The sequence below is a fragment of the Ochotona princeps genome, chromosome 13, assembly GCF_030435755.1.
Source record: "Ochotona princeps isolate mOchPri1 chromosome 13, mOchPri1.hap1, whole genome shotgun sequence".
Taxonomy (NCBI): Eukaryota; Metazoa; Chordata; class Mammalia; order Lagomorpha; family Ochotonidae; genus Ochotona; species Ochotona princeps.
The window spans coordinates 64,132,189-64,351,546 of NC_080844.1; the positions used below are offsets into that span (position 1 = coordinate 64,132,189).

Sequence of the window (219,358 nt, forward strand, 5' to 3'; positions counted from 1 at the left end):
TTGAGACACCACTGGACACTGCTCCCACAGAGACCAGGGCAAGTGCCATCCTGGGATGGGCCTCGGTGCCCAGCAGAGCAGCTGGCAGGAGTGGGCTCAGGGTGCCACCTGGGGAAAACCCAACTCAAAGCCATTGTGATTTGGCCCAGCTGGTGCCAGCCTCCTACAAACTGCCCTGGGGCCCACATGGCTCCCCACCCCTGGGGCTCCCTGGGGACTCTAGGGCCTCAGGAGGAGGGGTGCTCTGTGACGCGAGGTTGGGGACTAGGTGTGGGCAGAGGAGACCTCCACACCTGGTGTGATGTCCGCTGGCATGGACTGCTGCTCACTCGCTTTCAGTGCAGGCTGGAAACAGGTGGGTCGAGCTCACGCCTGGACCTGCTTGTTGGACCTCCTTGGAGAAGTCGGTGGCTAGCAGGTGCGACTCCTGCATGGTCCTCTTATTTGAAAGGCAGAGAGTGAGGGACGGAAGATCGCCCATCTGCTGACCACCAGGACCCAATGCCCATCTCTCCCAGGTAGGTGACAGGGGCCAAGGTACTTAGGCCATCACCTACCTGCTGCTGGGCAAGGTATGCACTAGCAGGAATCTGGAATGGAGAGTGGAGCTGAGACTTGGGCCCAGGCCCAAGGGGTGTGGGCATCCTAGCTGCTGGGTGGACATGCACCCCACCCCACATGCCTGTCTCTTAGCGGGAGGCAGGCACCCAAGGACCAAACCACACAACCCAAGCCAAGGCACTGCGACCTGGCTGTCCCTCTGTGAGGTTCCAGGGCAGATGGGAAGGCCGCACCAGGATCCCTTCGGAACAGGCAGGCAATGCACAGCCCAGGTACTCAGACAGAAGCAAGTGCCTTGCCTGCGGCAGCATCTCCTAGGTAAGCCACAGGCAGGCTGCCCAGGTCCTGGCAGCCGGGGGCATTAGGGAGCTGACAAAGGGGGCCGTGCCCAACCTGGTATCCAGGAACACCTCCCCACCCCCAGCAGCCAGATTCCGTTTGCTTTAAAAAGAATTGATCTGCATGCAGCTTGGCATGGTGACTGCTCCGAGCCTCAGTCCGAGAAGCCCCAGGACCCCATGGCTTTAGCGGGTAGGTAGCAGGTGTGGGAATTAAACCTGTGCATGCTCACCCAAGGCCCACAGCCACCCTGGAGCTCGGTGTGGAGAGCAGCTGGACACCGGCCGCACGCCAGCATCCTCACAGCCGAGGCCTCCCTGGCTACCCGGGGGTGGTTAGCAAGCCATCCTGCTGGGCGTGGCTGGACTGTCCCTGCTCCACACTTGGGGATAAGAGACAGGGTGTCACTCTCTGCCAACACAGGGTCCCCGGCTCCTGGCTGGAGGGACCCCACCCACAGCAGGCTGGGGTAGCTCTGCCCCCTGCAGGGCTCCAGTTGGTGGGACAGAAGGGCCTGGTCTGTCCCCTGCCCAGGTGGAAGGTGGTAGACCTGCCAGTTCCCTGCACCCAACAAACACAACCGGCTCCAGGCAGCTGGGTGCTGAACCAGGAAGGTTTATTTACACAGTAAAAGTAACAAGCAAATTCCTGAGAGACTAGAGCGACTCTAGTGCAAGACAGTCGTGGCAGGCGTGCAGGGCCCAGGCTGCAGTGGGGCGTGGGCGGGACACGCCCTGCAGGGACTGGCCCAGCACTGCTGCCCACTCACTGTGCCTCCTCAGGCTGTGGCAGCACCCGAGCTCGGCTCAGAGAAGCTCGCTTGAGCCCCGGCGACTGCCCGCATGCCCTCCGCCAGCCGAGCCCCAGGCGTCTCCCCACGCACTGAAAACATTTCATTTGCCAGAGACTATGCTAGAGGGGTTGGACTATCCTACCTAGGCTACAGGATCTCCACATCCGCCGGCTTTAAACAAAAACCTCCTTCCTCTCTTAAGAGACCTGCTTCCTTTCCTGGCACTGCCCAGAGGGATTTGTCCGCAGCATGCGGGTAGCGAGGTGGGCCAGCCGCCCCAGTCAGGGCCCAGGTCCTGGGGGCAGTGCTGGGCAAGCCCAGAAGGGGCCACACTGCCCCTGTGACCTTTGGCACCTAGGTGGAACTATGCAGGGTCCATGGCCCTGGGATGGGCGGCGGCAGCAAGAGCCTCACAGATCACACCCCTGCACTGGGAAACCCAACTGGAACCTGGCATGTTTTCTCTTGAACTCGAACTTTTCCTTCAACTTTCTTTCAGCATACAAATTCACAAAACTTTCCTGCTACAAAAGTTGTGTTGAAAAGTAAGGCTTTCTGAGAGTGAGAATGTGTATATGTGTGCAGGCAGGCTCCGGCCCTGCCGGCCACAAGTAAGGCAAGAGGCTGTGAGCCTGTCATGGCGAGGCACGACCCCGAGCCTGCCGGGCCCACTGTGGGGGCAGAAGCCCCTCATCCCCAACCTGCCTGGCCTTGGGGCCCCTGGCAGGTGGACGGCTGGGTACAGCCACCCCTCTAGGTGTTCGGCTCCCCAGAGGCAGCATGCATGGACAGGGCTGAGGAAAAAGCCAGGCTTCTGCCACGAACAGCAGCAGGAACCACTGCAGGTGGGGAGGCAGCCCCCACCCTGTCCTGTGGGGACAACCACGTGGTGGGAAGGGCACGCCTGGGGACCTCTCCCTCCAAGGGATCATGGACTGCTGTTGGGGGCTGCTCAGCAGAAGACGGTGACACTTTTAAGAAGGCTCCTGCTCCCCGTCTGGAGCCAGTTGAAGGCCATCTCCTCAGCAGCGGCTGCTGCTCCTGGGGGCAGCCTGGCCTGCATGTACATGGGACGGCCTGGGGCCAGGATGGCTTCTGCCTGCGGTGTCCCTGGGCTGGCAGAGCTGCCTCAATGCCCTGTGGCCAGCGTCTGCCACTGGAAAGGCAGCCAGAGCGGGTGAGGCTGCAGGGTCTTGGCTGGCCCTGCCCGGGGTGGACACTGTCCTGGTACGGCCACTCCAGGTGCCGAGCTTTCCACCCAGGGCTCCTGCTTACATTAGTTATGACCTCTGTGACCCAGGCGGAGGTCCCCACCTGGATGTGGCCAGCCCTAGCACATCCACGGGGCCATCGCCGGTGGCGGGCTTTGAAGAAGCTACCCACACTTGCAGTGTGGGCCACCCACTGGAGGCAGCCGAGTGCTGACCCAAGCCTTGACCATGTCAGTGAGTGCAGAACACCCGAAATTCACTGAGACCCAGAAAACAGAGCCCCTGTGAAGTGTCCCCAAGGCAGGCTGAGGGGGGATGGGTTTGGGCTGAGGCTGTGGCCAGGGCTTGAGCAGGCTGCATGTGTGCAACAGGCCCAGGAGTTCCACAGAGCCACTCGCCCCTCCGTGGTGACGGCTCGCCTCTCGGGGCTCTAACACCCCCACAGTAGCCCCGGCCCCCACCCCCCAAGGCGGGCCTCGGGCCTACCCTCTGAGAGCCTCAGCCTCCACAAGTGGAATTAAGGCCAAATGGTTCTGCTGTTGCTACAGAAGGAGCGTCTCCACCTTCCCAAGCCTGAAGCAGGGAGACCTGGGAGAGAAGGCACAGCACAGACTGAGGGAAGGGGGCTGAAGGTGGTGTCCCCGCGGCGGACCTGAGCGTGGCCAAGCAGGGCCTGCCTACAGCACCCCTAGCAGGAGGCGGGCGGTGCCCGGCTCTGCCCCACAGCCATGAGGACGAGGGGCAGGGACCCCACCCACAAAGCTGCTCGAAGGGCTACAGTAGTTCCAGGGACCCGGACGCCGACACACTCGAGCTGCTGAGAGCAGACGTTCTGCCGGTGGCATAGCCAGGCCAGCTGCTGGGCACTGGGAGCCTGCAGGCCGTGCTGCGCCTGGCACGCCCAGAGCCCAGGCCCCTTAGTTGTTCTCAATCTGCTCAATGTCCAGCTCGCCGTCCAGCGAGCAGAGGCCCTTCCCGGCAGCCCCACGGTCCCGCCAGCCCGGGGCCGGCTCCAGCCTCCTGCTGCCATCCTCGTCCAAGGCGCAGCTGTCCGACTCCTCACAGAGCAACTCCTCCTGGCAGGCAAGGGGGTCATCCGAGGAGGAGGGCACGGGTGTGCCAGCAGGGGTCCTACCTCCTGGGCCAGAGGCTGCCAGGAGGGCGGCCCAGGCTCGGGGGCCACTGTCGTCCATGGCCCCACTCAGACAGCTGAGGCTGCTGAAGGTGTGTCCGTTCTGTGGGGGAGAGGAAGAAAAAGGTTACAAAGCAAGCCCTCAGAGCTCCCGGTCCCACCTCCCCAGTGGTCTGGGGAACTCAGAAGGAATGGGTGCCATGCTCGCCCCCGTCTCCGAGTCTCCCTTCACCCAGTCAGCAGCAGGTGTAGGCAGTGGGTGCCTGCTGTATTGTAAGCACCCAGAGGCCACTCCTGGTGCACATGCCAAGGGTGTGACCCCCAGGGCTCACGGGCTGGCACAGGACAAGGAGTGGGAGGCCTTTGGGAATCAGATCATGAAGGGGACGAGGGGAGGACAGACCTCAGCCCTGCTGGAACCTTGCTAAAGAACTGGGAGAGACTTGGCTGGAGCAGTGGGAACAGACCAGAATGGAAGCAGGTACTGAAGGCCCCATCCAGCCACAGAGGCAGCCTCCGCCTTGGGCTGCGCCAGTCTGCCCTATACCCAGCATCTCCACTGCAGACTGGGAGGCCAGGTAGGGGGCTGACGAGCACCCTGGGGCCACACCTCCTCTGTTCTGCAATGACTGGGCCCTTTCGTGCAGAAGAGTAAGTCATGAGGTTGGCAAATCTTGTCACAGGCAAACCACAAGCTGCTATGTCCCTCAACAGAATCCCTCCCTCAGAGCTGTTCCCTGGCGCAGCCATGCCGACAGCCAGGAGCCTGGGCTTACACCCCACCTGCCAGCAGGAACGTGACAGCCATAGTGGGCAGTGTGAGCTCCGTCCGGGCCCGTGCTGGTGACACCACAGCACAGTCAAGCTCCAGAGCCACAGGAATGTGTCCTTTCAAGGTCAAGTTGTGGCTCCAGGCACAAGTGTCCCCTCCTCCCAAAGGAGCTCAGTGGGAACTGTCCTGGGGGCCTTGGGCTACATGCCGGGGGGCATCCAACAAGACCACCACCAGCCTCAGTGAGAGACAGGCAGCAGCCACGGCTGTCCGCCTGCAGCGCGATTCTCTGTGGTCACCTGTTCCCACCGACCCCCGCTCAGGAAGACAGAGCCCAGGGAGGCCCAGACCTTGCTTCCCATCTGTGAGCTGAAATCCAGGGCCCAAGCCCACGCAACATCACCCACATGCTGGCCATCCAACGGCTGCCCATACCAGAGCGCCACAGGCTTCGTGGGTAACCTACTCCAGCACTTAGGGAAACAGGCTCACACATGGAGAAACAGGGCCAGGCCAAGGCCGACCACCTGTGGGGTGGGTCTGAAGGTAGCAGAGCAGCAGCCTCCCCTGCCCATGAGAGGGGAGGTAAGTTTGGAGACAGGGACCTGCCAAAGGCCAGCCCCGTCTCTCACTGGGCTGCTCCACCAACCGCTGCAGGGACCACCAACCCCCAGAGCTACTATCAAGCCTGGGTGGATCCTTCTCCACTGGAGGACCCGCTCTGCTGCCCTGCTGTGGCAGCAGCAGCTTCCAGGCTGAGGCTGACCTCTGCCACCATACCCAGTCCCCCCGCCCCGATTCCGTGCAGGGCTCCTCCCCGCACCTTCTCACAGGAGCCCTCGTGGGGCCTCATCCAAGGCCCTGGGGCTGCAGTCCAAGCATGTACCTGCTCGACAGCACCACCAGCCCTTCCTGAAGAGCAGACCCAGCCAGCAGCCGGCCGCCAGGCCCTGCCAGGGTGCCTGTACTGGGTAGTGGCATGCTGGAAACACTGCGCTCCTGCCCCTCAGCACTTGCCTGCCACCAGCGTGTCCCCAAGGCACTGCCTGCATCCCTCCCAGACCAGGGGGCCGTCCCCTCGGCCACTGCTCCCCAGTATGCCATGCTTGCTGTCCCCTATATGGTCCAAGCCCACAACCCTTGTTGTGAGAGGGTGTTAGCAAGCCTCTAGGAAAGTGAAGCACCAACAAGCCCAAACCACAGGCCTTGCAGCCACCCTGCTGGACACGGCAGGCACAGGCCCTGGCACAGTGGAGGCATTTCCTCCTCTGAGAGAGATTGCTAACAAGAGACCAGAATTCTCTAAGTATCAGGAGACTATCATGCCAGGAGAACGTATAGCTAATGGCCTGGAAACTCCACGTCTCACGTTTGCCAGACAGTGACACACAAACTACCCAGGCAGCAGGGTGTATGGTTTCCTGTTTTTTGGTTTTTTTTTTTTAAGAATTTTTTTTTTTTAAGGCACAGGCATATTTTTGGCCTATCTGTAATCCATCTTTGGTAAATCTGAAGTTTGCATGAAAGCCACACTCTCACCGGAAGCCACTGCTCCAGCCCCAGGGACTGTGGGGGTTGGGCCACAGGGTAGGGACTCCTCCCCAGGTCTGCCTGGGTCAGGGTGGGGAAACAGCCAGGCAGGTGCTGGCCTTTCCTGGGCACTCACTCCCAGGCCCCAGCAGGCCTCTCGGAGGCACCAGGGCTGCACCCCGTCACAGCCCAGTCAGGGCCCCTTCCGGTGCTGCGCAGGCCACGATGGGCTCCTCCCAGTTCTGGGAAGTGCTGGGTTTTAGCTCCCTGACCTGGCCACCTCCCCACCCTCTGCACAAAGGGAAGTGCCAGCCTCAGGCACAGGTGGGAAGCCAGGCAGCCTCATCACCTGCGCCCCGTGAGCACCTGGTTCATCCCTGGACACTCTGCTTTTGGTGACTACAGGTGCAGGGAGCACACGGGGTGGGGTCCTAAGGATCCTGAGGGGGAAAGCCTGCCCTGCTTCCGCTCCCCTATGTAGGGACCAACAAACGTTTCCCAAGGGCCTGCACGTGATGGGCAAACTGGGCACGTACCCACCTCCATGCCATGCTTGCTTACACGCCATACATCCCTTGCACAGGGCTGGGCTGACGGCCCAAGCCAGCGCAGGCCCTGGTTCTGCGGCAGCCCAGCCTGGCAGATGGCTGGCCTGGACACAGGGAGCAGGGCCGACGTCAGGGGGCCTCCTGGTGCTCACACAATGGAAAACAAACATTTTGCTTCTGTGGTATGTATTCCGGCCAGCACACACTCAGGAAGGGACTTGGGAAGCTGCGTCTAACAAGTCGAGGGACCTTTCTAAAGCACACAGGGCTTGCCAGGGGTCCAAGGCCATGCTACTGCAGCCCACAGGCTCTGGGCAGCAGCAGGCAGCAGCAAACACATGGGTCTGGGGGCAGGTAGCTAGTGGCTTGGAGCTAGCTGTCCTGGGGCCACATAGGCCCCAGGAGAAAGCAGCTGGGCTCTCCCTTGCAACAGCAGTGTCCATGGAAGATACTAGAGAAATAAGACCCACAACCATGACAGGCTGGTCTCACCACCCCATCCACAGGCCACGGCCACTGGTGCGCACTGAGACCTGTGAGCTTCCAGCAAGGCTTGAGAGAAACATAACCCGGGGCCTGGACAGGACTGGCTAGAATCCCGCTGCCTGTGCCTGTTGGCAGCTCGAGACCCACTGACCTTCTGGGCTTCTATCCTTTGCACAAAGCCACAGGTTTGTCTGCAGGGTTAAGGGACTTGAAACCAGCTGCAGAGGGTGCTGGGCAGCTGAGCTCCTGGCCAATGCACTGGGGCCCAAGGTAGTACCTGTGGTTGAAGCCGCAACACCCACAAGGGACCTCTGGCAGCGTGGCTGTGTGTAAGCGACCTCCACCTCCACCCTGCCACCCATCTGCATTCAGAGCAGGAAGACAGGCCAGCAACAAGAGGAGCCAACACCACAGCAGGTAGCCACGTCCCAACAGCAGGGCAGACAGGGACCAAGCAAACTGCTGAGCACCATGTCATGGGGCAAACCTCAGATGCTTCCCCAGCGACAAACGCCTCCCCCTTCTGAAGGGCCAGCAGCATGCCCCCTCCACACGTTCATTAAAGCAGAAATGAACAAGGGAGGTGATGGCTGGAGAGCTCTGGGGGACTGTACCAGCCAGTGGGGCAGCACCTCCGTGATGACGGGGGCCTGGGACCCTGAGGCAGCAGCTCTGAGCAGACAGCTACGTTGAAAACGGGGCTTGCTGTGGCCCCTCACAGGGCGACTGCACGCAGAATAAAGCCTGCAGCGTCAGCCCAGAAGGAATCAAGAGAACTGCCCCACAGTCTTGGGACAGGACAGTGCTCCTAACTAAAAACGCGAGCAACAATTCATTAATTTGATATGATACAAGAATACATGGCCAAAGCAGGGAGAGGCAGGTAAAATGGTGTTGTCACCGTGGCACACGGCCCCTGTGGCTTCTCAGAATACTGTGCCAGCGTACCTATTACAGCCAGCGACCTCACCCACAGGTAACCCCCAGGAGCAGTGAGAACTCGCAGGCACACTGCTGGGAGCACCCAGGCTGGGAGCCTCTGAGTCCCATTCGCAGAAGCAGATGAGCACAGGTGGTTCACCCCCATGGCGGGGCAGGACTGAGAACCAGGGCGCAGGGCCAGCCTGGGCCACGGCATGTGTGGACCTTGAAGGAACTGGGTGAAGTACAGGGCCAGACCCACGTCTGTGACTCCACCTGCAGCGGAACATGCTGCTGAGGACGCAGAGGGACACAACACGCGGTGGGTAGCTTCCAGGGGGGCAGTCACGCCTCCTCGGGTGGTCCAAATGTGGCACAGCAGACTGCCGGCTGCTGAACGGCTCCAGGATCTCCAGGAGTCAAGTGTGTGCTGTACACGCTCTAATTCAGTAACACTCAATGTCAAAGTCAGAACACAAACAGCCAACCGGGACTCAAACCACGGGCAAACAGGAACTTCCCACTGTGCCAATGACGCCATACTTCTAAAAGCAGAAATGAACAGAACACAAGGACATATGAATAACTTGAACTATATCAAGAGATGCCCCACAGATTAGAAAAACCATCTGTTCAGCTGGCAGGCCTGAGGTGGGGGTGGGGAAGAGACCCCTGAGACACAGCTGCCTGGGGCTGCATCCAGCTCAGCCGCGTGGCCAGCAGGGCCTGGACACACACTTGCCACTCCTGGCCACGGAGGACTAGAAACAGTGAGGGTGGCGGCTCACTGCTAACAGGAGCCCAAGAGCCAGCTGCCAGCAGGGACGGAGGACAAAACAAGAATAGAAATTCCTGGCTTGCCTGGGGTTATAAACAGGAGCTCTGCAGGAGCCCAAGAAAGGAGCAGCTCTGCCGGCGTGGGGGAGCTGGCGGGGCCGCTCAGCGTTCTGTGCTCTTTGCAGCGTGTACTGTCCCGTCCTGTAGTGCATGCTGGCTGGCCAGGGGCCAGCTGCATGACTGCATGCATGCGTGCATGTGTTGGGGGTTACTTTAAGAGGGAGGATACACTTCTTATTTAGTCACTGGGATTGTCCACAAGAAAGCCCTCACTCTCTCCTACTGAAGCTCTGTGCTGTGTCTTTCTCTTCCTTTTCCACAGTGCTCTGTGTAGCCACACCAACCCCACCAGCCCCAGGTTCCTGCACCTCACACTGGCCCATGAAAGCAAAAGTGTCCCTAAGGGCCAGAGTCCCCACTGGGGCAACACCTGCAGACAGGGGGCAGCAGTGGGTCACAGGACACGGGCAGGGGAGATCCCCAGCAAATGGCCACTGCCCACCCAGCAGCCCACCGGGGCCCGCCGCACCCAGAGGTCCAGCAGCGGCCACCTGGAGCAGCTGCCCAGCCCCACCCCAGACGCCACGGCTTCCTAGTGTGCGACAGTGACCCTGATATCCACTCCAACACACACAGAGGTCAGGCGCCGTGGAACCCCAACAGACCTGCCAGACTTGGGGGAGGAGAATGCTTCGGCTCCTAACCATGAAAACCAATTCATAAACCCACAGCAGGCAGACACAACCCAACAGACCTCAGCATGGAAAACTCCAGAAGCACATGGATTCGTGCTCTGCCCTGCGCAGGCTGCCCATGGGGAGGGCCACATCAGACACAGGCCTACACGTTCTTCTCCAACCACCCGACCTGAGTAGTGCGGCCTCGGGGGTCACCCACGCAGTCTGCAGAGTGGGAGCAAGCAAGCACCTCCTGGCCCTGGAGTGTCTGCGAAGGCCCAACGGGACGTGGCTCCACGTGCTGGGTGTCCTGGGCATGTCCTGCCTGCCCTGGGCACACACCATAGGCTCCTTGGCATGCACCCCATGTGGCACCTCCCTGCGCCGAGAGGCCCTGACGTGACTCAGAGCTGCTGAGCTGAAGTTACACCTGTGCCACTGACCACTGCCCCCACCTCTGGGCCTGGTGCCACCAATGGCTTGCGGTCCCCTGCGACTCGGCAAGTCTCAACATGCCTCTAAGCCTCCCGCAGGCAGCCAGAGCCCTAGCCAGCACAGAATCCCACTAGTATCTGACCTGTGTCCCAGGTCACACTGAACTCTGCCAGGACACCCCCTGACCCCGAGCCCCTTAGAAAACCCCTCCCCACCTCTCACATGTGGAAAAAGTCACATTTCACAGCCTACCTCTGTCCCACAAAAGCCTCAGCAGAGAACCCCACGGCCTTGGGCAGGCTGACAGGCCCCAGACTAACTGCAAGTCTCTGCCAGCTGCCTCACTGATGCCCACAAGCACGGGTAAGGCCAGGTGGCCGCACAAATCAAGAGGGACGACAGCCCTAACAAAAGGACTTCCGTTTCCCTGGTGCACCATGCAGTCCCAGTCTTACTTTCCCCTTCTGTAAAATGGGTGTATGAAACAGCCGCCAAGGGCTAGAATGGGGTTGAAATGAGATCACAAATTCTGTCTGACTCAGAGGTCTGATGGTGCCCACGCACCAAGGGCAGGGAGGGGCTGCCATGCCTGTGAACAGCCCCAGGTGGAAGCCCACTCACTCCACCCTGTCCCCACGCACAGGTGGTGAGAGCAGAAGTCCCAGGCCTCTGCTAGCCACAGCAGTGCTGCGGGGGCGAGGACCCGGCAGCAGCCCAGCCAGGCATGGCCGGCACATTTCAGCATGCCCAGGCAAGGCTGGTGGCCATACACACGCCCGCTGGGGTGGGTGTGGAAGGGCATTCTTCAGTGAATCCTGCTTCTCCAGGTACAACCAGCCCCATCGCAGAGCTGGGGGTGGGGCGAGGACAGACACCAGGGCCCAGGGACCGTGCTCCCCGGGATGCCACCACAACCCTGCTCATCTCGCTACCTGACAGCCCCTCGGGTTGCTCCTGGGCCCAAGAGGGCAGGGACAGGAAAGTACTCTGTGCTCCACAAGGGAGGAGGCAGGCACCCAGCAGCTGTTCCTTGAAGGGCACAGGGATGTCATGAGGGGTGCCCTCATGAGAGTACCAGACATGCATGCTCTCTGCCACCAACAGCATGTGGGGGTTGGGCTCTGCCAGTCACTTGGTGGGAAGTGAGATGCCCACTGAAAGGCTGCAGAGCATGTGGAAGCTCCCAGCTCAAGGTCTCCATGGGCTCCGCCTGCAGGCTCCATGGGGCTCGCCTGGGCAGGGCCCTTTCCCAGCTTCCTCAGGGACACACCTCACCCTGCTGTGAATTTCCCTATAGGCTTATTCTTCCCCCTTTGTTCACTGCCCTGTTGACAGGCCAAACAGAGACAGTACATACCTCACACAGTGAGAGAAGCCAGGAGGCCTGGTAGCCCGAGAGAAGTGCTAGGTGAGGCCCTGATCCCTGAGACAGGTCCCTCCAGCCTTCCCCCTACATTCATGAGACCAGGGTGCCTGGCAGACTGCCCCAGGGGAGGGGTAGTAAGCCCAAGGTCAAGCTGGAGCTGTTTCAAGCCTGTTACCTTCACCTCACTCCCTCGCTGCTCCCAGGAGCTCCAAACTATAACAGCACAAATCCCATGTAATTTCTACTCTCGCAGAACCCCTGGCCAGTGCACAGGCCACAGGGTTAAAATAAGAGCACCCACAGGCCCTCCGCACTCCCGTGGGCTGTCCTAGAGGGCACCACTGTCCTGGGAGATTGGACACTGGCAGAGGCAGGAAGAGGGGTGGCCCCTTTAACACGTGGGAGGACTGGACTCCGGCAACCCAGGCAGGAGAACAGCAGAGAGGCCTGGGGGTGGAGAGGCACATCCTGCTGACCCCACACCACACAAAGCTAGAGGCAGAAGCACCAGGCACATGGGAGACTGGCCTGAGGCCCTGTCACTGGCCCTGGTGACAAAAGATGCTGAAGAGGGCTCAAGCCCCTCCAGGCACAGGCAGCTTCCATGGAAACCCACAAGCCCCCGCTCTCATCACCTTCTGTCTCCTTGCACAGGGAGCACACGCCTGTCCCCTGCCCTGGCATGATCACCCCAAGGTGCCAAAAGGGACCCAGGATGGTCAGAGCAGCTGCTGGGCTCCAGTGGGGCAGGGAGGACAGCAGGTACCCTACCAAGAGACCAGCTGCAGGGCAGGGCTCCAGCCTCTGGCCTAAGAGTCAGGAAGAACCCGCTTCTCTTTTTGCAAGATTATCTGATGTTTTGGAAAAGCACAGAACTGGGGGAAGTCCCGCCTGCTGCATGTGCAGACTGCTACAAAGCAGCTGCCAGACACCACACATCATCAGCCAGCACCCAGGTTCGCCCAGAGAGGAGCGCTCTGGAGAGGAGCCTCCAACGTCCCAGAGGGAGTAACCACCACAACCAGAGAAGGAGGGCAGACTGGGGCTGCCCCCTCCTGCCATCACACCAAGAGGAGCTCCTTCCTGCTGACAGTGCATCTTGTTATGAGGGAAGAGCACCTGCCACCTCCCAAGTCCTGGGAACTCAGCACACCACGGCCAGCTATTTTTTCTAGCAGGCCCAGGAGGCAAGGACCAGGGCCCTTGCTTTACAGCCGAGGAAGCCGAGGCCATGAGAAATCAGCATGTTGGGGTCACCCTGTGGCAGAGTGAGCGGCTCAAAGCCACTGTCCACAGAACAGAGCACACACAAAGGCAGCTATACGCACCAGCCCAGGTAGCGGCGTGTCCAGCCCTACCACAGGCCGGTGCTATAGAGTGGACCGGCCAGCAGCTCAGGCAGCCTCCACGGGCCTGGGCTCTAGGAGAGGCGAGCGTGATCGTCCCACAGCAATGGCCCTTGCCTCTCAGGGTGCTGTGGCAGAGGCCAGCAACTTCCTGGAGTGGTGGAGGGGACAGGGTGGCCAGGCCAGGATAGACGGGCTGCCTGAGACAGGGCCGTTGCTGTGGATTTATCTGTGTGCGTGGCTCCTGGGACTATCATTCTTGCCTCTCCTAGAGCCCAGCCTGAGACAGAGCCTAGCTCTGCCTTCTGCGAGAGGGCCTGTCAAGGCACGGGAGCCATCCTGGTGGCCGCACAGACGGGCAGGTCCTCAGGCTGGCACACAGCTGTGTTGCTCAATCCAGCAGCCAACCCAGCCCAGCTCCTACAGTGGCCAAGTCCCTCAACAAACAAGGAAGGTAACAGCCCAGGGGGTTGGGCGGTAGCACTCCCACTCAGGCACCCGCAGCCACCTCCACCAAGACTAGGAAGAAGCTATGTTCTTGGTCTGGGGCACTTACAATCAATCTGCGTGGCAAAACTAGTGGCCACGTTCCCCAATGTGGTCCCAGAGCGGACGATGGGTGTCGCACAGTTTCCTGGTGGCTGGGCCACTTTTCTTACTCATGCTCTTGCCCTCTTTCGTCTCAGCCACTGACCCTCCGAGTGAGAGCACACATTGTTCCCAGGAAAGCAAGGACAATGGACATTCCTGGAAGGACAACCACTCGTTGTACTTTCTCCTCACCAGCTTGGGATCGTCTTAGAGAGCGAGCAAGAAAACATGCCAAACATAAACGAGCAAGCATGCAGGTGGGCTGGGGACCTGGAGATGCCCACCAGCTGCGGCACTCCGCCTAACAGAGAACCAAAGCGGCCAGGGGCCCAATCCCCAGCCAAAGGGACAGAAGCGGCTTCAGAAACCCTCCTCTCTGGGCCGTGGGGACACTGAAGGCCAGCGATGCTGAGTTCTCTGCGTTCCTGCTATTCAGGACCCGCAGCTGGCTGGGGAATTTTACAGGCTTTTTTGTGCTGCTGTGGGGTCTGCACAGGCCCACTTACATCAGCCTGAAGCTTTAAAAGGTACCATCACTAACCACTGGGCCTGGACACCCAAACAGAGCTATAAGAGGGCGGGTTTGGTGGGAAGGCAGGCAGGCAGGCAGGCAGGCAGAGGGGCAGGCAGGCAGAGGCTGGAGGACAGCGCCAATTAAACACCCTAGACTGGGGGCTTTTCTCCTCCCTACTGTCACCCTTAGAGCAACATTGTGTCCATGGGCAGAGGTTCCCAAAGCAAGGAGCTACACTCAACCCACACAGCTTTACAGGCACTTACCCAAAGCAGGCTAATGGCAGGGGTGGGGAGCATCCACCATGCGCACCTATGAGAAGAAGGGCCCTGCCACACCATCACCTCAGGGCCTCTGGAGGGAAAAGGGCTACACTGCATCTGTCCTCGGGTCTCTAGAATATTCTGGCATTCCCTTCGTGGGCCAGAGGCCTCCACAGCTACCTGAGAAGAGGGGGATCAGCACAACAGGTGTGGAGTGGGGAACCTGCAGCTTACTCAGCCTTGCTCCGAGAATGGCTGGCTTAGTAAACTGCTACTCGGGGCTTGCTCCCAGGGCCCTGGGGACAATAACCTGGCCCCTTGGACAGTCAGTACTCCTGAGACACAATCATGGTCAGAGCAGAAGCATGCAGCCTTGGGTCAATTTCCAGCTGTTAGCTAGGGCGTGAGAGACCTTCAACACCTGTCTCCTACGCTGGGAAACGGCAAGTTGAGAGAGCGCTGCCTGGTGGCACGCAGCCTCCTCGGGGCCAGCTGAGGCTGCCACTACCAGCCACGAGGCTCCCAAGGCCACAACCCCTCAGCTGCTTTGCCAGCAAACCAAGCAGCTTCACGTCTTCAAAGGCAAGTGAGAACCAGAGAGGAGGCTAGGGCCTCACAATGTACCCTCCTCCCTTGTCTTCAGAATTCCAAGACAGCTCCTGGCCCAGACGCGGAGGAAGATGTGGGTGGTAAGACTGTTCTTTCAGTGAAACGCATGTTAATTCCGGCTGACCTGCCTGGCACGCAACAGGGTATCTGAGCTGCCGAGCGCACAGTCCATGCGGCAGTAACAGCTCAGAAATGCAGTGCTCCAAGGCTTTAATGCTCCAGAGGGAGGCAGGGGAGGGGACCACCCCAGACGGCAGCAGTGCCTCAGATGGCCAGGTCCATGCCTCTGCAGAGGCCCCAAAGCCCTGAGGTGCCCTGAGGTGGAGGGAAGGGGAAAGCAGAGGGCAGAGAGACCTGAGATGGGTGGGGCAACACAAGTGCCCACAGGGCAACAACCTGGCAGCAGCCCATCATCGTGCAGGCACCCACAGAGCCTGAGAGAAGGAGCCCCAAAGTGCCAGCGGCCCTGCGAGGGGCTGGCCTGAGCCCTCCTGGCAGGCAGTGGCAGACGGGCCAGGAGGGACGCAGGAGGGACGCAGGAGAGATTTGGCATCCTCAGTCACGAGAGCTTGCAGTCGGGGCCGAGAAACCACTGCGCTGGGTCACCATCGTTTCTGGCTCCTGGCAACGTCCCTTGGAGACAGATCAGAAAATGGGGCCACTTGGGCCTGCCTCAATGACTCAACTGGCTAACCCTGTACTTCCAAGTGCCAGGATCCCATATGAATGCTGGTTCATGTCCCAGCTGCTCCTTTCCCGTCCAGCTCCCTACTTATGGCCTAGGAAAGCAGTGCAGCATGGCTTGAGCCCTTGGGCCCCTGTACCCATGTGGGAGACCTGGAAGAAGCTCCTGGAACTTGGCTTCAGAAAGGCTTAGCCGTGGCCATTGTGGCCATCTGGAGAGTGAGCCAGTGAATAGATGGAAGATCTGTCTTTCTTCTCTGTAAATTTGCTTTTCAAATAAAATATTCTTTAAAGGAAAAAAAAGAGAAAGAGAACGGGGCCACAAAGGGGCAGCAGGGCAAGCCTGTAGCCCACCCGGGGCCCAAGGGCCAGGAGCACACCAGGAAGCATCTCTGCCCGTCCCCTGCCCTTGGCTGAGATGGGCCAGATGCCAGAGTCTCGGGGCTGCAGCCACCAGGGAGGGCAAGAAACGCAACCCAGCAGTGCTGCTCCCAGGTGACGCCATCTGTCCCCTCACCCTGACATGGATGCCAGCAGGCTGAGCTGTGCACCCAGCTCTCCACAGCATCCCTTGCTCTCACTGTCTCAGCAAGGGCTCCAGCTGCAGGGCAGATTCACTGGTGGTGTGGTGGCAGGCCACAAGGTGGCCCAGCACCTTGCCCAGGCCTCAGGCACAGCCTGGGAGAACAGTGCAGCGATGGTGAGCAGCTCCAGGCTTCCTGGCCTCCACAGGCCTCTCCTGCCAGCAGCTCAAGCTCCCTTCACCTGCTCCTTGGTCCTTCTGCTCCTGGACCTGGGCTGCAAGCACAAGGTGAAGTTCAGGGCCGACACAGGCATGAGCATGTACTTGGCATCCCTGCCCTGGGTCCAAAAGGCACCTGCTGCTCTTGCCCCTCCCTTCAGCTGCTCCTGCCACAGGGAAACCTGCCCCCAGCCAGCTCCTCACACACTCCAGCTTCCCTTCTCATCGCGGTCCAGACTCCGGCCCCATCTGCACAAGGGCCCACAGTGAGTCAACAGGCCAAGTCCGGACACCCAGGCATCCTCAGTGCTGACTCAGGGACTGCAACAAGGCAACAAACACATGAGCCTCTAAGCAGGGCAAGCGCCTGGCATGGAATCCTGAGCAGCAGACCAGCCTGTGTCTACTTACCCTGTACCACTTCACGCCCCTGAGAGACTGACCTGCACCATTATTCTAATTTCAGGACCGGGAGGTTTGCACCTGACTGATTCACAAGACTGATTAGTAGAAATCACGGCAAATCACCTCCCCTGTCCCCCTCTCCACCCCCAAGGGCTGCCCTAAGACCACGACAGTCACAGGGTCTCAGGTGGACCAACAAGCAGGAGGAGGAGGTGACAACCTGCTGAGGACCCACCACAGGCTCATCTCACACGATCAGTGCTCACAGTAACTATGTCACCAGCACATCACACGTTGTCATTGCCCCGGAAGCTGAGACTCAGCATCCTGGCGAGGCAGCAGCCAAGGCTGAGGAAGGCCTGCACACTCTCCAAGTTCCCCCACAGGGGTGGTGTCTCCCCTAGGGTTGCCCCCAGCATCCTGCCTGAACTGCCCAAGGCACAGCCAGCACCACGGCATGACACAAGCCAAGTATGACCACTGGGTTAGCTAGAAACACACAGTAGGAGGTTTGTTTCCACCGATGGCCCTGGATGGGGGTCACTGTCCCCCCCTCCCCCCCCCCGGGCACAGGACGGCCAGGCCTACAGCAGTGTGTCAGTGGCTGTGCCTAGCTGGCAGGCAGCAGGGGCTGGGGTGGAGACAGGGATGAGAAAGGAAGTAGGTGTGGGTAAGCAGTGTGGCAACAGGAAATGCACTTAGCGCATGCCCTGCAGAGGCTGAGGCCGGCTGAGCTGCCACCAGACTTCCGTATCCTAGGTTCTCCCTCAGACACAGGCAAACGGCATGGCCTTTTCAAAGGCCCTCTCACGGGGCAGCCCTGCTTCTATAGGACACAAACTCACACTGAGGTCTCTGGGCAGGGATCACAGAAACTCTGTACTCGGGATCCCAGGATAGGCCAGGGGCAGAACACCTCCGAGAGCAAAAGCACACATGGGCAGTGGCTGCTCCCAGACCCACGTGCCCAGCGACCACGAGCCCTTGGTCTCTATGGAGTGGACAGGCTCCCAGTCTGGCCCTTCTGCGACCTGCCACAAAGCAGGCCCCTTCCCTGACCTCTGTCCAGCCAGTGCCTCAGCAATGACCATGCGGAGCTTCTGGGGAGTGAGGCCACAGTGCCCTCACACTGGACCAACACCATGTACCCCAACAAATCCGAGACACATCCCATGCAGACGAACCAACAGGCTCAGAAAGGCCCATGAGCCCAAAGACCTAGCCCACTTGGGATGTCCACTCGAGGCTCCTCTTGTTGCTAACAGGCCTGGCTGGGCCTAGTCACTGCCCACTGTGGGAAACTGCCTTGGGAAATCATTGCTCTGCAGCCCTAGATAGAGAGACGTGCTCCCTGTGGCCAGAGGCCCCCTGGAGTCTCCAAGCAGGTTAGTGCTAAGAGGACTGGAGGAACCACAGGGCATGCAAGTGGCTGCAGAGAGGGGGCGAGTCACAGTCAAACAGGCAGGTATGGTGGAGGCTCTGCTATATGACCCTAGGCAATGACCTTCACCTCTCTGGGCCTCAATGAGACCCACAAAGCTCTGACACTTGCCAGCCCCAGCTAGAACCTTCTGCAACGACCTCTTCCTCCAGAAAGCAATGAGAAAAGCCCCCCAAACGCCCAAGTCTTGAAGTATCTGTCCAGGACCAGTACGGTGACCTCAGCAGATGCCCTGTGCTTGTCTGGGACCAGTCTGGCACCCCTCAACTATCCACTGGACCAAGTCACGGGGCCAGGTGGGGAGGCACAGCTCCGGCTGGCCAGCCCCACACAAGCAGAAGCGATTCTAACCCAGACAACTCTTCTACTGTATACTGCTGGCACTGAGCACATCCCAATGACCACACACATGGGCCTAGGCCCCTCCACACAAGCCTCCAGGCTAAGGATTGGTCAGCTTCCACACCAGCGCACGGAAGGCACCTGTTGTTAACAGTGTCTGTGTCTGGAAGGAGTGGGCTAGGGCCTGTGTGCTGCCCTTCCTCTGATGACACTGCCCTTAGACCCTCGACAGGAAGTGGTGCCTCAGTCTGTTCCCTGAGACCCCAAAAGAAACAGCTCTTGCCAAACACATACGAATCCCAGGAAATGGGCTGTGCACTCTAAGTACCCACGTGCTTTTAGGGAGCAGTTCTGCTATCCTGTTTCAGCTGGAACACAGAGGCCTGGCAAAGGATGTGGCCAGCTCCCTGCAGCCACAGAATGACAGCTGGGAAGGCACCCAGGCCTCCCTGCTCCCAGGCTGGCCTTCAGGTCTCCAGTCACCTGCTACGCTATTCATAGCACGAGGAGCCTCAGTCGTGTAACGACGATTTGGCGGCAGGTACAGACAGCATAATTATCTGCCAGACGGCTTTTCTTCCTAATGGAGCCAGAGGATTTTGTTCTTAGTAATATAATTAAGTAAGGCTAATTTTATGATGCAGTAGGCCCTGCCCCCACGGAAGTACTGTAGAGACAGACCTGGCCCTACAAAGATAACTCTGGGGCAGCTGGACGATGCCCAGGAAAGAGGCCTTCAGGAGGGCCGGTGCTGAAGCCACAGCACTTGGGAGATGACAATCGGGCAGCGTCCAGGTGTTATGAGAGCTGAGGCTGAACCCAGGTAAGCGGAGGACAACAATGATAGTGGCCACAGTGGCAGCAAAGGTGACCGTTCTAATTACACCCACCAAGTGCCACACAGGCGTGGCTGTGCCAACTGCTGCCCTGTTGGGCTTAGGTGCTCGGCACATCCACCTAAGGAGGCAGGCCACCCTTATACCCACCTCACAAACAAACAGACTGAGGCCCAGAGTCAAGCCTGGCCTGCTGGACTGCAAAGGCAGCACTCTGCTTTCTCCTGCTGCGGGGCGCACTCAGGAAAAGCTGCCGCTCCGAGGCTAACCGATACGTGGCGAGCCACACTCACGGCAAAGTGCCATGTACATTTTCAGCACCACCGAGAAGCAGTATGGCGGAAGGCTAACACCAGGGCTCCTGGCCTCTCCGATTTCCAACTGGGGTCCCCTCAAGAGAAACAGGTCACTCCTGGGGAGCACAAGCAAGGCCACAGCTCTTTCTAGCTTAAACCCTCAGGCTTCTCACCCAAGACATGCACCACTGCTTCTCCCACGAACGCACATGCAGACATCCTGAATTGGGGTGGGTGCAGCCAAGCCAATATTGCCAAGCAACTGCTGACACAGGTGGCCTGCTTTCCTTGGGGCAACCATGGCCTCATGCATGAGCAGATACCCCTGCCAGTGCTTTAAGGGAAGGACCTGCACACCCACAACCAAAACACACACACCAAACAGAACAAATTTCACTGAGTTGCCCTGTCAGCCAGAAGGAGCTGTCAGCCTGTGCCTCATGGCCCCAGAGCCCCCGTCAAGGTCCTGTTCTGCAATGACAGTTCAGGTCTCATTTCTGGCATCCCTGGAATGAGAAGGAGTCTGCAGGGGGACTCAAGGCCAATCTTGCTGTCCAGATCTGCTAAGGTGGTGAGGGCAACAGGCTTCATCCCTGCCCGAAGCTGGGTTGTGATGGGGCAGACAGGCTCAAAGGAGGCACAGCCAGGGTCACAGCAGGCCAGGGACCCTCTCCATCCTATATTCAAGGGCTCTTCTGACAGCCAGAAATAGAAGGGCTACTAGTCAGCGGTCAGGGCACATGTTGCAACTTATGGCATTTGTTTGCAGTGCAGAGGCCCAGCTGGACTCCCTGGCACAGCAGGATGAGTTACAAACCAGCTAGACCCAAGTTCAAAGCCTCTCCCATTATTTCCTCACCTTGGGCAGGCCACTCCTCACCTCAAGCTCCACTTTCCTCATCTGGGCAGGACAGGCAGAGCCATGAGAGAGGGGCCCAGGTGCATGAAATGGCCACAAGTGCTGGGCAGGGGCGTCTCCGTTTAGGGCTGGTGCCACAGGGGCCTCTAGCTTGATTTTATACCCATGGGCTCTGGCCACAGGCTCAAAGGGTAAACATTAGGGCTGGCTCCTCCAGCAAGGCCCCCGGGAGCTCGCCAAGCAGCACTCCAGCCCTTAGTGCTTAGGAAGGCCAGGCCCTCAGATGAATGAAGGAGCCACTGGACACTGATTGCTGGTGAGGGTATCGCAAATCCTTATCTGCAGAGAATGGTCACTGCCCGTAAACAGAAAGATGTGCTGACAACCAAGGAAAAAGCTTCCCCTAGAGGCCAAATGTATGACATGAGCTGACATCATGATCAGGTGTTCAGAAGACCTGGGGCCAGGCTCGTCCTGCTGACCCTGCCTATGAGTAGGGGCATTCCCTCCCACACAGGAACCTGAGCTCTGGGCACAGGATGCCTCAGATGTGTGGCTACATCGGGAATGGCAGGAAGGAGGGGGTGCTCACATGAGGGCACTTCTGCAGGTGTAGGGCAGATCGCTGTCCTGCCTGTGCCTGAATTGACAGAACAGTCACTCAAAGGCAGACTCTGCCAGAGTCACCTCATTCACGTCCCCCAGCAGGGCCGGGGCCAGGCACCTGCAGGCCGACTCCCATGGGGTGCAGGAGTGATCTCGACCAGCCTGCGGCTTGGCTGTGGCAGAGGTGTGCTCACTCACACGTGCAACTACACGGCTAGCTCCAAGGCCGTCACATGCCATGTTTTGTGTGAGGAACAGGCACTCGGGCCTCCCCTGGGGCCCTTCCCCTGCTGGCCTTGCCCGCAGCTGGCCTAGGCAGACAATGGGTAAGGCCACCCCAGTTTGTTGGCAGCATGGTGATTACTCTGAGAGTGGCTTCTGTCTGTCTCCCCCTCTCTTTGTAACTCCACCTTTCAAGAAACAGCAACACAAAGCACAGGTCCCCAGACAAGACCTTGGTCATGCACGCCCTTGGCATCCTCAATCACAGGCATCCGGGAAGCCCACGTTCAGGCACTGCCTCCCCTGGCCAGCTGTGGTCTCATGGGGCCTGTCTCACCAGTGCTTCAGGACACTGCTGGCCCCCTCTCACAGGGTTCACAGCCTCCTGGGGGCCTCGTGTTCTCACATGAACTTGGGGACAACACCCAGATCCACTGGGCTGGTGACAGTTCTGAAAGTCACAGCCTTATATGGCATCCAGGGGCTCCTTGAACTTGATGACTCCTTGCCATTCACTAAGACCTCTCATCCTGCAGGATACACCCTCTGTTAGCGAGCGAAACAGTCATCCAGCACTGGGATCCTGGGGATCAGTCTTTCAAGAGGGCTCCACCACTCAAGGTAGAGTTTGGTTAGTGCCAGGGCTGGGGCTAGACTAAGTGAAAGTCTCCTAACTTCGGAGCAGGACATCAGACAACAGTGGAGGGCACGCATTCACTCATGCTACCCTTAGTGTGGCAAGACCCTTCTCCCTCATGGCTGCCCACATGCTGACATGTTCATCCATGTCCTGCTTGCTGTCTGGTCATATGAGATGGACGTTTCTGGAAAACACACTGTATCCTCAGGGCCCCTAGAATGGACCCCTAGTACCACAGCAGCTGGAGCCAGGCTGAAGTTGCCAGTGCAGTGCCTGGTACATAGCAGGTGCCTAGAAAGGTCAACCAGATTGAAGGCAAGATGGCAGAAGCCTGACCTTGGAGCTTTCACGGATACAAAGGAAATGCAGACACTGGAGCCTAGCAAGCAACACACATGCACACACAGCACCTACCCTGGAGGCCCAGCTGGCTCCCTGAGTGCTGGGAGGAAGCACAGGGGTTCCCAGGTTCCATGACCCAAGTGGAAGGGTTGGCCTAGAGCAAATGACAAGGCAGAGCAGCTTCCCTCAACTAAGAACCAAACCACTGGGGCAGGCATGGGGGCGGCCACCAGGTCACCCCAGGGCACAACCACAGTCCAGGTGCCTGGTCAAGCCCCCACCTTCTCCACTGCCAGAGCACAGCCTGGGAGGCGGCAATGATGGCCAGAGCACCTGAGTCCCCAACAGTCCTGAGCACCTGGCCTGGGGCTTCAGGCTGGTCTGGTCCTGACTGATGCAGGCATTTGGACAGTCAAACAGCAAATGGAAGATTTCTCAATCACCATGTCTCAGTCTCCAATTTTCAAGTAAAACTAAAAAAAAAAAAAAATGTAATTACACACACAGTTCCGCAGCTGTGACGCACACAGGATTGACAGTGGAAACAACTCGAGTGGGCAGACAGGCTGGAAACACCTGGACAGGCTGGGCAGCGGCAGGTGAGCTCAGCTCCCGGGGCAGCCAAGGTGCCCCCTTCCAAAGGGACAAGGGGCTGACCTGTGCAGATGGAGCTGTGCTCTTCCGGTAGTAAAGGGCAAGCAGCAGCATTGTACATGGAGAGCATCAGGGCGTTCGTGCACTCACCAAGCTCAGACGGAACAGCTGACAAGAATCCAATTCTGTTTCCCATAGGGCCCCAATTTTTTTGTTTTAATTATATGTCTGCTTACCTTATTGAATGAAGAAACTATTGCTAAGCTTAAACATTTCCTCTTTTCATTTGTATTTTACCCCCTCTTATTGTTTCACACAGAGTATGTGCTGACTATCTAGATCCGTGGAATGATCAGACTTCTGAGGGGGTTGGAAAAGTATCAAGAGTTTAGCCAGGGGCAAGCACTTGGCCTAGAGGCAACCACAGCAGCCAAGGCAGCCACGTCCCACAATGGGGCACCTGCGTGCAGTGTGCGGCTCCTTATTCCGATGCAGACCCTGGAGGCAGGGACAACTGCTCAAACAATGGAATCCATGCCGCCCACCCACATGAGAGGCCTGGAGAGGGCCCCTGACTCCCGAATTCCATGGCCACTGTGGGCAGTCGGACAGGAAGCCAGTGGCTGGAGCTCACTCTGTCTGTGCCTCTCAGTTACAAACCATCCTGCACTGTTGGGGAGAAGGATGGACCCTCACACACCCAACACTGGAGATCTGTGCAAGGAGATTTCAGAGGAACTTCACTTTCTCTGCTTTTACATTCCTGAACTTTTTCTTTTTTTACCTTCTGAACATTAAACTTCTTGGACACATGTATTATTTTTGTCAATGAGTCTGAAAAATCAATATTCTTAGACACCCAAGTACCAGTATCCTGTCCAACAAGAATGCCCCTGGGTACAAGAAGGTTGGACATATGCAAGGCAGATATCACACTCAGCTCCCCAGCTCCAACCCATTTTCCTGACAGGAATGGAGGCTCATGAGCATGAAGGTCCCAGCCAGATTTGCACCCAGCTCTATCTGTCCCAAGATCCTTATCTGGCCAGTCTCTTCCTCAGCCAGTTGCCAAGGCACCTTTCCACACCCCGCAACCCCATTTCAATGTGGCCATGGACACATGCCACGCACGCCATGCTAACCATACAGAATAGCCGTCATGGGACTGGGTGGGCACTGGGGTAACGGTTGGGTCAGGATCAACATCTTCTTTCATATGAAGAACCAGGTCAGTTCCCAGCCCTGCCCTGCACATAGCCCCACACAGGCCAAGGGGGAGGACTTTGGTAGACACCAAAATGGAAAAATAAAAAGGTCACTGGTATGCTGGGGTCACTGGCACACTTTGCACTGCTACATGCTGTGCCACCCAAGGAAGGTTCAGGACCTACAGCTGCGGGTCCCCAGGAAGGAACCCCAACAGAGATGTGGAACTGTGCTCTCCTGCCAATGGGCACACCCAGCCCTGCTAACATGACCTGGCATTTCTTAAGGCGGCTGTGCCCCACGCTAGCCCCATCAGTGCCCACAGCAAGCTGTACCCCTCACCCCTCCCTCCCTGCAGAGCCTGCTTTACTGTGGTAAGTCTTCAAGGGCCTCTGGGCAAGGCCAGGAGCTGGAGGTGCTACAGAGAAGGAGGTACAGAGGTGACGAGCCTCCTGGTCCTGCCCGCCACCCAGCCAGGGTCACACCCCTATCTCCATCCCCACCTCACCCTGGTGATGTTCCAGTCCTTCTGCAGCTGCACTGCATGGGCTCAGCACACACACGGGCTGCACTACTGCACCCAGCTCCTCAGTGGTAGCCCATCATGATCAGGACGGCACCTGTTGTGATGACCACTGCCATGACTACAGCAGCCAACACAGACCGTGGCGTCCAGCACACCACATCACAAACGTGTCTGCGGGGTCCTGGTTGTAGCCTGCCAGCAGTGCCTCCTTCTGCCTTCATCCGGGCTGGTGTACAACTGACTCCATGCCCAGTGGACCCCATGGAGCCTGCTGCGAATTGACAAGTTTGGCAGAACATAGGCAGCCTTGGAATTCAACTTCCCTCTGGTCTTTCTTCCTGACCTGTGACAGCCTTAGTGTCTGGGCTGCACTACCCTCCACCGCAGCAGTAAGAGGAACCACAAGGTGGGTCGGGGGCGGGGGGGTGGCTTTTATTCAACACGTAGACATGCCAGGCCTTTCTCAGCTCCTCCTCTGGTCTCCACATTTTCTCATACAGAGTTAAGCAGGGCCCGCGCCAAGAGCAAGGATAAAAGCACTTCTTGGAGCCACTAGGCACTTTCCAGACACATTCCTGGGTCCCCCCCAGATGCCGCAGCCCATGTAACAGCCTCCCCAGCACTGTGCTGGCTGCTGCTGGCTTGTCAAGACAATGGTACTGCCGACTGACTTTGAGGGGGGGGAAGCAGGATAAAGTCACGGCCACCAGAGGCTTTGAAACATGGGAGTCAACTACCTCTGCTCTTATTTTCTCAAAGGTCCTGCAAAACTGCTTCTCTGGGCCAAGCTCTACTTCCATGAGTTACTCTCCTCCAGTAACTTCTGGACTGATTGTATGCCTTGGGGGGCGCCAGAACACATCTGACCAGCAGAGCAAGTGGGCCCCCTGGCCAGGGTGAATGACCGAGGGGTCTGTTTTGGCTGCACTGGCCGTTCTCTGCGCTCTGTTCCGCCACACTGAGCAGAGCAGCCCCACCCAGATTCTTTGAGGGCCAGCAGAAAAGTGGAGGGAAGGAACCATCCTCGCTCTAGTTCACACCTTCCGGTGGGCAACAATGTGCCAGCAGCTTAGGAGAGCCAACAGGGAGGCTGGACCAGCCACCCAGCAAATGCTTCCAGGCTAGAGCCACCACGGGCGTGTGGTTTTCTGAAGAAATCACACCAAAGTTTTGGCATCCTTGGCTGTGTTGGAGACACAACGCACTCTAACAGCGGGCTCTGGTCAGCCACAACCCACAGGCCTGGACATTCCTCCCTGCAGCCCCTCCCCAGGAAGCACAGGAAGGGTCCATGAAGGATCCTGGCAGACTTGGCACGGCCTGACACAGCTGGGCGGGTCGCCTGACATCATCGGCACATTCCTGGTCACAGAGTAACACCCCCGCGCCCTGTTGAGGACGAGCTTCGGGGGAGGCTCTGCCAAGTGCAGCCTGCTCCTTTTCAAATAGGGAAACTGAGGCTCGGAGACAGTCACAGCAGAGACCAGCAAATTCTTTCTAAAGGAACAGATAACAAACAGTTAGGCCTTCTGGGTCACTAGGCCTCTGTGCTAAGGGGCTTGGGGGGTACTGCATGCAAGTACCATGGGGAACCTCGGAATAGGGTGACCAAGGAAATGACTCACAGCAACAGGAGACCATGGTTCATCAACCCTTGAGCTGGAGGGTTCAAGGGGACAGCTGTCCTAGGACAGCCGGGGCCCAATTTCACAGCGTCTCTGAACACACATAACCCCGACAACCCCCAACAAATCAGGGGCCCTAGGTGTTTGTTTACTTGGCAGACAGAGCCCTCACTAGAATAAAATATAAAGGGGAGATGTGTCACATCCCACACAGAGTCCCAGCGACAGCCTCGCCCCCCACCCAGCAAGTGCTTCACACTGAGAGTGGTCCCTGGGAAGTCCGCCCTGGTCAGACTCTAGGGGCTGAAACTCAGGGGAGGCCCACGGCAGGGGCACGCTCACCTCCGTCCCAGCTTCAGCAGCAGGGGCAAGAGCAGCCTCCAGCAAGGGCGCCCGTGCACCAAGCGCCTGCAGGGAGCCCCCACTTCTCAGCTCCCAGCCACAGCCTGCACTGTGAGGAGCCTCTGGGGCTTCAGCCCAGTTCCTGGGCTTCACCAAGGCCACCTTCACACTCTTGCCTGGGATGGCTCAGTGTAACTTCTCCAAGCTCAAGTTTCAGATTTCAGGAATAATGCAGCTCTAGTGTGCTCCATCCTTAACAGTGACAATTGCCACCTCACCCTGTCTAGACATCTCCAACAGCTGGCACAGTTGGAGCTAGCCCCAGCTCCCCCACAATGTCATGTGAGACTTCAGCCACCATCCCAGGACTGGGCATCTGTCCCCAGTCCTGGCCACTTCACTGTTCTTGCAGCACAGAGCCCGCATGTCCACAACAGTGAGGCAGGAAGGCATGGCCAGCTTTAGTGCCCTGAAGTAACCCAGTCCAGGCCTGAGACCTCAAACCTGCAAACCTGGTTCTCAAGGCTATGCCAAGCTCTTTCCCTGAAGGCCCAGCAGCGAACCACATCTGAGAGTCACAAGACAGCTCCCACCCACACCAAGGGGCCATGTACAGCATGGCCAGGAAAGTTGAGCTCCCTGTTAATGGACTAGCAAAGCAGTGGAGGATGGCCCAAATCCCTGAACCCCACATGCATGTGGAAGACCCAGATGAAGCTCCTAGCTCCTGTCTTAGGTCTGGCCCAGTGCCAGCCATTGTAGCCATGTGGTATGTGAACCAACAGATGCAAGATCTCTTTCTTTCAAATTAAAAAAAAAAACAAATCTTAAAAATAAGAACCATTCTACCTTCAGACCAGAGAGGGTCTCCCTAAGAAGCCGTTGAACTTGACTGGGCAATAAGATGCTGGACTCTATGTTTGGTATATGCTTGCAATGAAGGAATCTCAACTGAACTTGAACTGTGGTTATGCAGCAAGGTAGAGGAATCCACCATGGGAGGAGGGTTTGGGGAGGGGTGGGGGGAATCCCAGTACCTAAAAACTATATCACATAATACAATGTAATTAATAAATAAAAAAAATAAGAACCATTCAAACACTTGCACTGACCCCACCCGTGTGTCCACAGACCTGCTGTCATCCTTGACTACAAGTCCTCTGTCTCACTCCAGGAGCTCATTCATTGATTCATTCATTTTTTCAGGAACAGGAAACTGCTGGCACTAGGAGACACAATAGGTCCCCACCAGGGGCTCAGGCTGACAGACATCCCCCTCAGAGCCCAAGGGCTTCTCCTTCAGTCACAGCCTGCTCACTCCTCACATGCTAACCGCTGTCCAATATAGGTCCAGGAGTAAGCAGCAGGGTCACTGGGTGCATGCCCAGAGGTGCTGGGGCAGGGCTAAGCCTGCAGTCTCTCGCCCTGTCACTGCTGTCATGAAGCATGGGCCTCAAGAGATCTTAAGCTGACTGGCCATTACCTCCAGCTGCCTCCCCTCAGGGTCAGCTTGGAAAGAAGCCGTGGATGCCAGGGCACAGGAGGGCAACTAGGCAGGATCAGGAAGGGCTGGGGCTTGTTCATGCCCACCAGGGCCTCCTCTCTGCCCACCAAGCACAAGGACTGTGGGGCACTTCCGCCAGCGCAAGCTGCCCACATGTTGTAAGAGCCAGCATAGTCGTCATCGGCTTGCTGACCAGCCGATCAGCAATGGGGGCTGGGCCCAGTGAGGTGTGGGGCTCTGGTTCAAGGTCTCTGACGGGAACCACGGAACCACAGTGTCTTCATCCCTGGGGGAAATGGGCCATGCGCGTAGGACGCGACCAGGAAGCGACTCAAAGCAAAGACCAAGGGAGGCCAGCACCAGGGACGGCTTGGCTTCCTTTTTGTCTTATTTTAACTTGAAGGCAGATTTAGCAAGAGGGAGGGAGGGAGGAAGGGACAGAGTGAGCTTCCATTTGCTGGGTCACTCCCTAAATGGCTACAGTGGCCAGAGCTGAGCCGAACAAAGTCAGGAGCTGCTTTCAGGTCTCCCACGTGGGTGCAGGGACCCAAGCACTTTGACCATCCTCCTCTACTGCTTTTCCAGGCCATAAGCTGGCAGTCAGATCAGAAATGGAGCAGCAGGGACTCAAACTGCTGCCCTTACAGGATGCCAGCACCACAGGTGGGGCGTAGCCGACACCACGGCCCCAACCCGGCTGTGACTAAAGCTCTACAAAGTAAGGACAATTCCACCCACAACTCAAGAAGGACCTTTGGGGGCCACTCAGTCACCAGCAAGCCAGAAATGACTCAGGAGATGTGTGCGGACAGCTGCAGGGCCAGCCGTGAAAAACAAGACTGCAAGCGTGGAGAAAGGCCATGCCAGCCATGCCACAGGGTTCCACCATGGGCATCTCTACCAAGGCCCTGAGAGAAGCCCAGCCTTCCCGGGACTGACTGGGTGGGCTACACAGGTACGAGTAACTTCAGCAGCAAAGCACAGCGAGGAGCCTGCCTGGCTGGTCCTGCTCCTGAAGGTGACAGAGCAGTGGAGATGATGCCCAGGGAGTCAGCGGTCCATCCCTGGGGTTCCTGAACTCTGCTCCCTGATGCTATTCCCACAGCAGAAGGGTCGCAGGCCTAGAGACCCCATGGGTCCAAGCAGGCACCTCTCGTCCAGACCCTCCTTCACCAGCTGGCATACAGGGACTGCCGAAGCTCAGGACCTGAGTGGAGTGTCAAATTGCTGCGTGGAGAGGCTGACTCATTATCTGCACCCCCAGGCCTCCCTATCTCCCAGGCTCTGAGAGCTCTAGAGTCGGACAGTTCAGCCCCTCACTCTGGTCAATGATTGAACCCTGTACTGCCCCCGAGGGAGTCACCCACACATGGCACCGAGCACTGAACACATGGCCAAGACCTGCTGGTCCACCAGGTCTCACACTCAGCATTCAAGATCACAAAGGCACTCACTCACAGCTTAGGTTCATTGCTTATTTGTGGAAATAGCAAGTTCGACACAATAAATTATTTCAGTTCATTCCATCTGCTTTTTCTTTTGTGAACAGTGACTCATCTGTTTGCCCAGAGAGAGCCGACACAGGCCCATGAATATCTGCTCAGCACCGCTAGCACAGGGAAGACGCATCTACCCGGGGTGAGGGGAGAAAACCCAATAGGTGTGTCTCCTGCGGATGTGCTGCCACCTCCGCTGCCAGTGGCCTGTGGCCCACAACCTCTGACCTCCTCATGTCCCCTAGGTTGGGCAGCGCTGGGTGCCTGGGCGCCTGCACAGAGGGCAGCTCTCTCCCTCGAGTGAACCTTTCCAGAACCTGCTGCCTACCCCAAGACCACAAGCAGCCCAGAAACAAAGACACCAGCAGCGAGGGCTGGCTCGCTCACCAGGGGGTCACACCCAGAGGATCAGTGGCCCACAGCAGGTACAGCACTGCCCAGGGCCGCCCAGGTGAGTGGGGCACCGAAACCCTGATAACTCCAGATGAGTGACATTGAACCTCACAGTAGGATCAGCCCACCTCTGCCACCCACACACCGCCCCGGCCTATCATGGTCCCTGCTGCCCTCCCCTACCCCCCACAAAGGATCTGTTACCACTGGCTCTCTTAGAAATGCCTACTGCCCACGAGTGTTCTGGAGCCAGCCTGTTTAAAGCTGGGATCCAACCATGGAGGAGGAGATGGGCCCAGAGGGGATGCAGCTACAACAGCTGGAGTAGCTGCCTCTGGCGTGAGCGCCCAGGGATCAGAGTCAGGCACGCTGCTCTGCTTCTGCTCCTGGCCTACACTCTTGCAGCTGACCATGACTAGTCAACTGGGTCTGCAGGTGACCATCACCTGCTCTGTGATGCCTTCCTGTCCCTCCCACTTATAACTGACTACTCTCCTCTCTGCCCTGTCTGCTGGTTCAAATCCAGCCACAGTCTAGCTGTCTTCATGGCACATGGCGGGCACTATGGGAAATGCTCGTGCCTGCAGGAGCTTGCAACACCTTCCCGCCCCCACCTCACCCTGTGCTGTCCTGCAGAAATGGCCCAGGGCCTCATTAGGCACAAAGGCAATGGGGCTGCAGCAGGTTCTAGCTGCCTGTCAGGATGCTGGCCAGCACAGGGCAGAGAAGCATGCAGGGGAGGACCTGGCAGCTTCGCTGGCCTCCAGTGCAGTCACTGGCCTCTCCAAGAGCTCAGCAGGGGCAGGCCTGCTGGCCCTCAGCGGATTCCACTCCTGCCCTCGCTGCTTTCCCAACTCCTGGGGCCATTCCCATCATCCTCCCTGATAGCCAGGGCGCTCCAGGTCATGGTCCTACTGCGAGGAGCCTGCCACACCGTCTCTACACACAGAGCCGTCCCCTCCACCTGCCCACCTGCCGTATGAAGTGCTCCAGAGTGCAAGCCCAGGGTGGCTGTCCCCGAGCCCTCAGACATGTGAGACCCAGGGGAATCCACAAATGTGGCTCGCCATAGGGTTCCTGGGGCACAGGCTACTTTGGAACCAACTGCTTGTTATGCTTTTCAAAAGACTAAAAAAGAACAAAAGTTCCTATCCCCCTCCCTACAGGGAATTATCCAAGAGTTCTACTCTGCCTAGCTTTCAAAGAGGCATTGTTAATCTTCTGGCCATAAATAGGCAATTAACACCCACTCTGAGTCCAGCCTAACCCAGCTCCAGCAGGCCTGGGGACTGCAGCACACGGTGTGGCATGGCTTTCTTTAGCTCTTGACTGGCCTGAAGCTACTAGAAGGCGGTCAGTCACACAGAATGGTGCAGCCCACAAAAATGTTCAAGATAAACGGGCTCTTGTCTATAGGGGAGATTCCATGTCACTGAAGTGCCTGGGACAACAAGGGAACACAATGCAGAAGGCAAAGCGGGCCTATGAAGGCCAGCCGCCTGCATGGTCTTGGGAGAAAGGCACAGATGGGAGGCAGACCTGCTGGGCCAGGGCCCGGGCTCTGCTGCCAGACGCCTGTGTCTGCGCGCCCTCTCTGCTCGTGGAGAACTTGGGAACCTGCTGGGCTGCCAGCCGACAGCCCCGAGAAGCCAGGAGAAACAAGACAGCACTGGCCACGATCTGGGCAGGTGTGTCCAGCACGCCCTCCCCTGCACCCTGGGACCCCACTGGGGGCTCCTCGGCTTTAGGCAATGAAGACCCCATTCTCTGGCAGGGCTTCCCCAGCTGCTGGCACTCTGAGGTAGCATGGCCAACACAGGCTCCAGTGTGACAAGCAACAGAGATCATGGATGGGGCCTGCTGCAGCCCTAAGCTGCCCCAAGTGCAGTGAGGGCTGGTCTCAGACCAGGAGACAAAGCTCCCGCCAGGAGGAGGCTCACAGACTGAGGGCAGGCAGGCAGAGTAAGGAGCTGAGGGACCATGGGTTAGGCCGCCACAGCCACTGGGATCAGCACACAATGGCTGCCAGTGGGGTAACCAGGAGGTCCAACCTGCTTTGTGGCCACCACGCCATGGAGACCTCAGGGAAGTAACCGGTGAGAGAGGAAGGCAGAGCCTGTGCCCAGGGTGAATGGGGGCTAATGGCAAGATTAACGTGCAGGCAGGCCTGCCACTTCCTGACCTGGCACAAACCAGAGCACACACTGCTCGCCCCCTCCTGGTCGGCCTCTGTGCCCCTCCCAGGCCCAGCTGTGCTGCTCACCAAGGCCACGGCACTTCACCGTGGTGGTGGTGGGTGGGGCCTGCTCCCTGGCTTCAAAGCCATGATCGCTCCCACTTATTACTCCCATCAAAGTGCTGCATCTTCCCCTGGGCTCCTGCCCCGCCCCACCATGGCCCTCCCAGGCTCCTCCAGTCTCCACATACACACTTCTACTTGCTCTTCACACTCAACCCCAAGGCACATCCTCCAAGAGGCTGCCCTGGCCTCCCCAGCTCCCACACAGCAGTGATCCCAACAGACGCTGAGATGCTCCGGAAGCCATAGCTCTTGTAATCACTCATGACAGGTAGGAGATGCCAGAACACACAGCACCGTGGAGAAGAAAAGCTGCCCTGGGTTTCTGGTCACTCATTCTGCTGCCAAGCACATGTCTGAGGACATCAAACATGGGCAGGAAGTGGCCTGGAAAGGCCCAGTCCCAAGGCCAGGACAGCTGGCCCAGACATTCCTGGGCAGCTGCAGATCCAGCCCTCGTGGAGCCAGGAAAGCTGGTGAGCAGGTGGATGCCCCCGCTCCCCGGGCACAGCAACTCAGGTGGCACTTCCTGGGACCCACGTCCTTTCCCAAGATGGGCCTTTTGGAGTCCAGACTGAGTTGCCTACCCCCCGCTTGATGAGCCCCACCCTAACCACAGCATCTACCCGGGAGGTGCGGAGGCTGCCATGTGCCTCCCCAGGCCAAGAGCCCAGCCCAGCAGCACCCAACTCTGACTTCCTGGGTGCTCCCAAAAGGTCCAAGGACAGGTCCTCCCAGGGACAGGGCAGGGTAGCTTCCAGAACACTCTGGCCTCCAGATCAGAAAGGTGAAGCTCAGATGAGGGGCCCCAGGCTCACCGTCCCAGCATACAGTGACACTGCTGTGACACACACAACCAGGTCGCAGGTCCTGACTCCACCGGCAGTTCTGCCTGGGTCTCCCTGGCAACATGGGACAGCCAGGCAAAACCGTGGCCTGACCCACAACTCAGGGAGATCTGGGCTCAAACCCCAGTACCACCACTCCATGATTCAGGTGGAGCTTTTCCGAGGAGCCACACCAGGCTCCGGACAGCACACCTTCTGAGAAGGCCAGGGATCAGCGGAGAAAAACAGAGCCCAGGAAACACCTGATGAACTACAGTCCCCTCCTAAAATAAGGTTTCCAGCATGGCCCCGGCTCTGATGTACACCTCTTCTGGGCAAGAGAAGTACCAAGCTCCAAGTACTTCCCACAATACAACCAAACCATTTGGCGTCAGGAGAGGAGGCACTGCTCCCCTGCCCCATGGTGCAAGGTGGCACAGGAGAGTGCCCAGGAGGCCCTGCTTGCCCACCCACCCTCTGTCCCTCCTAGTCCTGGCCACCATGGTCTCTGCTTACACTAAACTCCCCTCTATGAGTGCTTACAGTTGGGCTGTCAAAAGGGCAAGGGCCCACTGGCTTGCAGGCTTTCCCTACTCCAGCTTCTCTGAAGCAAAATGAGAAGCCAACAGAAGCCCTGCTGTCCCGCCAGGGAAGTCCCCTGACCCTCCTGCCCACAGGCTGTCTCTGCCAAGGGCAGGGCTAGGGGGTGGGGTGGGAGGCAGCTCCCAGCCTCTGTACCAGCACTAGAGGCCAGGGCGTGTCAAGCATGTCCAGGGAGCCACAGGGGCGGGCTATCACTGATGCACATGACTTGGGCACTCTGTTCCCCAAGCCCTGGGCACCCTCAGACACTCCTCTGCTCAGAGTGGCTCAATTGAACCATGGAAAATCACCATGTGGTGCGCCAAGCTACTTCCCAGCATACCCCTGGCCAGACTCCTCCCATGGTCCTCTTCCCTTGGAGAGCAAAGTCACAGCGTCAACAATCACTATGATCCCAGTGACCTTGAGCAGCCTGCTTATGCAACAAGTGAGAAGCTCAAGAAGCCACACACATACAGAACCTGGGTCTCCTCGAAGGCTAAGAACCCCTTGCTCAGGGCTCCTCCAGAGCCACTGACATCGTCTCTGAGTGAAAAGGAACAGCAGGGAAAGTCAGATCCCCACGGCCTCCACAGCTGGCAAGATTCAGTCCCCAGTGCGACGAGCCCAGTGGCCTGCCCAGAAATGCACATGAGGAGAGCTGCTGTGGGAAAGACAGGAAAATGGCAGTGGCCTGGGCCTGCTTTGCTGAGCCAGCCATCAGTCGGATCACACTCTGGGATTCCTCCTGAAGCCTGGGAAGCAGGAAACTGCTTCCCACTTTACAGACACGGATGTGGAAACTTAGTGCAGGGACACAACTGAAGGGCACACAGCTGGATGTGATGCCAGGGCTCCTACTTGTTACTACCACACTCTATGTCGTTAGGGTCAGTTCTCTGTAAAGGCCAGCTGGGCAGTGCCCACCCAGGACCAAGTCCAGCAGCAGGCACGTTGGACCTGGGACCAGGTGGCCAGGGTTTTTGCCTTTCAGGGCTGCTAACAAACCCCAAAGATTGGGGCTCGGCAGCGTGGCCTAGTGGCTAAGGTCCTCGCCTTGAACCCATATGGCCGCTGGTTCTAATCCCGGCAGCTCCACTTCCTCTCTATCTCTCCTCCTCTCAGTATATCTGACTTTGTAATAAAAATAAAATAAAATAAATCTTAAAAAAAAAAAACCCAAAGATCTGGGCAGTCACTGCCTTCTTGGTCCTGGACACCTCATGCTCAAGTGAGGGCTTAGACCAGAGCAGGGCAGCAGTGGCTGCCAGGGCTGCCAAAGGGAGGAGACCTGACTGAGCCACCAGCAGTGCCCGTCCAGGCCAGGTCTGTGCCCGTAGCACCTGCACACTCTGACAGGCCAGGTCTTCCTTTGTTCACACCTGTCCAGAGGGTGGCCCAGTCAAATGCAACCTCAGGTGCTCCTCAATGCAGGCTGGATTGATGCCCTGATAAACTCTAAGCAGAAAAAGCACTGAGTGCACCCAAGCAACCGGACATCCTGGTCCAGCAGGACGGTGCTCTGTAGCACATCAGTTGACCCTCAGGACCATGCAAGAGACCCACGTTCAAACCGCCAAGAGCAGTTGCTAGCCAACACACCCTGCTTTCTGACCCGAATGGCCGGGGCCACAGAGGTTTGGGCCACCACCCCCATGCAGCATTTCTGTCTGGGGCTTCCTGGCCCCCCTCTCTCAGGAGAGTGTTGCACCTGTCTGCCTTCACGCAGTGAAGTACAATCCCCCGGGAGCCCTGCTCTGCCCCATCACAGGCCTGCATAGGCCTCCATCACAGCAGGAAGGGAACTAAACGTGCCCGCAGCAGAAAATCTGAGGAACTGGCCACTGGTAGGGTAGACAGGAGCTGGCCAGAAGGGCTCAGGCCAACCAGGCTTACAGCCCAGGGATTTGGCCAAGGGAGGACACAGCTGGCCTGCAGCTGCTGAGGCTGCCTGGACAAGAGGCTGAGCAGCAGTGGTGTGAAGGGCCACCCGCGGTGACTTGGGGCCACTGCCCCTTGGTAAAGACACAGAGCAGAGCGCAGGATCTGTATGTCCAGCAAGGCACCCATGGTGCCCAGCACCTGTCACAGCCCTCAGCCCACATGTCCTTAGCAGCCTCGGCCAAGCACGGTCCCCCTCCCCCACCTCTGGCTCACCCGTGGGATCGGGGCACACAAACCTTCCCAAGAACATGTCAGCATGCCACCACCTACCTCATGCTCCCCGCCGCCCGCGTCCCCACCCCCAGGCTGCCCAGCCAGCTTTCACGGCCCCTCAGACATCTGCTAACACAACAGTGGCTGCCTGTTCTGGGGCCTCCTCGTGCGTGGGCAGCTGCACTCAATCAAACCTCTGTCTCGGCACCCCAACCCCTCCCTGGAAATGTCTTGCTTCTGTTTGAAACACTGTGGAAAAATAAAATTTGTTGCTCTTTCAAGCTGACTAGCTTGAAATAAAAATACAGCAAGGACTATGATACCCGGGGGCAAGGCACTCCTGGTGATCTCATCAATCGCTGCTTTTCCTGAACTCTTCACTCACACTCATGTGATCCACGTCTAAACGGCCATGCCCAGCTCAAGTCCTGCTGGGAACCAACCAGCGCTCTTCATGCTAGATCTTGGAGAGCAGTAACTTAAAGGTCAGCCAACGTCCCGCTGATAAAACAGCTCGTCCATTAGGACGGCCCTGCCTTGACGGACACACTGTCATCTGCAAACGGAGCTTTGAAAGCCCATGCTAGGCCCACAGTGTGAGCAGCAATGCTGAGCAGGACCGCAGCACACAGACCCACAGGGCTGCCTCAGCAGCTTGTTCTGGAGTATCAAGCAGCTGTCACTGCCCTCTGAGGGAGCTTCCAGCCCCAAACCTGACGCCCTCACCCAGGATCCAGGCAGGCACCTGCAACCACATGTGGTGACCCTGCCCACAACCTCAGCCTCAGGGCTTGAAGCAAAAAGGAGCAAAGACAATCAGAAAGCCATTTCCACATCCCTGCCCACTCTGTCTCACCTTCACCACCCAGAGACACAGCAGCTATGGCCACTGGCTGCCTGGCCAACTGGACCCAAGGGATGTGGCTGGGAAGGGTGGGGAGGCTCGTAGGTCCCCAGGACATGTCCACCCTCATATCAAGGCAAGAGACATAAAACAAGAATGCTCACACAGGGAAGAGACAAGCCCAGTTCTGCCCTGTCTCATAACCCTCAGCCCTGCACATGGAGTTGATGCAGGCTACAAGGGGCAGTGCAGGGCAGGTTAGCAGCCAGGCAGGCCTGCTTCCATTGGTAAAAGAAGACAGATGAGGCAAGAAGATGAGCAGACAAGGAGGAGGTGGCAAAGCAGAGAAGGCAGAACAGGACAGAGGGGAAATGGGCAGAGAGCAGGGAGTTCTCACCATAGCCTGGACAACAACCCTAGGGCACATCCACCTGCTGCTCTTAAGTCACCCAAGGAAGTGTACGGCCTCCCTCGAGCTAAAGCTAGGACAGTGATTCTAGGTAGGCTCAGGCAGCACCCACTCTGCCTGCTGGTGCACTGGCACAGAGCACTGGTGCACCACTCCCACAGTGGCAACACTAATGGTATTTGCAACAGAGATGTTCACATCTGCCAGGATTCCAGCTCCCTAGCCTCTCCTCTAAACACTTGCTGCTTTGCTAGGATCTCCTTAAAAAGGAGAGCCCAAACATGAACACCAGGTCCAGAAGGCCCCTCCTGGGACCCTTTTCCTCAGGAGGGACTAAGTGAGGTCACACTGCCTCGAACATGGGCACTTGGCCCTGCTAACTCCAGGGACACTGTAAATAAGTGGAGTCTTGCCCTCAGAGCTTCCTGCCTCACTGGCAGACTCTGGCTTCTCACCCTGTCCCCCCTTCCTGCCACCTGCAGGTTGTAGGGGCTGGTCTGCCATATCCCTCCAGCTGCTCATGCACTCTCAGGTCTGCTATGGGTCCTAGCTCCAGGGAGTACCTCCAGGTACTCCCAGAGTCCCAGCTGCTCCAAAGCACTAACTGTAAAGGCACTTTGCACTTTTACCTGTATTTTTAAAAAAATCTACCTACCTACCTACCTATTTATCTGAAAGTCAGAATTACAGGGAGAACCAGTCTCCATCACTGGTCTACTCCCCAAGTAGCCACAACAGCCAGGAGCCAGGAGCTTCATCTGGGTTCCACACCTGAGTGGCAGGGCTTTAACCAGGCAGGGAGCTGGATCGGAAGCAGAACACCACAGATGTAAACCAGCAGCAACATAGGATGAGGCATCCTTCATCAGGCACAACTGGGCTCCCACTTTACACTTTAACCTGAGGCTTCCTACACCTGTTCCCAGAAGGCATGAATGAACAGCTCCAGTCACTCGGTGGGGTCCCCATCTCAAAAGCAATGTCTAAACCACAATCACAAGACCTACGAAAGGGAGACCCCCCACCACAGACCCTGGAAGCCTGGGCCAACACCGACCCCAGGTGCAAGTCCACCCAGAAGCCTTCCTCTCATGGGAACACAGACTAACCTGCCTCTTAGTAACAGTTAGTCCCATCTCAGCCCCTCCTTGGTGACAAGCAGGTTGCAATGTCTGTATCTGTATCCCAGCACCATGAACACCCAGTCCAGGGCCCTGTACCATCTAGAAGCAGTCAGGGGCTCTACGGAGATGCACAGGACTTACCCAGGCCTGGTTTTGGGGTTCCCTGTAAAAGCACAGTCCATCTCCTTGAATCATCGGCTTGTAGGAGCCATGCAGGCAGAACTATGGACACCCGTGGAGAGAGGCCTGGAGGGGGCGGACGTCAGCATCTAGAGGCTCCATCCCCATGGCACACTCACTTCCCGTGCCCCATCTCTACTCCCCCGTGCCTTGTCCTTCTCAGGCCTTGCTGCCACATTAGCAGCCCAAGACAGGCTGACCCGGACAGCCTCGCAAGCCCCAGAACGCCTTCCAGGAGGCCTGCCCCAGAGCGGATAAAGCAACCTATACATCCGGGCATGGCCCGACTGAGAGTAATGTTTTTCAGGTTTTACCCAAGTGAGGCCGGGAAATGTCTCCAGCAATGCCAGTGGCGTTATCCCAACTTGTGGCTAGTAAAATATAATAACATGTAAGTTGTTTTTACTACCTCCCTAGCTTATCGGCTAATAAAATAAGCTCAGCATTAAGAATTGAGCTGAAGCCATTTATCACACCCAGAACCACAGCTTGAGCTTCACTCACAAGTCACCCCCATTTGTCCCCGTGCAGCCTTCCTACCTATTCACACTTCTCTGGAGAAGAATATTCCTCGAGGGCCTGCTGATGGGTTCGACTATTGTCTACTAACAATGTCACAACCCTCACGTGCAGAGGAAAAAAAGGACATGCCTGTGGCCATAACAGAAGAAAGGAAAGTGGGACAAGGTGCAGGAGGTCTGTCCCCATATGCACAAAAACAACAGCAAGCATGTCACCAACTTGGCTTCTGGCTGCCCCAGCTGGCCCCTAGGCTCTGCAGCCAAGGTGACTCGAGATGCTTTTGATAGGAGACTTAGGGCACCTGTCATCTCGAGGCTAGGCATCGTGGCATAGCACTTAAAGTTGCTACCTGTAGCACTGGCCTATAGCACCCACACAGGTGCTGGTGCAAGTCCCAGCTGCTCTACTTTTTTTTTTTTTTTTTATAAAGATTTATTTTATTTCCATTACAAAGTCAGATATACTGAGAGGAGGAGAGATAGAGAGGAAGTGGAGCTGCCGGGATCAGAACCAGCGGCCATATGGGATCAAGGCGAGAACCTTAGCCACTAGGCCACACCGCCAAGCCCTGCTCTACTTCTGATCCAGGTCCCTGTCAGTGGCCTAGGAAAGCAGCATGGGATGGACCAAGTTGTTGGGCCCCTGCACCCACATCAATGATCCTGGCTTTGGCCCGGCCCAGCCCCAGCTGGTGTAGCCATTTGGTGAGCGAACCAGCAGATACAAGATCTCTGTCTCCTTCTCTAACTCTTCCTGTGTTGGCTGGGAGGAGAAGCCCCCTGGGCACTCAAGGAGGATGGTCATGCTCAGCCCACTGAGACCACTCAGCTCCTACCAGCCCTGGATCTGGCTCTAACCCCAACACAGCAAAATGGATGCTCATGACACACAGCCAGAAAGCACGGTGGTCAGCTCATGGCTCTGGCTCCTGCCAGAGTGTTCCTGGGATGCATGCAGAGCCCACATGACCACATTCTGCCCAGCACTGCCACCTGTACTGTCATTAGCAGTCACACCCTGGGTCTTCCCATCCAGACTCTCCTAAAGGTGGGGCTCAACTCCAAGTTCAAATCAAGGCCCAAGATCAGCACTGACAGGAGGCAGGGTAGCATGACAGCACAAGGGACAGGGGTTATGTCAAGTGGCTTCTCCTGCAAGGCAGAGCAAGAACAATGCCAGAGGCCACAAAGGGCATGGCATCGACCATTTCTTGATGGCTGGCATGTTTGTGTCTAATCAAAGGAATAATCCCAGCCCCCGCTCTCACTCTCCAAATCCATTGTCCAGATCTCAGGAGCAGCTGTGACCCAAGGGCCCAAGGATCCCTGGGCCACTTCCTGCCATGGTCGCAAGGCACATTCCCAGGAGAGAGGGCTCCAGCACATCAGGAGGGGATTACCAGCGCCGGATCACACGGCTCTACCCGTGAGGCCTGCCTCTCACCATCTGTCCTCTTACACCAATAGCACCGCAGAACACTGGGAAAAGAGCATGTCTGATTTCAGAGAGAAAACAGACAGTTGAAATAATCTTCCTGTGAACAGGATTTGAAAACAAAGAAATTAACCCACTCTCGAGCATTCCTGAAACTGGTGCCAGGCACATGGTGGGGCTGGACCAGGGGCAGAGGCCCCGGGGATGAGGACCAAACTGCTGCTGGAGGCCCCCGCAGGCCGTGGGGGCTCTTACCTGGGCCATCTTGGCGAGGTCTAGGGAAGGCCTCTGCTCCTGCACATCCTCAGGGCGCCGCCGCTTCACGCCTATCTTCTTGTCATTCAGGACACATGGCTGGGAGCGGCTACGGGCCAGGCCACTGGAGCGTCTGGCCAGCTCCGGTGTGGAGGCAGGTGTGCTGCTAGCTGAGGGTGGGCAGTACTCCGCAAAGCAAAACTGCTCGTGTGAGCAGGAGAGGGACCGCTGCAAGTCCAGCCGGCCCCCTCCCCCAGAGCACGTGTCAGGGCTCCAGTTGTCAGCAGCCTGCCCACAGGGGCCCGAGCCCGGAGCCCCCTGGCAGGGTGGCCCCCCAAAGCGGTGGTAGAGTCCTGCCTGGTGGCAGGGAGAGGACAGCCCATTGGCCCGGGCAGGAAGGCTAAAGCTGGAGCTTCTCTGCATGGTGCCCATGCCGTTGGAATAACGCTGGACGCTGCCCCCACTGTAGCATCGCCGCTTTTCCACAGGAGTCCAGACTTTGGACCCCAAGGGCCGCCATGACGTCCGGCAGCTGGACATCTCATCAGAGAAGGACAGTGACCGGCACTGGCGCTTGCTGGGGGGCGCGGAGGGGTTCCCGCTGTGGTCGCTGATGCTGAGGTCTTTGATGAGGCTGGTCACAGCGCAGGTGGTCACTGCCTCGCGGTGCCACAGGGAACCATCCTGACACTTTTCAGGCAGGCACTCCCAGATGCTGGCGCTCGACTGGTCAATCTGAAGAGGGCATTTCCTATCCAGGTCTCGCCATCTGTCATTTTCTGGTTCACAAATGACAAAGAGAAAGCAGGACTTGAGCAGGCTTTCACACCGGCCCCCTTTGGCAGTTTTCAGGGAGGCCCTGGGGACCCCTCCAGTCCAACCTCACTGCACAAATGGGAAATACAAGGGGTGTTCCAGGAAAGTCAGTTCTAAACAGAGAGAGGCCTAGGATGCAGGGAGACCTGGGGTTCCTGGCACCCCTTTCCCGACACACCACACTACCTTCTGAGAAAACCAGCTGCAACGCTTACCCCATCCCATCAAACCCCTAATACGTTCTTATCACACACGTGATCCCTGGCCAGTGGCAAGAGTCAGCAGACTCTTCCTACCAAATCCCCGCTCGGGTCTGTGGCTCTCAGGCCAGGACCCCACACCCTGGCAGGAGACCCTGGCCGACGGTGAGACTCAGGACTTAGAGGGCTACGGTCCAAACAGTAAATGGCTGGGTCCTGCCAGCTCAGTTCACCCGAGGTTCAGCCTCTGTTGTCAGCAAGGGCTTGGAAGCTGGGATCACAGCACTTTATGCTCACTTGATCTCTTGCCAAAACTGGGGCTATTTAAAGAAAATGGAAGATATTTAGAACAATCAAAATCTGTGCGAGCAAGACTTGGCTTACAGAAACTTTAAGGGACACAATTGAAGCCTACAGATTCAGGTCTCCATACTCAAATGCATAAAAGCATGAGCCAACCCTGCTATGAAATGCTGAATTTGCACTTGGGTCTTTATTTCAGTTAAATATCCAAGATCTATCACTTTCCATGAAGGACTCAGGCACTGTGCTCAGATTTTATGAGAAGCAAAGGTAAACATGACACAGTGTCTACGTTACAAAGACAAATGCTGCCAGGATCAGTGTGACAGCATTTTCTGTTTTTTTCTAACCTGCTACCTGTGTTTATAAACAGGAACCCCGAGTCAACTTCCATCAGGCATCTAGGTGCGCACAGACTTCCCCAGCAGTTTAAGTCACCCTGGAACATCCCAAGTGTGTGGTCTACAGGCGGCAGGCCCAGAGCCACACACATGACAGGATGCAAGTCCAGGCTTCTAGCCCCCACCTGAGCTCTATACGCTTCATGACAGCACTGAAGGACCCGCAGATGAACCGGAATGAGCTTATGGGCCAGGCAAGAGAGACTCCAAATTCAAAAACTCATGATTCAGCCCACAGGAGTGCTCCAAGTAGTAGATGCCTGCCTACCTTCTCCATCACTGGTGTCTTTAAGCAGGAGGCAGGAACCAACTCACCCGGGACTGCTGAAGCCATACCTTCAGTCTGGTGGGCTGAGACCCTGTGCCATCAGAGGCTGTACCCAGAGTCTTAGGGCGGGGCACCCAGGCAGGCCAGCTGGGAAAAAAGCAGGGCTGTGGCTAACAAGCTGTTAGGAGCTTGTGTCCTCCTAGGAGCTTTCAGGCCCTGGTCACAGCTGAGTCCTGTTCTCACAATCTGTTGTGATAAATTACTCCCAAGCATCACCAACAAGTATCTTTTAGAAAGTTCCCTTTATGTTGCTCAATTATATCCATGGAAAAATATTCCCTTCTAGTAGTTACTATTCTCAGATGGATGCCACAGGACATTAGCCAGCAGTGACACACTAACCCTGCCTGAACCAAGAGCACCCGTGTTGTTCTCTGAGTCAGAAGCGGGAAAGTGATCCTCAGGAAACTGAGTATTCACGTACAATGATGTTTAGCAAAGTAATACGATGAGTAAAACGGTGAACAGCAAACATCAATAAAAGGTCCTACAGTGCAGGACCAGCTGAATGGTCTCAGGGCACAGCACTGAGCAGGAAGGACTGCGTGATGTGATGGAAAGGCCAGCAACAGGGTGCTGAGCACTCAGTCCAGCAGTCTACGAGACGCCAAGGTGAAAAAGGATACACCAAAACAGTGGTTGGCTGAGCTGCACAGTCTCATTTATATGTTCCCACAGTCCAAGTCTTTTCCCTTAAAAAAAATTATTACGTATGTTTTTGAAAAGACGGAGTCACAGAGAGGAGGAGAAAGCAAGCTCTTCCATCTGCCGGTTTACTTCCCAGATGGCCAGGGCTGGGCCAAGTGAAAACCAGGAGCCTGGAACTCCATGTGGGTCTCCCATCTAGGTGGCAGGGGACTTGGGTCAACTGCTGCCAGGCACACGGCAGGGTGTGGCTCTGCCAGCCCAATGGAAACCCGCCACCTGTGTCCCACTTCAGTTTCACTAATGGAATCCTCCCTGTGTGACTTGGGGCCAGTTAATGCTAACCCTCTGTGTCTCTCACCAGCATGGTCCTTCCGTTCCCGTGGCCAGTGGCAAGGGGAACTTCTCCACTGGACTTGGCAGCACTTCCCTTCGCCAGCCTCTAGCAGACTTTGTGAAGACTCCACCCTTCATGTCGTGGCCACCGCCAGTGACCTCCTGGAAAGGACATTTTAGCCTGGCTACCAGGCCCATCTACTCACACTTCCCCAGCAGACTCCATGCTCAAGGACTCAACTTCCAAGGGCACCAGAGGCCAGACAAGATCACAGAATCAAACTAGCTCTTTGAAAATCCCTGCAAAAGCCTCAAAGAAGAGCCTGAACACGCCCTCCCCCACCCCGTACCGTTCTGCAGACACATCCCAAGAGTAATTTTCACATGCTGGCAATTCTACATACAACTAACCTGTGACAAGACCGTGGGCATATATGTGGGTCAAGTCTACATGCAGAGAGCTGGCAGTCCAACTGCCGGGCCAAAGCCCTCCTGGGGACCGGAGCGCATGGTGAATTTCAACATGTCCTGCCTGCCTATCCGGCCTGCTCTATCCTGCTTCAAATTCACATCATCCATCCATCCACTTATTTATTTTTCGGGGGGAGGCAGAGATGAAACCTGAACAAGGCACAATGGCACTGGACATGGGTGTCCCCAGCAGCATCAAATGCCCACACTGTCCACATTCGGTATTGTCTCCACACGAGGATTCCTTTGTTGCAGAGCAGATTCAGAGTCTGTTCTCAACGTGGCAGCCTGGTTCAATGGGAGCGTTAACACAACTGTAGCAACACCAAGCCTCTCTCAAATATCTGCTCCCTCATGGCCCCACATCTTTGTAAAAGACTGGAATGTTCTCCTACATTCATCCTCCTACCAAGAGAAGTTCTTCCTCCTCACTTAAGAGTGAAGTCAGACCTTCTCCATGTAGCCCCAGAGCCCTCGGCACCTGCCTGCAGAATTCTGCTGCCACACTGCAAAGTCTCAGCACAGCCCAGCACAGCTGCCCAGGAACCAGCAGGAGCTGCAGCACACAGCAGGCCAGAGTGGGCAGGGACAAGGATGGAGAGATGCTGAACATATGACAACACGCAGATGGAGGTTATGGAGAAGCTGTGGTCGCCTCTGGCCTCAATCATCTTGTGTCCTTGGAACGGCCGGACTTTGGTGGGCAGGCAGGTCCAACCTGGGCTGTGGCTGAGCTCTGCCAGCCCTAAGCCCCGTAGGACTGTCTATGACACTGAAATCACCAAGTGCCAGCCAGGTGGCCCCTTGTTCTGCCTGCACGGCTGATAACATACGTTTTAATTGTTTCTATCTTAATCACTTCGAGAAGTACAATATAAGAAAAGCAAAAACAGTACAGGCTATGTTTAGCCCTCATGTTTTCCCCTTCACTCAGGGAACAGAGAGCAGTTTGCTGGGTCAGGTCATCAGACAAAAGAAACAGGAATAGAAGCTGATTTTTAATGGCAAAGTGCCCCGAGCACTAGTCACACTGTACAAAGAGCCCTGGCAGGACTCAGAGAAGAGGATCCCAGCACCCCACGCAGGATCACTGCACAAACAACCATAATTCTTTCAGAGGTGACAATGGCCAGTGACACAGGGAGGCCATTGGGCAATGGTCACTTGGTGTCCTGGAAAGGGAGTGGCTCTGGTTTGCAACCTCTGTGCTTGGAGTTACGTAATTTCTCAGTGCTACTGTGACAAGGAAAGCGTGGGTCCAGCACAGGACCTAGGTCAGGCCGCCATCACTGTGACAGTTCCCAGGCCTGGCAAATCCTCTTCTGGATTCTTCTGCAATGTGGGTCAGATCTCCATGGCCTCAGGCATGAGCGAGGGCCCCAATTCTCCCAAGGAAGCTTCTGCTCCAGCTGCGGAAGCACCCTATGGGCTGTTTGTTAAAATGTGGTCTCCTGAGCTGTGTTCCTCTCTCGGTCAGGCAAAACCACTGAGGCAGGAATCTGCATTCCAAAAACCTCCCCAGCTTGTTTTACCACAAAAGTGTTAAGAACCGCTACCCTGGACCACAGGCCACAGGGGCTCCATGCTCGGAAAATGGCTGTTGGACCAGCGGCCTGGCTGGTGACACCCAGGAAGCTGCAACCATTGGATGATGCTAGTCTATACATCTGCATCCGTAGCATCCTCGGGAGCTGGCGCTTTGCTTTTGGTTTTGGTTTGTGTCGATTACAGCAAGCAGAACTGCAAAGATGGCTGCACTCATCCAATCCTCGGATGTCCCAGCTTCCCAGCCCATGAGGAGCCTAATGGCCTCCCTCGCAGTCACTGGCCAAGGCCTCCAACTCCCGTGCACAGGAAGGAGTTCAAGCCTTGCAGTTTCTCCCCAGGAACATGCTGCGGCCCCTCAGGGGCAACCCTCAGCCCACAACTGGCGGCCAGCCTGGTGGTAACGGCACATAGCCTGGGGACATAGACACAATCCTTATATCCTGCAAAGTCCATACTACTCGAAGCTTTGGGAGTACCTGCAGCTGTTCCATGCTTCCGCCAAGCCCACCTCTGCTGCTTCCGAAACCATACAGGTGTGGGTTTGTGCAAGTGTAAACACACATGGGCTTTGCCTACATACGAGAAGTGGCCACACAAACACCCTAGGCCCCTGGGCTCCGGCTGGGCGATGAAGGTCTAACCCAATGACTAAGTTGGAAGTTTCTGGCTGGACTCCCCACAAGAACTGGCCAACTGTGAGGGGACAAAGATGCCAGGCCACAAAGCCTAAGTGACAAGGTTCCCATGTCACCAGCTCCTAAGAGGGCAGAAGCTGCTGGGCGCAATGATGCAGGGATTGGGAGGAATGCAGTGACATCACCCTCCAGTGCTCAGCTTTCCATTTCTGCTGGTGAACCCGAAGGGACATTCCCAAGCACACGGACTCTGGGAGACTAGAGGCTCCCAAGGACATCGCTGAACTACTTTCCAATGTCATGATCACAGAAAAGGCTAAGAACCTTAAGTACAGATCCAAAATACCAGCTTCTCACAGCTCCCACCCCAGGGCAGCAGTCACCACTGCTGACTATCTTGCCAAGCACCCTCATGGCAGCCACGTGGCCTTGCTGGATGCCAGGACAGGTCCTTCCACACACTCAGGGAACTACAGAGGACTGAGACAGGAAGGGTAGCAGGGAAGAGTGGGTCCATCATGCACCTTCCCACATTGTGTCGGAACAAACCTTGGAGCCTTGGCCCACAGGAATGCCTCTATCCATGTCACCAGAGAGAAACTCAGAGTGCACAGCTATGCGAGCAGAGGAGGCTCTTGGCTTTCCCCTCCCACAGGTCTCAGTCTCTATTGCTGTCCCCTTGCCTGGGACAGGCTGTCAAATGACAGCTGTGCCTCAGGTTCAGGATAACACAGGAGGCCAAACTGCTCAAGATCAAGAGCCATGGGATCAGAACACTGAAAGAACATGAAGAAAACATGCCATCAAAGCCACCCAGGGAGGGAGAAGGGCAGGCCCACAGGGCTCTACAAGAAGCCTGCAGCAGCAAGGGCCCAGGACAGCTCCAGGCAGGCATCCCGGCTCTCCCCACTCACCAAGAAATGCAGGCTTCCAGTAGCTGCTGTCGTCGTCTCTTCCCCACATAGCCCCCACAGCCAGGGTTGGGTCTGCCCAGAGCAAAGCAGCAAGCACTCAATTCAATTCTCCCGTATGGATGCTCACAGTACACAGCTTAACCTGATGCCCCACAACACGGGCCCCTGCTGCTGCTGCTGAGAACACATGGTGTCACATGGTGGACACACAGCTGGCCAATGGTAGAGGCCAAACTTAATGCGCCTACCATTCCAAGCCATGCCCTTGCCCTCGGGCCATGTTGCCCTCGGGCCATGTTGCCCTCCCAACATCCTCCCACACAGATATGGCAGCAACCACTCTAAGCCCACTGCTCCAACTCCACCCCAACTCAACACAAGTTGGATGAGAAGACAGCCCAGGAGGCCACCTTCTCACTTGTCAGTGGAAATACGTATCAGGTGCCAAGCACACTCTGTACCTACTTGCAGGATGTAGTTTTTTTTTTTTTTAAGATTTATTTTATTTTTATTACAAAGTCAGATATACTGAGAGGAGGAGAGATAGAGAGGAAGTGGAGCTGCCGGGATTAGAACCAGCGGCCATATGGGATCAAGGCGAGGACCTTAGCCACTAGGCCACGCTGCCGAGCCCGCAGGATGTAGTTTATTCCAGAACCACTACAACGTGCCAGGATACAAGGAAGGAGTGAAAACACCCTGCAAAGGGGGTGGGTACTCGGCCTGGCAGGCGCCAGTGCCCTCATCCTCAGGAGACACCTCCAGATCATGACCCCAACAGACGGCTCAAGTGACTGGGTTCCTGTCACTCAGGTGCGAGATTCGGTCAGTGCTCCTGGCTCACAGCCCTGATCCCGGCCCCCAGCCCTGACCCCGGCCCCCAGCCCTGACCCCGGCGCCCGGCCCTGACCCCGGCCCCCGGCCCTGACCCCGGCACCCGGCCCTGACCCTGGCCCCAGCCCTGGCCATTGTGCTTATCTGAGGAATCAAACAATGGATGGGAGTTTTGTTTTTTTTTCTTTCTCTGTATCTTTCAAATATAATAATCATAATAATAAAGTAACCAGAACAGAGATGAGCCTTAAACTACTTCATAGATTTTTTAAAATCACATATCACCATAATAAATTTTAAAAACTAAAAAGATAAAAAAAAAACTAAAAATTGTACATGTGCATATTTTTGCACAGGCACAAATGTCTGATGAAAGTAACTCTAATTTTAAACTATATTAGCTAATAAGTATTTCCCTTTTTTGAAGATTTATTTATTTATTTTGTTTATCTGAAAGGCAGAATGACAGAGACAGAGGGAGAAACAGAGAAAAAGAGATCTTCCATCTAACGGTTCGTTGTCCAAAGGGTCACAATGGCTAGGGAGAAGCCAGGAGCCTGGAACTCGATCTGGTCCCAGACGTCAGTGGCCAGGGCTGGGGTACGAGGACCATCTTCTGCTGCTTTCCCAGGCACAGTATCCAAGGGCTGGCTTGAAGCGGAACAGGACTCAGCCCAGAGCTCTGGGCTGGGGTCCCAGCACCCAGTAACGTTGACAGGTTTGTTTCTTAATGGAGGTTTTAGCCCAATGATCACTTTCAAAATGGCTACGCCTGGAAAAGCAGCAAAGACCAATGGCTTCCCTAGTCTGCTTTTGTTGTTATTATTATTCATTCTGTTCCATTCATTTGCTTATGTGTTTCTTACAAAGATTTTTAAATTTTTTTTTAAGGGAAAGCAACAGAGAGGAAGACAGTGAGAGAGGTAACTTTCACATGCTGGTTCACTTCCTGCAAGGCCAGAGCTGGCTGCGTATAAGCCCAGAACTCCACGGTGGCAGGGTTCTGGGTCTGCGTACTTGGGTCAATGGCTGCTGCCTTCCCAGACATGAGGGAAGGATGCTGGCCCAGACTTAGAGCAGTGGGACTCAGATCAGAACTCCAACAGGGATGCTGATGACCCAAACAGCAGCTCAACCTGCCACAACATGGGCTCCGTAAGCAATTTCTTACAGGAGGAACAGGCCCAATAATTACAAACTGCCTATGTCTGAAGGACACAGTGGCAGAGACCAAACACTGGGCTTCCACAGCTTCAATTCTGTTACTGCTGTTGTTCATTCTGTTGGTCCTAAGAAGCTAAAAACACTCAACCTCTGAATTCCAACTTTCGCACAAAGCACACTCTCAACAACAAATAGTGGCTGAACTAAAAGACCAAAAGCTACCAAATCTCAAAGTGAAATCCTAGTCCTCCTTGGGCCTGCACAACCCCACAGTCAACTGGTTTACTCTGTAGAAATTAATACAGAGAGTGCCCTTGGGAACAGCCCTTTTATGTACAGAGCAGACTTTAACAGCCAAGTAATTAAACACTGAAAGTAAGAGCGTATAATTAAAATGCTGACAAACCTGCACCAAGGCACACAAGTCGGCTGCTGTAATATTTTTACAATTCCTTTTTATACATAATGTATGACCCTTCTGCTCAAGTTTCCTCTATGTTCTTTGCCTGTGAAATAATTTACATTAATAAATAATTTATTACCATAACTCCTAAAGTAATTATGGTTTCCATCTAATTTTTCTCAGCAGATGAATTGTTCTGCTCTCTGTCCTTTGACTTGTATTGGCAAGTCTCTTCCTAGTGGCCTTTCAAAAATAATTGGTATTGCTGTCGCCTTCTTACGTACTCTGTGATTTCCAGGTCTTCTCACCCAAGTAGCATGAAACACAGAATGTGTGACGTCCATTGTCCCTACAACACAGCGCTTGTTTAACGGCTGCCATCAGCCAGAGGTGGTGAGGGGTGGCTGCTTTCACACCACTCGCCCTATTTCATCAAGGAGGATTAAACCAGCACATGCACCTCCAGGGGTTGGCTGCAGACACCCCCACTGCCAGTGAGTGGCAGGTCTGGAGACCGCCGTGTACTCTAGCTTTTCCACAGTCCCCAGGGACACCTGCAGGCCAGGTCCCTTACTGGGCACACCAGCAGTTAGGGCTGGATCAGGGAGCTGGTTCGCAGACTGGCTAGCTGACCAGCACTTCCTGTGTGAAGAGCAGAACTGGTCATATAGACAGCTCTTCCCCAGCGAAGCTGTCTGCAGAGGAAACTCTGTCCCAGCCCAGACGGTGGACGGGGGGTGGGCTACAGCGGGAGGGGGGGATGAATCAAGAGGCAACACGCCACCTCTGCTAGAAGGGGCACTGGGAGAGCCGGCCACCAGGACAGGACAGGCAGGTAGCGGCCCAGCTCTACTCTGGCCTACTACTCCCTCCCACACCTCACCCCGGCTTTGCTCTCACCACTTCTTCGGAAAAGCACAAAACCACTTCTTTGTATCAAATTCCCAATCTGCAGTGGGAGACAAGGGTGAGGCTGGGCCTGGTCCACAGCTCCCAACCACAGAGCCAGCAGCAGCACTGTGAGACACCTGCTGCGTACTCTTAATTCTATTGGTTACCTGCTCCATCACAGCAGGCAGAGGCGGCCACAGGACCAGTACCAGGAAGGGTGGCATTTTAAGCAGTAGCAAGCAGACCACTGCACTTCTCACCCAAACACATCTGCCCAGGTTTTCCTGAGAACATTCAGGAAACCCAAACTCACACTGGCTTCCAGCTTGGACCCTGCATGGAGCTGGGAGAGAAAAACCCTGAGTCATGGGGCCAGCTGTTTCCAGCTCTCACGGGAGACTGCCACCAATCAGGGCTGGAACATGAGTCCTTTATCTTCAGGAGACAGGCTGGAGTTGGCAATTACTATAATTTGGCATTTTATCTGTGCCTAGCATTGTCCAGCTCTGGAAGAGCCAAAAAGTCCAGGGTATACCCTCAGGGTATTCTCTTCCCTGCTCCTGAAAAGCAGGCACACCTAAGATGAAATCGCAAGGCCTGGCATGCACTCAGTTCCTGGCACGGGGAGGCCACAGAACCTCCATTCCTGGGTTGGATGGGCTGAGAGGTAACCTCAACTCCCCCAGCGCAGAGGTAACCTCAACTCCCTCACTCCCTCTGCTGACACTCCTGCCTCAGCAAGGGCATGGACCTGATGGAGGCCAGGGTCAGGCTGGCACCCCTGCTAGGCTGCTGTCTCTTTACAGCCCCACAAACACCTGCCTATTTGCAAGGTGAAGAAACCAAGGCTCTCGGAGACACGGCGGACTGCTCACGGTTCTGTGGGCCTCTCCAGTTTGGGAAGTTGGACTAGGCCCTGGAGAATTCATTGCCTGTTCTTCCTGCTGCTCCACAAGACATGAATTTCCCTGAAGGCACGAGCAGTCTGATTCACACCACCCCTGCTCCGAGTGCTCAGCATATACTGGCACCCAATTCACACTAACAAGGACATGCTACCAAATGAACGCAGGCAAACAAACAAACAAAGCCTCAGCCACATGCGCTGCTCCTGGGTAGGGGTTTTCCTGAACCAAGCAAAAGGCAAGCAGCTGCAAGGGAGAGATCACACAGAAGGTAGGGACTCCATAGCATCTCGGGCATGGGCCTGCAGACAGACAGCAGACAGGGCTCCGCCAAGGCAGAGCACTTCCTGAGACACCACCCCACGAACAGGACCTGGAGAAGCAGCAGGTGCCCCTGGGCTGCCCAAGCAGGAGACCAGTCTCTTGGGAAACGGCAGGCCTCCTTAGGAGAAAGCAGACTGAGGGCCCCCAGAGGCCCCCATTCCTGGCTCCAGGGCTTCCACACACCTCCCTGCAAGGGCAGCTCTCTGAGCCGCACCCCTCTCACGAGGAGCCTCACTGGTCCCTCAGATGGAACTCAGAGCCCTTTCCTGCGGGAGCATGGTACTCTACACCTCAACCCTCTTTATTCTCTGTTTTTGTTCCAACTTTATTATTTACATTCATTTTATTGGGAAGGTAGAGAAAAAGATTTTTCATCTATTGGTGCATTCCCCAAATGTCCCTGACAGCTCAGGTTGTGCGTGGTCAAAGCTAGGAGACAGGAACTCCCTCTAAGTCTCCCAGGAACCTCAGCCATAGTGTGCTGCCTCCCAGGGTGCAATATTAACAGGAAGCTGGATCAGACACCAAGGCAGGACTCAATCCCATGCACTCCAGTGTGGGATGTGGGTCCCAGGCAGAAGCATAACCAGCTGGGCTGCAACACCCTCCTCTGGGTTTGCATTCTTATCTGTTTATCTGAGACACAGAGAGAATTCCCACCTGTTGCTTCACCTGCCAAATGCTCATAAAAGTTGGCCAAGACCCAGCTGAGCCCGGGCTGAAGCCAAGGCTGAATTCAGGAGCCAGGTCTCACACTGGCGGCAAGAATCCACTTCCTTCTACTATATCCGCTGCCTCCCAGGGTCCACAGGAGCAAGGGGTGGGAGGTGGGTAGTAATCCCAGGAGCCCATCCAGTGTGGAACAAGGGCTCCTGAACATCATTACAGTCCCTAGGCCAAGCACCCACTCCCTCAGTCCTCCTCTTGGAGAAGTTTCTGCACTAAATGTACAAGCACCAGGCTACCCAGTACATGGGACAAACCTACAAGGTCCTTACATCAGAACTGCATTCTGAAGGAGGCAAACAGGAGCTCAGAGGGAACACTCAAGCCCCAGCACTGTCCATTTAAACTGCCACAAATTCCACCTTATTTTGAGGCCCACAGTGCTAGGGTCTGGCAGGTCTAATGCATGAACCATCTGCAAGTAAAGAATAGTAGCTCCACAACCCGGTGTGGGGGGCTGGCCTCAGCTACAGCTTACGTCTAGGCAGGGCCGAGTAGCTGGGCATGCCTGGGGCCAGGCACCCTCTTCCCAATCACGAGTGTTGCTAGGAGGCTCCTGGGCCCACGGCAGGGCACTGAGGGTTGGCACAGGCCTCCAAAGCATGCTGGGCAGGGAAACCAGGACCAGAGGATCTCCCTGCTTCTGGTTCCTCTACCTGGCAGCATTCAAGAGGTCCACCCAGGATCCTCAGCTGCGGCACCTGACCGAGCAGTAAGCAGGGATCCAGGTAGGGAACCTGGGTCCGACACTGCCTCCCATGGGTAGGGTGGCCTTCCTGGATCTGGGCTCGCCTCCTGTGGATGGACAGGCCCCCGCTCCTGTCCTTGCAGCTGCGCAGAGGGCATTGGGGATAGTGCCCAACAAGTCAGATGCAGCACCTTTCTCATCCTCATCTACAAGAAATGCCTCAAAGGAAGCAGACAAAAAAGCACTGGGCACAGAGAGAAAGGCTGCAGGCCTCTGCATGGCCCTCAGAGGACCAAGTGGGGACCACAGACCTGGGGGCTGTCCACCACTCAAGTCTGACCCAACACAGGCCCTGCCAACTCGCATTTCACAAGACATCCCCAAAGGGGGCCAGGAGAGATGGCAGAAGCACAACCACCATACGGCAGCCCGCACATGCAGACATCAACACGATCAACACCGTCTTCTCTCTTTTTCCCCTTACAGAGGCTCTGTAACTACATGTTCACCATGGACCCAGCCACGTACAAAGACGCAAAGAACATAAACACGCAGGAAGATGTCAACAGTGGCCTTCACCAGCTTCTGGAGCTAGGAACGGTGACACTACTCTCCTTTCTGGTTTTTGTTTTTTAAATGATGGCTTTCTTCCATCTGGATTTCTTTCCTGGCCAGGCAGAACTCAGTGCTGGAGAACACAGCAGTCATAGAGTAGGTGCCAGTACCTGAACCCTCGCTCACCCCAGCAGCCCCGGCCCCCTCCAGCACCTGGGGACCCAGAATTTAGCACACAGAGAGAACAGAGTCCCCAGGCTGCTCTCGGAACCCATGTCCACCTTGGCTGCAAGGACCAGGAAAGGATGAGGGCTTGGACCCGCCAGGCTACTTACCCATAATTCCACAAGAGAAAAGGGTAGGTCCTTGACTCATCTTCTTTGGCGTGTGCTGAAAACAACCAGAAAAGTCGTTGACTCTCCACGTCAAAGCATGCTTGCCCATGACTGCATCGGTCCCTCACTAAAGTCACACTGAGGGGGACTGCCCATGGCCAGGAAGGAAAGGGCTCAGAGACAGCCTGTGCCTAAACAGAGGCTTCTGCACCTTGCCAGGCTCCAGGCAGTCATGGACCGCAGCAAGACCTGCACAAGTGATGCGGAGCAGGGAGAGGCGGGGTCTCCCTAGGCCGGGAGGAGCCTGGAGGGGGCACGGAGGAGGGCCTGCCTCCCACTCCCAGCCCCCTCCCCTGGGAATGCACAAACAGTTCTTCCTTTGCTGTTTTAGAAACCTCAGGAAAGCTGGGGGGTGGGAGGAGGATGGCTCTATGAGCCTGCCAGCCCCATCCCAAGGTATTTTCTGCACATAAAGAAAAATGCAGAGGTTCCATCTGGTCTCACTGCAACAGCCATGACTTCTGTGCTTTGGGGACTATATCCCACAAGGGCTCCCCACTCACTGTCAGCACCTCACATCCTGCCCCACTTCACACAAGCCTCAGCTGAACACCTGTTGGTGGACAAGGCCCTAAGTCCTGACACGCACTCCACAGCTCCATAGTAAACCAAGCATGGAATAGTCTGAGGGTTCCTAATGCCAGATCAAGACACACAGGTCAAGAGGCTCATTCTGGTGTCATGCCATGCCCAGTCAGACCCCAGGACTAAAGTGTGTCTGCCTCCAAAATTTCAGACTCACTGGCTCACTCATGCACTCCTGTGGAAAGAGGGGGAGGGGCTATTCACACAAGGTGAATGCAGCCCCAGCCCCACAAGTGTCAGCCTGGCCCAGAAGGCTCCAGCTTCTGAGAGGAGACCCCGATGCCTACACCCTCGAATGTGAAGTGGCTAGGAGCGTAGGCCCTGGCTCTTTAAGGCCTGGCAGGAGGGTGGAGTCAACTACAACACCTGCCCCACCCAGATAAGAGAGTGCCAAGCAGCTGGCATCAGCTCCCTCACCCATCCCCAGCTGCCCAAGCCAGGAACTTTGCCCTTGCTTGGCAATACATTTGGTCTGTAGGGGTTACCAAGAGTCCACCCCAACGAGCCTAGGGTGGCAGAGGACAGAGTGGACACACCATCACAACACAGAGCGCTTGGGGCTGGAGTGCTGCCAGGCATGTGTGCTAAGGGGGCAGAGGTCAGTGTTAGCTTTGGGGAGGAGGGCAGGAGCGGGGGATGCCAGAAGGAGCTCACAGAGGACATGACGGAGAAGGGGGCAGGGGATCACAGCCCTTCTCCAGCCCCCTTCCTCAAGGCAGAGTCCCTTAAAGCAAGGCAGGCACAATGGGTTAGCTCACCCTCTAGGATTCCACTGACAGTCATCAACTATAGCTCTCCAGAGAAATATCTGGAAAGAGTTAAAGAAAACTGCACCTGCCTCCCTCCCCGCTGACACAGCGAATGTTTCAGGAGTTACAGGATGTGCGGCTGAAAGCCACACCAAAGTCACTCAGGGGAGAGCCGGGGACAGACAGCAGCTGACAAACCCAGGAGAACGGCCACCTGGGCCAGGCTGCCTGTGCGACTAGGCATAACGGCCTGTGGAAACCATGCAGGGCCCTGATTCCAAGGGCCGGGGCACAGAAGGAGAAGTCAGACCTCTCTACAGCAAAGAGACAGCTCCCAGTGCTCAAATGGAACCCAGGACCCATAACAACACCCTCTGAGGAGCCCCAGTCCCACCCTGCGCTGACAACCCAGCCTGGAAGTCCACAGGAGCCCACACCAAGACAGGTTATGGAAGGCAAAAGCAATCAGACGCTGATGCCGCTAAGGCAGATGGGGCCTTCCAGATGGGAAGAAGCAGAAGTGGAGTGGCAATGATCACGGTTGGCAGAACAGAGTCCCTGGCCTTTGCGTTCTACCCTGCTCTGGACAGCGGGCACCATGGGGCATTCCTGCTCAGGGCTCCTGAGGAAGGTGGAAGCCAAAGGTGCCTGTCTTGCAGCCATGGTGGGAAGTCGCTGGGACAACACACAGGGCTCCCAGGACACTGACTCACTGCACCTTCATCCCTTCAAGGACCGGCAGGTATTTGTTGTGGAGTCCAGAGAACCCCACCATTTCCCAGGTTGGGAGCACACCCCCACTCCACCCTACCCTACCACCTCCCAGCAGAGGCCTTCACAATGCAGGGTCACCTTTCCAAACCGGGTTCAGCCCAGGCCACTGCTCAACAACCTTCTCCAGCAACCAGGGTGAAGCATCTCCTGCCCACCTCACCAGCATGGGCCACCCCAGTGCTGTGCGGTGAGATCCTTCCAGGACTCTGCATCCTTGGTCCTGAACCTGCCCATACAAGCAGGAGCAGCACCCACGCCATCGGAGCTGCAGGCAGGGATCAGCATGAGCGTGTGTTACTGTCCACTCCAGGAGAAAGCAGGCTTCTTGGGAAGGGGAGGAGGGTGGTATTCAAAGATCTCAACACACAGCAGATACCACAGCTGAGCCCACTTCACCCCATGAAAGCCAGATCAAAGGAAGGGAATTTTCCACTCCCCAAGTTAGTGGCCTGAGGCAAGTTCAAAACTCAGGTCACCACAGGACCTCCCCAACCAGGCCTGTTCCAGGTCCTCTTGCCAGCCTCAGGTCCCCACCCAGAGATGGCATCACTGAGCTCACAAACTGAAGGAACAACCTCTCCATGTCCCCTATCTTAAGTGAGCCACCCCTGGCTTCTCTCACTGAGGATTCAGAACTGCAGCCCCCGCCTACAGGCAGCACCCCAATTCTGCATCATGACCACACAGTGCTGTGGTAGAAATGTCAGCCACAATATCCACAGGTCTCCTGGCACAGATGGGCATGGAATAAGCCATAGCTGGCTCGGTGGCTCTGACTCCTGAATGGGGGGTGAGGGGCACTCGGCCTGAGAAGCACACCTGCTTCCCTGATCCCCTCCCCGCACCCTCTTCTGCAGGCCTGACTCACCAACTCTTCCTGGGGCCTGGGGAGTTCTCTGCCATCATCCCCCCAAGTCCTCCTCTGGGGTGAGTTAGCAGCAACGGTCTCTGCAACTGACCAATGAGGAACTGGGACAGACTGTGCAGGCTTTGAGATAGGATTAGGGCCCATCTTGCTCTTGGAGCCCCTTCTGTGAGGCTAGCCAGTGGTGGCCAAGCCCAGGGCTCCCAACAGAACAGGCACTCCTGACCACTGGCAGGGCTCCCCAGGTCCCAGCTCCAGGAGTTCCCGCCTGGCTCCAGGCTACCAGAGCCTCCTTCCCCCTGGCCTATCAGGGACATGGTGACACTGACCCTGCAGCCAAACCTCTAACCTCACCACACCTGCAGCAGGAGCGCCCGGCCCATCACCAGTGTCGAGGTCCCAGGATGCTCGGCGTCTACACAGAGGGCAACGCCAGGCTTGGCAGAGGTTCCCAGGGAAAAAAGATGCAGGCACTTCCTCCTGGAATCTCTCTCTTCTCAAGGCCTTCTAGCACCAGGCCCAGGCTCTGGGAGACTCCTTAGAGACTCCAAGAGAAGGGTTTGGGGTTCAGGAAGCCAATAGCAAAGGCAAGAGCTGGACACCAGGCTAAGACTTAAGGGCCAAGGAAAGAACGGACACAAGGAGCTCTAAAGCAGGAAGTGGCCTGAGCCAGGCCAGAGGCATTGCCTCCCAGCCACAGCGGCAACCAACGAGTCACTCTTTCCTCTGGAGACAGGACGCCACATGCAGGGGAGATGAGGCAGCTCAGCACCTGCCCCTCCCAAACGGCACACTGCAGTACAAAGAAGGGTGACCCAAGCCCTGAGGAGGCGACAGTGCCCTGAGGGGAAGTCCTCAAAGACATGCCAGCCATGCGCAGCTCTGCTGAAGTCCCAGGCGGCCCAAAGAAACCACTGCACCTTCTGTGGCCAGCCAGGGCTGAGAGCTGAGGTCATGCGCCAAAATGCCAACTCAAGAGACCAGGAGTCTAAAGATCCCAACAACCTGCCACAGCCACTTGCCCTTCAGAGCAGGCCAGTAATGGCCTGGGCTTCCTCTACCTTGTGCCAGAGAGCACAGGAGTAGGGGAGGTCAGGCAGCCCGGGGCTCCCTCTGCCCTCTGCCTGGGAGCCACCCCTCACCAGTTCTCTTTGGTCTCCAGACTCAAGAGATGCCCAGGAGATATGCCAGGGGGAGAAGGCCAGGCCCAACCACAGGAGGTGGTCACTGTGGAGATGAGAACAGGCCCTGGGCCCAAGCGTGGGCGTGTGGAGAGCAGCCAGGGGAGTGCAGTGCTCCCAAGGCCAAGTGACTGGGCAGCCTTCCAGGGGCAGCGGCTCGTGGAGGGACGCGAGGAGGAAGGGCCTCAGCAGAGGACAGCAGCCGGGCAGAGTGGGAAAGGGAGAAGCGGGCAGGCTCTGCCTGGGCTGTGGCACCGCCCGCACCCTGGCTGTCCCCGAGCCAGGGAACATGGAACACTGACAGCTGTTCTGTTGTGTTTGTGTGTGTGTGTGTGTGTCTTTCTCTCTCTCTCTCTCTCTCTCTCTCTCTCTCTCTCTCTCTCTCCTGGGAGGAGGGAGAGTCACGTCCCCAGCATTTTATTTTTAAAAAAAAGAGGGCGGGAGGGGGGGCGGAGTATCCCATCCGTTCCCAGGCCCCGGAGAGCAGCCGGGGCTCCTCCTCCAGCAGCAGCAACTCTGGTTCCAAGGACCCCTGGGGGACCTGCCCTGCTCTGCTGGAGAGCAGCTCAGCGGCTTGGGGCCAGGGTGGGCTACGCCTCTGGGGCCTAGGCTGCCACGGTTCCCAGCCTCCCCACAGCCCTGTTTTCCCCCTTTAACCTTAAACTTCCACTTCTAATATGTCTCAGTTTGATCAGGAAACTAGAGGAATGATTTCTTTCTCTCCTGCTGTTAGCCTGCTTGTCGGGTGGATGGCTTAGAAAGCTACAGCAACCCCCACCCGTGCGGGCAGCTCACGGGTAGGCACAGCCTCTGTCCCGCAGGGCTGGGCACTGGACAGGTCATTTGGGGTTTGTCTTCAGGCACTCACTGCACAGCTCTCTCCAGGGAATGGAGGAGCCCTGCTGAATGGGTGTAAGAAGCCACAGGCCAGGCCCGGTGTGATAGTATAGCAGTTAAAGTCCTCGCCTTGAATGCACCAGGCTCCCATATGGGCGCTGGTTCATATCCCAGCGGACCCGCTTCCCATCCAGCTCCCTGCTTGCGGCCTGGGAAAGCAGCTGAGGACAGCCTAAGCCCTTGGGAACCTGCAACCGTGTGGGAGACCTGGAAGAAGCTCCTGGCTCCTGGCTTCGGACTGGCTCAGCTCCAGCTGTTGCGGCCGCTTGGGGAGTGAACCATCGTACAGAAGATCTTCCTCTCTGTCTCTCCTCCTCTCTGTATATCTGTCTTTCCAATAAAAATAACTAAATGAAGCCACAGGCCAACAGACAAGGGCCTGACCTGCAGATCGCATGTGGGCATTCTGTTCACTCACGTGTGGCCTGAGCACCCCTTCCCAGAGAGTCTATGCACAGGGGGTGAGCACAGGACCCATCCCGCGGCAGGATGGCAGGCAGGGCGGGAGGAGGTGAGTGGACTCAGCACCTCCCAAAGCTCTGGGTGTCACCACATACCCTTGGGACCCCGTCCTGCTCCCACCTGCCCTGGACAAGCTGCACAGGGCCAGGACCAGACGAGGCCAACAATGAGTCTACCTGGAGCACATGCACCAAGCCAGGCAGCTGAGAAAGTTCTAGACTGAGCCTCCACCTGGGGGCAAAGGAAACAGAAGGAAGGAGAAAGGAGACAGTCGACCCAAAGCTCAGGGGTAGGGGCTGCGACCTGCATTCGCCATCAAGAAGGGAGCCAGCTACCCAATAAGTGGGAACAGGGAGAGGGAGGGCTCAGAGGAAGGCCAAGACCCTAATCTGGAAGAGTGCACGTAGCAGAAACCCAGCCAAGGAGCACGCCTGTGTCCCAGCTGTCTCTCTTCTCATCCCCTGGAAGAGGCAGCTGACATGAGCTCAACCATCCCGAGGAGGGAACAAGCATGGTGGTGGCCCCATGGAAGCCGTTAGCAAAGTGCGATGCTGGGCAGCTGCTCCCTCAGGCCTGCAGTCAGCCCTATCCTTTGCACTCAACCTCTGGTCAGTGACTTGAGGAATGTTCTTCAGCTTTCCCCGGAAGAAAACCGCCAGGGACAGGAAGCACTGCAGCTGGCATCTGCATCCACTTGGCTGTGAGACAAGGGCCTAAAAGTGATGAGGTCAGAGCCATGGGGCGACGGGACTCATCTCACCCACCCCGTCTTCTGAGCACCTGCTGGCCACCGAGCCCAGGGGTTCATCAAGGAGCAGAGGGCCCAACATTCTGCCTCCCTAAAGCTCCACTCTGGTCGGGGGAGATCAACAGACACAACGAGTTACAGGTTAAATACCTATGAGGGGGAGAAAACAAGCAAAGGCGACAGAAGTGTGCGGCATGGATGGATAGCAGACGAGTGGCCGGAGCAGACAGAATTCCAGGCCATGCAGGAAGCGCCAAGGCTGAGACAAGCTCACACCTGCTGAGTCTGAGCCAGAACCCTAGGGAGGCCCAGGCCATGATAGGGGCACCACAGTGCTGTCACCGTGGCCACAGAGTGGGACTACAGAAAGCCTTGCACATTCCAGCGAGGACCAGAAACAGGAAACCAAGGAAAGGTTCTGAGAACGGCAGGTGAAACTGCAGTCTCCTGCAGCTGTTGGGTAAACAATAGTTAGAAAGAGCCAGAAGACCAAGCCTATCACCAGAAGAACCCATGTGACAGAAAACGAGGAGGGGGATCGGGTGGTAGTACTGCAGGCGTTAAGAAGTAACCCAACACTGCTCTGTTCTTTGCCACAGTGACCAAGTTGCCCACAACCATGCACCCTTCCACTGCTGTTCCCTGCCCTGCTCGGGGAGCTGACACTGCCTGGAGGAAGAGGCCGGAACACGGGCCCAGGAAATGGAGCTGGCGAGAGGAAAGGGCTAGTACCAGGGAACTGCCCCATTCCCAGCCCAGCTGTCACCTCAGTAACAGGGCAGGGGGGGAGGGCAGTATCTCTAAGCTGTTCTGCTCATCCTTTAAGGTCCTGACAGTGTCCCTGCCGTGCCTGAGCCAAGCCCACCCTCCTCTCTACACATGGACTTCACATAGGCTCCAGCTCGAGGTACCACTAAAGGGATCCCCAAGGGTCCCTAGTGCCCCTGGCTGTCCAGCCCACTCTCTAGCTAGATTAGAAGTTTCCCAATGGAGAAAGGACAGCCCCCAGCTCAGCCTTCCTCCTCTCCAGGCCAGCGCAGTATACAGCAAGGGTGCTAGGGAAGGCCAAGGAGTGGACACAGGACTCAGCGGCTGTCCGGAGCTCTATTCAGGGTTCGTGAGCCAGGGGAAGGATGCCCCTTAAAGGGAGTTCAATGTGGCTTGAGGGGCCGTACAGGCTATTCCTCACCCTTGGAGAACACTGAAGAGTTCCAAGGACTCAGCCGTCCATCAAACTCACTTTCAGGGGCATATGGACCTGAACAAAGCATCTTTTCCCACACAACGGCTATGATCTGCACAGCCCAGCCACCCCCACAGGGTCCCAGGGTCACAGTGCCAGCCTGGCCCACCTCCCTCACCAAGCATCCTCTACTCTGGGCTGGGCTACTCCCTTTCTGTCAAATCTTGGTTGGGCACTAGGACACCTCCCAGAGCCTCTACTGACTGCCAGGCCTGGATGCCCCGTCCCTAGCCCCACCTGCACCTGGAGCCTCCAAGAGGCCATCAAAGAGGTCAGGTTCTTACCAGTTCAGGGTTCAAGGTCCTGCACGCAGCAGCGTCCACTCCCTGCTTGTCAAGGCTGTTTCTCAGGACCATCACCATTGTAAGGATCTCAGGCACGGGGCTGCACCCCAGGGCGGGCACAAGCCATCTTCAGTTGAGCACACGGGCAGCAACGAAGCCGGAGCACCTACCAGGACCAGCTCACTGGCTACTCACCCTCAGCAAGGGTGCACACGTGGTCACTTCCCTGGAAAGACAAAAGGCACAGAGATTCAGGGTTAAGAACAGGAGCCCAGAGGGCAGGACCCCAGGGCCTCTCTCTGACTCTGGCCCTGGGAAGCAGGCGGGACAGAGCCCTCCTGCTAGGGGAGACACACTCAGGGCGGGCGGCCACAGCGTGACATCACCTCCTTGGCTGGAGCCAGCTCCCTGGCGGGTGGACAATGCTTTGAGGCCCAGCCCTGTGATTCCTGTGAGACCATTCTAAGGCTCAGGGCAGCCAAGAAGCTGAAGCCGTGCAGCCTCTCACCACTGAGCTGGTGCTACGGGCAGCTTCCACAAGCGAGCACCCGGTCTGAGGGTCCCACCGTGCCTAAGAGTGCCTGTATCTAAAACCGGAGCCAGCCCACCAGCTCCCCCTTCTCCACTAGATTCTAAACAGGTACATGCTCCTGTCCTTAGAAGGGTCACTGGGGGTCCTGGAACTTGGCCATCTTCTCCAGAACAAACCAGACCACATGCATCTGCGGCAGCGAGGACAGCAGCCCCCTCCCCGGCTCCGCCATCTCACAGAGCCTGTTCATAGCCTCTCGTGGTCTACCTCCCCCCTCACCACCACTCAGCTACCTTGCTCAAGCCTGAAACCTGAAATAGCTCTGCACAAGTCACACCTTCCCCCTTCCCTGATCCTGCTTCCATCCCTGCGTCCAACCCTCGGGTGGCGAGATGCCTGAAGAAAGTCACATAGGCACGAAGACTCTGAAGATCACCCTCAGAAAGTAAAAGTAAATAAATAAATAGCTGTGGTTAATGGGAATAAATAAAAAGTAGCTCCTAATCTGTAATTAAAAACCAATTGCTCAGCACAGCAAAAGGTTGCAGAAGTTGCTGCTCTGGGTAAAAATTAATTGTGCCTTGGTCTTTACTTGCCATCCAGATTGTAAATCATATTTTCCTGTTTACTTCGATTAGACTTTACAGTGGGTGTTACTGAAATTGCTCCATTACAGGCCAGCTGGCAAGCACAGGAAAATTACCTTCAACTGTTCTTCGAAAACAAAGTTCATCCAAAGTGCAAATGCAGGCAAGGAAGGAGGGAAATCGATACATTTTCAAAGACTGGACTGTTGAGGAGCAGAGCTCCGGGGGTCCAAGGACGCCCCAGACCCAGCTGGGAGACCTGACACCCAGTTTCAACGCCACATTAATCTGGAAGCCAGGCAACCGGAGCATGCGGGACATGTTCAAGGAAGGGCTTTCACACCGCCCGACCAAGGTCTGGCCAGCAGCTGAGCCAGGAAGGCCCGCCGGCCCCCTGGGTGCTTGGCTCAGGAGCAGGCAGCAGGGGTGCCCATGGATTTCCCCTTCAAAGGGGCCCTTTGTGCGGCCTTGGTGCTGGAAGCCAGGTGGCAGCCATCGCCATTCTGGGTGTGGGCCTCTACTCTGCTCAGGGGGCAGACAGCCACTGGTACTGGGCAGGGTGCTGCAGGGACTCTCCCACCGCCCCTGCCTGCTGCTCTCAGGAGGCAGCCAGGTTCAGCAACCGCTGCTCAGGTCTCGAGTCCAGCACACCTAAGCCAAAGGTATCACAGGCAAGCAGAGTGGGAGCCCCTGCTCAGCAGACACTGCTACTGGGGACCCTGCTCTCCCAACGAACACCCAGGCAGCCTCCCTGGGTGGTGCGCAGAGGGTAAGCCAGTGACAGGACCCTACTGAGCGGGGCCTGTGGGAGCACAGGGCACCCACTCAGCAGCCCCTACGAAAAATGTGCATGTGACACCTAGTTAACTCAGCGTGTGGTGAATGCAATCGCCCAAATGAGTAGCACAGGTCATTCAGGGTTCAAAGTTGGAACCAGAACCCTAGTGGACCAGCTACAGGCCTGTACCTCGTAGCACAAAGTGCCCCACCCCATTTCCCAGCCAAATGTACGCCTCTGAAACTCACAAGGAAATTGCCAAGGGACCGAGAAATAACTCTCATTAGCAGAATTACATTCACACCAACACTGCACTTAAATACTTCATTCATGCCCAAACAAGCCAAGCACCCAGATGCCACTCCTTGGGTGAATGGTGAAACAGATGCCTGTGGTCCGCACACACCATGGAATATTACTCAGCAATAAAAAGGAGCACACCACGAATGCACTCAATGACCTGGACACACCTCTGAAGGCCTCTGCTGCATGAGGAAAGCCAGTCCCAGGGACTACCTATGCTGTGATCCCAACTGTATCATCTTCTCAAAGCAACCAACTGACAGAGCTGCCAGCCTGGGCTGTGGGCTGTGGCTGCAAGTGTGGAGACTTTGAACAGCAACCAGAGGGCTCCTTAAGGAGATGAAGCGCTGGCTCTGTGCCTTGGCTCTGCCGGGGTCCATGCCCTGCAGCAGGCGCGGTCCCACGGTGTGTGAAGTGTCACTACTGGGAGAAATGGAGGCGCCCCTGTATTTCTTAGAACTGCATGACAGCAAATTCATTTCAAAATGAAGAATTCAAATAAATCCCACTCAATCCATGCATCTGTCAAAACTCACAGAATTAACTGAACACCAAAGAGTGAATTGTCCTCAGTGTAAACAGGAGTAGGGAGGAGTACAGCCCCCCTCCCAGGTTATACCAAGACGACCATGTGCAAAGATGGGGCTAAAAGGGGAGAAGTCCGTGTCTCTGTGGAATTTGACAACCCAAGCTTTCACCTCGAGCAAGCCACATGCCTTCAGTTTCCTTATCTTCAACAATGGTGTGCCGGGGCACCTGTGATGCCAACATTCCATGCTTGGAGTGCCAGTTTGGATCCTTGCTGCTGCACTCCTATTCCAGTTCCCTACTAATGCACCCGGGAAAGCCCGAATGCTTGGGCCACGGCCACCACGTGGGAAACACGGACGGAGTGTGAGATGCCTGCCTCCAGCCTGGACCAGCCTCAGCTGCTGCAGTCATCAGGAAAACAAACTAGTGATTGGAAATTATCTCCCCCACCTCCACCCTCTGCCCCAAGCTCCCTGTCACTCTGCTTTGAAGTAAGTGAATCTTCTTTAAAAAACTGAAAACAAAACAGGTATGACAGGGGTGGGCACTGGCACATAGTTTAAGGCACAGTGTGGGTTCCTGCATCCCATATTGGAGGCCCTGGATTTATTTGTGTCTCAACTCTGCTCCCAAGTCCACTTCCTGCTAAAACACGCTCTGGGAGGCAGCAGACAGAGCTCTAGTGCTTCTGTCCCTACACCTAACACGGAAAGCTCAGCTGGAGCTCCAAGCTCTGGCTTCAGCAGCTGCAGGCATCTGGAGAGTGCGGGGGCAGATGGAAAAATCTCTCCAGTGGGGGGTGATAATCCTTTCGCCGTGGGGGCTGCTGGTAATTTAAATGGGCCCAGCATTCCTGCTCCCCTGAGGTGCTGTCACACCCTTCGTGTCTGTCGAACACAGTGGGCTCCCTCCCCACACTGCCACCCTCCCCATCTGGAATTGCCCAGGATCAGCCAGAGAAAGGCCAGGGAAGGGTCTCCCCTCAGCGGTCACTTCAGCTGACCACAGGGACATAGTGCTCTCAAGGCTGCCACCCCAGGGCCTCCACACAGTGACTCATTCACCAGAATTTCCAACCCACAAGCAAGAAGCCATGTCAGACTGCAGTGGCACATTCCCTGACGGCAGCCCTGGTGGCAGTGCTGGTGGCAGATGGCCCTGCCCACGTCCTAAGGTGGCTGCTTCTATCTGCCCAGGACCATCCTGGAGCCCCATGCAAGGCTGCAGGACAGATGGCACCCACCCCAGCACCCACCTCTGTCATGAGGTGCTCCCACGAAGTGCCCCACATCTGTCTGCTCTCTGACCATCAGGAACACAATGCCTCTTTTCACGTACTCCTCTACACACCCAGTAGTATTCCCACTTGCCAGATGAGAAGCCTGAGGCCACAAGAAATCAAATCATTTGTCCAATATCCTACAGCTGGCAGGGGCCTCAGCTGCTGACACCATGGGGCTGGGACAGTGTTGCTCTCACACAAGTCCTTCCCAGCAGGGTCTTCCACGCATGCACCTTTCTTTGTAACCTTTGAACACAGCTGCCTGATCTGGCTGTGGTCTGAGACACAGTCGCTGGCAAACGGGATCTGCCGGGTTCATCCAGTTCAAGGGAGGAATGAATGCTAATTGGATCCACACTCATCCAAGTTTTGTAAACTCTAATTCTGCATCAGGTGGCTTTGCCACCAAGCGCTTCAGTGGGCTGCCCCTTAAACAACTGGCCACGGTGGTAACGGTCTAAACTCTGCCTGCTCTTGACATCTCTGGCCTGTCCCGAACTATCTGCAGAGGAGTTTCTCACTGCCCTTAAAAACAGAACTCACACTCAAAATGTCCACATGAACTTGGCCTCAGAGAGCCATTTTCTGATGGCCTAGCCAGTCATTGCATTCAGAGCTTCTACTTCCCCTCTGGCGCCGGAAAGGAAATGGGAGGAAAAGAGCAATTCCACAAGGCCTCTGTGAAGGCCTTGCACACTTTCAAACTTGCGTAACCCTGGTGGGGGGCATGACACAGACAATGGAGCAAGAAGCCCCAAGGAAGTGCTTCTCCACAGACCCCGCTGCCCTGGCCCGACTCTGGCTAACAGAAGACAGGAGAAGAGCTGTGAAGGGAACGGCATCCTGGGGGGCAGGTCAAGCTTCACAATGCAGAGCCAGGGGAAGTGAATCAGGCTGTAGAGGCCAAATGTCAGCAGCTGCCAAGGCGTGTTCTCAGGAGCCTGTACTTTCCCAGAGCAAGCGGACACTGGCCAGAGTCGGACACTCCACCAGGGGACAAGCCCCACATGGCAGCTGCCACCCACTCCAGCTGGTTCTCTGGGCCCAGCTGCCCGCCTGAAAGGTGACGGACGGAGGTGGATTGACCTTTGCTGTCTTCCAGGCACAGACAGGAAAACAGAGCCCATTAAGACCTCCTCAGGTGCCAGCCTCCAGCGTTCAGGACATACTCGATGCTGGACGTCAGGGTTAAAGATGGCACAGAAAAGGCAGACTGCTGCAAAAATGCTTTCATGCCCATTTTGTTCCTCTTTCTTGGTCTTTATTTACAGAAAGGATGGATGCTGCAGGGTCTACTTTCTAACAGAGCAGAAATAAGACAACGATTAAGTGTAGCCTCAAGGTGCTGACAAGAGAGTACTATTACAATCTCATCTGACAGAGGGAAAACTGAGGCCCGAGGCCCAAGGAGGCCCGGACAGCCTTAATGAGGCACACTACCTACTTCAGGATCGGTCAATTCCGCAATGAGCCTATAACCACATACTCGACTTCTCAAACACCGAGACACAGACGCCACCCTTGGCAACACACCTCCCCCTTTAATGCTATTGAGCCTCAGGCATGTCACCAACCTTCTGGAACAGACTGTTACAAAACACGGTACCAAGGGCTCAATGTTGGCTGGAAAGGTGGGCAGTTGGACACAAAGGCACCACACTCCACCCTGGACTGCACAGAAGTACACAGCCTCATGCTTCTGGATCCTGCAAGGTGCTGCTTGTTGGCTCCCTAGCCAGACCTTGTGCCATCACCCCTGCCCAGCCTGCCACCCTCTCAAAGCTGACCTCAGCACCACGCCTGCCGACAGCAGGAGCCTGATCAGTCTCTATCTGCCATGTCAAAATGCAGGTCGGGGAGGAGCACTAGCTTGGAGTCCAGAAACTGCATCTCCTAGCACAGTGCCAGCTGAGCTGGCAGACCCTGAGCAAGCCAGGCTACTGTGCCACACTTATCTTGTATCTCCGTGAATTCTAACAAGGAAGTCTTGCTCTGCCCACCTGAGTTTCAACGCCCCGTAAGGTGGTGCACTACCCAAACAAACAGACCTTGACCCTGAGCTCCTGGGCCAGGAAACCCTCTCAACACTACACTCCTGGGACTGGGTTGCTGGGCGCTCAAGGTTCCTGCTGGCCCTAGACAGTGCATCCTCCCACCCTGGCACTGTCCCTGTGGCAGAGCCTGGCATGCCCTGCAGGTGGCTTCTCCCACAGCCAGCATGAATCTACTTCCCTCGCCCGCCACTCATGTGATCCAAGGTCAAAGAAAGCGCACTTAGGGAGGACTTCTGCAGAGCAGGAAGACCTTACCTGCTGACCTGCACCAAGCGGCCGGTGTCCTGCACCATGTTTCTTCAGAAGTGGAGTCTCTCTAGGAGACCGCCCTGTCAAAGCAGCTACCAAGCCACTCTAGCCACCCAGGCACTCAGCTCCCTCACCTGTCCCCCTCATCACTCTCACCAGGGAGTTTCTGCTTTTTTAAGCAAATGCCATTGCTACGACATTATTCAGGGACATGAAAGTGCTGAAGTCCAAAGCCATAACAAATCTGAACATGGGAACCAGACAGCCCGTGCTGCTTCTTGAAATCCAAGCCAAGCACACACACCCGTGTCGTTCTCACCCACCAGGCCCGACGGAAGACAAGTTTGCTGTGGACCAGGATGTGCTGAACAAACTCCAAAGAGAGGCCCTAAGGGACCGGAGGAGAAGGGAGGAGAACCACTGCTCACTGCCTTCTCCAGACCGGGGCGGGGAGAGGGACAGCAGAGGGGACGCCCCAAGATAAGCCACTGTTAATGTTAAGCCACTTAGCCTAAGACAACCATGACCTGTTCTTCAGACGGACTTATTTACAAACCACAATTAAAAAGCAAGACATGGGGGGAAGGAATAACAAAAACAAAAAATGGAGAAGCCTAAACAAGAGGCCTGTGCCACCAGTGGGACTTGCAAGACGAATGCTCCGCCGATGTGCCAAGCCATTTTGCTTCTCTGGGATTGGTCCCCGCACCTGCCAGCTGGAGGGCTGGGCTGCACATGCTGTGGCTCTGTCCAGTGTTGGAGGGATGATGGGGGTAGGAGCCTTTGGCTTACATCATTCTTACAACTGGAATGTTGGTTTTTTTTTTCTTGCATGATTAGATATAGAGAAATTAGAACTTAAACAGGGTCCCCTTTTGTTTGACAGAAAAGACTGACTTCTCTACCCCCATGAGCACCCAAGTCATCCACACGCATCAGCCATTCTGAGCCCAGTTCTCTCACCATCACACACGCAAAGGGGAACCTGAGCCTGCTCTGCAGCAACCGTGCACAGGGGACCTCCCAGGTCTCAATCAAGCCTAACTTGCCATCCAGGGGCCAGGAAACTGGACAACTCCCAAGGCCACTTTCTCACCTGCTCCCTTCCAGGCCCTGGGCTGTGGCCGCTCACATGGCTGAGCTGGTACAGGAGGCCACCTTTACCTCCTGATTTGCTGGCAACAGGCAGAGTGGGCATGACAGAAGGAGGGGTACAGACCAGCCCCTCCCTTACCTTGACTCAGAGGTAGGAATGGGGTGTGTGCCAAGTGCATTTTCCAAGCCTTAAGCACCAGGGCACCTTGGTGTCTTTCAATGAAGCCAGCAAAGTCCTGAGTTAGGACAGGTGTGGAGGGGACCAAGAAGTTAGTCACTGACCAATTGAGACATCTTCATCTGCCGTCTCCTTACTAAAGGCTGACAGAGCCCCTCCCGGCTCAGGTTGCACTCACAGCTGTCCTGCCAGTGTGGCGCCAGCTGCCCAGCCACCCGATAGGGCTGTTCACATGCGCACCAGGGGCCAATGTGCTGTGGGAGGTTATCTCTCACCAGCCGTCACTTGGGACACAGCTGGGAGGGTGGTGATCTCTTTATCTCCAAGGCCAGGGGTCCAAAGCAGTGTCCCAGGTATCACACTGCAACACTTGAGGTGACCCAGGAGGGGCCAAGCAAGCTCTGCAGAAACTGCAGATGCAAGAGCCACCAGGTTTCCCATCAGCCACCCACACACAAGTCACATCCTGACCTTGGTTGCCACTTGAGGGCTTTCCCCTACAGAGCTGCCTGAGTCACTTTAACCAATCCACCTTCCAGGGTCTCTGAGCAAACAGACCCCGTGGGCTACCAACCACACATCAAGCCCTCTGTAATACCAATGCTCTAACACATGCCCAAGAAATCCTTCGGGAAGAGTACGGAAGCACAGCACACTGAAGCCTCATCCCACACGGGCACCAGTTCAGATCTCAGCCACTCCAATTTTGACCCAGTGTCCTGCTAGTGGCCTAGGAAAAGCAGCAGAGGATGGCCCAAGTCCTTGGGCTGCTGCACAGGGGAAACCAATGAAGCTCCAGGCTCTTGGCAGTCTGGTTCAACCCTGTCCACTGCAGCCATTTGGGGAAGGAACCAGTAGATGGAAGATCTCTGTTTCACCCTCTTTGTAACTCTGCCTTTCAAATAAATAAATCTTAAGGGGGGAAAATTTTCTTTGGCCCAATCATGGCCAGAGACCCAGAGCTGCCCAATCAATCTATCATGGGACAAGTTCATAGGAATTCTGGAGCTCCAAGCAGGTAAACCACCAAAGCTGTCCACCTGTCACTCAGTGGTGAGGAGGATGTGCTAGCAAGGTCACCGCTGCCAGAGCTGCAGCACCTTGGTGGGAACCAGGAGCTGGTGGGGGCCTCTGCTTGTCGGCCCCCTGTCTGTCGATAGGTAAAAAAAATACAATCTCACCGTGCAGATGGAGGAGGCGACAGGTAAGAAGGACGCTGCCAAGACCAACTTCAAAGCTAAGCCCAGGAATTTCTCTTTAAATTACTTGGAATTGGCCATAGAACATAATAAATTGAAGGAGTAGCTGACCACTGGGTCTTCAGTTCTTTTTAGTTTTTGACAGGGTGTACTCACAGTGTGTGTGTGTGTGTGTGTGTGCGCGCGGGGAGGGCAGTAAGGGTAGGGGAAGGGAGGGGCCCCTCATCTGCAAATACTTAACTTCCTTCTGAGTGATCTGGATAGGACACCTGGGCCTCCTGAGTACTTAGTGTACAGATCCAGAGGAAATGACACGGTCAGTCACACACCAGGCTTGAAAGCAAGGCATCTTGGGAAGCCAGGAGAACTCTTCCAGATGCTGGGGCCAGTGTGTTTCACAGCTCTAGCTAGACACAAAGGACCTGGAAAGGGTTAACAGAAGTCATCCTGCTTGTCAGAAATGGCCTCAGTCCCAGCAGAAACAGAGCAGCATTCTATTGTTTGTCCACAACATACCCTGACGTGCTTGATAAACTGCCAAGCACGCCAGCTGCTGCGATAGCTATCGTGTTCTTGTCATCATCCGCGAGTGGAGCCATCTGACCCGACTGTGGGGGCAGACTTCTCTCACTCACAGGAAGCTCATTCACGAAGTCCGCAGTGAGATGTGAAAGCCACACACACCTCCAGGAGCCAGCCGTGGGCTTTGCGGCACCTTGTGCCTGCCACACAAGTCAGAAGCCTAAATGCAGGGTGGTGGCGGCGGCAGCAAGCTCTACTCAACACCTTGCACCCTGGCCATCTCCACCAGGAACAAGCTTAGGGTCTGGGGCAGTACACATGCTTAATATTCTCAGACTGAGAAATAACAAAGCTCCTCTGGTCCCCTCACCACCCCCAGATTGAATCAATGCCCAGGGTCAGAATGGATAAAACTGAACAGGAGGCGGCCAGAGGCTGGTACCCAAACCAAGCCTCAGGTGCACCTGGCTGATATATGGCCAACAGCACACTGTCAGTCCTGAAAGGCAGTGTGGCTGGCAAGGATACCCACTCACCAAACCAACCCTTACTGGGCAGTCACAGGGACAAGGACACAAACAGGGAGAAGGCACAGTCCCTGCTGCCAAGGGACACTTGAGTGAAATAAAAGACAAAACACACTGACAGGCACAAGGACTTTATTTATTAACTCCTTCATTTATATATTGGAAAGGCAGACAACTGCTGGTTCGCTTCCTGGATAGCTGCCCTGCCCAGGCTGGGCCAGGAGTCAAGAACTCCATGCAGTCTCCCATTTGGGTGCTAAGGACGCAGGAACTTGGCCATCTTCTGCTGCTTTCCCAGGCAACCTGGCAGGGAGCTGGATCAGAGGCAGTGTAGCAGAATCATCACCAGTCCCTCAAACACTGACATCGCAAGCAGAAGCTCTACCTGCACACAACACTAGCCCAGAACGCTTAAAAAAAAAATAGCTTGACAATGTAACTGAGCGTGCTCTACAGTTTAAGAATTTGCATCGGGCCTGGCGGCATGGCCTAGGGGCTAAAGTCCTCGCCTTGAAAGCCCCGGGATCCCATATGGGCGCCGGTTCTAATCCCAGCAGCTCCACTTCCCATCCAGCTCCCTGCTTGTGGCCTGGGAAAGCAGTCGAGGACGGCCCGAAGCTTTGGGACACTGCACCCGCATGGGAGACCCAGAAGAGGTTCCAGGTTCCCGGCTTCGGATCGGCGCGCACCAGCCTGTTGCGGCTCACTTGGGAAGTGAATCATCAGATGGAAGATCTTCCTCTCTGTCTCTCCTCCTCTGTGTATATCTGGCTGTAATAAAATGAATAAATCTTTAAAAAAAAAAAAAAGAATTTGCATCACAGCCTCCCTTGGGTAGCAGTGAAGCCACTCCGCAGTCTGTCCTTCCCACACCCTGGCAGAGGCTATTAATAATAGCCAACTATCAACTATTAATAAATCAACAACACGCTAACTAGCACCATGATGTTCATCAGGTGCACAGCCCAGCAAGTGCCCAGACATGGCAGCCACATCCACATCCACAGGTCCCTAGTAGGCAGGGCTGCAAAGTCCTGCCCCAAGCTGAAGAGGGCAGAGTCCACGGGGAGTCTCTTGGTGCAATGCTGACCACACCCCTGGGCAAGCCTAGAGTAGCTCTGAAAGCCCACAGCAACCTTGGCTGCTCTTGTAGCACGGACTGGAGGCAGCAAAAGAACAAAACAACTTAACTCCAAACTTAGTGGATGCCAACTGACAGCTGCTTGCTCCCATTTGGCAAGATGAGCTGGCAATCAACAAAGTGAAGAAGCAACCAATAGAACGGGAGAAAATTTTTGCACACTACACAGGTGATAGGGGACTAATATCCAGGATTTACAAAGAGCTTCAGAAACCCAGGAACAGAAAAAAAAACTGTAACAAAAAGGGCAAAGGAAATGAACAGACATTTTTCAAAAGAACAGATACAAATGACTAACAGATACATGAAAAGATGCTCAGGCTCCCTGGTGATCACAGAGATACAAATGAAAACCACTTTGAGGTACCACCTAACTCCAGTGAGACTGGCCTACATTCAGAACTCAACTAACAATACCTACTGGTGTGGATGTGGGGAGAAAGGCACCCTCCTTCACTACTGGTGGGAGTGTAGGCTAATACAACCACTGTGGAAATCAGTATGGAGAGTGCTTAGAGAATTGCAAATAAATCTGCCATATGACCCAGCTATCCCGCTCCTAGGAATATACCCAATAGAAATTAAATCTGCATATGAGAAGGGGATCTGTAATTTTATATTTGCAGCAGCACAATCTACAATAGCAAAGACATGGAAACAATCCAGATGTGTGTCCAAAGAAGAGTGGTTAAAGAAACTGTGGTACATCTCCTCCCTGGAATATTATTCAGCTATTAAGAAGAATGAAATTATACTATTTACAACTACATGGTCCCAACTAGAGACCATTATGCTCAGTGAAATGAGTCAATCACAAAAGAACAAATGCCACATGTTCTCTCTTATATAAGGAAACCAGCATGGAAAGTGTAACTTCAATAATCCGATCCATACTTTTTGTTTTGTTTTTTCTGCATCCCATGTGTTTTGATGTTTTTTATTTCAGTTTTATTTATTCCAAATACTCTCTTTCTCTTGTCGAATTCATTGCTGGCTCATGGATTCCACGGTGGCATCATTTTTCCCAAGAGACTTTTGTGTTTCCTTTTTGTCACCCATGTGTTGGTTACTCAGTGGCGTGTTTTTTCATGGAGCTGTAATTTTTTGTTGTTGCTGTTGTTGAGGCTGTTGTTCTAACTAATACCAGTGGTTGACCTTGTTTCATGGCTTCTTAATTATGAAAATGTATAGTGATGAAGTACTGGGGTCTACCATATCCAGATGTGGGGGTATAATGCAACATGCATCCCTGCCTCCAGATGAAAGATGGATTCCCAATGAAACATGTGTAGACGATGAGATGCTGGACTGTCCTTGTACCAGCAATGTTGGGGCACACTTAAATAAGAGACTAATTCCTTATGAAGGATTATACCACTGTAGTAAAATGGGGGAAATCTGTCAAGGGTGGGAGTTTTGGGGAAAATCCTAGGCTATACAAAATTATAACACATAATTTTTAAGGGGTGTGTGTGTGTGTGTGTGTGTGTGTGTGTGTGTGTGTGTATGCCTTAAAGAACAAAGATGAGCCGGAAACCTCATTTGCCACTTGTCACCCTCTATCCCTCTGCCCTTGAATCCAAAGTCTGTCCCACCCACAATCTTGCTCAGGTGCAAATAAGCAAGAGCCATGAAGCACAGGCCGAGACGGGGAACAGCCCAGCTGGCTAGTAAGAGGGAAGGGATAAACAAGTGCTGAGACCCCCATGCAGAGGACAAAATGTGGCTTTCAAAAGGCTATGAGATCAATAAGTCTTAGAAAGAAAGGCAGAAGGCTGTAAGACAAGACGAGCTAAGACACCACTTAGGATGCCCACTCCCTCTCAGTGTGCTTGGTTCATGTCCTGGCCCTGCTCTGATTTCCAATGACAAAGAGGATGTGGCAGGTAAGGGCTCATGCAGTTAGATCACTGCCACCCACTTGGGTAACCAGGATGGGGGTCCAGGCACTGGGGCTTGGCCTGGCACAGCTTTGGTTATCCAAAGGTATTTGGAGAATGAACCAACAAAATGCTAAATTCTCTTTCCTTTTCAAACAAACAAATCCTTTCAAATATTTATTTATTTGAAAGTTAGGGTTGCAGAGAGAGAAATGGAGAGAGCTATTTTATTTGCTGGTTTACTCCTCAAATGGCTAAAATGGCCAGAACTAGGCCAGGCCAAAGCCAAGAACCAGCTTTTTCCAGGTCTCCCACCTGGGTGCAGAGGCCTGAACACTTGACCCATCTTCCATCACTTTCCCAAGTACATCAGCAGGAAGCTAGATTGGAAATGTGACAGCTGGGACTTGAACTTGAGCCCATATGGAAAGCCACAACGCAAGCAATGTCTTAACTGTGTCAACTGCGGAGCCCTTCTTCTTCTTCTTCTTTTTTTTCCCCCTTTTAATTGTAAAGGCAGATCAGATTTACGGAGAGGACAGAGAGAGACAGAGAGAGAGAAAGATCTTCCATCCACTGGCTCACTCCCCAAGAGGCCACAACAGCTGGAGCTGAGCCAATTCAAAGCCAGGCTTTTCCTTTGGGTTTCCCCACATCAGTGCAGGGTCCCAAGGCTTTGGGCCATCCTCCACTGCTTTCCCAGGCCATAAGTAAGGAACTGGATAAGGAATGGAGCAGCCTGGACACAAACCAGCACCCATATGGGATTCTGGTGCTTGCACGGTGAGGATTTAGCCACCGAGCCATTGAGCCAGGCCCAATGCTACTGCCTTTTCGTAGAAAGCTATTAGAGGACAGCACTGTGGCAAGACACTGCCTAAAGGCTTACATTCCGAATGGGTACCAGTTCAAGTTCTGATTCCTCCACTTTTTCTTTAGCTCCCTGTAACAGAAGACGACCCCAAACATTAAGGCCCTAGTCGCCCCACCATGTGAGAACCAGGCAGAGCTTCTAGATTAGACCTGGCCCAGTCCCAGATGTTGTGATCACTTGGGAAATGGACCAGTACATGGACGATCTCCTTCTCTGTCACTCCCCACCTCTCTCTGTAACTCTGACTTTCAAATAAATAAATGTTTAAAAAGGAAAGTTAATGTAAACACACACAGAGACAGGTATTCGGCCTAGTGGTTAGGATGCCCACGTCCCCTTTTAGTATCTGAGTCCAACCCCAGGTCTGGCTCCTAACTCCAGCTTCCCGTCAACGAAGATCCTGAGAGGTAACAGGTGATGGCTCAACTACTTGAGTCTCTGTCAAGCATCCAAGAGGCCCGAACCAAGCTCCTGGCTTCAGCCTGGCCCACCCCGTCCATGGCAGGCCTGTCAGGAGTACATATCAGGATTGGAGCCCTGGCTATGTCTCTCGTGTCACTAGAGCTGCAGGGTTCCTTGGAAACGTCCCGCCTAAACACACGGTGCTGTAGCTTCCCACATTCTCCAGGCTGCTCCGTGCATCGAGACCTTAGCTCACGCTGGGCCCTTGGCGAGAACTTGCTGCTGGCACCGCCCCTGCCTCCTGGGCCTCCTCAACAACCAGCCTTAGTCTTCAGACTCCAGGAAGGCCTCCTGACACCCCGACCAGAGCCAGGTTCCCTGCTTCTGTGGACAAAGAAGCTCTCTGAGCAAAGCCATCACCCCACACACCCTGAGCTTCCAGAGGGTACGTGCCCAACCTGAGCTGTCCAGGTCCCCAGTAAATGCAGGAAGAGCTGCTTCAGAAAATGCCAGCTAAACCAAACATACCTTCGCCACGTGAAGTCGGCCTCAAAGTTCCTGGTGCCAAAAGGTGCTGCCACCACACTTGCTCGTGGGCTTCCCCAGCCAGCAAAGTGTATTACCACAAATTCGACGTTTGCACCTCCTGACCCACAGCATCAGAGCAAGCCAGACACACCCAGTGCTCAGCACACAATCCGCACCCCCAGTGATATGCACAACTTCGTGGGAACCTGCCTACCTCGGCACAGGGCTGGGACCAGGGCTGAGTGGCTGGCAGGCAGTCCTCCACCCCCCCGACACAAGAACACAGCTAGTCCGAGGCCCTTCCTGAGTTCTGCTGTCAGGATCTCAGGTGAGCAGCACTTCCTGCCCCGCCCTAAGCCAGGCTGAGCTGAGACACCCCCCGGGCCTCTTGGGGCACTCCAGGGGCCTGGGAGCCTCCCCAGGAGTGGGCAGCATGGTCACAGAAAGTAAAATGCCCACTTCACTCTGTGCTCCTTGGGACACTCTGACCCACAAGCAGAAGGAAGGACTTCCTCAGGGACGTCCATCCCACAGGCCAGCCTCCCGGCTCGAGGGTCCTATCCCAAGCCCCCCAGCACTGGGCTGGCTGTAATAGGGACACAGAGGGGCAGACAGACAGACACAACTAAGTCCCCACAGAGACCAAGTGTCCGAAGGGGATTCACGCAGGCATGACGAGCACCGGAATCTGATGGATGCCATGTGACCCCCCAAGCAGGGAATAAAGACCTGGGGAGATTTCCTGGACAAGGCGGCAAGAATACCGGACCCTGATCCACGGACAACCACTCAACAGCCAGCGGTGGGTGAGCTCAAACAGCCCTGTCAGTGGAAGCTGCTCAGTGACACATGTGACCCGTCACCAAGCAAGTGCGGGGCTGAGAGGTGAGGGTTACATGGAAGCACAATGCCTAGCTGGTGCCTCACCCATGTGTGTACACACGTACACACACACACACACGGGCCCTGCGCTCTAACTCACAGGGGTCCACCCTACCAGTCCTACTCTTTCTGACAGCAACAACGCCAGACAAACACGCTGAGGGCTGACCTCGACAACAATCCCCTTCATGAAACGGCCATGTAAGGGGTACAAGGCTGCAGAGTCATTTCTCTTTTCCCCGAATAGCACATCCCTGCCCTGCCCAGCCCAGCTGCCCCAGAATGCCCACACACAACGCCAGCATTGTGCTCTCCCAGGGGAAGCGGAGTGGCCACACACGGCCCCCCAATGAGACTGGCGCCATCATCTCCAGGCTCCCGAGTCACAAATATGTGATCAGGACATGTGCTGGGCACACGCTTCCCACGTGCTTCTGTGGCTATCAAAGCACAAGGGCCAATGGGCTCCAGCTGCCAGGGCTGTGAGCAGAGGGAGGCAGAACCAAGCCAGGGACATAGCACTACCCACGGCTTCTTCTGGCCTCCTAGGAGCAGGAGTGGAAAGGTGGGCACTCCTCTCCAAAGGTGAGGAGCACAGCAAAGCTGGGCAAAGACGGGGCTGCCCGTCACTCCCAGTAAGTCCACCTCCCGCTGGCTGACCCTGCCTGGGCTTCAGTTTCCCCAGCCAGCACCAACCCTCTCACTTCCTGAACTCCAGGGCACCAGTTTTTCTGTAAAAATGTGTGCAGTGACTGGGGGATGAGGGATCAGTTCATCCTCTGGCATCCAGGGTCCATCAGGAGGCAGAGGCAGGGAGGGGCAGTGGGGGGCATAGGACCCAAAGGCAGATGAATGTGCTTCCCATCATGGCAACGAGCTTCCAAGAAACCGGCTGGGAAGTCAGGGCCGTGTCCCTGGACGCACATAGGGAAAAAACAGGATGCAGAGCTGTGTTACAGCATCAGTGGGCCAACTCAGGGGAAGCCCAGCCTTGCAAGCGGGGCAGCCACTGTCCCACTGGGGTCGAGCCTGCAGCCACCAGCACCTGCTTCCCTCACACTGCCTGAGTGTAATGGTTCTCAGAGCTGTGGGCCCTGCACCCGCAGCAGCCAACATCATCTGGGAACTCATCAGAAAGGCCAGCTTCAAGTCGATCACCCAGAATCAAGTCGATCAGACACTCAGTGTGGGGCCCAGAACTTGGTGCTGCACCAGCACCCCATGTCCAGTGGCATCAGAACCTTGAACCCGGTCCCTAGGAGGACCATCTGCAGATGAGAACATGTTAATCCACAAAGGTTGGGCCTCCTGCAAGAGCTCCCACCTAGCATATCCTCCGACTGAAATCATGGGCACCCTGGCCTTGCCCTGACAGAGCCCCCGCAGCCCTTTTAGCACACTCAGGAATGGGCCAGACCTCTGCACTGCTTCAAGAATCTGGGTCCAGAAGAACCTGGGGAGCTGGATCAACCCCAAAGCGCAGGACGCACTCAGGGTGGGGCGGAAACAAACCAGGAAGGGCTCTCGGGCAAGGAGATCTTAAGGGCCACATTTCTCCAAATCTACCAGCAATGACCACAAACGCCAGAGTAAGAAAGGAACAAACAGGGCGGACAAACATGAGGTGCAGTGGGAACGGCAGATCAAAGGGGTGACTGCTCTGAAGCGCCGGGGGGAGAGCAGAGAAACACACTCGGAGGAGCCACAGCTTGCTGTTTGGAAGCCGACTTCTGTCACATCTGCTTCAAGGAACGCTACTGCCAACACGGGGCCTGTCCACAATGAGTTTCTTCCACCAGAACTCAGCCGCCCATTGAATTTAAAGATCTAATCTTCATTAAAAACAAACAAAGCAAACCTGCAGCATCTGCTAAAATCAGGGAGCTACCTGGAGACTAAGATTACACTGGGCCAAAGCACCTGGGGAGCTAAAAAGGCAGCACGTTCCAGTGACCTGCACAGATGTGCAGCAGACAGCAGGCTGCAGGTGCAGTGACAGACAGGATCTTGCAATGACCTTGAGGTCATCTGCCATGAACTGTGGCTTACCCCGCACCAGATGACCCGAGAGCCAGGCAACCTGACCCTGTTTTGAGTGTCTTGTCCACTTCAGTGCCAAGGAGGAACGCAAACAAAGCTTCTACGTAAACGCATAGGATCTGTGACGACCAGCCAGGCACTGACCCTGCTCAGCAGGCAGCTCCGGCTACACCGGGAGCCGCTGTGCATTGTGAGGGCAAGCGGGCCCGGGCTGACAATCTTACAGCTTTGTGAAGAGAAGCCAAAACTCCAGATTTCTTTGTACAAACCTGATTTCTAAATGTTGAGAGGTTCAAAACTTCATAAAGCATGTGAGACAAACCAAATCATGCTAAGAAGCACACTGCCCCCAGAGCACCGGCCTGTAAGCTGGCCGCAGGACGCTAATTACTCAGACCCCTAAGAACACCTGGAGGAGGAAGCCTAAGTGGGCTCTGGTCTGCCACACCCCCTGCCCGTCTCCTCGGCTCGTTCATTCTGTGAGTTAGCCGCAGGACAGACAATGACTGAAAGTTCAGACCAAGTGAAATGCCGTGCACATCAAAGCAGACACAGAAAACTGACAGTGGTGGTGGAGGCCTGCCCCTGGCCCATGGACTGGGAGATGGCTGCCTGGGACTCTGCCAGGAGACCGAGACAGCCCCTGTGCGGGGAGACACGGCGTTATCTGGAGCTGAGGGCTGGGATCTGCCCTGTCCTTGCAACAGCTCTGTTCTGCCTCTCCCAAGAGGCGGGGTGGGGAAAGGAAAGCTTCCATGCCAAATACTTTAAACAAATGCAAGGAAATCCAGCAGCTGGAACAGCCGAACCCAGGCCCCTGCCGCCTCCAGACTGCTGGCCGCGGCTGGGTCCCCAAGAACTGAGCAGCTGCTTCCTCACCCAACTGCCACGCGGAACAGAGGAGTCTGTGTTGATGGCTTCTGTGCAAGACAGAGAACCCAGAGGGGAGTTTCCTGCCTTTCATTTTAGAACCGCCCGGGACAAACGAAGACTTCTTGTACCATAACAACATTCAAAGGGAAAGTTCCGCAGAGGTAGTCGTCCTAAATGTCACCCCACAGACAGCACTCTAGTTCTCTGCCTACCAGCCACGAGAAGAATGTCATGAGAGGTGGGTGCTGGGTTTCAACGCCAATTCAGACGCCCACATCCCACATCAGAGGACCAGGGTTCAACACCCGGCTCCGGCTGCTGACTTCAGCCTCATGTTAACGCAGCCCCCAGCAGACAGCAGTGACGGCCCAGGTGTAAGGGTCCCCAACGCTAGGTGGGACACTGGCTGCTGCAAGCACGTGGGGTGGAAACCAGAAGACAGGGACTCTGTCCACCTGTCTCTACCTCTCAAATACATAGAGAACTGAATAAATACTTTTAAAAACCCATGCAGAGGAGCAAGAGAGCTCTCACTCTAGCAGCAGCACTGGGACACGGTCAGGGAAAATGTGGGTGTTTAGGAACAGTGGGGTCTGGCACAGAGGACTCGAGCTTCTGAGTGTGGCTTCGGCCCACCACAGCTAGGCTCATGCACACGGCACAAGCTGGGGTCCTGGCTGCCAAGCAGGGGTGGTCGCCCCACCCCCCAGCTGACTGTGAGACAATCCGAAGAGAGGACACATGGCCACAGCCCAGCAAACACCAACTCGCCAGGGAAAACACAGATGATTTCTATTCTAAGTGAACCAGATTCTTTTGGGACACACAATTAAATCCCCTTTGTGGGTGCTGACATGGCAGAGAGCAGCTGTGGTCACAGTCCAATCTGCCATGCCCTCATGGCCCACTGGTGACACAGGGAGACGATGGGGTAGGTGCTGGTGCAGAAGATGCTGCCTGGGGCCCCGTCGGCCTTGGAAGCTGCTCTCCCATGACTGTGCGCCCTGGAAGGCAGCAGGCAGCAGTCCACGCACTGGGGTCCCTGCCACTCACAGAGGAGGCTGGATTAAATTCCCGGCTCCTGCATTTGGCCCAATCTGTCCCTAGACTTGAAGAGTGAACCAGCTGATGGAAACTGTTGCCTGTTCTCTCCACTTTTCAAATAATACTTCTGACACACTGCAAGTAAACAAACCAAAGCTTTTAAGACAGCAGGATAGAAGGGAGACACGCAATCTGGCCTTTCCAAGCTACTCCAGAGCTATTTCTCCTTTTAAAGCAAGAAGCAAAGAAATCTTTCCGGGTCTGTCTTCTCAACCCCAACTTCCTCCTTACCAGACACTTCCTTCGTGTGACAATTCTGGGGCTGAATTTATCAGAAGTATCTCGGTTGCTCCTTTCTTGATCATAACATGGGCATTGCTCTAGTAAGCTGCAGACTCAAGCAGCCTGCATCCATTCAAATCCAACAGAAGCAGGCCCAGCTGACACCAAAGGCCCGGACAGTCCCCTCCGAGCACAGCACAGGGTAGTAGAATCCGTGAAGCCAGGCCTGGGTCCGCCATGCCACCCTGTCCAACATCCAGAGTCCCTCCACACGCACAAGCATAAGGAACATGGTGCTGACACGTTTCTACACCCAAGGCCAACAAACTGGAAACCCACACCTTCCTGCCTTCGTGGGACTCGGCACCAGGTCTCCAAGATTTGCCTTCAGAGCACTCGCAAACCAAGCAAGACCAGAGTCAGAGTTCAGGGCCACACCAAACCCCTCACTGTCCTGCAGTGCTGCCTGCTGCTCAAAGTACTGGAAGAGAGAGCCACCCAGCCTCAGCTGCCCACGAGGCCTGGAAGCCACCCTCCTTCCTCAGGCCAGGAGGAACAGCCACCACGCTGAACAAGCCACAGCATACAACCTTAGTCCACCAGGACAGAAACTGCCACGCCAGCCGACGGGACCAACAGCACAGCCCGCAGGTCCAGATGGCCTGGAGCAGGGCCCCACCTGCACACAGGAAAGTGCATTTCTGGGGGTTTCCGTGGGGCCTAGTACGTACACTTACCCAGGCATGGGGGCAGGAGGGCTGGACATAGCAGAGCCAAAGAGGCCAGCAGTCCCAGGAGTGTGGCCTGCTACAGGTCACAAGCGAGGCCTAGGGACAGCCCCTTCTTCAGGCCTGAGGTTCCCTCTGTCCGAGGGATACCTCCCCATCATCATCGTCTATGAACTTATTCTCACCCCAGCATTTCTGGCTCTCCAGGTGTGGTCTGCCCACACACTGAGGCCTGATGGAATCCCCCCCAATTACAGCAATGTCCTGCAGCTGTGCTTTCCAGGTGACCGTGCCACTAAACTCCAGACCCACGGTCAGGGCAGCTGAGGAACCACATTTTCAAGTTCATTTCTTTTCAGTGAACTTTAATGTTAAGGGTTGTATGTGGCAAGGTACTGTCCTACGGACAACACGGGCCCAGGCAGAGAGGCAGTGAACCAGCACAGAGGGACAGGAGGTCCGCACTTCTGCCAAGGGGAGGCCACAGCCTCTCAGCCCCACTGTCACAGAGTGAACAAACTTCAGGCACACAAAATGGGTGTGGCCGTGCTCCAGGAAAAACTCAAGCACGAAAGCAACCAGGGGCAGGCACTGGGCCTGGCCACAAAGACTTCAGGCTGGGATTTCCCACAGCCCGTACTGGCGCGCCTGGGTTCAGGGCCCTGCTGCAATCCCCCTTCCAATTTCCTGTGAGACAGCACGGGACGACGTGAGGTGCCCAGCCCCTAGACAGGAAAGGCAGATGGGGGCCCAGCTCCTGGGATTTTGGAGAATTAGCAGATGGGAGAATGGTCTCTGCCTTTCATTGTTATTGCTAAGATTTATTTTATTTGGGCCCAGTGCGGTAGCCTAGAGGCTAAACTCCTCACTTTGCATGCCCCAGGATCCTATATGGGTGATGGTTTGTATCCTGGCTACTCCAGCTCCCTGCTTGTGGCCTGGGAAAGCAGTCGAGAACGGCCCAATGCCTTGGGACCCTGTACCTGCATGGGAGACTTAGAAGAAGCTCTTGGCTCCTGGCTTCAGATAGGCTTGACTCCAGCCATTGTGGTCACTTGGGGAGTGAACCAGTGGGCGGAAGATCTTTCTCTGTATCTCCTTCTCTATGTAAATCAGACTTTCCAATCAAAATAAACCTTTAAAAATTTTTAAAGATTTTATTCATGCGAAAGGTAGTGGCTAAGAGAGAAGGAGAGAGAAAGGCAGATCTTCCACCTACTGGCCCACCCCCCACAATGACGACAAAGGCCCAACCTGTGGTGGAGCAGAGGAAGCCACGTCGTGCATGCCAGCATCCCAGTGTACTGCTTTGACTGCTGGCTACACTGCTTCCCGTACATCAGACCAGGAAGTGGGAGGTGGCCAGAGTACTCTGGTCCCTGTCACCCACGGGGGAGCCACATGGAGCTCCGGCCCCCTGGCCTCGGCCTGGCCCGGGTCTGGTGACCCTGGCCATTAGGGAGCGAAACAGATGAGAGCACACTCTCTCTCCTTCTCTGCTGCTCTCCCCTTCCCTTCCACTCCAGTAAACAGAGAGAGAGAGAGATTCCAGCCTCTGGTCCACCCCCCAAGGAGTCACAACAGCCAGGGCTGATCCGGGTGGAAGCCAGGAGCCACATCCAGGTTTCCACACGGGGGGCGAGGGCCCAGACACACAGGCCATCTGCTGCTCCTCGTCCCTAGCAGACAGCAAGACCAGAACATGAACTGGTGCGCCTATGGGATGCTGGCGTCCAAGACGGCGGCTTTCACCTGCCATACCACAATGCTGGCCCCAAATCTTATTTTTTTTTTTCAAGGAAACAACTTTCCAGGATAACTATAGGAACAAAATGAGAAACCTGGAACACACTTGGCACAGAGCTGGCATGCAACGGGCATTTGCCAAGTACTGGTTCGGGGAAGAGGTGGGAGGCCCCTGGAAGGTCCCAGGCAATCTGACTCATGCTCGCCCCATGAGCCCTACTACTCCAAGCCTGCAGCTAACACCACAGCACAGAGAAGTGAACTGGCCCAGCCTCCCTTCCTCTCAGGGCTTTCTGACATCAGCCCCTCCTGAGGAATGCTTCCTTTGCACTGCTTTGCACCGTAAGTTTCTTTTTGCAAAGCAAGCTGTCTGTGATCAAAAAGCACCCATTTACAATTTGCTAAGGGCCGCACCTTGCTGCTCCACCGCCGGCAAGATGGCCCCTCCAGCGTGCAGGGTCCCACGAGGCTTGGTGTGCAAGACAGCCAGGCCGTCCTTCATACCACCGCCTCCCCACAATGCCTCCAACACAGAAACCAATGGGGACTGTAAACTAAACAGACACTCTGCAGGCTCCTCCCAGCCAAGAGAGCTGGGCAGCAATGGGTGGCTGCTCCAACCCTGGGCAGACATAGGTGCCCAGGCCTCCTTGCCCTTCCCCTGGGCCAGGTCTGTCAGGTTCACCCCAGAGCCACCCACTTTGCTCCAGAACCACACACACGCCAGCAGCAATCGGAGGGCCAGACTGAAAAGTGAACAGAGGCCGAGCCAGCCTCAAGCACAGCTGGCGCCTGGGCTCAGCGCGGTCCCCAGGAGCACCAGAAGCCTGGCCAGGCCACTCACTGTCCGTCACGTGGCCCATCATCGAGACCCCTGGCCTCTCAATGCTCCGCCCAGAAACTGGGCAGGAGTGAAAGAAGGGCTGGTCAGACACAGACACGCTAGCTGGACACCCAGGAGGGGGACACACAGGCTCAAACCCACTCAGGAGCACGAAGCAGATGCTGCCCTGGCCCTTCTGGTCTGTGAGATCACATCCAGAACAAGGACTCCCTGCAGTCCCTCCTGAACACTCAGGGAGGGACAAGCCTGACCCTCACACGAGCTAAGACCAAGTCTTTCTTTTCCAAGGCAAGTTAAAACCCACCCATCACACCATCACCCATGCTCTCAACAGCCCACGTGTCCAGTCCAGACAGGGTCTCAGCACCCGTCTCTGGCCACTCAGCTCTCTCCCTCCAGTCTGCAGCTCACCTTGGCACCTGTTTGGCCTAGCAACCTCTCCTTGGCTCTTCTTTCCCTGATGAAGGCATCTACCACCCTCCCCGGCAATCGCTATGGCTCACATGCAGCCCATGGGGTGTGAGCTAATCGACCTCTCTCCCTCCCTCGGGGGAGCATGCCAACCAGCAAGGCCCCAGGCTGCTGGCGAGAGGCGTCACCATGCTGCCTCTCCACGCAGCTTTGCTGGTTCCCTCCCTTCCCTTCCTTGGAGCCTGGGTCACATGTCACACAGTCACCAGGCGCTGGAATCTGGGCTGGCACCTGAGGGTGGTGGAAGCCTCAGGAACCACTGCCAGGAGTCAGGTGACTGAGGCAGGCAGCTCCCCAGTGAGCCTGAGTCAGCAATCACCCCCTCCAGCAGGGGCGAGCCGTTCAGACTGGGCCCTGGGGGCGTGAGGTGCCTCCTACAGGCATATGGGACACAGTGGTTAAAGCGTAGCGGCTAAAGTCCTTGCCTTGTACACACCGGAATCCCATATGGGCGTAGGTTCTAATCCCAGAGGCCCTGCTTCCCATCCAGCTCCCTGCTTGTGGCCTGGGAAAGCAGTTGAGGACAGCCCAATGCCTTGGGACCCTTCACCCATGTGGGAGACCCAGAAGAGCTCCTGGCTCCTGGCTTCAGATTGGCTCAGTTCTGGCCGTTGCGGCTGCTTGGGAGTGAACCATTGGACAGAAGATCTTCCTCTCTGTCTCTCCTCCTCTCTGTATATCTGCCTTTCCAATAAAAATAAATAAATCTTTGAAAAAAAAAAAAGAGGAAAAAGGTAGTTCTACAGGGACTTCAATGTTTCCACCTCATGCAATGTTTTGATTCCTTTGGTTTGTGGGACTCCAAGCCCCTACCCCCAATGAGCCAGTGCTGGCTGAAGGGAACAGAGACCGCAGCACAGATGAACATTCAGCCCTTGGGGGCTGGCCTCTATAAGTTCACCCAAGGCCCGAAGGCTTGGCTCCCAGACGGTGCCACCCAGCAGGTGGGTCCCAGAGAGGATCACAGGAGAAGCCTAATGCCCTGCCCCACACCTGGCCCACTGAGGCTCACCCCCAGCCTCTCTGTGACTCTACCAATCTGTCCTGTACTGCCACGCCCCAGCGGCCGAGCATTCCAGAATGCAGGAGTCAGCACCACAGTCCGGGATCCCAGCCTTCAGCGTTCAAGTCCAGCCTCCTCTGCCTTGCCTGCTCCCTCAGGCCCCCGGAGCTAGTGTCAGCACTGTATCTTGTGCTCCTCATTCTTCCTCTAACCTCTGGCTGGCTGCTCCAGATGCAGCTCACTTGTCACCTCCTCTGGGAAGCAGCTTTCCCTGTCCTCCAAGTGATGTTCCCATGGTATCCCAGGACCTTGCATGCACACACACCTCATTGCATCACTAGTCCTGTCTGGCCAGGGGCAGCAGGATCTGCCAACCACATGGGCGATGAGCTCTCAGCAAGTAGGCATCCAGTGTCCTACCCTCTGGATTCCTGGGGCACGTGGCAGTGCCCTCTGCACACACTGGGCACTTACTAGGGTCTGGCTGTGCTGAACTGAGCATGGGGTCTACCACAACAGGAGACTGGAGGCAGCCAGAAGCCGCTCTGGCTGGAGCTTCATTTCAATGTCCAAAACACACCAGGGTCAAGGCCACCCAAGCCCAGACCCTGAATGGGTCCTCCAAAGAAGGCTCTTGAATGCCAGCCGGGGGACCAGTCAGCTTGGAATCAGGACCCCCTCCTAGAATCCAGTCAACAGCACCAACTCTCCACACCCCTGCACCAGGGCTCTCCCTCCAAACATCCTGTTGGAAATCAGTAGGAAAGGCTAAATGTCATGATTATCCCTTCTCGAGCCAGTGCAAAGGCTCAACTGGCTAATTGTCCACCTCCAAGCACCAGCATGCCATATGGGCGCCAATTTGCATCCCACCTTTTCCATTTCCCATCCAGCTCCCTGCTTATGGCCTGGGAAAGCAGCAGATAATAGCCCAAAGCCTTAGGCCTCTGTAAAAGTATGTGAGACCCACAATAAGCTCCTGGCTCCTGGCTTTGGACCACCTCAGCTCCAGCTATTTTAGCCAGGTGGGGAGTGAACCAGTGGATGCAAGATCTTTTTGTCTCCCCTTTGTGCTGTAAATCTGCCTTTCCAATAAAAATTTCAAAAAAAGGAAAACAAAAGACTATCCCCGCTGCTGGCTCCATGTGGTGCAGGGCTGGGACAGCTGATGTGCGATGCTCTCACAGCTTGTCCACACACCATGGGCAGTGGGGGACACTGTGGGCCTTTCTTTCAGTCCCCCCCTGAGGGTAGAGATGGCTCTGAGGGCTCAGATGCACTCTTGCTTCCTCAGAGGCCGCCATCCTCTTCAGGCAGTACAGGGATCCAAAGCCCCCCAAAGGCGATCACCACCCCCGGGGGGGCAGCACCAAGGAACCAGCTGCTACCACATCACCCACGCCAAGAGGACGCTGCGGACGGCTGTTAAAGGCAACTCCAAAGTTGCAGGAAGGGACACAACACCAAAGACACCAGCTGCAAAGAACCTAGAGGGAATGTGAGGTGGTCCAATGGAAGGAGCACAGCCAGCGGGGCAGAACTACCCAAGCAGCCCGGGACTTGGAGGCCACGGCACAGCCTGCACATGCATTTCACGTTCTATGTTTTGCACCAAATTAAGTCACTTTTGATCAATGGAGACTTAGTCTGGACTCCAGTTAAGAGATTTAGCAAATTTAACACAAGACTACTTTCAGCCCCTCCCCTTGGAATCCCAGAAGTCATCTTAGCACAAAACATGCTAGGTAAGCAAAGGTGCACTCAGCCCCAGCTTCACCCACGGGGTTCCTGGTCAGGCTCCTTCGGCTCTGCCCCGAGTCCCTTGCCACCCGGTCTGTGACCCCTCCACCTGTCCTCCCAGCGGCTTGCCCCTGCCACAGGCAGCGAGGGCTACTCTGTGGCTTCAGTGCACCCACTCCTGCCCTCGCTCAGGGTCCCAGCCGGTGGGCGCTGTCAGCACCGTCACATCCCAGAGAACCCAGCCAAAGCAATGGCCACTGATTGGTCGACAAAGGGCAGAGCTGGGATGTGAACCCAGCCCTGATTTCAGAGTGGCATGCCACCCAAGTTGCAGAGGAGGACGCAGGAAGGCCTTGCTGGCACAGAGCCCAGGTGGGGCTGCAGGGCAGAACTTCTGTGGGTCCCTTCAGATACGCCTGCTGCCTTACACCCCCTCTACATTCACCTGTCCTTCATGAGGGGCTTCTCAAAAAAGCTCTCAACCCATCAACCCATCCTCCTGCAAGAACAGGATGGCACAGCCAGTGAGACCAGAGGCCCAGGGCAGGTGGCCTGGGCTCAGTAAGCGGTACTGTGCCCGCCCACCTTCTAGCTAGGAAATGCAATCACAGAGCGCATAGGGGACTTAGAGAGGGGGGATCCCAGGGACTGGCCCACAGGACCCCATGCTGCAGCGGGGCTCCCAGCTGTCTACCACCTCCCCTGCTTCCGCAGTCCCCAAGTCCCCCAGCTCACCCTGAGCACCAAGACACTGCACCCTCCAACAGCACAGGCCACTGTGAGCCAGCCGACCGAGCCTCCCTCTACTGCCAGGCCCCCAGCCAACGCGAATGCCAGAGCAAGGGGGAATTCCAGGCAGAGCCAGGCAGGCCTCTCCCAGCTGGGCTTTGTCATCAGGGTGCTTCACCCCTCCGCCAGGGGGGCAGAGGTAGGTGGTGGGGGTAGGAGGGTGGCCTCAGGGACAAGATGGGCAACAGCCACAGGAACACACACAAGCCACCTCCTTTCCATGGGGCACTTCTAGGTCCCCAAATGGGTCCCATATGCCACCCCAGCATGGCCACCCCACCCAAGGACCCTTCAGGAAGTGCCATCATGGTGCCCAGTGGGCAATCTCCTGAGAACAGCAGGAACTGTCTACTGCACGTGGTGGGCACCGGATGACAAGGAGCCAGCCAGCTCTGCTAACTACCCTCGCAGCCCCCTGCACAGCGGTCAGGGCCCTCAGCCCAAGACGGTGCAGCCCAGACACAGAGCAAGTGGCTAGTTAATGTCTGCAAGATGAACCGAGAATCACCGACCTGGAGCAAGCCAGCAGCCTCTCTCTCCTCCGCCTCTTCTTCCCTCACTAGAGGGAAGGGTCCTGACTTATTCACCAGTCCCAGGGTGGGGAGCAGAGTGGCCAACCTGTCCTCAAGGTCACCTTCACTAAGTCACAACACTGCACCTCAGGACTGGTCTTCCAGAAGGGGAAATGGGGTCCTGGTCTCGCCTAATGAGCAACCTGAGGGATCTGCCAGCAGCTGGGAGGAAGGAAGGGGCAGGCGCTTGGCCCGGGGCGGGGGAGGAGGCACAGCAGCTAACTGCAGCTTCTGGCTGAAGTGCACACCGGAAGCAGGTGGCGGCTCCTGAACTCGGGTCCCTGACACGAGACCTGCCCTTCTCCAGCGCAGTTCCGTCCTGACTGCTGCGGGCACTGGGCAAGTGAACCAATGCATGGGAACTCTGTCTTTTACAGTTTTCTTCTCTAATGGGGGTGAGGAGGGGAACATGTTCATTAGCCAAAAGCAGCTGTGTTCTGGAAGCTTGCATCAGCAGACCAAAGCTCTGGCTCTCCAAGGCAACAGCCATACCACACACAAGTCTGTATATATCACAAAAGGACAGTCCCAAGCTGTCAGGTATAAGCAGGTGGCAACTCAGGGGGCAAGGATCAACCTCTCCCCGGATTGACAATGCATCATGCCTCCAGAGTCCCAGCAGGACGCCCGGTGCCCAACCTCCAAAGGGAACTGGGACAAGGCAGGGCCTGCCCGAGAACTGCCTGCCCTAAAACCACAGCCTGAATCGCTCCTGCCCTCCTCTCTGGGCAAGAAGGTGGCCCGGAGGGGCTGTACCAACTCCTGTGTGGACAGGTGCACCCATGTCCCGGCCCATCAGAAACAGGAACTACCTAGATGACGTCCACGGCAGGCATTTCACCCAAGGGTGGGGACCTTTCTGATCCTCCTCCGCCAAGACATGGCAGCAGCAGCAGCAAACTCCCATAGGCTTGCTCTGCTGCTCTCCAGCAAGACTCTTCAGGCTGCTGCCGAGGGAGGCAGGACGCACGGCGTCCAGCCATGCCTCCTTCCTTGCGCTCAGCTGTAGAACAGAACCAACTGAGAACTTTAAAAACACCAAGGCTAGGGGCACGGCCTGCCACCCTCTTTCTGAGACTGGTGTGACTGGGCCAGATGCTGCCTGGGGCGTCTGCCATTGTTCTTTGAACCTCGCCAGGTAACCAGCCTTGAGTAGCGTGATGCAGCCTCTGGGAACGTGGGGCATGGGAGCCCCAGGCTGGTCAGGGCCACCCTGCTAGAGGTGGGTCCCCCAGCTCCCCACAAACCAAGGCCACCTTGCAAAAAGTCACCGCTGGTTCAGGACTTTAGGCCCCATAGGAACTTGGGCCAGCAAATGCCACAGCCCAGTGCAAGGCATCTGATTACAAATGCAAACAGGGGTGGGGAGCTGAGGAAATGCTGAGAATCCCTCAAACAATCTCTCTGAATGGAAAAATGGAATCCGAATAAACGGGGATGCTGCCAGCGAGCTGCCAGATTTATTTCCTGTTTCCCCCCTCGAAGGTCACTGGGATAATTACGTTTGCTCATGAAGCTGTATTTTGTAAAGACAAAGACAAACATTTCCGGCCCCCCAACTCTGGCGGAGCCTCTGTCCTACAGAAGACAACAAATGCAACCAGCCCCACAGCCCACTCCCCAACAAAGTCACTGGAAAAGGAGAGGGAAGCGAGAAGAAGCAGTCAAAGCGTGCACTTTTCCCTGTGGCGTTCACAAGACTAAACAAAATTGATGCTTGGAGATAAAACAGAGCCCAACTTGCTTCTATCTCGGGAATACACCCACCAAAGGCGGGCAGCCAGCCACACAGGCTTCTCTGCCCTCCGGCTGTGGGACCCTGGGCCAGTCACGGGGCCTCTCAGAGCCTTGCTCATCCCCCTGAAAACTGCAGGCTTGCTGGGGCTCAGGACAGGCTGGAACACCCAGCATCTTGGCTACATCTTTGCAAGCTCATTTGGTCTACTTAGAGTAGGCAGAGGAGTGGCCCAGCAGTCAGGAGGGAGCCTGCCACTGCATCCCGGGTCAGGCGGGCTCTGGAGAGCCGCACCGTGGACAAAGTCCCTCGCCAGAGAGGAGCCGCTGTTTCCTCGATGCAGGCGGGCGGGCGGCGAGGTCTGGCCGGGTTGCCGCCACCACCACCTCCCCCACTAACACCATGCAAAAGGCGGCTCCCCGTGCGGCCCCCACAGCAGGAGCGGGGGTGCCTGTCACACTCCTCTATAACCTCTGACGTGATGTGAAATTCTACAAGGTAGACCCTTTGAAATGCAAAATCGTCCCGAGTCCTTCAAATGTGTTTTTATTTTCTCGGGTTCCTGAGACAGCTTTCAGACCCACCCATTGGCAGTCCCCCTCTCAATCAACCCACATTTAACAAAAAAGATAAAGAAGAACGGAAAAAAAAAAAAGAAACCTACCAAGGACGTCTCTATTTGTCAGAAAGCTCAAGCACCTCGGGCTGCTGTGAGGAATCAAAGTTGGCCTCCAGCACAGCCCCCCACCTCTCCAGCACAGCCCCCACCTCTCCAGCACAGCCCCCACCTCTCCAGCACAGCCCCCCACCTCTCCAGCACAGCCCCCACCTCTCCAGCACAGCCCCCACCTCTCCAGCACAGCCCCCCACCTCTCCAGCACAGCCCCCACCTCTCCAGCACAGCCCCCACCTCTCCAGCACAGCCCCCCACCTCTCCAGCACAGCCCCCACCTCTCCAGCACAGCCCCCCACCTCTCCAGCACAGCCCCCCACCTCTCCAGCACGGCCCACTTTCCTTCACCCTCAAGGGCCCTGCACTCACTCGGCCGCTCAGGATCTTTAAGAACTTTCTCAAGGCAACATCCCAGATTCCCTCGACCCACATTTGGGAGGGTTCAAACAGGCCCCACCGCTAAACCGCAGCCTGCAATTTACAGAGACCGAATCTCGACCCAAACCCACGTGCACAGGAGGTTTGCATTAAGTATCAAAGAAGCTACCTTTAACACAAAGTTGTTGGGCAAAGAAAATTGCTTCACCGTAAGAACCACCCCGGGGAACAGTAAATTGCTTTTGAATATACTTCGCAGTGGTGGGGGGGCCATTAATCATGCTAATGTACATGGTCAGCCCATCCCAGGGCACATCAGCATATCTAGGCCTCCGGGTGACTTTCCAAAGTTCACATCCCAGCATGGGATGGCCAAATTACCATTCCCGGGGTCAGCTGCTACAAGGGGCAGTTCCCAACCCCGGGTAACCCCAGCCCTGGAGACAGAGCCTTCCAGAAGGGAGCTCACCAGAGGAGAAGGGCCAGAGACCTTGAAGAAGACAGCCGCTTTTCCTGCAGCAGGGAACACTAAAGGAGTGGAGGGAAGCCAGTGGGCATTCCTCACAGCACCCCCGGCCCCCAGACTGGCCGTCGCGCAGCGTGCAGGACGGCGCAGCTGCTGGACGTGACGAGGAGGAGGAGCTGGGCCTAGCACAGCTAAGCGGCGCACTGAGCTCGACCAGACCCAGCCATGTGCTTCGTGTTGGCAACAAACCGGTTCTTTCAAGACAGGACAGCTGCAGCAAGGCAGAGGCCTGGACGGACGGCAACAGCCTAGCCAGAGCCCCGGGTAAAACACAAAAACCAATCACCTGGGGGGCTAGGAGGGTGGCTTGCTGCAAGGACTAATTAATCTATGAAAGTCCCCACCTTGCTGGATCAATTAAAGGCTGTCCCTCCACATCTGGTTCCCATCTAAACCCGAAACTTGTGTTATCAGCATACTACATAACAAATTACGCCTGCAGGTTTCTTTCATTACACACTAGAGGTGCGCTAGTAATGACGGGGTGGCACTAGGCTGGGGATTGGCTTATTTCGTTGCTGGTTTTTTTGTCAAAGGTGAGAACGAACAAGAAGTTTTTCACGCAGCGTGCAGTCTTAACTGCAGAAAGCCACGCCGCCTGCAGAAAACATCCACGTGGCCACCAGAAGGTGGACCCAGCACGCAGCTCGAGTGCCCAGCAGCCCCAGCAGCGGGCGGGGGAGCAGGCGGTGCTGTTTCCAAGAGCTCCAGCGCGCCCCCTGCTGCCCGCTACGATGCCCACCGGAGCCTCCCTCCTCCGCAGCCTCCTGCAAGGGAGGAGAGCTGGCCAGGTCCTGCTTGGCTGCAGCCAGGGGTCAGGGCCCATCAAGCTTCTACAGGCCCAGAGAGTTGGAAGAGTTGGAAAAGACTGAGAGGCCGGGTGGGAAATAGCACCAGGGTTTCCGGCAAGATATCAGGATGACAGCAACTCTCACGTGTTACCTTCCCAGAGGCCTTCAGGTGGTGGGAATGTGCCCCCCAAACTGCAGGCAGCTCTGTCACCAAAGGCATGGACAGGCTCACCTGTGTGACAATGGTACAGCCAGCTTTAAGTCTGACTTTGATAGCAAAACGACACCCATCCCCACGCGGGAGTGGGGGAGGGTGCTGTGCAGGCTCCCAAGGCTTGGGGCAAAATCATTTCAACTAGTCCTCTGCAGTCCCCTGGTCCTCTCCGTGGGCCTTCCCCAAGCCTCCCCTTGGACTGCTGGCCCCTAAGAGCTCCCTGGACACTGGCTCGGCGCGTTCCAGGTCTGTGGGACCAGTGACAGCCACAGGTCCAGCAAAGGCCAGCCGCCCTCTCTCTCAATTGGACCAAGTGGCCGTTTTAATCCATAGCTAGGCAAGAGGCCGGGGGAGGGCTACAGAACTGCAATTCAGTAACAAACCCATAACTGAGTTAAGTTACTATTAAGTGGATAAATTAAAATGAAACCAAAACCTGGCCCAGTCAGGAAGTACGGGTAGGGGAGTGGGGTGCGGGAGGTTGACTCCACCCCTCCCCGGTCCTCCAGCCAGGCGGCGTCGGGGAACCTGGAGTTCAGGATTAGCAACGAGGCCGCCTCCCCCTCCCAGCCGGCAGGGAGCTGCTGGGGGGCACCGTGGCTGGCGTGTCATCTGCAAGTCCGCTAGCAGGCTGCAGGCAGCGCGAGCCGCCTGCCCGACTTCCCAGTCCAATAAACAATGCCATTCCAACTCCCGCGGCAGTCAATAGGAAACAGCCCCTTCTTTCCACCACCCAACACCCACAAACGTTTGTTCCCGCTGGATAGCCGTCGGCCAGGCTGCGTGCGCCCCAGCTGCGGCGAGGCGGCGACGCAGAGGCCCTAGCCAGGACCTAGCCAGGACCTCCGACAGGAACGCGGTGCACCGCGGGGGCCACTTCCCGACACCGCCAAGTGCGGACATTGTACCGTATGGAAGACTCAGAGTGTGGCCTATAGGAGGCAGAATCCCATTCATCAAATGCTGCAAGAAGCTTTTCTTTGTTCACTGTCGTTCTGAGCATAGGACGTGTGAACGAACGCCGGCGCTCGGACCAAGGGCGCCCGACATCTGAGGGCGTCCGTGGGCGGAGGAGGGAGCGAGCGAGCCGACCCGCGCGGCCGCCACTGCCCCAGCGTCCCGGCGGGCACCACGGGCATTGTCCCCGGACAACAGGCGGGGTGGGGGCTGGGGACACTTGAGGAGGTCCTCGGGGCAACGCCAGCCCCGCACTCTCCTCGGGCGCTGCGTGTCCTCTTCGCCTTCGTCTTCGCCCCAAGAGAAACCCGGCGCAGGGAACCCGACTCCCACGGGTTTGCAAACCCAAGAGCAGCCAAAAGCAGACTCGCCAGCGTGCCTGAGCCAGACGGCCCTTCTTGCCATGTGCCGACGCCACGCCAGCGCGGGCGCCCCCACTCTGCCAAGCCCTGCCGCGGCCACTCGCGGGCTCCCCCGCCCGGGACAGTACGCCCCCTGGCCCCCAGCGCGGCCGCCCGGGACCGTACCGACGCCTCGGAGTCCGCTGCTGCGCGCCCACATGCCGGAGCCGCCAGACTCAAACTTCCGCGAACAAAGAGTTGTCTGCAAATGATGCGGGAACTTCGGGGCACGCGGAGCCGCCGGGTTGCCGGGTTCGGTGCCTTCGCGGCGGCGGTGAATCCACCGTTGCAGCTGAGACCCAGAAGAGGGAACATCCCAAGCGCAGCCGCCCCAGTCCCACACGCACTGCCCGCGGCAGCCCCGCAATCTCGCTTGCTGACAAGTCCCACGCCCGCACTGGGGCGGACCCAGCGTCCCCAGGAGCCGCCCGATCCAACGCGAAAAGAGAACCGGCGGTGTGAAGGGAAAGCGAAAAAAAGGCAAGCCCAGCACGCACGCGAGCCGGGCTCCCTTCAGCCTGCGGCCGGGGCGCACACGGAAGGAACCCCCCCCGGGACCCCGGCTGCTGCAGCCGCTACCGCCGCCACCCAGCCCGGCCCCGCTTACTGTGCGTAGCGGGGTGCTCCGGGCACGGGCCCCGTGCCGTCACAGCCAGCGCTCGCCAACTCGTCCGGGCTGCCCGCCGCGCGTCCGCCGCGCGCACGCTCTCCAGCCCGCGCCGAGCGCTTTGTAGCGAGCGGCTCCCAGGGAGGAGGAAATCGGCTTGTCACTTCCTGAACTGTTTGCAACTCGTCCCTTTAACCGGCCCCTGCCAGGCCGCCCGCGCCCGCCGCGCCCGCCGCCGCCGCCCGACCGCGGCTGCGTGAACTGGGCCCCGCGCTGTGCGGGCGGCGTCGCGGGCCCAGGCGCTCGGCGCGGCGGCGGCGGCGTGCAGGAGCCGGGCGGCGTGCGGCGGGCGAGTGTGCAGTGCGCGCAGCCGCCGGTGGGCGGGGAGTGGGGGGGTCGCGGCGCGCCGCCGGCGGGGCTAGAGGGCGTCCTGCGAGCAGAGCCGCTCGCCCAGCTCGCGCCGCGAGGCCCCGGGACGCGCGAGGGGGTCAGGGCCCCAGGCCGGGGAGCCCACGGGTTCCTCTCCCTTCCCCCCCCGCACAAGCCTGGTGGAAACCCTGGGCCGCGTGGGCTTCAGACGGCCAGCTTCCGGGTTGTTAGGTGTTGGAGGTTGGAAAGAATCGAGCTTAATTCGGCGGCGTGCTAGGAGGCAGGGGAGGGACCTGGAAGTGTTGTCACATTTTGGGAAAATGCGGCGCAGGTTCCCTGACTGGGGGCACTGACCAAAATAAAGGAATGTGTGCTTTCAGAGGCGGCATCCAAAATGCTTGCGACTGGCAGAGGAAGGCTCTGCGGTTGCTAAGCAGAGGCCGAGCATGTTCAGTTCTGTAACTGAGGATGTTGACTTAAGTTCAGGAATGCAGCCGCGATAGAGTGCAGTCCTTTGGCGCGGCGCGGCTCACCTGGGGGAGGGCGAGGGCTGCCACCCAGGGCAACCCAGGCTCCCGGCTTCTCCTGCCTCCTCAAGGATGTTATGTTGCTGGCCTTGGTTCCAAAAACATTTAAAGAGCAAGCTGCAAGAAACAACTCCCTACGCCGGTTTGTGTTCTCCTTTTGCCAAAAAAACAAAACACCTCGTTACTTTGCACGGATTGTGTCTGCACCATTTGAATAGTTCCATTCATAAGTCAGGAAACTTTGTTACTTCTAGGAACATTTAATTGGTTTTAATCCAATGTTTCAATCCCAGTATCAAACATAAATGAACAATTAACTTCTTGAGCTTGTGTGTACTTGGGAAACTTGTATTTCATGGCTATTGCAGAAATATTTTAGCTTGTCACCACACTGGACCCATTCTTCTCAGAAAAGCAAGAGCTGTCGTCTCCTTGATACAAACTACAGTTTCCTCCAAGGACTGTCGCTCGGTGATCAGGATGGGAGTTCATCCAGTTAGGACATGATGTGGGAGTCAGAACTAAGAAAGCTGGAAGCCTTCCGAAATAGCACACTGACAACCACAGCAAGACTAATTTTTTTTTTAATGTATTAAGGGCCAGTTTTGAAAGGAACAAATACCACGGGGCCACAGGAGACGATGTGAGCCACCATTACAGCTACAGGGCCAGCAGGAGCCTACCCAGGCCACCCCATCACAGCATCACCGCACACAGCCTTGGAGAGCTGCAAGGAGACGGCTTAATTTACTAACTTTTTATTAGGAGTCCTAGAGTGACTCCTGCTGGCAAGCATTCAGTTTATCCCTGCTATTATTAGTTCATCAGGTCAACTTAAAAAACAAGATGCAGACTCCTAAGCCTGGAAGCAATTATTGCAGCCATTATTCTTGTTGCTTGCAGAATTCCAAGGAGGGTGGTTTCGGCAGCTCCTCTGCTGTAACACCTCCTTTCCCATCTAAAGCAGCCTGTTTTTCTGGTTCTGAGGCTTTCTTGAGAGAGCATGAACTAAAATACCTGCTTAAAAAGCTGCGCTGCTAGTCAATGCATAGCTATTTCTCATTTTCTAAATCTTAACTTCCAAATGCTAAAAATATGTATACATTAAGGCTGTGTCACTTACGCTTCCAGACGGCAGTGCTATCCCACATGTAGGACCTGCTCACTTCTTAGTTCTTTATTCTTAGAAAGTTGTTGTCCAAAAGACTGTTGTCAGACTTTTGCTAGCATCACAACAGCAACTATAAACTCCGTGGGACAAACTCTAGGATTAAACCTCTTCAAGCTACTCCTGGGGGGAGGGGAGCTAAGCTGTCCACCTTTGTTCAATGCTCAACGGCCAACCAGATCAGAACCAACTTCTGTACAACCAGACACCCACACACAGTCACAGGCCGGTTTAGGAATACATCCACAAATAATCTCTAAACAATTATCTGCAACTATCCCATTGTCATCAGCCTAAGTCACAAAAATGCGGGGTCACTTAAGAGTCCCTCCCTTCACACCCAGAGAATGAAGCCCAGCAATAGGAACCTCCTGGCTCCCCCTGCAACAGGAGCGCCAAACAGAGGAATGCTAGCATGCGCAGTATGCCTCATGTAGCTACTCCAAGCCGACTGGGCACTAGGCTACACCCAAGAGCTCCTCCACTCCAAGTTTAAAGCTCTTAAGCAACAGGAGACAATAAAGGTGCACTTTATTAAGAAAGGGTGTAACCAACTATAACTTGTATCAACAAGCTAATAAAAGTATTCAGCTAAGCACATTTGTGCAGAGGAGGGTAAAGGTTGGGTCCTGATATGCACTAAGGAGTGCCTTAGGTAGTTAATGGCTGTTTCATTTTTGTGCCTTTAGCACTAGATAAATGTGATGTTCAGGCAACAAAGGGCTAAGCTTTGAAGTCTGAGCCAGTGCCAGTAAGTGTTGTTCAGTTTTTCCCATAAAATCTCTGTGCCTATGGTTGCAAAAAAGAGCTCACCACTAAAAAATTATAAACTGGGTTGAGAGAATAACATACTATTCTTCTTAGACCCACAAAGTGAACTAAACAAATGTCAAACATGTTCTACACTGGACCCAACAGCAGTGTGCAGATGCACGTGTTTAACCCCTTCATTCAGCTTCCAACAGCCAGGGCCTCTTTGTCACAGACTGCTGTATTAAAAGCCAGTCATTCACATTTCACACTGTTCTTTCTACATTTGAAAAGATCTTTTTAAAAGCAGGACCTTTTTAAAATTGCTTATAATAGATAATGGGAAGGCAGACATCACTGAACCTACCTGAAGTGTAAGAGACTGGCTACTGAAAACAAGTTAGCACAATATATTCTTATGGAAAATATGCAAAGTTTCAGGTTATAGATGAAAGCCAAAATACTGATTCTAAAGTGGGCACAATTTACATATGAGGATCTCCTTCAGAAAACTAAATTCTATGATCTGGCCCACGTCGCTGCCCATGTGCAGCCAGCGGCAAAGCCGACCAAGGAAGCTGCAGCACAGCCAGCCCTCCATCCTCCCCGTCTCTCTCCGCCAACCAATGAAAACGTGTCATACCTTCAGCTGGAATCTCACACACACATAGTTGAACCTTTTTAAAGAGGTACTTTAGTTCTTGCAGACAAAACTCCTTTTTGAACCAACAACTAAGACAAGTTTATTTATTTTCATAGAGAAATACACACAGCAGTGAGTCTGACCATACCAACTTCATCCGCTTGCTATGAAACAAGAGCTGAAAGCAATGACCATTGAAATGCGTGCATGTGAAGCCGCCCACTTTGTAAATGCATGTCTAGCACCACTGACGTACGGAAGCATGCCAGCTGGGGCAGCATTGTGCAGCACAGGGTATGGGTTGGAAGCCCAGGTCCTGAGCACAAACCCAGGTTTCCAAGTTGGCAGGTGCTGAAAACACAGCAAATGTCACACTTGTAACTCACTAAATGGGCAAAGGAAGCTAAAAAGAACACAAAAACAGTCCAACTTATTTCAGTTTGATATTCCTGGGTTTTTTCATTTTTCATAGTAATATGCTCCATCAGTGTTCTATGCTACAAGGAAACACAGGCATGGAAAGCAGACTGAACTTCACACACAGTAAACAGCAAAAAACAGTAACTCCTCCGAAGTGTCATAAAGCTTTCAGTGTTGAGTAAGTGAGGCTCTCCCATCTACTCTGCTATCCTAATAATGGAATTCAAATGCACAATTCCTGATCTACTTGTGATCAGGGTGAACATTCCATTCACCACAATTTTTCCATGATTAACCTGCAACTTAATCTGACTTAGTTACTCCACAAAAACGTAGCTAAACAAGTGACAATAATTTCAAATTGCTATGTATGTTGAATTTAATTTGGAAATTAAATGCATTGTGGCATAGCAGGTAAAGCTAGCACCCACTACAGGTCCAAGTTCCTGACCCAGCTCCTCCACTCCAGATCCAGCTCCCTGCAAATGGCCAGGGAAAATCAGCTAAAGATGGCCCGGGTGTTTGGACCCCTTCCACCCCAAAGGGAAATCGAGATGAAATGGCCCAGCACTGGCACTTACAGACATCTGGGGAGTAAAGCTAGGGACGAAAGATTCTCTCTTTCACATGAATAAATCTTCTAAAAAAATTTTTTATCAGAAAAAAAAATTCTTCCAACTATACAACAAATGTTTATACAACTAACAAATGTTTATATTATCACCTTGAAATGCAAATCATTTCACCTTTATTTTCTAAAAGATTTTTTACTCTTTTAATTCTATTTTTTAACTCTTTTTCTAAAAGAATCCACATTTTGTATTTGAGATACAAGCCGCAACTTGACCTTTCCTCTCTGTCCACATCAGTCATGTCTCAGCAACAGTCTGTTTTTAATGCATCCCCAGCGATGTGCTCGAAGCTCCATGGCTATCTGGCCTATCCCACTAAAAAGGAAACTCAGTGAAATTTTGCTCTCATTAAGAGAGGAAAGCATGAAACTAAATACAGCTTGTGATTCCACAGAGCTTAAATACACACTCTAAATCCTTTTGAATTTAAAATATCAAGGGGTAAAAAATGAGTTTCTGGCATTAATGTTGTAACAATACGCAAAGCTGCAGCCTACAGCGTTATCCCATATGGGCGCCACTTCCCATCCCCGGGTGCTTCAGGTCCCCTCCAACTCTCCGCTAAAGTGCCTGGGAAAGCAGTGGAGGGTGGCCTGCGTCCTTGGACCTCTGCATCCATGCAGACACCCAGAGGGTGCTCCACACTCCTAGCTTCAGACGAGCCAACTCCAGCCCTTACAGCCAGCACATGGAAGAGTGATCTCTTTATATCTCTGTCTCTCTTTCTTAAAAAACAAACAAACAAACAACAACAACAACAACAAAAACCACAAACAGTGTCTGGTCCCCTCAGGAAGAACCTTCCTGGGGCAAGCATGGACAGAACACTTGGCCCACAGATTGGCCTGTGAATCATGCAGCTCTCCTTAGCACTTGGTCATTCTGTTACATGAATCAAAAGCAAAGATCTTCTGTTTTGGTTCATATCCATTACTGTTCTTAAAAACCAGCCTTGCCTCTGTGTGTGTGTGTGTGCATGCACACATACCCTACAGCTATAGTCTAACCATATCTGAAATATAAAAGAATTGATATGCATGAGAAAAACACTATACATCTCTCTTAACTTCCACGAGGGAAGAATCAACAAAGCAACACTACACTAGCCAACATTTCTATAATCATAGGATCACTCTTGACAACAAGATATTTACTTATATACAAATAAGAAGGTTAAAGAAATAAACAATGGAAATCAACTGTGTTCTAAACTAGTGTAAATAGTCATTGTACTTTTACATGCCATATGGTTAGTTCCTGTACAAGAACAAAAACATAGATTGAAATATTACTCACCTTCAAATTTTAAAAATGCCATCATGATGAATGGCAGTGTTAAGTTGCAGCATGAGAAACACACGACTCTTGGGTAGAACAAATCAAATATGGATAATGCAAGGTGGACGCCAATTAGAAGACATTAGCTCATTGCTTCCTAAATGGTTACTAAAGACCCCAACCAACTCAGCATTTTTCACTGATTTTAAAATTTTCAACTTTCTAATCCATGGTCATTAATGTATTAACACTTGGTTCTCTAGCCTTGACTCAGAGACAATGAAGGAAGTGCATCATATATCCTTGTACATTTGCTTTCAAATGTATCCATATTGGAATAATAGAAAGGAAAGACAAAGCAGCAAGCATCTGGCTCAGCAGTGAACGCACAGACCTTCTCCACCAGACGGCCTCATCACAAGCTCCAGTTCCAGCTGCCTGTAAAGGAGAACCCTCAGAGGCAGCAGTGAAGGCCCACCACTGGACTCCCGCTGTCCAGATGAAACCCGTGGACTGCATCCCAAGCCCGCAGGTTGCATCCTCCCCGGCCCATCACTGATATTTGGGGAATAAACCAAGGCATGGGAGTTCTCGCTTGCTCTCAATCTCTCTCTCTCCCCCCCAAATAAACAAATTTCTAAGTAAGTACATTTACTTATTTATTTTCCCCATCACACTTACATTTATTTCTAGATAATTACCACTCAAAATGGACGAGGACCTAAACCTGAAGGGTATTCTTAGCCTTTGCTTACCCCTTACTAAAACACATCATAAAGGACGCTCCTGGAAATCCAATTATTGCATTAGTCTTCATTTCCTAACTACATAAGAAAGTACTTCAGCACCAGCCCTACACAGAGATTAAGGAGGAAGAACTGCACACAATGATTTCCAACCAGTTGTGAAAGGTCCGCCTGTCCCAGATTCCTCCTCTCCTCACTCTGGTCGTCACTCTTCAGATACAAATGCATTTCTGCGGTTCTGAACACAGACCTCGGTGGCCCAGGTGTACAATTCCAATGAGAAGAAGCTTCCTTGGAGAAGACAGTATTTCTGGACACTGGTGTGCACAGCAGTTACCTGGCATCTACTGTCCCAGTACAACCCTTCCACAGGGGCTAGCACCACTGCTTCCCGACCCACTTCATCAAGTGATTCAAACAAAGGGATGTAAAGGGAAACCAATCTTACAAGCATTTACATTAGGCATTTGGCTAGCACTCTTAACAACTTCACTGTGGCATAAAGCAGCAAACACCTCAAAGCCTAGAGGGCTTCAGCATGGTAAATTACATCACAGGTGAGTGAGCAGTTTGCGTGTTTCAGGCAGAGAATACCCCAGTCATGGGTTCAGATATCAGATATCCTGATTTTCCTGGGCCCAGCCAGTCTCGATTTCAATCTTTCTATATAGAAAGTGGAAGCACATTATGCAATAAGTAACTTTTTTAGTTTCTCGGATTAAGCAGCTCTATGGTCAAATGTTTACAAACTTGTCAAACATGTACCACAGGCAATTTTCGAATATAAAGTTTGGTTTTTGACAGAAACATATTTGCCTTAAACATTTTATTACCTATAATGTGTCTTCATGTGTGAATGGATATACTGGTTTAAGATTCATCAAATTGGAGAGAATGAAGATGGTAGAATACAGTAAGGACACGTTTAAACAGATAGAGAAACATTAGCCAATGTGAAGCAGAGAGGGCACATTCCAGGAAATAGAAGACAGAACAACAGCAAAAGGGCACCTGGAGACTCGCAAGCACAGGAAAGCAGCAGACATAAAAGTGTGGTGTTGCAGTGAATGGCAATCTGAACTGCACCAGCAGCCAGAACTCTACCAGTAACAAGGGAGGAAGGGGCGTTCACCAGGAGCTCAGGAGGTGAGCCCAGACAAAGACCTGCTGGTCTGTTTCATTTGGCCAGGAGCAGAGACAGAGCACCAGATCCCACACTGGTGGTGAGGAAACAGGGTGGATTTCACTACACAGTCCACCCTGTAGAGCTGAATCGGGTACCATTTTGTTTAAGGAGGCAAAGGCTATGGATAATACTGCACATGCACTGAGCTGGGAGTGAACTGATTTCTGGCTCAGTGAACTGAAACAATGTGGTATCCTACAGGTTCCACCCAAGATAGGTCCGGGTAGCGCTCTGACCTGAAGGTTAGCAGATCAAGACCTCTAGCAGTGGCGTCTCAGGCGCCATTTTGCAGAGTGTGGAAAAACTTAAAGGCTGTAGGGACAACAGTGAGCTGTGCATGCACTGAGCTGGGGGCAAACTTACTCAGTTCAGTGTATGTACGGTCCCACAGGGAAAATACTGACTTTGGCAATTGTATGGGTCAAAGTAGGTCTCTGTGCGGGCCTGGCAGCATGGCCTAGAGGCTTAAGTCCTCCCCTAGAATGTACTGGGATACCATATGGGCACCAGTTCTAATCCCAGCAGCTCCACTTTCCATCCAGCTCCCTGCCTGTGGCCTGGGAAAGCAGTTGAGGACGGTCCAAAGCCTTGGGACCCTGCACCCGCGTGCGAGACCTGGAAGAAGTTCCTAGATCCTGGCTTTGGATCGGCATAGCACCGGCCGTTGTGCTCACTTGGGGAATGAATCATCAGAAGGAAGATCTTTCTCTCTGTCTCTCCTCTTCTCTGTATATCTGACTTTCCAATAAAAATAAAATAAATCTTTAAAAAAAAATAGGTCGGTGTGGTCCTCAGAACTAATGGCCAACAGGTTCCGGCAACATCAGCACCACCAACAATCTAGTTATATAGGACACCTGGTGTCTCCCTAATCCTGGGAACTGCTCTAACAGGAAGTGGGAGAAAGGTACAGACAACGGTGCAGCCTTAGCACGGTATCACAGGAGGTGGAGACTGGTGAGCCAGGAGCTGTGGCTACGGAGACTATGGTGGAAATGTAACATAAGAACCCAGACCTGGATTTCGCTGGAGGTTGTGGCACAAGTGACTGGAAACAAAGAGCCATGCACCAACAGCAATAAGTAAAATCAAACTGTAGACCTGTGGTGACAGAGCTTAGAAACCTGCCCCAAGAAGAAAAAGTACAATGACAAAGAGCAAAAAGACAGAGGCACAATGAATATTACTGAAGACTCCCCTGCAAAGGAGCAAAAGCTTTTGCCAACCTCAGAATTAACTGAGGAAGACATCAAGAAAATACGGGATACAGAATTCAAAACACTTGTTATAAAGCTTCTTATCAACAACGAGAAGCATGCAATACAGGTGTTTAAGAAATTTTTTTTTAAAGATTTATTTTTATTACAAAGTCAGATATAAGGGAAATAATAAGGGTTAATAATAAGGGAAGATTTCCCTAATCCAGAGAAAGAATTGGGAAACAATATTCAGGAGGGACACAGAACTCCCAACAGGCTTGAGCAAAGCTGATCTTTACCACGAAACATGATAATCAAGTTCTCTTCAAAAGAACATAAGGAAAAGATCCTTAAATGTACATATGAAAAAAATCAGCTGACATATAAAGGAATGCCAATTAAATTCACAAGAGACCTCTCACAGGAAACTCTACAGGCCAGAAGAGAATGGAGCAACATAATCAAGATTCTAAAAGAAAAGCTTGCCGGCCCAGGATAACGTACCCAGCAAAACTTTCCTTTGTTTTTGAAAATGAAATAAAATTCTTCCACAACAAAGAAAAGCTAAAAGTATATGTCTTTGCCAAACCTGCCCTACAAATGATACTTGAAAGATGTTCTTTTGAAAGAAAAGAGGAATAGCACCCACCAAAACCAAAGGCAAATGTGAAGAACATCCCAGTAAAATGACAACAGAAGACTAAATCAATGAACAACCCATTGCTAAAATGACAAGACCAAATTACTACCCATTCATATTAACCCTTAATGTAAATGGCTTAAACTCATCAGTCAAATGTCATAGATTAGTAGACTGGATTAAATAACAAAACCTATCTATTTGTTGTCTAGAGGAGACACATCTCACCAACAAAGATCAGTGGAAACTGTATCGCTTGATTTTGATTGTTTTTTATTTAGTTTCATCCTTCAAAACTCTTTCTCATTAAATTCTTCACTGACTCATGGATCATACAGTAGCATCATTTTCTTCAAGAAGGTTCTTGATTTTCTTTTTTATTTCTTCAGTGACACATTAGTCATTCAGTAGCATGGCATTTTTAATTTTTTTTTTCTGTTGCTGATTTTGTATTGTGGCTTTTCACTTAAGGAGATGTATAGTTAACTGTGTAATGGAGACTATCATATCCAGATGTGAGGATACAGTGCAGTATGCATCTCTACTTTCAGATCAAAGATGGACTCCCAATGAAACTGTTTACTATATCTTGACAAAAGGATGCTGGACTCTTTGTCATTGTCCACAGTGATGGACATATGACTGTTTATGAAGAACTATATTATAGTAATAATACAGGGGAATTCAGTGAGTTAGGGAAATCCCAGGGCCTATGGAACTGTATCATAAAATGATGATAATAATAAAACAATATTAAAAATTCATCAAATAACTCAATCACTCATACTTAGCAAATAGAGTATTTCCTCTCCCCAAGATACTACAAATCTATTTCGTAGGAGTTTCTTGGTCTATCAATCTGATCAATTTCAGGGGTTATTACAAACTAACTACCCCTGACCCCCAGCCGCAAAATCCACCTAAAAAGCCTAGTCCTCACATGGTACTTAGGGATAGGGCCTCTGTGGGGTAACTGGGGCCTGCAAGATGAGATGACTGCTGTTTGAAGATGGGATGCCAGAAGCTTGCAGGGGCATCCCCACTGCACACAAACAAGAGGGCTCCCACGGCTCCCTCATGTCCTTCCAGCACCTCAAGTTCATCTTCCAGGACCGTGAAACACAGATTTCTTTTTTTTTTAATTTTTTTTTATTTTTTTAATTATTTACTATTTAACTTCAGTAATTACATTGTATTATGTGACACAGTTACATAGATACTTGGGTTCTCCCCACCCCTCCCCAAACCCTCCCACCATGGTGGATTCCTCCACCTTGTTGCATAACCACAGCTCAAGTTCAGTTGAGATTTCCCCATTGCAAGCGTATACCAAACATAGAGTCCAGTATCTTATTGTCCCGTCAAGTTCAACGGCTTCTTAGGTATACCCTCTCTGGTCTGAAGACAGAGCCAGCAGAGTATCATCCCAGTCAATTGAAAGCTAGAAACACAGATTTCTATGGTTTCATTTCCAGCATCTTGCTACGGCTCCTGAGCTTACGGGAGGGGCTGAGAGTCCTCAGTGCCACCTGGTGAACATCCTTGTTTTATGGAAAGAAATGAAGAGCCCAGAACCAAAGTCACTTGCCTAGCTCCCATAGTCGTTTTTCCACAACTTAACATTTTTAAAAAGGTTTTTTTCTTTGCTATCTAGGCTACTGCCAAACAGATTTTTAACATAATTTATGTTACTATAAATAAATCAAAAAACATTCAGCTAAATTTCTACTTCAGAAAGCAATCAACTTCATTTTTACAAATTAAATCACCAGTCAAATGGGTTTAATAGAGAAACAACCTCTTTTTTTCTGGATATATAATCTTAAAAAAAAAAAAAAACAACATATTTGTTTAGTTACTTGAAAGGCAGAGCCGGGCCCAGCACAATAGCATAGCGCCTGAAGTCCTCGCCATGAAAACGCTGAGATCCCATATGGGCGCTGGTTCTAATCACAGCAGCCCCGCTTCCCATCCAGCTCCTGCTTGTGGCTTGGGAAAGCAGTCGAGGACGGCCCAACGCCTTGGAATCCTGCACCCAAGTGGGAGACTTGGAGAAAGCTCCAAGTTTCTGGCTTTGGATTGGCTCAGCTCCAACCGTTGTGGCCGCTTGGGGAGTGAATCATCAGATGGTAGATCTTCCTCTCTGTCTCTCCTCCTTTCTGCATATCTGACTTTCCAATAAAAATAAATGCATCTTTTAAAAGAAAGAAAAGATTGAAAGAAAGAAAGGAAGGAAAGGAAGGAAGAGAAAGATAAGCAGAGCCACAGGAAGAGAGAGAGAGAGATCTTCCACTCTCTAGTCCATTCCCAAAACAGCTGTTGTCATCCAGAACTGGGACGGGCAGAAGCCAGGACCCAAACGTTTAGGCCATCCTCTGCTGCTTTCTCAGGCTCATCAGCAGGCAGCTGGGACTCAAACCAGTCCCCCTAAGGGCTGCCAGTGTCTCAGGCAGGAGCTTCACCCACTGCACAACCCTGGTCCCAGACACTGTAGTCACACAGAGTCCAAGAGGAAAACATGGTTCATTAATGGAAAAAAACACTTTGCAGAAAGCCAGCCAACAAACTAACGAGATTCAGCATTCAGAATCTCCCTCTTAATGTAATAAATTACCTTTTAATCAAACAATAACATCAATTGACACCTCCAACTACAAAGCCAATGCAATTGTGTCCTAGGCCTTAAACAAGCTGTATTATCCATTACTTAACCCATTCTCTTCACAGATTCTTCTCATCTAGGTCTGCTGGGACTTAGAGGGGACAGCTTAATACATGTAAGCCTTGTTTTTGACCGCTTCTTGAAAAATCAACAAATCTGTCATTCAAAACAACAGTTAAAAGGCACTTTCACTGGAGCACCAAGAGCCCTCGAGGTTCCACTTTTAACACACACAGCATGAGGTTTGCACCTACCACTTCAGGCCTTTCTTCCAAAACCTGCACAAAGCTCTCTGTAATTCAGCCCAGTACATTCGGTTCCACGCCGTCTCACGACTTCCCCATCCAGACTCCGACTTGGCTTCTTACAGAGATCACGGAAGGAAAAGCTAACTATCAGTGCAGCCAGATTTATCTCATGACCAAAATCAACAGAATAGGGGTTAGACCCTGCCCCAGAACAGCCGACGGATATGCAGCATAAACTGTTCTTTCCTCTACTCTTCCTCCCCACACCCCACAGCTCAAAGTTCCACGGTTGGAAATTATCGTAACATTTTCTCATCCTAACATGTTTTTCAGCCAGGATGTACTAAAATTAGACGGGAACAAAGGACTGACATTTTCAGATGAGCAGAGGGGTTAGGAGGCAAATGGGAACTGGCACACCCACACTCTCCCGCATTTAGCCTCTTCCTCCCAGGAAGCAATTCCAGAGGAGCCACCACAGTTCCAACCCATCTCTGCTCCGCAACCTTCCCCGCGAACAATCTGCTTTATCCGAACGCACGCGAACGAGCAGGGGTACAGTGAGACAGCCAAGAGGCTCTTTATTCAAGCAGAGTTTTCTCATTCTCTCTATGCCCCTTTTAGGATCCAGGATATGCTCACTGCTGCACCACATGCAAATATTTACAGGTGTGGGCAGATGGATGTGGTAAGTATGGACAATAAAGACCACTCACTAAGTATAGACTTGATGAAAAAAAATACAGATGTAGAAGTAAAACAGGGAAGAAGCTATTGCTTGAGAAAATAAAGAAACCATTTTTTCTGAAAAATAAACCTAAGAAAATTCAGATCTGGGTTTTCTGTTCTATATTCCTCTAATAAAGTAGGCAAGCGTCAGCACGCAAAGCACACTCTGCCAGCCTACATTTCCCAGTTTTTGAGGTTCTTCCCCATCCATGCAGGATATTGAAAGATGGATGTCTTCAGAATTATTCCTAACTTTTGATTGGGTCTCCCTGGATCTAAAGTGCAGGTCCACAAAGTGTCAGCCAGAGAGGCCCTTTGAATGATTAGCCTAATGCAGTGTGATGAAGATTTTTAAGATTCAGTAAGTACTAACTCAGACTCTTTTCCTTTTTTTTTTTTTTTAATTTTTCCTTCCTTCTTTCCCACACACCATCCTCCTAGGTTACTAGAACCCATTTTGACATCTACGTTGGAAATGAATCATCTTTCCACAACACTGCAGGGATTTTGCTAAGGTCATACTCAATCATTCATTAGGCTTCTTATCCATAGCTTTTCAGAGTTCCGTTGTAGAGCTTATTTGATTCAGCATTTATGTAGCCTGTGAGCTTGTGTATTTGTCTGCTTAATGTTGAGTTTCAATTCTATACCCCTAACATAGAAATTCATCAATTGACCAAAGAATTTTAAACTATTCTTTTACTTTTCTAACTGCATGGTGTGTATGAACAATATGTTAGCATTAATTTTCTTCCATTGCCTGTTAATAAAGCATACCCATGCATGCCCCTTCCTATATGTACATCTCTGTTGTCCTGCCTAACCAAAAGACATAATAAGGATTTCCTAATTTTTCCCTCTGCACATTTTTTTCTACTTGGTGCTCTTCTCAGCTCCCACAATCAAGCTGTGGGTGGCAGGAATCCTTCTCCCAGTGTCATACACTGGACAAGACTCCCCTTCAAAGCCCAGCAGTAACTCCCACCCAACAGAACTTGAAGAGGCTACTCTGGGGAACTCAAGACACTTGCTCTCTTGCTCTCCAGGGGACTGTCCCTGGAGCAAGGAGAGTCTAGCTCACAAAGGCAAAAACAGGAAATCAGAACTCAGGTCCCTCCCACAGAGACACAATGACAGTTCACATTTGTACTACTTCATGGGGAGAGACGCAGACAGATACACATATAAACGTACAATCATTTAGAGAACACAAGCTGACATTAAAGTCCACTAACATGAACAGATACTCTTTCTCTGCATCGCAATTTAGGGTAAATTCTTTCAAGACTTAATAACTTAAGCTTCTTAACAATTATTATCCTCTGGATAAATGCAAATCATAAAGTACTGCATTGCAGTATAAGAATTTCAAAAGCACAGTACTCATTAAAAAAATAAGTCTGTTGTATATGTTTGGCTCCCTTTTTCCTTCAAAATAAACAGACTGCATGTATATCACAGAAAAAAAAAAGCGACCTTATTGCTACTACAATAGGATTAAAAAAAAAGTCAAGGACAGTTTGTGCTTACTTTCAATGGCTTCAGCCAAGCTGCCAAGACCAGTTTCAGGTTTGATTCTCATACACACAGAAACGCCAGAAGCAAAAAACAACTCAAACTCATGCACCTGGCTTAAGACAAAATGTTCTAAAAACCTTCTATTTGTTCATTGGTGCAGCCCGCCCAGTCAGGCCTCAATCCCCTATGGACCTGCACGCACTTCCTACACACACAAGTGGCCAGTTCGGCAGCAACAACAGCATAATGAAACAGCAATTCTGTGCAGGCTCCATGGAGAAATCTCGTTTGCATTTCAAACAAGTTTTCTCAAAATAAGTGTCTTCTCATGAAATAAAATTGCAATTCCAACCTCTTATCCAAAGCAAACAGCATTCATTGCATAAGATACTGCATAATTAGAATTTAACAATACTATATTTAATAATAATGTATTTCTGGTTTGTCTTTGTAACGTGGGGACATTCACTGGCTAGATTTTTTAACACTTTGGTATTCTTTGAATTAATTTCTTATTAGCATTTTTAGACCTTTCATTTGTTCTGATTTCAGTCCCTAAGAGATTGGCTTCCACAGGATTAAGGTGATAAGGGGGCTGACCTCATCAACAGCTCCAGGATTCAAAACACAATGCCTTCCCCTCTGCAGTCGGGAGCAAAGCCTGCACGGCAACTCAAGGAGCTGCTCAACAAAGCCCCTCCCAAGCGTTCTGGGAACCTAACGCTGCTGTCTAGCCCCACAAGATGCCCACATTGTGGATTCAAGAGTTAAAATGACATGCACTTCTCTTCCTCTCTGTCTCTCCTCCTCTCTCTGTATATCTGACTTTGTAATAAAAATAAATAAATCTTTAAAAAAAAAAAAAAAAGGGCCCAGCGGCGTGGCCTAGCGGCTAAAGTCCTCGCCTTGAATGCCCCGGGATCCCATATGGACGCCGGTTCTAATCCCGGCAGCTCCACTTCCCATCCAGCTCCCTGCTTGTGGCCTGGGAAAGCAGTTGAGGACGGCCCAATGCATTGGGACACTGCACCCGCATGGGAGAACTGGAAAGAGTTTCCTGGTTCCTGGCATCGAATTGGCACACATCGGCCCGTTGCGGCTCACTTAGGGAGTGAATCATTGGATGGAAGATCTTCCTGTCTGTCTCTCCTCCTCTCTGTATATCTTTGTAATAAAAATAAATAAATCTTTAAAAAAAAAATGACATGCACTTCACAAAACAAAATTCTGAAAGGCTACTTACCTATCATTACAAAGAAATGAAAAAAAAACCAACTAATGTTAAAGAGGCAGCAAGATCAGATCTCAATCAATTATAGACTGCCAGTTTCTTTGGCTTAAAATCCCACATCTAGGGCCCGGCGGCATGGCCTAGCAGCTAAAGTCCTCGCCTTGAACGCCCCGGGATCCCATATGGGTGCCGGTTCTAATCCCAGCAGCTCCACTTCCCATCCAGCTCCCTACTTGTGGCGTGGGAAAGCAGTCGAGGACGGCCCAATGCATTGGGACACTGCACCCGTGTGGGAGACCCGGAAGAGGTTCCTGGTTCCCGGCATCGGATTGGCGCGCACCGGCCCGTTGCGGCTCACTTGGGGGAGTGAATCATCGGACGGAAGATCTTCCTCTCTGTCTCTCCTCCTCTCTGTATATCTGACTTTGTAATAAAATAAATAAATCTTTAAAAAAAAATCCCACATCTAGAAAAAGCAACATGAATCTTTTAGTTTTAACTTGTCCATGCTTTGAAATAATTTGTCGATTTTTAGATGTTGAAAACAAGACCTTTCCAGAAAATGTTATTTCTGTTAAAAGTCCACATAAAATGCCTTCAGCTATCTTCTGGAAACCAGACAATGACCTTAATGGCTAACGCTGATCTAACCCAAAGACTAAGCCCTTGACCTTAATGGCTAACGCTGATCTAAACCAAAGACTAAACCTTGGCCCTATAATCTCACAAAAGAAAAAGGGATGTTAAACTAGACTTAATCAATACTGCAGCAGCATTTGCCAAATAAAAAAAAATTGGTATATTTATAACCCAATGGACCCCCCAAAACTGCTAGTCAGTAAAAAATAGATGACATTTAAAAAAAAAACGTATTGGGCCTGGCGGCGTGGCCTAACGGCTAAAGTCCTCACCTTGAGCACCCCAGGATCCCATATGGGTGCCGGTTCTAGTCCCGGCAGCTCCACTTCTCATCCAGCTCCCTGCTTGTGACCTGGGAAAGCAGTCCAGGATGGCCCAAAGCTTTGGGATCCTGCACCCACGTGGGAGACCTGGAAGATGTTCCTGGTTTCCGGCTTCAGATCAGCTCAGTACCGGCCGTTGCGGTCACTTGGGAGTGAACTATCAGATGGAAGATCTTCCTCTCTGTCTCTCTTCCTCTGTATATCTGACTTTGTAATAAAAATAAATAAATCTTAAAGCGGCTAAAAAAAACCGTATCAAAATTGCAGTGTTAAAGCACTAATACAAAGTGGCATTAAGTATTACAATTTGCCTCATATTTTAAAACATTAATACGTAACTTGCTTTATTGCTAAATTAACCCCTTACTGGAACATTTTTGTCCTTGTATCCCTGAGGGTTTGCATCCTTGCACAGAATGGCAAGTTTAGTTCTGGACAGAGGCGAGGCTCCCTGACAAGACACGGTATCAAAGCAAGGCTGACTTTGGTTGATACACGACCTGAGAGTGCCTGGATCAGAAGGAAACAGTTGGCAACACCAAAAACAACTGCTCACACTGCTCACTCATTTTTAATTGAACTGAAAAAGGTATAAAGGCAATGATTTAGCAGCTGGGAGGCAGAATACTCCAGAAGGGAACAGGCCTGAGTCAGACCAAGGCAGCTCTTGGCTGCACACTATCCTCAATGTTTAACCTCACAGAAGTGATTTCACGTTTCTCAACTTCAGTTTTCTTAAATGTAGAAACAAGTATTGTACACTTTGTAAAGATATTAGAAAATAACAATTTATGAAAATATCTGAAAGATATTGGGAAGGATCAATGAAGCGGACACAAGCTCACGGGAGATGCACAATATGAAAAACCTACGCACAGATTTCAAAATTCTTGCACTCATCTTTCTGTTCCATTTCTTCACAAACTTGAAGTCCTCTCATATAACTTTACATTGTGCTATCGCATAATATCCCTTAATTTTCTTTTCTCCTCATATCAGTCATTGTGTAGAGAATCCATTCATTAAAAAATACAGGCTCAACAAACAATGCTTCATCAGCTGATATTTTTCTTTGATTTTGTTTAATTGTATACATGAAGACCAAGGGAGTTTTCCTAGTTATAAAGTAATCTTAAGAAAACCTCTATTCAACAAAAACACTATGTCTTGTAATGTTTCATAAACAGACTAGTAAATACTAACAGAGTTCTTGCGCATGTTATGTAGCTCTGGAATAGTCTAAGCACATTTGCAGAACTAGCCACAGTCAATTCACTTTTACCAAACACAAAAATTAAAAATACACGCTCTCTGTAAATTCATGTGCTATCTTAAAGCTTTCAAATCAAAGAGAAAATATTTACATCTCAAATACAAAATTAAGAATTATTGGCCTCTAAAAAGCAATGAATTTCATTCTCAAGGATTTTTTTCTTTTTTTACCAACTCATGATATCTATTCAACATGTGTATCACCGGTACATATTAAATCTTATTAATGATTGCATTTTCTGTCAGGTTTATTTTTGCTTTGTTGCTTCTTAAAAAGCTACCTGAATCTGTTCGCAGAAAAGGATCAGGATTTTTGGAAAACCAGTGCAGCTACAGTGTTTCCAGATCTGCCACCAAAGCTGAAGGTAGGGGTTGGCAGTTCTTCAACAAGTTCAAATCCTGTCAAACAAAACCAAAACACTTTTATTAAGGACTGGACTGAATCCTAGAGTTACAAAGTTTGTCTATCAATGTACTTTCAAGCCTTTTATAAAACCATGCAATTTCAAATTGTAATTGAATGACTAAATTTCATTTTATGCTTTTTCCAGTTTTACTGTGCCTGCATGGCATATGTGCATACACCCAAACATCACTTTGAAATGAACAAGAAACAGACATGACCAGAAACAAACTGGGGGAAAGAGGCTTTCCAACAACCAGCCCATTCCCCCCACTTCCTGTTTACCAGCCGTGCCAGGCCCCTTCCCTACCAGTCATCTCACCACCTAGCTTACAGGAAGTTGCAAGCATCTGTCGAGTTCTTACCCATGCCAACTGCTACTGGGAACTCAATTAATCCACAGCACACAAATAAAAGCAAAAAAGTCAAATAACTTGATTTGTAAAAGATGAAAAAGTTGTGAAGATGGATAAAGATGATTGCAACAAGAAAATATGCACTTTTTCTCCAGAACTGCACAGTTAAAAATCATTAAGACCATAAAACATCACTTATATGCTGCCACAATTCAGAAAACAAGCTACAAGGCATAGCTTTTGGGCACTGATTTGTGCCTTGGATGCTCCACTTGTGGTCCAGTTCTGTGGCGTTGGGTCCCTGCATCCATGCCTGAGACCTGGAAGAAGCTCCTGGCTTTGGATGGGCTCAGCTCTGCCCAATGAGGTCATTTGCGCGCAGGGTCCCAAAAACTTGGGATGTCTTCTACTGCTTTCCCATTTTTCTCTTTTTTTTTCTTATAAACTTATTTTTGATGATGTTTACTCAGTTGAGAAGGATGTAGGCCCATGTGGACCACTGATTTGGTTGGGGAGGGTAAAAATATGGAGGAAAGAGACAATTGGCAAAAATATGAAGGAATAAGACAACTGTTCCTGGCTCCTGGCTTCAGATCAACTCAGCTCCAGTCACTGTGCCCACTTGGGGAGTGAATCAGTGGAAGATCTTTCTGTCTCCTCCTGTTAAGACTTTCCAATAGGGCCCGGCGCCATGGCCTAGCAGCTAAAGTCCTCACCTTGAACGCCCCGGGATCCCATATGATTGCCGGTTCTAATCCCGGCAGCTCCACTTCCCATCCAGCTCCCTGCTTGTGGCCTGGGAAAGCAGTCGAGGACGGCCCAATGCATTGGGACACTGCACCCGCGAGGGAGACCTGGAAGAGGTTCCTGGTTCCCGGCTTCGGATCGGCACACCGGCCCGTTGCGGCTCACTTGGGGAGTGAATCATCGGACGGAAGATCTTCCTGTCTGTCTCTCCTCCTCTCTGTATATCTGACTTTGTAATAAAATAAATAAATCTTTAAAAAAAAAAAAAAAGACTTTCCAATAAAAATAAATACATTTTTTTAAAAAAACGGCAGTATTCCACATCAGTGTACCTAGGTTATATTTCCAGCTCTTTGTCCAGACTCCGGTTTCCACTAAATAAACCTGGGAGAAAGCAGTGGTGGCTCAAATACTTGGGCTTCTGTTAGCTCCATGGGAGCCCTGGATCGAGTTCCTGGCTCCCAGCCTCTACTAGGCCCGGTCAACACCTGTTACAGTAGTTGGAGAATGAAAAAGTGGATGGAGGAAGAGCCTCTCTTTCTCTCAAGTGTGTATGGATATATAGCACAAGGTATTTTAATAGAAGCTAATATGTCGGGTAGGTATTTGGTACACAATTTTCTAAATGGACTTGCTTTTATTTTAAGGCAGACACAGCTCTGCCATCCACTGGTTCACAACCCAAATGCCCACAGTGGCAAGGGCTGAGCTGAGGTGAAGGCCAGGAGCTGGGACATCATTTCAGGTCTCCCACGTCAGTGCAGGAACCCCAGTACTGAAGCCATCACCCACTCCCTCAGAGGATGTGCACATCAGCAGAAAGCTAGAGTGGGGAACACAGCCAGGACTCGAACACAGGGCATTCTGTGGTTATCTTAACTACAGACCTAGACGCCCACAGTGTTTATAACACCTGCACATATCTTACAGGATTCATTTTTTATTTATTTGAAAGGCATAAACAGAGAGTGACCATCCATTGCTTCACCTGTGAAACACCTGCCGTAAGTTGGGTCAGAACTCCACCTTGATCTCCCACGTGGGTGGCATAATCCGCTGCCGAGCAGTGGGTGCACAGCAGGAAGTTAGACTGCAGAGTCCACCCAAAGAACCGGAGCCCTCTCCCATGGGGTGCAAGTACCCCAGGTGGCATCACAACCACTGTGTCACACATCCACCCCTCTCATTCTCATCAGGTAGCTCAGTTTGGGATGCCTACATCTCTGTTAGAGCCTGGCTCTGAGTCCTGGTTCCTAGCTCCCTGCGGATGTGCACCGTCTGAGGGAGCAAGGTGCTGGCTCACGTACCTAAGCCCAGCCACGCACACCAAGATGGAGACTGAGCTCCAAGCCCCTGGTTCCAGCCTGGCACACTCCCCACAGTTCCATGTGTAGTGGCCCTGTGAGGAGAGACCTAGAAGATGGAAGCTCTTCATCTTTCTCTCTCTGCCTTTCAAATAAAAATGAAAATAAATAATAAAAATTAAAAGAAAAAAGTTGACTCTAGTACACATCATATTGGATCATCCTAATATCCATCAACTAATTCAAATTAATCCTCCCTAAAACAAATCATAATACAAAATAGTTACACAGATTGAGTAACACTTATCCAAAATGCTTGGGATCATAAATTTCAGATTTTAGGTTTCCTTTATCCATGGAATATTCCCATGTATATTATGAGACGTATTGAGAACGGGGCCCAAGCTTATGTTTCACACTCACTTTGGACAGGCAGCCTGTCCAAAAATATTTTACACAATACTTTTAGTGTACCTGCATTTTGACCACAGCCAAACACGTGAGGTCAAGGTGTAGAATTTACAGTACTCAAAGTTTTGGATGGGTCTGGCGTGGTGGCCTATGGCTAAAGTCCTCACTTTGCATGAGCCAGGATCCCATGTGGGCCCCGGTTCTAATCCCAGCTGCTCCACTTCCCATCCAGCTCCCTGCCTGTGGCCTGAGAAAGCTGTGGAGGATGGCCCAAAGCCTTGGGACCCTGCACCCGTGTGGGAGACCTGGAGGAAGTTCCTGGTTCCTGGCTTCAGATTGGCACAGCTCTAGCCATTGAAGTCACCGAGGGAGTGAATTATTGGCAGAAGATCGCCCTCTCTGTCTCTTCTCTCTGTATATCTGACTTTGTAATAAAAATAAATAAATCTTTGAAAAAAAAGTTCTGGACTTTGGAGCATGCTCAGTGTCACTCTGGATCCCAGTGTTCCAGATTCAGGATGTTATCACTTCCATTTCTAGTCTATTCTATTCTACAAGAACACCGAGGAAAAATACAGGTCTCGGAGTTTTAACAATATTTACTTTTGAAATAAGGGAAGAAGCAAGGAACCTTCCAAGGCTGATGGCACAAGCTTCTTTCAGCGCAGAAGGAACACGGCGGCCGATCAGAGCAGCTAGAGCAAGACCTGCCCCAAATCTAATTCTGAACAGTTTTCTAAATGCACGTCTAAAAAGTGTCTTTAATTGTATACCATTTTTTAACAATCTTGTTAGAATATGTTGCATATTTAAATTTGGCATTTGGTTCTAGAACTGAACCTTAAAAGTTTACTCAATGGTTCTCAGACAGACACATTTTTCAGCACTCTATACCAAGCTGAAGTCTGTTCCTCATTATCGAAGACAGACAAGTATGTTTTTGTCTGCTGGCTTCATGGGTAAAAGAGAACACCTGTATTTAAAAACCAGGAAAGGAACTTGCCCTACACCCTGACACCGGGCATTCATTAAAACTGTCAAGATGCAGGAGGAGGAAAGAACTATTGATATGGAGCCTCAAGAGCTCTAAAGAAAACAAATTTAACAGGGAAGATAGTAAAATTAATGGCACGAAATAAAAGGCGATAAATCACATGTAACTTGTGTTTTCCAGAAGCAACCAGCTCCCGTGTGCAGCCTCCAGCGTCATGTTCTGCACTGCACAGCCTGCACAGGTCACGGAAAGCACACAAAGGGACATGTGTTAACATTCTTCCTCATCACTGCTTGAACGCCATGAGAAAACAAAATCTGAGACAAAACCGTATGTCATTTGATTATAAACAGCACGACACCATAAACTGCTCTCTTGAGGCAACCGATCTGCCCCCATTAATTGGTGAAAACTAAGGTTCAAAATGTAACCACACATCTAGTGCCATATCATTTCCTTAAGGACCTCACTGTAGGAATTCCTCACCTAAAACTTAACACTAATCTGAAAAGGATTGTAAGGAAAAATAAGCAAATGTCTAAAAAGTCCCAAAATAATTATCCATAAATGCCTGCACACTGCATAGATGAACCAGCAGATCAAATATTCCTTAAAAACTCTATAAAGAGAATCCACAGTGCCTTGAGGATAGTTTATAGACTGTCAATCCTCACAAAATCCCCACTTTGCTGACATGGTTGTCTACTTATATTTTTCTTACAGGGCAAAGAAAACCCTTCCTTGGCACCCAAGCATAGTGGATCGTACCCTCTGTCACTTCCCTCCGTTTGGTTTCTGTGTAAGGTTAAAAGTAATTGTCCCATAGATATTGAAACCAGGACAACAATTCCTAAGTACCTAAATAAGAACTAGAGCAAAACACATTAAGGATCTGGAAGATAAAAACTCTCACCGTGGGAGACTTCGGGAACTGCTACTTCCATTTCCTTATTACAGACTTGCCAGTGGAAGAGTGTTCTAACTTAAAAGCATGTATTGACCTGTGCTTTTTTTTTTTTTTTCAAAATAATAGATTGTATAACCTAAATAAAGAACTTGAATTTATAGGCTCATTAGTTTTAGTACTTAACTGCCAGGATTTCTTGGAAAAATTTTAAAAAGGTCTCTGGATCTCAACCAATGCTATTTCTCTGTGCTTTGTACAAACAGTTAAAAATTATTACCAACATCATTAACAGAGAAGAAAAGCAGGCAATTCCCACAAACAGAAAACTAAGAAACTGTAACACCAGGGGGAAAAGGACCTATTTCAACACATGAAGCCTGAGCTCAGCCCACGATCAGACGCCATGTGGCCATTTACCTTCGCTGAATTCACGGAGCAGCTCTTCCTTGGTCCAATTACATGAGGTTATTAGGAAAAAGCCTTTTGCTTCTAAAACTCTGGAGAGGGAGTTCACATATTGCTTCCTCTTGTCAACTGCATTGTCAGGATTAAGGCTTATGGCATCAAAAGTCCCTTTGTCAATACAAATTTGAAATCCAGACAGCTTTGGGGAAAGATTCAAAAAGTCTTCCACCTATATTAAAAACCAACAATTAATGCACAAACTTTACAGATTTCCAATGACAGCCTGAAAAAAGCTACAGATAAAAGGGTCCATTAATTCTAGCAGTATTTCCATAGAATAAACATATTTTCCACATTACAACAAACTTTAATGTGTTTCATTCCATGTTCATTAAAGTTAAGATCAGTAAGGGACACAGATAGTGCTCTAGTGTTTCCTAAACGTTCAAAATCCTCACAAACCTGGAAATCAGTCCAAGCCAGGCACCTTATTACATAATACCACACTTTACAGAGCTCTAAACTCTATATGCTGGTTCACAAAGAAGTTCCTATCAAAAAAACAGAAAACTCAATACATTTCTCAAAAAGACAGAACTTATCTGGAATTCAGGTCACTGGAGGTAAGTTTTTTAGCTTATATTCTTGGCTGTGCAACCTCAAGTAAACATGACAAATGAGACATTCCTTTCCTTTGACTCAGCAACTTCCAAGCTACTAGTGGATATAACAAATGGAATGAAACATCAGAAACTAAATGACTGTTTTAAACTTAACTTGGTAAATACTACACACTTTAGATTTTTAAGATCATACATAAGCATCTCATGTTTCTTCCACCTGCAGGTTCACTCCCCAGTGGCCACAACGGCTGGAGCTGAGCTGATCCAAAGCCAGGGGGTCTCCTACACAGGTGCAGGATGCCAAAGCTTTGGGCCGTCCTCGACTGCTTTCCCAGGCCACAAGCAGGGAGCTGGATGGGAAGTGGAGCAGCTGGGACATGAACTGGCATCCATATGGGATCCCGGCGCATGCAAAGTGAGGATCTAGCCACTAGGCCATCATGCAAGGCCAACAAGCATCTCTTTTCTTATAAAAATACATTTTAAACATTTGAAATAGTGATCTGCCTCAATTTTATAAAATACCCAGATACTTGCCAATGAACTCAATATGAAAAGCTAGCTTGGAAATCTACCCAATTAGCTCATGATTATTCATAAAAATAAAGTAATTATAAGCAATGTTTTGTCTGAAACTCTTACTTTAAAACTGCAGGCGTTTGTGAGCCCAGCTTGATAGCTCAGATAAATCCTCACCTTGCATTTGCCAGGATCCCATACGGCCACTGGTTCATGTCCCAGCTGCTCTACTTCCCATCCAGCTCCCTGCTTGTGGCCTGGGAAACCAGTAGAGGACGGCCCAAACCCTTGGGACCCTGCACTCACATGGAGACCTGGAAGAGGCTCCTGGCTCCTGGCAAATGGCTTCAGTTTGGCTCAGCTCTAGCCCCCGTGACCACTTGGGGAGTGAATCAGCAGATGGAAGATCTTATTCTCTCTCTGTCCTTTTCCTTATATATCAGCCTTTCCAAAAAATAAATACATAAATAAATCTTAGAAAAAAAAGTGGATGCTTGTTTATATTTCACGATGGTTTTCTCTGTCTCATATCAAAAGCACAGTATTCACTGCACCCAAAGCAAAACAATAAACACAGCTCTCAAAAACAGAGCTTTCTCATCCTTCAATGCCTCTATAACAGCACTCATTCAACAAACACTTTGTGGATATCTACTAAGCCAGTACTTCTGAGTGGCAGATGTAAGATTCAATAAAACAGCAGTGGTTCTTGTATGCAAATACACCTTACAGTCCAGAACGAGAGACAGTGAATAAGCCACTATGCCTTGCATGTGCCCTCCAGAATTCATGTGCTGCAAATCTGTTCCCCCAAGTCATGTGTTTACAACAGCTGAGACATCTGGCGGCACCTGGATGGCTCCTAAGGAAATGGCTTTGTGAAGAGGGCGTGTTCCCTCTGTAGGCCTGGTCTGTCTGCTTGTGCAATACCTTGGCCATGCTGGGAGACAGCAGGCCTCACCAGCTTCTGAGCCTAGCTCTGGGACTGCAGTCCTCCACACCAGGAGGGAAACAATGTCTGTTCTTTATAAATGACCTGGTAACTCTTTATAAATGATCTCTGCTCTTTATAAATTGCTGATCAATTACGGTACAGAAAACAGACTAAGACATAAGCTCAATAGGTCAGTTCAGACACAGTGCTAACAAGAGAAGAAACACTAATATGATATTGAGCAACGGGAAGAAAAACATTTTGGAAACAGTAGTCTGGAAAAGCATCTCTCTGCAGGCGGAAGGTGGAATAAAGACATCCAGCAAGAACACGCCTGGCATTTCATGGGCAGCAAGCAAGTCAGTGAGACTGTGGGACACGAGTGCCAACAAAAGAAAAAGGTCAGAATACGGTGACTTGGTTAAAGTGGTGGGGTGTGCAGGTCCCATTCCATACTGAGCAAGGCATTTCCAAAGATGACCCTGACTGCCGTGTGGCAAATGGCCAGCAGGACAGCAAGAGTGGAAAGGAGGAGGCTCTTGTAGTCACCTCTGCGCAAACTTAACAGGCAGCAACAGAAACATCATGCAACCACCACATTCCTTACAGGTCTAAAAGATAAAACAGAACTAGACATGAGATGGAAAAATTAAGTCAGGACTTGAGGATGACTCCTCGGATTGCGTGTTGGTGCGCCAGGGTCCCTGGTACGATCAGCAGAAATGGGAAACACCAAGGAGGCAAGGCTCAGACACAGCCAGGGCTGTGCTGCGGGTTAATCCAGTGCGGAACGCTCAGCTGCCCACGGGGTTGCTACCAAAACGAGACCAGGGCTAGAAATAAAAATCTGGGAGTCAGTATTGCACAGATTACAGGACGCAAAAAGAAACTAAATGATCTTTGCTGACTATACTACTCTGAGTTTATGGCTTTTTGATCTGGTTAATCCACAGCTGAGTACAACTTGTGTTTTTTGAAAATAAGCAGTAAGATGTGGTATATGAACATCCATACACGAAAGTAAGAAAGCGACTCATACCAACTAGATTAAATGTTAAATAAAATTTCTTTAAAAGGGTTCAGTTTGGATTATTTATGGTTGGTTCTTAATTTATCATTTCAAAAGATGTCAGCAGGTTAATACACATTAGAAACATTTAAACTTTGTAACTTCTATTGCACTGAAATTATAAAATAAATATTTACCTTTAATTTAATGTTAGATAACCCTTCTTTCTCTAGGATATTTCCAGAAAGCTGAATTGCCGAGGGAGAGTAATCAATTCCAGTAATATTACTGAAACCAAATTTTGCCTAGAGATAGAGAAATAATTTTATACTTTAGTTTCAAAAAGTTTTAATACTTTATTTTGCTTATGAGTTATAATATCCCTTTAAAATGGATCTTGCCGCAGTTTAAACAACACAAAATCCAATAACCAACAATGTTTAAATTTTAAAGTACAAAGCAAATAAAGAAGAAAATTTTCATTTATATAATGTGACAATTAATTTGCTTTTATAGTATTTTGCTTCTTTTTCTAAGAAATAATTCATTTTCTCAAAGATAATGAAAATACATACATAAGCACTCAGCGAGGAAAAAACGGCATTAACTTCTAACACTCCTGCCTCTATGGAGATCAGTATGGAGAACACTCAAACAACTGAAAATCCGCATACCATATGATCCAGCAATAGCACTCCTAGGAATATATCCAAAACACCTGTTACACAGAAACCAACATGCACCCCCATGTTCATAGCAGCACAATCAATAATTGCAAAAACTTCAAAGCAACCAAAATTCCTATCAACAGAAGACTGGATAAGAAAGGAATGGTTCATCAACTCCATGGAATACTACTCAGACATTAAAAATAACGAAATGCATTTTTTTCGTGGCCAAACCATTATGCTAAGGGAAATGAGCCAATTCCAAAAAGTTAGATACCACGTTTGCCTTCATTTAAGATGAAATGATGTCAGTCTGGACAACTGTACCTGTAAATGGCAATATTATTACAAACTCAGTCTGTATCACATGCAATATGATACTGTGATGTAACCAATGAACCAGCCATCAATGAGAGACAGATTGCCTGTAATCTACATCAAAGAACTGAAAAGCCTGATATGCTTTTTTTTTTAAGATTTATTCATTTTATTACAAAGTCAGATATACAGAGAGAAGGAGAGACAGAGAGGAAGATCTTCCGTCCGATGATTCACTCCCCAAGTGAGCCGCAACGGTCGGCTAGCAGCTAAAGTCCTCGCCTTGAACGCCCCGGGATCCCATATGATTGCCGGTTCTAATCTCGGCGGCCCTGCTTCCCATCCAGCTCCCTTCTTGTGGCCTGGGAAAGCAGTCAAGGACAGCCCAAGGCTTTGGGATACTGCACCCACATGGGAGACCCGGAAGAGGTTCCTGGTTCCCGGCTTCAGATTGGCGCACACCGACCGTTGCGGCTCACTTGGGGAGTGAATCATCGGACGGAAGATCTTCCTCTCTGTCTCTCCTCCTCTCTGTATATCTGACTTTGTAATAAAATGAATAAATCTTTAAAAAAAAAAAATACCCTATGTTATTCCGTAATGGGTCGGGAGAGCAGAGCAATCTTCCACCTTCTTAGAGTGTGAAGATGTTAAGTGTAACCCATCAAGATTGTAACAGGTAACTTACAGACAGCAGACTCGAATCTGCATTAGACATTAGCAAAAAGTATAGAGGCATGCAGTGGGTTCCAAGAGCGACTCTGACAGCCCCTTAACAGGAGGCCATATGTACAGAGCAGGGGGGACCCCAGAGTGGAGAAGCAGGACAGGAGGAGGCTTGTATCCCAACCCTGGAGACTCCCGGATCCTCACCAAGGACTATCAGTATGGGCGCCAAGGACTACATCCCAACTACTAAGGAGACCACGGGGAATTGGAGTGCCTTCGCAGGCGAGAACTCTGAGGTCATCCATTTCCTTTCGGATCTCCCACACAGGATGGAAGAAGCCCAGATCCTTCCTCACAAGATCTAATGTCATCGGAACAACAGCCAGGAGCCCTAAGCAGTCCTCAGAAACAGAAGAACAGTAAACTTCCTTCGGGACTCAGGAGAGGAGCTTTCTCTGGTCCTAACTCAGTTCCAACTTTGGCTGGCCCCACCCTCTCACAATGACCATCAGGGTCGCTCCGGAATCCCCCGAAAAAATTAGATGAGATAAACAGAGACCAATAAGGAAAGCTTAAAACAGAAAGAAAACAGTCAGTTTGGATTCCCATATACTTAACAAGGTATGAAGGACATAAAAATAAGTTACTCCTCACCAAGGTATTGAAGATTTCTCTGCACACCTCCTAAAACTGTTATGCTCCTCAATTGTTACCATATGGCTTGTTTGAGGTATAAACCTGTTTGGACTATACTAAATTTTATTCAGTGGAAATCACGCTTGAATACTTTAAGCTGCTAAATATATAAATGAAAATAGACACGAGAGAGCTGAATAGTACCATATCACTATTTTAAGGTGTATAGCAGCCAGTTGTGTATAAACTGTAATTGAGTTGTCAATGAAGTAGTTAAAGGATGTGGTTAGGAACTTACATTTTCTGGGTCCGGTGGCGTGGCCTAGAGGCCAAAGTCCTCACCTTGAACGTGCCAGGATCCCATATGGGTTCCAGTTCTAATCCCAGCAGCTCCACTTTCCATCCAGTTCCCCGCCTGTGGCCTGGGAAAGCAGTTGAGGACGGCCCAAAGCCTTGGGACCCTGCACCCATGTGGGAGACCTGGAAGAAGTTCCTGGATCCTGGCTTTGGATCGGCATAGCACCAGCCGTTGTGCTCACTTGGGGAGTGAACCAGCAGGTGGAAGATCTTTCTCTTTGTCTCTCCTCCTCTCTGTACATCAGCCTTCCCAATTTAAAAAAAAAAAAAAAAAAAAAAAGACTTCTGCTCTGTCCTGACCATAAACCCATCTAGAATATGTGGAACTTGCAGCAAAAGCTTAGTGGCTTCTGCTCTTCACTTCACCCTTAACCATGATGAACGTTTTTAGACAAATAAACCTAAAAATAACTTCAAAGTAAATGCCAGACAAAAGAGGACGGAGAGTACAATGTGGCCTGAAATCCCCTTGGAGCTCTTCACCAGCAGGTAGCCATGAGCCTGAAGGTTTACACTGACGCCCAGGACACAGTGCCTGCTGCAGTGGAGGCCCAGAGGCGCTCCCTGGTTCACACACTGATGCCCACAACAAGACACAGCCCCTGCTGCAGTGGAGGCCCAGAGGCGCTCCCTGGTTCACACACTGATGCCCACAACAAGACACAGTACCTGCTGCAGTGGAGGCCCAGAGGCGCTCCCTGGTTCACACACTGACGCCCAAGAAGGACACAGTGCCTGCTGCAGTGGAGGCCCAGAGGCGCTCCTGATTCTAACTGTGGAAACGCACATACTGTGGGTCAGAAGTGACAGCTGAACAACTTAGACACCCACTCCAAAGACAGGTTTAGTTCCCAGCTCCCGGCTTCCTGGGAATGGAAGAGTGTATGGAAGGTCTCTCTCAGTCTCTTCTTGTGTGTTTCTCAAACTAACAAAATAAATAAATTTTTAAAATTGAAAAACGAGGGCAATGGCTCAATTGACTACTTCTCCCCTTGCAAGCACTGAGATCCCATGTGGGCGCCAATTCATGCCCCAGCTATTCCACGTCCCATCCAGCTCCCTGCTTGTGGTCTGGGAAAGCAGTCGAGGTCGACCAAAAGCCTTGGGACCCTGCACCTGCATGCGAGGTCCAAAAGAAGCTCCTGGCTCTTGGCTTTGGATCAGCTCAGCACTGGCCACTGCGGCTACTAGTGGAGTGAACCAGCAGACAGAAGATCTTTGTCTCTCCTGCTCTGTAAATCTGACTTTACCACAAAAATAGATAAATCTTTTAAAAAAAAAGTTTAAAAAAGAAAAGTTAACCTACTCTCATCTATCCATTAACTCTTTTTTTTTAAAGATTTATTTTTATTACAAAGTCAGATACACAGAGAGGAGGAGGGACCGAGAGGAAGATCTTCCATCTGATGATTCACTCCCCAAGTGACCACAACGGCCGGTGCTGCGCTGATTCAAAGCCAGGAACCAGGAACCTCTTCCGGGTCTCCCATGCGAGTGCAGGGTCCCAAGGGTTTGGGCCGTCCTCAACTGCTTTCCCAGGCCACAGGCAGGGAACTGGATGGGAAGTGGAGCTGCTGGGATTAGAACTGGCGCCCATATGGGATCCTGGCACGTTCAAGGCGATAACTTTAGCCTCTAGGCCACGCTGCTGCGCACCCATTAACTCTTATTTTGACTTTTCTTAAAAAAAAAAAAGAAGAAGAAAAAAAATTTGAAAGAGGCAGAATGAGAGAGAAGGAAACACAGAAAGAGCTTCCATTTGGTTGACTCTCCAAACAGCCCAACTACTGGGGCTGAGTGAAAACAAAGCCAAAAGCCAGGTACTCTGGGTCTCCCACACGGTTGTCAGGGCCTCCTGGGCACATTAGCAGGAAGCTGGATCAAGAATGGAGGAGCCAGGACCCAAACAAGCACTCTGGTATGAGATGCAAGCAGCCCGAGTAGCAGCTTAACCCGCAGCATCCCAAGCCCACATGCTCACTTACGCTCGCCGGACACAGCCCCCAGCTACTCTCCACAGAGCATTGCTCCACACGTCTACATGTAACCTTAACATCTAGTAATCTCTTATTGATGTCCACCTCCCACACTTTCAGTGGTCTCCCTCCACACTCTTCAAGGTTTACATTTTCTTCAACTGCTTCAGTTTCTTAAATAAAAAAAAGACTTATTTATCTTTATTGGAAAGAGATTTACAAAGAGAAGGAGAGACAGAGAGAAAGATCTTCCATCCGCTGATTAACTCCCCAAATGGTGGACTGGCAGGGTTGAGCTGTTCTGAAGCCAGGAGTCAGGAGCCTTTTCCAGGTCTCCCTCATGGGTGCAGGGTCCCAAGGACTTGGGCCATCCTCAACTGCTTTCCCAGACCACAGGCAGGGAACAGGACAAGGAGTGGAGCTGCACAAACAAGAACCAGCACCCACAGGGGAAGCCGCCACTGACGGAGGATTGCCCTGTGGATCCCCACTGCCAGGCGCCCCCTCAGGTCCTTCTACGTGAGACCTAGAACCTAGGGTGATGCTATTAACTGCCTCTTTTTCGGTTCCTTCTCCCATGCCTGCTTAAGGCAGGAATTTGCTGCAGCAGCTGACACTGTTGGGGACATGCCCATCCCACAGTGCAGTCTGAGATGAACTCCTGTTTCCACTCCTAACTCCAGCTTCCCACCAAAGCCACTCCGGCAGACGGCGGCCACGGCTGAAGCAGCTGGTCCCTGTCACTCACATTCGAGTCCTGCTTTCTCACATTCAGTTTCTGGCACCCAGTAAAAAACAGGCAAACATTCAAAGAAATAATAAATAATCAACCCAAAGCTAAACTGACATTAAAAATGGATCCCATAACAAAACAAATGAAAAAAAAAAAACCCACATGGGGATAGCGTTATGGCACAAAGGATTAAGTGACTGCCTGTAATGTGGTCATCCTATAAGTATGCTGTTTCAAGACCTGGCTATTTGCTTCTAACCAAGCTCCCTGCTCAAGTACCTGGGACACAGGAGAGGATGGCCCAAGTTATTGTGCCCTGGCACCCACACGGAAGACCTGGAAGAAACTTCTGGCTTCCTGCTTCAGAATGGCCCAGCTCGGCCACTGTGGCCATATGGGAAGTGAAACAGTGGTTACAAGAACTCTGTTTCTCTCTCTGTGTAACTCTGCCTCTCAAATAAATAAAAACGAATCTTTAGGGGCTAGCATTACAGCATGGCGGGTAAAGCCACCACCTGCAGCACCGGCATCTGGATTCATGTCCCAGCTGCACCGTGTCCAATCTAGCTCCCTGCCTGTATGCCTGGGAAAACAGAGGAAGATAGCGTGAGTCCTTGGGTCACTGCTGCCCACACTGGAAGCTGAGATGAAGCTACTGGCTTCTGGCTTCAGTCTGGCTCAGAACCAGCCATCGCAGCCATGAGAAATGCACCAATCAATTGAAAAACTGTTCTCATTCTCTCAACAAATCCTTAAAATAAATCATTTAAATAGTATTAGAGATGGGGCCCAGCATGGCAGCCTAGCAGCTAAAGTACTTGCCTTGAACCATATATGGGTGCCAGTTCTAATCCCGGCGGTCCCACTTCCCATCCAGATCCCTGCTTAAGGCCTGGGGAGGCAGTCGAGGATGGCCGAAAGCCTTGGGATCCTGTACCCATGTGGGAGACCCAGAAGAGGCTCTTGGCTCCTGGTTTTGGGTTGGTACAGCTCCAGTCATTGCGGTCACTTAGGGAGTGAACCAGCAGACAGAAGATCTTTCTGTCTCTCTCCTCCTCTCTGTATATATGACTTTCCATTAAAAATAAATCTTTTTTAAAAAGTATTAGAAATGGATTTTAAAACAACAAAATTAAATGACAATGAAAAGCTAGAGAATTATGACAAAGACCTGAAAACTTCCAAATAAAAAACAGTAAAACTGAAAAACACAATAATTAGACTAAGGGTGGACTTGACATCACCATTAGCTGTAGAGAAAGAAAAGTCAGAAGAAAATATGCAGAAAAGACAGAAAACCAAGGAGAAAAAAATGAAGAAGACAGGGCAGAGATCCATGACAGAAACAGACACAGGAGAGCACTTTACAAACCTGAGGAAATGGGGCCCGGCGGTGTGGCCTAGCAGCTAAAGTCCTCGCCTTGAAAGCCCCGGGATCCCATATGGGCGCCGGTTCTAATCCCAGCAGCCCCGCTTCCCATCCAGCTCCCTGCTTGTGGCCTGGGAAAGCAGTCTCCTGTGCCTGCGTGGGAGACCCTGAAGAGCCCCTGGTTCCTGGCTTCGGATCAGCACAGCTCCAGCCGTTGCAGTCACTTAGGGAGTGAGTCATTGGACAGAAGATCTTCCTCTCTGTCTCTCCTCCTCTATATATATATCTGACTTTGCAATAAAAACAAATCTTAGAAAAAAAAAAAACCAGAAAAAAATATGTATATAAAAAAATGTGAAAACAGCGCTCAAAACTCTGGGTGGTGGGGGCCGCTGCTATGGCACAGTGAGTAAAGCTGCCTCCTGGCACACAGGTATCTGCGATCAGCCTCTCTGCTCAGCCCACAACAGGCAGCAGAGGATGGCTAAGAACAGAGCCCTGCCACCCTCGTGGCAGACCCAGAGGAGGCTCCATTCCTGGCCTGGCCCACCCCAGCCACTAGGGCCACCTGGAAAGTAATTCAGCAGGTGGAAGACCTCTCTCCGCCTCTTCCTGTGATACTGGCTTTCAAAAAGCTTGAAAAAATATAGAAGTGACCAATGAAAAACTACTTAATATAAGCAATGATCATCAATGATTGTGAACATAACCAATAGACAACTGAACAGTATACCACAATTAAGCTCACCTATTAAAAAAGATGATTTTCATAAAAGCCTTGGGAAATGGTCAGAAAACTTTCTATAAAGGAACAGAATAAATATTTCAGGCTTTACCAGTCTTCTAGTTACAATTACACAATTATCCCAATATGGCACCTAAGCAACCAGATGGATATGACTGCACTCCAACACTTGCAAATCGAAGAATCCAGAATTGGCACGCAAACTATAGTTTGACAACTCACACTTTAGATCTAAGTTCCAATACACAAGCAATACAAGGAAAGGGCAGGTGTCTGCCTTAGAAAACCCATACCATGGAAAACAGTTTGGGACAAACACACTAACTAGCTGCAACAACAAATATACTGCCAAGTTACCTACAGGAGAGGCATAGGGAGAACTTAAGAGACCCTTGAAGCAGCTGCAAACGTGTGTACTCAACTGAAAACAGACAGGATGAGGTCACACTGTGGTGTGGTGAAACAAGCCAGTGCCATGACACTGGCTCCTCACAAGTGCCAGTTCAAGTCCTGGCTGCTCTACTTCTCACTCAGCTGCCACATTATGGCCTGGGCAAAGAGTGGAGGCTAGCCCAGTTGCTTGTGCCCTGCCAAATAAGTGGGAGACCCAGAAGAAACACCAGGCTCCTGGCTTTGGCCTAGTCAGCTCTAGCCAGTACTGAGACAACCTAAGGAATGAATCAGCAGATGCAAGACCTCTGTGTCTCTATGTCTTTGCTGTTGTAACCACGACTTTCAAATAATAACTACCTCTTTCAAAAAAGGCAGAGGGGCAAGCACCAGGATCCCATATGAATACTGGTTCATATCCCAGCTGCTCCACTTCCTATCTAGTTCCCTGATTGTAGCCTGGGAATGCATTAGAGGATAGCCCAAAGCCTTGGGACCCTGTAGCATAAAACTGTCCATTCTCAAGCTATAGATTCAGCTCAATCTCAGTCACACTTTCAGCAATGGATTCTTCTATAGACATAGGAATAAAATTTATTCAGAATGGCAAAGAGGGACCTGTGCAGTAGCCTAGTGGCTAAAGTCCTCACCTTGCACGGGCCAGGATGCCATATGGGCACCAGTTCTAATCCCAGCGGACCCGCTTCCCATCCAAATCCCTGCTTAAGGCCTGGAAAAGCAGTCAAGGATGGGCCAAAGCTTTGGGAACCTGCACCTATGTGCAAGACCCAGAAGAGGCTCTTGGCTCCTGGCTTCAGGTCGGCTTAGCTCCAGCCGTTGCAGCTACTTGGGCAGTGATACATTGGTGGAGGATCTTTCTCTTTGTCTCTCCCCCTCTCTATATCTGACTTCCTCTATATAGGTATACCTGACTTTCCAATAAAAATAAAATAAATCTTTAAAAAAAATTGAGGCGAAGAAAACACAATAGCCAAAACAATTTGAAAAAGAATAAAATTGGGAGAATTACAGTATCAACTGTAAGATCAACAAAACCCATCAATGAAGCACAGCACATGGAAGCAAGAAAAACACATGCCCAGCCAGCTCCTGACCAAGGTAAAAACAGAACAGCGTGTGGAGTATACGAAAGACAGCGCCACAAGGAGCCAAGGGTCTCTGACCAGTAGTCTACCCTCCACATGCTCAGCAGCGAGGCCCACATCAGGCCAAGGCCACAAGTCAGAACTTCATTCTGGAACTCCATTCACGTCTCCCACACGGGCAGCAGGGACACAGGCACTTGACACACCACCTATTGCTTCCAAGAGTGCCCACTTCAAAGACGCCAAAGTCGGAAGCAGAGCAATGATGTGTTCCCAGATACTGTGACATGGCATGAAATTCCACCAAGTGGCAGCTTCACAAATTCATTCGCTTATCTCACCTTTTCAACAAATGGTATTTTGGACATTTATTTCCAAAAAAAAAGAATCTCAACCTAAACCTCACATCTTTTAATAAATTGCATTAGTAGCTGGTACTGTGTTCCAGCAAGGTAAATCACCACCTGCTGGCATCCCCTAGAAATGCCAGTTTACATCTGACTGTTCCATTTCGGACCCAGCTCCTGCTGACATACCTGGGAAAGCAGCAGAAGATGGCTCGAGTGCTTGGGCCTCAGGCACCCACATGGAGACCAAGCTCCTGGACTAGCCCTAATGTGCCATGTGTAGATCAAACAGGACAGTCTGACCCCACAGTACATACTGCAGGACTGGGCCACAACAGTTGCTGACAGCTATGTAAATACAGAGAGCATACCCAGATGCACACACAAAAAAATAAAGCAGCTAGCTCATCTAGGCCAACAGAAGCTTCAAGTACCTTTTCAAAGGAGAGAAAGAAAGACAGGTTGAACAACATTCCAGGCAAGCAACCAAGTCTGTGGACAGAGAAGGCCAACAAACCTTCAAATTTCTCACCTCTTTTACTCTGGTGCAACGAAGCCAACAACTTCTGAGAACAATCAAGACCACTCAAGTAACACCCTCACACATCACTCCCCACATCAGGACCTCTAAAGCAACAACAAAGCCCATTGCCACTCCCTGGCACTGATGCGATCTGACAGCAAGGAGTGGTGCAATTCCCTCCCGCAGCCCCGTCCCCACCTGAGGACACAGGAGGGAAAATGAACACACTGATCTCATTACCTTCTGCCCCCCGCACTCTCCTTCTTCTTTTTTTTTTTTTTTTTAGATTTTTTATTTTTATTACAAAGGCAGATATACAGAGAGGAGGAGAGACAGAGAGGAAGATCTTCCATCCGATGATTCACTCTCCAAGTGAGCAGCAACGGCCAGTGCTGTGCAGATCCGAAGCCAGGAACCAGGAACCTCCTCCAGGTCTCCCACATGGGTGCAGGGTCCCAATGCATTGGGCCGTCCTCAACTGCTTTCCCAGGTGCATTGGCAGGGAGCTGGGATGGGAAGTGGAGCTGCCGGGATTAGAACCGGCGCCCATATGGGATCCCGGGGCGTTCAAGGTGAGGACTTTAGCCGCTAGGCCACGCCGCCGGGCCCAGCAGTCTCCTTCTTAATGGGAAGTCCATATGGGTCTGCCACATCCCCACACACAAACAAAAAAAAATTGTTTAATATTGTAGTAAATAAACAAAATCTTTTTTTTTTTTTTTACTTTTTGGACCTGCTGTGATGGCTCAATTAGGCAGTCATCCCCTTGCAAGTGCAAGGAGCCCAAGTGAGGACCAATTCATGTACCAGCTGTTCCACTTCCCATCCAGCTCCCAGCACATGGCCCAGGAAAGCAGTCGAGGACGGCCCAAACCCTTGGGACCCTGCACCTGCATGAGAGACCTGGAGGAGGTTCCTGGCTTCTGGCTTCAGATCAGTTCAGCTCCAGTCATTGTGGTCATTTGGAAAGTGAACCAGTGAATGGAAGATCTCCCATTCTCTCTGGAAATATACCTTCCCAATCAAATTAAATAAATCTTAAAAAAAATTTACTTTTCTACATAGATACTTATTTTATAAGCTCACATAAAAAAACAAAAAGCTTCTCAAGAGCAAGTCCACATCTGCGGCTTACCAGTGGATTCTCTTTTTTAATTTTTTTATTTTATTTATTTATTTATTCATTTATTTAGTTTAATACCATTGGATTCTATCAAATATTTCAGGAAGAAATAACACCAAACTTAAATAAAAACTGTCATAAAACAGAATCTCATTCAACAATGCCAGCACAGCCAAAATCTGTCAAGGACATAGAAAAACAAATACACAGGACAACCCCTAGTCGCCACAGCAGCAAGTCTGGAAACCCATCCCGGTCTCCTCATGTTTGACAGGGCCCAGAGATCCAGGTACCAGCAGGGCCCTACACCAGAGGCAGAGCTGCCAGTACACCCACCGCTCCACAACGCAGACCGTAACAGACATACTTCTGCAAGAATTTATATTATACCATCATCAGTGGTGGAAACTCTGAGAAAACATATTGATAAAGAAGTAGGCCAGGGGCCAGCACAGTAACGCAGCAGGCCAACCCTCTACCAGCGGCACCGACATCCCACACGGCTACTCTACTTCTGCTAACAGCTTGAGAAAACATCAGAGGATGTCACAGGTGTCTGGGTCCTTGCATCCACGTGAGCTCCAGAAGTTCCTGGCTCCTAGCTTTGAACCGCCCAGCTCTGGCTGTTACAGCCATTTAGAGAGTGAGCCAGAGGATGGAAAATCTCTTTGTCTCTCCCTCTTTGTAATTCTGACTTTCAAGTGAAAATAAACAAATCTTAAAAAAAAAAAGGATCATAAAACACAATGTACAGATTCTGATCGCTGCAGTCAGTAATCTAGTGCTTTGAGCCTCCTAACTCCTAGGTGCCCAAAATCACGAAGACCTGTGCACCTGACAATAGCAATGGACACCTTCAGGGTCTGCAGCACACCTGCGCTCAGCCAGAGAGCCAAGAGCTGGGGAAGTTACACCTTCACAGAACAGCCGAATGAAAAGAACACCTCTTCTTGGACTAAGGGGATGCCAGCATTTCCACATTCACACACAAGGCTTACAGAGGACACTGTGGTGATGCATTTTCACAGTTAAACTTGCAAAAAATGTATACAACGCATGAAAACCGTGGGAATCTGTACAATTAACACCTCTACTATTGGAAATGATGGAAAGAAAAAATATATATCATAGCAAATTATTAAAAAAAAAAAACACCACACTGACTATAGGACAAAATAAACAAGTGAAAATCTAACATGGGAAGCAAGTACTCTATGGACAGACTTTGGGCGGCACAGCAGCTAGTCCAACAGCAGCTGCGTCCACAGCCAACACATCCACTCGGAAGTCTTGCAGGACATGGCTCTCCTCACAACACTTCACAGTCTCTTTGAGATTATTCTGTATACACCAATAAAAGCATTCTGTTTCCCCAGCTCTGTGACGTACCTGCCATTTGCACATGTCCCATACACAGACCACACACTTTAAATAAGTAATACCGGATACCAAGTAACAACACCGTTGATGTCTTCTTATCCCTCCATGTTTGTAATTATTTCAAATCATTCAGTAACTTCACTGGCTCCTTCAGGTACATAAGCTTTCAATTCATTAAAAGCTCCTAGAACCTCATCAACTGAAGGCCAGGCCAAGGCAGACAAAAGGCATGTTTTTCAACTAATGTGTCATCATCACCCAGTCCAGCCTCCTAGTTTCTGTCAAATGCGTGGAGCTCAAGGGAAAGAAGCGAACCTGTAACTACGTGAAATTCCCCTCTGGAAGCCATCACCAGGCCGCCTTGGGGCACACCAGGTCACACTGCCCTCTGTGATGCCAGCATCCCATATAAGCACTGCTTCACCTAACAGATTCTAACCCCTTTCCCAGAATCCAACCTTCTGCTAATTTTATATAGCTTTTCCCCTCAATGACAATTGAGGTTTTCAGAACTTCAACTTTCAGGATTTTAATCTTTCAGGGCTAGGGTTTTCAGGATTTTACACTGTAGGTATCTGGACTAAGAATTGAGAACTTCTGGGATTTCACCATTCAGAATCAAGTTTCCAGGAATATGACCAATCCCCTCACAGACTGCTTCCTCACAATCCATAAGCTCCCTTTTGTACCATGGATTCCCAAAGTGATCTGACAGTCCCCCTTTTAAATTCACATGGGAAACCTCTTCAACTGCACTCTTTTTTAAGACACATTTTAAGATTTGGTTCAAATACACGAATACAAAAAATACCAACAAGTTCAACCAGGAAGACACCATTTCCAGTTCCGATGTCCAGCACTGAAGCGTCCAATGGAACCTTCCGTTTCTGCATCCACCTCAGCAGTCGAGTCATGCTCTCTTCTCCAAACCTGTTAGGAAGAGAGAATGCATCAAGTACAGGGACACAGAGACCGTAAGCACGGCAGCTGGGACGCTAGCTAAGCTGTCACCCCATCTTTTTTGTTCATTTGTTTTGTTTTGGTTGGGTTTTTTTAAAGATTTTTTTTTTTTATTGGAAAGGCGGATATACAGAGAGGAGGAGAGACAGAGAGGAAGATCTTCTGTCCAATGGTTCACTCCCAAGTGGCCGCAACGGCCGGTGCTGTGCTGATCCGAAGCCAGGAACCTGGAACCTCCTCCAGGTCTCCCACACGGTTGCAGTATGCCAAAGCTTTGGGCCATCCTCGACTGCTTTCCCAGGCCACAAGCAGGGAGCTGGATGGGAAGTGGAGCTGCTGGGATTAGAACCGTTGCCCATATGGGATTCAGGTGTGTGCAAGGCGAGGACTTTAGCCACTACGCTCTTGTGCCATGCCCTGTTCATTTGTTTTTAAGTTGTATTTTTACTGGAAAGGCAGAGTGACAGAGAGACCTTCTACCCACCAGTTCATTCCGCAAACGGCCTAAGAGTCAGAGCGGAGCCAATTCGAGGCACGCTACGTCACCACGCTGGCCCCCATCCCACCGTTTGTGATGAGTTCACCTTTGTCTCCACTGTTACTTAGAAGGAAATGTCTACGAGAACAGCGGTAACACCTGTAAACACTGCGGCTCACAATTTTATTGCTTATTTTTAAAGAACAACTACAGAATGAAAGCAATCTCTTTTTACCCTGATCACATTTAAATAAGTCACTGAAAGAAAAAAGAGGCACCTTGAATGGGCACATTAATGCCAGATTCAATTCAATGCAGGGTTCCGAGCACTTTCACAACATTAAAATAACAAATGTGTGTCTATGTGTGCACACAGAACACACACACAAACTTCTGTATCATAACTTCACGTTGTTATCCAACTCACCAGATTTCTCCTGTATCCCCACATTCCTGGAAAGTCTGTAGTTCTCTCTCATACACAGAATCCCAACTACATCGACAGGGAAATGCAAACAAGAGTCTTGAATTAAAGTACGTTTCTAATACATTACACACATTTATGACATACTTGGGTTCAAGGGGCTGCAGACAATGACAAACAGAAGCACAGAGCTGCAAAGAACTCAGCACAGTACTTGGTACATTAAAAACAACGCATTCATTGCAAGATGTCTGGGGTCCAGACCCACAACATGATTGCGGCTGGCAGCGCTGGTTGTCGCCCCGCAGCTAGCCTCCAATGCCCAGACGCAAGGATCTTCTACCAAGGCAGCAGGCACTCCCAACGGAACTCACCCAAGACTAACCTTAGCCTTGAAGCCAGCGGATCCTAACTCTTACCCAACCTCCTTCCAAAGTTCCAGCGTCTGCGCTTCTTCCTCCGCTAGCACGCTGCCTGCATCTTCTCCCAACCCTTAAGGGCAGGTGTGTACAACCGCCTCCAACACACACACACACACCCCTGCCTCTAACACACCCCTGCCTCTGCCACACATACACACACCCCACCTCTCTCATACACACCCCTGCCTCTCACACACACATCCCTGCCTCTCTCTCTCACACACACCCTCACACCCCTGCCTCTCTCACACCTACACCCCTGCCTGCCTCTGGCTCTCCCCCTAGTTTGCTCCCTGCTGTCTCTGCCAGTTCACCTTCCTCCTCAACAGGCCCCCGATTCATCTGTGCCTCAATTCACCCTCACCATGTCCTACTCCGTCTCCCTCCAGTCGCACTCCTGCCAGCCCCTTCACCCCTACCCTCGCCCTCTCCGGCCCTGCGCTGTACTCACTGCTCTCGGGTGCCCAGAGCGGACGGGGCGAAGCCATCCTCGGCGGGACTGCGCGCCCCAGCCCGCCCCGCGGCCTCCCTGCCGCCGCTGCCGGCGTCAGCGCCCCGACTCATCTCGCTCGACGCTCGCGACGGCGGTTGGGTCGCCATCGAGATGGGGCGCGGGTAGAGCGTACGCCAGGGACTGGCGCCTCTAGGCGACCGGGAGGCCTCCCTCTCTACTGCTCCAGGCCCGGTGGTGGGGACGCAGAGGCTCCGCCCCGGCTGCAGTTCTCCGGGTACCCCTGAGCTGGCGCGGCCAGGCGGGGCCTGCTCCCTTGCAGCCTCCGCTCGGTCGGACGCTAAGCGAGACCCTGTATGGGGATGACTGTGTGTCTGGGACTGGTGCTGGAGAAGGCACCGTCCAGCCCCTAGAGCCGACCCAGAGCGCTGTCCACCTCTTTGCCCTGTGGGTCCTGGTTGGGTCAGACTAGAATGTGAGGCCGCCCCACGCTCTGCTAGCTGCCCTGCTATCCAGGGGGAACGCGGTGTCCTAGCGTGGGGTCCTAGGATGGAGATAGCAAATTCTGGACTATCTCCTTTTAAGTTTGAAGTCGCCTCCTGTGCCCAGGGCCACGAGCATCCCTACAGAGTTCAGTGGAAGAGCAAGCTCCGTAGGCAGGCTCGGCAGCCCTGCGTTTGTGCCTCTGCGGGCCTCGGTTCCCTCCGTGGACTGTCAGTATCTATCCTTGCTCTGTAGCCTGCAGCAGAACACGAGAGCTGGGCCGGGAGCTGACACAGCAGCCTCGGGTCCTCTTTGGGGAAGTCTTCATGCCCTAAGTACTTGGGCCTCCACCACCCACATGGGAGACCCAGGTGGAGGTCCTGACTCCCGACTTCACCCCCTGGCTGTTGCAGGTACTTGGGAAATGAACCAGTAGATGGAAGAGCTTTCCCTTTCAAATAAAATTAAAATAAATCATTTAATGCAGGAGATTTTATGAGGCAAAGGCCTGAGGTATTTTTTTTGCCAACAGCAGTTGGTTGGGCTTCTGTCCAATGTCCCAGGCAGGGACCTCAAAGGCCCTAAAAGGCTGCTTTCCAACCCAAAGCAGCATTTCCTGGTACATGAGTCTTGGCACACAAGTCCTTAGAGACAACAGTGGCCTTCGGTTGGTGAAGGCCGAACGTAGGTCTCTTCCTGTATGCGCTGTTGGTGATAGAATAAAGTAAAAGGCAGATGGGAATCCACATGCCTAGTGATTAAAGAACTCAGGAAAGAGTGTAAGTAACCTTGTTACAGAGCGATGGAGCCTCCGGATGCCTCGGCAAATCAGCACCGCCCTGGGCCCAGGGTTGTTTTGATCTTTTCTAGACTGTGGATGCTGGAGAAAGCAAGCTTGAGGCTAGCTCAGTGGATCTTCAGAAGTTGCAGGTTCTAATTAGGAGGCACCGCTTGGAAGATAAGCCCATCTTGAACCTGGTATCTTGCCAACGCTAAAGTGTTTTTCTGCCATGTGTGATGAAAGCTATAAACAGTTGTTGGTGTGGAGCCCTGGAAAAACCCACGGTTTATTCAGAGTTCTTTGCCGGCTCCAGGCAGGATTACTAGGGGTGCTGAGTCCTGAAGGCTGCATACCGCGCCACCTCTAATCACCCCGGGCAACAAGGTGAGATTCTCCGTAGGTGGTGGAGACGTGGCCATCACCAGGGAGAAGCAGGAATGTGCCAAGAACAAGCCCAGCATGCAACACAGCTGGCAGCCTCCTTGTGAACCCAGGACTGCCTGGCTCCTTCCCTGCCAACCACTGCAACCTGGCACCCTGGCACCTCATGTACCTGCAATCGTCGGAAACTGTTCCAGAAGTTCTCAAACCCAAAAGTTCCAGGTCCCAGCTACCTTCTCCCTTCCTCTCCTGATTCTCTGCGGAAGTCAGTCCTGGGGCATGGGTGTTGGCGCAACCAGCTAATACTCCACCTGGAAGCATCAGTATTCCATAAAAATACTAGCTCATATTCCAACTGATCCACTTTCCATCCAGCTCCCTGCTTGTGGCCTGGAAAAGCAATGGAGATGGCCCAAAGCCTTGGGACCTTGCAGCCATGTGGGAGACACAGAAGAAGCTCCTGGCTTCAGATCGGCTCAGCTCCAGCCATGACAGTCATTTGGGGAGTGAACCAGCAGACAGAAGCTCTTTCTGTCTTTCTTCCTCTCTGTAAATCTGCCTTTCCAATAAAAATAACTAAGATTAAAAAAAGAAAAAGTCAGTCCTGCTGAGCTCACCCCCTTGAAAGCAACTCCACCTTTCCCCACTGCCTTCTGTTCTGGGATGAGCTTGGAAAAGCGGCAGGAAGTGCCCACCTCCAGGATTAGATTCCTGTTTGAGCCCTGCCTTCACTGTATGATCAAGGGCAAGTTCCTTATCTCCAAGCAGCTTCAGCCTGCCCATCCTTACAACAGCGATGAGGAGAGCCCTTAGGCCCCAGGACAGCTGGAGAGAGGCTACCTACCTGCCTAGCACATGGTAAATGCTTCATAAATGATCATCCCTTCTGTAAAATGGCCTACATCAGAAGGTTGTTAGGAAGATGAGTTAAGCAAATGCATGGGACATCTGTAGAGCATAGGTCAGAGCCTGGCGTTGTATTGGCAGTGCTAGGTTCATGTTCTCCTTCGTGACTTTCAGTCACACTCTCTTGCTTTCTGCTTTAAGGCAGCTGTCAGCATATCCCTTGCTGCTTCAATGTAGGCACATTCAGGACTGCCCTGTCTTTCCCCTCCCCGCCCCTAACACCCCTCAGTTCTTTCCTTTGCGTTTTCCCATCTAATCACAAACTAGGAATCATGTGCAAATGTTTTCTTGTGACTTAGATAACCGATATCTTACTATTTGCATCATTTGCAACCTGGCCCTTCATTGAACAATATTGTAATGACATATTTGGTGATCTCATCAAGAGATCTCTTATATTTTCAGCTACTTTCTGATTTTTTAAAACTGGTAGCTAATAATTATCTGCTGACACTGAGTGTCAGGGAACCCTGGTAAACCCATGCAACATATTATCTGCTATTCCTGAAGAAGGCCCTGCAAGGTGAACCCTGATATTTTCCTTTTACAGGTGAGCAAACCAGTGCACATAGAAGTTGCCCAAAGTTGTAGAGTAAATGCTAAAACTCAGGCTATAGCTCAGTCATTCTGTTCAAAGCTTCCGAGCATAGGCACTCATCTACCAGCGCGCGCTCTCAGTGTGCTTTGCTGAAGGTTTTCCCGAGAGCAGGGATCGCATCACACAGCATATGATACTAAGGTCCAGTGACTAAATCCTCGCCTTGCAGATGCCCGGATCCCATATAGGGGTTAGTTCATTTCCCAGCTACTCCACTTCTCATCCAGCTCCCTGCTTGTGGCCTGAGAAAGCAGTTGAGGATGGCCCAAAGCCTTGGAACTCTGCACCCTCATGGGAGAACCAGAAGAAGCTCCTGGCTTCAGTTTGGTTCAACTCTAGTCATTGTAACCACCTGGAGAGTTAATCAGAGAATAAAAGATCTATCTCTCCTTCTCTCTATAATTCTGTCTTTCTAATAAAAGTAAATAAATTTAAAAAATAAAAATAATATAGGACAACATATAATACTAGAAGTCTACAATTTTTTAAATTATTTATTTGAAAGTCAGGGAGATAAACAGGGAAAGAATTTTTTTTTTAAGATTTATTTATTTTTATTTTAAAGTCAGATATACAGAGCGGAGGAGAGACAGAGAGGAAGATCTTCGGTCCGATGATTCACTCCCCAAGTGATCTGAACGGCCAGTGCTGCGCTGACCCAAAGCCAGGAGCCATGAACTTCCTCCAGGTCTCCCATGCGGGTGCAGGGTCCCAAGGCTTTGGGCCGTCATCTATTGCTTTCGCAGGACACAAGCAGGGAGCTGGATGGGAAGTGGAGCTGCCGGGATTAGAACTGGTGGTCATGTGGAATCCCAGTGCATTTAAGGCGAGGACTTTAGCCACTAAGTCACCATGCTGGACCCAGAAAGAGATTTTTATATATTTTTAGAATTTTTTATTGGAAAAGCTGATTTACAGAGAGAGAAAAATTTTCCATCCACTGGTTCACTTTCTAAATGGCTGCAATTGCTGGGGCTGAGTCAATTTGAAGCCAGGAGCTTCTTCTGTTCCTCAGTGGGAGTGGGTGCTCAAGGACTTGGGTCATCCTCTACTGCCTTTTCAGGCTACAAGCATGGAGCTGGACTGGAAGTAGAGCAACCAGAACATGAGATCCCAGTGCTTGCAGAGTGAGGATTTAGCCAGTGAGCTATAGTGTCAGGCCCTGAGATACAGAGATCTTTCCTGCACTGAATCACTCCCTAAATGCCTGCAACAGCCGGACTAAGCTAGACCAAAGCCAGGAGCCAGAAACGCCATCTGGGTCTCCCACGTGGGTGACAGGGGCCCAAGCATTTGGGCCATTATTTGCTGCTTTCTCAGGTGCGTTAGCAGGGAGCTGGATCGCAAGCAGAGCAGTCAGGACCCTAAGCAGCACTCTGACATGGACACTGGCATGACAAGCAGCAACTCAGCCAGCTCTTCCAGAATGCAACCCCTCCTACTTCCTCACACCACACCCACTCCACTGTCCTGCATTGGACAACATCTACATGCAGCTTCTATTTCAGATGGTGGAGATACAGCAATGAGCAGCTTAAACGGGAACCCCTGTCTTCACAGAGTTCTGAATATGGTGCTAGTGGGAGAAAGAGAATAGACAGGAAAATCGAGTAAGACGGGGTTCTAAATGCTAAGAAGCAGTGAAGAGCAAAGCAGGGAAGTGATACTGAGAAGGTGGGGCAGGGCTGCAGTCCTGGCTGGGCAACCAGCGAAGGAGTTGTGAGCAGTCGGGAGTGTTAGTTATTTAAAAAGATTGTAGAGTTCTAGTTCATACGATATTACGATATTATTACGCGCAGCTAATTCCCACAACCTGGTTCTTTACCGTGAGCTGAAACACACCAGACGCAACGAGGTATATCTTAGGAGGTTTATTCCAACGGGGCAGGAACGGGTAGAGGTGGTGAAAGTCCGGAGGAGAAAAAGGGAAGGGGAGAGAAGAGCGGGGTAAGAGCGGGGTAAGAGGGGGAGGGATAAGAGCCGGGATAAGAGAGCCGCACCTGGGGGAGCCTTTTTGTCAGCCAGGTATAGGGGGTGGGGATTGGGAGGGATTGAGGGCAGGCCCCCAGGGGATTGGCGCCTGCAGGTGAATGCCTAGGGATGATTGACAAGTGGGTGGAGTTGGGGAGGGGGCTGGAAGATTGGGAGGTGGGATTCAGGTGGAAAGCCAGGTTACATCCGATTGGTGGATAGCTAGGCCGGCGCGAACTTCATGAGCTGTGAGGAAGAAGGAATGGCGACGGGTATTGGAATAACTCCTTACAGGGAGGGGACGGAATAAAGCAGGGTCCGTGTCTGAGACAGAGCTGCACATGGAGGGGTCAGGGGTTGGGAAGGAAAAGAAGCGGGAGGGATGGAGGAAGTCCTGGGTGTGGGTACCACTGCAGCACCCTGTCTCCCCACTTGGGGGACTGTAAAAGTGAGGGGGCCTTTGGAATTGTTCCCGGGTGGAGTCCAGGAGCCGGGCCTTGAATGGACCAGGCTGCTTGTCCAGAAAAAAAGAGGAGTCACTTTAGGCCAAGAAAATGTCTTCCCCTGGGGAGAATTCCAGGAGGAGGTGGGGCAGCTGAGCGCTGTCAGCTGACAACCTCCCAGGCACGATGGACAGTAAGTCAACAGCTCCTGCAGCGGGGTCAGGGTGGCACCTCAGAGCACTGAGCAGCGTCCTGGGAGATCATTCCAGGCCAAGCAGGCAGCAGCTGCGAAGACCCCAAGGCGCAGTGAACCAGGGACACTCAGCAAGCAGAAAGACTAGCGTGGCGGAAGCCCAGTAAACCCAGTACTGGGAGCCAGACCATTGTGAGATTGGGGATTTAAGCCAAGGAATAACATGACTCAAGGTTTATATTTAAATGCTGACGTAACCCTTTTAGCTCCTAGGGTCAGAGTAGATTTGACAAGCCAGGGGTTAAAGGCAGAAGTCAGAACACGGCTGCCTCTGTCATCTCACTAAGGTGGACAGAGTTAACTCTTGACCATGCAACAGGTTCTTGTTGAGGCCCAAATCCGGCCTGTTGGGACTCCTGGAGTTAAAGGCTGACACCGTAACCCAGGAAAGAGATGACAGCGGCCTGGACCAGTGTGGCTGGTGGGCTGCTGGGGAACTGTAGGGTTCTGGGGCTATTTTGAAGATCCCTTAACGAGGGGTATGAGGGAAGGGGCGTTGTCAGAAAAGTTTCCTTCGCTCTGTTTCGGTGGGAGCCTTGTGGGGAATCGGGCCGCTGGATTTGAACAGGAAAGACTGAACAAACGGAAAAGCAATGACGACGTTAGTTCCATCTCTGGGTTTGTCTTGCAAACGGCCGTGGTTTATTTCCCTTGTTGATAACTCATGTTTTGTGTTGTTTTTCCTGCTTTCCATGACTTTTCATTAAATGTGTGTTTTGTAGTATCCGGAATCCAATCGCTCCTTGATATTGGGTTACTGGAATACTGTCCCTTGCCTCTGCACCCCTGCACTGTCATTGCTACCTGACAGCCACATCAAAAAGGAAATCAAGTCCCGTCACCCTCAAACCGGTCCCAGGTGCTGGAAACAGCTTCCCCTCCTTGGCTTCTATTTCTGCGACAGGCCCTACAGACCAGACCATGCGAGGCTACAGGGCAGTTTCCTTTCTATCCCCAAATTCTGAGTCTCCCCCAAGCCCTCTCAGAAAGGGCCGTCCGTCGCGGACTGCATTTCCCAGGATGCTAGGAGGCGGCGCCGGCCGGAAGGCTGTGCGCCCGACGCGGGGCATGATGGGGGAGCTGGAGCTTTCCATCATGGCGGCTTCCATTTCGGGCTACACCTTCAGCGCTGTGTGTTTCCACAGCGCCAACAGCAACGCCGACCACGTAGGTGCCGGGCCCCCTGCCGCGGCCGCGGGGCGCCTTCCGCCTCCGCCCCCGGCCGGCGTCCGCTGCCCACCCGGGGCGGCGCGCGGCTCGCCCCTCGGCGCTTCGGGACGGGCCGGAGGAGCTGGTGACCCGGGGGGCTCCCGGGGCGCCTTCCCCCCGGCGGGGAGCCTCTTCCCCGATGGCCTGGCCGCCCTCCCGGCCGTCCTGGGACAGCCGTCTGCCGTCCAGGGGATCCGCTGTGTGTCCGGAGTCGCTGGATGGACACGGGGCGTCCACCCCTCCCGGAGAGTTGTGGTTGCTACATGTTTTTGAGGGGCGCCTGGGGTCGGGATCAGGAGGCACCCGCCGGCCCCAGGGGTCTTGTGTGGTGCGAAGAAGGAGGCCATGGCTGTCTGCGTCTGTGCTTGCGAAACGCCGTGGCGTGTTTCCTGCGCAGCGATGGAAAATCGAGAGTGCAGATGGGCGTGCTGGGTGCGGGGTCTTCTCGTCTCCGTGAAGTTGTGGGTGTAGGGGCCCCGGGTCTTGGCGTTTCCATGAAATTGTGGGTGTAAAGGCGCTGTCTTGGTGTGCCCATGAAGTTGTGGGTATAGGGGCGCCGGGTCTTAGTGTTTGTGTGAAGTTGTAGGTGTAGGGGCGCCGAGTCTTGGCGTGTCCGTGAAGTTGTGGGTGTAGGGGCACCGGGCTTTGGCGTGTGTGTGAAGATTGGTGTAAGGGTGCCGGGTCTTAGCGTATTCGTGAATGGTTGTAGGGGCGCTGTTTCTTGGTGTGTCCGTGAAGTTGAGGGTGTAGGGTGGCAAGGTCCTGTGCCTATGAGGTTGTGGATGTAGCTCATTGACCCAGGTTGGAAAGCCACAGAATTGACAGGCCAACAGGAGAGCGGGGAGAGTGATGTAAGTCTGAAGCCCTGGCCGAAAGCAGTGTCTTCATCAGTTTTCTTTTAATGCCACTTGCCTCCCTCTGGAAGTTGGTGACCCCAGATCGTTGTGTGGTTTGAGAAGGGGGGTTTTTTTTGTTTTGTTTTTTATATTCATTTATTTTTATTGGAAAGACAGATATACAGAGAGGAGGAGAGACAGAGAGGATCTTCCCTCCGATGGTTCACACTCTAAGTGAGTGCAACGGCTGGAGCTAAGCCAATCCGAAGCCAGGAGCCTCTTCTGGGTCTCCCACGCGGGTGCAGGGTCCCAAGGGCTTAGGCCCTCCTCAACTGCTTTCCCAGGCCACAAGCATGGAGCTGGATGGGAAATGGGGCCGCAGGGGTTAGAACCAGCACCCATACGGGATCCCAGGGCATGTTCCAGGCAAGGACTTTAGCTGCTAGGCTATCGCATTGGTCCCGAAAAGGGGGGTTCTTTAGCCTCCCCCACCAAATGGGGGGTTGTCTAGGGGCTGGATTAAAAGCCATTCAAGGAACATTTGGGATTTTTTTTTTTTTTTTTTGTGGCTGTCTTTAGGAAGCAAAGCAGCAGGAGGAATGGGATGTGGTCAGCAGTGTTGAGTGTCCATGAAGAAAAACTGACTTCACAGAGCGGGGAGTGGAAATGAGTTGCTGTCCCTTTTCTCTGCCTGGTGTTGGTATAGCGGTTCACAGAAGGCCTGTGGATAGCCTTTGTTTCTCCTAGGGGCGACAGTGGACTCGGTCTTGGGCAGTGCAGCCAGCTGCTCGGTAATGCAGTGCTGTTCCACGTGTGGGTGGTTTGGGAGGCCCCTGCTGCCCGTGGGCTAGTGACCGTGAGCTCAGGGATGCTGCCTGTCGCTCTCACTGAGCCCAGGACTGTTGAGGTTTAAGGCAAGATTATTACAAGAACAGGTAGCTACCTGTTGAAAAACGGATAGTTTTGTTTATGTGTGTATGTGTGTATGTATTTGAAACAGTTCTAGAGAGAGAGGGAGGGACAGAGATTGCCTTCTGCTGCCTCATTCCCCAGCGGCCAGCGCTAGGCCAGACCAGTACCAGGAACCTGGATCTCCACCTGGGTCACCCACATGGGTGGCGGGGGCCCAGAAAGTGAGCCGTTTTCTGCTGCCTTCCCAGGTGCATTAGCAGGCAGCTGGACCGGAAGCAGAGCAGCCAGGACACACGCCGGCCCCGGTATGGGAAGCCAGTGCTGTGGAAGGCAGCTTAACCTACTGAGCCGTAACACCGACTCTGAGAAAGGAGTGGTTTTTTTCCTGTAAAGTGAAATGAGATGGCCATATTACTTAGATTGGGTTGCTATTAAGCATTAGCTCCTTAATACCCGCCCTATTCTATATACCGTGGTGGAGTTGATGTAGGTTTTTAGCAGTGCCAATAGCTTTGTATCATCATGGCTGCTTGCATTAACCATACCACGTTTACAGATAAAGAATATTTGAAAATAATTTTAAAGTTGAAGAATCAATAACTTAATTTTGTAGTGCGTGTCAGGCTCGAGTTCAGGTTCAGAACCAGGTAACCACACAGAGTACAGTTCAGCTCAAAGCAAGCTTTATTGGGAGCACTCCTGGATGAGATTCACTGGTCTGGCACAGACAGTGGGCCAGGGAAGTCATGCCTAGGAGTTTTGGGGTAGGGAGAGAGAGGGATTGAGAGAGGGAGAGAGAGTGTGTGTCTGAGAGTGAGATGGGCTGCTCCCTGGTGGGAGATAGCCCGGGCCACTTCCGCCTGGCAGAGTGTGTGAGGGAAATGGCCACCCAGGGTGTGCGGTACATCTCAGGTGGGGGATGGGGAAGCCAGCAGCTCCTCAGTTTGTGCCTGCTTGTGACCATGGCGTGTCATCATGACAGATGTTGGTCTGTGCAGACTCGGCACTGGACACATTGATGACAGTGTCTGCTTGACTTCGGATCCAGGCTAGTGAAGCTCTCTTCTGTTGTTGGTGGCCAGAGGGAGGCAGGAAGGAGAGCTAGCATGGGACTCCAAAGTCACCAGGTGTTGCTTGTCCTTTGATGCACGCAACTCCCTCAGGAGTTGCTTCTGCTCGGTCTAACAGTACATATTTGTTTTGTTAAGGCAAGAAATTAATGTTAAACCAGTAATGATCGTTTAGCGCAGAGGATAGCGCGTATTTGCTATAGAGAGCTAGCTAGTCTGCGTTTTGGGTTGTGTGAGCCAGATGGTCTATGAGGCAGCTGTTCATCTCTGCTGTTGCGAGGAGGGCAAGTAGCCACAGGTGGTCAGTGAGAGTGAGTGTGTTCTACCAACATTTTAGACATTGAGGTCTGAATTTCATGTAACTCATGCACTTTGTGAAATAATTCCATTCTAAGAAATCGAGGTAAATATTATTTCAGGAGGAATCCATGCCCTTAATATTTCTTGAATTAGGTTAAAAAAACAGTGTAAGTAAAAGGAGCATCTCTAGTTAGTAGAAAAACTTTTTCAACAGGCAACTGCTTAGTCTTAGAAGAAGCTTACTATACATGGAAATTTGACATTGTAAGGTAAAAACCATTCTCCGTGTTGATACCATATGGCGGGAGTGCTAGTTGGACAGACATTATATAGTCTGTCTATTCCTGCTCCCAGGCAGCCACACAGGTTAATAAATAGTCACTTTGTACTTGGCTTTAGAGTGTCTTGTGACTATTTCATTGTTTCTCAAACCAAGGTGTGTTGTAGGATGTTGCCAGATGAAATACAGAACTTTGAGTTTGATTGAATTTCAGAAAGATAGCAAATTTTTTGTATTAGTGTAAGTATATTTCTCAAACAATACAAATTGTCATGTATGTGAAATGTAGATTGAACTAGGTGTTCTATTTCTTTTTTTTTTTTTTTGTGCCCCTAAATCTGGCAGTCCTAGGCTACGGAACACTAGGAATCTGCAGGCATGTTCTTGGGGTCTAACGCTCTACGGGAATATTAAATTGTTTTTTTTTCAGTTTAATAACTTTTCTCCGTGTTACAAGACAGGCCTTCTTTTGTAATGAAAACTTGTCATGGAAAGTCTTTCAGAGGCTAAAACGAGTTTATTTAGTTAGAGTTTCACAGGCTGGTCAGCTTGGACACTCCTCTGGCACTCAGAATTTTTTCTTTAATCTATGTGTTACTGCTGTGGGAAATGACCTGTAATGATGATTTGGGATTTTAGGCAAATCAAGCACAGAAGCCAAGTTGCGAGATAGCCTCCTGTCTCTCCCTATCCTTGCAGATTTTGGAATCTTTGTTTTATTAATTTTCATTTTATTTGAAAGGCAGAGAAATGGAACCAGAGAATCTTCCAGCCACTGATTCACGCCCCCAGATGCCTGGGACGAGCAAGGCTGGGTGAGCAGAGCAGGCTGCCCAGAATTTGTCCTCCTCTCAGGGAGGGCAGGAGCTGTTAGGTGCAGCTTCCTGGGTGCGCATTAGCAGGAAGCTTGAAGGAAGCCGGCAGAGCTGGGGCTCAGACCAGTCTCATTATCCCCGATGTGAGCCTCCCACCAGATGTTCACCCCAGAAACATTTGTAATAGAAGGGCAGGTAGTCCACGGGCATTATTGCAATACTTTGTTGAATAAGAATTCTTTTTTTCTTTATTTTGAAACAATATTTATTGAGGTCTATACTATGTATTGGACCTGGAGCTTGGAGGCTAAGAGGAAAAAACAATGTAGAGGGAGGGCATAGTGCCTGGCGGAGTGCCTGGCAGCTGCTGTTTCCATCATGAGGGGCGTCTCTGACAAGGTGCTGTGTGAAGAGGCCGGGCCAGGGAAGGGACAGCCTTGTAACTGGGTAGGCCTGCAGGACAGAGTCCCCACACGGGCTGGATGTGGAGCCAGCACTCCGGCCCTAGGCAGTGTGCTGGTAATTCCGGGTCTCCAGCATGGAGCCTCTGCATTTATTAAGGAAAAACTTGTGTATGGATGGCATAAAATGGTGTAAAATCTGTTGTTGAATTCCTCATTTTTTTTTTAATAAAAATTTATTGATTTGGGCCCAGCATGATGGTGTAGTGGTTAAAGTCCTTGCCTTGCACATGCCGGGATCCCATATAGGCGCTGCTTCTAATCCCGGCAGCTCCACTCCCATCCAGCTCCCTGCTTGTGGCCTGGGAAAGCAGTTCAGGACGGCCCAAAGCCTTGGGACCCTGCACCCGCGTGGGAGACCTGGAGGAAGTTCCTGGCTCCCAGCTTTGGATCGGCTCAGCTCCGGCCGTTGTGGTCACTTGGGGAGTGAATCATCGGACAGAAGATCTTCCTCTCTGTCTCTCCTCCTCTCTATATATCCAACTTTGCAATAAAAATAAATAAATCTTAAAAAAAAAAAAAAAGCAACTTTGGCATAGATACTTGTGCTTTTTGAGCATTTTTAAAGCTTATGTAAAAATAACAATGTAGCTTATATCACATGCACGAAAATGTCTGGAACGCTGTGTGAACCATGTCAGCCCGGTGCAGGGGCCGTGCCAACACGGATCGCCAATAGCGCTGCTGAGGTGAGCACTTGGACACTGGCTGTGAGACTTGGCAGCACTGACGAGAGGAAGTCGCCTCAAAACTCCATGTAGGCCTAACGTCTTGGCGGAATCGGATCATATTTCTTGTTACGGAATCCTTTTGTGGAGCGATCCAGTTGATAATATGCCTCGGATTCCTTGGTCTGTTTGTTTGTTTACAGTAGTTTACACTGAAAGGCTTACATGGGTTATTGTTAGAATTATCATAAAATCTTGCATGTTCTCAGTGTCTTCCTATTTTCAGTAAAATTGTTTATAATCTGCGGATGTTTTCCTCTCAGGAAGGGTTTTTACTGGGAGAGGTGAGGCAAGAGGAAACCTTCAGCATCAGTGACTCTCAGATGAGCAACACAGAATTTCTGCAGATAATCGGTAAGTTGTTATCTTGGCAGGCACCTTTCCATGTCTATATCTGCTATTTGTTTCATTCTTTGGTTCTTGACTAATTGTGAAGGATTAGAAGTACTTAGATAAGATGATCTGCGCTAATGAATTATGGGATTTTTTTTTAAGTCAGTGTCAACTTGACTGCACGAGTAGCTCTTCTAGAAGGCGAGCCCTATCCCATCAGTTGGTCTACCTTCTGCTGACTTGCCAAGTGACTATTTGATGGTCTTGTCAGAGCCACAGTGTACCTGAGCTTTGCATATTTTGCTCTCCCAGTTGCCAGCGTCACTTCGTGGTCACACAGATAGATGGCCTGGGCCCATCCTGCCTGGGGGAGTTGGGCAGTGATGTTCGCAGGTGTTTGCCTGAGGTGCTTGCTGAGGGCTGAGCTTCTCGCTTGCATGGGGGCCTTCCAGCTAACGGGGACAGGTTGCGGATGCAGCCACTCTCCTTTGGTCAGTGTGGGTCATAACCCTTCTGGGTTCCCCTTGGCAGATCACAGAGCACCCGACACTCCGGACAGGTAGAGGCTGTTTCTTCGTGCAGCAAACAGTTACAGAAGAGCTTGCAGGTGCCAGGGCGAGAGAGGGATGCCCCCAGGCATGTTCCATCAGAGCTGCAGGTGGGCATACAGCAGCTATGCAGAAAGGCCGGACAGTGCAAGAGGAGCACTGAGAGAAAGGACCAGAAAATCCCAGTGAGTGCCAGGGTGGAGGAAAGAGCCACTCTGAGAGGCCAGGGAAGGCATCTGGCAGGAGGTGAACTTAGGGTCATTGGGCGGAACAAAGCAAGGAATACTGGGAGTCGGTTTCTGTCCCCCTACAGAAGGGGGAAAGAAAGAGAAATGTTTCCTGTTTGAAGGTTAGATCATGTTGGGACCAACTCTTCAGTTATCCCAGCCTCTGCTGACAGCCTTCCGCTGCGTGGATTGGGTACACAAGTAAGGACTCACATGGCATTAGGACTGAGAAAAGTAAACTATCTCGCAAGAGGGAAAAACCCCATAACCCCTTATCACTGTGTCCGCTGGCCAAGCAAAAACCTGGTATGTATGTAGTGTCCTGTTTATCTTTTATTGAGGGGTTTTGTTTTTTATGTTGCTGAACTCTTTAAAATCTGAACAGGGCTTGGTTTCATGGGTTCTTGTGTAGTTACTCATTATTTGTACCTATGTTTTCTTTTTTTTTTTAAAGATTTTTTTTTTTTATTACAAAGTCAGATATACAGATAGGAGAGACAGAGAGGAAGATCTTCCGTCTGATGATTCACCCCCCAAAGTGAGCACAGCGGCTGGTGAATCAATGCACGGATGATCTTCCTCTCTGTCTCTTCTCTTCTCTGTATATCTGACTTTGCAATAAAAATAAGTAAATCTTAAAAAGTAAAAGCCAGTCTGGCATGGTCCACCTCACCTTGGCATTTGCCTGGGTGTTGTAGCCTAGCCCGGCCAATATCCAATTCCAGCTCACGCTGGTGGGGGCTGCAGCCTAGCCCAGCCCAGCTGGCCCCCAGTCCTGGCCCTCATGTGAACTGGCTTGTGTTGCTGCCTAACCTGGTCCGACTCACACTCCATTCTGGTGCGTGGATTTGCCAGCGGGTGATGTGAACTGGCCCAGCCTGGCTCGACCCCAACCTGAGCCAAATGTGGGCTGTTGGGTACTGTTCCCTGCCTGCTCTGGGCTGCTCCCTATCATGGTTCTTGTGCTCACCTGCAGGGACTGTGTCCCGACAGAGAAGTTCCCCAAGCTCCTCCATCCTTCCCCAGCCTTTCCCAATGCCAGATCTCGTGACACTGGGGGGTCCGCGTTCCAACCCTACTTAGTCCACCTCTTGTCCTAGCAGGAACAGTGGCCTTTCCTGACTGGCTCTCACCAATTCCAGTTTTTACTGTTGAGTGCTACAGCCCAGCCAAGCCTGGTCTGTAGCCAGACACAGCTTATGCATGGCTCAGCAGGGGTAGAGTCCTAGCCCAGCCCATCCTACACCTACCCTGGTTCTCACGAGCACCACTAGGTGCTGGAGTCCAGCCCAGTCAGCCCAGACCCAGCCCACACTTGTGCTGAGGACACTGCAGCCAGGCCCAGACTAGACAGCAGTCCCCATTCTGGCCTTCATACTTACCAGCACCCTCAGCTGCTTTTCCAGGCCACAAGCAGGGAGCTGGATCAAAGTGGTGCAGCCAGGACTTGAACTGGAACTCGTGGATTGCTGGCACTGCGGGTACACGTACTGGCACCATGTACAATGTTTAACTTAATAGCTCTGTGGAAATGCTTGTGTATGTCACAGTGTGTTTACTAGTGTTATTTTAAACACACTGTTACCACTGGGACACATTTCTTTTTTGTTTTAAGATTTATTTATTTTTATTGCAAAGTCGGATATATAGAGAGGAGGAGAGACAGAGAGGAAGATCTTCCATCCGATGATTCACTCCCCAAGTGACCGCAATGGCCGGTGCTGTGCCGATCCAAAGCCAGGAGCCAGGAACTTCCTCCACACGGGTGCAGAGTCCCAAGGCATTGGGCCGTCCTGAACTGCTTTCCCAGGCCACAAGCAGGGAGCTGGATGGGAGTGGAGCTGCCGGGATTAGAAGCGGCGCCTATATGGGATCCCGGCCAGTGCGTTCAAGGCGAGGACTTTAGCCACTAGGCCACGCCACCGGGCCTGGGACACATTTCTTAAAAAAAAAAAAAGAAAAGACAAAAAAAAGTAGGTATTAAAAAATGTAAGCCAGGGATACTGGAAAGCTGAGTTGGAAGGTCAGATGTCGGGATGGGTGCCATGGGGCATGGGGGTATGGGGGCTTGCCCTGCTGTAACGTGCAGGCTTCCCACTTGACCTCTGGAACGAGAGGTCTGAGTAAAGGGTCCACACTCACTATTTCCTGATGGTACCTCAATCCACACACAAACACCTTTATCTTACTCTGGGGCAAAAAGGTTCAGGGGCTACAGCAGAGTGGGTAAGACTATTATTTCCATTGAAGGAGATTTTAACAGCTTTGATTTTTATTGATTTGAAAGGCAGAGAGGGAGAGAGGTTCCAGGTTCCCGGCTTCCACTTGCTGGTTCGCTTCCCCAGATGGCCGCAATGGCCAGAGCTAGGCCAGGTGGAAACCAGGGTCTTCATTCCGGTCTCCCACCACAGACCAGGTGGCCGAGGAATTGGGCCATCTGCTACCTTCCCACAAGCATTAGCAGGAATCTGGATTGGAAGTGGAGCACTCAGGACTCAAACCGGTGCCCATATGGACACTGGCATTGGAAGCTATGACTTAAATCAGTTATGCCACAGTGCCAACCCCTGGAGGACTGTGTAGAGAATGCTTATTTTGCATACAAAATGTTGATATCTTGTTTGCAAATATATGAATTTGTTTTAAGCAGAACTGTACGCCTTGGTTCTCAGAGGGGAGGGAGGATGTGCATTCCGAGTTAAGAGCCTCCACTAGGGATTTCATTCAACAAAAGTCTTTGCTTTACAGTAGATGAATTTTTCTTTACCCTGAACTCCTGCTAATGGTTAATAATATTCCACATCTTACTGAGATTATGTCTGAAATAGTGATGCTGACAAACTGTCATTTTTTTTTTTTTTTTTAAGATTTTATTATTATTGGAAAGCCGGATATACAGAGAGGAGGAGAGACAGAGAGGAAGATCTTCCATCCGATGATTCACCCCCCAAAGTGAGCCGCAATGGCCGGTGCGTGCCGATCTGATGCTGGAAACCAGGAACCTCTTTCCGGGTCTCCCACGCAGGTGCAGGGTCCCAAATCCTTGGGCCGTCTTCAACTGCTTTCCCAGGCCACAAGCAGGGAGCTGGATGGGAAGTGGAGCTGCCGGGATTAGAACCGGCGCCCATATGGGGTCCCGGGGCATTCAAGGCGAGGACTTTAGCTGCTAGGCCATGCTGCCGGGCCCGACAAACTGTCATTTGTAAAAAGGATGTGTTTACTTGAAATTTAGAAGTGGGGAGGAGGGAAAGACTGAGAGGAGAGGACAGTGGTATCTTCCCTTCACTTTCCGTGGCCAGGTCAAAGCCAGGAACTGGGAGCTGCGTCTCTCCAGGTAGGTGCAGGGACCCGAGCACTTGGGCTGTCAGCTGCTGTGTCCCAGGCGCCTTAGGAGGAAGTAGACAAGCTAGGACTTGCACCAGCATGCTGATAGGTTACACCAGTGTCACAGGTGATGGTGTAAGGTGCTGCACCACGCAGCTAGCCCCAGCTGTGTCGCTTCTGGGTGTTGAAGGAGATACAGGGCCTGGCGTGATAGCTCAATGGCTAAACTCTCACCTCACTGACCAGGAGCAATAGCTTGGTGGCTAAAGTCCTTGTCTTGCACGCGCCGGGATCCCATATAAGCACCAGTTCATACCCTGGCTGCTCTACTTCCCATCCAGCTCCCTGCTTGTGGCCTGGGAAAGCAGTCGAGGATGGCCTAAAGTCTTGGGACTCTGCACCTGCGTGAGAGACCTGGAAGAAGCTCCAGGCTCCTGGCTCCTGGCTTCGGATTGGCTCAGCTCTGGCTGTTGGGACCACTTGGGAAGTGAAATCAACAGATGGAAGATTTTTCTCTGTGTATCTTCTCTAAATCTGACTTTCAATAAAAATAAATAAATTTTTGAGGAAAAAAAACAGGTGATATGTCCAGATGAAGGTCTCTTATTTGCCTCGCCCTGTCAGCAACTGTAGCTGTCAAATGAACATTTCTTCCCTGTAGAATGTTGCGTTGGCAGGTGTATCCTGGCAGCATTATCCCCAGTCAGAAGCTCGGGGCACGTCCATCCTCGTGTCCTTCAGGCTGTGGTCGCATTTGGAGGAAGCTGCAGTGAAGCCTGCACCTCTGAGCTGTGGCTTTGTGCGCGGCAGGTGGTAGATCTCTGCAGGAGCACGTGCTGAGCAGAACTGGGCTCAGCTCGGGGTCTGGAAGAGAGCCCGACGGGCAGCCTGCTGCCTGCGCTTCAGACCTGTTCCCACTGCTCATCTTCTCTGAGTTTCAGGGTCCGTTGGGATTTACCTTATGAATGTTTACTAATCATCTTCGAAAGGGTTAATAGATGTCCCAAATTGCGCGTCTGAATCCCAGGCCCAAGTTGGGATAGCCCACGCTAACACTGTGCTCACAGCTTTGTCCAGCTGATTCAGTGCTTGCAGGTAATGGTTTTTCCTACTATGTGGTGCTTGAACAGGTAGGATCGCTTAGGCACAGGACAGCAGCATGTTCCAGAAGGAATGCTACCAACTCTGGACGCATCCTACCTGGGCAGATGGAAACCACTCCTTCTCTGGTCTGCTTGGTTCCGAGAGTGAGTGTGAGAGCGTCCACCTTGGAAGGCCACTTCGCTGGTGTGCAGGCAACACCTGCCATCGTGTTGTTGGAGTTCAGGGAAAAGCTGGAGCTGTTTTATCATTGCCTGTGTCTTACTCGATTAATTGAAACATGTCTTGTCTTTCTATCTGCAGAAATCCACAACCATCAGCCTTGTTCAAAACTTTTTAGGTAAGCCACTTTCTTCTTTGTAGCTCTTAGTCTCTCTTCAAGGAGATAGACTGACTGATCGGTTGATTGCAGACTGGCATAGGTAACCCTGCTACATGGCTACAAACGTCAAGTACTCTTAGATTTGAAGACACCTACATCCGTGTATTTGTGGAGTTCTCTGCGTGCCTGGCACTGAAGCAGTGGTGTGGACTGTGTCTGAGTGACAGTACAAGTGTCCCCTCAGGCTGATCGTGAAGAGGAAGACAGAGCTTTCCTCATTCCCTGTGTTTGTGTTTGTTTAAATTACTGTATGCTGGGTCCATTTTAGACGTGGGAGAAATGTTCAGATGAGAAAGCGAGGAGGGAGACGAAGTCCAGTGGCAAGCAAACACCACCTGGCCCTTTGCCTGCTTTCTCGGTCCCAAGCCTTCCACCTGATGCCTGGTCTGATTTCAGCTCTGGTGGATGAGATGCCGAATCCTTACTTCTCCTTCCTTCCCACTGGGCCAATACCACCGTCCAGTGCTGCCTCCCCCTGGCCACCCCGGTCCCTGTCCAGTGCCCACCGTCCAGCACTGCCTCCCCCTGGCCATCCCGGTCCCTGTCCAGTGCCCACCATCCAGCGCTGCCCCCTCCCCCTGAGTCCCTGTCCAGTGCCAACCTTCCAGTGCTGCCCCCTCCCCTTGAGTCCCTGTCCAGTGCCTGCAGTCCAGCACTGCCTCCCCCTCTGCACCCCGGTTCCTGTCCAGTGCCCAACATCTAGCGCTGCCCTCTCCCCCAAGTCCCTGTCCAATGCCCGCCGTGCAGTACTGCCCCCCAGTCTCCGTCTAGTGTCCGCCATCAGCGCTGCCCCCCCCAGTCCCTGTCCAGTGCCAGCCGTGCAGCGCGGCCCCCTCCCTCTGAGTCACTGTCCAGTGCCTGCCATCCAACACTGCCTCCCCCTGGCCACCCCAGTCCCTGTCCAGTGCCAACCGTCCGGCACTGCCCTCTCCCCCTGAGTCCCTGTCCAGTGCCCGCCATGCAGCACTGCTCCCCCCAGTCTTCATCTAGTGCCCACTGTCCAGTGTTGCCCCTTCCCCCTGAGTTCCTGTCCAGTGCTCGCCGTGCAGTGCTGCCCCCCCTTGAGTCCCCGTCCAGTGCCTGCCATCCGGTGCTGCCCCCCAGTCGCCATCCAGTGCCTTGATCATCATGGCCTGGCTACAGCTGCCATGCCTTTCCGCGTAGCTGGGCCTGCTAGGTTGTCTTTGTAGCTCTCATCCTGACTGGTTTCTTTTCATCTGGCCAAAACTTCCAGCCCCTCTGCACTCATAAGAATCCCTGCGGATGTGTGTCCTATTCACTTCCTGCACATGTGGCCCCTGCCTGGGTTATTGCAATGTTGCCTTCCTTCAGGCCGGCTGCCTGCAAGAGGAGCCGCAGGAGGCACTGAGAGCCTGGCTTCTTGTGGAGCTGGGAGAGGAGAGGCGGGGAGCCAGGCCCACTACTGGCAGTTCCTTTGATTGGCCCCACCCACTCACGTGTCTGGGCTTCTGCTAGTGCCTGCTTGGGCCACAGCGAAGGCCCAGCACTGGGGTGGACATGCCCCACCTCAACCTTCTTGGGATTTCTCAAGACGCTGGCAGAGCGTTAGCACACTGAACTGGTCTTAAGGAGTAGACTGGTAATTCTTTTTTTTTGTGTGTGTGTGTGTTAAAGATTTATTCATTTTATTACAGCCAGATATACACAGAGGAGGAGAGACAGAGAGGAAGATCTTCCATCCGATGATTCACTCCCCAAGTGAGCCGCAACGGGCCGATGCACGCCGATCCGAAGCCGGGAACCTGGAACCTCTTCCGGGTCTCCCACACGGGTGCAGTGTCCCAGTGTATTGGGCCGTCCTCAACTGCTTTCCCAGGCCACAAGCAGGGAGCTGGATGGGAAGTGGAGCTGCCGGGATTAGAACCGGCGCCCATATGGGATCCCGGGGCTTTCAAGGCGAGGACTTTAGCCGCTAAAGCAGAAACCTTAGGAATCAGCTGTCTGTTTCAAACTCCTTGTTATGCAAAAGAAGGAAATGGAGGCCAGCTGGGTAAAGTGCCTTGTCCCAACGGTATAATGAGAAGCATGGGGGGGCTGGAATCTTCAATTCCTGCTTCCCTTGAACTCTTTCCTGCCTTATAAGGCCTGGGTTTGTGGTGGTGGGAGAAGAGCAGGGAAAAGACATTCCTGAGACAGCAGTGATGGGGAGAGGCCTGTGTGTTGTTAGAGATGTGCACAGCCACCCTGGGGTGGATCCCTGGCGTGTTGGTCTTTTGGAAGTTAGCTGGTCAGGTTTGGTGCTAGTCAGACCTGGCTGTGTGATTTGATTCGGGCCTTATTACTTAACCCCAGTATCTTTAGCTACAGAATTGGTGGTAAAACTTGTTGAATTGTTGGGCTAAACTAATACTTCCCAGCTTTTTTTTTTTAATACTTCCCAGCTTTGGGGCAAGAATGGCATGAAACAACATGAGAAGGCCTACAGCTGAACCTCTCACTAATTCAACAAGTGTTCATTTCCCTTCATTCCTCAGAAGATAAACTGCTGCAGTATCATTTTTCATAAGCAATTGATACTTAGAAACAAAGAAAAGATGTCTCAGACATTTGAAACCACTCATTTTGTAATTACTTGTATTGGCACCTCCCTGTGTGGAAGTAATACCTTTTGAATGTAGCAGTCTCTTGAGTGTAAAAGATACTTTGTGTTCCTAAAGCCTGAGCCCTCCTTCCCTTTACCTATGGAAGACTTGCAATTATACCTCATTAGGGTTATACAGACAGCTAAGCACACCCCTGTCATAATACTATAATTTTAACAAGATATTTTTTCCCCCAAAACAGTTTTTATGACTATGCAAGCAAAGTTAATGAAGAGAGTTTGGACAGAATTCTTAAAGATCGGAGAAAGGTATGTTGGCGATTTGTGCCCATTCTGATTTAGAAATTATTTGTCATATTGCCTTCCAAACTTAAATAGAATGTAGAATGAGAGTTGATGTTTGTATTGTTAGTTTTGTTAAGTGGATTTCAAAGTAGATTGTAGAAATAAGACAATGTTTACAATTTATCACTAGAAACAAATTTAGTTACAGTATAATTTCATGATGTAAGAATTAGAAGACAAAGTAGACTTTAATTTGCAAAGTTAATAAGAGATTAATTGTTTTTGTCTTTGTACCTTTTAACTGAAAAACAAAGTTAAGTAAATATGTAATACACATGGATTCAGAAAAATATTTCTGAAAAACAAATGATAATGAAACATTTTTGGGCATGTTGCTCTTTCAAGTCAGAGTTAGTACAGATGGTTTTCCACAAGGTCATATGTTTATCATTTATCAGCATTTGAATATAATCTCCCATTGTAGATGGTAGGCAAGAGGGAGCAAAATTGAAGATGAACCACCTTTTTTGCTACACTACACATTTGTGTGATAATAAGTTTTATCATTTGGTTGGTGGCCTTTACTGTCCTGTGATACTAATTCCAGGAAAACAGATTGATGATTAAACCATCAGTTGAAAAGTGCCTATAAACATTTCTGCTTGTCAAAGAGATCGAAACCAGCTGCCTTTCTGATGTGCAGGACCTTCTTGGTACCACTAGGGGGTACTTCCCATGAGAAGGAAGACCAGGAAGTGTGCCAGGATGGATGAGAAGGAAGGAAAAATGACTGTATGGTACGTTGCGAGGTGGTGGCTCCTGGCACTAACCCATCTGCCCACCCACCTGGGCCGGGCTGTTCCAGCAGCCACAGGCATTACATGGTCCAGCTCTGATCTCTGAGTAATTCCCAAGAACCTTTGTTCTGGAACTTCCCAATATTCCATCCCTTACTCCATATGCCACTTTAAATCCTTGGGCAACTTTCATATTTTAGGTTGTGAATCTGTACTGTAATTTCTAACACTGAAATCTGCTTCATAAAGATTCTTCTAGAGTTTAGTTACCTAGAGCATGCTCTGCATGTCAGAGTATCAGAAAGTCTTCTTTAAGAAGCTGTCAAATACATATCTAATTTGAGAGGCAGAGAGAGCAAGAAAGAACGAGCACGAATGTTTCCAGCAGCTGTGGCTACACTGAGGCTAAGGCCAAAGCCAAGAGTTCAGAACTCAACCCAGATCTTCACACAGGTGGCCGGAGCGCAGTTCCGTGAGCCACACCACGCACCGTCCAGGGGCTCTGCTATGGGGTAGCACTTTTGCCTCACCAGGCCAAACCTCTACCCCAGGTTTCTAAATTTTAAGTGAGAAAAATGGAAAAAAGAAAGAATATGAATAGAAGATTCACAAGAGAAAAATCTACAAATGCCGAAGAAATAAATGAAAAGACATCTTTCTTTAATTGGGAAGCACAAATCAAAACATCAAACTACTTTACTTTTGTCCATCAGGTTGACAAAAAGATGTAAATAATTGATGACAGTGTTTAGCAAGATGGTGGTGGAAACTGGGGAAGTTCTAGTTCGTAGAATTTAAATTGGTAAAGATACTTAAGAGGGTAGTTTTTGCAGTGCCTGATTTATTTTTATTACAAAGTCAGATATACAGAGAGGAGGAGAGACAGAGAGGAAGATCTTGCGTCCGATGATTCACTCCCCAAGTGAGCACAACGGCCAGTGCTGTGCCAATCCGAAGCCAGGAGCCAGGAATTCCCTCCAGGTCTCCCACATGGGTGCAGGGTCCCAAGGCTTTGGGCCGTCCTCGACTGCTTTCCCAGACCACAGGCAGGGAGCTGGATGGGAAGTGGAGCTGCCGGGACTAGAACCGGCACCCATATGGGATCCCAGGGCGTTCAAGGCGAGACTTTAGCCGCTAGGCCACGCTGCCGGGCCCAGTGCCTGATTTTTTTAAGGTATGTTTTTTTGTAAGGCAGAGTTAGAAGGAGAGACAGACAGACAGACCTTCCATCTGCTATTGGCTCTCAGGGCCTGGGCTGGGCAGAGGCCAGGAGCCGGGTCTCCCCCACGTGTCAGGCTCAGTCACCTCAGCTTCCCAGGCGCATTAGCAGGAAACTGGATTGGAAGTGGAACAGCTGAAACTCAAACCAGTGTTCATATAAGGTCAAGCATCACAAGTGACAGTTCCAACTTCTGAGCTACAATGATAGCCCCACCGTATTTGATAAAGTTCATTTTCTAAATCGCCATGTGCCCTATAGCTGAAATAAATGGAGAAAAGAAGACTGTGCCATGCAGGGTTTTTCAGGTAGTGGAGCTGAATGGACATTCTGGAAGTGAAGCCACATGTGTATAACCAGCTAATTTTTGATAAAGCAAACCAAAATTAATCCAGGGAGAAAGGACAATCTCTTTAATAAACGGTGCTGGTAAAATTGATACATGCCTGCAGAAGAAAGAAACAAGACCTTATACAAAAATCAACCCTAAATGGATCAAGGATCTAAACGAATGACCCGGTACCATCAGATCACGGGAGGAAAGCATCTGGAACACCATGCAAGACATAGGCGTAGGCAGAGACGCCTGCGGGAAGACCCCAAAATAGCATGCAGCTAAAGCCAATCAGACAGATGGACTCAGTCGAGCTCAGAAGCTTCTGTGCCACAGGGGAAACTGGTCAGTAAAGTCAGCAGAATGGGAGAAAACATTTGCAAATTGCGTAACAGATGTAAGACTAACACCCAGGGTTTGCAAGGAACGCAGAAATCCAACAGCAGTAAAGCAGGCAGTCCAGGATGGGCAAAGGACATGGACAGATTGTTTTTCTAGGTTTTTCTTTTTCATTTTTGATAATTTTTACATATTTGATTAGGGTACAAAGGGTCAAAGGCTAGAGAAAAGTGGGTGAGACCATTGTTTTCACATTCTCTTTATTCCTTTCTGTATCTGGAGGGAGGGAGCAGATAAAGGGAGATGCCATACCCGGCCTCCCAACCATCCCAGGCTCCCCAGTGTGGGTCACACTCCAAGGGTCCTGCTCAAGAGGTTTTGTTAGTTCAGCAGTTCTGAATTGCTGCCAATCTCAGCACTTCAAGCATGATGAAATCTCTCCAGAATCCACTGGCTGACATGGTTCACCTTGGAGTATCCGTTTGCCCAGGAGACTCACTGCCAACACTTGGCTGGGCGGTTGATCGGTTTGTTCTGTCCTCCGTCCTCTGTTGTGGCACCAGGTGTCCTCTGCAGGCTCCAGTGGACTGCCATATCCTCCGTGTGCTTCTGGTTATGCTGTCCACTGCTCCGTCTAAGTCACTGAGGAGGCCCAGCTCTGACACCTGCATAGCACGGTCAGACCGTGGGACCTGCTCTTCTCTCCCTGGTTGGGAGTTCTGAGTCCAGTGGTTCAACTGGGGGAATTCCCAAAGAAACCTCATCTGAAGTGAACCCAGACCTGATTCTTGTGTTTGCATGGCAGTACAGGGTCTGGCACAGTCTCACCCAAATCAGCCTATGCACACAGTGGTGGTTACGATTACTGGTCAGTTCTGTTTCCATCTCTGTCTTCTACACAAACTACAGACTTGACCCGCATATAAACAATTGGGAGCTGCAGCCCAGTCAGAGTGACCTGCAGTAATTCCCATCAGGCCCGCCCCGTGCCCTGGTTTTTGTGCTTGCCAGTATGTACAGCAGACTAGTCCAGTCTGTCCCACATCCCATTCAGCTCTTATACATGTCAGTGGGCATTGAAACCCAGTTCAGCCCAACCATTCCTAATATTCAGCCCATATGCGTGCTGGCGGTGCCACTCTGTCTAGCTATGCCTGCCACTAGTCCTGGTTTCCATGCTCGCCAGTGGGAGTTGCAGTCCATCAGAGAGGTGCCCACTGTTTCTCTAAAGGGCTCACTCCCAGATCTTGAATTCTCCAAGTGGTTCTGCTGTTTAGCCTGACAGAGTTTGCCTTCCGTGCCAGCATCTGCTAACTGATGCTGCGGCAAAGCCCAACTAATCCACACCCACTTTGACTTATGCATGCACCAGTAGGAACAGTCAACCCAGTCTGGCTTTCCCTTGATCCAGCCCACACAAGGCCAACAGGTGTTGCAGCCCTGCCCTGCCTAGTCTTCCCCCAATCCCAACTCTCATGCTCACCAGTGGGAGTAGTGGCCCAGCAGGAGGGCCTCATGCAGCCCCACTCCGGGTTCGCTCCTCTCCCCCAGGTATCATGTTTGCTGGTTGGATGCTGCAGCACAGTCTGTCACAGCACGCCTCATCTCGGCATTTGCCAGTGGGTGTTGTAGCCTGGCCTGGCCCATTCCCAGTCCCAGCTCACGCTGGTGGTAGCTACAGCTTAGCCAGTCCATGCAGCCCCCAATATAGGCCCTCATGTGAACTGGCTGGTATTACAGCACGATCTGGCATGACTTACACACCATTTTGGCTCTCGGATTTGCCAGCGGGTGATGTGAACTGGCCCATCCTGGCTCACCCCCAACCTGAGCCAAATGTATGCTGGTGGGTACCATTCCCTGTCTGCTCTGGGCTGCTCCCTGTTGTGGTTCTTGCGCACACCCAGACACAGCTCACGCATGGCTCAACAGGGGCAGAGTCCTAGCCCAGCCCATCCTGCACCTATCCTGGTTCTCATAAGCACCAATAGGTGCTGGAGTCTAGCCCAGTCTGGCACAACCCAGACCCAGCCCACACTTGTGTTGAGGGACACTGCTGCTCTGTCCAGACCTGACTGCAGCCTCCACTCAGGCCCCCGTGGTCACCAGTGGGAATCACAACCCAGCCAAGGCATCTTCTTAGCTTCCCAACCAGGCCTCTTCCCAGCTGCAACATGTCCCTGCTCAGTCTGCTCCTGTCCCTTGTTCATGCAATCTGGTAGATGTGACAGCTTAGCCTGCCATGACCTTTACTCTATCCTGGATTTTGTGCTTGCCAATGGGCTAAGGTTTGCTCCGTTCTGCCCAGTCTGCCTGCTTCCAAAACCAACTCACATGCTTGCCAACGGATGGAGCTACTTTACCCAGCTTGCCTGCCCAACATCCAGGTCTGGATCATGTGGTCACCAGTGGGAGCTATGACCAACTAGGGGACTTTCTCAAATTCCCTTGCTCAATCCACTCCCAGACCCAGATCTCATGCATGCCAGCGGGTGATAGGCCCTTACCTGGCATGGCCTGTCCCATCCGTTCCGGCCTTTGTATGAGCTGGTGGATGTTGCAGCCCGGCCTGCCCCACGCCTTCTTTTAGGGTGCTCCTGCGGGTGCTGCAGCCTGGACCTGCCCCGCCTGTTCCCAGCCACAGTACCCATGAGTGTTGGTAAGTTCCATGGACATGCCTAGCTCAGCCCGTCACCATCCCAACTCTTAAGCTAACCAGCGGGACTCATAATTCCATATGGTTGGTCCCACATATCCGCCACAGAATTTACCCTCAGACCTGGTTCTCTTGCATGCTGGTTGGAGTCATGGCCCAGCCTAATGTGTCACATCCCCTGATCTAACACTGTCAGGTACTGGGATCTAGCCCTGCCAGACAGACCTTCAACCCTAGGTTGCATGTGGGTTGGCGTGTGGTGGTCAGCAATTTTCCATGCTAACAAGCCCAGCTCAGGTCTCCCATGTTGCCTGGGGCATCAGTCTGACCCAGCAAAGTTTTTTGGTCTCTCCCCTCCAAACTAACGGGCTACCTACTTACCTGCAAGTACAGTGGCCTTGTTGTTGGGAATCCCTCCGGTGTCATTCCTCACCTGCAGGATACTCCCGGACGGTCTTCCCTACCCCATATCTCTTGCTCCTTTTGCTAATCAATCCACAGTCCTTGTGCTCAGGAGTGCATGGGTTTTCCAGCCCAGCCATCAGAAGCCCAGTGGGTGGGTGGTGTCCTGGTCTGGTGCTCTGCTGCCCACCAGGGTTCCAAGCTCCTGGCATGTGCTGGCCTGGTGCCTTACCCCTCCACACACCCAAGATCCAGACCCTTTGAGGTTCCCCAGACTTGGTCTGCCAGCATACCAGGGCAGTGTGCTGACCTTGGCTCCCCCCTCCCCAGGACCAAGCACATAAGGAAATCCCCAGGTTCACTCTACCTGCCCAGAAGTGAGCTCCCAGGTCCCCACATGCACACTGGTGCTATGCCCCTAGCCTTCTCCCAACCCAAGCCTGCATCCTCAGGCTCCCCTGAATGCCCACCACCTCTCCAGCCAGTGTGCACCGGCACAGGAGCATGGTGCCAGGTCCTAAAGATGTATTTTATTTTTATTGGAAACTCAGATGTACAGAGAGGAAGATTCGTTCATTGATTCACTCTGCAAGTGGCTGCAATGGCTGGAGCTGAGCCTATCCAGAGCCAGGAGCCAGGAGCCTCTTCTGGGTCTTCCACATGGGTGCAGGATCCCAAGGCTTTGAGCCATCCTCAACTGCTTTCCCAGGGCACAAGCAGGGAGCTGGATGGGAAGCAGGGCCATCAGGATATGAACCGGCATCCGTATGGGATCCTGGGGCATTCAAGGCGAGGACTTAAGCGCTAGGCCACGCCGCCGGCCCCAGACAAAATTTCTAAATGATGAAATAGACACATGGAAAAATGCTCAGGTTCTCTAGCAATTACTGAAATGCAGATAATTTTGGGATCTGAAAGTAGAATTTACTGTTTTGATAAATAATAGACCATCGGGTTGTTTCATGTTGTTCACTTGGCTTTTTCTGAGGTCAGGTGTCTTAAAACAGATGTTACTGTTTCTTTTTGTAATTAAAGAAATGAATTTTACTGCAATACTTGGATACTTCATTTTCCCTGATAGTTGTTGGCAGCAGGAAGTAGCGTTTATGTTCCATTGTGTTCCTGTTAGACCCTGTACATAAAACCATAAAATGAAATCTGCAAGGATTTTTTTTTTTTTTATTGGAAAGTCAGATATACAGAGAGGAAGATCTTCCATCCGTTGATTCGCTCCCCAACTGACTGCAACGGTGGAGCTGCACCAATCCGAAGCCAGGAGCCAGGAGCCTTTTCTGGGTCTCCCATGTGGGTGCAGCGTCCCAAGGCTTTGGGCCAAAGGATTTTTTTTTAAACTCCAACTTTCCAGAATAGACACAGAGATGATATTCATAATCCAGAAAGAAAAATCTTTACAATTTGTTATCATTTTGATCCCCGTACTGCTCCGACCAGCAGAGCCAGTAATGTGGACAGGGAGAGGGTCTGGGGATGAAGCATCGACAGGAGACCGGTGATGGTGGAAGTCTCTGTGAAGTCTCCCCTTATCGCTCCTTCACCTCTCCTTATATACTCTTCACCCGCCGTCCTAATTTAGCAGGATATTGGATACAGATGAGTCCAATCAGTCTAGGTGTTTTTAGCCACAAGCCCCGGTCCTGTTCCTGCCCAGGCTAACAAGCACTAATCAACTCCTTAGCCCACAACAGGTACCTCCACATATATAAGAAGGTGTAATATTACATTTTTACCTTAAAGGTGGTTTGTACCTGTAAAGATACATTTAAAATGTAAGGCTTAAGCTAAACACAAGTGTTTTTTATATCAAAATCCCTCAAATGCAGCATGGTTATGGGATAAATTACTACTCTGGAAGCATCTGCATTATATTTGTTAAGTTTCCACAGGTCTCAGGCTTTAGGCTAAGCCAAACAAAGCCAATACAAAGGGGCATTTCTGCCTCCTGGAAGCACACAGATAGCAGTGAATATCACAGGCATCCCAAGATCATCATGGGCCAGAAGGGATACGGACGAAAGATGATGAATGTGCCCGGGGTTGGCGTAATTGCTTTGGCTGGAAAATGTAAGTGGATGTCAAGCAAGGAGAGTAGAGAGGAACGTCTGTGAAAAATGGATTATGCAACTTCAGCAGAGATAAGATTTTAGGGCGAGATATCTATAATTCATCATGACCCAAGCATGGCTGTTCAAAATATGCTTTTCAACCCCAGTGACCTAGATTCTCAGCTTGTTGATTTTAAAAGCTGGAATTTTAGATATTGCCAATACAAATTAATTTGGCATTTCCTCCTTCCTTTATCAGAATGGTGGGGGAATCTGAAACCACGTGTCGGTGTGCCTTTGGAGCAGCAGCTAAGGTGCTGCTCGGGACACCTGTCTGGAGCTGAGCGGCAATGCCCGCTCCTGCTGCCAGCTGCCTGCCAGTGTGCGCCCTGGGCGTGGCAGGCGTTGGCTCGTGGAGTGGGTCCGCACTGCCCCGTGGAAGATGCAGCAGGGCCCAGTGCAGAGCATTGCTCGTGTCTGCGGAGTGAGATGGTGCCTGGGCATGTGTCATGCTAGCTGCGCTCGGCCTCTCGGATAAAGCAAACGCGTGATTAAAATGTATTGCTGTCAGATCAGTTATACGCTGGTAACTCCCTCCTTTCTCAGAAAATACAAATGGAATAATACTGTTCAAGTCAGCATACTGAAAAACACTATTATCCACTCTGTGGCCACCTGAGAGATTGTGCTGTGATTGCTGAGTCCTTGGACTGCCAGGCCGCTGAGTGCCAGCAGGTGTTTGCAGAGACGGTGACTTCTGCCCTGAGTGTTAGAGTGGAATGGCCACGTTTACAAACAGCACATGCTCCGCCAGCCAGCACATTTGCTATCCCTTTTCTTGTCTTCTTTTAAGATTTATTTGTTTTTATTGAAAAGGCAAATTTACAGAGAAGGAGATAGGAAGATCTTCCATCTGCTGGTTCACTCCTCAAGTGGCCACAGCGGCTGGAGCCGAGCTAATCTGAAGCCAGGAACTTCCTCTGGGTCTCCCACACGGGTACAAGGTCCCAAGGCTTTGGGCCGTCCTCCACTGCTTTCGCGGGCCACAGACGGAGCTGGATGAGAAATGAGCAGCCAGGACATGAACAGGCACCCATATGAGATCCTGGTGCATGCAAGGCAAGGACTTTAGCCACTAGGCTACTGCACTGGGCCCACCCCCCTTTTTAAAATAACTTCATGCTGGGCCCGGCGGCGTGGCCTAGCGGCTAAAGTCCTCGCCTTGAACACGCCGGGATCCCATATGGGCGCCGGTTCTAGTCCCGGCAGCTCCACTTCCCATCCAGCTCCCTGCTTGTGGCCTGGGAAAGCAGTTCAGGACGGCCCAAACCTTTGGGACCCTGCACCCGCGTGGGAGACCCGGGGGAGGTTCCAGGTTCCTGGCTTCGGATCGGCACAGCACCAGCCGTTGTGCTCACTTGGAGAGTGAAACATTGGATGGAAGATCTTCCTCTCTGTCTCTCCTCCTCTCTGTATATCTGGCTTTCCAATAATAATGAAATCTTTAAAAAAAAAAAAAAACTTCATGCTGTTTAGTGACCACCATGATGTGACTACTGGGGACTTTGAATCTTTGTGTCACCGAAAGGAAAGACTAGCAGCCCAGTTCTGCGTTGTGCCCGTCACTCATTAGCTTTCTGACTGTGGGAAGATTTTATACTGAAAATTTAGGTTTTTTTTTTTTTTTTTTTTTACTTAAAAGAGAAATTACTTTCTCTAATTGGAAGGTGTGCTTTCTCTTCAGTGGTGTTTCCTGAGCTCAGGAGGAACCTGTGCTTATTTCTTTGTCCCTTTATTCGGTGCAGGCGATGGGACCTCAGTGGAGAGAGCGTTCCTCACCACCCAGGGTGGTTGTAGCGCTCAGTCCTATAACCAGCCTCAGGCCTGGCGCATGAGCTCAGCCGGTCATTATCTAAATATGCTCTTGGTTTTCAGACAATACTAACAATTTAAAATCATTTTCACTTTATTTGGGAGGCAAAGTAAGGGAGAGATAGAGTCAGAGAGAAAGAGAACTCTTCCATCCACTCTTCCACTCTTTGAACGGCTGCAACAGCTGCGGCTGGGCCAGGTGGAAACTAGAAGTCTAAAACTCCATCCGGAGCTCCCATGGTGGTGATAGGACTGAAGCACTTGGACCATCTTCCAGCCCTTTCCCGGACACATCAGCAGGAATCTAGATCAGAAATGGTGAAACCAGAACTCCAGGCGGCACTCCAGATGGACTGCGGGCAGCCCAATCGTTGGCTTTAACCGTTGTCCTCAACACCTGCCCCAAAGGCCTTCCCTTAAATTCAGATTCCTGCGGCTCTCCTGCGAGATGCCCACTACAGGGGGGCTTGGGCTCATGATCCTGTGCCTTGGCAAGGTCCCAGATGCTGCGTCTGTCTTCTGTCTTCCAAATGCCCAGCGAGATCACGTTGTGAGATCCTTCCAGAGAGCACATTGATATAATATGTTTAAACAAGTTCAGTTATGCTGTTGCAAGGCTAAACTTTTAAACTAGTTGTTTTAGGTATAATTGACATCTAAACGCCACATACTTAGAGTGCACACTTTGATGTGTCTGATGTGTGTGCGCCCATGCAGCCGTCACTGTGATCAGATAGCGAGCACACCCATCACCTGCAGAAGTTTCCTTGTGTGCTTTTCCAACCCCTCCATCCTCCTTAGCCATTCACCTGATGGATGTCACTGTAGATTAATTCACGTTGTCTAGAGATCTATACAGTTCTGCATCAATGCACTCAGCCAACCACAAATCAAAAAACCCGAAAAAGAAAAATTCCAGCAAATGTCAAAGGGTGAAACTGGCACAGTCGTATTTCTGTGGCACAGCCGGGCCAGCGTCCCACACTGGAGCTCTGTGGCACAGCCAGGCCAGCACCCCCACTGGAGCTCTGGTTCCAGTTCTGCCTCCTCTGCTTCTGCTTCAGCTCCTGCTGATGTGCCTGGGAAGGCATGGCTGATGATGCCAGTGCTTGGGTCTCAGCCACCCCAGTTGGGGTGTGCAGCACAGCCTGGTTTGCTGTGGCCATGCAGGGAGTGAATCGGCAAATGGAAGATCTCTGTCATTCTACTGTAAAAGGTAACAGGTAAAAAATAAAATAAAGAAAGTAAATCTTTAAAAAAAAAAAAAAACATTTTTTAAAGATTTATTTACTTTTATTGGAAAGCCAGATATACATAGAGGACGAGAAACAGAGAGGAAGATCTTCATCCGATGGTTCACTCCCCACGTGAGCGCAACGGCTGGAGCTGGGCCAGTCTGAAGCTAGGAGCCTCTTCTGGGTCTCCCACACGGGTGCAGGGTCCCAAAGATTTGTGCTGTCCTCAACTGCTTTCCCAGGCCACAAGCAGGGAGCCAGATGGGAAGCGGGGCTGCCAGGATTAGAACCGGCGACCATATGGGATCCCGGCAAGGCGAGGAGGACCTGAACCACTGTGCCACCGTGCTGGGCTCAGAAAAACATTTTAAAAAACTGTTCATGTGGCCACATGCTGAGCACAGCACGGAGTCTGCGCCTACCAGGAACATTAGCAGGGAGCTGGCTTGTAAGACCTTGTCTTAGGCCAGAGCTCGCACAGGCATTCCTGGAGAGGGTCTGAGTGTGCCAGGCTGCAACTTACGCCATTGTACCACAATACCCATTCCAGATTCGCATTACTAACATTTTACATCACGGAGGATGCCTTATTTTTCCTTGTCTTTCTGACACAGAAGGTTATTGGATGGTACAGATTTCGGCGAAACACACAGCAGCAGATGTCGTACAGGGAGCAGGTCATCCACAAGCAGCTGACGCGCATCCTCGGCGTGCCCGACCTCGTCTTCCTGCTCTTCAGCTTCATCTCCACGGCCAACAACTCCACCCACGCTCTGGAGTACGTCCTCTTCAGGCCAAACCGAAGGTAAAGACATACAGAAACAGCATGGTGATTAAGACTCATGAGTTTGAAAATGTCTGTAGCAAAGTATTTTTTTAAGCACTGTCTAGAATTTTTTTTTAAGCTAGCTCTCCATGTAGTTAAAGTACATTCTTTGTCACCTATTTTTGTAAAAGTTATTTTTTGATCAAGCAACATTAGTAAGGCTTGTTTATTACACATAATTTCTTAGGAACAAATGGCTAGAAATTGTCATTTATTTCTTGGTAACCTATTGTGTAGAAAGGCAGTTTTACTGTGGAAGTCTGATTATAGTTTATGTTTATTTGTTTATTTTTAAAATAAGTAAACATTTTGTTGTTGTTGGAAAGACAGATTTACAAAGAGGAGAGACAGACAGAGATCCCCCATTTGCTGGTTCACTCCATGGATGGCTGCAAAGGCCGGAGATGAGCCGAACTGAAGCCAGGAGCTGTGAACCTCCTCTGGGTCTCAGTGTCGGTACAAGGTCGCAAGACTTTGAGCTGTTCACAAGCAGGAAGCTGGATGGGAAGTGGAGCAGCCAGGACTCGAACCAGTGCCCATATGGGATCCCAGTGGTTAGCAGGTTAATTGAGTGATTGCACCAGGCAAGCTTCCCTCCATGTAGGTGTGTCCTTGGCATGTAAAGTGTACTCATCACCGTCTGGTTGTGTGCAGCAGGACGCCTCCCTGTTGGCGTTCACAGCCTAGTGTCTGGTTGGAAAGGCTGAGTTCTGCACCTTTGGGTTGTCTCTGGCGGCCCGTGTTCACGTGTTACTGTTGCTGACATAGAGACGTGTTGTTGGGCACCACTCCCAGAGCTGGGGATGCCATTGACGCCTCTGCTTCGCCGTGTCCCCACAGGTACAATCAGAGGATATCACTTGCTATTCCCAATCTGGGCAATACCAGCCAGCAAGAATACAAAGTGTCCTCAGTGCCAAACACTTCTCAGAGTTACGCCAAAGTTATTAAAGAGCATGGGTAAGTTGGAAGAGAAAATGAGAATGTTTTCCTTCTTAGCCAACAGCTCTTCTTCTGTTATTACAATTAGAAGCTGTATTGACTTGGTGTGTTAATGTTTTAATCCTTTTGAGAGATGTGTGATTTGTTGATGGTGCATTTGTAAAATTCACACTGCTCTGACCTCCTCTGCTCTGCGTCTGCATCTCTGGCAGTGGTAAGTGCGAAGAAAACGCTGCCTTCTTTGTTAGTAAGATGCTGACTTGGAACACTTTCCTTTGTGTTTCTTTTTTTCCTTTGGTGGTTAGACATTCTGAGGAAAAGGAAGAATCTTTTGGGGGGGGGCAAATCAAGGAACTCCTGAGTACAGAGCTGAAGTGATTTTGTGTGACACGCATTTGTCACCTTTTGCCAGAGTACATGAGTGTGAACATATATATGTGTGTGTTTATGCCAACCAACCAAGCAGGGTAGATTCTAGAAGAATCTGACTCTGCAGAGCAAGTGAGTTGGTTCCTAACATGGCTTCCACCTGATGGCGCTGCTGACCTGGAGACGGAAGGAGACCAGGCGTGTGGGCTTCTGTGTGTGGATGCTTCCAGACTGCTCAGTGTGTGATTTCACCTAGATTCCGGCTTTTCTTCAATGCTTCTGGCTTTGCATTTTCTCTTTTTAAGTACAGAATTTGGGGTGGGGCCAGGTACAGTGGCTCAATTGGCTAATCTTTCCTGTTGAGGCGCTGGGATCGCATATGGGTAACAGTTTGTGTCCCAGTGTTCTCCAGCTCCCTGCTTGTGGCCTGGGAATGCAGCAGAGGATGATCCAAAGCCTTGGGACCCTGCACCCGCAGAGGAGACCCAGAGGAAGTTCCTGGTTCCTGGCTTTGGGTCATCTCAGTTCCAGCTGTTGCAGCTATTTGGGGAGTGAGTCAGCGGATGGAAGATCTGTTTCTCTGTATCTCCTTCTCTCTGTAAATCTGCCTTTCTAATTTAAAAAAAAAATCTTAAAAAATATTTTAAAAAGAAAATATACAAAATGAAGAGGCTATAGAGCTTAATGCAATTATTATTTTTTAAAGATGTATTTATTTTTATTGAAAGTCAGATATACAGAGAAGGAGACAGAGAGGAAGATCTTCTGTCTGTTCATTCACTCCCCAAGTGGCTGCAACGGCCAGACCTGCGCCAGTCCGAAGCCAGAAACCTGGAATCTCCCACATGGGTGCAGGGTCCCAAGGCGTTGGGCCGTCCTTGACTGCTTTCCCAGGCCACAGGCAGGGAGCTGGATGGGAAGTGGGGCCGCTGGGATTAGAACCAGCGCCCATATGGGATTCCGGTGCATGCAAGGCCAGGACTTAAGCCACTAGGCATCGCGTCAGGCCCTGTAGTAATTATTCAAGATTTGTTTGTATTAGAAAGGCAGATTTGTGGAGAGAAGGAGAGATAGAGGGAAAGATTTCCCAGTCGCGGATTCATGCCCAAATGGCCGTGAGAGTCAGGGCTGAGTCCATTCAAAGCCTGGAGCCAATAGCCAGGAACTTTCTGTGGGTCTGTCATGTGGGAACAGGGGCCCAGGTAATAAACAGGGGCTTGATCAGAAGTAGAACAATCGGGACCTGAACTGGCACCCGTAGAGGATGCTGGTGCTTGGAGGTGTAGGCTTAGCACGTTGATCCTTGGCGCTCGCCCCCAGTGTACTTACCAAACAGGAAGTTCGTCTCCCTGGAAATCTTTTGAAGCTTTTCTCCTGGCCCTTTCTTGCCTCTTCAGTTTCTTAGACAGTGCTAGAGAGAGTGAAGGCAGGAGGAACAGGCAGGGCTGACCAGTCATAGAGGTGTAGTCGTGCTCACTTGTACAGTTGCTTCCCCCACTTCAAAAAGAAATGTTATAAAGTGTGCTTGTCCATAGAACTGAATAATGTTAAAATTGAGTGAAAAGTTGATTGCTGAAAAAAAAAATTGTATAGGTGAATGTGAAGTTGTGTGGGCTTTGTGGTATGGCCCAGCCTGTGCTGCCAACGTCCCATGCTGGAGTGCTGGTTGGAGTCCTGGCTGGTCTGCCCCCAGCCCAGCTGCCCACTGTACAGCTGGCAGCATGGTAGAAGGTGGCCCGAGGACTCAGGCCCCGCCATGGCCGTCGTCTGGGGAGGAACCAGCACATGGCAGACCTTTCTCTCCAGGTTACTGCCCCCATACTCTGCCTTTGTGTAAGTGGAACAGATCTTTAAGAAAACAAAGAATAACAAAATATTGTTTCCATTTACCTTTAAAAAGAATTTTAAAGATTTATTCATTTATTTGAAAGGCGAAGTAACAGAGAGGGAGAAAGAGAAAGATCTTCTGTCCACTGGTTCACTCCCCAAATAGCCACAGTAGTTTGGGTCTGGCTGAAGCCACGAGCCAGCAATCTATGCTGGTTTCCCATGTAGATGATCATCTTCCTTGGCCTTCCCAGGCGCATTAGCAGGAAGCTGGAATGAAAGTGAAGCAGCAGGGATTCAAGCCGGAACTCCGATTCAGGATGCCAGGGATATAGGCGACAACTTTTCTGACCGTGCCGCGGTGCTTGCCCCTGCTGTTAGAAGTATTTGCTGCAACTTGTCTTTCCATTAATTAGTAAAGTATGTATTTTGAGGTAGTAGCATCAGTATAGTTACTTATGAATGTGTAACTTTTGTTATTTTTTAAGGTGTCTTGGACACATGAGTTCTTTTCTCTCCTGCAGTCTTAGTTGTGTAAACATTGGCACTTGGCGTCATAGCGTTTCAGCAATAGCTTAGGGCAGAGGTCGTAAGGAAGACGCCTCCAAGCGCATGGCAGTCCTGATAACTTTGTGGGGCCTTTTCCCTCCTGTGTTCTAGCACTGACTTTTTTGACAAAGACGGAGTCATGAAGGACATCAGAGCCATTTACCAGGTGTACAACGCGCTGCAGGAGAAAGTGCAGGTAATGCCCGGGTGCCGCTCCTCATTCACGCGAGTCCGCTGAAAGCTTTCACTTCTACTTTAATTTTTAATCATCTTCCACCTTCCCACTGTGGTTCATAAGTCAAAATGTGCTTTCCAAAAATGGCGTCAGATCTGTGGAGTCGTCGCCCATGCCAGCCTCATCCGTTATGTGCCTGATAGAGACTCTGAAGGTCATTATTATTAATATTACTGTTTTAAGTCCCCGTGACCCATTTGTAATAGTTTTCTTTCCTAGGAAAATTTATTCTGAGTTTAAAAAAGGGTTGCTAAGAACACAGCCATTTTCATCACTTATATATATATATATATTTTTTTTTAAAATGATGTATGTATTGGGCCCACCATAATGGCTCAGTGGCTAAGTCCTTGAAGGGAGTTGAACCGTGCCCTGGAGGACTAGAAAGAACGTGGTGAAGTGAGGCAGCTCTCCCAGGCCCGACTTTAAGGAGGAAGGCTACGTGGAGAATAGAGGCAACCCTTGGCAGGCAGAGTGCAGAGCAGACTCAGCCAGGCAAAGGGAGAAGGCACTCGAGGCCCCTGGCAGTGCTGGGCCACTGTTATCCCGGCAGGATGGGGACTCCACGCCGGCCTACCAGCGTCCAGCCTATTCTGTGGAAGGTTCCGGTATTTCTACTATGGAAGGAACATGTGGTGGAGAACAACTTTTTGTCCTGAATTCATTGCCATGCCCTTTGCAGTCTGTCAGCACTGGCCAAAGGTCTTTAAAATGTTGATTGAAATGAGCCTGCCCTGTAAACAGCACGTGGAGTGGTTTGATTAGTCTTGGCTAAATCACTAAGATGCAGCCGCAAATAGTTACCTTTTGTTAAACCTTGACTTTGAAACTTTGCTTTTCAACTTTCCGTCATTATAAATATTTTCTGTTCAATAAATGTATTTTATCTGGTTTTTGTTGATTATAAATGAAAGTTGAAAGCATTTGTTCCTGTCTTTTGTTCTTCCTTTGAAAGACTAGAATCAAAGATTCCCTTTTCATTTTAGTCAAAGTGAATCAAGGGGAAAGATTCCATCTTTCCATCTTTCATTTTTGAAGGGTTTCTCAGCACACCAGCATCAGCATCCTAACTCTACAGGCGAATTGGTGAATACTGCCGGCAGGACCCTCGGCCTCCTGGCTCTGCCCGACTGCCTGCCTCGCTCGTGTGCTCTGTGGCTCCGCGAGCCGTGCGGGCTTCTCTGGGGGTCTTCTCACCTTTGTCGCTGTCGTCTCCCCCAGGCAGTGTGTGCTGACGTGGAGAAGAGCGAGCGGGTCGTGGAATCCTGTCAGGCAGAAGTGAACAAATTAAGAAGACAGATCGCACAGAGGAAAACTGAAAAGGAACAGGAGAGAAGTAAGTAGACTGACCCTGTGTCAGGACATGTGCACAGGTGAGCATCTGATCTCACGTTACCCGGTGACTCTCACCTCTGCCAGCACAGCTGAAGCTATCCTCATTACACTGAGAGGGAGAGAGGGGGAGGGACAGAGGGAGGGACAGAGGGAGGGAGAGAAGAGGCAGGCAGGCTGCATTTGTTTCCCCCTTGAATTCCTGAAACCGGAAGACCGGAAGTAGAAAGGCTGAAGCCAAGATTCACCCAGAAGTGCTTGGTGCAGGGGTGTGTGTGTGTGTGTGTGTGTGTGTCTGCCATCGTGACCTCTGTACAACAGTGCTGACGGTGACTACCAAGACAGCTTTGTGTTCCCAGACTCTGGGGACTGTGTTAGAATCCCTTCAAAGAGCGATCACAAATTCTGTTACCTTTGTGTGTGCGATTCATCCCCCCGTCGTAATATAGGCTTTCACGTGTGGTTTTTTGCTAGCTCTAGATACCAGTAAATTAAGGAATTACTGGTGGAATAAAAACTAGGCCTAAGAGCTTAATAATTCCAGCAAGGCAACGACACATTTGCTTCAATACCCAGCATGGAACATTTGTACATAAAATGTACAAAATATATGGCAAATACTGCCAAGGTAGCTGGTTTTGTGGCATAGCAGTAAATATGCTGCCTGCAGTGCTGGCAACCCATGGGATAGCAGTTCAAGACCCAGCTGCTTCACTTCCTATCCAGTCTGCTAAAGAAGCTCCTGGTGCCAGCTGCCCCAGGCATGGCCCAGTGGGTGGAACCCCTCTTTCACTCCCTCCCTCCTGTCTCTCTGTAACTCTGCCTAAGGTATTCTTAAGGTAATATCAAGTTTATAAGAGGCGAGTGTCCGTGTAGCAGATAAAGTCAGGACCTGCAGTGGAGGAGTGCTTGCACCTCTGCCACCCAATGGGAGACCAACTGAAGCTCCTGGCTCTTAGTTTCTGCTCGGCTTAGGCCTGGCTGTGTGACCCCCTTGGGGGGTGAACTAGCAGACAGAAGGCCTCCCTCCCTCTTTATAACTCTGACTTTCAAATAAATAAACAAATCCTTTGAAAAAGAGAGATAAGGTCATGGCTAAACTTTTCCAATCTAACAGAAACATTTTATAATCCAATCAAGATATGCTTTGTGTGTGCATTAAGTCTGATTGATTTTTACTGTTGTATTTTTCTAGAAATAATATATGTACAACTATAATTGTCAGTTTACAGTTATAATAAAGATATATGTCATGGGCCCTGCGCAGTAGCCTAGCAGCTAAAGTCCTCGTCTTGCATGCACCAGGATCCCATATGGGTGCCGGTTCATACCCCAGAGGCCCCGCTTCCCGTCCAGTTTCCTGCTTGTGGCCTGGGACAGGAGGGCCCAGAGCCTTGGGACCCTGCAGCAGCGTAGGAGACCCGGAAGAGGCTCTGGGCTCCTGGCTTCGGATTTGCTTAGCTCCAGCTGTTGCGGCTGCCTGGGGAGTGAATCAACAGATAGAAGATCTTTTATGTCTCTCCTTCTGTGTATATCTGACTTTGCAATAAAAATAAATAAATCTTTTTAAAAAATGTGTCACATATATAATGGAGTATACAGCTATTGAAGTGAATTTGGTCTCCAGCACTCTACTACTGGAACTGTCACCATGTCTCTGGGGAACACACTGGCAGAGTGGGCCATGAACCCAGGCCCTCCAGCACGGGGTTAGGCAGCAAAGGCAGCATCCTACCCTCTAGGGCAAATGCCCGTGCCTGATGTAGGGCTTTGAGAGTTTGGGGGCAGGAATAACGTGTTGTGATGGAGAGCTGTGAGGTTACCCAGGACAGGGAGATATGGAGTTTTTCAGTCTTAGTCTTTGATCCTCAGGCTTTAAAAAAATAGATTTTCCACCCTGTGGCTCACTCCCCAAATGGCTGCACCAGCCAAAAAGCGGGGCCAGGCCGAGACCAGGAGCTAGGAGCTGCTTCTGCCAGCACTTGGGCCATCTTCTGCTGCTTTCCCAGGCCACTAACAGGGAGCTGGGCCCGAAGCAGGGCAGCCCCAGCCACGGCCCTGCAGGCTTTGGGCACAGGGAGTCAGGTGGAAGCACACGGGCCCCCAGTGATGGGGTGTGTTTCTGACCAGCTGTCCACGGCCCTTCTGGTCAGATCGCTCGTCCCGTCTCTGGTTCCTTTGCCTGTGATGGAAATAGTAACGCGAACGCTGAAGGATGCTTTGAGACTTAATGAATTCTCGCGAAGATTTTGTAAATGGTATGGTACTATGAAGTCGTGAGACAATTGGTAGTAGTGCCAGTATAAATATTTCACTGCCTTGTTGCCGTTTTCCAGAGTATTCGGTGACCGCATAGTGTGCTGAGGTGAAAAGCTGCAATACAGACCACAGGGTTACAGTTGTTCCTGTTTTCCCCCAGGACTGCAGCAGGCGGCGCTGTTGGGCAGACGAGCGCCGGCCGAGAGTCAGGACGGGCTCCGTCCGCGGCCGCACGCCGGGGGCAGCACGCTGGACGCCGAGGCCTCCGAGCCGCCGCCCCCGTACTCCGACCTCCACCCCAACCATCAAGACAGTACTCTGAGCCACTCTCGCATGGAAAGGAGTGTCCTTATGCCTCGACCTCAGGCCGTGGGCTCTTCCAGTTACGCTTCCACCAGTGCTGGACTCAGGTACCCCGGAGGGGGCACGGGCCTCCCTGCTTCCCAGAGAGCAGAGGGAGACAGCGCAGAGGAGTCGGACGACAGCGATTACGAAAACCTGATCGACCCTGCGGAGCCCGCCAAGAGTCACTACTCCCACCCAAAGGATTCACAGCCCGGGACTCGTGCCAGTGAGGACCCCAGGAACACACAGACCTCCCAGATTTAACTGAGCGGCAGCCCCTGTTGCTGCTGTGTGAGGACTGAGCCTGGGGAGCTGCCTTCGCAGGCGCTGACTCGGAGCGGAGACCTGGAGCCAGGAGCCCAGGCGCCACCCCAGCCCTCGCCCTGGCCTCGCTCTCGGGTGCGGGGTGCGTGTGGCACAACAGATTCATCACGATAATCCAATTGTCCTAATTCTGGTGCGACTCATGGATGTCCTGGTAAAAGTAGGCAAAGCAAAACTTCTCAGCCTAGTTTCTGTTCTTGAAAATAAATTGGAAGCTAGAGACTAAGCACAATTAGTCCATAAATGTTCTATAAATGTTCTATAAATCAGGAACTTACCTCTTGCACTATCATGCCTTGAAATTTACTTTCTCAAAGGGAAATGAGTTTAGCAGCAGCCTTCAAAGAACTTCTCTCTGTGAAGAGCCAAATTCGTCTTTGCCAGAAGAGACACTTCTCCACACAGCCTGGAACAAATCCGGTGCCCTTCCCTCATCTGCATGACTGTGAGACTGGCAGCGAGGGCTTTGTTTCAACTTTTTCTACTCGCCTGATGCATATTGTCACTTAAAATGGTTGTCTTTAAGACAGATGTAGAAATACTAATTACCAAGAAGTAACCATCCAAATAAGTATGTCAGAAAACGAATCAGTTCCTTTTCTCTTGGCGGACTGGGCTCCTGTGCCAGCCGTGCTGCGCCGGCACACTTGCGGATGCCGTTGGAAGAATGCACAGACAGACGTGGCTGGGGGGACCAAGGCCGGTCCTCCCACCGGAAGCAGGTCCCAGATGCTGCTTTAGGTCTCCTGACAAATCCTAGTGGGAGCTTCATCTGTGCTGCAGAGACATCACGTACGTTGTGTGGGAGTCGTGAATAAAGGTTCGTTTGAAATCTGAAGAACCATACCTTTTTTTTTTCTATTTGTCCCGTGGGAAATCATTGCAGAATGTGTAGGGTCTGTTGGGATGCCCCTAGACTTTTTTTATTTAATTACTGCTTGTTTTCTAGATTGGCTCAGAGGGACATGAGCATGTTGGGCTCCTGGTGTGGACGTGATGGGAACAACTGCTAGGACAGGGTCAGCCGAGACGCTGGTCCTCCGGCGTTAGCTGCCCCTGACCCAGTTAAAACCTCAGAGTGAGAAGTTGTCAGGCTGCAAATCGGGTTCCGAAAAGATGGCTTTACTTTCTAAGCTGAAGGTTTACTCACTGAGCTCCCCTTCCCGCTAAATTACACAGCATATTACGGACTGAGAAAGGAAGTGCTAAAACTGCCATTCTTCAGGTGTCCACTCTGGGGGCAGTGTCGTCCCGCTGTCCTGGTGTTGCTGGCCTGACACTGCCGTTTGATTGGAATCACTGCAGACCGCTGTGTCTGCAGCTATGTTCACTTGTTATCAGCTCCCTTCTAGAAGCTTCTGCACCGCTATGGATTTCATCTTTTTTTAAGTGCCATTGCCATCTCCTCTGTTCAGATTTTTGACATTCAGGAAAATACGTTTATTTTTATGCCACACCGAAATCTACAGTGTATATCTGACAAAGCAGTTAAATGTGACAATAAAAACTTATTTAATCACGATGCCATTGTTTGAATGTCTGGGTCAGCACCTGCTCGGGTCTGCTCTCACTGTCCCGCCTCCGGCGCTCCGCGGTGGGGAACAGAGCTTAGTTGTGAAGCGGGCTTGGAGGCCTCACCTCCATACAGACTTCTGGTCAGGATGAGTTCAGGAGAAAGCCAAGAACACTTCGCTGGTTGAAAGGTCACTACTGATTTCAAGCAAGGGGTGTTGGATATCGGGTTCCCTAAAGAACTCAGTGTGAATGGAACATAAAATTGGATCTTGGGAAGTTCCATGAAAGACACCTTTTACAGGACAACTGGAATTTTCCTGAAGTGGCTCCTGTGCAGGGTTCTAACAGCTGAGCTCCTGTGTAGGGCATCTCTAGCGAGGCTCTCCTGGCTCTGCTGTCCCCGAGTCGCGGCAGGCATGCCGGCTGAACACTCTCTCCCCGGTCTAGGATACCTGGTTGAAGCAGGATTTTAATCTCTAGTTACTTGAAGGAGAGAGGCCTGGATTCTTTTAACTTGGAAATAGGCTTCTGGGAACACCTCATTACATGTTGGAATCGTGTTTTCTGGAACAGGATGCGAATGTCACATGGAAGTTTGTCCCCAGGTAGGATTTATATTTTTACATTTCAGATGCAATAGGACAGTGACAATAACTTCTTCAATAGAACTGTTTGTTCGCTTATTTTTATCAGAAAGCAGGAGACACAGAGAGGTGGAGAGACAGAAAGCTATTCCGTCCGCTGTTTCACTTCTCAAATGGCTGCAACGGCCAGAGCTGAGCCGATCCGAACCCAGGGGCCAGGAGCCTCTTCTGGTCTCCCACGCGGGTGCAGGGTTCCAAGGCTTTGGACCGTCCTCGACTGCTTTCCCAGGCCACAAGCAGGGAGCTGGATGGGAAGTGGGGCCGCCGGGATTAGAACCGGCGCCCATATGGGATCCTGGCATGTGCAAAGCAGTTCAGCCACTAGGCCACCCTGCCAGGCCCCCATGGAACAATTTAAATGACTGTCCAGTGAACCCATTATTTTGAAGCAGCAGAGAGAATGTAAAATAAAAGTACAATAGAAAAAAGTAACGGTTATTGGCTGCACTCTTGATTGGGTGGATAAGAAGGTTTAGTTTTGCTTACTAGAAGATCTTAAGTCTTTCCCAAGGTTCTGCCTCAGCCTTTCCCACAAGCAGCTAGTTCTGCCAAGCAGGAGGCCTAAGGGTAAATGCTTCCACAAATGTGCTAATAAATAATAGAGAAAATGTTTACTTTCCAATCGTAGGACAAATTTTGGAAACATTCTGGAATATCCGTCTCCCTTTTCTACTGCGTCCCAGATAAGGCAAGTGTTAACAACGTTGAGTATATTCCAACAGGCTTCTTCTGGGGTTAACCTGAGCCCCCAGAGACTAGGAGAGGTGCCCCCAAGGCTGAGGCGGCCTGGGTGTGTGTCCCTTGAATACTGCAGGTCACCTGTGGTGGCCCAGACTCTTGCAGCCACTCAGCAGCAATGTTCTGTATGCACACATAGTCAGCATAGCACGTCTCGGGGACCAACTGGAGAGCACATGAATGCTAACCATAGTGAAATGGTTCCGTTCAGTTCCATTCCCTCAAAGAAAGTCTGTGGCCATTAAAAATATTAAGGACCGGGCCCGGCGGCGTGGCCTAGCGGCTGGGGTCCTCGCCTTGAAGGCCCCGGGATCCCATGTGGGCGCCGGTTCTGGTCCCGGCAGCTCCACTTCCCATCCAGCTCCCTGCTTGTGGCCTGGGAAAGCAGTTGAGGACGGCCCAATGCACTGGGACCCTGCACCCGCGTGGGAGACCTGGAAGAGGTTCCAGGTTCCTGGCTTCGGAACAGCGCGCACCGGCCCGTTGCAGCTCACTTGGGGGGTGAATCACCGAACGGAGGATCTTCCTCTCTGTCTCTCCTCCTCTGTGTATATCTGGCTGTAATAGAATGAATAAATCTTTAAAAAAATATATTAAGGACCCATTGTGGTAGCTTGGATGGATAGAAGATCTTTCTGTCTCTCCTTCACTCTGTAAATCTGCCTTTCCAAAAATAAATAAGTCTTTAAAAACAAACACTGGATTGGGAGGGCAGCAGTGTTGTGGCGTGGCTGTGATCCCGTATCAGAGCCCCAGTCCCAGTCCCAGTCCCGGCTGCTGTGGTGAGCTGTCACGTAAAAGGCTCTGACTGCTCCACTTCGGATTCACATTCCTGCCACCATGCTGGGAAAGCCGCGGATGATGGCCCTCGTGCTTGGACTCCTGCTGTGTGTGAATGAGACCCAGATGGAGTTCCTGGCTCAGCCCTGTCTGTGGCAACCCACTGTGTCTGTGTCGGGGAGTGAGCCAGTGGATCAGAGAGTTTTGTCTGCCACTCTACTTTCCAAACAGATTTGTAACACACACACACACACACACACACACATGCGTGTTTCTCAGCCTGAAAAGACAGTTTCTAGGCATCACAGGATGCCAAGGTTTCTGAATAGTCAGGGAGATCCGATCTGACTTACAGGGAAACAAAGCACAGAATTGCTGCTGCTTTGTGGGAGATGGTCTGGAGGTTACTCTGGGTCGTGGCAGTACCAGCGATTTTCTCCCAGTTTTCACATCCTTGTGTTCTCTGACTCTCCTTCCGTCAGGATCTGCACAATAACTTTCTGCAATGGTCGGTACTGACTCCAGTTTTCCCAGTGCTGACCGTAGACATGTGGCTGCCCTCGGGCTCTCTTCACCACACTCCGTTTTCCAGGTGTACAACTTGTGTAGCCAGCCTTGTTGAAGCTGTGGACTTCCCTGAAGTCCCCTTTTGCCTCGTTTCCAGATAAAATCATTTAGATTTTTTTGTAAATTGAAAATGGTTTATTTTTCTAATAAATCTGGAGCCAATTCAACTTCTCTTAGTTCAGAATCCATTTCCTAAATTTCCAAGAAATGCTTAAATGCCATTAGAGATTAAAGGTGATTCAAAATGGGAGAAATTATTGATGGTGTTTTGTTAAAGCAGAGTGCTTCTAACAACATGGATTTTTAGTCTTGAAATACAAATAAGGTAGAAGATTCAGCATTGTGACATAGGGTGTAAAGCCACCTCCTGCAATCGTGGCATTCCATATGAACACTGGTTCAAGTCCCGGCTGCTCCACTTCTGATCCAACTCCTCCTTACTAATGTGCTTGAGAAAACAGTAGAGAATGGTTCAAGTGCTTGGTCCCTGCCCCCTCGTGGGAGACCCAGAAGCAGCCCTGGCTCCTGGTTCCAGGCTCCAGACCCATCCAGCTCTGGATTTTCCATCCATTTGGAAAGTGGACAGAAGATCTGTCTCTCTCCCTCTCTAATTACTTTTCAAATAAATAAGAAGATATTTTATATATATATATATATATATACACACACACACACACACACACACACAAATTGATGAACTTGAGCTTGTAGGAATTCTGAAAGATGCATGTATGGTGTTTACAGGTATTTTTTTTTTAAAGATTTATTTTTATTGGGAAGTCAGATATACAGAGAAGAGGAGAGATAGAAAGATCTTCCATCCGTTTATATCACTGCTCAAGGGGCCGCAACAGCCAGAGCTGTGCCAATCTGAAGCCAGGAGCTTCTTCTGGGTCTCCCACATGGGTGCAGGGTCCCAAGGCTTTGAGACGTCCTTGACTGCTTTCCCAGGTCACAAGCAGGGAGCTGGTTGGGAAGCAGGGCTGCCAGGATTAGAATCAGCACCCATGTGCATGCAAGGGAGGGACATTAGTGCTAGGCTACTGCACCGGCCCCTGGTGGTTATTGTAAGTACTCTGCACAATTCGTGTGTGGTGTTCACTGGTGGTTATCCTTTAGTATGGTGCATTCCTGCTGGGGTACCTTAGACTGTATTTAGTATTAGGGGGTATGGACCCTGTCATCCAATCTACATACATATCCAAGCAAATGCATAGGTTTGCTGTAGCTCGTGAATTGTAGGCTCTGCTTGATAGAATTGGGGTCATGGGCTCTTGACTAATGAGAATCAAATGTGGTCTGGCTGTGCTGGTACTGGGAGCCTCCAGAAAACCTCTCCCAGTATCAGGGTGTGTGTGTTGGGGGAGGTGGCAGTAAACAAACTGGAAATAGCACAGGGAGGTCTCTGGCGCACATGAAATGGGAAGGGAAGAACTGGAAACAGTGCAACTCGACTCCTCAGGAAGGTCTCCCACTTCGGCCTGTCGCAAGCCTGCCCATGGTTTAAGACCCAGCTCAAGTGTCAGCTCCTTCAGAAAACCTTTCTGAGCCCCTGGAAGGATTGCACAACCCGAGCGGTTGACTCCAGCCTCCCCCAGAGCCTGCACACACACTGCGCAGTGCAGCACTGGCCCTCGGCACTGCCCTCCCAGGACACAACAGGCTTCATGGATCTGCCGCTGCTGGAAGAGTATTCACTAAAGCTGCTTCTCCTTAAGTGTAGAAACATTTCTTTAAATATATATATATATATATACATATACATATATACATACATACATAAATATATGACCAAAGTTACAGAGAGAGACGTCTTCCGTCTTCTGGTTCCAAGAGCCAGGAGCTCTATCAAGGTCTCCCATGTGACTGCAGGGGCCCAAACACGGGGGTCACCTTTCGCTGCTTCTCCCAAGTGGTTAAATCAGCAGTGGAGCAGCTGGAACACGAACTGCTGCCATTATGGTATCAGAGCTGTCAGCCTTATGTACTGTATTATAATGCCAACCTCCAAAACACTGATTTTTACCCAATGTTTACTCTGATCAGTTATAGAAAAAATAAGGGGTGGGCATTTAGCCTAGTTAAGTGACTCACATCCCTTGTTGCCCTGCCTGGCGTCAGTTCCTGGCTCTGGCTCCTGGTTCCTAATGTGGAGACCCTGGCAGGCAGCAGCAGTGACTGAAGTGACTGTCCCTGAACCCGAATTCCAGGCTCCCAGTTCAGCCCGGCCCAGCCCAGCTGTGGCAGCCATGTGGGGAGCGGACTGGCAGAAAGGAGATGTCGATCTCTCTGTCTTTCTAAAAAAGGAGCTCTCTGCCTTTAAAATAAAAATGAATAAATGGGCAGGCGTGCTGCTGCTTCAGCAGCTCAGCCACCGCGTTGGGATGCCTGGCCTGGCCTCAGCTACCGCAGCTGCCTGAACAGGATCACCACTGATGTGCCTGGGTGGCAGTGGAAGGTACCCCAAGTGCTTGGGCCCCTGTCACCAATGTGGGAGACCTGGGGGCAGCTCCTGACTCCTGGCTTCAAGTTGGCATAGCCTCAGCTGGTGCGGGAGTTGGAGGACTGAGCCTGTGGGTGGAAGATTACTCTGTGTTTCCTCTTCTTTTTGTCACTCTATCTTTCCAGTAAATCCTTTTTTAAAAAATGGTCATAGAAGATGCATATTATTTTTAAAAAGATTTATCTATTTTATTGGAAAGGCAGATGTACAGAGAAGAGGAGAGACAGAGAGGGAGATCTTCCATCCGATGATTAATTCCCCAAGTGGCCGCAACGGCCGGTGCTGCGCCAATCCAAAGCCAGGAGCCAGGAGCTTCTGGTATCTCATGCGGGTGCTGGGTCCCAAGGCTTTGGGCCGTCCTCGACTGCTTTCCCAGACCACAGGCAGGGAGCTGGATGGGAAGTGGAGCTGTCAGGATTAGAACTGGCACCTATATGGGATCCCGGCATGTGCAAGGCTAGGACTTTAGCCACTAGGCTATTCCACTGGGCCTTAAACATGTTTTTTTTTTTTTTCTCTTAAGTCATTACATTTTGAAAAAACTGCAGTAAGAGATTTGAAATCATAGACCAGTTTGCACAGTGTAGGCCTAGCAGGCAGATTCATGGAAGGAGTGACACCTGGCAAGGTGTGGATGCCAGGAGAGGAGTTTGCCAGGCCCCAAGGACAGACTGGAGGCGTGTGGGGAGGTGAGCGCATGTCAGTTGTGGGTAAGCAGCTCTTTATTGCTGCTGTGTTTTTTAAGAGCACACAGCAAGCTGGGGTGGAAAGCCTAGGCTGCCTGCCTCACAGCTCAGCCCGCTAGCCCTCGGCACTCCCCGCCAGCACTGCTCAAGATGAACTGACACCAACCCGACCCAGCGTCCTCAGCTGGACTCACTCTTGGTGGTATGTCCCCTGAGGATAGTGGATTTTTTTCTTTTATTTATTTATTGATTTACTTAGCAAAAGCAACTAACAGGGGATTGCAAGTTCCTACGCAACAGGAAGCATAGAGGAGTTATTCCAGGCTATTAGGGTTGAGCAGCCTCGGCAGCTGGTGGGAAGTGAGCGAAGGGGGATCTCAGGTCTTTCTAGTGCAAAATGGCGTTGCTCTGCCTGGATGAACCATAGCGTGTTTATTCACGGTGACCTGTAGTTATGTGGCTGAACGTGAAAAGGGAAAACTTGTGATGGGGGCACCTGCCGTCCCTGCCCTGGCTGCTGAATGTGATTGAGGTCCTGGTCCACATGGTGGTGCCAGGAGCCCATGAAGCCTGCGGGGGAGGAGGCTGAATGTGCCTTTGAAGCAGCCAAACCTGAAACCCCACTGAAACGCCATTTCTGGGTGCAGCATGTATTCCCTCAGAGTTATGCATCCCTCTGCAACTCCATTCACTCACTCTTAAAATGGGACGATCCTAGGGCCCAGCACCATGACATATGAGGTGGAGCCTCTGCTTGTGGCACCAGCATCCCATCTGAGCACTGGTTCAACTCCTGGCTGCTCCATTCCTGACCCAGCTCCCTGCTAAATGCACCTGGGAAGGTGGTGGAGGATGGGAGACTCAAGGAGCTCCTGGATTTGGCCTGATGCAAGTGCAGCCATTGGAGACTCAACCAGCAGCTTGTGCGCGCTCTCTGTATCTCTTACCTTTTGGATGAAAATAAGTAAGTCTTGAAAAGCAAATAAGTTATGCTAACACCAGCTCTGCCTCCCTCACAGGCTACTCTGATAGCTAACCTGGGAGGACCAAGTGGGCTCACTGGCCAGAGGAACTACTGCCCCAGCAAGCCCTGCCTTCCTTCCTCACAGTGCCAGTGCAAGCTGCAGCACCCACACCCTTCCTCTCCTTGAAGGGTCTCAAAGTTACCTCTGGGTTGGAGTCTAGGCTTCCAGCAGCATCTTGAAGCACATATGTTTCTTGGCGAACAGACCCTGTGAGGGTCTCCTGCTTATCTGGCTTGGCTGGGCCTCTTGGTCCAGGTTTTAAGCCCTGGTCACCCCACTGGCCCCTTATCCAAACTCAACTCATTCAGTGGCAGCTCAGGACTGCTGGCTTTGTGGCATGTGCCACAGCTGCTTTCTTCAGCTTCCCTTCCATGGGAGACATTGAGAAACCTGGGGGAAGCACCTACCAGTTGGGGCCAGTAGAACTCCACATTGGTAGGGCTGCTTGCAGCCCATAGAGTTGAGAGGAAAGGTACGCACATGGTTCAGCCATGACGATGGGTCAGAGAAAAGCCACACCTAGGAAATCCACTGGGGCTGGGGGCTGGGACGATGGCAGAGAAGCCAGGGCTGGCCTCCTCGAACGTCTCACACCAGTGCTTTGTCTGAGGAATCCGGTCCCCACTGGGCCCTTGGAAGCCCCACCTTCACATCCCCTTGCAGGGCACAGGCAACATCTCTGCCCCTTCACGCCCCACCCCCAGCATGTCAACTCCAGCCCAACTAGAAAATTCTCTGTCCATCTAGCCCTCTCTGGATCCCCTCCCCACAGCACACCAATTGTCCAGGAAGCACCCACTTCCATGTTTAATGGCAATGGACACTGCAGAGGAGTGACCTCAGTGGTCTCCCTGACCACCTCTCCCAGTCCTGGAAATCATTTAGAACAATGAGCCTGGGAGTTAAAGCCTCTTGGGTCTGACTCCCACATCTGTCTGCACCTGAACTGTGTTTGTGAGGCCAACGGCTGAACTTCCCAGAGCCTCGTCTGCAGGTGGTAATGGATAGCACCAATGCCTCTTTTCCAGGATGGACCTGAGGCTTGGGAGCCAAGGAACAGTGGCAGGCTGGGGCCACTGCCGTCTTGAACAGTCTTCCAAGCAGCTCAGCTGTGGGAAGCATGGGTGGGCAGGCACTGGTGCTGTGAGCTCAGAGCCCTGTGAGCAGAACCCTGCACAGGGGCAGGGGTGAGAGGACATGGAGCAGCCCGGGAGCTGGCTGCCATGGGGCAAGTAGGCTGTGGCTGTACTATTCCACAGAAGGACCACTAGTCACGAGTGACCTCTCAGCACTAGCAGTGTGGCTGGCAGGACCAAGGGACTGAAGTTCCTCCCTCCCTCCCTCCCTTCCTCTCTCTCTCCTTCCTTCTCTTCTTTCCCCCCTCCCTTCACTTCTTTCTTTTTTAAAGATTTATTTATTTTTATTGGAAAGACAGGTCAGATTTACAGAGAGAAGGAGTTAGAAAGCTCTCTTCCATCCACTGGTTTACAACCCAAGTGGCCATAAAGGCTGCAGCTGAGCTGATCCGGAGCCAGGAGCCAGGAACTTCTTCTGGGTCTCCCACATGGGTGCAGGGTCCCAAGGCTTTGGTCTGTCCTCTACTGCTTTCTCAGGCCACAAGCAGGGAGCTGGATGGAAAATGGAGCAGCAAGGATACGATCTGGTGCCCATGTGGGATCCCAGCACTCGCTAGGCGAGGATTTAGCCACTAAACCATCACGTTTGGCCCAGAATTGAGTTTTCCACCTGCTTCAGGTTTGTCTGATGTCAGTCTGGGTGTCAGTAACAGAACACCCTGTGGCTCATGGCTGCCATGCTGGATGGCACAGGGTGTTGATCCGCCTCATTGCATGAAGAGGAAGCATCGGGGAGTAACAGTGAGGTGCCCAAGGTCACCAAGCTGAGGAAAGCCACAAGGCCAGGCTTCCCGCCTCCTCCTCAAGCTGTACCTGCCCTAGAACAGGACATCAGGGGATGTCACTGTGGCAAGGACAGCAGAGAGCTGCTTGGGCCACAATCATCCCCGGCTGCAGTAAACAAAAAGCAGGTTGGAGCATTTGTTGCAGAGCCCCTGCAGGGCTTGGCACCACGGTCTGTTCCTTGAGATGTCCTTGGAGCTGGACAGAGAAAGGGGACTTCATGTGGGGGCAGCTGCCATCCAGGTGACCCTTCTCCAGCTGGCATACGGCTTACCCTGCCCTGACGACATGAGCGGAGGTCAAGGCCATCACCCACGCATTGCACCTGCTCCTTCCCTCTGCCTGCCTGCTCAGAGGTACCCAGGTGGAGGATCAAATTAATCCCCTTCTTTATCCGGAGGCTGGCACTCAAATCTCCACCCACCCAGGGAGAGCGGGCACAGTCACTGTGAGGTTGAGTGACATCCAAGCCCTCCGGAGAAGGGGCACACAGCACAGGGCCCTGGCACCTCTCTCCAGCCATCTGCTCCTGACCAACCGGGGAGCTCGCCGCCGTGAGCGCTGGACACCAGGTGGGACCCGTTTCCAGCCCCTTCCTTTGCTGGTGTCCTTCCCTTCCACACTCCCTTTTTCTTGTCCCCCACTCCCCTTCTGCTCTGCTTTGCTTTCATTCCAGCTGTAGCACTCACCCATCAAACAGACCCCAGTCGTCTAGATAGCTTGCTAAATTTTCACAAAATGAACCTGCCTACCTCACTGACTCGAAGACCACATGACAGAACCTGGATCTGTGTCTCAGAAGGTCACTTCCCCTCGCCCATGGCAGATGGCCTCATTCTGCCCCCACCTCAGTAAGCTCCTCTGTTTTTGACTTGTCTACACTTGTTACTCAGCCCTGTGGGGACAAGGTTCACCCTGGCGGCCCAGCGGTGTAATGGTGGGACCCTTGAGACGTCCCAGTGTGTGTGGGAACCCAGACAGGTGTCCTTGGGGGTGTAGGTCTGACAGTGGATGGCTCATCTGCTCCTGCTGTCTGCCAGTGTTGAGCTTCAGCAGTGCCAGCTCATGGACTGTTCACACTGCCAGGTGCAAGGAGAGTTCCAGAAGCCTCATCCGCACCCACATGTGGAACTGTCAGTTTAAAGCATAGTAGCCATTCTCCCAGCACCATTGTGTTTTGCAATTGCGTTTCCCTGGCAACTGATGAGGTTGAGCAGTTTTCCGCGTGTGGCTTTTTTCCTCCCGGCTAAATATCTTCTTCGGAGAAGGGCTTGTATATGCTCTTCGCTTTTTTTTCTTTCCTCCTGTTGTGCTGTCTGCTTTTTTCTTTTTTTCTTATTGACTTGTAGGAGCTCTGTTCTTTTCCAAACATGAGCTTTTAAATCTGTGTGCCTATACATACATGTACCTTCCTTCTCCTACTAAGTTGCTTGTCTGTTGACTTAAAGATGTTTTTGGCTGCTCAAAAACTCTTCATTTTAATCCACTCTTTCCCTTAGAATTATGTATTTTTGTTATCTCATTTAAGAGATATTTACCTATTACGAAACCATGAAGCTTTCCTTTCCTAGAAGTTGTATTTATTTTTCACATTTTTGATTTTTGCTTTTGGTGTAAATAAAGGGCTGAAATTTTTGTTTAAGATTTATTTCATTTATTTGAGTTACAGAGAGAGGGATAGATAGAGAGATGCTCCAACCACCTGCTCACTCCTCAAGTGGCTACATGAGCCATGGCTGGGCCAGGCCAAAGCCAGGAGCCAGGGGCCTCATCCAGATCTCATTCTGAGGGTGCATGAGCTCAAGGGTCTGGCCATCTTCTGACGCCTTCCACGGTGCATTGGCAGGAGCTGGATCACAAGTGGAGCAGCTGGAATTGAAGCTGGTGCCCATATGGGATGCTGCCTTTGCAGGTGGCGGCTAAACACACAACGCCAGCCCTAAGAGTCAATTTTTTTTTGTAATGTAAAGGTGAGAGTTTTTTACTCTGGGATTGTGCAGTTGATTAAGCCCCCGTTATTAAAGACAACCGTGAGGGGAGCGGTAAGCAGCATGTGAAGCTGCTGCGTGGGACACCTGTGTCCTGTCCCGCAGTGCCTGTCCAGCGCCTGACTTTTGCAGTTGTTTGAGAAGTAAACCAGCAGGTGGGAGATCTCTTTCCTTCTCTGTGTGTCTCTGTCTCCCACTCTGCCACTGTACCTTTCAAACAAACATGGTTTTGTTTGTTTGTTTGTTTATTTGTTAAAGATTTATGTATTTCTATTAGGAAGGCAGAGAGAAGAGACAGAGCGGAAGATCTTTCATCTGCTAGTTCACTCTCCAAGTGGCCACAACGGCCAGAGCTGAGCTGATCTGAAGCCAGGAGCCAGGAGCTTCTTCTGAGTCTCCCATATGGATGCAGGGTCTTCTATTGCTTTCCCAGGCTGCTTGCAGCCTGGGCCTGACATGGTGGCCTAGCAGCTAAAGTCCTTGCCTTGAATGTGCCGGAATCCCATATGGGCGCCGGTTCTAATCTCGGCAGCTCCATTTCCCATCCAGCTCCCTGCTTGTGGCCTGGGGAAGCAGTCGAGGATGGCCCAAAGCCTTGGGACCCTATACCCACGTGGGAGACCTGGAAGAAGTTCCTGGCTCCTGGCTTCAGATCGGCTCAGTATTGACCATTGTGGTCACTTGGGGAGTGAAACATCAGATGGAAGATCTTCCTCTCTGTTTCTCTGTATGTCTGACTTTGCAATAAAAATAAATAAATCTTTATAAAAAATACCTTTTTCCCTTTGCACCAAATTGTCACATTTGTCCTAAATCAAAGGCAGGCCCATGAAGCCTCTCCTTTCCTAGCAGTCTATTTATCTTTTTTTTTTTTTTAGATTTATTTATTTATTTTAATTGGAAAGGCAGATTTACAGACAGAACGAGAGGCAGAGGGAAAAAATCTTCCATCACTGGTTCATGCCCCAAATGGCCACCATGGCTGAGCTTAGCTGATTCGAAGCCAGGAGCCCCTTCCAGCACTCCCAAATGGGTGCAGGGTCCCAAGGAATGGGATGATCCTCCACTGCCTTCCCAGGCCACAAGAAGGAAACTGGATTGAAGTGGAACAGCTGGGACATGAACTAGGGCATATATGGAATGCCAGTGCTTGAAGGTGGAAGATTAGCCTGCTGAGCCATGTGTCAGCTCCTGCCTTTCTTCTTGTCTTTCCATTTGTCCATTTCATCTAAATTACTGGCATAGCTGTTTATATCACTGTAGTTTTTGATAACTTTAAGAACTTGGTTAATTTGTGGGGCAGAGAGGGACAGAATCAGAGTCCCCAGATGCTTTGGGAGCTGAGAGCTTACAGCAGTGTCTGTGGGCAGCAGGACACGGGTGGCCTGGGCATTGAGGTGTGCAGTGTCTGCCCTTGCAGGGGGCTGGGCTCAGAGCTGGAAGCTGAATGCAGGCTCTAGCTGAAGAGCAACGAGGACTGAGCGCTGCCCCTCAGCTGGGTAACTTCACTTCTATTGCATCTTCAGGCTAAGGGAAGTCCTGAGAGCAGCACACTAGCACATATCATTCCTGTGTCATCTTCACCGCGCTCACCAGTGTTGTACATTTGGCCCTGTCTTCTGAACGGACGGCAAGCTGCACACATGGTACTGCTTTAATTCTTAAATACTGAAGTGTGCATTTCTTTCTGAGGACATGCGTTCCTGCTGTGTTTTAGCATCTGTTTCATTGGAGTTACACTCCTTTATCAATGTCAATGATATTGTATCTCATTTCTGTGTCCTTTTTTTTTCTTGATCAGTCATGCTATAGCTCTATAGATGTTATTTAAAACAACGACGGGGCCAGCACCTGCACTGTTATCCCATATAGCATACATTCAAGTTCCGGCTGCTCCACACCCAGTCCAGCTCCCTGCTAATGTGCAGTGGAAGCAGTGGAGGATGGCCCAGGTGTCTGGTCCCCTGCCACACAGGTAGGAGACCTGATGGACTTCTTGGCCTCTGGCTTTGGCCCGGTTAAACCGAGGCTGAAGCCAAGAATCAGGAGCTTCTTGGTCTCCCATGAGGTTTTCTTTCTAATTCCTTGGGGAACTTTAGCCAATGTCACGGTAGGGGCACTGGGACTTTGTGGAGCTCTCGGAATGACTTTAAGGCACAGTTGGGGATAAGATGGCCAGTTTGGGTCTCCATAGTCATTCAGGGGTATGGCCTCCAGCCAGTGCTGCTTGTAGCCTGGCACAACATAACACAGTGTGGCAGAACAGGTCAGGCCAGTGGGAGGAGGTCAGGCCGGGCACCAGCCTGCTGTCACTCACGGCACAGCCTCTGCCACCCAGGCCCTGGGCGGGTGCCTATCTCCACAGCACAGGCGGCATTATCCACGTTCCACAGGGATGATGAGGAGGCCATCTTGGCAGAGGGCACTTGGGAGGAAGTGACCCAGCCAGGTACCATCCTGAAGCTGCCTGCCTGGAAGTCATACATGTCCCCTGGTCCCTGTCAGTTCTCCCTGACGGACTGTCTCCCTTCTGGGGAGGGGCCCACCAGCACGGAAGTCCAGGTTCTACCAGGGCCTGCCCAGATCAGGAGAGCTGACAACCCAGATGCCCTAGGTCCGGGAGCTTTCCCAGCCTCCTCTTGGAGCCACGCTGATGATGAGGGCCGTGCTCAGACACTGTATGCCCAGCCCGCCTTCCGCCTTGTCCGCCCGTGCCTCCAGGAAGGCGTGAATGGAGAGTGCCTGCCTCCTTTCCGGCAAGGAGTCAGCCCTACCAAGTCCCCTGGTCTCCACACAGGCTCTCGGGCAGTGGACTCTGTCCCCAGGTCAGGCTGAGGTGCCCACTTGGGTTCAGCAGAAATTAGCATCAGGATGTTTGCAAAGATTGATTTGTTCATTTGAGAGCCAGAGCTACGGGGGGTTGGGGTGGTGGAGGTCGGAGCACACGTGGGTCATCCTGTACTGCTTTCCCAGGCAGGTGGATGGGAAGTGGAGTAGCCAGTATTTGAACCGGTGCCCATATGGGATGCTGATATCACAGGCAGTGGCTTTATCTGCTATACCACATGCTATCTTTAATTTATTTTAAAATGTTCATGATTTCTGTGCTTGAAAGAGAAATTGCTCAACCATTGCTTTGCTCATCAGATGTCATCCATAGCTGTGAGTTGGGGCTGAAGCCAGGAGCCCAGGAGCCCAGGAGCCACAGGCCTGGGGACTCCTGTGGGTAACGGTAACCATCACCTGCCTCCTCCCAGGCTGTGCATCAGCAGGAAGCTGGAGTCAGGAGCCAAGCTCTCCTGACAGGGGGTGTAGGCATTCCAACCACGAAGACCAATGCCCGCCACTTGCTTTCTGTTAGACAGTGGTGTTTACGCATGCTGGCAGAAAAGTCACTCTTCTCATTTTGTGGTTTTAAATAAATATTGCAAAGACTTCTCACTGGCCTGCCAGCTGCAGGAAGCTCCAGGGTAGATCCTCAGGGCTCTGTGCTTGGGGGCAGGTGCCAGCCCCAGCTTGGCCACACCATGACTGCAGGGCCTTGGACAAGTCACTGCTTTCTGAACCTCATCATCCTGTAGCTGTTTCAGGGGAAACCGGAACAGCACAGGTGTCTAACAGTGGTCACCCATCAGGACCATGCGGTGGGCTCAGGGGTCTGTTGGCAATTAGTTTTTTTTTTTAAATGTATGTATTCATTTATTTAAAAGGCTGAGCTATGCAGCTACACTGTGTCTCACGGTCTGGCTAGGAACGGAAGCACCACCCTGGTTTACTTGTGCTGCCAATAGGATAGAACCTGTAGGTGCTCGGGCAGATTAGCTCCGAAGCCTATGGTCTTAGCCACACCAGCCCCAGGTCAAGTTGTGGGATCCCTTGCAAGGCGAGCCCTTCAGGAAATGGGCCTTCCCCAAAGCCACAAACTTGTAGCCCACTCCTGCACCCACCTGTCCCCTTACACAGAGATTTTACTGCCTTCCGTGTAGGGACTACTTTGGTCTGTGACATCCGGGTTTGTGACACTAGCACGGTGCGCATCCCTTTCCCTCCCAGACTGGCCCTAACCCCATGTGCTCCCCTCTCTCCTTAATGCCAGCAGTGACCTCCGTGGTGACAGGAGACGTGAGCACTGGGACTCAGGTATACCTGGGTGGGCAGAAACAGACACATGTTGTGTGCCTGGTGGGCAGAGGCAGACACACAGCTATGCCACTGTACCTGCCCATGGGCTGGGCAGGCATTTTCCCGTGTGGCAGTCACACAAGGTCGTCCCTGTCTGGTGACCAGGAGCCTTCAGCTTTGGAAAGCCCTGAGAGCCAGTCCTGTTGGACCTTTCCAAGCTTCCCTCAGTCCGGGATGGGTGTAGGGTGCAGAGGCATGCGGACACCTTGTGGCCTTGGGAAGGACTCTGTGGCTCAGGCGACAGCCTTGAGATGTGGGTGGACAGGAAGATCAGGATCGCTCCAGATGAAGCCATGGCATCAGACACCCGGGATGGCTTTTTGGGACAGGAGCCAACATTCCAGAAAGCACTGTCACCCATATGCCCTCCAGGTCCAGCTGGATATTTTTCCTCTTCCATCTAATTTGTCACTAACTTGCATGAGGAACCATCCCAAGCTGTGTCGCCCACTGGGTTGATGTTGCAAGGGCCTATAGCTCACAGCAAAACTGGGCCCCTCCCCGCCACTGCCCTGTGCTCCAGTTGTTTCTATGGTGATTTTATTCAATGCAGATCTGGATGGACAGCACTAGCCTGGCCAAGGGAGCCAGGACCTGGGAGAGGACCTAGGACTTGACTGCCAGCCTTTACATAAGGCAGAGGGCCCAGAAGCAGGCAGGAAAAGGTCTCAACTCCGCTGGACTGTCCCTCTGCCTGATGCGTAAACTTGTGACATCAGCTAATGGCCTTTGGAAGGCCAGGGAGCTGGATGGTGGCATACAGCTCTGTCCTTGTGAGGAACCACGCGTACCTGGTGTTTGCATGTTTACTGGCATCTAAGGACACTTACTGTGAAGTGAGAGGAAAAAAAAACATTAAACAGATATTTTCATTTTTTAATTTAATTTTATTTTTTATTTTATATAATTATATGACACATTTTCATAGACTCTGGGATTCCCCCAGCCCCTCCTAAGCCCTCCCCCCATATTGAATTCCTCCATATTGTTACAGTAGTACAGATCAAGGTATTTTCATATTTGAAATCCACGCTGTGAGGGTTCTTCAGAAAGTTCTTACCAAGGGCCAGTGTAGTGGAGCACAGGCTAATCCTCTGCCTGCAGTGCTGGCCCTGTATGGACCCAGGGTTCTAGTCCCACCTGTTCCATTTATGATCCAACTCCCTGTTAGTGTGCCTGGGAAAGCAGCAGAGGCTGGCTCAAGGCCTTAGGCACCTGCACTCATGCTGAGACCCAGAAAAAGCTCCTGGCTCCTGGCTTCAGACCAACTCAGCTCTGAATGTTGCGGCTATTTTGGGGAGTGAACCAGTGGACAAAAGACCTCTCTCTGTCTCTGTAAATCTGCCTTTGAAATAAAAATAAATATTTTTTAAAAGTTCATACAAGTATGTATTACAAAAAACTAGGTATAGATTTAACATGTAAATATTTAACACTTTTTTTACACAAAATAATCTTGTTTTAAAATACCATTTTCTTTTTTATTGGAAAGTCAGATATGCAGGACAGACCTTCCGTCTTCTGGTTCACTCCCCAAGTGGCTGCGACGGCCAGAGCTGAGCCGATCTGAAGCCAGGAGCTTCTTCCAGGTCTCCCATGCGGATGCAGGGTCCCACGGCTTTGGGCCGTCCTCTACTGCCTTCCCACGCCATAAGCAGGGAGCTGGATGGGAAGTGGAGCTGCTGGGATACGAACCGGTGCCCATATGGGATCCTGTCGTGCATGGTGAGGACTTCAGCCACTGGACTACTGGGCCCCAAATCCCATTTTCCATGTACTCTCTGAATGCCCCTTCTTGTCTAGAAGGAAATGTAAAACTTAACACACAGGGGAGCAGAGACCAGGAGAATGGAGCAAGCCCTCCCTGCCCAGCCGTCCGCGTGTTTGGGAGCTCTTTTCCTCAGCTATGGACACACCACTAGTTCCGGAAAGGAGTTCACGAAAGACTAAAAACTGCGATCGGATGGACTGGGCGAGTGCAAGCCACGCATGCGCACCTAGGCGGCCACTGCAGCTGTCCCTGGCTGTGGGTCGTGTTTCCCGGCTGCGTTCTTCTGGGGCCTCGCATGCTTGGTCAGCCCCAGGTGAGACCCAAGGACAGAGCCAGCTGAGAGCTGCAAGCCTGGCATCGCAGCTGCCCGGACCGCCCTCCCCTCCCCCCCCCAGCACAGCAGCGTCCCCTGGGCCACTGGTGGATCAGAACCTCCTGCAACTGACTCTGGCCACCAAGAGGGCGGGGGGCAATTTTCAGCTCCTTGTCCTCAGCTAGGTGTGGCGTTCCCCTCTCTTTTTCTCTCTGCCCTGCGTCTGTGCACCTCCCCCCTTGCATTCCTGTGTCAGTCCTGCCAGACCTTGGCACCTCCCGGGGAATGCCTGCCACGGGACAGAGACAGGCAGAGCGCCCCCAAGAGGACAGAAGCCTGGGATGGCGGCGAGGATGGGGTGTCCAGGGCTTTGTTCTTCCGCTGGGACAAGTGGTGGTCAGGCAAATAAATAAAAGTGCAAACGACTCCAGACTCAATACAGAGCCCAAAGTTCAGAAGGAGCGAAGTCCAGCAGCCGGCGCTGGGCAGTCACTAGGTGCGGGCAGGGATCGGCTTGCCGCGGCTGCCTTGGCACTCCCACTCCCCTGTGCACCTGCGTTCCTTCGCTCCGCCCCCTGAGGGTTCCCCACTGCTGTACACTGCTGTAAGGGGCAGCCGGGACTTGAATGGGTGCCCCTGTAAGATGCTGGCAACATAGACAGAAGCCTAGCCCAGTACACCACAGTGCCATTGACACACATCCCACACTTCTTTTTTTAATGTTTATTTTTCGAGCTCGTGCAATGACTCAGTGGCTAAGCCTTCACCTTGCACATGCTGTGATCCCATAAGAGCACTGGCCCATGTCCCAACAGCTCCACTTCCTTCCAGCTCCCTGCTTGTGGCCTGGGAAAGCAGTCGAGGACGGCCCAAGGTCTTGGGACCCAGCACCAGGGTGGGAGACCTGAAGAGGCACCTGGCTCCTGGCTTCAGTTCAGCTCAGCTCTAGCTGTTGCAACCACTTGGAGAATGAACCCATGATTGGAAAAACTTTCTCTCTGTAAAATCTGCCTTTCCAACAAAAATAAATAAATCTTTAGGGGGAAAAAAGGAAGATTTTCTCATTGGAAAGGCAGAGTTATAGAGAGAGAGAGAGGTTCTAACTGCTCAGATGGAGATGAACTGCTCCGAAGCCAGGAACCAGGAATAGTGTTAGCAGCACCACTTTTAACACCAGGAAACCCAAGCCTGCCCACGTGTGTGCTGCCGGCTGCAGGGAGTCGCGGAGAGCTGTCCCCCAGGAAGTGCCACGTGGTGGTTACCAGGCAGGGTTCAGCAGTGATGCCCGAAACACGACCTGAGTGGGGAGGTTTCCGATGGTGTATACAGCACTCACATCATTTGAAACTTATTTTTAAAAAAGCAAAAGATCACACAAATTGCACACATACGCATATCTGCCTCTGGAGAAATGCAAAACTGGGCGTTAGAAGATAGGGAGGGACATGAAAACTCATTGTGGGAGTGAATTATGGTTCCTGCTGTAAATATGAAACATCTCAAATTAATTTTTTACAAGATCGATTTTATTTATTTGAAAGGCAGAGTGATGGCACACACATGTCACAGAATCTTTCATGCAGGGCCCGGCACAGTAGCCTAGTGCTAAAGTCCTCGCCTTGCATGTACTGGGATCCCATTTAAGCACTGGTTCTAATCTCGGCGGCCCTGCTTCCCATCCAGCTCCCTGCTTGTGGCCTGGGAAAGCAGTCAAGGACGGCCCAAAGCCTTGGGACCCTGTACCTGCATGGGAGACCTGGAAGAAGCTCCAGGCTCCTGACTTTGGATTGGCTCAGCTCTGGCCATTGCAACTGCTTGGGGAATGAATCAACAGATGGAAGATCTTCCTCTCAGTTTCCTCCTCCTCTCTGTATATCTGACTTTCCAATTAAAAATAAATAAATTTTAAAAATAAGTGTTAAAAAAATAGAATCTGTCATCCACTGGCTCATTTCCTAAATGGCCGCAACAAGGACAGGGACAGGCTGAGGCAAGGAGCTTGAAGCTCCATCCTGGTCTCCCTCTTGGGGGGCAGGGGCCACGGATTTGGAACTTTTTTTGCTGCCTTCCCTGGCGTATCAGCAGGGAGCTGGATTGGAAGTGCCATGAGTGGGACTTGAACCAGCACACAGATATAGGATGCTTGCATCAGAGATAGTGTGTGAGGCGAACGTGATAACCACTACTCTACGGAAACGGAGCTTATCACAGATAGTGTGTGGCCATACCCACTAGGCTACAATGTCAACCCCCAAAATTGTTTTGAAACAAGCAAATAATGGTAATAGAAATGTCATGAATATATGAACTAAAGACCCAAAGGCCCTGTCTCACAAGAACCTTAAACAAAGAAGAATCAAAAAAGGGAAGAGAATAAGGGACTTTAGAGTTAGGCCAACTTGGCTTTAAGTCTTAGCTCCACCAGTGACTGGCACCGTGGGAACCTGGTAAATAAACTTCAGTGGTCACTGACATTAGGAGGGAGGGGATGTCCCCAGGCCTGGGATGGGGGAGGGGAGGAGAGGGGAGGCAGGAGGGGACATTCCCTTCAAAGGGGTCGCACAGAGCCCTTTGACCACACACACACAGTGACACCTCGGGGCAGGAAATGACCCAGTTGGACTACAATAGCGATGTGGGGCTGGGCAGGCAGAGAGGTGGGGTTGGGAACACCGAGCAGATGATGGAAAGTTCAGGAATCTACAAGACAGGCTGGCGGTGATGACGCCCCTGCTGGGGTTGCAGGCACTGGTTTCTAGCATCCCGGGTTGCCGGGGGAAGATGGGAGCCTCTTCCTTCCCTCTTCTTTCTGTCTCCAGTTCCGAGGCTACTCCTTGTTGGTTCCTGGGACAGTTCTTTCCTTCTCCAGGCACTGGCTTTGGGGGGTCTGGGAGGGAGGTTCTGGAATGGGTACCTCTGGCCTTTCTTTCTGGGGGCATTTTATTGAAACTGTTTATTCAATGATTCCATTGTCTTGGCTTTCTTGGGTTTCTTTTTGGGGAAATTCTTTGTTATTTGGAGTTATATTCCCCAGACTGGTCCTCAATCTTCTAATCCTTCTGGAGGACATTCTGTCATTTTTTCCTTCACTCTGCTTTGTAGAGAACTTTTTTATCTTCTGGAAATTCCATTGAATTTATTCAACATAATATTATTTTTTAAGATTTTTTTTTATTAGAAAGTCAGTTTTACAGAGAAAAGGAGAGACAGAGAGAAAGATCTTCCATCTGCTGGTTCACTTCCCAAATAGCTGCAATGGCCAGAGTTGAGCTGATCCAAAGCCAGGAGCCAGGAGCTTCTTCCAGGTTTGCCACACGGGTGCAGGGTCCCAAAGTTTTGGGCCATCTTCAACTGCTTTCCCAGGCCACAAGCAGGGAGTTGGAAGGGAAGTGGAGCAGCTGCAATTAGAATCAGCGTCCATATGGGATCATGGCTCATGCAAGGTGAGGGCTTTAGTCATTAGGCTACTGCACCAGGTCTTCAATATATTATTTTATATTAAGATTTATTCTATTTTTTGGGCCCAGCATGGTGTGGCCTAGCGGCTAAAGTCCTCGCCTTGAATGCGCCTGGATCCCATATGGGCGCCAGTTCTAGTCCCAGCAGCTCCACTTCCCATCCAGCTCCCTGCTTGTGGCCTGGGAAAGCAGTCAAGGATGGCCCAAGGCCTTGGGTTCCTGCACCCATGTGGGAGACCTGGAGGAAGTTCCTGGCTCCTGGCTTAGGATCGGCACAGCACCAGCTGTTGTGGTCACTTGGGGAGTGAATCATTGGACGGAAGATCTTCCTCTGTCTCTACTCCTCTCTACATATCTGACTTTGCAACAAAAATAAATAAATGTTTTTTTTAAAGATTTATTCTATTTTTATTGGAAAGGCAGATTTATAGAGAAGAGGCATAGAGAGAAAAATATTCTATCCACTGGTTCACTCCCCACATGTCCACAACAGCTGGAGCAGAACCGAACCCAAGCCAGGAGCTAGCAGCTTTTTCTGGGTCTCCCACATGCTCTGTCAGGCCATAAGCAGGGTATTTGATGTGAAGTGGAATGAGCAGGACATGAAGCAGTGCTCACATGGGATGCTGACACTTGGAGTTGGAGGGTCAGCCAGTTGTGCCAATGCACCGCTCCCCACATGCTTTAAGCTTGAAATATTGTTTGCATAGATAAAATACTTAGATTTGGGATCAAATGGGTCAAGCTGCCAGCTGGGATCCCATGTTGGATCCCATGTTGGAGTGTCTGGGTTGATGCTAAGTTATGCCACACTTCTAGGCAGCAGCTTTTGGCTCAAGTGTTTGAGTCCCTGTTGCCCATATGGGAAGCCTGGATGGGGTTTTGGGCTCTTTGCTTCACCTTGGCCTGTTTCTGCGTATTGCAGGCATCTGGGGGGACTCAACCTGTAGATGGAAGATTCTGTGTGTGTGTGCTTCTCTTTGTCTGTCACTCTGCCTTTCAAGTAAGTAAATGAATCACTTTACATTCTGTAAAGATTTTAAATGTACAAGGGTCTGGCCCAATGGCTCAATTGGCTGATCCTCTCCTTGCATGTGGGCTCTGGTTTGTGTCCCAGCTACTCCACTCCCAACCCATTTCCCTGCTTGTGGCCTAGAAAAGCAGCAAGGATCACCTAAGGCCTTGGGACCCTGCACTCACAAGGACACATGGGAGACCCAGAAAAGCCTCCTGGCTCTTGATTTTGGATCAGTTCAGCTCTGGCTGTTGTGGACATTTTAGGAGTGAATCTGTGGATGGAAGATCTTTCTCCCTGTCTTTCTTCCTCTCTGTATGTCTGCCTTTCCAATAAAAACAAATAAACATTGAAAAAAAGTTCAAATATACAGCTTGATAAAGTGTGACACAGGTGAGCATTGTGCTGAATTTCCACCCTGCCTTGTGGTCCTTCTGTTCCCATCACCGCATTGTGTTCCTTCCGGCCATTCCCTTGCAGGTTTCTGCTCCTCTTTGACTCCCTGTAGGAAATCACTGTTCTAATTTCTCTTGGTCAATACAAGTGCCTGAAGGTTGATGGTATGGAAAATGAAAACATAAAATATTAGGAGACTGGGAGGTGGGCATTGTGGAGTGTAGGTGAAAGCTGTCTCCTAAAACGCCAGCAACTCATGTGGGCACCAGTCCATGTCCCAGTTGCTGTCTGCCCATCCAGCTTCCTGCTTGTGGCCTGGGAAAGCAGCAGAGGATGGCCCAAGGATTAGGTGCATGCACCCCCATGGGAGACCTGCATGAAGCTCCTGGCTCCTGGCTTAGATTTGGCCCTGGCCACTGTGGCCGTCTGGGGAGTGAGCCAGCACATAGATCTCACACTCTGTGCTTTCCTCTCTCTCTGTTCCCTTTTCAAATAAATCTTTAAAAATACATATATGTATTAGAAGGCAACATTCTGAGTAGGACTTTCTAAATCTAACATATTATGATGCTTAAAAGACTACTTTTTATAGTGTTTTAGGTTAACATCAAAATTAAGTACAAAATATAGAGTTCCCAATAATCCTTCCCCCCAGCGCAGCTTCACTCACCCACAGCGTGTAGTATTGGAGTGTTACTTTGGTGTATTTGATGAGCTAGCATAATCATCCAACATGCCTAGTTTCCATTAGGGTTTGTTCTTGGTGGAGCAACTTAGGGGCCCTGACCAATGTACAGTGTTGAGTATTCACAATCATGGAAGAGTTTCACCTCCCTAGGATTCCTGTGTGCCCTGTCTATGTAGCCCTCATCCCCTAACTCCTGGCAACTGGTGATTTTCCATTGTCTGAATGGCTTTACCTTTTCCAGAATGTTGTATAGCTGGAATTGTACAGTGTCCAGTCCTCTGAGACTGGCCTCTTTCCCTGGCAATATGCATTTGATCTTCTGCATTGTTTTTTCATGGCTCCATAACTTATTTCCTATCAGCACTGGCACACTGGATTTATCTCTTTCCCTGCTGAAGAACAGTTTGATGACTTTCAAGTAGTGGCAATTGTGAGTGAATCCACTCGCAGCATCCTGTGCAGGTCTTCGTACTGGCATCCATTTCAACCCACTTGAGTCACTGTGATTGCTGTATTGCCTGGGAAGAGCCTGTTAAGTTTTATAAGAAATTGCCAGCTTGCATTCTAATATGACTGCACTGTTTTGCACTCCCACAAGCATGGAAGGCCTTGTTCCACATCTTTGTTAGCATTTGGCATTGTCAGTGTTTTGGACTGTCGTCACTGACAAGCAGGTGCTGGTGTCTCGTTGTTTGAATCCATTCCCTAACGCCGCATTATGTGGACCATCTTTTCATACGCTTATTAGCTGTGTATCATTCTCCTGAAGTCTATTCAGAACTTTGTGTCCATTTCTCCCTTTGGTATGAATATCTGCTTTTAATACCAGGTTCTGGCTCTTCCCTCTAGTTTGTTGTCAATGCAAACCCAAGTAACCAGGGTCCTGCTACCCATCTGGGAGGGAGGGCTTGAGTTCCCAGCTTTGCGTTCATCCCACCCAGTCCCATCTGCTGCAGGGAGTTTAGCCAGTGAACCAACATTAACTTTCCTTTTCTATCAAATTAAAAAAAAAAAAGCTTTTGTGCAATGACCTTGTTTTCTTGGTAAAATTCATGGCCTCGAGTCATCTGTTGTTGATTCTTAGGATTTCCTGTGTACATGATCATGTTTCTAAGTAGTCTTACTTCTTTGTGTTTTCTTTTTTTATTGTACTTTTATGACTTTCACATTTTTGTTTCTGCGCTAGTGCTTCCAGTGGTTTCATTCCTTGGCTGTTGCTTCCTCATAGCATATTCTAGTTGTTTCACAGATGCAGTCTCCTCTGGTAGTTTTATCTCTGCTAGTTTTTAGATTTGCTTTTCTTTTTTCTATATAGTCAGTTTCCAGCAAGTTATTGTTTTTTCCTCTTTATCTCTTTTGGTTTCCTCGGATATTTACACCGTCTTGTCACCTAACAAGTGGTGACTGCAATACTTGCTGGAAGAGCTGTGTGCTCACTGGTGGAATTGGCCGACTGTGCACCTTGAAAGCCAACCGGGTAGCTGCAGCTGTTCATAGCTCTCTGCCAAATGCCCACGAAGAGGTGTTCCAGTTGGTTTCTGGAGGGAAGCATGTAAATGTTGGGTAGAAATACCTCGTGGCCCTGGCCCCGCCCCGGGCTCCTGCAAGGCTTTACAGTCAGCTTCATACCCCAAGCCCCGAACTTTTTGTAACAATAGGAAAATTTAGGAAGGAAATAAAGTTAAGTGCCTTGGCTCAATCCATGATTTCAACCTAGAAATCCTTGGGTATCTTTTTTTTGCTTCACAAAGAACTAAATAAAGTTACGTTCTGGTCCTTCCATTTTTTTTCTTTTATTTAAAGGCAAGCAGAAACACGCTTACAGACACAGAGAGAGACAGAGACCAAGAGAAACAGTGAAATTTTCCTTTCTCTGGTTCACTCCCAATTGTCCACACAGCCAGGGCTGGACCAGGCGGAAGTCATGAGTCCAGAACTTAATTTGGGTCTCCCACATAGGTGACAGGAACCCAAGAACTTGAGCCATGAGCTGCTGCCTTCCAGGTGTGCAGCAGTGGGAATCCAGAGGTAACCTTATAGGGATGTTGGCATCCCAGTGGCTTTTTTCTCTTTTAAGAAAATTTTTTATTTTTTTGACACAGAGAGAGAGACAATCTTCTATCGGCTGGTTTGTTCCTCAAATGGCTGCAATGACGGGCTGGGCCAAATCGAAGTCAGGAATCAAGAGCTTCTTCCAGGTTTCACAGCTGCGTGCAGGAGCCCAAGCACTTGGGCCTCCTCCACTGTTTTTCCATGGCATTAGCAGAGAACTGGATCAGAAGTGGGACAAATGGGATCCAATCGGAGCTGTGCTGCATATGGAACGCCGTGTCACACAGTTCACGCGTTTCTGAAGAGCAGTGTGAATGTGACCCTCAAAAGCTTGGAGCACCTGCTGTGTACCAGGCCTGAGCCATTCAGGGAGCCTTCAGCTCCAAGAGTGCCTCCACCTGCCCCTCCAGAAGGCAACCTGTAAAGTCACTGCCAGCCACACCTGCAGTCCTGCTGGGCCTGTAGGACAAGTGTCCTGTTCAGCCCAGCTGCTGTGTCGGCCGCCCCCTTGATGCTGAGAGCACGATTCTGGGCCTGATGACTGCGTGGTCACTGGCACTTGGGTGCAGTCACAGGGCTCTGTGTTTAGTCGTTAAGATAGCTGTGACAATGGCAACAGAACCACACTGCTGTCTGCTGCGTGTGGTGAAATGACCGTCAGTGGTTGATTGAAATGTGGTCTCATTTGCTTATGTAACTTTATTTCTAGGAAGAGAGGTCCATGAGGGAGAAAGTTCCCCCATCCTAGAGGATGGAAGCAAGGGGTCAGGCCACAGCAGCACCCGCAGCAGGAAAGAGAAAAGAAAGAGGGCAGCTGGTTGTGCAGGCTTGCCCCGACACTCCCCGCCCCCCGCTCCTGTGAAAGCAAAGCTGAGCTGGGGCTGGTTGTGGACAAGGGAGCAGTGAGCTGAGGGTGCTGTGTCTCCCCAGAGTGTCCCCCTTCAAGCCAAAGGATGGAGACATTGCTGGGGCCTCCCTCCCACATGGGGTAGGGCGCTTGCCACGAGGGGCATGGCCGACTTACACCCTGAAATGGCAGAGCTCTCCAGTGGAGCTGCTAGACAAGAGCTTGGACACACTTCCGGGTGTGGGGCCAGAGGGAGTGGGGAAAGCAGCATGGGAGCGGGGGCTCAGCTGCAGCCAGAGGCCTGTGTGATGTCACGGGTTGTGTTGGAGGAGCAGGCAGCTCCCCAGTGCACCCCAAGAGTGAGGTGTCCCTGAGACACCTGCCATCACAGAGTGTGCTCAGCAGTCAAGTGAACCCCACAAGCCACAGGACATGTGTCCTGGCTCCTTCCTGTCCCTGCCTCCTCTCTGGTCCGAGGCTCTGGAGTCACAGGCAGCAGGCAGCAAACTGAGCAGAAACTTCCAGAAGGTTCTCTAGCCCCCTGGACTAGGCAAGGACTTCGGGGGTCTCTAGCGGAGGTCTCTGAACACACAACCTGTCACATGACACCTGCACTCATGATAATGTTTGTTAATGCCTGAGAAGAATCATGTGTGGCGGGCCTGGCACAGTGGCTCAGTGGGTCAGTGGCTAAGCCCTCACCTTGCATGTGCTGGGGTCCCATATGTACTATGGTCCATATCCCAGCTGCTCCACTTCCCGTATAACCCTCTGCTTGTGGCCCAGGAAAGCAATGGAGGACTGCCCAAGGTTTTAAGACTCTTTACCCATGTGGGAGACCCAGAAGAAGCTCCTGGCTCCCGGCTTCAGATCAGCTCAGCTCTGGCTGTTGTGGTCAGTTGGGGAGTGAACCAGCGGATGGAAGATCTTTTTTCTCTGTATCTCCTCCTCTCTGTAAACCTGCCTTTCCAACAAAAATAAACAAATCTTAAAAAAAAAAAAAGAAAGAAGCACGCATGGCAGGTTGGGTAGAGGACCATCTAAACATTAATTGTGCTGGAGTTGGTGTTTGGGGTGTGGATAAATGTGGTTTTGGGCTTCAGCATCCCATATCGAGTGTCTCCTTTGAATCTCAGCTACTCCACTCAGATCCAGCTTCCTGCTAATGCATGCCACGGGAGGGAGGAAGAGATGGCTCAGACCTCTGAGTGTCGCCTGCTGCAGGACAGACACAGACGCAGCTCCTGGCTCCTGCCAGTGGCCGAGCCCAATCCCATCATTTCAGGTATCTGGGAGAGAGTACCAGCACATGGAAGCTTTCTCTAAGGTTTTTTTTCTTTAATTCTTTCTCTTTTTTTTTTTTCATTTTTCTGCCACTTAGACTAAATTGAAATGTTTATGAAAAATTCAAGTTTTACTGGAATGGCAACAACACTTTCTTGTCTCTAAATTTTGTCTGGAGAAACTATTTACAACTGAATTTGCTAGAAGAGTTGATTATTGAGTAAAGCTTCCATTTGTAAGGTTTCTTTCTTTCTTTCTTCCTTCCTTCCTTCCTTCCTTCCTTCCTTCCTTCCTTCCTTCCTTCCTTCCTTCCTTCCTTAGATTTATTTCTTTTTATTGGACAGGCAGATTTACAGAGAGGAGAGGCAGAGAGAAAGATCTCCCATCTGTTGGATCACTCCCCAAGTGGCTGCAATGCCTAGACCTGAGCCAATCAGAAGCCAGGAGTCAGGAGCTTCTTCCAGGTCTCCCACATAGGTGCAGGGTCCCAAGGCTTTGGGCCATCCTCGACTGCTTTCCCAGGTCACAAGCAGGGAGCTGGAAGGGAAGTGGAACAGCAGGACACAAACTGACATGCACAAGGGATCCCAGCACGTGCAAGGCAAGGACTTAGCTGCTAAGCTATAGCGCCAGACCCTCTTTTTCTTCTTTTTTTCCTTGCTTCCTTCGTTCCTTCCTTCCTCCCTCCTTTGCTCTATGTTTCTTTCTTTCTGGATTTATTTAAAAGGCAGCATCACACACAGACATACACAGAGAAAGAGAGAGAGCGAGTGAGAGGACTCCAGCCTTACAGGACTCACTGCTTACATGTTTCTATGATTTTTTTTTTCCAAAAATCCATGGGTTACATGTTTCTCACGGTTTTTTTTTTCAAATTTTGTAGTATAGTCTTTTTTTTTTAAAGATCTATTTTTATTTGTATTGCAAAGTCAGATGTATAGAGAGGAGGAGAGACAGAGAGGAAGATCTGTCCAATGATTCACTCCCCAAGTGACTGCAATGGCTGGTGCTGAGCTGATCCAAAGCCAGGAGCCAGGAGCTCTTTCTGGTCTCCCACGCAGGTGCAGGGTCCCAAGGTTTTGGGCCGTCCTCAACTGCTTTCCCAGGCCACAAACAGGGAGCTGGAAGGGAAGTGGAGCTGTTGGGATTAGAACTGGCGCCCATGTGGGAACCTGGAGCATTCAAGGCGAGGACTTAAGCTGCTAGGCCACGCTGCCGGGCCCTGTAGTATAGTCTTAATGAAAGAAGAAAGAACTTTCCCTGTCCAAAACTATTGGCTAAAATCGTATGAGTATTTCTCTAGTTTTTCATATGTAAAACACAGAGGTATACATTGCTTAAAATCCCACTATTCTTTTTTTTTTAGTAGTAAATAAATTTTATTTATCTTTTCCTCCAGGTGACATTGCCAATAGTCACAGATTTGCATATAACAGTTACATATCGACTATTTACAATTCAAAACCAGGTCACATATTGCAAATAACTCCCCAGGAAATGGTAACTTAATGATAAAGAATGGCTGGAAGCAGATGAGTGATGGTCCTATTGGAGAAGCAGAAGGGTGTTGTCACCGAGTGGCCTCAAAGTCCCATGAGTTATGGGAGAGTGATCCCTCATGGAAGCTCTTCGGATGCCTTTGCCCCAGTGACAGGTCATTCCACAACTTTCCAGGAGACCAAGTGTCTGAGCTGAAAGAAGCAAACTATGCAATGCTGCTCTGACGTTTAGTAATGGGCTTTATTACTCAGTCCTAGATAGGTCTTTCCTTGTGATCTCATTTGTTCCTCACAGTAACCCCTCAAGGTGTCACAGGCATGGCGGCTGTTACCATGACCTTAATTTACATATGACAGATGAGGAGCCTCAGCTCACAGTGGGGAAGTGATTTGCCCACTTACAGGAAGTGCTTGCTGAGGCTGCCGGATCATCCCAGGACTTCTTCGCTTTATTTAATTTTATTTTGTATTTGTTTGAAAGGCAGAGAGAGATCAATCTTCCATCCAAATGTCCGCCCAAAAGGAGGAAGAGCCAGGCTGAAGCCAGGAGTCTAGAACTCGGTCCAGGTCTACCCCCTTGGAGCATCGGTGGGTGGGTGGGCTAGGGGTCTGTATTAGCAGGAAGCTGGAATCAGCAGGAGAGCTGATATTTAAATCCAGGCGGGATGTGGAGAAGTGGAATCCTTACTCCTGCACCAAAGGCTGGTGCCACCCTCGTGCCCATCGCAGGCATTCTGGTTCCAAATTCCATGCTGATGTCTGCAACATCCTGTGTCTGCTAGAATGTCGGGGGGGAGAGGGGGCAGTGCCCCTACAGGATGCTGGTGTGACAGGCGGTGGCTTTACCTGCTAGGCTCTGACGTGGTCCCAGGAGCTAAGATTTAAACCGGGCACTGTGATCGGAAATGTGGGATCCCACGTGAAGTCTTAACTGCTGTGCCCAGCATCTCCCTCTGCAACTCTGACTGCAGCTTTCAGAGGAGCTGGCGTTGGTTGGTCATCCAGCAATGCTCTAGTCCTTGGCGCCTTTGGTTTCCGGTCTGGTAACTTTGAAATAAAGCTAAACTGAAATAGTTTAGCCGTTGCTCCAGATGAAGGTCCGATCTCAGTGCTAGAAGCGTTGTTGCTGGAAAACCAACCAGACCTTGGCATTTTTTCAGGATGTCTTCATCAAAACTCAGGAAAAAAAATTTTCCAGTAAGACCCAGTTCTTTCACTCTTATTTTTTGCCTCTTGCCCTCCTAGCTGCTTGCTTGGATTGGTCTGATGAAGGGCCGTCATGTTCCATGGAGGGCTCATTTGCTGTGCTGTGATTTTAATGGGAAACCAGTTGTGGAATGGTTGGCCAAGCCTTTGATACAGCTCTTAAAATGTAAAAATGCCTCTATGCTTTCCCTTTTCCATGTTTCAATCCCTTTGGCTGATTTATTTGTGGATTAAAACAAAATTCTAAATCTCTTTTTGCAAAGCACAGGGCAAGCCAGCAGTCTGGAGAGGGGACCTGCTTAGATTCGCGTTGATAAGCACTAGAACAGTCATTGCTATGGGCGTAGCTTTTTTTTCCCCCTGTGGGAATTATGACATTGAAACAAGATTTTAGACCTGGAAGTGATTGTAGTGATCAAAGCTATTGTCATCTCAGAGACATGTGGTTATTTGTAGATCTGCTCTTCTTATATCCCGGGCATAACTAATCAGGCACATGTTTTCAAATACTAGTGTTGAAGATTAGGGGGGCGTTTTGGAGAGGCAAGTTAGCCACCCCCCATGGGGGAGTTGCAAGCACTGCACAGATGTGAGTTCTTAGCGTATTATCCACTAAGCAGATTATCAAGTACAGATTCTATTTGACCTCAAAAATCTGCCTGCAGCAGGAGGCCATCCCTGCACCTGCGCGGGAACAGGACCCTTGTGCTCCGCAAGGACAGTTGGAATGTTGCTAACAACCCAGGTGATCTTTGGCTTCCCTGATGGCCCGGGGAGGAGCTGGTTCTCCCACACCCACCAGCTACCTATCCTACCCCAAGCTTTCTGTTTGCTTGTGTTTTACTTTCAGAGAGATGGAAATATTTATGGATGAAATGATAGGAAGTCTGGGATTTGCTTCAAATAATATGGAAAGTGGAGAAGCAGATGGGGATGAAATTGGAACCAGATTGGTCTTGAGTTGGAGGTTGGTGACGTGGGTGAAGGGACACGGAGCTCCTGATGAGTCGCAGGTTGCAGTGAGCATCCTTGTTCCCAGGCAGGCACCTCCCCACGATGGACTCAGACACACTGCCAGGTTGTTGGATTCTGTTAACGTGTTCTCTCCCCTGTCTGTGCAAACTGCATTCCCACCAGTCATGCATCTCCCCCACACTGAGATTTTTATCAACCTTTTAAACAGTGGTCCTTGTCTTCTCCCTTGTCGTCTGCACTGTCCAAAGCCTGGCAAGTCAGAGCATCTTTTCTCCTGGCTGGTTGCTCAGGTTTCTGTCCCTGCGCATTGCATTTCCGTTGTTCCAGATCACAGATGAAATCTCGCTGAGGTCTTCCTTCCTTTCTCTTCCCTCCCAGCAGTAGTGTGGCCCTGTAAGTACGCCTTCCTTGCACCACCTTAAGGAAACCAATTATTCAGTCTTCAAGAATGTTGCCAGCTGGTGACCAAATATCAACAGCTTAAACATCAACCCCTAGGGAAATAGGTATACCATAGCAATAAGCACACTACAAGTCAGGGCTCCGATCCCTAGAGAGTTAGGTGGCAAATATCTTCTAGGTGGAAAAAACTCTTCCTAGAGAGTTTGGGTGGACAAACATTTATGTGTCCATTGCCTCCAAGGCTGGACACATAGACGTGGCCGGCTCAGAGGAACATCGAAGTGACTACAGTGTGGGAGTGGGAGGGGCTGCTGGGCTCTCACTGGGACCAGGACGGCATTCCCAGCTCTGTCCTGAGCTCAGGGTGGGCCCTGGAGCCTTGGTGTGCAGGCTGCCGCTAAGAACCCCTCGGAGGTTAACCTGCTCCTGCAGCAGGGGTGGTGTGCCTGCACTCGGTCCTGGCATACAGTCTGTGGCTTCTTTTCACTGCAATCACCCTCTCCACCAGCCCATGGCATTTTTGTTTGTGGTTCAGTGTCATGTTCTTTCTGCAATGCTCTTTATGCATCCCGTTCTTTCAGCTGCTCAGTAGGGCTTCTCCCTAAAAAAGCAAAGTCAATGGGTGGGCATTTGACACTGGGTTAAGATGCTGCTAGGTGTGCCTCCGCTCCATGTCGGAGTGCCTGGTTTATGCCCTAGTTCCAATACTGATCCAGTTTTCTGCTAAGGTGTGTCCTGTGAAGGCACCAGGTGATGGTTCCAGTGCTTGGGAGAAGTGGGTGGAGTTCCAGGCTCCAGGGTTTTTCCTGACCCAGCCACAGCTGTTGCACGCATTTGGGGCAGTGAATCAATGGATGGAACGTCTCTTCTGCATTTTCCTGGCTTTCAAATAAAATGAAAACAAACAAGCGAAACTTCAAGCAATTTGCATAAAAAGGCAAACTGAAGTCTTTAACAACAAAACTGTAAAGCCACAGGTTGAGGAAGAAGAGGGAGAAATTCCTTTACACCTAAAAGTGGAATGTCACTGTAGCAGGGTGTTTAAAGAAAACAGCTGCAGGGGTCAGTCAGTGCAGTGGCTTAGTGTGTAAATCTCCACCCTGCAGCACCAGCATCCCATAGATGCACTGGTTCTCTTCCCGGCTACTCCACTTCTGATCCAGCTCCCTGCTGTTGCACCTGGGAAAGCAGCAGAGGCTGATCCAAGTCCTTAAGCCCCTGCACCAATGTGGGAAATCTAGAAGAAGCTCCTGGTTACCGACAGGTCTAGTTCCATCTAGTGCAGCCATTTGGGGAGTGAATCAGAGGATGGAAGATCTCTCTCTGTCTTTCCTTCTATCTGTAAATCTCCATTTCCAATAAAAATTAATAAATCTATGGGCCCAGCGGCGTGGCCCAGCGGCAAAAGTCCTCGCCTTGAACGCCCCGGGATCCCACATGGGCGTCGGTTCTAATCTCGGCAGCTCCACTTCCCATCCAGCTCCCTGTTTGTGGCCTGGGAAAGCAGTTGAGGACGGCCCAATGCATTGGGACCCTGCATCTGCGTGGGAGACCTGGAAGAGGTTCCAGGTTCCTGGCTTCGGATCAGCGCGCACCGGCCGTTGCGGCTCACTTGGGGAGTGAATCATTGGATGGAAGATCTTCCTCTCTGTCTCTCCTCCTCTCTGTATATCTGACTTTGTAATAAAAAATAAATCTTTAAAAAAAATAAAAAAATTAATAAATCTAAAAAATAAAAAAGGAAAACTCCAAACAGTAGTGCATATATAAGATCATATGTCATTCTTACGTTTGTAGCCTAGGCAAGGCAGCCCATCGGTGTCAGCACCCAGCCTTCTGTGCCACCTGCCATCCTCAAAATCTGGTTCAAGATAGCCATTGGCGCTCCAGTCATTGCATCCTTACTCTGTAAGGGAAGATGGGGCACATGAAACACCTCGTTTTTTCTCTTTTCAGAATTTCCCAAATCCTTTACAACACTATTTCTTTTTTCTTCTTTCATAGATTTATATTTATTTGTTTATTTGAAAATTCAGAGTCATACAGAGAGAGAAAGCAGGAGAGACAGAAACAGAAAGGTCTTCCATCTGCTGGCTCACTCCCCAGGTGGCTGCAGGGGCCAGCGTTGAGCCTGCTGCAGCCAGGAGCTTCATCCACATCTCCCACATGGTGGCAGAGAGCCAAGCACACAGGCCATCTTCCACTGCTTTCCATAGGCCATTAGCGGGGAGCTGGTCTGAAGACGGAGCAGCCAGGGCAGGGACTGGCACTCATACGGAGTGTCAACATTGTAGGCCACATCTTTACCCCGCCATACCAAGTGCCAGCCCTTACCATAATGTTTCGGTTGGATTTTCACCATAAATCTTTTGTGGGCCAGAGATAAGTTACAGGGTCACACTGAGCGGTAAAAGAGAATTGGAAATGGAGTAAACGCAAGAGTTTTGTGAGACACTGGTGATCTGCTGCCAGGGAGGGCCTGTGTGGGGGTTGGGAAACATTTTTAACCCTATCTGCTATGACCTCGACATGGTTTTCTTTTTGAGTTTATAGCAGTGATAAATTCAGGACAACAGATCACTGCCTGACTCCTAGCGCTTGGAGAAGCTCCAGTTAAAAGCGTCTTCATTCTGGCTTTCTAAAGTTTGGATGAAAAGCTCTAGTGAAAGATTCATGTGGGTTCTCCTGCCTGTGCTATTTTGTGTGTGTGTTGCTTTGGCCATCTGCTGGTTCACCTGTCCTGGAACCGTACGCAGGGAAGCCGGCTGACAATCTGAGAATTCCGAGGCAGTTGTCCCAAACTCTGCACTTTCCAAGACAGCGTGATTTTTTCAGTGCATGTTTGAGAAGGGAGTCACGACAAGTCGGTTTGTAGTGGTCTCCGTTTCAGCGCTGCGTCCTGTGCGAAGAATTGCCAGCGCACATATTCTTTTTTTTTTTTTTTCCGTTGAAAAATCATCTCTGACTAAAAGGCTCTTGGTCTTGTTGACCTGGGCCGCCGTGCCCTACTGCTCAGGTGGTTCCTATGATGAGAGAGGGAGGCTTTCTGATTAAAAGGTCTATTTTCTGAGCTCTCGTGTACCTTCCTCTTGAAGACAGACATTGTCTGCCGGCCTAGCAGCCCGGGAGAGACAGCACGCTGCAGCCCTCGTCTGTGGGGCCCTGTCTTGGCAGCTCTCCCTTGTGGCTGGCTATCCTACCGCGTAATTGCACCTTGTACCACTCCGCTGTTATTGATGGGAGATTTTTCCCCTAGGAGCAGAGAGGTTTTCAGGAATACTGTGTTCCACAAAGCCACCTGCCACTCACAGATCTGTCTGCTTTATTAAACACAAAGCTGTGTGTCATTCATGAATCACACAGCTTTACTAAAATATGCTGATCTGTGAGTCAGGGCTGGCTTCCTGATGCATTTTTTTCCTATTTGTTGGGTGTCAGGATGGCCGAGTGGTCTAAGGCGCCAGACTCAAGCTCTGCTTCCTCTTTCCTATTTGTTAATACAAGGAGGATTGCTCTTTCACTAATCCTGATTTCAGTGACGGAAATCCCGCAAGCGGACTCACATCCATTCTGTAAGACAAGCATCCTAACGGCAGAGTCCATTATCTCCCCAGCTGCAGAATTCCAGTTTGTTTCAGATGAGAAAATGATTGCCTTGAATCCAGTGTAGACTTCAGCCATCTTACCTTTTATAAGAAATCATTACTTCTTTTTTTTAGGATTTATTTTATTTTTATTGCAAAGTCAGATATGCAGAGAGGAGGAGAGACAGAGAGGGAGATCTTCTGTCCAATGATTCACTCCCCAACTGACTGCAACGGCCTGTGCTGCGCCGATCTGAAGCCAGGAGCCAGGAGCTTCTTCCAGGTCTCCCATGCAGGTGCAGGGTCCCAAGGCTTTGGGCCATTCTCGACTGCTTTCCCAGGCCACAAGCAAGGAGCTAGATGGGAAGCAGGGCTGCCGGGATTAGAACTGGTGCCCATATGGGATCCTGGAGCTTTCAAGGCGAGGACTTTAGCTGTTAGGCCATGGCGCCAGGCCCAGAAATCATTAATTCTTAAGAGATGCTATTGGATGGACAACCTATGTATCTGCTCATGAACTTACACTCTTTTGCTATTGCCATAGGAAGCAATTTCCTTCTTTCTGTTTTAAAGATCTGTTTATTTATTTGAATAGAGAGGGAGACACATGGAGACGCATGATCTTCCTTTGGCTGGTTCCTCTGCAGATGACTGTGTCGGCCAGGGCTGGGCTAGGCCAAAGCCAGGAGCTTCATCTGGGTCTTCCCCACAAGGTTCAGCCCGAGTACTTTGGGCTGTCCTCTGTTTTTCCCAGGCAATTAGCAGGGAGTTGACTCAAAAGTGGAGCAGCCAGGATTTGAACCCGAACCCATACGGGAAACTGGTGTCACATGTAATGGTTTACCCACAACACTATATCCCCAGTCTTTGGCAAATTCTTGATGACTCTTCATTAGCTCACTCATTCATTTCTGTACCATGGACCTTCATCTTCGCCGATTTTCTTGGATAGATTGGATTAGTATAATCCTCTATACCTGTAGTAGAAAACAGAGAAAATGGAAAATTCTGATATTCTTAAAACACATCGTCTTTTTATTTTTAGACTTTTGAATTAGAAAGACAGAGTTATGGAGAGATGGAGCAAGAGAGAGAGAAAATCTTTCACCTCCTAGTTCACTCTCCAAATGGTCAAATGACTGGGGTTGGACCAGATTGAAGCCAAAAGCCTGGAACTCCGTTCTGATCTCTCATGTGGATGATAGGAACCCAAGTACTGGGGGCCATCCTCCACTGTCTTCCCAGGCTCCTTGGCAGGCAGTAGGATTGAAAGTGGAGCAGTGTGAACTCCGATTAGTGCTCATATAGAATGCCTGCATCATTGGTGGCAGCTTAACGTGCTAGGCCAAAATGCTGGCCCTTTACCACACCTTTGAGCTGAGAATCATCCTAATGACGGAGAAAATGAGCAATAGCACAAATATCCTAAAACATACACAAAGTCTTTGTTGCACGGAAGTGCAGTCTGAGCTGGTGATTGCTAACAAGCCTTGGGGCCGAAGCACCTTTGAGAGACCCTGTCTGCAGAGAAGCAGAAGCAGCCAAGGGATGTCCTTACGCCGTTGCAGGGCCCCGGGCACCTGCTGGATGCCGCCTCAACCTGCACACCTTTCACAAACGACACCTTGCTTTTTCTCTCTCTGTTGCCTTTGTCCTCCCACTTCTGCCATGAAGCGGGCGCACAGGCTGTTTGCTTCGCTCCGTGGTTTGAGCTTGTAGATTTTCTTTTCTTTTTTTTAAAAAACAATTTATTTACATTTTTTATTTGAGTGGCAGAGTGAGAGCCAGCCAGATAGGTTTCCCACCTGCTGGCTCACTCTTCATCTGGGGCTGGAGAAGGGCAGGAACTGGGTCTGGGTGGTCCAGAGGGTGGCTCCTGGTGTGAGCACTGGCAGGGAGCTACAAAGAGGAGCTCAGCTGGGACAAAAACCCAGGAACTCCCGTATGTACTGCCAGGCCCCAGCAGCTTCTTAATGGGCCTGGCCAGCCGCCTACCTTCGCAGACTGTTTTGGAAGCCAAGGAAATCATTTGCATGAATCACTTAGGTTAATTTAAGAGTTACTTGAATGACATCATGAATACTTTTAAATATTTTGAAATATTTTTAGATTATGTGCTCTCTGAAATGACTAGAAGGAAAGGAATGAAAAAAATATTGAGGCATGCTCATGCTTTGGAATTACTTTTAGCTAATTTGTTGTTTTAGTGTTTGGCAAATGGCAGAACATTCTCAATCCATAAAAATCACATAATAAGACATGCAATGAAGTGTTAGATTGTAGATGAGTGTTTCTCCTGTGTGAAGGAGAGTATGCGAGTATGTGTGTGTGTGTGGTGTGCCTCTCCGTGAGTGGATGCATGTGTAGTGTGTGTGGGAAGTGTGTGTATGGTGTGTATGTATATGCATGGTGTCATGTATGTGTGTTCATGTGTATGTGTGTATACATGTGTGAGATATAGATTGCTGTGTATGACTCATATATGTGTGTCAATGGTATACATGGATGTCTGGGTGTGGGACACATGTGTATGTGTTCACATGGCATGTGGTTTGTGTATGTGTGGCAGGTTTGCATGTATGTGGAGTGTGTGTGTGTGTGTGTGTGTGACGTGCATGTGTATGCGGTGTGTGGACTCTGTATGGCGATATCATCTTGTCAGCAGTGAACTGGGAGGAGGTTTGTTTGTAGAAGCAGTGGGGAAGGCCCAGGGCAGCAGCCTAGCAGCTAAAGCCTCGCCTTGCACACACTGGGATCCCATATGGGCACCAGTTTTAATTCTCGTGGCCTCACTTTCCAGCCGGCTCTCTGCTTGTGACCTGGGAAGGCAGTCAAGGATGGTCCAATTCCTTGGGGCCCTGCGCCCATGTGGGAGACCCAGAAGAGGCGCTGGGCTCCTGGCTTTGGATTGGCTCAGCTCTGGCCATTGTAGTCATTTGAGGAGTGAATCATCAGATGGAAAATCTTCCTCTCTGTCTCTCCTCCACTCTGTGTATCACACTTTCCAATGGAAATAAAATAGATGCTTTAAAAAAAAGAAGAAGCAGTGGGGCAGTGAGTGGTGTTGGGAGGTGGGCATCAGTTCTGCCCCCACAGCCTTGGGATTTCCCGGGCAGATGTCGCAGCCCCCAGTGCTCGCCCATCCCTTCCAGCTGCTGCCGTCCTCTCTTCTTTCTCACACAGTTGACCACATCTCCCTGAAGCTTCCAGTAACTTCCCATATCTGCTTTCCAGGGGAATGGCAGAGCTACTTTGTGCCCCACACTGGAATGTTAGCAGTTTTATTGTTTGATAAAGAGTTTGCCTCTCTCTGTCCAGAAAAATGAATAGAATTCAAACTCCCACAGTCTGGACTAGGGTTTTGTAAACTTGTAATGTGTCATAGCCAGCTAAGAACAATTTCTTTTTTTTTTAAGATTTATTTATTTTTATTACAAAGTCAGATATACAGAGAGGAAGAGAGACAGAGAAGAAGATCTTCCGTTCGATGATTCACTGTCCAAGTGACCACAACGGCCGGTATTGCACCGGGAACCTGGAACCTGGAACCTCCTCCAGGTCTCCCACGTGGGTGCAGAGTCCCAAAGCTTTGGGCCGTCCTCGACTGCTTTCCCAGGCCACAAGCAGGGAGCTGGATGGGAAGTGGAGCTGCTGGGATTAGAACCGGCACCCATATGGGATCTCGGTGCGTTCAAGGCGAGGACTTTAGCCGCTAGGCCACGCCGCTGGGCCCAAAAACAATTTCTTAAGGGCATAAAATAAATGATGGTTTGAGGAAATCAGTGAAATTGAAATACATGTACATGCATCAACAAGATCATAGAAAACAGAGTGAGGGCCCGGTGCCATGGCAATTTGCAATCTCTACAGCGACAACATAATCTACAAACTGTGATTTCCACTGGTGCTGGAGCCACACATTGCTATACTGTGGTTTGCCAGCACACTGATAATTGGTGTCAGGGCAATATCTCCATTAATGGTTAGTTGGAATAAAGATGTGTTTGATTCCTCTCTGGGTTCAGGGACCCCTAGAGAGTAGGAGGACCCCCGGGTAAGCACTATCCCTCCCTAGATGGATAAGCCCCTGAGGCCGAGGCAGCTTTGTCTCTGCACAGTGCCTGTCATGGAGTCTTCCTAAAGAAAAGTCTCTTGGATTCAAGGGAACAAGAAGAAACCCAGGAAGCTTGAGTGCTCCCAGTCTTTTTCTTTTCTTTTCTTTTCTTTTCTTTTCCTTTCTTTTCTTTTCTTTTCTTTTCTTTTCCTTTCTTTTCTTTTCTTTTTTTAAGCTCCTATCCCACTACTGCCAAGGATATAGTTTCCTGTCTTTCTCAGATGAGGAATCTGGGGCTTGGAGAGGAGAGCTTGGTGGCAGAACACAACTTGAACTTGGCACTGTTGGACCCCGAAGTTCCGCTGTGGCCTGCTACACAAGTCTCCTGGATA

At 51.4% G+C, this 219,358-nt stretch overlaps 3 protein-coding genes across 6 annotated transcripts; 1 reads left to right on the top strand and 2 right to left on the bottom strand.

Moving 5' to 3' along the window:
* Window positions 1-3,505: 3,505 nt before the first annotated feature.
* FAM53B (family with sequence similarity 53 member B) lies at window positions 3,506-62,075 on the bottom strand. Its single transcript, XM_004579749.2, has 4 exons — window positions 61,936-62,075; window positions 54,088-54,142; window positions 40,666-41,444; window positions 3,506-4,139 (listed from the first exon to the last, which is right to left on the bottom strand). The coding sequence occupies exons 1-4, from the start codon at window positions 62,011-62,013 to the stop codon at window positions 3,822-3,824; spliced, it is 1,230 nt and encodes a 409-aa protein (XP_004579806.1). The 5' UTR covers window positions 62,014-62,075; the 3' UTR covers window positions 3,506-3,821.
* Window positions 62,041-137,900, bottom strand: EEF1AKMT2 (EEF1A lysine methyltransferase 2). Of its 4 annotated transcripts, XM_058671587.1 has the most exons (7): window positions 137,761-137,897; window positions 136,891-136,956; window positions 135,841-135,955; window positions 122,883-122,990; window positions 119,613-119,829; window positions 114,355-114,472; window positions 62,041-62,161 (listed from the first exon to the last, which is right to left on the bottom strand). In XM_058671587.1, exons 1-6 carry the CDS (start codon window positions 137,871-137,873, stop codon window positions 114,378-114,380), a joined length of 714 nt encoding a protein of 237 aa, XP_058527570.1. In that variant the 5' UTR covers window positions 137,874-137,897; the 3' UTR covers window positions 62,041-62,161; window positions 114,355-114,377. The 4 variants fall into 4 exon arrangements, with proteins under 4 accessions (XP_058527570.1, XP_004580244.2, XP_058527571.1 ...); XM_004580187.4 differs by lacking the exon at window positions 62,041-62,161 and having other exon boundaries at window positions 114,287-114,472; XM_058671588.1 differs by lacking the exons at window positions 62,041-62,161; window positions 122,883-122,990 and having other exon boundaries at window positions 114,287-114,472; window positions 137,761-137,900.
* A 6,705-nt stretch (window positions 137,901-144,605) lies between these two features.
* On the top strand, window positions 144,606-179,101 carry ABRAXAS2 (abraxas 2, BRISC complex subunit). Its single transcript, XM_058671440.1, has 9 exons — window positions 144,606-144,743; window positions 150,451-150,541; window positions 156,024-156,060; window positions 158,908-158,974; window positions 170,482-170,672; window positions 171,534-171,653; window positions 174,492-174,576; window positions 175,837-175,951; window positions 178,367-179,101. The coding sequence occupies exons 1-9, from the start codon at window positions 144,645-144,647 to the stop codon at window positions 178,813-178,815; spliced, it is 1,254 nt and encodes a 417-aa protein (XP_058527423.1). The 5' UTR covers window positions 144,606-144,644; the 3' UTR covers window positions 178,816-179,101.
* Window positions 179,102-219,358: the final 40,257 nt, after the last annotated feature.

Bases quoted from the DNA above. Each gene is read 5' to 3' on its own strand.
- FAM53B (XM_004579749.2), bottom strand. From the start codon at position 62,013: ATGGTGATGGTCCTGAGAAACAGCCTTGACAAGCAGGGAGTGGACGCT. The intron at 54,143-61,935 runs GTAAGAACCTGA...GGTTGTTTTCAG, and splicing joins GGACCTTGAACCCTGAACTG to CACACGCCAAAGAAGATGAG. The intron at 41,445-54,087 runs GTAAGTAGCCTG...TTTGTGAACCAG, and splicing joins TTTCTCTTGTGGAATTATGG to AAAATGACAGATGGCGAGAC.
- ABRAXAS2 (XM_058671440.1), top strand. From the start codon at position 144,645: ATGATGGGGGAGCTGGAGCTTTCCATCATGGCGGCTTCCATTTCGGGC. The intron at 156,061-158,907 runs GTAAGCCACTTT...CCCCCAAAACAG, and splicing joins CCTTGTTCAAAACTTTTTAG to TTTTTATGACTATGCAAGCA. The intron at 171,654-174,491 runs GTAAGTTGGAAG...CCTGTGTTCTAG, and splicing joins AAAGTTATTAAAGAGCATGG to CACTGACTTTTTTGACAAAG.
- EEF1AKMT2 (XM_058671587.1), bottom strand. From the start codon at position 137,873: ATGAGTCGGGGCGCTGACGCCGGCAGCGGCGGCAGGGAGGCCGCGGGG. The intron at 136,957-137,760 runs GTGAGTACAGCG...CTGTCGATGTAG, and splicing joins GCTCTGGGCACCCGAGAGCA to TTGGGATTCTGTGTATGAGA. The intron at 122,991-135,840 runs GTTGGTATTTTT...CTCTATCTCTAG, and splicing joins GTGTCTTCCTGGTTGAACTT to GCAAAATTTGGTTTCAGTAA.